We start from the raw sequence: 283,973 nt of genomic DNA on the forward strand, positions 1-283,973 counted from the left end.
ATGCTGCAGCTCACTCACTGTGATCTTGGACACAGCGATGAGCTATTGGGCCTCCCTGTGCCTTGCTTTTTTTATCTGTGCAATGGGCATGGCAATAGTAAGACCTGCTTCAGAGGGTGTGGTAAGGGCTAGACACCTGCACAGTCCCTAGTCCGCAGTACATTGCAGAGGCTCAGTCAACGTGACCTACTAGGGTCAGTTAGCCTGGTTGTCTCAGCCACCCACTTTCCCTTTGTGGGCCTCAGTTTTTCCTTCCATAAAATGGGTATGGAACAGCACTGTGGTTCTGGGGGAAGAACATACACTTTGCGGTCAGATCCAACTTCTCCTAAGCCTGGATCCATCACCTAAAGGCTGAGGGGCCTTGGGCAAGTCATTTAAACTCCCCTAGCTCGGCTTTCTGTACCCGTGGAATGGCTGTAACCGGCATTCCCCTTGAGGGGTTGTTCCCAGAGCTTACAGAAGCACCCAAGGAGGGCAGAGCTGATGTCAGTGCTGGGAGGTGCAGAAAGGGTGGCCCATGTCACAACCTACGCCCACCCCCCACCCATCTGCCTGAGGAGAGCCCACCCTCTGAGTCACCCACTCACAAGTCCACCGCGTCTTATCACAGCTGACGATGGTCTCTGAGGTCTCTGGAGTGGTGTAAGCGATGACCTCATCTGACACGAAGCCTGGACTTGGGCAGGGGTCAAGCCAAAGGGCCGAGCCTGCCCACAGCTTGGAGGGCTCCCCTGCAGACCCAGGATGGGCACTGCTGTCCAGCTCTGGGCAGAGATGGGGGGATGGGATGGGGCCATGGGGTCCTGGCATGGGACAAGAGTCCCCCGGAGAGAGGCAGACCCTGGCCCAGCCCAGGCCCAGCATGGAGGGAGTGAATTCCATTCCACTGAGGATAAGCAACATCTCATCGTATGCTTGTTTGTAAAGAACTGTCAAAATTTCGGGCAGGGTGACAAGGGGGAGTAAGTAGAAATGAATAAAGGAGGGATGTATGTAAATTAAACAAGCTTCCTGGCATTGTTGAAGAATGAGCTGAGATAACACAGGCCGGAGGGTCTGCCTCGCGCCCGCACACGTTGGCCTGGCGGAGCCTGAATCTGGAGCTCTGGGCTGCCGACAGAGGCAGTCCCGTACCGGGAAGCCAGAGACTCAGAGGAACCTCCCGGGTGGGTCCCAGGCCCTTGGGGAATCCTACCCTACTCCTGGGCCCTAAGTCAGGTGCTCAGGGTTAGGGGGCTGGAAGGCCCTGACGTTTGCTGAGGGAGAGGCAGTGCAGGGCGGGAGCAGCAGGGGGCGCGGCTCTCCTAAGGACAGTGCTGGACTCTGGCCAAGCTCCAGGCAGCCACTGTGAGCCCCTGCCCATTTCAAGGAAGAACAAAGGCGACCCCAGGGAACTGCATTCCAGCTGCAGAGCAGAGAAGGGTCTTTTCACTCTGGGCCTCAGTTTCCCTCTCCGTACAAGGGGACTAAATCCCCACTGCAAGGAGATCAAGGTGGTGACCGTTGGGGGCAGCATGGTCTCCAGGGAGAAGCAAGGACTTGACCTAAGGACAGGTCCAGATCTGAGGCCCACCTGCCAGAAGCTCTGACCTTCTACTCCCCCGGCCTGTTCTAAGGATCCTAACGCCCACCTCTCAGGGGCCTCCTGAAGACTGAGGCAAGTGTGTGCAGAGCACCCCAGCAGCCTCAGGGCCTACACATCAGCAGCTGTGGCTCCTTGGAAACTGTGGCAGGCTGTGCAAACTCTGACCTGCTGCAGCAGCCAGTCCTGCACCCTCTCTGAGACTCAGTTTCCCCATCTGTGGATGAAAAGCTTAGGGGAAATGAGCTCTCGGGCCCTTCCCAGGGACTTAGTTTTCTGTGCCCTGGAGGATCCAGGGATGGAAAAGTGTTGATCTTCAGGGCCAGGTGTCTGCAGGAAAGCACAGGTCCCCCGAAAAGTCAGCTCTGGGTCACAGTACCCCACCAAGGCTTACTCGGGGGGCAGGCATCCCAGGCACGTGAAAAATTCTCCTTGCCCCTTAGGCAAGCCCACCTTGCAGAGACATGGACCAAGAGCCCTGGCCAAGGTTGAGGGAGGTTCAACCCGGCCCTGAGGTCCCCAGCCCCTAGCATTCTGGGCCATTCCAAGAAATGGCCTGAAATTCTCCACATCTTCAAAGCAAAATGCACTTCAGGTGTGCAGAGGAAGAAATGCAGGTGCTACTGCCCGTTGTCAAAGGGACTTTTAGGAGGAGAAGCCCCAGGTCCCTTCTCTCCCCATCTCCTGTGACCCTTCAAACTCTCGCTCTCTCTGGCTCCTATGGAGGCTCACACTTGGGGCCCCGCCTCCTCCCACCTTGTACTCCCCAGACACCCTGTCTGATGGGGCCACTCCCTGCCCGACGACTCGGCAGTACTCAGTCCTTCAAGGACCCAGGGCCCTGAGGGATCAGGCCCCTCCACCTTCCCATTCCGGGAGGCCCTTTAACCTCCAGCTCCCCCTCCCTCTGGACCAGAGGTGCCCCTCCCCATTCTTAACTTGGGTGTCTGTGAAACTGGATGGAAAAGTTATCCCAACAGCTCCAACTGAAGTCCAGCATTCATTCCTTTGGGGGTGCAGCTGACCCCAGCCAGCAGGGCCTGTGGCTCCATGGCCAGTAGAGGCTGAGTGTTTTCACCCCCACGTCACCACCCACACCGAAGGTGTCTCCAGTGGCAGCCCTCTGCCCCGGGCTGCTACGAAATGTCCACTGGTATCAGACGACAGACCAGAACCTGTAATTAACACGCTGATAAAGAAGCCCATACATAGGCCACACTGTCATGAATTGTTTCATGTATTTTGATAACTGTGTTTTGATAGAACTGTTCCCCTTTGCGACTCCGTGGTCTTTGTTTTATGCATTTAAATGTACTTGACGACATCTTTCTGAGAAGGACTCCCAGGCTTCGCCATGCAGCCCAGGGGACTAGGGACTTACAAAGTGTGAAGATCGCAGCTCCAGGCTGTGCACGCGGGGTTGTCTCCTGCTACCTGGACCTGCTTTTGCTTGGGAGCCTCTACCCAGGTCACCGCCAGGTCCCCCTTCCCATCCCGTTGCTGCACATCCAGATCCTCTCCAGGTTTGACATTCACCTCCAAGGGGGGGATTCTGCCCTCTCCCCCGACTCTGCAGCCTTCACGCCATCAGCTGACGCACTGTCACCAGACTCTGACCCTCGTGCTGGGTCTGAAGGGTCCCTGCAGAGAATGCAGGAGCAATGATGAGAATGGAAACAGCTTCCCATTCCCTGGACAGCCAGGACTCGGGAACGCTGCTCAGGCCTGGCCTCTGTGATTCTTCCAGCGACCCTATGAGCTTGAGAAAAGCTGTCAATTCCCCTTTCCTGGAGGAGGAAACTGAGGCACAGAGGAGACTGGACCCGGACAGACCCCTCTAGAGCGGGGAAAACGCATCCCCCAAGGTTTACTGGGATAGGCTGGGCCTGGGGGTCCCCACCAGAAAGGACCCCTGCGTGTCTGTAGCCTCGGGTTTTCCCGACCAGGCAGACCAGAGTCCCAAGGCCTGCTGGGTGGGTCCAGGCCCGGAAGGCCAGGCGGGGCCCTGTCGGGGCCTGGGCGGGGCTGGCGGAGAGGCGGGGCCGCCCCTTCCAGCCAGGGCGGGCTGGGCGGTCGCCTTTAAAGGCGCCGGCCCGCTGCCCGCGGACCGTCAGGCTGGAGGGAGCCGAAGTCCCTGCTCTCCCCGCGCCCTGGGGATGCCCCTGCTGTCCCGACTGCCCGCTAGCCTGAGCCACCCGCGCATGTGACCGCGCGCCCACCCCAGTCCCATCCGTAGGCGCCTGGCCCCGCAGCGGCCTCGTTGTCCCCACCGACCCCCGCCGGCCCCCGCCCGGTTTCCCGCGCTGCCACCCGCCGCCGGCCTGGCCGCCATGCAGGCGCGAGCGCTGCTCCTGGCCGCGTTGGCCGCTTTGGCGCTGGCCCGGGAGCCCCCCGCGGCGCCGTGTCCCGCGCGCTGCGACGTGTCGCGGTGTCCCAGCCCCCGCTGCCCCGGCGGCTACGTGCCCGACCTCTGCAACTGCTGCCTGGTGTGCGCCGCCAGCGAGGGCGAGCCCTGCGGCAGCCCCCTGGACTCGCCTTGTGGGGAGAGCCTGGAGTGCGTGCGCGGCCTGTGCCGCTGCCGCTGGACGCACGCCGTGTGTGGCACCGACGGGCACACCTATGCCAACGTGTGCGCGCTGCAGGCGGCCAGCCGCCGCGCACTGCAGCTCTCCGGGACGCCCGTGCGCCAGCTGCAGAAGGGCGCCTGCCCGCTGGGTAAGCGCTCTGGGGCCGGGGAGGAAGCGAAGCTTCTTTCTCTTGGGGAAACTAAGGCCGGGAGTTAGGGCCGAGCTCGAGGTCGTCTCTCCCTGGGCACCACCGGGTGGCCCTTCAGAAATCATCCCACCAGCCGTCTGGTCTTTCAGATGAAGAAACTGAGGCCCAGAAAGGTAAACCGCTGTCCCCAAGGTCACAGAATTAGTCAAAAGGGAAACCCGGTGGTCTCCTGGCCACCCGAGGGGCCTCATCTAGGACTGTTTCCAGCTCTGGTCTCTTCAGAACTGATGTCTCGTGCCCATCCCCCTGGTCCTCGGACCCCTGCTCTGTCTGGGTATTGGATGAAGGACACTCTTTTCTGCCCTAAATCTCCAGCCCTGGTGCCCTCTTGGGTGATGCCTTCTTTCCTTGCGACTGTGGTGGAGTGCATGTCTCCACAGGACTGTGTGGGAAGGGTCGGGCTGCAGGTCCCTGAACTGCTTGGGGCGCCCCAGGAAGAGGCTGCCTGGGGGAGAGAACGGCGGGGTCAGACCCTAGAACAGCCTCCCCTGAGGCAGTCGGCTCTGAGTTGCATCTCACTGTGCAGGTGGACTCTGTGCGTGGAGGAAAATGCTGGAAAACCTGCTGTACCTTTTTCCCTGTTTGGGGTGCTTCTTAGGAAGGCAGGCTCTGCTGTGGGGCTCACTGAAGACCAGCACTGGGCCCCAGGCTCATGGTTAGGAGTCAGGGCCCTGCATGCCATCAGCTTGCAGGTGGCAGGGAGAGATGCAATAGCCACCAGAACAGGCTCCGTGGAGCCTCAGGAGCACCATGGGGAGCACCAACTGCCAGGGCACCTGGGAAGCCTGCAGAGGGTTTCCTAATTTTTCTGTGGTCCTCTGAATACAATTCCAAGTGTTTTCATGGTCTAAAAAGGTTGGGAATCTAAGCGCTCTATTCTTGTAGTGGAGACTCACAGGCTCAATCTATCAGAGGTTCTGAGAAAACCTGCAGTGTTCTCAATTGATAAAACCCAGGAGTTCCCCCAGAGAATTTCAACAGAGAGCTCCTCTTTTCTGGCAGAACACACATGTCCTCCTCCCAGCACACTGGGGTTCCTGGGAGCCCCGTGTGGGAAGCATCACTCGGGATTAGCTAGGATTATGTGGAAGAGTCACCGCAGGGTTTGGCAGGGAGTCCTGGTCCGTCTTGTGCTGGTACAACACACCTGAGACTGGACAGTTTCTACAGGACAGAGGTGTATTTCTCACAGCTCTGGAGGCTGGGACGTTCAGGACCAAGGTGCAGCAGGCTCGGTTGTCTGGTGAGGGTTGCACTCTGCAGAAGGGAGGAACCTGCGTCTTCACACAGCAGAAGTGCAGGCAGGGACAAAGCGCGATGCTGCCTGTAGCCTCTTTTATACGGAGCTTCAGCCCAGGCTGGAAAGGAGGAACCCTCGTGACCTCATCACCTCCTAACTCCCCACCTTTTCATACCATCACATGATGAGCAACACCTCTGTTTTGGAGGGAACACGTTCAAACCATCATGGGGGTGAGGGTGATGAGGTCTGGCTTGTGTTGAGACTGCCCAGGAAGCTGAGGGGTGCGAGTGTGGGGCTGCGGGGTCTCCGAGACGTTGTCACTGACTCAACACCTGCTGCACCGTCACGGTGGCTCATCAGATTGGGGCTTGGTGCTGGGGTGCCTTTCCTGGGTCTGCCCATTGCAGCCCAGCTGTGTGGATGGGGGCCGCCTCCCCACCCTGCTCCCCACTGTGGAAGGCACTATGAGAATAGGGCTGCAGGGTGCAGGGCTGGCAGGGAGCTGGAGGCAGCCTGGATGTTCCGAGACACTCACTGAGTCCTGGAGCCCATGTCGTGAGGCGCCTTCTCCGTGTGCCTGGCTGGCCCCAGGCTGGCGACAGGGCACAGCCATGTAGCAGACCCTGTTGGTGCCCTCAAGCCTCACAGACCATCAAGGGGACAGAGGGAGGGTGCGGGGAGGAAAATAGTCTGATCCCCACAGACAGGTGCATGGGGAGCTCAGAAGGCCAGGAGACGGCCAAGAGCGTGGGGTCACGGGCTGAGGCCTCAGTGCTCCGGGATCTGCGGTCCCAGCGCACCTCTTCCCGATGAGGTGACCTTAGACCACTTACTCACCCTGAGTTTCCTCAGATGAGAAGCGGGGGTGACAGCAGCACCTGCAGGAGAGCTGCTGCCGGGCACGAAGGCACACGCCCCTTGCCTGATGGGCGACCCCAGACCGCGCTATTTCACATGTTGTTATCACTGTGGTGACCGACCCGAATCTGTCTCACCTGGCAAGGTGAGGAGAGGCTCTCCAGAGGAGGCGCTTCTGTGCCAAGCTGGGGAGGAGGAGTGGGAGCTGCCCAGGGAAGGATGGGGAGGACGGGAGGGCATGGGCAAGGCAGAGATCTGCACAGGACCTGAGAGCCCTGTCACCACCAGAGCCCATGGAGCCAGGGAAGTGGTGGGGAGCCAGGGCCCAATGGGGAGGGGAGGCAGAGCGTGCAGGCGGGAGGCTGCTGGCCATCTCCAGGGCGCCGCTCACACTGTGGACGGTGTGCAGCCCTGCCTTTGTAGCCTGGTGCACGGGAACCTTGGACGCCCAGCTTTCGGCGGGGTGACACGCAGAGTCCACTCCCTGTGGAGGCCTTAGGTGCCCGGCCTCTCACCAGTCCTGCCTCATTTCCCACGGCAAGCCTGGTCCTTTCCCAGGCAGCGCAGATGTGTTGCCGGAGGCCAAGGAGGGTGAGGGACTGCTCTGAGGTCACATGGTCAGGAAGTGACCCGGCGGGGCCTGGTCTGGGTCTAGCTGGCTTTGAAGGCTATGCTCTGTGGGGCTTTTCCTCTGCAGGGGTGGCAGGGCCCCAAGACTGGGAGTCGGGTCAGGCCTGGGCCCCCGGCTCCATCAGGCTCAGCCTCCACGGAGTGTTCCAGCAGCGTAGCCAGGCTTCCGCCCTCCTGGCCAGAAGTTGCTGGGTGCCGGCCACACTTAGTGGTGTGCCAGGCGCTGCCGGGCATTTCTGGGAGGAAGTCTTGCCTGGTGAGGGCAGCCTCCTGTGGGCTGAGGTTCCTTGTGCTCTCCTCTCCCCTCCCCGTGTCAGCTCCTCCACTTTCTTTCACCCTCTATAGGAGGGTCTCCTTGGTCCCTTCTCACCACGCCCCTCCCCGTGAGCTCAGCTGCCATTAAGTCCTCCCCAGGTGCTGGGCCTTTGGGCGCTATCTCCAGCCCTCAGGTGTCTCCTGAGCTAGAGTTGTGTGGAGATGCCTGTGGAGCAGCCTCGGGCTCCACTCTCCCAGCCCCACTGAGAGGAGCACCAGGATGTTCAGTGGGGAGCCTCGATCCCCTCCGTCCCTCCACCCCTCATTCCCCTCTGCTCCTCATTCCCCTCCGCCCCTCACTCCCCTCCGCCCCTCACTCCCCTCCGCCCCTCACTCCCCTCCGCCCCTCACTCCCCTCCGCCCCTCACTCCCCTCCACCCCTCATTCCCCTGTGCCCCAGGAGTCCTCTCAGCTCACCCACAAAATGTCTCCTGGGGCGCTCTGACTTCCCCCCACCATCCTCCCTTCCATCACTTCTCACACAGCAGCCAGGATCACCTTGGTCAATCTGTCCTGCCCGTCACCTGCAGGCTTCCCCGCAAGGCACTTCAACACTTACCTTGACTCACAGGGCCTTGCGCCTGCCACCTGGCCCACACCACCCTCGGTGCCGTCTCCCGGTCCCCTGTGCTCCAGCCTCACTGGTCTTTTTCCCGCCTCGGGGCCTTTGCACGCACAGTGCCCACTACCCGGAGTTTCCTTCCCTTGCCTTCTTGTAGTGGGTTCTCCTGGATGTCTCACCGCCCCTAAGCCGCCTGCCCTGGCCACTGTGCCCCGTCGTCCTTCATTGCCTGGTGAGCACACCCAGGGTCTCCGGTGGGCCCTGCACACAGCTGTGACTGTCGGTCAGCTTCTCTGCGTGATCTCCATCTCCTCCAGGCTCAGAGCCTCGCAGGGCAGGGGCCTGGGCCGGTGTGTGGCCTCTGTAGATGACATGAAATGCGACAAGGACCCATGTGATGTGTGAATCTCCTATAACCTTCGGGGTCCTTCTTGCGTACCTTCAGTGACGGAGGATCACCACTCCTCAGGGGAACCCTTGCATCTTCTCAGGTCCGCGTTAAGGCAGCTCAGTTGCACGGAGCGGATAAATGTCCATCCACGGGGTGGTAAAAGCGGGGATAAATGCGTTTCTGAGGGCCTGTGTGGAGAAGGGTTGCCCTTTGCGCATAACCAGCGCTCTGAGGCCATGCAGCTCTCCTCTGGCTGCAGACAAACAGGCCTTGGAGCCAGCCTTGCGCTCAGAATGTAGAGCCCCGGGGCAGTTTACAAGGTGGCATTTAATCATCGGCTTTTATTGTGCAACCCCAAGCAGGTTCTGACGGCATCTCCCGGTTGTATTTATTGAAGAACTTGGGTTGACTTTTGACTTGTAATCCTCTTAGCAGCTTCCTGGGGCTGCACATGCATTGGAGTTCAGCATCTGGGACCACTCAGGCAAGATGACACCTCCCCTCCTGCCCCGCCCACTCCCGCTGGGGCGGCAGGGCCGAGCCACAGCATCTGGCCGCACTGGAGGACTTGGAACTGCCGGCAGAGCTGCTTGGCCAAGAGCCTTTGCCAAGGCCGCCAGGAGCCAGGAGTCCAGCCGGACTGGAGCTGAGACCAGGGCGCTGTGCAGCTGCCCTTCCTGCCAGGGCTTGGCCTAGCAAATGCACCCTCACCCCATCTGCCAGCCTGCAGTCTTCCCCCAGCAGGCCACTGCCCTCCCATGAAGCCCCACACAGTGGCCTGAGGGGACTTGGCGAGACCCCGGACCTTCCCTGCTGAAAGCTGGGCCGTGACTCCCACGGCCTCAGGACTAAGCATAGTCTCCTGGCGGGTTCACAGGCTTGGTGCCCCCAACCACTGCCTCCTGCCCACATCACCACAGCCACAGATCCCTGTGAAACCCCCATCCTGCGTTGTGAGGGACCAATGGCAATGCCTGGAGCCCAGAAGAGGACGAAACCACCTTCAGAATGGACAGAGGGCTAGGTCAGGAGGGCTTTCTGGAGGTGGTGGCATCCAGTTGTAGGAGGCGGGTACAAGGGGGCCTGTGCCTCCCACAGGCTCACCAGGGCCTGCCAGGTGGTCTGAATGCCCTCCACCCAGGCTTGCTTTGAGGGAGGGAGGTCACCAGGTTTTACAAGGGTCAAGGGTGTGACCCTGGGCTGTGTTCCAGGCCCACAAAGCCTTCAACACATCACTGGGGTATTGATATCCTGGTTCTGTATGAGAAAGGGTTCAGGGAGCTATAGGAAGCTGCCCTCGGTCACTCAGGTAGGGATGGACGGATCTGCCCTGAGCCCAGATCCCCTGGTTCCCCAACCAATGCTCCGAATACCAGGCAGGCCCCTAGTACCTTGGGGAAGTGAGGCCTTACTTAGTTTTGATGAGGGTGTTTGTGGACTAGTGGATGAGACAGGGTTTAAAATCACAGACCCTTGTCCTTTGTGCAGCCAAGACATGGCGAGGACACGTCCATATGTTCCCCAAGCTGAAAGCCAGGTCTAGTGCAGGGGCAGCAGGTGACTCCTGGAATTGTGCAGTGTACAGCCTGCCCACCTGTGTGCGTTACCCTGCTCCAGCACATAACGGGCAGAGCGCCAGGACTGGGACCCAGTTTTGTCCCTCATGTCTGGCTGCTCAGGGTGGAGTCCCAGCTCTACCCCAGAAGTCTCTGAAGCTCTTTGCACCTCAGTTTCTTCATCTGTGAAATGGATAACAGTGGGGGCCCTCCTCACTGGTCACTGGACAAACGAGATGATGGACTGAGTGTGCTTTGCACGGGGCCGGGCTCATAGAAGTTGATGTGAAGAAAGGATGGCAGGTGGACGTGTCTTACAGAAGTGGAGTTTGTGAGAGTGAGGGAGAGGGGTCGAGGAAGGGAAGGAGCTGGAAGGCGGTGCTGTCGTGTGCTGGCCCTGCCGGAGGGAGTTTCATTGGCCCCAGTCAAGGCAGGGAGGGCTTCCTGTAAGAGGAGGGCCAGGGGCTGTCTTCCTTGCCTTCAGTGGCATGGATGCTCAGAGGCCTGCCTGACCCATGGCACTGTGCACAAGGACCAGCCTTCCTGGTAAATCACAGGCAGGCTGGCGGCAACGCCTCCTCCTCCGAGGGGCTGGCTGCGGCCCAGCTGGGTGTGGAGTTTCACAGCCAGAGGAGCCAGGCTGGCCCCACATTGAGGATGGGTCTAGGTTGAGCTCCCCTGGGGCTGGACAGGCTGTCACATTTGCCAAGGGCCAGCACGGAGCAGGGGAAGCGCCAAGGTCAGGGCCTGGCTGTGCACCTTGGGCAGTTCCCATGATCTCTCTAAGCCTTGTTTCCTTGCCTGTAAAATGGACTCAGTTCCTGTCTTGCAGAATTGCTGCAAGAATTCAATGAGATCACAAACTTCGGAGCCCAGCCTGATGTCCCGTGCCCAGATCGGGTCCCGCCTGCGAGGTGTGGCCCGTGGAGGGGGAGGCAGCGGGTTGCTCTGGGCCTGGACTGCAGCCCTCGTCCCTCCTGCGTTCCACATGGACACGTCCCTGGGCTTGAGGGTGGCAGACAGCAGCATCCACCCCATAGGGAACCACAGCTGGCCCTGAGGCTTGTGGGGGCACAGTTCACTTGGGGACATGGCTAGGGGTGGGGGGTGCACAGTTCACTAGGGGACAGGCAAATTTTCCAGAGGAGGAAAAACACAGGAAGCTGTCCTGGGAACTAATTAGACCCAGGAGGCAGCCCCTTGTGGTGGGCGGGGCTGGGGGCTGTCGAGCGGGCCCCTGGAATGGCTCCTCTGTCTCTGAAGAGCATTCATTCGCTCCCTCATTCGCTTCCTGCCCACTGCTGCGGGCCAGGTCCAGCCCAGGTGCAGGGGTGCAGGCCACAGGCGCACCCCCAAGGGACCAGCTTTGGGAAGGGTACGAGGTGCTGTTGGGCCCAGAAGGAGAGGTGGATCACCGCACTTGCAGAGTCAGGGCAGGCTCCCCAGAGGAGGCGCTGCTGGCCTGGGCCCTGAGGAATGACAGGAAGGGCATACTCCTGGCGGAGGGAACCACATGTGCAAAGGCACAGTGACACTTAGGAGCCTGTGTGTGCAGGAACTAGAGCCGAGGTCCACAGGGGAGAGTGGCAGCACGTGGGGCTGCAGATGTCAATGGGACCAGGACACCCCAGGCCTTGAATGCCCTGCTAAGATGTTGCCTTCTGGTCTGTAGACCATGGTCACTGTTATGGACAGATGGTCACAGCCTGGGACCCATGGCTATCCACTTATGGCTTGTCCATCCCCAGCTCACAGCTGACCACTGGGTGACAGAGGGGTCTGCTAATTGCACAGGGCAATAAAAGAAAGGGCAGGGACCTTAAAGATGGAGGAACAGAACTGAGTGTTGGTCCCAGCTCTGCACATTATGTGCTAGAGGGACTGATGCATACAGTTGGGCAGGTTGTGCACTGCACAACTGCAGGGAAGCTGGCCACTCTGATATTTGTCAATAAGGGCCTGGAGTTACGCAGTGCACGTACCATGCAGCAGCACAAGGTAACCCCGAGGGGTATCTCGGCCTCAGTGTCGCCATCTGCTCCATGGCAGTTATGACTGTCCAGAGCCAGCACATGGTCCTCCCTCAGGGTCGGCCATAGTCCCCCAGGACTCCTCAGAGCTCCGTCAGGCAGGGCTGTTGGAGCTGGAGCCCTGGCACCCTGCTTGTCTCCCCTGCGCCCTGCTGTGCCCCTTCCTCTCCTGGGAGGTGACACCAGACACCTAGCCTTGAGCCTTGATTGCTTCGCTCTGTGTCAGGGTTTTCCCGACTGAAACTTCCGGGGCCTTTAGATTCCAGTTTATTGAGGGAAAAAAAAAAAAAGGCTGACGGCTGAATCTGGTTGAGACTGACTGTTGAATCTGGTTGAGACTGACTGTTGACTTCAGAACTTTGGCTCGAGGATGGGGTGGGGGTGGAGGTTGTCAAAAAACCCCAAATAAACAGAGTCTGCTTCCCAGCCATGGGGCCCACGGTTTTCCTGTGGAAAGAGGCAGTGGGAACCGCGTCCTCCTTTCCCCTGATTCATGGCTGATTCATCTGCGTGTTGGGAGGAGGAGCTGGAGCACGGAGGCCCCTGCCCCCACCCCACCACCCACCGAGGTCCGCTTAAAGGGGCAGGGCCTGGTGGGGCCCTGCAGGGGTGCCCCAGCCTCTGGGGTTGCCCAGACCCTGAAATCCACCAGACCTGGGCCAGCGCCAGGCCTGCCCTCCCTCAGTGAATGATCTTCGCCTCTCAACCAACCTCAGTCTCCTGGGCCATAAAATGGGCCAGTGCTGCTGCTGTTGTGAGGCTGCTGGGAGACTTGGTTAATCAGCTGACCCACATTCTTTCTTCAGGGTGCTGTTTGCAGACCTACTGTGTGCTGGCTCAGAGAGCATCAAGAAGGGCACCCTTGAACTTCTCTCCCTTCTCTCTGTCTTCCTCCCCTCCTCTCTCCGTCCCTCCTCCCCGCTCCATCCCTTCCTTCTGAAATGTCTCACCTTGTGTTGGTTACCACTGGGGTGTGGAGGCGAACCGGACAGTCTCTGTCCCAAAGGAGCCTGGGGTGTGGGGTGGGCACATGCGGGCTTCTCTTTGGAGACTCTGTGGGAAATGGGCCACCTCCCAGCCCAGGCCCACGGCCCTTCTGTCTCAGGCCTTGCTCTCCCGCCCTGTTTTATTTTCTCTTTGAAAAATGAAAAAAAGTCACTCTAACTTCACCCCAACCCCAAATAACCACCATGTAGTAGAATTCTGATGTTTCCTGCAAGGCTTTTACTTAATGAGTATTTTACAGAGGGTTTAGCAACGAATCTCCCCTCTAAAATCTAGTGGCACCTATTTTAAGTAACCTGTGGGAGACCACACTGGGGAGAAAGTCCTTCCAGTGGAGACTGCAGTGCCGTGCAGATCTTCAGGTTGCTGGGTCAGAGTTCAGGGGCCCAGCAGCCCAGGGGCTTGAGGGGGTCCAGGGGCTCAGCTTTGGCCCCAGCTCTGCAGCCCCCCGTGGTGAGACCTGGGCCAGGTCAAGCAGGGGATGGACAGGTTGGGGCCCAGAGAACTTTCTGGCCCTGGGTGTTGGAGTGTCTGAGTCCAGGATGGAGACACACAGGAAGGCAGGCTTTTCTAATCACCCGTGGAAGGAGAGGCGCTGGCATTCCTCATTCTGCTGTGCTCACACTGGGCCCAGGTCCCTGTCTGCCGTGGCTGCCTGCACAGGCAATGTGGGCTCAGCCTATGGCTTTCCATGTGCTGTGCCCCTGCCCGTGGGCTCTTCCAGGCCTGGGTCAGGGCACCTCTGCACTCACCCACTCCATGCCGGGCTCCCCTCTGCCTCATCCCTGGTGATGCTGTGCTGTCACTGGTCAGTTGCTGACTTGACCCTCGCCCCCAGCTGAACCACTGTGTCTCCAGCAGCCGTCACGGGTGAGCACATGGAAGACACCCTGCACGCACGGATTGAATAAGGCTGTGAGCAGGGGCAGATTCGGTCCAGCTGGGGCTGCTGGGGGGCTGCCTAGAGGAGGCAGGATTAGGGCCGGGCCCAGGACAGGCCAGAGCATCTTGGTAGGGAGAGCAGAGAGAGGTCGTGCTGGTGGAGGTGTAGAGAAGTGGGTGATGAGCAGAAACTTGAGTAGGCAGCCCAACAAAGGCCACGTGGTGGGAGAGGCGATACGGTCCCGACTGGGAGCTGTGCCCATGCCCTGGTGCTTCTTCTCAGGTGAGGCACATGGGGCGCCAGCCTCAGGCCCCAGGGCACGCAGGGGAGCAGCAGAACCGCTGAGTCTTCCCTGGTGGAGGGAGGAGGGCCTGGGCCTGGGGGTTGCCCTGGGGTCCCTCTGGGTCATGGGAATTGCTGGTCTGAGGGCATCTTGTGAGAGCTCTGAAGCAGCTCCGAACCTCACCAGGGCAGCAGGCTTTGTGGCTGGTGCCCTTCCTCTCTACTTGGGGGCTAGGAAATGAACTCAAGTTCCCAGGGGCAGGGAGGAGGAGCGGACAGGCCTGGGCTGCTTTCTCGGGCTGCACGGCAGCTTCACCTCACCAAGGCAGCCGCCCGCTTTGTAGGTGTGGAGCAGGGCAGCACATCCCTCATGGAAGCAAACGTGGGCACAGAGAGCCCTGGGCCCACAGCAGGCCCTGCCCCTGGGGTGCTTGTTAACGTGACCTCTGAACCTGAGACCCCACTCTGCCGCAGTAGTTTGATCTAAGAGGAGCCTCGCGGTGGCCGGCGTCTCCCAGCCAGGCTCTAGCCACCCCAGACAGGCGGCCTTTGATTCCGGCTGACTGAAGCGGACGAGCGCTGGTGTGGCTGGTGCCTGCAGGCCGGCTGAGAGGCAGACATCGGAAGTCTGGGAGACCCAACACCAGAGCTCGAGCCAACCCCCAGGTCCCAGCTCAGGCTAAAGGGCTCTTGAGGGCCTTGGGGAGCCACAAGGCAGAGGTGGGGGCACCCAGGGAAAGGAGCTCTGCGGCCTGCATTCAGATCCTGGTTCTCCCCTCTCAGTCACGTGTCCGTGGGCAGAGCGGTTCTTCTTATGGAGCCTCAGTGTCCCCACCTTTAAAATAGAGGCAAAATTTCCTCCCCCGGCCGCCCCCGGAGAGTTGGGGAAATGAATTGGGATGTGCCTGGGGATTGCGTTTGCCCCGTGATGATTCCTGGAGCATGGACCACGGCCTGGGTCCTGCCCCGACAGTGGCATCCAGCAGCATGGACTGCAGCCCGGGCCCTGCCCCCACAGTGGCACCCACCACGGTACCTTCGTGCCTTTGGATAATCCAGAAAACCAGATTTTCCCTCGGTCCCCATGCTCGGCCGCTTCCCAGTGATCAAGAGGAACGTGGGCTGCAAAGCTGGACATTATGGACTGAGCCCTCTTTGCTCCCCATCGCCAAGATGGCTGGGTGGCTGGGTACCGGGTGGGTGGGTAGCCCCCCGGCAGGGACTCAAAGTTTGCAGTCCTCCATACTCAGTCCCCATAGATGTGGTAGGAGGGCATCTTCAGTCCCATTTTCCAGATAAGAAGTTGAGGCCCAGAAAATCTAAGTGATTTGTCTGAGGCCACACAGCTAGAAAGCAGACAGGCCCAGCCGAACCCCTAGTGTGCAGCCTCCAGCCCAGTCTCATTCCGGGGCCCGGGAACCACAAGCGAGGCTGAGCAGTGTGCGTTCCAGATGGTGGGAACCAGAGAGATCCTGGCACAGGCCCATGCAGGGAACCCTGAGGTCTGTGGGCCCCGTGCCACCGCATGCCTCAGGCCTGTGGTCCTGGCAGCCACAGCCCCCACTCCTGACGGCAGCAGGAATCTGAGCCTGGGAAGGGCCCAGAGAAGTTCGTGAACCATCTGGCCAGTCGGGCTGGGGTGTGGCCAAGTTAGACACCGATGTAGGGCCCTGTGGACTCAGAAATTGGCAGCCCTTTTGGCCCAGAGGGGCCACACTGTGTCCGGGCCCGGGTAGCTCATAAAGGTCACCCAGGGGTCTTCCACTACACCCCCGCCTGGACACTGCTGTACCCCGAGGCTCGGAGGGACCGGCTGGAGCCCATGAGGAGAGGGCCCGTTCTCTCCTGTAAGGGTATTGCTGCAGCATGAGGGAACAGACAAGGCCCAGGGGGACTGACCCGAGATCCGGCCCCAGCCTCACTCCCGTGTGGCCCAGGATAATGTCCTAACCTCTCTCTGAGCCTCCTGGCCAGCCTGGCAGGGTCCAGTGAGAGGGCTGAGGAAGCCCAGAACGTGGAAGCCTTTTTAACCATTCTCGGGGTACGCGAGCGCCCTTCCCAAATGCCTGGTGTCACTGCACTGCTGTGGGGTAGGGGGTCCCCAACAGGCTCAGTGTGGGCTGAGGCTGGCTGGGAACCGGGACAGGGGTCTCAGGAAGAGCCTCCTCCTCCTGCCCCCTGGGCATAGGCCTCTGGGAGCTGGCGGTATCAGGGTCTCACTGACACACCTGGCCCTTCCCGCCAGCGCAGGTCTCCGCCAGCTGAGCAGCCCACGCTACAAATTCAACTTCATCGCTGACGTGGTGGAGAAGATCGCACCAGCCGTGGTCCACATAGAGCTCTTCCTGAGGTGGGTGGAGACCCCTCGCCCCTCTCTGCCTCCCGGTGTCCCCCGGCATGCCGGCCAGCTACTGGGGCCCAAACCAGGCTTGAAACTGGAGTGTCCTGGGGTCAGGCTGACCTCAGTCACATCTCCCAGCTGCCTGTGTGCCCCTGGGGAGAGTGACTCCACATCTGCTGGAGCTGTAGGCACCAAGAAGGTGCACAGCTGTGGGTCTTTGTCCCTTCATGCTGCCACCCATGCTACTGGGTTCCTGCAATGTGTTGGTCTTCCTGAGGGGCCGCGCAATAAAGCAGACACAGAACCCAATGGAGGAGATGCCGGGAGGCAGCAGGTGTGTGTGCAAGGAGCAGACGCATGGCAGGCAGAGAGCAGGGCTCGGGGCAGTGGGAACCGGGGGCTCGGGAGGCCTCCCAAGCTGAGCCTGAAGTAGGCACCCCGGGAGCTGGGCCAGTGGCGCAGGGCAGTGGGGGCAGCTCCGCAAGCTCGGAGGCCCGTGTAGCCAGAGCAGGGAGGAACGAGGGCTGGGTGAGTGAACGCATGAATCAGTGCACAGATGAGTGAGGGAGGAATGAGTGAGTGAGGAAGTGGCAGAATGAATGAATGAGGGAGGGAATGAGTGAATGTACAAGGGATGAGTAAAAGAATGAATGAATGAGTGGAGTTGGTCAACAGGGAAGCAGGATGTCCCAGCCCCGTAGAGGAGGCGGTGTGTACCGTGTGGCCTCACCCCCTCTCCTTGCAGATGCACAGGCAAAGCCTCCTCCCCTTCTTCCCGCAGTGCCTGCCCTGGTCCCTGCCACCATCCCCCACCTCCCCCATCACAGGGACCCTCTGAGCTGCTTTGGGGGAGCCTTGCCCTCGGAACCTGCCACTGTGCAAACTGCCCAATGTCTGATCGCTCACACAGAACCCTGAGTGCTCGTCCCAGATTGACTTATATCCCGTGGAAGCAGATGAATGACTCTTCTGAGGTTTAGAGTGTCTCTTCCACCCACCTTTCCCAGCCCTTTGGCCCGTGGGTGTGGACAGAGCTGGCAAACAGCCCGATGAGGAGGCCCCGGAACCGAGCCTCATTCCACCCTGATAGGGATCAGACGGCGGGTCCAGGCGGACGAGGAGCTGGCAATGAGCAGTCAGCAGAGGCCGCCAGCCAGGGCTCCAGGAACTTGCTTGTTTTCACCGCACTTTCCCTGAGGCCTTCAGCCTCCCCGTGACAAGGCTCCACTGCCCTAGGCCCGCCCCTGGGCACTAAGAATCTGGTGGCTCATCGGGAGATCCCAGGAGCGATTCCTGCTCCAGAACAGCCTCCCTGCTGGCTGGCTCGGCCTTGTCCTGTCCAAGCCCCTGTCGCTTGGCGTCACTGCCCCTCTGCCCTCCCCATCTCGGGCTCTTCAGCATAGGCTGTGCTCCTTGAATGGGGGTGCGAGAGCACATGACGGGCACACAGCACCTCAGCGTCACATCCTCCACACCTGCTGGGAGCGCCCTGGGCTGTGGGCTATGTGCTGTGTAGCCTGTTTCTCAAAACAACCCTGGGGGCACCACCCATGCAGAACTCATAGCCCTGGTTGCCACCCTGTCCAGTACCCCATGCTGATGGGCCTCTCACTGCCCCCTTGGCAGCACACTGACCCCTCACTGCCCTTCCCTCGGGCCCTGGGCCCTGAGACGTGTCATTGAGGAAATTATAACTGGATGCGCTTAAGTGGCACTTTGCTGGCCTTCCAGGAGGTAGGGATGGGGGCAGCATCTTTGTGGAAGGCCCCGGGTACCAGGCTCTGAACCAGCTAATTACTGACTCAAGCCCTGCTGGGAAGCTGCTTCCACCCTCAGAGCCTCCAGCGGCTGATGCCCTGAGTGGGCGGGTGAGACCCAGCAGACAAGATGAGACAGATGCTCGTCAGGCACAGGCGTCCCAGCTGTGACCCCTGACCTGAGGTCTGGATGTGGGCATTTTCTGCAGACCCTGCAGGTGCCAGGCCCTGGGAGGCACCCTGGGGCTTCCACAGGCCAAACAGGTACAGTTCCTACTCTGGGGCACACACGGAGTGGGTGTGGCAGAAGCTGGCTGCGGATGTGAGTGGGCAGATGCTGGGGTCACCATGCAGGGTGGCTGAGCAGCCAGATGCCCAGGCTGCCTGGGGCAGACCCCTGCTATGCCCTTTGCCCGCCCGCCTGACCTAGGCAAGTAGTTCAGCGTCTTGGGACTCAGTTTTCCCACTGTGAAGACCTGAGAGTTAGGGACGATGGTAGTGGCTGCCATAACCAAGTACCACAGACTTCATGGCTTAAAATGACAGAGATGTTTGCTCCTATGGTTCTGGAGGCCAGAGGTCCTAATCAAGGTGTCGAGGTCCTAATCAAGCCAGGCTGCTTTCTTCTGGGGGATGTGGGGAGAGTGTCTCAGCCTCCTCTACTGGCTCTAGTGTTTTCCGCAGTCCTTGGTACACCTCGGCCCTCAGACCCCTCTCTCTGCTCTCTGTCTCCATCATCTCATGGCCTACCCCTCTGTGAGTCTGGACTCCCCTCCTCTAAAGACACCGAGGACCCACCGTGATGTCACCATAACTTCATGACACCTGCAAAGACCCTGTTTCCAAATAAAGTCACATTCACAGGTCTATGGGGTTAGGACTTGGCCGTATCTCTTGACAGGGACACAGCTCACCACAGCACCACCCTTGCAGGGTGCCTGTGAGCATTCGATGGCCTGCCTGCCTCAGTGGGAGTGCAGGGTGGCATTTGCTGCCATCCCTGGTCCTGTGGGTCACAGCGAAGCTCCTGTCCTTTGCAGAGACATTCCCTGCATGCCTGCATGTGTCGAACGCTCCCGTCCCTCCATGCTTTGTGTGTCACACGTGGTTTCGGGCCCTGAGGGGGCCCATTTTCCTCGCTTATCTCTGCTAAGCAGCCTCAGGGAGTGAGTACCTGCTCTGGGCCAGGCCCCTCGCTGGGGTCGCGAAGGCTCCCACCCTGGAGAAGGTCTCAGGCTGTGTCTGGCATTCAGCCTCCTACCCTGCTGGACGTGGGGCTGTGGCTTCTACTCAGACAGCTCTGGTGAGAACTGGGGACCGTTGCCCATCGGCAAACATCCGTGCAGACCCAGGCCAGCTCCACCCCATTCACAGAGAGCAGGGCCCAGGCTGGCCTAATCTGTTCCAGTGCACCCCTGCCCTCGGGGTGTCTAGGGCTCCGGTCCTGCATCTGCCGGCTGCCAGCACTGCCACATTTGGGGCTTTGGGCAGCTAGCCTGGTAGTGGGGGTGGAGGGAGGTGGGAATAAGCCTTTCCCAGCCCTCCCAGCGCTCACCCCCTCTGGATGATCAGGAATCTGCTCCAGCCTCTGGGGAGCCTCCGTTCCTGGGTATTTGCTAGAGCCCCAGAGGATGCTGTGTGCGCAGTGGAGCTTCTCCCCTAGGGCCAATTATTGTCCTGTCTGTTGAGAGGCGTTTAAGAGCCCAGGCATCACCTGGGAGGTGTTGTTGTCCCATTTCCCATGTGGAGAGACCGAGGCTCAGAGAGCCTCACCGACCTGCCCACGGCCAGGCAGATAATAAGTGGGGCCTGGACTTGGGATTAGCATCCTGGTCTGCCTGGCTCCGTGCTCCGTAGTCAGCATGGCGAATGCAAGCTGGGAGTCATCTGACACGTCTCGGGCAGCCCGTCTCATCTCAGCAAATTGCAGCCGGAGGTGATCATCATCACCTCTTTATGGTTGTGACCGTGTGCAGGCGCCAGGGACTCGACCAGGTCACACGGCCAGGATTCAAATGGAGGCTTGAGGGACTCCAGACCTGTGTTCTGTCAGGCGCACACTGGCTCTGCTCCTCACTGACCAGCCCCGCCGCTGCACCCAACTCTCCCGCGTCCTAGCCCCACCCTAAACGCCTGCCTGTGTCTCCCTGGCTGCAGACACCCACTGTTTGGCCGCAACGTGCCCCTGTCCAGCGGCTCTGGCTTCATCATGTCAGAGGCCGGCCTGATCATCACCAATGCCCACGTGGTGTCCAGCAACAACGCTGCCTCGGGCAGGCAGCAGCTCAAGGTGCAGCTACAGAATGGGGACTCCTATGAGGCCACCATCAAAGACATCGACAAGAAGTCGGACATCGCCACCATCAAGATCCATCCCAAGGTGTGTGGGCGTGGACGGAGGGGCACAAGCACCTGGGGCTGGGCATGGCGGCCTCTTCCCAGATGCCAGACCCCAGAGGCGAGCTAGCCTCACCTTCCATCGGTCAGTGGGAGGAACCCGGGCCCAGGGAGGACTGGCACCTGGCCCAGGGTCACGGCTCAGAAAAGACCTGGAGCCCAGGTCTTTGGACTCCTTGCCCTGTGCTCCCCGAGCCACTAGATGCAGGACAGAGCCAGGAAGCGTGCGGCCCACAATGGGTGGGCTGTGGTCCCGTATCACACCCCATGGAGGTGCTTCACTTTCCTACCTGGGCCCACTACTGGGGATGCACCTGCCCCGTGGGATGGCGTCTGGGTGTGGGCGTGGAGGCCAGTGGGCTGCCGTAGGGAACACTTGGGACAGGGGCCCCATCCCTCCACCTTCACATCTCTACCTCCCACCAGCTGACCCACCAGAGGCCTGCACTGAGGCCCCCAGAATCCTCTTGTTCCTCCACTAGCTGTTTCCGGAAGGCCTGCTCTCAGCCAGGCGCTGACTGCACTCCTCTAATTCTCACCCCAGGCCTGGGAGGAAAGGGCCTGTACGAGTCCATTTTCACACTGCTATAAAGAACTACCTGAGACTGGGTCATTTATGAAGAGAAGTGGCTTCGTTGACTCACAGTTCTGTAGGTTGTACAGGAAGCATGACCGGGAGGCCTCAGGAGACTTACAATCATGACGGAAGGCAAAGAGGAAGCAGGCACGTCTTCTCATGGCAGAGCTGGAGAGAGAGAGAGAGTAAAGGGAGATGTGTCACACACTTTTAAACCATCAGATCTCACTACTACGAGAACAGCATGGGAGAAGTCTGCCCCCATAATCCCATCACCTCCCACCAGGCCCCTCCCCCAACACGTGGGGATTACAATTTCACATATTTGGGTGGAGACACAGAGCCAAGCCATATCACGGCCCTCATTATCTTGGGATTTCAGATGGGGAAACTGAGGCTTGGAAGTTAGGTAACTCGCCCAAGATCGCAGTGCACTAGAGCAGGGCCAGCCCGCTCAGCTAGGACCCCAGCCTCCCTCCAGCTTGTTCTTGTCTTGCCCAACGCCATGGTTATGTGACCCTGAGGACCAGAGTCAAGTTACCTGCGGCCTCCCCATGCCATGAGGTCACTAAGTCCCATGTCTCACACCAGCGCTGGACCCGGAGCTTCCCTCGGGCTGGGAAGTTCACCTTGGCTGGTTTGAATTTGGCTTCCTCTCTTTCTGAATGAAAGTTTACAGCATTTGTGATGAAGTCTTTTGCGAAGGGGGTTTCCTCTTGCCCCATCAAGGGAGAGGAGATTTAATGGTTCCAAGGAGTTCCCCTAATGGGGACCCTTCCCTGCTTTTCAGCCCTTTCACGGTTGCTATTGAGTCTGGGGGCACCTCCATTTTAAAGACAAGGAAACCCACTGAGGGGTGTGCTCAAGGACAGGAGTTGGCAAATTTTCTTTTCTTTTTTTTTTTGAAACGGAGTTTCGCCCTTGTTGCCCAGGCTGGAGTGCAATGGCTGGAGATCTCGGCTCACCACAACCTCCACCTCCCAGATTCAAGCGATTCTCTTGCCTCAGCCTCCCGAGTAGCTGGGGTTACAGGCATGTGCCACCATACCCGGCCAATTTTTTTGTATTTTTAGTAGAGACGGGGTTTCTTCATGTTGGTCAGGCTGGTCTCGAACTCCTGACCACAGGTGATCCTCCCGCCTTGACCTCCCAAAGTGCTGGGATTATAGGCATGAGCCACCGCGCCCACCCTTTTTTTTTTTTTTTGAGCCGGGTTCTTGCTCTCTCACCCAAGCTAGAGTGCAGTAGCAGGATCTCAGCTCACTGCAACCTCCACCTCCCAGGTTCAAGTGATTCTCCTGTCTCAGTCTCCTGAGTAGCTGTGACTACAGGTGCCTGCCACTACCCCCGGCTAATTTTTGTATTTTTAGTAGAGATGGGTTTCACCATGTTGGCCAGGCTAGTCTTGAACTTCTGACCTCAGGTCATCCCCCTGCCTTGGCCTCCCAAAGTGCTAGGATTACAGGAATGAGCTACTGTGCCCAGCCCCCAAATTTCCCTTCCCTTCCCTTCCCTTCCCTCCCCTCCCCTCCCTTTCCTTTCCTTCCTCTCTCCCTCCCTCCGTCCCTCCCTCCTCCCTCTCTCTTTCTTCCTTTTTTGTTTTTTTGTCAGGGTCTCACTCTGTTGCCTAGGTTGGAGTGCAGTGACACAATCACGGCTGACTGCAGCCTCAAACTCCTGGGCTCAAGGAATTCTCCCACCTTGGCCTTCCGAATAGCAGGGACTACAGGCACGCACCACCACACCTAGCTAATTTTTAAATTTTTGGTAGAGACAAGATCTCGCTGTATTGCCCAGGCTGGTCTGCAACTCCTGGGCTCAAGCAATCTTCCTGCCTCGGCCTCTCAAAGCGTTGGGATTACAGGCATGACCATGGTGCCCAGCCAACAAACTTTCCATGAAGCCAAATGGTAAATATTTTATCTTTGCAAGCCCTGTGGTCTGTCACAACCATGCATCTCTGCAGTGGCAAGAACGCAGCCATAGCTGCACAGGTGGGTGTGGCTGTGTTCCAGTAAAGCTTGATTCACAAAACAGGCAACGAGCGGCCTTTGGGCCTTGGGCCAGTTTGCAAACCCTGCTCAAGGACCCCCATAGGAAGAGGAGAGCAAGACTAGGGGCAGGTCTGTCTGTCCCCTGCCGGCGGCTGTGGCGGAATGCTGGCAGGACTGGGGGAGTGGTGTCCAGGTGGGGCTGAGCAGGATGCCCCACCAGCCACCTGTGGCAAATGGCTGCCAGCAGAGCTAGTGTGATTCACGTCCTGCAGGCCCTGGTAAGCACCCATGGCTATGACCTGAGGTGGGAAACGCCCTCCTAGCCCCTAAGCATTAAATCGAGCCATGGGAAAGGCTCCTGACTCTCACCTGTGCACCCTGCTTGGGTGCAGGGAGGATGGACCGACCCTTCCCAGCTCATCAGCCCTCACCTGTGCACCCTCCTTGGGTGCAGGGAGGATGGACCGACCCTTCCCAGCTCATGGCCCTCACCTGTGCACCCTCCTTGGGTGCAGGGAGGATGGACCGACCCTTCCCAGCTCACGGCCCTCACCTGTGCGCCCTCCTTGGGTGCAGGGAGGATGGACCGACCCTTCCCAGCTCAGGGCCCTCACCTGTGCACCCTCCTTGGGTGCAGGGAGGATGGGCTGACCCTTCCCAGCTCACAGCCTCACCTGTGCACCCTCCTTGGGTGCAGGGAGGATGGGCTGACCCTCCCCAGCTCACGGTCCTCACCTGTGCACCCTCCTTGGGTGCAGGGAGGATGGACCGACCCTTCCCAGCTCACGGTCCTCACCTGTGCACCCTCCTTGGGTGCAGGGAGGATGGGCTGACCCTCCCCAGTTCACGGCCCTCACCTGTGCGCCCTCCTTGGGTGCAGGGAGGATGGGCCGACCCTTCCCAGCTCACGGCCCTCACCTGTGCACCCTCCTTGGGTGCAGGGAGGATGGACCGACCCTTCCCAGCTCACAGCCTCACCTGTGCGCCCTCCTTGGGTGCAGGGAGGATGGGCTGACCCTCCCCAGTTCACGGCCCTCACCTGTGCACCCTCCTTGGGTGCAGGGAGGATGGACCGACCCTTCCCAGCTCACGGCCCTCACCTGTGCACCCTCCTTGGGTGCAGGGAGGATGGGCTGACCCTTCCCAGCTCACAGCCTCACCTGTGCACCCTCCATGGGTGCAGGGAGGATGGACCGACCCTTCCCAGCTCACAGCCTCACCTGTGCACCCTCCATGGGTGCAGGGAGGATGGGCCGACCCTTCCCAGCTCACAGCCTCACCTGTGCACCCTCCATGGGTGCAGGGAGGATGGGCTGACCCTCCCCAGCTCACGGCCTCACCTGTGCGCCCTCCTTGGGTGCAGGGAGGATGGGCTGACCCTTCCCAGCTCACAGCCTCACCTGTGCACCCTCCTTGGGTGCAGGGAGGATGGGCTGACCCTCCCCAGCTCACGGTCCTCACCTGTGCACCCTCCTTGGGTGCAGGGAGGATGGGCTGACCCTTCCCAGCTCACAGCCCTCACCTGTGCACCCTCCTTGGGTGCAGGGAGGATGGGCCGACCCTCCCCAGCTCACGGCCTCCCGGAGTTTCAGACGTTGTTATTTCTGCCTCTTCGGCTGGTCAGCAATGGAAAATGTCATCTCTCCGGGTCTTCGCCTTCCAATGTGCAGGCCCGGTTCCGCCACCTGGGGTTCTCTCTGCCATTGTCTGAAGCTCCTTGAGCCCCAGCGGCACAGAGAATAGAGGAGCGGCCTGAGCCTTTCCCTCACCAGCACCCGCCCACCAAGTGCTCCTTTAATCCTGCGCGGGGCTCCACGTCGCCCCCGTTATTGGTAGCTTTCTCCTCGTATTGAAAGCTAGAAACTTTCTCATTTGACATGATAGTGTATCGTAAAAGGGAAGAGGACTGGTGGAGGGGAGCCGTCCAGAGGGCCAGAGGCATGGGGTCCTGCCTCCCTGATCTCCTGAGCTGGGGTGAGGCTCATGCGACCTGGCGGATCGCAGACCCACGGGAAGCTACAGGGTAGTGCCACAAGGTCCCAGGAGCCTTTCCCCAGCTTCCCTCAATGGTGACATATTAGGTAATGGGTGCAAAACCAGAACCAGGAAGTTGATGTGGGTACGAGCACAGAACCGCCTTCCCCGAGTTACGTGTGCATCTGTGCTTCGGCACCTTCTAACAAGCACCGGGGACCACCTTCTCAGAGTGTGCACCACGCAGCTTCTGGAACACAGAGCCCGGCTGCTCTCCCAGCTCCCAGCCTAGTTGCAGAGTCAGATAATCAGGCTCTGCTGGCCCCACGCAAAAGCAGAACAGGAGTGTGCAGGTGTCTCAGCGTGCACGGCGGGAGTGGAGCTTGGCTAGTGGCATCACCTCTCCAGGCCTGAGTCCCCGTGTGTCTGTATTGGAAGATGAGACTGAACTGGATCAAGGATTTCAAACCGGGGCTCCCGGAGTCCTTAGCTGGGCTCCGGGGACCCGCAGATCTCTCTCCATCAAATGCGTCAGTTTGTGTGTGGTGCATATGCAGTAGTAGTTTTTACCAGGTGTCTGCAGCTTTTACCAGATTTTTAGAGGACATGTGGCCATCAGATCATTGGGCTCAACAACCTTGGAGGCTGTGGTCAGCTGCACCCTGTGTGCACCGCCCATGATGAGCACCCATGCCTGCCCTGGGGGAACCTTTGCTCTCTGGCACAGCTGAGCCTCTGTTCCATGGACTCCAGCCCTGGGTCTCAGCACGGGGCTGCCCTGGTCTTGGTCTGCACTGGTGACCTGCCTGAGCCTTCGCAGTCCTGATGGCTTTGCACAGATGTGCCTGCCTTCTCTGGGACCCCCCGTGCCAGGATCTGACTCCGGTCCCCACTGAACGTAGACGGCTAAGCCTCCCTCTCTGTGTCTTCTTCCCTCTTCTAGAAAAAGCTCCCTGTGTTGTTGCTGGGCCACTCGGCTGACCTGCGGCCTGGGGAGTTTGTGGTGGCCATCGGCAGTCCCTTCGCCCTGCAGAACACCGTGACAACGGGCATCGTCAGCACTGCCCAGCGGGAGGGCAGGGAGCTGGGCCTCCGGGACTCCGACATGGACTACATCCAGACGGACGCCATCATCAACGTGAGTCCCAGGGACGGGAGGCCGGGGCACCTGCCATCTGTGCCCAAGACCTCAACCTCAAGGTAGTCTCTGACTCGGCTTGCCCCCATCCCCAGAGCCATTCTGTCACTCGACACATCCACTTGCTAGAAAGTTCTCTCTTTACATTCAGTGGAGCTCTACTCCTGTGACTTCCACCCCAGGGTGCCAGTCACCCTGGGAGTCAGAGGCTGCTGTCTTCACTCGGGCAGCCTTTCAGAGAAACAGAGGCATGGCCATGGCCTGGAAACACCTTTGCCCAGCTTACACACTCTGGCCAACGCCGCTTGTCATTATTATTGTGATTATGTTGCTGGCACCTTTAGCATCCACAAAGCACTTCACGCAGATGCCGCAGATCATGTCCATCCAGCTTTGCCGTGACTCAGGCGCTTGGCTGGAATCTGAGTCTTTGTAGAGGGTCCCCCAGGCCAGCAGGATAGGAAGTAGCACCTCCATTCTCCATGCATCAGGTGGTGCTGCCCGGCCTCCAGGGTGTAGATGCCAAAGCATATGGTTTGTGCAGAGAACAGTAACAGTCAGACCTCGGTCATCAGGCGGCCGTCCACATGGCCTCTGTGGGCTTGGCCTTCTTATCTGTGAAACGGGGACAGCACTGAGGCCTTTCAATGCTGCTGAGGATGAGATCTGCTTATGCGTCTCTGCACTGGTTAGAGGTAGAGCTGGAAGAAGGAGCTCCGGGAACCCTCAGGCGGGGTCAGGCACCGCTAATGCTGTTTCCTCCCCCTGCAGTACGGGAACTCCGGGGGACCGCTGGTGAACCTGGTAAGTGTCCCCTAGAGCCCAAATCTCTAGATTTCTGGGGCTCTTCTCACATGGGGGTGCTGAGCCTTGAGGCAGGACACGCCCCACAATATGGTCCTAGAACATTAATTAACACCAACTATCAGGAGTGCAGCTGGGCTGGAGGCCTGGAAGGAGGAAAGACCAAGGCTGCCCCAAGTGCCTCAGGGATGCTGGTGGCCGCCAGGAGTGAGGACTCACCCACGAGCAGCAGCTCAGTCCAGGAGCGTGTGCCTGTCAGGGGAGCTGGGGCAAGGGAGACGCAGGTGTGGGGCTGCTCACCCCAGCCCTCCCTGCCCTGGGTGTACACACAGGATGACAGGGGCACCCTCGTTCTCCCCTTCCCAGTTGTGTCTTGAGCCTCAGAGTCAAGCTCAGCCTCATCCCAGGTGAGATTTTTCCAGAATAAGCCAGGAAGCTCAGTTCAGAGCTCCTAGGCCCTGAAGAATCGGATAGTCTCACCCCTGGAGCTCCTGTCCATGGTGGGGGAGGTGCCCAGGTGTGAACAAGGCCCAGCCCCATGTGAGCCACATGAGATGGCTCTGGAGGGATGCTGGGCAGGAAGACCTGGCAGCTGATGTGAGATCAGGGAGGGCTTCGTGGAGGTGAGCATTACACAACAGCGATTGAGATTGAAGAGGACTGGGTACAGGAGGAAGAAATCCCAGGGAGACGGCACAGCATGAGCATTGGGGGAAGTTTAGGGAGGGGGAGATCAGACAAGGGGACAATGAAAGGGCTGGTGGCCCATGTCCTGCTGCCTCAGGCCTCGTGTGCAGATGGGGCTTCACCCTGTGTGCCTGAGATGTCTCCCAGGCTTTTGGCAGGGCTGAGGGCATGCCCTGGCTTCAAGGAAGCTCGTGTGTGTGGTTTAGGCTGGAGGCCAGGAAGCCAGGCCCAGGAGGCTGCTCCACGTGGTCCAGGCAGTAGCGATGGGCACAGAGGGCCAAGGGTGGACACAGAACTCAATCTACTGGATCTCACACTTGGCTGCTCTTCCTGCCTCCTGAGCTTCCAGGGACCAGGAGGACAAAGGGTGCCTTGACCCAAAGCTTTGCCCCAGGCCCCAGAGGGTCCCCTGATGAGCTGGCCAGGCCCTGGCTGGGAGGGCAGCGCTAGGGGTATATGCCAGGCTGTAGGGTGGGGCTCCTTTCCAGGAGCAGGCCTGAACGTGAGGTTCCCAGGGGCCAGGTCAGATCCTGCCCAGGTGGCACCAGCCTCATGGGGGGCAGGGCAGGTTGGGAGGGGCACCAAAGAGACAGATGGGGCTCAAGGAGCTCCCCTGGCCCCACCTGTCAGCCCCCTACTTCTGGAAGGAAGGGATAGACATGGTCTCAGTCTCCGACATGCCTCACCATGTTCCTGCCTCTCTCGGTCCCTCCAAATGTGGCTTGGCAGTGTCCCTGGTCCCATGGCCCTGCTTCTTAGAGGCAGAGTGGCCAGAGCCTGGGGGCAGGCCCAAGCTGCAAGCTTCCCTGGAAATACTCTCCAGGGATAGGAAGGGGGATCTCCGGGATTTGGAGAGGTGGGGGGTCACTGACCCAGGTGTGATCCTGAGAATGACCTTTTCAGGGGAGTCAGGGGCTGTAGGGTGATTGACAGCCGGGGTCAGCCTCTAGCAACAGAGCTGCGGACACAGTGCTTTGTGGGCAGGGGTTTGCCTGGGTTCCTCCAACCAATGCCTGCTCTTACCTCCCTGCCCAGGATGGCGAGGTCATTGGCATCAACACGCTAAAGGTCACGGCTGGCATCTCCTTTGCCATCCCCTCGGACCGTATCACACGGTTCCTCACAGAGTTCCAAGACAAGCAGATCAAAGGTAAAGAGCTCACCTGGAGGGGGCCAGAGGCAGGGGGTACTCTCCCAGGGCTACAGCCCCTTAGCACCCCAGTCCTGGGACCAAGGCCCATCAGAGGTGCTGGGTGAACCTTGCTCACTACTGGACAGGTCCTCTCTGCCCACCCCAAAGCTGTGAGACCCCCAGGACAGCTTATCCTCAGCCTCTTTCAGGATCTTCCCCCTGCCTATCATCAATTCATGGTCAGGTTCACCCCATGCCCCTCCAAGGCTGTCTCCTTTTGGCTGGTGATCTCGGATCTCAGCCTCTACCGTCAGCTTCTTGGAGTCCCTAAGCTGCTCTCATCTGGACTGCTCCTTAGTTGTCAGGTGTTTCTTTCCTTCTATCCATCCATCCATCCACTCACCCACCCACCCACCTATCCACCCATCCATTCACCCATCCATCCATCCATCCATCCATCCTTTCACCCACCCATCCATCTATCTATTCACCCATCCATTCACTCATCCATCTGTCCATCCATCCACCCGCCCACCCATCCACCCACACATCCATCCACCCACACACCCATCCATCCATCTACCCACCCACCCATCCACTCACCCATCCATCCGTCTCTCCATTCACCCATCCATTCACCTACCCACTCATCTATCCATCCACCCATCCATCCAATCATCCATTCACCCATCCATCCATTCATCTACCCACTCATCCACCTATCCACCCACCCACCCATCCATTCATTCACCCTCCATCCACCCACACCTTTCTACCCATCTACCCATCAATCCACCCACCCATTCATCCACCCATCTTTCCATCCACCCATTTACCATCCATCCATCCATCCATCCACCTATCTATCCATCCACCCATCCACCCAGCCTTCACCCATTCATCTGTCCACCTATCCATCATCCATCCACCCACCCACCCAGCCATTCATCCATCCATCCACCCACCCACCCAGCCATTCATCCATCCATCCACCCACCCACCCAGCCATTCATCTATCCATCCTCCCACCCACCCATCCATCGTTCTCTCTATCCATTCACCCATCCATTTACTCATTCATCCGTCCATCCGTCCATCCATCCACCCACCCACCCATCCACCCACACAACCATCCATCCACCCACACACCCATCCACCCACCCATCCATCCATCTAACCATCCATCCAATCATCCATTCATCCACCCATTCATCCACCCATCCACCCACCCATCCACCCATCCACCCATCCATCCATCCATCCATCCATCAATCCACCATCCATCTACCCACACCTTTCTACCCATCTACCCATCCATCCACCCACTCATCCATCTACCCACCCATCTTTCCATTCACTCATTTACCATCTATCCATCCATCCATTCATCCATCCACCTATCCATCCATCCACCCATCTGTCCATCCACCCATCCACCCAACCATTCACCCATTCATCTATTCACCTATCCATCATTCATCCATCCATCTATCCACCCACCCACCCACCCAGCCATTCACCCATCCATCCACCTGTCCATCATCCATCCATTCTATATCCATCCATCTACCCATCCATTCAACCAACCACTCATTTATCCTTCCACCCACCAATTTTTCCATCCATCCATCTATCCACCATCCATCCATTTACCCATCCATCCATCCATCTACTCATCCATTCATCCACTCATCCACCCACCTGTCCACCCATTCACCCACCTGTCCACCATTTCTTCCTTCCTTTATTTTTTTCCTTTATTTTTTCCTTCTCTCCTTCTTTCCACCCATCCACCCACCCACTCATTCACCTGTCTACCTATCCATCCATCCATCTGTCCACCCACCTGTCCCTCTATCCCTGTTCATCTATTCTTCCATCCTTCTACCCACTCCTGAGTACTCTCTCTTCCAGCCTGTGGCCCATGCAGATCACATGGTAGAATATCCTCTATGCCAGGGGAGCAGAGTCCAATACCCCGTCTTTGGAAGTCACCCTCCTCCAAGCCCCCATTTCCTCACCCCCATCCAAAAGGGATGCCCAGCCCACCTGCCCACTCCTAGATTGCCATGAGCACCCATCTGGGAGAGGTCTCGCCAGGGCACTAGGCAACTCTCCCAGGTAAGAGCACACCCATTGCCTCCTCAAGTGAGCAGTTGCAACCACCTTCCAGAGCAGGGCCATGCTTCCAATCACAGGGCCTTTCCTGGGGGCCTCTACCTCCCCGCCTTCTCTACTTTCCTAGTGAGCTTCTCCCTTCTGCCATTGTGTCTCCCATGCCCACCTCCTGCCCAACACCTAGGCCTGACTCAGCAACTCACACTTCCACATTGCTTTGCTGTCTCCTCCCAGCCCCCTCACTGGCAGTTCATTGAGAGCAGGGGGCCTCCTCATGTTTGCCCCCTCCTCCATGACCCTGTCAGCCAAGCACATGGACCCCAGTGCAGCCAAGGCCGGTGCCATGAGGGCTAGTCACATGAAGAGCTGCTGTTGAGGATGCCGCCATTGTCCTTCCGTGTCCATTATGGGAAGACAATCTGGAGCCAGGCAGAGCCTGTCTTGCCCAAAGAAGCTGAAGTCTTCTACTCTTGAACAGTGAGGACCATCTAATCTCTTGAGCCCTTTTCCTGTTGGCTTCTAGGAAGCTCAGAACTAGATTCAGGGATGCACCCACACCCGTCCTAGTGTGCTCCTTTCTCTAATGAGCGAGCCTTTCCTGTTGAATTATCCCATTCTCCATGGGTGCCTTTGACTTCAGCCTCCTTACTGGAAATTAGCAGAGCTGCAGTTTGCACACACTGAGCTATGAGGTGACTTTACTTGGAAGTGGATGATAGTGTCCTCTTCCCTTCTTGCCTCTCTCTTTCTCCTCTGAGACAGGATCCCACCAGGGCCTGGGTTTCCTCCTTTGTTTTACAGGGACTGTCCCAGTTAGTGCTGACCTCATCCCAGACCCCCTGAGAGACATCCCCTGTTCTCAGAGCTGTATCCCCTCCCCAAGAACAGCACAGACTAACTGAGGAGCCTGATAAACCTTAGCGGCATGGCACATTTGCCATTTTAAAATCCTTCTGAAGTTGACTGGTGTTTGTACTTGCTTTTCTTTTTTATTTAATAAAATGCAATGATCCAAACCCAGTTAATCTAAAGTTCTTTGAAATGAACCATCTTTTTATTAAATCAAGGAGATGTTAAGTACATTTCTTATTCTTGTCTGGGGGTGGGGTGCAGAGGCCTCTGGGGGGCTTTCAGGGTAAAGAGTGGCCACCATGCATGTTGGGGGAGCCCCAGGAGGGCTTGGGGTCCAGCCAGCCTTAGGACCAGAGTGTAGCCCCACATGGGGTGATGTGGGGTGTTTGATTCATGGAGTAGGGCCGTTTGCGGGCATCTGCCCCTCTGTGGATTATGAGGGACAGTGCAGTTCATAGGTGGGAGACCTCTGGCCTGGGGGGTAAACCCCTCATTTATCCTGTGGCCCGCAAGCCAAGGGAGAGCTGTAGGGAGAGGAGGGGACAGGGACAGGGGCATGAGCGTTCCCTGGTCTCAGACATCACAGAGTTCCCAGATCTCTGACATTACAGGATTCCCCGATCTCAGAGACCACAGGGTTCTCAGAAGTCACAGGGACCCCTGGTCTCAAAAACCATAAGTTTCCCTGGTCTCAGAAGTCACAGTGTTCCCCAGTCTCAGAGGTCACAGGGTCACTTGGTCTCAGAAGCCATAAGGTCCCCAAGTCTCAGGCCCCTGTGCTGGGTGGAGTCCTGAGTCCTTCACAATAGTGGAAAAGGCTGGCGGAGGCAGCCCAGCCACCTGGCAGGAGCAGGGCGGGGAGCAGGATGGGCAGGGAGCCTGGTGGCCTGGTGCTTGGTGTGTGTTCTGCTCACCTCTTAAGTTCAAGGAGAAGAGGCTTTAGAGTCTCCTAGCCTGAGCACAGCCAGTCGCTTTCCTCAGCTCCGGCCCAGAGGCATTACCGGGCCTCTGCTTTCCCAACCGCACGGTGGGTCTAAGTCGGACGGGACCACAGGCATTGTTCAAGTGCGGGCTCTGTGCCTTGGACTCCTGTGGGCTGTGAGCCAGAGGTTTTCCCGTTTTCCCTCCCGTTTTCCTTCTAGCAGGGAGACGGGCCACAAAAATGCCCCCAGATGCCACAGATCAGAGTGAGGGGTGCTGGGAGGAGGCCGGGGCAGGGCTGGGGCCTCGAGTGTGAGGGCTGCACAAGGGGGCAGGAGACCTCTCTGAGGAGGTGACCCACCTCTGGCAGAGACTGTGGGAAGGGAGCGGGGCAGGCTCTGGAGATTGCCGGGGACTCGCAGGCAGTGGGAGCGGGAAGGGCCGATGTCCCAGGTGGGCTGTGCGGGGCCTGTTGAGGATCCCATGCCCTGGATTTAGAAGCCAGCTAGAGAGTGATCCCCCGGATTTACGCCTCCAGCCTGGCCCCTCCCACTCCAGGCTCGGACGGGCAGCTGCTTGTGGGACGGCCCCACTGATGTCCACGGGCAGTTCCCACTCAGAGCACCTGACAAGACCCCGCTCCTGCAGCCCCAGCTGCTGTCCCCACTCAGTTACGTCAGCCTTGTCCCTCTGTCCCCCACACACCTCATCCGCTGTCAGCGAGTCCATTGGTCCAGGCTTCAGGACGCATCCACCCCCGGCCTTGCCACCGCTCCGCCTCCACCTCCACCTCCGGGTCCAGCGCTGGGGCACTCGCTGCCCTGGACCATCACCTCTCTGGGTTCCTCCGGATGCTGCCCCATCCCCCACAGACCGTCCCACAGCCAGAGAGGCCCTTTCAAAACTAAAGGCAGATCACGTCTGGTGATTCAAGATCAAATCCAAAGCCTTCCAGGACCCAGTGGACCCAGGGGTCAGGCTTACCGGCCGGCTCTGACCCCATCTCCCACATGGCTTGTTCATCAACTGTTCATCTTTGGTGTGTTTAAATATTTGGTGCATTAAAAGCATTTAGGTTATGTGTGTTCTTATTAGTAGGTTGTGAGAGTTCTTTCTACATTCTGGATAGGAGTCCTTTATCAGATAAGCAAATTGCAAATATTTTCTCCCAGTCTGTGGCTTGTCTTTTCATTCTCTGAACAGTGTCTTTAAAGAGCAGAAGTTTTGTAAATTGTGATGAAGTGTGTTTTCCCAATTTGTCATGCATTTGGTGTTGTGTCTACGAAGTCTTTGCTAACCCAAGATCAGAAAGATTTTTCTCCTACAATTTCTTCAAGAAGTTTTACTTTTTGAGGTTTCAGATTTAGGACTACAATGCATTTTGAATTTGTATATTTTTAAATAGTGCAAAGTATAGATCGAAGTTTGGGGGGTTTTTGTTGTTTTTTGCCTTGGAAATTCAATTGTTCTAGCACCATCTGTTGAAAGACTGTTCTCTACTGAAGTGCCTTCACACCGTTGTCAAAAAGAGAATGACCCTATGCCATTCCAGCTATCTGTCTTCAGGCAGATTCGGTATTGCACTGGCTCGATTACTGTGGCCTCACAGTAGGTCTAAAAGGCAGGTGATGTGAGTCCCCCGACTTTATTCTTCCTTTTCCAAGTTGCATGGGCTCCTCAGACCCTTTGCATTTCTATATAAATTTCAGAATAAGCTTGTCAATTTCTATATAAAGAAAAATAAAGCCTGCTGATGATCTGATGGGGATTGCATTGAATTTACAGATCAATTTGGGGAAATTTGGCATTTTAACCATGGTAACTTTTCTGACCCATGAATACAGAATACCTCTCCATTTATTTACATCTTCTTTAACTTCTCTCTGCAATGTTTTATAGTTTTCAGTGTATTGGTTTTGGGGCATTTTTCATCAGATTTATTCGTAAGTATTTCTTAATTTTGATGCTACTATAAATGATGTATTCTTTGAAATTTCAGTTTCTGGTGGTTGGTTAAGAGTATTCAAATTAAAATGATTTTTGGATGTTCACCATAAGATATCCTGTAAGCTCGATAACTCACTTACTGCTTCTAGAAACTTTTTTTGTAGATTCCATCAGATTTACTACATACATGGCTATACAGTCTGTGAATAAAGACAGTTTTACTTCTTCCTTTCCAATCTGAATGCTTTTTTTTCTCTTGCCTGGCTAGAACTTCCAGTAAAATATTGAATGAAAGAGGTAAGAGCGAACATCCTTGTCTCGTTCCTGATCTTGGAGAGAAAAGCACTCAGTCTTTCACCACTGAGTATGACGCTAGCTAAAAACTTGCATAGGTATCCTCTATCAGGTTGAAAAGTTCCCTTCTGTTTCTGGTTTTTATTGGGAATGGATGTTACATGTTGTCAGAGGCTTTTTGTGCATCTCTGGAGATGATCATATGGTTTTCTTTTCTAGTCTGTTAATGTGGTAAATTGCATTGGTTGATTTTTAAATGTTAAACCAAGTGTACATTCCTGGGATGAACCTCATTTATCACTTATTTATGATGTATTATCCTTTTTTTTTTTTTTTTTTTTTGAGATGGAGTCTCACTCTGTCCCCCAGGCTGGAGTGCAGTGGTGTAATCTTGGCTCACTGCAACCTCTGCCTCCCAGGCTCAAGTGATTCTCCTGCCTCAGCCTCCCATGTAGCTGGGATTACAGGTGCCCACCATCATGCCCAGATAATTTTTGTATTTTTGGGAAAGATGGGGTTTCACCACATTGGCCAGGCTGGTCCCAAACTCCTGACCTTAGGTGATCTGCCCACCTTGGTCTCCCAAAGTGCTGGGATTACAGGTATAAGCCACCATGCCTGGCTGTACTATCCTTTTTAATGTATTGTTGGATTTTATTTGTTTAAAGAATTTTTGTATCTGTTTTCATGAGCGATATTGGTCTAGTTTTCTCTTCTGGTTGTTGTATCCAGATAATGAGGTTAGAAGTAGTCACTCATTTTCAGTTTTCGGGTGGAGTTTGTATAGAATTAATACTACTTCTTCCCTAAACATCTGGTAGAATGCGCCAGTGAGCTCTTTTGGGCTTGAAGTTTTTTTGTAGGAAGATTTTTTAACTCCAAATTCAATTTCTTTAATAGATATAGTGCTATTTGAGTGATCTGTTTCTTCTTGAATGAGCTTTGGTGGTTTGGAAATTTCAAGAAATTTGCTTCTTTTATCTAAGTGATTAAATTCATTGACGTCAAGTTGTTCATAATAGTCTCTTATTATTCTTCTAATATCTGTAGAATCTGTAGTGATGTCACCTCTGTAATTCGTGATATTGAAAACTGTCTTTTTGTCATGATCAAGCTTGCTAAAGATTTACCAATTTTATTGATCTCAAAGAATCAACTTTTAGTTTTTATTTTCACTGTTATGTTTCTTTGACTTACATTCTTATCTTTATTTCATTGATTTATACTATTGATTTCATTGAGTCACACTCAACTTTATTATTATTATTATTTTTTTTTTTTTTGAGACGGAGTCTCGCTCTGTTGCCCAGGCTGGAGTGCAGTGGCCGGATCTCAGCTCGCTGCAAGCTCCGCCTCCTGAGTTTATGCAATTCTCCTGCCTCAGCCTCCCGAGTAGCTGGGACTACAGACGCCGGCCACCTTGCCCGGCTAGTTTTTTGTATTTTTTTTTTAGTAGAGACGGGGTTTCACTGTGTTAGCCAGGATGGTCTCGATCTCCTGACCTCGTGATCCACCCGTCTCGGCCTCCCAAAGTGCTGGGATTACAGGCCTGAGCCACCGCGCCCGGCCTCAGCTTTATTATTGATTCACATTCAGCTTTATTGATTCACACTCATCTTTATTATTGAGTCACATTCTCAGCTTTGTTATTGATTCACATGCATCTTTATTACTGAGTTACACTCATCTTTATTGATTCACACTCATCTTTATTATTGAGTCACACTCTGAGCTTTATTACTGATTCACACTATCAGGTTTATTATTGATTCACACTCTCAGCTTTAGTATTGACTCATACTCTCAGCTTTATTGAATCACACTCTCAGCTTTGAGTCACACTCTCAGCTTTATTGATTCACACTCTTACCTTTATTATTAATTCACACTCTCAACTTTATTATTGATTCATACTTTTAGCTTTATTTTTTTTTTCTTCTGGTTATTCTGGGTTTTATTTGGTCTTTTTCTAGTTTTTAAGATGGAAACTGAGGTTATTGATTTGAAACTTATTTTCTAACATAGGCACTTCAGTACTATTAATTTCCCTCTACCTCTACAACCTATGAATTTTAATATATTATACATTCATTTTTATTCAGTTGAACAGAGTTTCTAATTTCTCTTTTTACTTATCTGAAGATGAGTAATTTAGAGTGTTTTATTTAGTTTCCAAGTACTTGGGAATTTTCCAGATACCTATTGTTGATTTCTAATTGTGGTCAGAATTCTTATATAAAATGAAAATTCTAAATTTATTGACTCTTGTTTATTTCTGGGTCTGAGACACCTGTTAAGTCACAGATTGGAGCAGCTCGGGGGATGGAGACAGTATCTCAGTGAGGTGTGTGTGCAGTGCCCCAGCCACAGGGCCTGGCAAATGGTTGGTACTCACTGGACATTAGCAGCGAGTATTGTTTTGGGGAAGGCCAGTGGGAGGTGATGAGTTCAGTTCCAAGCAGGGAACATTTGGGGAACCAGCAGTATGCAAGCCAGAAAGGAGAGCCCCACTGGCCACTGGGGTTGGGTTGGAGCTCACGTGGTTGGATGCAGGATGGGGTGGACATGAAGCCACCTGTGGGGCGAGCACACTAGAGCTAGAACACCCTACAGCTCCATGATGACGGTCAGGAGAGGGCAGCTTTGCCGGACCACAGGGGGACTGGGCCGGCTTAAGCAGAATGACACCTGCTGCTTCCTGGTCCTGCAGGGGAACTTCTGTCCTCTGCCTGTCCTCTGAGGGAGGGTGGCGGCTTTTTGCAGCAGCCCTAACAGAGTCTCGCCGTGTTTCATTTCCAGACTGGAAGAAGCGCTTCATCGGCATACGGATGCGGACGATCACACCAAGGCGAGTATCTGAAGAGTGCTGTCCCCTGCTGCCCCTTCCTCTCGTCCCTCACCCTGGCCCTCCCTCCAGACCCTGGCTGGCTGTGCTCGGCTCCTTGCAGGTGCCCAGATGGGCCAATGCACTCAGGCCTCTGATCGTTGCTCAGGCCGGTCCTTGTGCTTGGACCTTTCCCTCTTTGCCTTATAGATTCCTTCTGTTCTTTCAGGACACCATCTCTTTCCTGTGGCTGCTATAACAAATTACTATAAGCCTGGTGACTTAAAACAGCAGAAATGTGTTTCCTCTCAGTTCCGGAAGTAGGAGGTCTGAAGTCAAGGGGTCAGCAGGGCTGCACTGCCTCTGAGGCTCCACGGAAAGCTACTTCCTTGCCCCTTCCAGCTTCTGCTGGCTCCAGGTGTCCTTGGCTTGTGGCTCTCTCCCTGCAGTCTCTGCCTCTGTCTTCACTTGACCTTCTTTCTCTCTGAATATCTGTGTGCACATCTCTCTCTTGTTTCTCTTATGAAAACATCCATCATTGGAGTTAGGGCTCGCTCTAAACCAAGAAGGTCTCATCTCAAGATCTTCAACTAATGACATCCATAAAGTCCTATTTCCAAACAAGGTCACATTCTGAGGTTCTGGGTGTATATGAATTTGGGGGCACACTATTCTGCATTCTCAGGACACTCAAGTGGGATAAGGTGCCTCCTCGTAGCACACAGAGCCCTGGCCTCTCTCCCCAGCCTTGAACTCATCCTGCTGTGTCGGAATCACCTGTGTTGGGACTGCCCCACCCCATCCTGCCTCCTCGGCTGTCGGCTCCTTGGGAGCAAGGACTGTGACCTGCTCATTCCTCCACTCTGCCCCAGTACTAGGTCCACTGCAGAGCAGGTGCCTAGAAATGCTGAATGAGTGCAAGAAAGAAGGGGCTGGGGGAGAGGAAGTGGGGGCAGGATAGAAGGGAGGCTGGAAATGCAAAGTTGAGCTTCAAGGTTTGAAGAAGGGAGAGGTCACTGCATTGGGAGCCTAGGAAGAACTCAAGAATGCTCAAGCGACCATTTCCTCGAACAACACAGTCCCTAAAGCTGTCATTCCTCCTGTTTCACCAACTCTGCTAATCTAGGGGTGACATTTGAAAAAAATTATAATCAACATTCAGTACACCAATTTATCTTTTGTTTCTTTCTGTCTGTCTCTTTTATCTGTCTGTCCATCCCACCTCTGTCCAGTCTTCTATCTGTCCGTTCCATGACTCAGCATCATCTGTCCGTTCCATGACTCAGCATTGGCTGTCCATTCCATGACTCAGCATCGCCTGTCTGTCCATTTCTCCTTCTATCCACCCATCCATCATCATTCCTTCTTCCATCCATCCATCTATCCTTCCGCCCCTCCTCACACTATCCACCCACTCTTTCCTCTCTTCACACTTCTAACCAGCCATTGCTACCACATTTCTCTTGAGAAGCACATCTGGTAGGGGACACAGAGTGGCCAGTGGTGGGACAGGGCAGTGTGGGGGCCCAGAGGAGGCTCCTCTTCTGGCCTGATGCTGGAGGGAGGGAAGGGCAGCTTCATACCAAGGAGCTGGGCAAAGGCTCAGAGGAGGGGCCTTGACAGCAGACTCTTTCCAGCCTGGTGGATGAGCTGAAGGCCAGCAACCCAGATTTCCCAGAGGTCAGCAGTGGAATTTACGTGCAAGAGGTTACGCCGAATTCGCCTTCTCAGAGGTAGGCTCTGCCAGAGGAGACAGGGAGATTGCTGGAGGCATGGGGCAGGTGTGAGATCTGGGCTAGGACTGCCCCACTGTTCTCATGTGACCTTGAGCTTCCCAGCAAAGTGATGGGGAAGGGGCAGGTGAATTCTAGTGTGTCTGCTAAGCCAGGGGAGGCTGGAGAGCTGAATGGTCCCTAGAGCCCTGACCGTGTCCATCCTAAGTCCACAATGTCGTTTCCTTCAAGAAGCAGAGACTGAGGAGTACCTGTTGGGCTAAGAGCCCGCTCTAAGCCAGACTCTTTCACCAGCTGCGGACCAGCCTGAGTCCTGGGTCTTTCTGGAACTCACCTTCTCATTGTAAAATGGAGATAATTTAGCCTTTTTTTTTTTTTTTTTTTGAGACAGAGTCTCACTCTTGTTGCCCAGGCTGGAGTGCAGTGCCGCAATCTCAGCTCACTGCAACCTCTGCCTCCCAGGCTCAAGCGATTCTGCTACCTCAGTCTTCTGAGTAGCTCGGATTACAGGTGCCCGCCACCACACCTGCTAAGTTTTTTTGTATTTTTAGTAGAGACACGGTTTCACCATGTTGGCCAGGCTGGTCTTGAACTCCTGACCTCAGGCGATCCGCCTGCCTTGGCCTCCCAAAGTGCTGGGATTTCTACCCCCAGGAGACTTTGTAGATGAAATGGATAAAGCACTGCTTTCTTTGAAGTCTTCCAGTACTAGAGAAATGTTAAGCATTGCAACACCATAGGCTGAGGCAGGCGTGCAGCGACACTACCACATGCTGGCATGGCTGACCCACCCCTAGGAAGGGCTCTGAACCAGTCGCCTCCCCTCCTTAGCCTCACTCTTCATCTGCGGTGGGAAAAATCCACGTATAAGTAGATCCACACAGTTCAAACCCATGTTGTTCAAGGGCCAACTGTACTGTGCGTCCTCAGAGGCTAGGCTTGAGGGTGGGAGGCCCTGCGTGACCTTCCGCGATGAGCACAGATGGCACACGAGCCCTGCCCACAGGAGGCCTGCAGTAAAAATTGTTGAGATGGTGTAAGATTTTCCACACGCATCATCTCAGTTAATCCTCACTGCAGCCAGGGATTCGCAGGCTCTTGCCCTCACCCATTTTACACATGGAGGGACTGAGGTTTAGAGAAGTTACTCTTCCAGGTCACACAGCCAGCATGTGTGGGTCCTGATGCTGGTGCCCACGCCGCTGAGCACGGTACCATCACCTTCCTTCCTGGCAGTGGGGAGGTCTCAGTGAACCTCATGCAGAAGGAAGGCCGGCCCCACGAGCTCTGCCTGTCACATAGAAGTCTTCGTAACTGCGGTAACAGCAGTACCTGCTCCTGGGCCTTTGTAATTTGCAAAGCACATTTCCACATAGGACTGTAGACCTGAAAACTGAGGCTCAAGGGGACAGAGTGCCTGGCCCAGCTAGAAGGGCTGCAGCGGGAGCCTGAACCCTCCCTTCTAAGGCATGGGAGAAGCAGTTTGAAAGGTCGTTTGCCTGTCATGTGACACTGGATTTCTTCTGGTGTGAGAGCTTTGGGGCCAGGGCACTGTTCTTTCCCATCGAAACGACTTTTGTTAAAATGTTGTCATTGACCCTGACTGTGCCTCGCCCTGGGCTGGGCCTGGGAAGGCTGTGCCTGTGGAGGCTGTGGGTGGTGACCCCGTTTCTCCTGTTGGCAGAGGCGGCATCCAAGATGGTGACATCATCGTCAAGGTCAACGGGCGTCCTCTGGTGGACTCGAGTGAGCTGCAGGAGGCCGTGCTGACCGAGTCTCCTCTCCTGCTGGAGGTGCGGCGGGGGAACGACGACCTCCTCTTCAGCATCGCACCCGAGGTGGTCATGTGAGGGGGCGCATTCCTCCAGCGCCACGCGCCAGAGCCTGCAGATAACGGAGGGCACCGCTCCCCGAGATCAGGACGAAGGACCACCATCGGTCCTCAGCAGGGTGGCAGCCTTCTCCTGGCTGTCCGGGGCAGAGCGAAGGCTGGGCTTGGCCAGGGGCCCGAATTTCCGCCTGGGGAGTATTGGATCCACCTCCCAGTGCAGGGAGGGAAGCCCAACATCCCCTTGTACAGATGCTCCTGAAAGTCACTTTCAGGTTCTCGGGATATTCACAAAACTGCCTTCCCTGGAGGTCCCCTCCTCTCCTAGCTTCCCGCCTCCGCCCCTGTGAACACCTGTCTGCAGTACCCCCGCTCCTGCCCCTCCTACTGCAGGTCTGGGCTGCCAAGCTTCTTCCCCACTGACAAACGCCCACCTGACCTGAGGCCCCAGCTTCCCTCTGCCCCAGGACTTACCAAGCTGTAGGGCCGAGGCTGCTGCCTGCCAGCCTGGGGTCCCTGGAGGACAGGTCACATCTGATCCCTTCGGGGTGGGGGGTCCAGCCCGGAGCAGGCACTGAGTGAATGCCCCCTGGCTGTGGAGCTGAGCCCCGCCCTGCTGTGAGGATTTCCTCCCCAGGCAGGCAGGAGGCCACGGGGAGCACGTGGAAAGTTGGCTGCTGCCTGGGGAAGCTTCTCCTCCCCAAGATGGTCATGGGGCGGCCTGCAGAGGACAGTGGACGTGGAACTGTGGGGTGTGAGGACTGAGCCGGCTTCCCCTTCCCACGCAGCTCTGGGATGCAGCAGCTGCTCGCATAGAAGTGCCGCCCAGAGGCAAGCGGGCTCCTGGGCATCACCCCCCTCACCCAGGGAACAAGTGTGTCTCAAGGGGCATTTGTGAGCTTTGCTGTAAAACAGATTCCCAGTGTCGCTTGTACTGTATGTTTCTCTACTGTATGGAAAATAAAGTTTACAAGCACATGGTTCTCAGCCAGCAGGGCACTGGGGCAGCCTGCCCACCACTGGCCAGGGTTCTTCCTGGGGATCCATCTAACACATGACTGGGTATACCTGCAAAGACATGGGCCTTTAAAGGGTTTCTATGACAGCCGAGCACTGGGGTACACCAGGCCTCAGGGTCATGTGGCTCTGCGGAGGGCTGGCTCCGAGTCAGGCAGCCCAGCTCAAGTCCTGGCTCCTCCACTTACTTCCAGCTTCATGGTCTTGGGCAAGAGATGTCCCTCTCCCTGCTGTGGCCTCTGCCTCTGTCCAACAGGAAGGCTGGCCCTGCTGCGCTGACCTCCTGGTCGCCCCAGGATGCAAGGTGACGGGTGCAGCACTTGGGAAGCCACCCAGCTTACGGGGAGCTCCCACTAAGCCCCACTGTGCATGTCTGGTCACATGAAGAACCCTTTCCCACATCTGTGCTATTTCACCCTCCCTGCCACCCACCCAGCAATGGGGAAACTGAGGCAGAGAGCGATTTCAACGAGCAGGAGGTCCAGGGACACTGCCTAGAGTAGCTGGAAGCAGAGCACTGGGAGCCGTGAACTTGCCCCCAACCCTCTGCTCCACCCAGAGTGGGCCACCCCCACCAGGCCCCGAGCCACTCTGGCCCCATCTAGGCTTCCATCCACCTGCCAGGCTCAGGCAGCCATGTCCACCCTCCAGGCCCTGCTCTGACTCCCACCTGCGGCCGGGGCTCTCCACACACACAGTGGCCCCAGAGAGTAGGCCCTTGTCCCCTGAGTCTTTGGGCCCTGGCTAAGAGGAGCCTATTGGGTGTTGGGGGGCTGAGGTCGGGAAGAGGGCATGGAGAGCTGTGACCTTACCAATTATTGGAGAGGCGAGCGCTTGGGAGAGCGTCAGGGGCCACCAGGGAAACCATGACCCCCATTCCCACAGCTCTTCCAAATCTGAAGGATCAGGGGTCACTCTAGTGATTTCTGGGGTCCTGTGGGTTCTAGGGGAACTGGGTCTGGGGATTCTGCCCATTCACACTGTCTCTGCATCAGTGCCCATCACATGAAGCCACTTATCCCTTGACAACTGTTCCCACCTTGTGGGAGACAAGCCCTGACACCCCAGGTCAGACCACCTTCTCAACCCCGTGTCTGCCCCACAAATGCCTCAGGGGAGAGTGGACCACAAACCCACCCGCTCACTCACAGACGGGCTGTGCTCTCCTGGCTCTGTCTGGGTCGCGTTCACCTTGCAGCCTGGCTTCGGAGTCCCAAGATCCGTTGCAGGGGCCTGAGGAGCACAGCGGGGCTGTGAGGTCAGGAGGCTGATTTCTTTCTTTTTTTTTTGAGATGGAGTTTCACTCTGTCAGCCAGTGGTGTGTTCTCGACTCATTGCAACCTCCGCCTCCCAGGTTCAAGCGATTCTCCTGCCTCAGCCTCCCAAGTAGCTGGGACTACAGGTGCCCACCACCATACCTGGCTAATGTTTGTATTTTTAGTAGAGACGGGGTTTCACCATATTGCCAGGTGATCTTGTGATCCACCTGCCTCGGCCTCCCAAAGTGCTGGGATTACACGTGGCTCACGGCCACTGCGCCCGGCCCATGATGTTGTTTTCTTAACAGTTTGGGTTCCGTTGAAGGAGATAAACTGGCTGTGTGAGCACTGAATTAAACAGCGTGAGGAGGATCCTATTCACACTCTTCACACTCCAGGCCAGAATGTGCCCCCGAGATGTTGCCTCCCACCACCCTCCTGCTCTCTGCCCCTGGCTTCGAATGACCATGGCCTCCGGATGCCCATCTGTGAAGCGGGGAGGTGGGCGGGGGTCTCTGAGCTTGGGAGTGAGCAGGCCTGGGCTGTGGTCCCAGTTCTGACACCCTCGAGCGACCTCTGTGGAGGTCTTCAGCTCTGGGCTTCTGCATCCAGGAGGCCTGTGGCTGCCACCTCCAGAGGAAGAGGGACAGTGACACTCAGACAGCCCTCCCCTGATGGGGGGTCACCCTTTTACCCACCCCGGCTGGCCCTGTCATAGTGGGAGGTTGAGACCTCTGTCCTCCCAGCCCCCGAGACCTGACTGTTCCCTCCGGGCGGAGCCGCCTCCCTGGCTGCCTCTCCAGCTGCACTCGGTAAAAAACAACCTCTGCAGAGCCCGCCAGCTGCTGTCCCGCCATTGTGCAACCCTCTGGCTCCTGTGCAGTTTCAGCTGCTGGGCCGCCACCCACCCCTCCGCGTGTCCCGTGAAGATGTAAACAGCATGCTCACAAGGCCAGCGCCCGCCAGGAGGAGCGCCCTGCCCCAGGCTGGGTCCTCCGTGAACACCTGGAATCCCACAGGCACAGGTCCCCATGTCCCAACACCCCACATGACAGAGGCAGAAACTGAGGCCTGGAGAGGGTGAGGACCTGTTCCAGGTCACACGTGAGCCAGTGGCCGGGCTCCAGGTGACCAGAGCTGGGCTTCTGTCTGTCCCATCAGGCGGCCATGGTGCAGCTGCTGCAGGACAGACGACCTCCACTGCCCTGACGCGGGGCCCAGCCAGTGGCTCCAGGAGGGCAGCCCTGCCTCCCACAGCTCACCTGTGGGTCACACATCTTCCTTCCTGCTCCCTCTGGGGTAAGTGGGTTCAGAACAGAGGAGCACAGATGGAAATTTCAGAATGGGTCAGAGCTGAAGGAGCAGAGGAGTGCCTGGGGCTGTCACCCACACCTGCTTCATTCCTCCTGACCATTCCCTCTGTGACGGGCCAAAGAATGGTCTCCAAAGGCATCCATGTCATGACCCTCGGAGCCCTGGAACGTCTTATATGGCAAAAGAGACTTAGCACATGTGATCAAGGCAAATAGCCTGATCCTGATTGTAGGATGGGCCTGATGTGACACAAGGGTCCTTATAAGAGGGATGCAGAAAGAGTCAGCAGAAGTTAGAAAGTGGGATGATGGAGCGACAGGTGGGGGCTCTGTGGGGGAGGCTGAGAATGCAGAGGACCTTCTAGAAGCTGGAAATGCAAGGAAAGCAAGGAAATGGTCCCTTCAGAGGCCCCAGAAGGAGCCACCACCTGACTCCTTGACTTTAGCCTGGACGGACTGACTGTAGACTCCGGCTTCCAGGACTGCGAGAGAAGGAGTGTGTGCTGTGTTAGTCGGCGAGGTTCATGGTCATTTGTTATGGCAACCACAGGAACCGCACCTGCTCTTCAAGCTGGCCTCCAACTTCACTCCCTCCAGGAGGCCCCACCCTGCCCACGCCAAGGGCCTGGGGACCCTTTAGGGCCCTCGTGGCTTCCGGTTTCTGGCTTATTTGCTTGTTCCTCTGGATGTTGACTGCTTCTTGCTTCCCCACCCCCTAGAAACATTGGCTCCAGGAGCTTATGAACTTTGCTTAAACCCCAGCCATGTCCCCAGAGCCAACCCCAGCGCCGGGGCAGAGCAGGTGTTCAGTGAATGGGTCTTAGTTTGAATGAGACTCGTGGGCTTGAAAGTTCATCTCAGCTCTATAACTCTGGGGCCCATGTTGCCATGTCACTCCAAGCAAACCTCAAATCCAGTATCCAGGGAAGGCCAGGATGCCAGGCATGGGAAGAGGCAGGAAGAAGAGGTGGGGGTGGGAGGAAAATGGCCCCACTGTCCTCATAGCTACTGATCCTCTAAGCCTCAGGATCCTCTCTGAAAGTGGAGGAGCCACCTTCACTCTGCAGATATCCCCTCCGAAGGAGCAGCCCATGTGCTGCCCTGCACCCATGCAGCTGTCACTCAGCCCCTCTCCCAGGACCTCTCCAGGCTCCAGGGACACCCCAGGCAGGAGAACCTCCAAGGGGAAACCCCCTCTCCTCTTTACATCACCAGTTCCTGCCTCCGTCCCACTCCCTCCTCTCACTTCGGGAGAAGGGACCCCTCCTCCCTGGGCTCTGGGGCCACCCTCCATGGCTCCCTAAAGAGCCCTTATCTCACCTCTCACCAGCTGAGAGCTGCCCTCTCCCTGAGCTGCCCAAGTCCTCTCCTCTGATGTTTTATCATCACCCCACATAGTGGTCACAATCCGCACTCAACTTCCTCTCCCCAAAGAGCTCCCTTTTGCCTTCTGGGGTCCAGAGGAGAGGTCGCAGGTTGGCCATCTGCAAAGCACTCCCTAACCCGCCGTTCTCCTTTGACAACTGTTCACACGTTGCAGGGTACAGGCCCTGACACCTCAGCTCGGATCAACTTCTTGACCTTCTGTGTCTGCCCGAAAATGCCAGGGAAGGAGGCAATCACCTCGAGAGGCAGGATGTCAGTGACCTTTGTGGGGAGAGAGCTGTTGATGGGATGGGCTGAAGGGAAGTTCCGGGGAGTCAGGACTTGGGCGCTGGTCATCTGGGGTTTGCTTTATGATAGTGCATTGGACTGTTAGGTTTCTCTGCAAATTCTCCCAAACCAGCAAGCCCAGCCCTTCAAACCCAGGCAAGGCAAACGTCAGAAGGATGTCCACAGCACACACAAGTATGTGCGCTCACAGCTCACATGTGTGTGCACACTCAGATGCATGTATGCATGGCACAGCACATGTGAGTGCAAACACAGCTCACATGAGTACACATACACTCAGATACATTTGCGTGGCATAGAACATATAAGTGTGTACACTTCCACCTCACATGAATTTGCACACACAGATGCATGTGTGCATGCCACAGCACATGTGAGTATGTACACTCAGAACTCACATGAGTTCATGCATGTGTGCATGGGCACAGCACACATGGGGTGAACTTTCTAAAAGCTGACAGATACGCTTGAAACAGTTTTATTTTTTCAAAATCATTTTTACTGTCAAGTGTGGCACATATAACAATGTGCCACAAACCTAACAGTCCAATGCACTATCACAAAGCAAACCCCACATGACCAGCACCCAAGTCCTGACTCCCCGGAACTTCCCTTCAGCTCATCCCATCAACAGCCGTCTTCCCACAAAGGTCACTAACATCCTGCCTCTTGAGGTGATTGCCTCCTTCCCTTTATAGTTTTGTCACCTAAGCATGCATTGCTAAGCACAGTTGCATGCTGCCTGCATTTTTCACATGAAATTACACAGATGTACTCACTTGCATCTGGCTTCTGCTCAACATTACATTTGTGAGATTCATCCATGTTGATGTGTGCAGCTGAAGGCTACCAATGTCCACCATTGTATAGTATCTGCTCTGGGAACATATGGCAATTCCTTTACCTGGTCTCCCATTGATGGCCACTTGGGGTGTTTCTAACTTGGGGCTATGGCGCATCATTATGTAACATCCTCATACGTGTGTCTTGTGACTTGTGCAAGTATCTCCGTTTGGCATACTTCTAGGACTGAAGCTGCTGGGCCATATAGTATACATATATTCAGTTTGGGTAGAAATGCAAACTTTTCAAAGTAGTTTGACTAACTTGCACTCCCAACAGCAGTGTGTGTGAGTTCCTGTTGCTCCACATCCTCACCAACACTTGATGCTGTCATTCTCCGATGTGAGGCATTCTGTGGGCATGCAGCGGTAACTCATGGATTCAATTTGCAATTCCATGATTCTTAATGAGGGAGGTCTGGCAACTTCTCAAGTACTGTATTTATTGGTCATTTAGATGTCCTCTCTGGAGCAGTACCTGTTTGAGTCTTGCCCATTATTCTCTTGAGTTGCCTTTTTCTTACTGTGTGGCAGGAATTGTTTTATATACTGTAGAAATGAACTCTTTGTTTTATGTATTTAAAATTTCTTCTCTTGTGGATATATCTGGAAAACATTACGCTAAGTGAAACAAGTCAGCCATAGAAGGACAAATACTGCATGATTCCTCTTACATGAGGCATCTAAAACAGTTAAAAGTGTAGAAGTAGACAACACAATGGTGGTTACCATGGGATGGGAAGAGAGAGATATGAGAAATTGCTGTTCAATGGTTATAAAATTACAGTTACACAAGATGAGTAAGTTCCAGTTATACATTGTTTAACATGGTTTCTATAGTCAGCTATATGGTACTGTATACTCAAAATTTTGTTAAGACGGTAGATTTATTTTCTGTTCTGTGGGAGAGTTTGTATAAGGTTGGCATTCTTTCTCTCTTAAATGGCAATAGAACTGACATCTGTTCTTGGAGTCTTCTTTGTGGAATGGTTTAAATTATGGATTTAATTTTTTTGAATAGTTATAGGACTATTTAGATTTTCCATTTCTTCTTGTGTCTGTTTAGGTAAGTTGTATTTATCTGGAAATGTGTTCATTTCATCTAAAATGTCACATGTATCAACATAAACTTGTGTATAATTTCCTCTTTTTATTTCTTTAATATCTTCAGTTTCTCCAACTATGTCTCCATTTTCATTTTTGACTTTCCTATTTGTTCTTTCTCTCTCTCAAGTTTTATCAGGGGGTTATAAATTTTATTGCTCTTTAAAGAACCAAATTTGGATGTGTTGATCCTTTTCATTGTACATTTGCTTTCTATTTCATTAATTTCTGCTCTTACCTTTATTATTTCTTGTCTTCTACTTTCTACTTTGGGTTTAATTTGCCTCTCAAGAAGAACTTTAATACATATGCTGAAAAGTATAAATTACCCCCTAGCACAGCTTTAGCGGTATCACTCATTGGGTTTTTCTGGACTTCTACTAGACAAACGTTGCCCTCCTAGGTTGTTCTAGAATCAATATAATATTATGTTTAGAGTACAGAATCTGGAACCACACAATCTGCATTTGTATTTCAGCTCTGAAACTTTCTAGCTATGTGGCCATTGCCAAGTTAGTTAATTTCTCTTTCCTCAGTTTTCTCATCTGTTAAATGGAGATCATTATAATTCTCACTTGGAGAGTGAATGATTAAACAGTATATGATACCCACGCAAAATATGCCTTTAGATATTACCATTTTATTACTCTGAGTTTTCTACTTCTTTGCCTTTGGCTATATAAATTCAGAAAGATTACCTTGACTTTTCCTTCTATTTTAGTTTTTTCATGAACTCCTTCTTATCCTCAGATTGCTTCTTTCGAGAAATTTTTATAGTAGCCTATTCTTGTTTTATGGATGCAAAATCTGAAATCTCTCTGGGGATAGTAATTAGTATGTTTTCAATACAACTTGTCAGAAAGCACGTTGGCTCTGTTTTCTCCGCAGCTCTTGTCCACCCCAGACTGCCTTCTGGCCACTGGTCTTACTCTAGGGTCTGCTGGTCCTGTGTGTCTGTTTGAACATATGGCTGGAGGACCTGGCAGATTCAGCTAAGCACCTGTGTGGGTTTTCTTGGACATCTCTAGTCTCTGTCCTGAAAGAGAAGCTGGCCTTGACCTGTGGGTGCCAGGCAGGTGTGTCTACCAGCAGGTTTCACTGGAGGGGTCACCCAAGGGGAGAGGGCAGGGAGGCTGCCTTCCAATCCCCGATGAGGAGCGCCTTCCTTCGAAATGTCGACCCCTGCCTTGAGACCTGGCATCTCCAGGAGAGCTGGAGAGCTTCTTGCCACCACCCAGTTCAGCTCATCTGCAAACGAAGTCTCAAATCCACCTGTGGGTTTTCTTTCCCTCTTCCCACTCCGTGCTCCAAACCTGCAAACCTCAGGAGGCCCTGCTGTGGTGCTGGTCTCCTGGTGCCTCTACAGCCTCCTTTCCCTGGTCCTTCAGCTGCGGCTCCTGCACTCTCAACTGAGATGCATCTTACAGAAATTGTCAGAATCTTCAGTTGGTGTAAGCCCCCGTTCAGAGCCAAACCCTGGCTCTGTCAAGTTTAGCAATCTCTCTGAGCCTCAGTTTCCCTATCTGTAAAACGAAGTGTTTAATATGCATCTCACAGAGTTGTTACAATTACCTGATCCTCCTCGCCTCCAGCCTGATGCATGTCTTGGTGAAACGAGAAAAAGCCTCCTGTTACCCAAGACACCTTCCTGCCATTGCCGAGGAAATTGCAGGGGCAGATGTACAGCATGCTCTGACCTTGAACGTGAATGGCATGGTCTAAGGAGGGCCTCCTGGATATGACAGATGTGGACATGTCTGAGGGCCCAGCCACAGCAGGCACTGCAGAGCTGCTGTCCCCACTCCTGCTTCAGGAAAGAAACCCTTTCCAAACAGACCCGTTCTGCTCCTCCACTCTCCCGTGGCTGACGGCATTCCCGGGGCTCCTGGCCCTTAAGCAAGGGCGCAGGTGACACCACGCTTCATGTTTGGTTGGCCACACCTGAGTCTCTGGATGGCAGAGTGTAGGCATAGCAGGTTCCCGTCACACACACGGAGAGAGAATGTGCCCCTGCAGGGCCTCCTCACCACCTGCAAGGCTGGGCTCTCTACCAGCGCCTGGCAATGTGAGAAGCTCAGGAAGCTGGGGGCAACTCCAGCCAAGGGTGGCCGGCAAGGCCCTTTGTATATTTTCACATTCACTGAAATGAAGCAAAGCCTGCTTTTAGAGAATTCGTGACCTGAAACGTGATTGCAAGGTTACCGAGGAGTACGGCATCTTTCCAAACGTTTCCCTTTGCGTCTGTGCTGTGGCTCCGCCTTACCTCCAGTTCAGCCCTGCTCTGATGCTGACTCAGAGACCAAGGAACGCTCCTTGCTGTGTGTACCCCTACGCCCCCACCTCCAGATGCAGCCTTCCTCACCCTGCCTCAGGCCCACAGGAGTCCCAGAGACCGTGAGGGGCTTGAGACACTTGGGGTAAATTTCTTCCTCGGCTCAGCTTCGTGGGCCAGCTAATTTTAGGGTCCCCGCCACAATCAGTTCCCAGGATTCATGCATTCCCAGCCAGGTCTCATCTGGCCCAGGCACCTGCCCAGCTCCTTCTCCACATGCCCAGCTTCCTTCTGTCATTCCAACACCAGGTCCCCCTGCGACCATGCCCTGCTGTGGCCAGTACCTCTGCAACCAGGACACCTGCGATGGCCCCCTCCCTGCAACCAGGCCTCCTGTGACGCCCCCTGACCCCTGCTGCAACCAGCCCCTCTGTGACAGCCCCCTCCCGGAAACCAGGCCCCTGGCAATGCCCCGCCCTGCAAACAGGCCCCCCTGGGACGAGGCCTCCCACCCCCACCCGTGACCAGGCCCCCTGCGTTCTCAGCCGCTTCCCCATCTCTCCTCCTGCCCGCCATCGGCTTTCCCTGCAGGGGATATCACCACCCAGGACCCTCTTCCTCCTTATGCTCAACAGTGACGATAGTCTTGTTGTGGGTCGACAGGTGTGCAGAATAAATGCCATGTTGTGGAATCTTGGGGAAGAAGACCTGGCGGGAGCTGAGGGCCAGGCACACACGTGTGAGCATTCGTGCGCACGCTGTCTAGAGCAGGGGCCCCAAGCCGGGCCTGAATCAAGGATTCAGGTGTGAGTGATTTATTGAGAGGTGATCCCTGGGAGCCCTAGTGGGAGAGCGGGGAAGCGAGGCAGCGAGGGAAAGGAGCCCACGTACCTTCTTCAGGCTGCCCTGGTGGGTGCCCAGGCACTATCCTTCTGCGACCTCTGCGGTAATGTGTGGGACACACGGCAGCCCCGCCCACTGAGGGGAGAGGGAGTTGGGTGTTCCTCCTCCACTCCTGTCGTCCCTGGCCAAGGGCTGCTCTAGAAGACGTGGCTGGCCCAGCCCCTCCAGCAGGCCCTGGGTGACCGCAGAGGGGAGGACCCAGGCAAAGAGCTACGGCACTTGCAGTAAGACGCGGTTAACAGGGTGGGGCGATGGGGAAGTGGAAACCCCACAGGCAGCATCTGCAGCACAGGACACCCCCGCGGGAACGCACACCTGACTTGCTTCAATGCATTAGACGTTGTGCAGCCCTCAGAACCCACGGTTTAACCTCTTTTCACCTGGTTTATGTTTTAGATAGGAACATTTTAAGATCATGAAATATTTCAAGCACATAGCAAATAGAAAATGTAGTTAACCTATGCATCTATCATCTGGCCTGTCACACTGTTGCATTCTGATAATGAAATATCTAAAATACACCACAGTCTCGGTTCTGATTTCTATTACCTGCCATTGGTTCTGCCAGCGGGTTCTATTGTGGTAGGGGCAGAAGCATGCCAAAGTATAACTGTCAGCCTTGTAGGCAAATGGTCTTTTCTCTCTAGCGGCTTTTACAGTTCTCTCGTTAGGCTGTCACCGTGGCTCATGCCTATAATCCTAGCACTTTGGGAGGTCAAGGCGGGAGGATCACCTGAGCCTAGGAGTTGGAGACCAATCTGGATAATATAGGGAGATCTCGTCTCTACAAAAAGATTTAAAACTTAGGCACGAGCCTGTAGTCCCAGCTACTTGGGAGGCTGAGGTGGGAGGATCACTTGAGCCCAGGAGGCAGAGGTTGCAGTGAGCTGTGATAGCACCACTGCACTCCAGCCTGGGCAACAGAGTGAGACCCTGTCTCAAAAAAAAAAAAAAAAGATTCTCTGTCTTCAGTGTTTCAGCTTTGTCACAACGTGATTATTTATGGCTTTCATTTGTTCTGAAAAATGTTTGGCTATTGTCCTTTTAATATTACTTATCCTCATGTTAAATACATCATAGTACATACATGTAACAGACCCCAATGTTACATACACATAACAGACCTCATCCTCCTCAGAAGGGATTTCCCAGGCCAGCCATTTATCCGGGGCAGATGTCTGCAAGCTGCAGCCTGCAGACCACATCCAGCACACAGCCTGTTTTTATATGGCCCAGAAGATAAGACTGGTTTCTATATGTTTAAAATGTTGTTAAAAGGAGGAGGAGGAGGACGGGAAGGAGAAAGTGGCGGTAGAAGGTGGAGAGGCAGAAGGGGAGGAGGAGGGGAAGAAGAAAGAGAAGAATATTGGCAGAGGCTGGACACAAACTTCACGGTCTGACACTCTACCCGGCTGTTTGCAGAAGGGCCACTCTAGGGCTCTGACTCTCCTCATCAAACACCTTGCCAGCATCCTTCCACGCATCCTTCCACGTCTTCCGAAAAAGAGTGCCAACCACAAGATAGGGATGCCCTTTCTCACCACTCCTTTTCAACATAGTGTTGGCAGTTCTGGCCAGGGCAATCAGGCAGGAGAAAGAAATAAAGGGTATTCAATTAGGAAAAGAGGAAGCCAAATTGTCCCTGCTTGCAGATGACATGATTGCATATTTAGAAAACCCCATCGTCTCAGCCCAAAGTCTCCTTATGCTGATAAGCAACTTCAGCCAAGTCTCAGGATACAAAATCAATGTGCAAAAATCACAAGCATTCCTGTACACCCATAACAGACAAACGGAGAGCCAAATCATGAGTGAACTCCCATTCACAATTGCTACAAAGAGAATAAAATACTTAGGAATCCAACTTACAAGGGATGTGAAGGACTTCTTCAAGGAGAAATATAAATCACTGCTTAATGAAATAAAAGAGGACACAAACAAATGGAAGAACATTCCACGCTCATGGATAGGAAGAAAAAATATCATGAAAATGGCCATACTGCCCAAGGTAATTTATAGATTCAATGCCATCCACATTAAGCTACCAATGACTTTCTTCACAGATTTGGAAAAAACTTCTTTAAAGCTCATATGGAACTAAAAAGAGCCCTCATTGTCAAGACAATCCTAAGCCAAAAGAACAAAGCTGGAGGCATCACGCTACCTCACTCCAAACTATGCTACAAGGCTACCATAACCAAAACAGCATGGTACTGGTACCAAAACAGAGATATAGACTGACGAAACAGAACAGAGTCCTCAGAAATAACACCACACATCTACGACCATCTGATCTTTGACAAACCTAACAAAAACAAGAAATGGGAAAGCATTCCATATGTAATAAATGGTGCTGGGAAAACTGGCTAGCCATATGTAGAAAGCTGAAACTGGATCCCTTCCTTACCCCTTATACAAAAATGAATTCAAGATGGATTAAAGACTTAAATGTTAGACCTAAAACCGTAAAAACCCTAGAAGAAAACTTAGGCAATACCATTCAGGCCATAGGCATGGGCAAGGACTTCATGACTAAAACACCAAAAGCAATGGCCACAAAAACCAAAATTGACAAATGGGATCTAATTAAACTAAAGAGCTTCTGCACAGCAAAAGAAACTACCATCAGAGTGAACAGGCAACCTACAGAATGGGAGAAAATTTTTACAATCTACCCATCTGACAAAGGGCTAATATCCAGAATCTACAAAGAACTTAAACAAATTTACAAGAAAAAATCAAACAACACCATCAAAAAGTGGGCAAAGGATATGAACAGACACTTCTCAAAAGAAGACATTTATGCAGCCAACAGACACATGAAAAAATGCTCATCGTCACTGGCCATCAGAGAAATGCAAATCAAAACCACAATGAGATACCATCTCACACCAGTTAGAATAGCGATCATTAAAAAGTCAGGAAACTACAGGTGCTGGAGAGGATGTGGAGAAATAGGAACACTTTTACATTGTTAGTGGGACTGTAAACTAGTCCAACCATTGTGGAAAACAGTGTGGCAATTCTTCAAGGATCTAGAATTAGAAATACCATTTGACCCAGCCATCCCATTACCAGGTATATACCCAAAGGATTATAAATCATGCTGCTATAAAGACACACGCACACGTATGTTTATTGTGGCACTATTCACAATAGCAAAGACTTGGAACCAACCCAAATGTCCATCAATGATAGACTGGATTAAGAAAATGTAGCATATATACACCATGGAATACTATGCAGCCATAAAACAGGATGAGTTCATGTCCTTTGTAGGGACACGGATGAAACTGGAAACCATCATTCTGGGCAAACTGTCGCAAGGACAGAAAACCAAACACTGCATGTTCTCACTCATAGGTGGGAATTGAACAATGAGAACACTTGGACACAGGGTGGGGAACATCACACACTGGAGCCTGTCGTGGGGAGGGGGGAGGGGGAAGGGGGGAGGGATAGCATTAGGAGAAATACCTAATGTAAATGACAAGTTAATGGGTGCAGCACACCAATATGGCACATGTGTACATATGTAACAAAGTTGCACGTTGTACCCCAGAACTTAAAGTATAATAAAAATAATAATAAAAAAGAGTGCCAACCAATCCAGTGGTCTTGTTGCTTCATTTCCAGTGGTGTTGGTGCCCCCGGCAGCTGTCTAGCCCGCCTTGCCTCCAGCCCCATGTCCACTCACGCAGACACCTGTGTCCACTGCACACACATACATGTGCATGTTCACGAATACATGTGCACAACTGGGACATGCACATCGATGGATTGTGCACCGTGTGCCTGTGCCGTATCTCCATATACACAGTGCAAATCGAATACACCTGTGCCAAGGCACAGCGCAGGTGGTTCAGTGGGATTCACTGATTCACTAAAGTCAGCTGATCATATATGATCATGTGATAATATAATCTCCATAGTCAGCTGATCAGTCCCTGCAGATTCACAAAGTCATGTCCTGGAAACAACACAGGTGTCCATTGACAGATGGGTGAATAAACAAGGCACGGCCTATGCATATAGTGAAATAGTACTCGGCCATGAAAAGGAAGGATGTACGGACATGTGCCACCGCGCAGATGACCCTCGAAACACTGTGCTCAGTGAGATAAGCCACTCAGGAAAGGACAAGTACTGCATGATTCCACTCACATGAACACCAGAGTCCACAGATGCAGACACAGAAGGTAGAATGGTGGGCGCCAGGGACTGGGGGTCAGGGGACGGAGAGTGAGTGTTCAACGAGGACAGAGCTCCCATTTAGGAGGTGAGAGGGCTCTGGAGTTGATGGTGGCGATGGCTGCACAAGAAAGTGAATGCACTTCACACCACTGACTTCTACACTGAAAATGGATTCTGATGCTGAATGTTATGTTATGTGTATTTTACCACAATAAAATATGTTTTTAAATGGTTAAATGGTAAATTTTATGTGATATATGTTATATATATGATATATATAAGATATATCATACTCGGCCATGAAAAGGAAGGATGTACGGACACGTATATGTCATATATAAGATATATATAATATACAAGATATATAAAAGATACATATATGATATGTATAAGATATATATGTGTGTGTGATGCATACATACATATATCTTGCCACAAACTTTAAAAGTGAAAAAAATTACTCCTGGGGCACAGTGGTACGGGCCTTTTGTAGACAAAACAAGGAAGTAAGTCTGTTTTGTCCCTAGTCTGTGTGGCAACGAAGTCTGGTTTGGTTTTGCTTTTTCATGTCAATAGAAATGATCATGTGTGGAACCCTGAGTGTTCACCATATACCATGCTAAGGGCTTGAAAGGCTTGATTTTTGGTTCCACATTCACAGTAACCCTGGGATAAGAGCAGTGTCTGCATCCTAACAACGTGCATTAGAAAATGAAGGCTCAGACAGCTCAGGTAGCTTGTCCATACCAGAGTGTCTAAAACATGGCAGAGGCCCGGTGTGGTGGCTCATGTCTGTAATCCCAGCAATTTGGGAGGCCAAAGCAGGAGGATTGCTTGAGTACAGGAGTTCAAGACCAGTCTGAGAAAAATAGGGAAACCCTGTCTCTATAAAAAATCAAAAAAACTAGCTAGCATGGTAGCACATGCCTGTGGTCCAGCTACTTGGGAAGCTGAGATGGGAGGATTGCTTGAGCCCAGGAGGTCGAGGCTGCAGTGAGCCAAGATCGCGCCACTGCTCTCCAGCCTGGGCAACAGAGCCAGACCCTGTCTCAAAATAAAGTAAAGTAAAACGTGGCAGTGTGTGAATTGCAATCCATGTCACTCTGACCATGGAATCTAAGACTCTGATCACCACACCACGCAACTCACAGCCCCTCCCCTTAGACCTCAGTTTCCTTTCCTATAGAACGAAAAGCTTCATTGATCCTTCCAAGTTGGCATCACAGACCTTTCCAGAGGGAGTTGCCTGGTCTGGGCTTGAAGGCTAACAGAGATGGCCACACACAGTCCCTGGCCTCAAGGGGATCTCTGTCTGGCAGAGAAAGCATCTTAGTGTGATAACTGCTCTGAGAGAGGAAGCATCCAATCCAATCTAGCAGACAGGGTGTACTTCCTGGAGGAGGTGACATTTGAGCTGGGCTTTGGGAATGAATAAGAGGAGGATGAACTGTAAGACAGAGGAACAATGTTATGGAGAAATTAAGTTCGTAGTCTTGGGGTTCAACAGATTTGAATTCAAATTCCAAACCACCTAGTTACCAACTAGTAGGACAAATTACTTACCCCTTTTCAGCCTCAATATTGTCATCCATGAAATGGAATAATAAATTATCCATCTCATGGGTGGTTATGTGCAGATAATGCCTAAAATGTAGGCCTTCAGTGTAGTATCTGCACATGGTGAGCTCAGGATAAGTAACCTGGGACTATGATAATTTGTATATTGCTAAGATGGTCCAAAGAGTCTTCCCAGGCCGTGGATCCGGTGACTTTCAACTTAGTCATAAATACAATAGCAAACTATCTTGAGCATACTCACTGCAGCAAGTGGGATCTCTGCTTCCTCTCTGAGGTCAGCCTGCTCGCACATGCCTGGCACCATGGCCTGCCCCAGGAGGAAGCTGTCTTTTTATTAGATGAACTGCAACGCCTTTCTGCATGCATTTTTATGCTGTATTTGGTAGGAAGCACTGATGCGCCCAGGTCATCCAAGGGCTGGGTCGTGATCTGGCCTCCGTCCACTGGAAGTCAAAGCCTCTGCCAGAAGTCCACGTCATCCACAAAGAGAGCAATTTTCTTCTATTCTGGTGTAGCAAAGAGGGCCTGTTCATGGAAGGGATCCAAGTTGGCCACTATCTTGACAATGTGTTTGGTTTTAATGCTCAATTGCATCTGAAAGTAGGTCTGGAAGCGGTGACTGCTGAGGCTGCCATCCTGCTTGGCCAACTGAAGGTTTGAGACTCAGGATGGGGTCATGGCTAAGACTATGAGGGCTGCTCATGCATGACCCTGACTGCTGGCCTCCATGGGCCCACTATCTGAATGTGGTTCTCCTTCTCCCCAGGACCAGATGCCACCTCCTCTGGGAAGCTTTCCCTGCCCCTCCGCAGGGTATGCCTCCTTGTTCCTCTCCTGCCATCAGTTTATGTGCCTGTCTCCATCAACAGACCAGGAGCTCCTGAGGACAGGGACTGGGTCTGTCTGATTCATCTCTGCATTCCTAGCACTTACCTAGGTGCTTAGTGAAAGCTCGAACCTGCCTGGGTTCCCACCTTTTCTCTGCTACTCCCAGCTCTGTGAACTCAGGCTAGCTTCTCTCCCTTTCTGGACTTTGGCTTCCATGCATAGGAAGCAGAACAGCCGTCCCTCCTCATGGGGGTGGTAGTGAGCCTCAGAATTTCCAGACATCCCCTTCCTTGCTGCCCCTGGACTCCTGTGCTCACATGAGCAGCTCTTTCACCTGGTGCAATCTGTACCTGAGACTCAACAATAGTGGTGCACACCTCAAAAGGGTTCTGTTAGGATGAAATGGGATAATTTCAGTAAAGTTAAACTAAAACTAAAGCTCCCCTCCCCAGTATTAGCAACCATTGGCATTGTATTAGTTCGTTCTCACACTGCTATGAAGAAATACCAGAGACTGGGCAATTTATAAAGAAAAGAGGTTTAATTGACTCACAGTTCCGCATGGCTGGGGAGGCCTCAAGAAACTTACAATCATGGCAGAAGGCACCTCTTCACAGGGTGGCAGGAGAGAGAATGAGAGCCAGCAGAGGAAATGCCAGATGCTTATAAAACCATGAGATCTCATGAGACTCCCTCATTATCATGAGAACAGCATGGGGGGAACCATCCCCATGATTCAATTACCTCCACCTGGTCCCACCCTTGACACATAGGATGGGGATTCTAATTCAAGGTGAGATTTGAATGAGGACACAGAGCCAAACCATATCAGGCATCATCATTATCACCATCATCATCACCATCATCAAAACGAGCATCATCACTATCACCATCACCATCATCATCACCATCACCATAACCCTCATCCTTATCATTACCACCATCAACACCATCATCGTCACCATCACCATCACCATCATTACCATCACCATAACCCTCATCCCTCATCCTCATCATTACCACCATCAACACCATCATCATCACCATCACCATCATCATCACCTTCGTCATCACCATCATCATTATCATCATCACCATCTCCACCATCACCATCATCATCACCATCACCCTCATCCTCATTATTAGCACCATCAACACCATCATCATCACCATTACCATCATCACCGTCACCATCAACATCAGCATAATTGTCATGTCATCATTACCATCACCATCATCACCATCATGATCAACATTACCCTCATCCTTATCATTATCACCATCAACACCATCATCATCACCATCACCATCATTATCACCATCACCACCACCATCATCATCACAATCACCCTTATCTTCATTATCATCACCATTACTACCACCACCACCACTGTCTTCACCATCACCATCATCATCATCACCACCATCAACATCAGTGTTTCCCAAGAAGAATCCACTTGCATAACTATGTAAGAGAGAAATAATAACTTTACTGAAAATTTTCTGGGGTGCAAGGGAAGGAAGGTACATCTCAGCCTCTCAGCAAATAACATGAAGATTTTTCTAAGTCCCCACAGTAGTGTTTGCCCCCTTTGGAACCCTAGTCATCACTGGAGGGCTGTTTTCCCCTCCAGCCTGTCCCCACCTGCTCTTTCACTCTCCTCTCTTCCCCTCCCAGTTCTTCCTGAGTAACACTGAGTCCCTTGAACTGTTTTGCAGAGTTGTTTTCTCTCCCTGAGTAGCACCAGGCTCAGCAGACACTCTGGCCATGAAGGCATCTTCTGACTCAAGCAGATCTAGATGTCGTCTCCCAAGGAAACCCAAAACAGTCGATCTCTTCTATAATGTTTGTTCCGTGGTGTTCCATAGAATGTGTATCCAGTCTTGCACTAAGCCCTGGTGCACTGCATCTTATCCAGTCTTTCCAGGAGAAACTGTAGCTTAGAGATGTTGGAGAACTTACTCTTGGTGGTTTCAGGAAGAAGATGCTTGGCACAGCACCTGCCAGGGAATTGCCCAAGTGTCAACTGTTTTGTCATCAGTGCCACTAGTTCAGTGAAACTAACATGAGATCTGGAACTAGCTGTGTGGCCTTGGGGGAGTGATCTCCTTCTAAGCCTCAGTTTCCTCACCTGTAAAAAAAAGGATGATAACAGCTACCCCTGAGGTTTTGGAAGGTTATGCGGCAGTGGGTGGTAGACGCACCTGAGAGCAACAGCGTAACTGAAGCACACCCTGAGAATGACCCCATGGTCTGAGAAAAATACGTGTTCAGGGCTCTAAGCTAAGGAACCTGGGAGTGGCCAACCCAGAGATTCATGCCTTATCTGAGGAGCATCTGAGCCCCTGGCCCCATCCTATGGAATGCGGGCCAAACGGGGGATTGAGGCCCTGTGTTTCGGGTATGTGAAGGTTGTCAGGTGGAAGGAGGTTGTTAGGGGGAGGTGCTAGGAAAAATGCTACATACACCACATGCTTTTTGCAAGCAGTTGAGGTTCTCCTGTCCATCCAACAACCACTGGTCCATCCCTGTATGTAAGTTTCCCTCTAATGAAGCCCTAGGTCTCGATGCCGGCTCTGGGTCTCTTCTTCGACCTCTTGAATCTGGTGCCATCCCTATGGAAATCAATAGGGCCTGAGAGGCAGGCTGAAGAACGTGTGCAGGAAGGTCCTCTGACGAAAGGGGTTCTAACAGGGTTTTTCAATAAAGGTCCCAGGATAGTCACAGCCGCGCAGTCCAGGGGGCAGTGGGTCTTGGCTACCCAGTGCAGTGGGGCAGGCCTGGAAGTGGCTTGAGGCAAACCCTGCCCCACAGGGTGCCACACACATGGAAAAGGACACCCAACCCAGTCAAATCCTCCTCTCTTTTGGGAAGACAGTTGCTGTGCCTCCAGAGGAAGACATGTTTGGATGAAGGTGGCTGTCCTGCCCAGCTTCTTCTCTGGTTCTCTTTGAATTAGGAACAGCTGGGGACCTAGGGTGGCTCAGCCGATGAGGGCACGCGAGTGGTTCCCACCAGACACAATGGTGCGCATCACTTCCCCTCTCCAAGTTCATTGTCATCATATTGGTAGCTTGAAATTGGCTATAGTGAGAGCAGTTACACCACGGAAATTGACAGACACAAGTCTGGATTTTGTTCTTTTGCTTTTTTCAGAGCCAACTTCTAAGCCTGTAGCAGCCTCCCAAACTGCCCAGCCTTGTTCAGATGCACCTCCAGAAACACAGGGGTCCAAAATGCCTCTTCCCAGACACGCTGAGGAGTAGAACAGTGCCAGCAGGCTCCAGGGATGAGGGACTAGCTACCGTGTTCCCTTCCCAAGCCTCAGTTTCCCCATCTGTAAGATGAGGGATATGGGCTCTGACTTTCTGAGTTTGGAAAATAAAGTGCTCCCCAAACTGGGCTTTCTCTGCCTCAATTTTTCTTACTGGAGAGTCAAAACTCCCAAATTACTTTCATCTAAGGGATGCTTAGGCATGGGCACACAGGACACTCACACCTCGCTGGTGGCCACAGCCTCCCGCTGACACTGCAGTACAGTTTGGCTCTGTTCACCTATTCAAGAGTTAAATGCTCATCCCCTTTGACCCAGCAATTCCGCTCCTAGAAGCTAATTCCAGAGAATCACATACATGTGTGTGCCAAGAAGCACTTGCTCATGGGAATATCCATCCGTTCAGCTGCTAACAAGCCCTCACTTGGCCAAGCTCAGATTCTATTGTAGGGGAGGGTGACCTTGAGTGGCCTTAGGAAAACAAATTGTCGCTTCCCCAGCTCCTGCCTCTATGAGTCACCCCACCTATGTGCTCTGCCTGCAGCCACTTGCCCTGGCAGGAAGACCCTTGGGCAGGCCCCACCATGGCTCCACTCTGGAATGCCGGGCACTTTGCCCCACTGTGCTCTACAGGGGCCTCCCTTCCTTCCGGGCAGGTGACCAGTCTCTCTACACCCCTCACCTGGCTTTCAGGCTGCATGCTCCTCTTTACCAACCTGTGGGTGGAAACGCCCAGTTCTCTCCAAAACACCCTCACTCCAGTCTCTAAACCAGGTTTAACAAACTGATGATGGGCCAAGGTTGATACACCCAGCACCCCTTAGTCTCCCCTTGATCCTTCCTTCAGAGAGGTTCTGGCTCCCTCTTTAGAAGGCATGGGCACCCAGCATCTTTGCTCTCAGGCACAAATTCTGGGCACAGAGAGTCCCATCTAACACGCCAATGACCATAGTGATGCCATGTTGACCACTCACCATGTGGAAGGCATTGTGCGGAGCACTTGATGTCCATGATGTCATCGAATCCTCAAGTGACCCTGTAACCTCATTTGTGGTCCACTTTTGCAGATGAGGAGATATGCTCAGAGAGGTGAAGGGACGTGCCCAGGATGCACAGCTGGAAGTTGGCAGAACTGAACTGTGAGACTGGGCTTATCCGATTGCAAAACCCAAGCTGTGTGTACCACGCACACTGCCTGTAGACACCCCGCACCCCTGGCCTCTGCCTTCACTTGTTTTTCAAATGACTAAGGGTCCCACCTTTGAATCAGGATCTCTGAGCCACAACCAGCCTTTGGGACAGGCTTAAGTTCAGGGACTGGCAGATACAGGCTGCCAATAAATATTTGTTGAATGAATGAATGCTTTGTGGCCTCTCCAAGATTGGGTTAGAGCTGGCACGCACACTCCTTACCCTCTGTTTTCTTCATCAGACCTCCCTGAGTACCTGCTTTGGGCTAGAGGAGACAGGGATTCAGAGAAGAGGCAGGTGGTCTCACTGTTCAACTCCCCTGGGCCCTCGGCACAGGCTAATCATCAAATGCCACTCCCGTGCAGGACATGGGTGCAGTCCCAGAGGTCCTGAGGTTGTCGGAGGACACAGAAGCAGGCTCCGATGATGCTCTGTCCCCACACCCTTGGCAAGCTCACCTGCAAATGTCTTCCATTCTTCCAGCTTAGGGCCACTTCTGCCTGTCTGCCTGTGGCAACCTCAGGCCACAGGACCAGCCTGGGAGTGCGCCAGCCTGTCCTCAGTGCAGGCTAGACATGCTGGAGAGGCAATGTCTGCAGTTGCCCTCTGCCAGGAGGGGCAGCAGCTTATGGGTGAAATCAGTTTTCTCGTGCCTTGGTGGGGTGTGCTCCACGGTCTCCCAGAGAGCCCCACTAGGAGTGAGCCCCAGTTGCCCACAGCTGTGACCTGTGTGTTGATGTATCCTCCTTTCCCTGGCTCACTTGCCCGCACCCCTACCAAGGTTTCCCGGGATCAACAGCTACTTACTCCCAAAATCTTGCTCCCTGGTCAGCTTTTGGGGAAGCCAAACTGTGCTTATTAATGCAGTTAGGAAGTGGCAGAGAGGGGACATGGCCCCTTCCCCAGCCTGATCCCCTCTACCAGGTTCCATTGCAAGGGAGGAAAAGCTCAGTGACCCATGATGGGGCTAGTCAAGTGCTTTAAGCAAGGGAGCAAGCTCTGTGGGCCCAGGATATCAGAGGAGGCTTCCTGGAGGAAGTAGCACTGGATTCTAGCCTTGAAGGCTTAGCAGAGTGTGAGGGGCAAGTCCCTAAGTGCCGTTAGGCCTCCCTGAGACCTTTCCACTCTGGGTTCTGTAAACAGAGAGACTTGACTGTGAACTGCAGTTGAATTTCTTGACAATATCCACTCCATCATTTATTATAAAGGCCTTTTAAAGTAAAAGACCCCAGCTGGAGGAATAATCCCCTCTTGGATGGGATCTAAGCCATGGAAAATTGGATGCTTCCCAGGTGTTCCATTTCTGCAGATATAAAACACAGAGGGGTCCAGATCCCAGGCCAGCCTGAACTGAGCTTCTCTGCAGGATGATCTCCCCACCAGAACCCCTGGACAGGAGGGTCTGCCAGATCCCAGGGAGGAGATGTGTGACAGCCAGCCTTGGTGGCACTCCTGGGCCCCATCCAGTCAGTTATGAAAAGGTTCTGCTGCTAAACTCATCTACCTCAGCCTGTCTGGCCTGTCTTCTTTCTTTCTGCATTTCTTCCTTTTAAAAAAGTTTATTGCTCTTTTCTAATGTTAAAAGTAACACATATTCATTGCAGAAAATCCAGAAAAACACAAAGAAAAAAATTAAAATCACTCCTAATGTCAACATGCAGAGACATCTACTAATGTTCGAGTGTGTGTCCATACAGTCTTTTTTTTTTTTTTTTTTTTTAAGTTCTGGACAGGGCAAGCAAGCAGTCTTTTTTGATATCCACAGAATAACTTACTAGGGTCTTGATTGGAATGGCATCGGGTCTATAAAGACTGACATCTTGACAATATTGAATCTTCCTATCCATGAACATGGGATATCTCTCCATTTATTTAGTTATTTGATTTTCCAGTCTTTTATCTATGTCTGAATTTTGTTGATTGAAAACACTCTCTAAGTAGGTTTCAGTCCTGCTTTCTCCCTTAATGTTATGTCATATTAAGCCTCTCTGTAAGCAGAGATGTTAATTACTGCTTCATTTTTCAATATGTGGAGACACAAAAATGTGCCTAACCATCCACCATTATTGTACCTCTAGGTTGTTTTCAGGTTTGTCACTAACTATAAAAACAATAATAAAAACATGCTTGACTTTTGTTCATTAAAATTTCAAAGCAGTTCAGCAAAAAGCTTAGAAAACAGCTCATGCACACTCAACCAGCCATCTATATTACTGTGCAATCTGCGCCCACTCAGTGTCATCGCTGAAACCTACTGTATGTCAAGCCCTGGGAGAATCAGAGCACAGGAAGCTCCTAAAAGTATGGGATCAGGGCAAGGGTCCATCTGCCAATGATCAACCAGGCTAAGTGTATGGGGTTGACCACTTCCTTGAGGCAAGATCTATGATTTTTCAAAAACAGCCTCAGATTGATTTCTTTGGGGACTTTTATGAGACTCTATTCCACTGTTGACACCTTCAGAACTCACTGCTGCTGAAAACCCTAAAACTTTAGAACGATTCCTTCATCCTATTTTCCTGTGATTTTTTTTTTAATGAACTTCTTACTGGCTGTAACCTACATGCAGAAAAGAGCTCCAATTGTAAATGTGCTGCTTGATGAATCTTCACAGCTGGAATACTCCATGTAACTAGCACCTGATCAGAAAGAGAACACTACCAGCCCCCCAGGGATTCCCAAAAAAACTCTAGTCCTGTGATTCTCAATCAGGGGCAATGTTGCCTGCAGGGGCATTTGGCAATGTCTGCAGACATTTTTTATTGTCTTAATTGAGAGGAATGCTGCTTGCATCCAGTGGATAGAGGCTGAGGATGCCGCTCAGTATCCCACGGTACACGGGACAGACCCACAGAAAGAATTGTCTGGCCCCAAATGTCCAAAGTGCTGAGGTTAGGAAACCCTGTTCAAATCTACCCTAATGTCTAACTGCACAGACTAGTTACACTAGTTAGACTAGTTGTGCTAGGCAGGCTGGTTTTCATTTAATCCAACAACTGTGCCTCGGTAGGTTTTGTCTTACAGAGTCGACTTCTGATTCCCATCAGTTATTTCCTATCTTCTTCCCAACTGAGCCCAGATTCTCATCAAATCCTGACTGATTTAGGGCCAAAGCTCCCCGATGGCTCCCACCCCTCACTCCAGCCCAGATGCAGAATGGTGCCTGACCTAGAACAGACATTCCAAGGTCATGAATGAATGAATGGGGGGGATGAATAAATGATGCTACCCCTGCCTCAAAGCCTGCCAAGTCAGAACAATGCTCCCCCAGGGACCAAGGCAGCTCACCATGGTGTGATCCCCACAGGGCCAGGGACTCTTGGGAAACATGAAAAGCTCTCTCTCAAAGTTGAGAAGCCCTGGGGAGGAGTGATGGGTGGGCATCCCTGGTGTTTCTCCCATGCTGGGGACCCAGAGATAGGCCCAAGAGGCACCAGCCAGCCCCAGCACTCCCCAGCACTGTGAATGACATGGAAACAGATGAACTGCACGACAAGGATGTCTATGGCTAGAGAGGTAGAAGGAAGATAATCCCTGGAGGAGGCCAGGAGGAGGCCAGCAGAACTCAAGGGACCAGGGGGACCAGGAGGCTGGTCATACGCCCTAGAGCTCTGCCCGCTTCGACTTCCCAGGAAGGCAGGAGACTGGACTCTGGCCTGGGAGAGGGAGGGATGTGCCGGGTCTGGGGAAGGCAGTGCCAGAAACAAGCCCAGCAGGCACACAGGGTCACTGGTCCCCCCTCAGCGATGTCCCCTCATACTCACAGCAGGCTGGTGGCTGTGCAGAGGAAGTGACCTTGGAGACAGCCCACGCTAGGTGGCTCTGCCCTCCTCTGGGCCTGGGCCCCACCGTCCCTCGGGTGCAGAGCTGCTGGGGTGGCGTCAGGTCCTGCAAGATGCTGTCCTGCACTTCCACGGCCCTGAGAGAGGGCAGCTCCTTAAACTGGGGCCCTGGGCCCCACCCTAGTCCTAGCTCTGCACAAACCACCTAGTTTTCCAGTTAGGGAGTAGGAGGGTGGGGTAGTCAGGAATTACTTGGGAAACAAGGACCCGCTTAGAAAGTAAGGCCTCCAGGGCAGGGCCCCTCGCCACTTGTCTGCGGAGCTCCAGCCCCAGCACAAAGATGCCGATGACATCCTGCACAGAACTGGCACAGATCTCAGGGAGTGTGTGATGCGATACTTAGCCCGGGCACCAACCAGGATGGGGCAAATGGGCGTGGCCTCGTGTCCTGGCTCCCCCTCCTCCAGCTGTGAGACCCTGAATGAGTCAGTGCATCTCTTAGGCCTCAGCTTTCTCCTCTGTCGAATGGGTACAGGAGTCCCCACCTCACAGGCTCATCACGAGGAGTCTCAGATTCCCTGTGGGCAAGTGCCATGCACAGCTGAGGCTGGGAGGGCATTCGCTCTGTTCGCTCTCTCCTTCCTTCTCTAGCGCGTGAGTCTGAGGCATGAATAGCAAAGAAGGCCACCTCCCAACCCCTCAGCACACACAAGTCTGTTCAAGGAAGACTTAGGAATAGCTGTCCCTGCTTCTAGACTGGCCAGCTGGCCATGGCTGATGTCCCACAGGCTGGCAGACCTGGGTGGGGTGAGGTAGTGTCTGGTGCCGGGCCTGGGTCTGGTGCCTGCATGGTGAGGGCACGAAAGCAGGGCCAGGTCGTGCACAGGGCAGCCTCCAGGGAGGCTCTATGAAGCAAGCCAGTGTCCCTGAGCCACTTTCCCACTTGGGACCCTTGATCTGTGCAAGGGGAGAGAAAGCCCCAAGCCGACCTCCTGCCCACGGGACTGAGCGGGATGCAGGTGGGAGGTCCTCAGGCCCAGCAGCACTCCTGGGGCCCTGCCAGCCAGACCATTCGAGGTCACAGGGACAGAGAGCCTCACTTGGTTACAGCAAAACACCTGCAGCCAGAGACGCTGCAGAGAGTCACACATAGTCCCATAGACAGAGGCACACAGACCTGGAGGCGCCCTGGGCCCTGGGCAGACCAGGCAGCTTCAGAGGCCCCAGGGCCTGGGTATTCGGGCCTGGGTGGGAACAGCCCTAGTGGGGAGGCCTGGTCATCAGGCGGTGTGTCTGCAGAAGGCTCTGGCGGCAACAAGAGTGACACCTGGTCCCCTCTGAGGAGCCAGCTCTGGCTGTGGGCTTGAGGCTCATGGTCTCCCTCCAGCTCTGTGCGGTTCGTGCTCTGTGCTCCCGGGGATGGGGCCAGGCCATGCGGGAACAGGACACAGCAGGGAACCCTGGATGGAGCTGTCACAGTGAGCTGCCCCAGACCCACAGGCAAGAAGACCCCAGAGGCCTTTGGGGGAGGTGAGGCTGAGGCAGGGGAGAAGCCAGGTTCACGGAAGTCTCCATCTCCCCCATGGGCACCAGGAGAGGAGCAGACACAATGGCTTCATCCTTCAAGTTTTAAAGAAGGCGCCACTGAAGCTTGTGACTGGGCATGAGAGGCATCCAGGCTGTGGCCTGTGGCCTGGGCACAGAGAGAGGGGCTGGGGAGCTGTGGGGCAGGCAGGAGGCCACTGGTCAGTGTCTATGACATGCGTGTCCACACACACCCTGGACTCACATGTCCACACCCATTGAACTCACACTCACACGCCTCACCCCGCTGCGAAGGCCAGGCCCTGGAGACATACGGGCAGCTGACCGGATGGCTTCCCCTCCACTCTCCAGGGAGCCTTCTCCAGCCGTGTCCCACACATACCATCTCTGAGGACCAGTGTCCAGAGGAAGGAGCGAGAATATCACATCCACGTTAGCAGAAGGTCAGGACCTGTCCTCATGGCTCTGGACATGCAAAGCCACCTTCCCCTGGAAAGCTTGTCAGAACAAAGAAGGCTGCTTCAGAAGACTCCCAGGGCTCACTGTGGTGGGCAGAAGGCCAGAGGAAGGAAGGAAGGGGGCTGACAGGCCCCAGGTACTCACAGTGAATCTCTCCCGAAAGCACTGCTTAAGCACCATTCATGTGCCCGGCCCAGCGCTGGTCACTTGAGGGCATCGGGGAACAAAATTCTCACTACCAGCCAGGAGCTCTGGGACCATCGAGGGGCGGCCTTTACCACAAGGCTGCCGAGAGTGGAGGAGGCTTGTCTCTGAGGTGCAGGTGTGGCCAGGGCCTGCCAACACAGCCCTGGGTCTGGCCGTGCCTGGATTAGGCATGATATCCTGTTAGCCTTATCCATTGCTGAGTAAATCAGTGGCCCCTTTGGCTGAAGGTGATCTGAATTGTGTTTCTGCATCTTATGATCAAGAGAGTCCAAACAAACCCAGTCATCGGTGAGGGTTTTCTGTATCTGAAAGTAATGATCTGAAGATTTGGTCCGAGGATGCCAGGGAGGAAGTGGGTGCCAGTGAGTCAGCCTCAGGTGCTCGCACCTTGCTGAGTCCTTGTGCCCCCTCTGCCCATCTGACGCAGGCCACGTGATGACTCCCATGGACCCCAGGAGCGTTTGCTTCAATGGACGTCTTCCTCCATTAAAACAAAGGTTAAAACTACATTTTATAGCTGTGTTGGTACAAAGATGAACACTATCCAGGCTGAATTCATTATTATACATGCATCATTATTATATTCACTTTTTCTTCTGACTTTGAAAGAAATTGAAACATTTCCATGTGTGTTTTCTCTGCTGGATGGGGAGTCAGCCCTGACCTAGCCAGGATCCGAAAGGGTTGGTCCCTCAGAGACTCAGATGTTGTATTCTATGGACAGAATGTCTGTGTCCCTCAGAGTTCACGTGTTGATACCCTAACCCACAATGGGATTGCATTAGGGGGTGGGGCCTTTGGGAGGTGATAAGGTCATGAGGGTGGGGCCCTCACACAGGGGATTTGTGACCTTATAAGAGAGGCTCGGGAGATACTCATGCTCTTTTCACCACATGAGGATACAGGCAGAAGGCAACTGCCTGCCAGCCAGAAAGAGGCCCTCACCAATACCCCACCATGCTGGCACCCTGACTTCAGACCTCCAGCCTCCAACACTGTGAAAAAGAAATGTTGTTTGTAAACCGCCCAATATATGGTACTTAGTTCTAGCAGCCAGGATGGACTAAGACACATACCCATCCTGCAGCACACCTCGAACGTAGGGCAACCCTGCTGCAGAGGCAAACTGCCCACTGGGCGCACTGCTGAGGAGCCCATGAAGGGGACAGGGGGTTGCCGGACACCTGCTAAAATGCCCACGGGCACTGGCACAGGAGGGCCTGACAGAGTGAGACCACTGGACCACACAGGAAGGAAAGGTCACAAGGATGGAGACCTGAGAGGTGCTATCAGAAGAAGGTGATGCTAGTAGCCCAGATGGGCCCTGGGAATGTAGAGGGAGCACCCTGCAGAGCACCTGGCCCGGTGCTCAGTGACCTCCTCACCATCTCCACCCATCAGCCGGATCTCAGGCACCCAGAAATTACTTTGGACACCCGGCTCCCTCACCCCACACCTCCAGGAAATCCACACCCTCCACAGCCCTTATCCCAGCATTCCAGACCCTCCATGTTCTTGCCCTGCCCATCTCTGTCTCATGGCCACCTTCCCAAGCTGTGTTCAACTGCTGGCAAGAGAGAGACGTCTAGAGCAATCCTCACTGCGTCTGGAAGGCCCCAGGCTACCTGGTTCAGGTTGCCAGACAGCATCCATGGCCCAGTCCCGCCCAGGGCCTGGCTCTGGTCAGCGTTCACAAGCTGGCTTTCTGCACCCCCTTTCTGGAAGGTTTGGGTTCCCTGGTTTGATCCTGATGAGCACACTGGACTTGGCTGTGATGGTCCCAGGAGGACAGTGAGTGAGGCTGCCTGACAGGGAGGGCAGGGGCAGGGGAGGTGCCAAGTCCTCACGAGAACCACAGGGAGCCGGCAGGCCCAGCTCTGCTTTGAGGGAGGCTCCTGCATCCCAGAATGCTGCAGCTCTGTGGTGGGGACCAGGGGGCCACAGTCTGCATCAGGCCTTGGCTTCTTGAGGATGCACCAGAGGTCTGCTCCAAGCAGAGCCTCAGGAGCTGTGCATCAGGAGTGCCCAGGGAAACCAAATCCCCACGGCTCTTTTGCAGGCCACCCAACAGGTGGCAGTAGGAATAATAATAGCAGATATGGGTGCTGCTAAGTGCTCACCAAACCGCGTCCCATTATTGTTTTGGTTCTCAAAATATCTCTCTTCTCCCCGTTTTGCAGAAGAGGAAACTGAGGCCCAGGGTTCCAGATCTCCTAACCTTAGTTTTCATGGCTGTAAAGGCAGCACTGTGATTTTAACCTTACAACCTGTGCTCTTAACCAAGACAATGCCACTTCCAATTCAAAGTAGACAGGAGGGGACAGAGCGTGTTCCCTCTCCAAGAGTTACCTGCTGCAGCGGGAGGCTCTGGAGCCTCGGGTGCCCTCCAGTATCTTACAACCTCACTCCGGGTCCGTTCTCAGAGAAAGGCACAGGAGACACTGGGATGCATTTGGCAAATGCATCCTCAGTGTTCGGCTGGGTCAGAGTCACGTCCTCTCTGCTGCCCCTTGACTCCCCTCCCCCTCCTGCCAAAAGAAAGCCAATGGGCAGGGAGGGGGGCTCTGTTTATGGCTGAACCCTCCAGAGCCCCTGGAGGTCACAATGAGTGCAGACCTCTGGGCTGAAAGGTGAAATCCGGCCTTTGCATTGCAGTTGACAAGGTTTGTCACTGAAGCAAGCTGGGTTTGTTTGCCTATGTGCAAGGGAAAGCTTTTGCACTTTCACAACACAACACAGAGGCACTGGGTTTTTGCAGTGACAAAGGCTTATCGCCAGGCAGCTGAACAAGGGGACGGGAGTTGAGCTCACATCTGTCTCCCCTGGTACCGGCCTTGCCACCATGGATTTAAGGGAGAGATTCTGAGGTTGGAGTTTCGGGGCTGGACAGTGACTGGCTGGAAGGAAGGGAGTTCGGGGAGTCCCTGGGGCTTGGGCTGTTGCCCTAGCATTCTTCTTTATGCGTTGCATGTTCAGAAAATGGCAACATCTAATCCATCTAATCCATCTGGAGGTGGAGTTTCTGGCCCTCTGACGTCAAAAAGGCACTCATGGGGTGCACAAGTCTATTCTGCGCAGACTCCAGTCAGCCATGATGGTTCCCGCCAGTCTCAGCTTATGGGCTAATTTTGTTGCAGATGAAAGGCACTGTAACAAACTTTTCTTTCTTGCTGTCCTGCAAGACATGCTCAGAAAATTTTGCTAGTGAGCAAATTCTCGTAACCCTCTTGGGGCCGGGTTTCAGATGCTTGCATTGTTTTTCCTCTTGACTTCACCTGGGAAGTCAGGTTTTCACCCCCATTTTATAGATGAGAAAGGGAAGCTCAGAGCACAAAGCCATGTGCCTGACTCCCAGTGGGACCTCTGTTCATTGACTCTACAGACACTGTGTGCTAGCTCCTGAGTGTTGGTGAGGCTGGGACTCAGCCTGGGTCTTCTGACCCCATAAGAAAAAGGTTTCCTGGGGTAGTAGCTGCAGCCTCCGAAGAGGAAAGATCCTTCTCCAAGTTCCTGGAAATATTCAGAGCTTTGCAATGCAAGGTGTACTCCTCCCAGGGACCCTCCTGGCTTCTCTGGAGCCTTGGGCAAGTGGCCAGGGCTCACCTGCCCCTGGGGTTGTGGCACTATACGATTGGGTCTTTCCCAGTCGGGGTTCTTTCTGGATCCCACCACCCTCCCCACTCCTCCCCTACAGTGATCGTCCTGGTGCTGTGCTCAGTGTCCACTGAACACACCACACATACAGCCAATACTCGCTTCGTGAGTGCTACTCCATGCCACAGGCAATGCGAGCCTGGGGGATGTGGACACAGACATGCTGGGTTGAGGCACTCAGCTGTTGTCCCAAGTGGTGCTGTGCTGATAAACGTTTAACAACCAGCTCTTGGTTGGGGCAGTGTGACGTGCAGCATTCGCCAGTTTCCACAGTGTGAATACTCCCCTTACATTGCCAACACAAGGTTGCTGGTGCCGAGTTGGGAGGAGATGCACGCAGTTGGCTCTGCTAGCTGAGCAGGGTGAAGCCAGCACCAGGACACCATTGACTAAGGGCCATGGAGACCCAAGAGGCGGCTGCTGTAGGAGAGGGCCAGGGCCAGGTATGTTTTAGGTGTGTCAGGAAAGCCCTCTGCTCCAGGTGGGTGGATGGGGAGAGAGCAGTGCTGTGGTGCAGGAGAAGATAGTTCCGGAAGCACCACCTGCTGTGGGCCTACTTCACAACAGGCACTGTGTTCAGTGTGCCAGACACCATCTCAGCCAATGCTCACAGCCGACAGGTGAGATAGTTGTGACAATAATACATATTGTACTTTTCATTCCCTGACATTGTAATGCCCCAGTGCCTCCACATTAGATGAATTTGAGGGAGAAAAGCCACTATTTCAGCCTTGAATTATTCCGGAGTTTTTTTAGTCTAGTCTCCATGACCATATGTAAAACCAAGACTTAACTTTTTTACTATCCAAAGAACACAGGAATGAGGGCCAAATAAGACTTTTCTAAAAATCAATCATTTATTTGTTCATTTAAATTTTGTATAGGTAACAGAAGAGGGAAAGGTCACATATAAAGAATTAGGAATCAGAACAGCTTTGGACTAGATGATAGCTATACTGACAACGAGAAGATGATGAGGCAATTCCTGCAAAACTGGCCTCTGCCTGCCTTTTTCTGTAGGAAAGAAATCTCCAAACTAGAATTCTATACCCAGCCAAACTATCAATCAAGCCTGCAGATCTGATAAGGTTATTTTCAGGCATTTAGGATTGCAATGATTTTTACTTCCCCAGAACCCTCATTAGAAAGCCAATAGAGCATGATTTGCACAAAAACAAGGGAGATATGGAATAGCTGATATGTCCCAAGGTCTAGAGAGGAGATTTAGACAACAGGCAGAGAGTTTGGGGTTAAATTAGCATTAGGCATGCACACACACACACACACACACACACACGATAAAACAATATCTTTATAGGGAAAAGTTAAGAAGGGAAAAGTAATCATAGTATATTACACAGCTCTGCTCTCAGTTACATTTACATAATCATGCATAACTATGTGGTGAGTTATTATAATTTTACATTGCCTTAACATTGATTTTGAATGTAAATTGGACTTTCTCACACAGAAACAGGACTCAATCACGATCGACATGGTTTCCAGTTCTCCACTTCCTCCCAGTTCCTTGATGTGTCGATCCAGATATCTGGCATATCCAACTTCCTCCTGGTGAATGCCTCCCTGTGGAACATCCAGATACAACCTTCTTGACTCGCCCCACTGACTCACCCCGCATGGACTGTGCAGACACGCCACAGTAGCCACCTCTCAGTCACAGCGTGACTCCTGGAACTTGTGCCTGCTTGCTTCAAACCCACCGATTAAAACTCCCTGCAGGTAATCTGTTTAAATAATGCCCTAGATGCCAATAAAGGCAAGCGTCCTTCTGTCTGTCTCCCTCACATGCTCCCTGACCTCTGTGTGTGTGGCCTCTGGGCTTGCCATGTGCCCCCAGGACCTGTAAGTAATAAAACCTTTATTTCCATTTTGTGTTTCTCCTAATCATTGAAAGGCTGCTTTCCATCTCAAAGATCTTAAACTAAAATAATCTGACACGAATCACACTCCCTTTGTGCTTGGGGGTGGAGTGATGGGAAGGAGGGTGTGAGGTTAGGGGCAGGAGATGAGGGAAAGCTCACACCTCCTCTTCCATGAGGGGAAGTCAATAGGTATTGACTAAGCTGGAAAATTGAAAAGCAGCAATATAAGAATGTTATTCAGGAAAACAGATGTAAATACAGGCATACCTTGTTTTATTGCACTTCACAGGTACTACATTTTTTTACAAATTGAAGGTCTGTGGCAACCTTGCATGAAGCAAGTCTACAGGCACCATTTTTCCAACAGCTTGGGCTCGCTTTGTGTCCGTGTCAGCATTTTTAAGCAATAAAATATTTTGAAATTAAGGTATATACATTTTTAGACAGAATGCTAATATTATATGCTTAGTAGACTACAGCATAGTATACATGTAACTTTCATATGCACTGGGAAACCAAAAAAGTTGTGTGACTTGCTTTATTGTGATATTCACTTTATTGCAATGGTCTGGAACCAAACTTGCAATATTTCTGAGATATTCTTACACAAACAGAATTGGCTTAAAAAAAAAAAAAAACGAAGGAAGTGGTTGCCTCTGGGGAAGAATAATTTGAGTGGGTGAGGTAAAGGGGCAGGGCACTGCTGGTTTTTGTAGCAAGCCTTGGGGATTATTTAACTTCTTAGATTACATGCACATGCAACTTTTTTCTATGATCTTTTAAGTGTTTAAATTGATATGTAATAATTATATCTGTTTATTTGGTACATGTGATATTTCGGTACATGTATACAATGTGTAATGATCAAATCAGGGTAATTGGGATAGCCATCACCTAAAACATATGTCATTTTTTTGTGTTGAAATCATTCAAAATCTTCTCTTCTAGCTTTTTAAAAATATTTAATAAATTATTGTTAACTGTAGTCACCCTAGTAATTTTCCATTCATTCACCAACTTCTTCCTAACCCCCTCTCCCCTACCCTTACCAGCCTCTGAAAATTACTATTCTACTTTCTATGAGGTCAACTTTTTTAGCTCCCACATATGAGTGAGATCATGCAGTATTTGTCTTCCTGTGCCTGGCTTATTTCATTTCACATAATGACCTACAAAATCCACATTATCTACAGATGACATGATTTCATTATTTTACATGAACAGATTGTATTCCATTATATATAACACGTTTCCTTATCCATTCATCTGTTGATAGACACTTGGGTTGATGCTGATTCCGTCTCTTGGCTATTGGGAATAGTGCCACAGTAAACATGGGAGTGCTGCTATCTCTTCAACATACCAATTTCATGGCCTTTGGATATAATCCTAGTAGTGGGGTTGCTAGATCACATGGCACTTCTATTTTTAGTTTTTTACAGAACTTCCATGCTGTTGCCCATAATGGCTATACTAATTTACATTCCCACCAACAATATATAAGAGTTGCCCCTTCTCCCCAGCCTTGGCAATATTTTTCGGTCTTTTTGAATAGTCATGTTAACTGGGGCAACATGACATCTCACTGTGGTTTTGATTTGCATTTTTCTGATGATTAGTGATGAGCAACATTATTTCATATGTTGCCCATTTGTATTTCTTCTTTTAAGAAATGTCAATTCAAAAAAAAAAAAAAAAGAAATGTCAATTCAAACCATTTGCCCATTTTTTTCTTTTTTTCTTTCCCTTTTTAATTTAAAAAGTATTACTTTTTTTTCAGTACTTTCTATTTTTTTCTTGTTTTTCTTTTCATATCACAGCCAAGACCAACATTTGCTCATTTTAATCAGATTATCTGATTTTTACCAAGTTATTTTAATTCCTTATATGTTCTGGATATTAATTGCTTGGTGGATGAATATTTAACAAATATGTTTTCCCATTCTGTAGGTTGTCTCTACTCTCCGTTGATTGTTTTCTTTGCTGTGAAAAAGTGTTTTAGTTTGATATAATGCTATTTGGCTATTTCTACTTTTGTTGCCTGAGCCTTTGAGGTCCTACCCAAAAAATCTTCTTCCAGACCAACGTCCTGAAGCATTTCCTCTGTTTTCTTCTAGCAGTTTCATAGTTTCAGGTGTTACATTTAAGTTTTTAATCCTTCTTAATTGCTTTTTGTATATGGTAAAAGATAGGGGTCTAGTTTCATTCTTCTGCATATCAACATCCAGTTTTCCCAGCACCATTTATGGAGAAACTACTCTTTCCCCAATGTATATTCTTACCACTTTCATCAAAAAATCAGTTGACTGAAACTGCATGGATTTAATTGTAGGTTCTCTATTCTATTCCACTGAGTGATATGTCTGTTTTTACGTCAGTACCGTGTTGTTTTGGTTACTATAGCTTTGGTTACAATAGTATATTTGCAGTCAGGTAGTATGATACCTCTAGCTTTGTTCCTTTTGCTAGGGATTGCTTTGGCTATTCAAGCTCTTTACAGTTTTAGATGAATTTTAGGATTTTTTTTCTATTTCTGTGAAGAATGTTATTGGTAGTTTGATAGAGATTACATTGAATCTGTAGATCACTTTTGGTAGTATGAATATTTTAGCAACATTAATTCTTTCAAATTCTAACAAAATTAATTCCATGAACATGGAATCTCTTGCAATTTTTTGTGTGTCCTCTTCAATTTCTTTCATCAGTGCTTTACAGTTTTTGTTATAGAAATCTTTTACCTCTTTGGTTAAATTTACTCCTAGGCATTTTATTTTTTGTAGCTATTGTAGAATAGGATTGCTTTCTTGATTTTTTAATATTGCTCACTATTGGCTTATAGAAATGTTACTGATTTTTGTACATTGATTTTGTATCCTGCAACTTTACTAAATTGATCAGTTCTATCAGTTTTTTGAGGCATCTTTGGGTTTTTCTATTTTTTTTTTTTTTCTTGTTTTTGAGATGGAGTCTTGCTCTTGTTGCCCAGGCTGGTGTGCAACGGCACGATCTCGGCTCATTGCCACCTCTGCCTCCTGGGTTCAAGCAATTCTCCTGCCTCAGCCTCCCAAATAGCTGGGATTACAGGCACCCACCACCATGCTCAGCTAATTTTTGTATTTTTAGTAGAGATGGGGTTTCACCATGTTGGTCAGGCTTATCTCCAACTTCTGACCTCAGGTGATCCACCCACCTCAGCCTCCCAAAGTGCTAGGATTACCAGTGCGCCCGGTTATCTTTGGGTTTTTCTAAATATAATCATGTCATCTGCAAACAGGGACAATTTGACTTTCTAGTTTGTCTAATCCTTTCTTTCTCTTGCCTCATTGCTCTGGCTAGGAGTTCCAGTACTATGTTGAATAAAAGTGCTGAAAGTGGGCATCCTTTCAGCTTTTCCTATTTGGTATGATCTTAGCTGAATGCACATTCAACTTTGATTAAAAACAAACTTAAAGAAAAGGCTTTATGATGAGCCATCAACCTTTTTAAGGGACAGCTCAAATGGTGGCCTAAGGGAAGTTTGCCACAGGCAGCGGATGAAGACCCTTTCTTCCCACCTACACATCAGGAGGAGGAAAACACGGGCCCAGGTGTCCCAGATGCGTGGAGAAGTCATAGCAGAGGAGGCAGGGGCTTGGGATGTGGGGCTGTGGCCACTGACGGCTTCCAGAATCTCGGCCTCACCTCCCCTGTTAGATCTTAATGGATGCCCTTGAGGGCGGGGCCATGTTTTCCTCAGTCTTGGACACAGGCCTGGACCAGCTGCTGGTGCTCAGGCCTGCGTGGCTGGCTGACTTGGCCAGCTCTTGTTTCTGTGGGGGACTTTGTCCTGCTTCCTCCACCAGATGTAAAGCCAGTGATTGTATTTTTCTATTTGAAGGCCACAAACAGAGGGAAGGCCAAGGCTCACTTGTATTCTGAGAAAAAGAAGATGTTCTGGTCTCTCTACACCCTGTGTGGGAACAAACAACTTCTCAATATGGGGGAGTGGCCAGAACCATGATCCCAGGCCCCATCTGTCTTCGGGCTTTGGGCTAATTTCCTCCACATTACTGGCAAATTCTCCAGTTCCCACGACAGCTGCAAACACTTAGGTTTTTGTTGTTGTTGTTTTTAATTTTTTTTTTTTTTTTTTAATTTTTGAGACGGAGTCTCCCTCTGTCTCCCAGGCTGGAGTGCAATGGTGACATCTCGGCTCACTGCAATCTCCGCCTCTTGGGTTCAAGCGATTCTTTTGCCTCAGCCTCCCAAGTAGCTGGGATTACAGGTGCCTGCCAGTACGCCTGGCTAATTTTTACATGTTTAGTAGAGATGGGGTTTCACCATGTTGGCCAGGCTGGTCTCAAATTCCTGACTGGTGATCCACCTGCCTTGGCCCCCCAAAGTGCTGGGATTACAGGTGTGAGCCACCGTACCAGCCTGCAAACATTTTGTTTTCTCCCTAGGAGCCCTACGGCCAGATATACCAGGTCCAGTTTTCAAATCCCTACATCTGCCCTAACCCCTGTGTGCCAGGGCAGTGACTGTGCTCCTGGGTGGTGAGAGGGATGTGGAGGGGACTTAACATGTGCTTGGTTCTGTGCTGAGCATTTTGTAACCCGCAGTACTGGGATTATAGGCCTGAGCTATGGTGCCCAGCCTGAAGTATGGTTTTATTCAGTGGCTCTCTTACACTGTCTGTCTCTGTCTCGGCTGCCCGCGCCGTCTCTGAGGCTCCTGTCGCTCCCACGCCTGCAGCTGCATTCCCTGGCCTGCAAGGCCGGCTCTCCCTCATAGGGTCAAAACCTTCACTCGCTCTCTTTGGGCGCAAGTCATACGCACGCATCAGCAGGACAGTTACACCTTTTACAAAGAGCAGTGACTCTGAGCCAGGTGATGAGCCTTCCCACGTTATGGGTCTCTGTGAAACGGCTTTGCCATGTGTGGATTCATCTCACAGAGTTAAACCTTTCTTTTGATTCAGCAGGTTGGAAACATTCTTTTTGTAGAATCCGCGAGGGGACATTTCAGAGCCCATCGAGGCCTGTAGTGAGAAAGCGAATATCCCGCGATAAAAACTAGGAAGAAGTTATCTGTGAAACCGCCTTGTGATGTTTGTTTTTTAAATCCTGCTCTTCCCACTAGCATGTAAGCTTCCGAAGAGCAGGGCTGTTCATTCTGCCCTCTGTGTGCACCCAGCCCGGAGCGGCGCCCAGAGTGGGCAGGTGTGCGGTGTGCACGCCCTGAGTGACTGCCTGGTGGGGATGAAGGGCACAGGAAGGACACGCAACCTGATCTTTATTCTAAGGAGCCTGCACTGGAACAGGATTAGCCTGAAGGTGGCTCTGATGGAGGGAAGCGTGGAGCAGGAGCTGCTGGCCTGGCGGGCTCAGGAGGGCCCCCTGGAGGAGGTGAGCCAGTGGTCGCTGTCACGTTCAGAGACCCTGAGGATGCCTGACTGCCCTGCGAACTGGGCTCTGCAGACGGCAGAGGTCTGCTGATTCGCTGTTGTACCCCAGGAACAACAGGCACCCAATCCACGGTGGCCTTTGTCCAACAAGTATTCATTGGACGCTTGTCACATATGTGGTTCTGAAGACCCGGAGGAGAACCACAGAGCCATGGCCCACCCCTCATACCCATTGAGAGCTGGTCCCTGGTACAGAGGCAGGCTCCTGGGGCGGCAGAGATGGGTCGGGGGCAGGGCGTGGGGGAGTTGAAGGCACCAGTGCGGGTTGGTCTGGGAACAGCTCCTGGATGAGGAGAAGCTGGGAGGACAGTGACAGGAATAATTCTGGAGTGGAGGGAACCACTTGTGCAGAGGCTCTGAGCAGGAGGCCCGCTGTCCCACTTTCCTGGAGCAGTCTCAGGGGGTTCTGGAAGGCCTGGCTGGACCCACACAGAGAATTCCAGCCAGGGAGGGCTGGGCGCTTGCGAGCTGACCTGCCCCAGAGCAGCTGTCGGTGCTGTCCGTGGGTCCTGCTGCGACCTGCCAAGGGGCCGCTGGGGATGAGTGGCGGACTGGAAGTGTCCAAATCCGACTCCACTGTTGTGTTTTGGTTTGGGTGTGTGTGTGTGTTTAAGAAGAAACAGCTGCAAGGATGAGAGAAAATGGATGTTTGGAGAAAGTTCTGCTGCTCATAAACTCAGGGCTGGCCACGGTGAGCCCACATACCGCGGGGCTGAGCTGCCTGGTCCAGGGTCAGAGGTGGAACCTGGCCACCACAGTGACAGGCCTGCCTCCTTAGGCCTCAGACTTAGGCCAGCACAAATTCCTCCTTCCTTCTTCCTCTCTGATGGGCTCACAGCCCTCTCTGCAGAGGGGCCTCAGACCCAGCACACTCTGTGGGTGTCCCACGCACTGCTGGGAGCGCAGCCCCGGGGCAGGCAGCCCCGGACATAGCCATAGCATCCCATTCAAGGATTTCTATTCCCTGAGGTCTCTCCGGAAGTGGGGCTGGCCCTGTGTGCCCTGGGGTCCCCCAGGCAGGACCCTCCTGCCTCACTCTGTTGGCCGCATGGCAGCGGCCATCACATTCTTCTGAACCCCAATATGAGCTGGGCCTGGCATCCCATTGAGTCCTCACAGGAGCCCTGCCATGTAGGTGATGCTGTACCCAGTTTACAGATGAGAAAACTGAGGCTCCGAAAGTCTGTGCCACTTGCCAGGGTTCTGGAGTCACGGCCAGGAACTCTGACACCAATACACGAGATCTTTCCCTCCTGGATATCCAGGTCAGGCCCAAGAAAGGGACAAGAGCCGGTGGGTTTAGGGGAAAGGTACAGGCCTGGCAAACCCAGAACAGGATTCAGGCTAGATTCCTGCATCAGTGCTGAGAGCTCAGGGATGCTGAGGACAGAGCCCAGGGAAGCTCGCTGAGCTTCCCCATCCCTCCATGAAGGGGGCTGGCTTCTTCCCATGCCCCTTTAACCGCCCTCAGCCTCTGCGTCCACCCTGCACACCCACGGCAGGGCGGCAAACCCAGAGCACACCGCACATATTGGGGTTGTCTGTCCACCCTTGCTGTGCCGTTTGTCATTGTGAGACTCGGAAAGCAGCTTCATGTCCAGTAGTGGGGAGTGGCTGAATGCTGGTGATCACTGGTTTCATGGGATATTAGGTCACCATCTAAAAAGAGGCGAATGAGGACAAGACAGTGCCATGGAAACATAGCCGAGGTCAACGGAGGAAGTGAGAGGAAAAGGCACATGAGTGACAGGAGCATAATTATACTCAGAAAATCCCTCCAGGAGCAAGTCTGGAAAGAAACGCCCCAGAATGACGGCGTGTATTGTCTGGGGGTGAGCAGGTGAGACTCCAGTCTCCAGGTGAGACTTCTTTTCCTTGGTTTTAACATTTTACATGAATATTTATTTTGTTTATGATTTTATAAAGAAACCTTCACGGAGAGAAATGACCTCAGCTAGAAGGAAAAAGCCAAAGGCCTTTGCGTTCCAATGCCCTAAGCAGATGGAGAAAATGAGGCACAGAGGGAGACGGTCACCCAGGGCTCCACAGCAGAGAGGAGGACTCAGGTCCCTTAATGCATGGTGGTGCTGTTCCCACCACACGGGCTGGGCCAGCAGCTGGGGGTCCCAGGGAGGACACAGCCTCATCCCCCGGGGCCTGGCCAGGCAGGGATGGAGGTGGAGTCAGGAGGGAACTAGGAAAGGCCTCCCAAGGCAGCCTGGCCGTGGAGAGATGAGTGCCCAAGCATGATTTGCCTTGAGTTGGAATCACTCCTCCACGCCCTGCCCCAGGGGCTTCAGGGGTTCAAGGCTCCATCTTGCAATCCTTAGGTGGACAGAACACAAATGGGCTGAGTCCCTCTTTGCAGAGGTGGCGTCAGCCTGGGCAGGAAAGAGGCATGGGCCGTGGAACCAAATCACCTTCATTTCAAACAGAAAAGCGGGCAAAGGAGTTGGGCAGGCATCTCACAAAGGAAAGTGTCCCACAGCCAGTCAACTTGGGAAGATGCTCGGCTCTGTCAGCCATCAGGGCATGCAAATTAAAACCCCTCGAGATCCTCCTGTGTGCCCACCAGAAAGGATGAAGTGAAGCGGCTGGGACATACCAGGTGGTGGTGAGATCCTGGGGCAGGGGAGCTGGGGTGGATGCAGCTGCTGGGAGTGGGAACTGGAATGAGTGCTTTGGAAGACTGGCAAGATCTACTCAACATTCACAGGAGTCCTGGGCAGGTGGACGCCCTGCGGATGTCTTGTTGGGTGCAAGAAGCTCCCTGAGGCCTCCACTCAGCAGGGCGTATACCCCTGGCTGAAGGTCACAGGGCCCTTTTTGTGCGTCTTTTCCCTTCTGAAGCGCCCCTGCCTCGCTGAGCTTCCCCGTCCCTCCCTGAAGGGAGCCGGCTTCCTCCTATGCCCCTTTAACCGCCTTCGGCCTCTGCGTCCATCCTGCACACCCAGGACAGGGCGGGAAACCCAGAGCACGCTGCACAGCTCTGCACCCGCACAGACCTGCTCCCGCACACCCATGGCCGGCGCCGCTCGGGCTGGCTGGCGTGTTTGGGATCATTGTTTAGAGGACAGTCCTGACACGTCCCGCTGTGACACGCATGCTGCCTCGCCTGCTGGCCCTGGACTTTGCTCTGGTGTGTGGCCGAGTACACTTGTCATCAGAACCCTCTCGTTGGCAGGGGGCAGTGGATGCAGGGCCGGGGCCCAGGTCCTTGCTGTATGATGGGAGGCACGTTCCTGGCTCTTTCTGGGCCTCAGTTTCCCCACATACAAAACCGTGGGAGAGCCGGAAGATTTCCAAAGGCCCTCTTAGGTGCCACCTCTCTTGGCATACTGCCTCGGGTTCCCCTGCCTCCTGAGAGCCAGGCAGCAGGAGGTGAGGAGCAGCCGTAACCTGTGCCTCTGGAGGCTGGCCTTCTGCTGGGGAGTTCAAACACAGTGTACCATGTACCACCCCCAATTACTCACTTGTTCAGAGCCCAACACATAGCACTTAGTAGGTATTTGCTGGATAAATGGCTTATTGCGAAAGGGGCTGGGTGGAGGCGGGAAAGCCACTGGGTGTATCCAGGTGACGAGCTGGGATGTATGTGGGGATGCTCTGGGTATATGTCGGGGTGGAACCAGAAGGGATGGGAGCACTGGATGGAGATGGTGGGAAGGGCTGTATGGATGGGAGGGGGACTGGGTAGATCTGGGGGAGGGTCAGGAGGAATGAGGGATGAACACTGGGTTAAATGGGGGAAGGGGCTGGGAGAAGTTGGGAAGGGGTCTGGGAGGGCGAGGGAGGCAGGGAGGGACTGGAAGGCTGGCCCTGCTGGACAGCAGCCATCACAGCCTTCTCATGCCTCTGAAGCTCATTATCCTAGAGTTTCAAGGTCAGGTCAGGCAAGTGCGGAGCCCAGGTGGGGGCTGGAAGTTTGTGGAAACCAGCCTGGTCTTGGAACACATCAAGGAAACGAAATCACTGCCCGGCGGCCGGCCCGGGGACGCTTCTCCAGCCTGCCTTCAGGAAGACGGTGAGCAAACACAGACCAGACAGGGCTGAGGCCAGCTGCGGGGCAGGGAGCCGCGCTGGCCTCGTGCTGTCCCCGTGCTGTCCCCACAAAGGGCTCCTGTTCCCTAGGCTGGGATGGTGTCACAGCTTCCTGAGTAGTGTCATCTCGGCTCCCTGAACTCCTAGATGGGCCAGGCAGTCCTGGGGTGGGAGGCCCGCACTGGGGGTCAGAAGCAGCATCCCCAGAGCTGTTATCCTCCTCGTCATTGTGGCTGCAGACAGGGGAACTGAGGCAGGGCCTAAAACCAAGGGCCCTACAGAGATGCCACCGGAACCGCAAGCCTCTGCCTTTCCTCCCTGTGCACTTTCTGTGATGGTTAGGGTTAGGGTTAGGGTTAAGGTTAGGGTTAGGGTGAGGGTTAGGGTGAGGGTAAGGGTGAGGGTTAGGGTGAGGGTTTGGGTGAGGGTAGGCTCACCTCACTGCAGAGCCAGAGAGCACACCCCAGTGAGGGAGCTGAGGGAGGTCTGAGCCGCCGGCTGCTACCTGTTTCTCCACGGGTCCTGGTGAGGGTGGACCGCCCCAAGCCCACCTTGAGTCTGTTCCTTGACATGCTCCTTAGATTGAGGCTTTAAAACACTGCCTGCCCTAACTACTCGGAATCAGAAAGAATCACCCAACTGTGTTCTAACACTGGGTGTCAATTCCCTGCGCACCTCCATGGACTCAGCCCCATCTCAGAAGCAAGGAAACTTCTAGAAGGAGGAGTTTGCTGCAGAACATCCAGAGCCCACAGCACTGAGTCATCTCCATGCCCCATGCCTCTGGTTCTCTGTAGCACATGGTGGGGGGTGGGTGGGGGGTGCAGCACCTCCTCCTGATGCATACAGTGTCAGCACTGGAAGGGCCCCTACCCCACACCCAGTGCCCAGTGCCCAGTGCCCAGTCCCCTGGGAGCTCCTCATTTGGGGCAGAGACCAGGGCAGAGTCAGCGAGGGCTCCTCTTCTCCCTCACTCAGGGGCTACAGACTGGTCACTTGAGCTCTCTGGAAATCAGTCTCCTCATCTGGAAAACATGGCTCACCTGGACCTTGTGACGGGCGTGAGGTGATGGCATCAGATAATGTGCACGAATGACCCTGTAAGTCATAAATTGCTTGCAGTGTCTCTCCAGTGACCGCCAAGTGCATTTTGGAGCCCAGTGAACTTGAGTTTGCATCCCAGCTCCTGACCTCCTGTGGCCCACGTCCTCCCTGGAGGATGGGCTCTGGAGGCTGGAGGGCTGGTGGAAGAGGAAGTGAGATGGCAGCTCACTGGCTTCTGCGTCAGGCCCCAACTGTACCCTGGTCCTCCCAGCCTTGCACGTGCCTCCTCACAGCTTCCCTTGAACATCCTGTATCATCCAGCAGCCCTGAACCGTGTGATTTTTCCTCTGGGAGGTGACAGCCTAGACCAGAAGTTGAAGCCTGGCCCCAGGGTGTGGTGTGCCCCACTGTCAGAGGGACCTCAGATGAGCCACTGAGCCTCTCTCTGCCTCAGTTTCCTTATCATCTAAAATGGGTGGAATCAGCTGGGTGTGGTGGCTGACGCCTGTAATCCCAGCATTTTGGGAGGGCGAGGTGGGTGGATCGTTTGAGGTCAGGAGTTCAAGACCAGCCTGGCCAACATGGTGAAACCCCATCTCTACTAAAAAATACAAAAATTGGCTGGGTATGGTGGCGGGCACCTGTATTCCCAGTCACTCGGGAGGCTGAGGCAGGAGAAATCACTTGAGCCTGGGAGGCAGAGGTTGTGGTGAGCTGAACTCGAGCCACTGCACTCCAGCCTGGGTGACAGAGCGAGACCTTGTCTCAAAAATAAAAAAATAAAATAAAATAAAATAAAGTAAAATAAAATAAAATAATCATCTGGTCCCTGGCTGGGCTCACAAAAATCCCACAGGGAATGAATGATTATCAGTCTGCCGGGGCTGCCATAGTGGGGTTCTACAGACTGGGGGCTGGAACAACAGACACTTATTTTCTCACACCTCTGGGGGCCTGACAGTCTGAGATCAAGGCGTCAGCAGGGTTGGTTTCTCCTGAGGCCTCTCTCCCTGGCTTGCAGATGCCGCCTTCTGTCCGTGTCCTCACCTGGTCATCCCTCTGTGTGTGTCTGTGTCCTCATCTGTTATAAGGATACCAGTCAGACTGGATTAGAGCCCACTCTGATGACCTCACTTTACCTTAATCACTTTTTTATTTTTATTATTTTGACACGGAGTTTCGCTCTTGTTGCCCAGGCTGGAGTGCAATGGCACAATCTCAGCTCACTGCAACCTCTGCGTCCCAGGTTCAAGTGATCCTCCTGCCTCAGCCTCCCGAGTAGCTGGGATTACAGGCATGTGTCACCACTCCGGGCTAATTTTGTATTTTTAGTAGAGATGGGGTTTCTCCATGTTGGTCAGGCTGGTCACAAACTCCCGACCTCAGGTGATCTACCCACCTCGGCCTCCCAAAGTGCTGGGATGACTGGCATGAGCCACCGCGCCCAGCCTAATCACCTCTTAAAAAGCCCGGTCTCGGCCAGGAGTGGTGGCTCACGCCTATAATCCCAGCACTTTGGGAGGCAGAGGTGGATGGATCACGAGGTCAGGAGATCAAGACCATGCTGGCTAACAAGGTGAAACCCCAATCCCTACTAAAAATACAAAAAAAAATTAGCGGGGTGTGGTGGCATGTGCCTATAGTCCCAGCTACTTGGGAGGCTGAGGCAGGAGAATCGCTTGAACCTAGGAGGGAGAGGTTGCAGTGAGCCGAGATCGCGCCATTGCACTTCAGCCTGGGCAACAGAGCGAGACTGTCTCAAAGGAAAAAAAAAAAAACACCCTGTCTCCAAACACAGTCCCATTCTGAGGTCCTGGAGGTTAGGGCGTCAACATACAAATTGTAGGGGGATGCAGTTCAGCCTGTAACACCTTGTGTGGTCATCACTCCAGGGAAGGATGTAAGGAGCCAGGACTCCCACAGCGTTGTGTTTGCAAAGGAAGACCCGGGACTTCAAGGTCTTTGTTGCCGAACTCCTGTCCCTCAGGAGAGGCAGAGGGTCATCTCCTCCCTGGAGTGGCTTCTTGCATGCTGACCTCACTTCTGGAGGGGCCAGGAGGAACCTGCCTGCGTTTCTGAAGCCCAGCTCTAGCACATTTCACTCAGAGGCCAGGATCCCATGCAGAGTGCCAGAGGCTGAGGGCAGTTTCGGAGTCTTTCTTTGGTGCTCTGTTATTTTATGCAGGATTCCTATGTAGGAATAGAAATGCATACCTTAAAAACTGCCTCGGTCACTGTAACTGGCAAGTGAGGATCTCTGGAAAGAGCATTTGTTCATTTAATAGGACTGGAAGGCAGCCGCAGCTTCTTGCTTGTTTTAGTTTTTTTTCCTGGTGATGGTTTTTAAAGCATTTGAACTGCAATGATACTGCAAGAGGAAGAATGGACTTTTCCCGGGTTGGCAGACTCCATCTAGCCATGGCAGCCTGCAGCAAGATTTCTGCGGCTGCCCACATGTCCTGCCTGGTGTAGAGCTGGCTTCATCCAAGCTCCTCCGCTCACCACTGACCTCAGATGAGCACCTCACGGGTGGGTCCTGTGAGGGGCACGGCAAGGAGACATCCGTCCCCGGTCAGGGGGACAGAAGGGAGCCGGCCCCTCATGCACAGCCCATAGATGGGGGACAGCAGAGTCCGCGTCTCCTGTGGGGAGGGCAGCAACCCACTGGCTGGAGTGGCGAGGTCACGCCTGGAAGTGCAGCACTGGCGCAGTGGCCAGCATGGGCCCCTTCCCGTTGCACCATCCAGACCTGCCCGATTCATTCCTTTAATTCATTAACTCACTTCTTCATTCACTCACTTCACTTGTTCATCATTCCTCCATCCCACTCCAGGGCTTGCTGAACGCTTTCCCGGTGTCTGTGTGCAGCCCTGTGCTGGGAGCTGGACACAGGGACCCTCCAGACCTGGGCCCTGGGCTCCGCAAGCTTCCAGGCCACTGAGAGGAGTGGCCAGGCGCCAGTCAGTGCTGTCCTGAGGGCTGGGGCTGCTGCAGCCAATGGTGACGGAGGCACACCAAGTGATTCCTTCTGGAGAACAGGCCATAGCTGGGCGGGGGGGTGACGGGCTCCTGTGACCCTGACGCCAGGGGGAACTCAAATCTTGCTGCCTATACGACATTCACATCCACGCAGAGGCTGCTGGTCAGGGATGTGGGGAAGAGTGGGGACGGCACAGATGGGACGCGCCCCCCCAGCCATCCTGGGTTGGGAAGGCCTAGATGGCCGGGTGTGGGGGTGGTGCTCACACAGATACAAAGTCCAGCTCCACAGAGGCCAGGCCTTCTGTGCAGGACCAGGATTCGCAGACAAGGGCCCGCCCAGAGCTCACTCTGCGGCCACCCTAGATCCTGAGAAAGCCCCACGCTGAGGAGGGAGAACCGGAAGCGGAGAGCAAAGCTGGCCTGGGCATATACGGGCGAGGGCACAGAGAACACAGGGCGGGACTGTTGTCATCACCTCGGCAGCTTCCCCAGGGCACGGATGGCCCCTCCCCTGCCCCCAGGGACACTGACCACCCCCCTTTCCTCCTCAGAATTCAGGCCCGGTGAATAGGCAGAGGTCCTGAGACTGTGGCCATCAGAACGGTCTAAGAGTACAGGAAGAAGCGCAGATTCCTGGGCCCAGCTCCTAGGGTCCAGTCTGGCCACAGCCCCTTTGTGTGCTCAGGACTGTTAGAGACGTTCACATATATTATCTCCACCGATGCTTACGACTCTGGAAGACATGTAGTTCTACAACCTTTACAAAGGAGGAAACCAATTTGGAAAGGTTGAGAAACGTTCCCAACGTGCCATTTCACAGCAAATGACAAAGTTAGGATTTGAACCTGGGCCTAACTCCCAAGTCTGTCTGCTTCCTACGCTCCTGTACCACGTCCCAAAGGCTGGCAGAAAAGACATCCACCAGGGTCTTTAAGGATGATGACGTAGGCAAACGTTCCTAAACAATCATTTTGTTTTTAGAAGCCTTGCTCTGCAGCAAAGAGAAAAACAATTCAAGAGATGTCAAGAATTTTTGGCAAACAAATAACGCATCTAAGAACAAACACCCAGGGAGGACGCGTCGGCAGCTGTTCTTGGGTTGTTTTCATTCCCCGAGTGCTCCGCCCTGTGAGACTAGATGTGTGTTTTCTCTTGCAAAGCAAACAGTTTAGCACAATGTGGGCCTCCTTGCTTGAAAGGTTTCAGATGGAGCTTGTGAACCACATAAAAGGTTAGGCAAACCTTGCCCCCAACTCAGTGCAGTGGCTGGGCACAGAGCCCCCAGGGACTGAGCAAACCTCCTTGTCTGTCTCCTAGGCCTGGGTGTAAATGGAGGAGGTGAAGGGAGGAAGGTCCTTTCACAAGTCACTGCACATTTTCCCTTCACAACACAACACGGGGCTCCCACTGACCACTGTGGAGCTGGGGACATCCTCCTCCAAGCATCGCAAAGCAAACCAAGTCCCTTCCTGGGTGGCTGCTGGACAGGCTGGCGGGATGGAAATGAGCTGAGGTCAGTCCTTGCACTTCAATGGTTGCAGGTGGGTGGAGCCTTCCCGGAAGCCACAGGAACACCGGCTTCTGGGTTCTCAGGCAGAGCGGCCCTGACCTCCCAGATTTAGGATCAAAGCCCACAGGCCAAGGAAAACCCTCTAATGTAAGCTGCATGACAGCAAGTGGCCCCAGAGGGGAATGCAAAGGCGAGAGTGCCGGGGACCACGGCAGAGCACACGCGGCACAGGCCCCCCCAGGCCAGAGACCGAGCGCGTCTTCCCCTCCTGACATGGAGAGTAGAGGCTGCAGCAGGGCCACAGGGGAGCCACCCAGCTGGGCTCCTCCACAGGTGCCTCTGGGGCCAAGCAGTCCCCACTGTGGCCAATGCTGGGGCTCCGTGCAGGGAGTCTGTCGTACCCAGCCCAGCTGCCTCGAGCAATTAGGAGGTGGCTCCCACACCAGGAAGGACAACCCCAGGGTTCCTCGGTCTGGTCCAGAGAGACAGGATGCTCACAGGCAGGCAGCAGCTCCAAATAGAAGCCTGGGCTCCACTCCAGCCATGGCCCCAGGGCTCAGGAGAGCCACCCAGGGTGGACAGAGTCACATCTGTGCATGCCCACCTTGCACCACAGAGGGACCCAAAAGTACTCTGCCCTGGTTTTTGTAGCCTGGGTACCACTGGGCTCACCGAGCAGACGCGTTGCAGAGTATCCCATCTGGGAGGACCAAGGCCACACCCAGGGCTGTTCGGGTCATTTCCTCCTTTTTCCAGGGTGTTGCATTCGGTCAGTTCTGCAGGAGAACTGCAAGCCAGAGAGGGAAGAGCCGTCATCCATCCAGGGCCCTGTCCTCCTGCAGCCACGGCCTGTAGTTGTGCTTCCACTGTGGTCCGTGATTCCCATGGCATGCCCCACTCCGTAGGGTGGCTTCGGCCTTATCATGGTGGTAACATGGCTAAGGCCACCTGAAGCTCCTCAGTGGCCATGGCAATGTCCCCCAGAAGCAAGGAGCCACTTCTGTCCCAACGTCCCCAGCCAGTCTTTAAGACTGAACCCAACAGGACCCTTGGGCTCGGCCTCATCACTGAGCCAGTCCCTGGGGCCAAGGGGATGGAAGGTGCTGGGGCACTTCAGCCAAGGTGAGCCAGTGCTGGGGCAGGGCAGCTTCCCAAGGCTTGGGGCTGTCCACATCCAGGGAGAAATCTGGACAGAACTGGGGTTCTGTTAGTGAGAAGGAAGGGTTGGAAGTTGGACAGGAAGCCCAAAGGGTCCACCACATAAGGAGGGAAGCCAAGACCCCCTGACTTCCAGGGGATCCGTGGCTGGGACATGCTTCAGATGGGGCCACGGCCCTATAGGACCCATGAAAAGCCTGGGAAGTGTCTTAGTAAAAGGCCCACATGAACAACATCAAGCAGGAAGGCAGCTTCTTGTGACGAGGTGCTCCTATGGCACATGCTGTCCCCACACAGTGCTATGTGTAGCTAGGTGCTCGCTAAACACTGGTCAGATGGACACTCCCTGCTGGCCGGCAGCCCAGGGACTGGAACCACCTGAAACCTGGAGGGCGGGTTGGATACACAATGATGGGGGAACGTGATTCACACTTAGGCTGAGCTGTCAGAAGTGTATCCAAACCAAGCTTCCAAGTGGCTGCTCCATGTCAACTACACATCCTAAAATGAAAGCGTTCCCACGCCTCTGCCACCATCAAGATCCTTAGCGACGACAGCTGCAAAGACCTCAACCCCAAGATATTTCTGGGCTTTCACAGATGATGGGGTCTGGCTGATTTTTATCTTCTTCATCCGCCTGTGGTTTTGAGACGTCTCTGCATGCATGGATCCCAGCTGGTTCCGTGTAGCCTCAGGAAGCTCACTCTGTGTTTATGCTCAGGGTGAGAAACTTCTCTCTTTCTGCAGGCATCTCCCTTGGTGAGTCACAGAGATTTCTGGCCACGGGCACAGTCACGGGCACACACTTATGTCCACGGCCAAGCAAGACTGTCTTTGCAGTCCACCCTCCACACAGCATCAAACTAATGTGAAGGCTGAAGGCATTCCCATAATGGCAATGGCAGACACCAGGCAATGGTGCCCCCAGCACGGTGTGGAAGATTGTTCCGGCAGGGCCAGCAGATGTCATTAGATGGGAAAGTTAAATGACGGGCAAAAGTTTTGGAAGGTGTATTAGTCTGTTCTCACTCACGCTGGTATAAAGAACTACCCAAGACCGGGTATAAAGGAAAGAGGTTTAATTGACTCACAGTTCAGCATGGCTGGGGAGGCCTCAGGAAACTTACAATCATGGCGGACGGGGAAGCAAACACGTCCTTTTCCACATGATGGCAGGAAGGAGAAGTGCCGATTAAAGGGAGGAACGTCCCTTATAAAAACATCAGATCTCATGAGAACTCATTCACTATCACAAGAACAGCACGGAGGTAACTACCCCATGATTCAATTACCTCCCACCAGGTGCCTTCCATGACTCGTGGGGACTATGGGAACTCCAGTTCAAGAGGAGATTTGGGTGGGGACACGGCCAAGCCATATCAGAAGGGTAAGGGTAAACCATCACTATTTGCCAATGATAGAGAAGGAAAATCAAAGAGAATCAATGAAAAACCGTAATAATAAAAATAAGGTTTCAATAAGGTGACCAAAATAAACAGACAAAAAACACACAGCTTTTTATTAAAAACAGCCTGAAGAAATAGTCTTAGATGGGAAGACCACTTACCATGAAGATACAGACTCTCCTGATGTGAATCTAAAAGTTAAACAAAACCTCCAGACAAACTCCAGAGAACATTCTTTAATGTGGGGGTGGGAGAATGCTCAGACTTGACAAATAACACCAAAGTTCACATACATAAGACATTTTTGGAAAAGATGAGAAATGAGGCTTTATTTGCTCCAACAGATATTAAAAGTATGAGAACTACAACCATGAAAACAACAGAAGCTGATGTGAGAAACAACAGTAAATTTAAACAGTGCAGACACAGGTCCAGCGACAATGATTTTAGCACTCATACAGGTGGCGTTTCGGTCAGTGCATGATTCAGTGGGCGAAGCATTTCAGATCCTTGTCTCACATCACATCTCGAAATACATTCCCAGTCAATTAAACACTGAAACGTACTCAGAGAAAAAGAGATGAAAATGTAAATAATCTTGGTGTGGGAAAGGACTTTCCAAGCATGACCTCAAAGGCTAGAGCATAAAATCTTCATTTTAAAATGTGCATGTATTTCTGATTTAAAAATGTAAACTTTAGCAGGTTACATCAAAAAGAAAAAAAATACAGTTAAATGGCAAATGATGCCTGAGGAATAATGATTTACAGTGAATATGTTACAGGTTTGCTGTGCTTAATAGGTACAAATATTTTACAAACCAACAAAATATTTTCAAAACTAAACGCTTTATCAGATAGAGAATAAGAATGGGCAGTTACCACAGCAGAACAAATATGAACAGACTTCAAGCATAGGGGAAGGCATGTTCAGCCACAGGAGGGGCAATAAGAAGGAAATCTACACAGAAGACACCAATTTTATGTTCCCGTCAGGCAGAGAACAAACACGCCACTGCTGGCAAGACAGCTACATTCTAGAGGGAATGAGGGCTTCCTGCTGAACATGCTGGGAAGAGGAGACTTACCAAGCACCGTCTGCAGGCCGGGCTCTGTTGCTTTCATGCATTAACCCGTTTTAATGCCAACAACAGCAGGATGGGGAAGATTCTCTTATTCATTTCATCAGTGAGGGAAGTCCCACATCCAATAGATAGTGCAGCTGGTGTCCACCCAGGAGCCTGCCCTAGACTCTGCTCCTTTGTTCCCACTTGTTGCTCCACCCGCCTCACTGCCTCCCACCCTGGCGGTTTCAGAAACCTCCCCTGTGCAGAGCGTGTTTCAGCAAAGCCACTGGGACCAACCCACGTACCATGATGCATGTGCGCGGATGGCCGCCACGGAGCAGAAGCCTTGAACTCTCCATCTCTAGGAGGAAGTTTGCTAATCTTGTACATTCATGTTACTTGACTGGGAAAATGGCTGTGATACGACTTTAAGTAGAAAAAGATGTCCACAGAGTATGACCCATTTCTGATAGGAAAACCACACACACGTACACAGAGGAAGAAAGTGGGCAGAACAGTGCATGCTAACACGATCCCAGCAGGTAAGAGGAAGAAAGTGTGCAGAATGGGGAACACTAACACGATCCCGACAGGTGAGTGGAAGAAAGTGGGCAGAACGGCGCATGCTAACATGATGCCAGCAGGTGAGGGAAAGGAGAACAGTGCACACTAACACGTTCCCGGCAGCTGAGAGGAAAGCAGACACCAGAGCCAGGAGACGGGGGCCCTTGAGGGGGTGCAGGAAGGACTTTGGGGCAGGGGCAAGTCACTGTCAATGTCCGGCTTCTGGCTTCAGTGCTGAGTAGAGCATCACGGGCATGAACCAAGGGGTACAATGAATCAAATTCTGGGCCCAAAAGTAAATCAATTAAATCGGAGGGGCAACCATTTCTCCATGTGGAGTTATAAGTGATATCTATTTTCATCTTTAAACTTTTCTACATTACAAAATAGCACCTAACAATCACGTTAGTTTTACAATCAGAAAGTGAGTGGCAGAAAGCGATGACATTAAACTGAACATTTTTATTCCAATTATTCAAGTTTTTGCTGTGCAATGTTTTCAAATGTTTTATTTTCAAAATGACCATCACAAAAAAATGTAGTTTCTAGAATGTCATGGCTACACCTTAACCTACCCCACTCTTGCAGTGGGGGCAACAGCTTTGGGAGCAGGGACCATGTGTGGGGGCTGCACCCTTGCAGTGTGTGGCCTGGACACGGCCCAAGCCCTCGGCTGCCCACAGATGACACTTTCACATTAATTAGTATGCATGCCCATCAAATCCTGCTGTAAACCAAAACTAAAGTTCTAAGTCCCCCAGCCGACTGAGTGGATCCCCTTTCAGCCAAGGGGACCCAAAGATACCTGAAAACCAAGTTCAGGCCATGAATAGGAAGGAGGGTTGGGGAAGCCTCATTATACCCACCCCCCCCTTTGGAATTTAGACACAAATGACCAACATTAAAATGACAACAGAGATCCTAGACTGACAAAACAGACTCTTTGTAGCAATAAGATACCCAGTTCAACCGGACTCCAGTGTGGCATCACATGACAGATAATAGCCCTGAAGGAAATAAAAGTATTTTACCCCAAAATATATTTCCTTGACATATTTCGAAATGGCCCTTGCAAAGCTGTCTCTCGTGGGGGAAATTTGCATTCTGCAGAGAATCTGCTTCCCTTATTAGGCTTTTTCTGGAGAGTCTGACACCTTTTAAGGTCCTGTAAGAGACAAACACATCTATTCTCTCTGAAGCCTGCTATCTGGAGGCTTCATCAACATGACAAAAACCTTGGCTTCCACAATCACCCTCCCCCCACCTTAACTCAAGCTGAGTTCAACTCTTTAGACAAAGCTTACCTCTTTCAACCCATTGCCAATCAGGAAATTTTTGAATCTACCTGTCAGAGACGTGTGAACCAGAGCAACTCCATCTTACATATGAGCTGGGTAAAACAAGGCTGAGACCTACTGGGCTGCATTCCCAGATGGTTAGGTAGTCTAAGTCACAGGATGAGATAGGAGGCCAGCACAAGATACAGGTCATAAAGACCTTGCTGATAAAACAGGCTGCAATAAGGAAGCTGGCTGAATCCCACCCAAACCAAAATGGCAACAAGAGTGACCTCTGGTCCTCCCAACTGCTACACTCCCACCAGTGCCATGACAGTTTGCAAATGTCATGGCAACATCAGGATGCTACCCTACATGGTCTAAAAAGGGGCGGCATGAATAATCTACACCCTGATTAGCATATCATCAAGAAATAACCACAAAAATGGGCAATCAGCAGCCCTCAGGGCTGCTTTGTCTAGGGGTAACCAATCTTTTGTTCCTTTACTTTCTTAATAAACTTTCTTTCACTTTATGAACTGGCACTGAATTCTTTCTTGCGTGGGATCCAAGAATGCTCTCTTGGGGTCTGGATTGGGACCCCTTTCCTGTAACATCTTTCTGGTGACCATGGAAGGAACCATAGTGTGGAAACCCTTGACCCAAAGGGTAACTTTGGGTAAGTGGTGGGGTCTGGTAACATCTTTCTGGTGAATCATGGAAGGGATGATACTGAGGAGACCTCTCGATCCAAAAGAAGTAGACTGCACCACTGATTGGCGGACTTTGAATAAGTGGTGGGGTACCTGGGTAAAGGATGGGATTGGGTTAGAGGCCCAACTTGGGGGACTTAGAGTCTCTCCTAAAACACAGTGGGTTAGAGGGGCCTCTTAAGAAAAGGTAAGGACACCTGACCAACCCTGGGTTAGAGGCCCCTCTCAGTAAGGTCCCTCTAGGTAAAGTCCCTTCTGGCTAAGAACAGGTTTGGCACTACGAGATGTTAACTGCTATTCTCTTTGGATTAATCTGCCTTGCACTCTTTGCTGATGGCTGTGAGTGACAGAATTAGGCATGTACAGGATTGTGGGACTTGGGGAGTTTTTTCCTCCCTAAACGGGGAAACTTGAGAGCTGATGGGACTGTGGAAAAGATCCCTTCATGACCGACAAGCAGCCACCGGAACTTTTCAGTGTGGCTGGTAGGTCTTTCTCTGACCTCCCTGAGCGCCTCGCGTTCCCCATGCTGCCTCAGGCAATGCTTTCTCTCTCTGTGCAAACTGGTTGAATAAATTGTAAAAATAATTGTTTATCTCCTGTAAAGTTTTGATAAATGGAATAAAGGATTTGTGAGGCTAGTCTTCAGCTGTAGCCAACCAGGTCTGGTGTGATTTGCGCATCTTTCTGTATTGTTCTGTCATAAAGAGGAGTGCCTTGAGATAGAGCATGGACTTAGGATACCTGTAAGCCTGCTTTTCAAGACAGCTCAGCAAACCGGTCAGTTACAAACATTGCTGCAGGTCCCTGAAAAAACTGGATGAGGTTTCCTTCTTGTCTTCTATGTTCTTGGGAGCTTGACCTTGTAACCACACGGCCATGCTTTCTCTTTTCACAATGGTGGCCCAGGTTCAGGGTTCAATTCCTGGCTTGGAAAATAAGTTATCTCCTATGTATTTATATGTATTATGTGTGTGATGTTTATATATGAAAGAGCTTTAATTGGTTTAAAAATCAGTGCTTAAATATTTTGTCAGAAAAGTAAAAAGTGTAATGCCTTTTAGTTCATATGACTTAAGTAATCCTTGGGAAATAAGGATTTTTAAAGATTATTGGTAAAATGAAAGTATCTTCAAACATGTAAACATGTGGTCTAAATTATGCAGGTCAGATATTAAGTTTGCTAAATGCTTTAAGGTCATAAACTGCTTCTTTGACTTTTAAAATTTATTCAGTTTCCTACTCTGGAGCATTAGATTCCAGATAAGGCCAGGGACATGTGGAGTTAGCCATGCCCCTAGCTATGCTGGAGTCTGCCCTTATCTGCACTTCTGCCTGGCATGTCCTAGGCTAACTTCCACACCTGGTACACAATTAGAATCCCCAACTTACCAAGGTTTTCACCAAAAGTAAGTCACTAAGAATTAACATTGTAACATGTAATTAAGACTGCTAAAAAAAGTTTTAAGTGCAAGATGTGTAAGAAAAGTGAAATGTGTCTTTTGGTAAAAGATTATAAGAAGACATGAGAATGTGAATTTTTCTTACCTAGATGAAAGGGTTAAAAGATTGTTTTAGGCCAGGCATGGTGGCTAACGCCTGTAATCCCAGCACTTTGGGAGGCTGAGGTGGGTGGATCACGAGGTCAGGAGATCAAGACCATCCTGGCTAACATGGAGAAACCCTGTCTCTACTAAAAATACAAAAAAAAATTAGTTGGACGTGGTGGCAGGAGCCTGTAGTCCCAGCTACTTGTGAGGCTGAGGCAGAAGAAAGGCGTGAACCCAGGAGGCGGAGCTTGCAGTGAGCCAAGATCACGCCACTGCACTCCAGCCTGGGTGACAGAGCAAGACTCTATCTCAAAAAAAAAAAAAAAAAAAAAAAAAAGATTATTTTAAATTAGAATCAAGCTGAAGCTTTAAGCAAGTTGTGGAAGGCTTGTGAAAAGTTAATCTTGTAAAAAAATTCTGTGTCTGAACAAATTGGCTAAAGTTAAAGCAGTATTATTCAGTTTTTCTGTAAACTGAACATTGGAATAAAAGCACAACAGGTTTTTTCTTAGAGCAAAAACCTCCCTATGATCTGCTCTTTAATAAAAATGTGTAAAGGTAAGTTATCAAAGGCTTATGAGAATCTTACCTTATGGCCAAACTGATTAAGATTGAAGATATTTGTCTATAAGATTTCATTAAGAATTAATTGGGTTTGACATCAATGGTGCACTAATGCAACAGTGACATTTGGCTTATTTGGTACAAAAACCACTCAGGAAGCATTATCAAATGTGAAATGGTGTTTGGTTTTCTTTGGGCTATATTTATATAAATGTGTTATTGGTATATGTTTCAAAAATATGGGAAAATCCTATAATTCTAATGTGACTTAGTGTATGTTATTAATAATAATAATTGTTACATAAAATCATTGTATGCCAAGAAGGCAACCAAATTTCATGTTTTTGATTGTGGCTGCCCTAAAACATTTTGTTATCCACAGACAATTGTCTTGTTGTAATCCTTTTTAGAAGGTGGTTTATAACCAACTATAGAGCTCTAACAGGTATTCTTAAATGCAGGTTTTTAATAACTTTGGAAATTGTGATATTAGAAGAGAGAAAAAACTTTCAGAACTCTCATAGAAAGCTGAAATGTTAATGAATATCAAGCAAAATAGGCGTTAACTAAATTAACCGAACCAATAAAAAACTGAAGTAATGTTTTTAACTTTACTTAAAATGTTGCTGATCCTTTGTTTTGTTTTTCAGAGTCAAGGAAACTTTTCTTTTGAGCTATTTACAGCGTTTAGCAATTGAGTAAAATATACTCCTGAGTAAACTATACTCCTGTGAACAAAATTTGGAGCATATTTCTCTGATTTCTTCAGAATTTGGAAACTGTGAGTATTCTTAATTTATGGCAATATAGTTATTTGCATAAACACAATAAAAATCTGATTTCTTTTGTAACAGGACACAATTAGAAAAACTGGTTATTTTACCAAGGCTTTAACTGGAATGGGATGCTTTGCATTAAGGAATCACACTTGACTTGTAAAGCCAATAAAAGCCCCTTGGGGAAACGCCTCATATTTTGTCTTCACAGTCCCTGTATGGGGTTCCTGACCTGTGGTAAGTAAAGAATGTCACTTTCTAACAGGTCCAGGAGCCCCAGGCTATCTTGAGGCCTCAAGAGGAGATGAATTTATTCAACTCATAAGTACTTGAGGGTACAAACCCGTGGCAGGGCCTGGCTCTAAAGAAGTCTTATCTGAGATTCCTTCTATGGAACAGAGTTCCATCAAAGCCAATTTAAAAAGAGCTTATGTGAAAAACAATTATTCTTGCTGTACTTTATACAAATAATCAGGCCAAGTATAATGAAGCAAATCAGTCTTACCATGATTTGTCTTTAGTAAAAATGGAAAATGGGAAACTACAGAAATTAGTTTCAAGAACTATGGCACACTTCTTAAATTCTAATTTCATCAGTTGTTTTTAAGTTTGTTTCTGCAATTTAGGCTAACCCTGCTTATTCCTGTGAACCAACCAGTGATCTCTGCCTGCTGCTCAGAAGAAACAAGAGGGATGGGTAATGTAAAAATCTGGATCAGTATTCTAATTCTGGGCACATTAGAATCAGCTAACCACCCCATGTCAGCCTGGTTCCACCAATTGCTCAGTTCATGGAAAGCCTTCTAATTCGGTTTACTTGTGATAGTTTTGCTTATTCTGTTATATTGCTGTTCTACCCTTTGTGTAGGAATGCAGGATAAGCTTACTGAATGTTTTCTTAAACAATAATCTTTCAGATATCACCTTTTGTCAGAACTCAAGTCATGAATGGCTTTCACCATTCCAAGGCTTTCTGGCTGAGCTCTTCTCTACCCTGAACAGAAGAGACCTTAATAGGCAAGGGTATCATTGACCCTATTCAGCCTAAAGAAGTTACAGAAGATGGTTCTTCATCCCTCTGCAACCCTTAGGATTAAAAGTTCTCTTACAAAAGGGATGGGGGAAATGTCAGAGGTGTGTGAACCAGAGCAACTCCATCTTGAATAGGAGCTGGGTAAAATGAGGCCGAGACCTACTGGCCTGCATTCCCAGTCACTTAAGGCATTAAGTCACAGGATAAGGTGAGGTCAGCACAGGATACAGGTCATAAAGACCTTGCTGATAAAATGGGTTGCAGTAAGGAAGTCAGCTAAAACCCACCAAACCCAAGATGGCCATGAGAGTGACCTCTGGTCGTCCTCACTGCTACACTCCCACCAGCGCCATGACAGTTTACAAATGCCACGGCAACGTCAGGAAGTTACCCTATATGGTCTTAAAAGGGGAGGCATGAATCCACCCTTTGATTATTATATCACCAAGAAATAACCATAAAAATGGGCAACCAGCAGCCCTTGAGGCTGCTCTATGGAGTAGTCATTCTTTTATTCCTTCACTTTCTAAATAAACTTGCTTTCACTTTACGCTATGGATTCGCCCTGAATTCTTTCTTGCATGAGATCCAAGAACTCTCTCTTGGGGTCTGGATGGTGACCCCTTTCCTGTAACACACCTATACTTAGAAGCTCGTTTTCAGACCTTTCTGGGGTGAACCAATGTGCACCTTCCATGCACTGACTGACGTCTCTGCCTCTAACTTCTGTCCCCCTAAAATGTATAAAATCAGGCTGTAACTCAGCAATCTTAGGCAGCTATTCTCAGGACCTCCCAGGGCTGTGTCACAGGTCATAGTCTTCACATTTGGCTCAGAAAAAAACCTCTTCAAATATTTCACAGAGCTTGGCTTTTTGTCAACACTGCCAGTAAAGTGTGCCAGCTCCCAAATTTGAGGAATGAGGACCTTTCCAACAGGTGGATATGAAAATGCAAACCACATGGTGACATTGTGGCCACAGGCATCGCAAAGTTCTCCTGCACAAGAACCCGTCGTGTCTGACATGGTGACATAGTGGCCACAGGCATCACAAAGTTCTCCTGCACGAGAACCTGTCGTGTCTGACATGGTGACATCGTGGCCAGGGATTGCAAAGCTCTCCAGCACGAGAACCTGTCGTGTCTCACATGGTGACATTGTGGCATCGCAAAGCTCTCCAGCACGAGAACCTGTTGTGTCTCACATGGTGACATTGTGGCATTGCAAAGCTTTCTGGCACGAGAACCTGTTGTGTCTGACATGGTGACATCATGGCCAGGCATTGCAAAGCTTTCTGGCACGAGAACCTGTTGTGTCTGACATGGTGACATCATGGCCAGGCATCGCAAAGCTTTCTGGCACGAGAACCCGTTGTGTCTGACATGGTGACATAGTGGCCAGGCGTTGCAAAGCTCTTCTGCACGAGAATTCATTTGTGTCTGATATGGTGACATCGTGGCCAGGTATCGCAAAGCTCTTCTGCACGAGAACTCGTCGTGTCTCACATGGTGACACTGTGGCATCACAAAGCTCTCCAGCACAAGAACCCGTCGTGTCTGACATGGTGACATAGTGGCCAGGCATTGCAAAGCTCTCTGGCATGAGAACCCGTCATGTCTCACATGGTGACATCATGGCCAGGCATCGCAAAGCTCTCCAGCACGAGAACCTGTCATATCTCACATGGTGACACTGTGGCATCGCAAAGTTCTCCAGCACGAGAACCTGTCGTGTCTGACATGGTGACATAGTGGCCAGGCATTGCAAAGCTCTCTGGCATGAGAACCCGTCATGTCTGACATGGTGACATCGCGGCCAGGCATCGCAAAGCTCTCCAGCACGAGAACCTGTCATATCTCACATGGTGACACTGTGGCATCGCAAAGTTCTCCAGCACGAGAACCCGTCATGTCTCACATGGTGACATAGTGGCCAGGCATCGCAAAGCTCTCCAGCACGAGAACCCGTCGTGTCTCACATGGTGACACTGTGGCATCGCAAAGCTCTCTGGCACGAGAACCCATCGTGTCTCACATGGTGACATTGTGGCATCACAAAGCTCTCCAGCACGAGAACCCATCGTGTCTCACATGGTGACACCGTGGCCAGGCATCGCAAAGCTCTCCAGCATGAGAACCCATTGTGTCTGACATGGTGACTTTGTGGCTACAAGCATCACAAAGCGCTCCTGCATGAGAACCCGTCGTGTCTGACACCAAAGTCAAATGTGCTTATTTCTGTAAACCTTGAACATACCCTTGACCTTGAACAACTTCTATGACCTGCTGGTGGAAAAACAGGTAGTTTCAGACCAAAGGCTGGACTAGACCACAAACCAAGGTCCCAAGTGATAAAAAAGATAAAACATGAAAACCCCTCCAGAGATGCCCAAAGCTCAGTTACTTGGGAGACAAGGACAGCTGGGGCCTGCTCCAGAGGGCAGTGAGGCAGGAGTGACCGTGACTCCAACTCAGGCTGGCCACCACCAAGAATCTAGCTGCGGGCTCATCAGAGGACTTCGGAGCCTGTTCCTTCTCGCTTAGAAAAGCTACAGGTCTAGGCAAAGGAGCCGTCCACACACACACACAGTCTGAGGCGTCCTGTGAGGGGGACCCCGATGGAAATCTGCATGACCCTGGCTGACAGCCCACCCAGGCCCAACTGCTCTCTTGGGCTGGGACCCCCAGGCAGTGGCGCTGGGGACCCCTGGGCCCGTGAGGCCTGTGGGTGGCAGCCTCAGTGGGGAGTGAGGCCCTCTGACACTGGCAGGCACCACTGACGTGTTCTCTGGGTTTGTACTAGGAACCGCACCATCGAAATCGCCAAGGGCCTGAGCACGCTCTCTCATTCCCATTCTCTCTGAAAGCAGGAAGAGTATCATAGACAAAACACACTTAAACCATGAAGAGTTTGTTTAAACCCAAGGGAGCTTCTAAACCAGAGCAAGATGAATTCAGGTAGGGGTGCTCCTGGGTTCAACTGATGATGGACACTAGCGTCTCAGCCTACCTATTGCGTCTGAGCCCTGTGCTGGGGCCCTCGGGCACCAGGGAGGTCCCATGGCTTCTGATCCCACTTGGCCACTTCCTGCTGCCTGCCTGCGGCAGTGTCCAACCTGTTGGGGCCAGTCTCCTCCTCTGCAGACACAGCTAACGGCACAACTCAGCCCACACAGTTGGCTGAGGGTCCCATAAGATGATGAATCCTGAGTGCTCAGCAAGGCGCTGGCTGGCAGGCGGTAGGTGCTCATCAAAGAAGCCACTAATTACCCCTCAGAGGCCCCTGGAGCCCCAAAGGGGTGGGATGTAGTGGTGGGGTGTCCTGCCCCTTTTCTAAACATGAAAATGAGCTTGAGAAGTGGTTTCCGGTGCTGGAAATTCAGTTTTTAAAACCATTCTGGACCATGCCCTTCAGACGCTCAGAAGTTCTCTGCGCTACTCGGAAAAATAAGAACTGGTCCTAGTTGGTTCAGCACCGTCCTGAGACACACTGGGTCACATCTGTTTGATGAACTGTGGTGACAAGAGCGTGGCCACAGGGGTCAGGGGGCACCAGAGTGAACCAACTCCCTGCTACTGATGACAAAGCCCTTCCGTGCCCTGAGCAGATGAGAGGTTAAGAAGCAGGACCCAGACGCCAAGACGGCACTGCTCTGGGAACCTAACACTGGGAAGGGCAGCCAAGCCCACGGCCCTGCGGGGAGCAGGAGTGACCAGGGGAGGCGTGCACCGATGGCCCCGGTCTGCTGCAATCAGGCTGTGGCTAGCGCCATGGTGACAGGCCACATGTGTGCAAGGACCTGCTGGGCAGACTCTGCAGGAACAAACAGATCAAACATGTTACGAATAAAGCGATTTGTATATAACTGGCAGGGGGGCGGGGGTTGGAGACTGAATTGCCCACTCAAATCATTACTTTTTCAAAAAACATTTCCTCGACAGACATTTCCAGCTCCACAAAAGAAAGTAATCAAATAGATGTCCCTCCTTAAGTCTTAAACCATGACATTCAGATGATCTATGTGCAAATTAATAAGGTTATGACATAATTTGATCAGGTGACAAAGCCGAGGGAGAGCTGACAAAGAACCAGACTGGCACCACTGACTTCTTCATGAAGTGGAGCTCTGGAAAAAATCTAGACAAATCACAGGTTGTCTGACCAGAAAACCCCTGACTATGGGCTGTCTACTTTAGAGTCAGGAGCTGAACCCTGAAACCTGAATGTGCGAAATTCTAATGATCAAAAAACCCACAGCGCGTCGCAGACATGATCACGTGCATTTCTTTTCCACGCTGCAAATCACCACAATCCCAGAGTAGCCCAGACGGCCGGGCGCCTCCCTCCCGTCCGCCTGGGCGGTGAGGTCAATCAGCAGTTTAAGCGCAGAGGTGCGGGCTCAGAAGGCAGCAGCAATCTCCAGCGTGTTCTGGAATCAGAAGTTGAGGTCCACGTCTGATTAGTTCCCTTCGTTTCATTAGACTTGGCTGAATGTGTGCCAGCGCCACTACAGCTTTGATTTCAGACTTCCTATGACAGGTTTGTTCAGAGAAAACTCTGGCCACCAGGACGCCCGCTCCAACACCTTGCTTTCCTGCAGGACAGCACCCCAGAGGTTTTTGTAGAGCTGCAAACAACACGTACATAGCAAGTGAAGGCAAAGAAATAAGAAGGAAAAGATTCCTAGACAGCTGAGTGTGCAAATGCAACTCCTCCAAGTTTTTGTTAAAAACACAGGAAATTCGGCCAGGCGCGGTGGCTCATGCCTGTAATCCCAGCATTTTGGGAGGCCGAGGTAGGCGGAACACCTGAGGTCAGGAGTTCGAGACCAGCCTGACCACCATGGAAAAACCCCATCTCTACTAAAAAAAATTCAAAATTAGCCAGGCGTGGTGGCACATGCGTGTAATCCCAGCTATTCAGGAGGCTGAGGCAGGAGAATCACTTGAACCTGGGAGGCGGAGGTTTCGATGAGCCAAGATTGCACCATTGCACTCCAGCTTGGGCAACAAGAGTGAAACTCCATCTCAAAACAAACAAACAACAACAACAACAAAACGGAAATTCACTTTTTAGAGAAATTTTAAAATGATTTAAATTTATATGAACTTTTTTTTTTTTTTAGTAGAAAACAATTAGGAAAATTCAATTATAAAGTACCATAAAACACACTTATAATGAAAATCACCCCCTCGCCCTCGCCCTCTTCTTTGGAAATTATTGGCTAGGTGAGGTGGCTCGTGCCTGTAATCCCAGCACTCTGGGAGGCTGAGGAAGGCAGATCACTTGAGCTCATGAGCTAGAGACCAGCCTGGGCAACATAGAGAAACCCCATCTTTAAAAAAAAAAAAAATGCAAAAAATTAACTGGACATGGAGGAGTTCACCTGTAGTCCCAGCTACTTGGGAGGCTGAGGTGGGAGGATTGCTTGAGCCCAGGAGGTTGAGGCTACAGTGGGCCGAGATCGTGCCACTGCACCCCAGCCTGGGTGACCGGGTGAGATCCTATCTCAAAAAAAAAAGAAAAGGAAATGATTGTGGGCAGTGGACACCCTGTTTCTTAGTAATTGCAGCCACCACAGGATTCTGCAAGGCTGCATCGACGGCCGCTCTGAAATCTGCTCTCACACCCCAGGCCGCTACAGGCCGCACAGGTGGCACATGGCCACCAGCAGCAGGACGCCCTCGCCTGGTGGCCCTTACTGGCTGACTCTGGGACCTGGGCCACCACACCCTGCTCCTCTTGTCCTGCCCCAGGCCAGCACTCCCCTACGGGATGTGCAGACTTCCCTGCTCTCAGCCTAAGCAGCCTCACTGGGAAGATGGGGAGAGACTCTGCTCCTGTCTTGGAGGAAGGCTGTACAAACAAAGGGCGAAGGGCGGCTAAGCAGACACTTCACCCGTGCAGGTGGGAAGGGGCAGCCCAGCCCATCTCCGGAGCCTGGGGAGGTGGTCTATTTTGCATCCAGCTTATGTTGACCCTTTTATTTACAAGAAACCCCTCTGCCTGTCCCCGCTAAATGTACTTAGCAACCCCTCCTCCCCACTCTGCTACTCTGGGCTCCACAGATGCAGATCCAGGCTGCTGCTCCACAGCGCCTAGGTCCCAGCTTACGTTTCACAGTTTGGAGCAGCAGGCTTGGTTTAAGGATCGTCTCAACTCCCCTACGGCTCTGTTTGTCTGTTTACAGTGAATTTCTTACCCGGCAGCTCCTGGTTAATACACCAGTTCCTTGCAACTGGGAGAAATGTACTTTTTTTTTCTCTGAGATGAGGTCTCTGTTGCCCAGGCTGGAGTGCAGTGGCACGATCACCGCTCACCACAGCCTGGACCTCCCCAAGCTCAGGAGATCCTCTCACCTCAGCTTTTGTAATTTTTATGGACGGGGTTTTGCTATGTTGCCTAGGCTGGTCTCAAACTCCTGCGCTCAAGGGATCCGCCCGCCTCAGCCTTCCAAAGAGCTAGGATTACAGGTGTGAACCACCACGCTCAACCAGGAATGCACGTTTTATAAACCATCCTGCCAGCAACACCTCCAGTCGGCTCTGGTTTTATCTGTGGAACCGAGCCAGAGGGGCCCCTCCATCATGGGCACGGTCTCTCCTCTCCTGGGTTGTTCCCTGCCTCTGCAGAGCAAGGCGCAGCCAGTGGATGCTCCAGGCTGCTCCTGTACGGGGCAGACAGTCTTGTGTGCTCGGGGGTCCTCCATGGCGGGTCTGGCTCCACTGTCTCTTCGAATGCCTGTCTACCTGGTGAGCCCCCTACCTCCTGGTGAGACTGCCTCTCCCAGGGAGGTGGGTAGGGCAAGTCTCCCTCCTACGTGCTCCCCCAGGATCCAAGGCTCCCCCTAAGTCTTCTCTCCCTACAGCAGGGCACAGTTTCTTCAAATCCTGGCTCCGCCACTCCCTGGCCGGGAAACCCACTAGGCTTCTCTGGATCTCAGTTCTCAGCAGCAGTGATCATCTGGGCTGTGTGGGCTCAGGGGATGGTCGGTGGTCAGCCCCCCGATGCGGGACAGCAGGCCCTCCGCAGAGATGACCATCCCTGCCTCTCCTACTACTGGGAACTCTCACCTCCTGCCCTGCTCACCCGGCCCCTGGCACTACCTGCCTCTTGGCACACCTAGCCCAACCCAGGTGTAGCCTGGGCCATGCTGAGGCCAGGCACTGGGCCCTCCCTGGCTAAGCCAGTAAGGACTCATGCACGGACTTCAGCATTCCCTGAGGACTGAGGGTGGAGTCCTGCCCACTAAGGCTGAATCTCCATTTGAGCAGAGACCCAGGTGCTGGCAGATGCCTCAGCAGAAAGAACTCAGTCGTGGGGACAGGGGGCAGGAATGGGGTTGACCCCTCTGTGGCTCACAGCTGGGGGACCTCAGGGCACGGGACATGAGCACTGACACGCCGAGTCCCTCTAGCAAAAGATGGACACAGCCCTATAAGCAGTGGGGTGCTGCAGGGCACCCAGTGGACCTGTGAGCGTCACCCCTCGAGGGCATCATCAGGTGGGAGGGAGACACAGGGTCAGTGATGAGGCCAGCAAGGGCCACACTGCAGTGGCTGGGGCACTGCCTCAGCTGGACGCCAGAGTAGGCCTCTCCAAGGCAGCGAGTCAGCTTATACTGAAAGAATGCAAGGCACTCCAGGCAGCCAGAGCAGCAGGCACAAAGCCCTGGGGTGGGCACGGGCCTGGCACGACAGATGGAGAGGCCAGTAAGGCTGGATCTGGTGGGCAGGAGGGGAGCGTGGGGTGAAGGACCCTGGAGGGATGCAGTGGCTGCCTGGGGCTGGGGCGTGGCAGGGTCAAGGAGGCTGGTGGAGGCTCCCTCGGGGAGCAGCCCAACTCCATCTGCTTTGAAGAAATCATTATGGAACATGGGGGGCTGGGGAGCCACAGGGAGCCAGCTGGGGGAAAGTGGGACAGGGGAGAGTAACCCCAGTGACAGCCATGGATGGTCAGAGGGGACAGAGGGGCCTGGGGATTCCAGGACAGGGATGGGGGAGAGACCTGCATGGCCAGGAGCCTGCATGGTCAGATGGGGGTAAGACCTGGGACCGGGGAGGCCAGTGGGGAGTGGGGAGTGGGAAGAGGGCAGAGGCCACAGTGTGTGGACCTCCAACTTCTGCCTGTGCAGGCGGGCAGTGCCACCACCCCATCTCGAGAGGAAAAAGCAGGCAGGGGACGGGAAAATCCCCTGCAACCACAGAGCCAGCATGGCGAAACACCAGAATGAGGCTGTCCCGACTTGTCCTGGGCCCTCCCCACAGAAGCTCCCCCAAGTGTGACCACTTTCCAGAAGCCACCAGACCCCCGACCCACAGGAGCATCTCAGCTCCACAGAAATGCCCATCGGCCCTTGGGGCGCCCCTGTGAGGCCCTGTCCTCCCTTTACCTCGCCGTCCGCTCTGCCAATCGGTGAGTCCAGAACAAAGTCAGGAGGAGCGATCACGTCTACCAGGGCAACCGCGTCGTCTTTCAGCTGTTGGAAAACAAAGCCCAGACACTTGGCACCTCCCGGGAATTTCCATGGTGACCAAAGGGTAACAGCCCTGTCCGTGTTTGCTAGGACCCACTAGCAACGGGTAACCTGAGCGGCACGTGCGGCTCTGCTGCCAATGCGTGATCTCGTCACTGGCCTGGATTCGAGTCCCTGGCTGTGCGCGGGAATGTTTTCACCATGCTGCTTTTCACTCAGGACTGCCAGGGCTTGTTTCTTCCCAACAAGGTAGAAAAGGCCCTTAAAAGTGACGACCCTGCAGCTCGTGAATTAGCAGCTGCCGCCGGAGGCTCATTTCTAAGCCTTGGCTTATGTGGGCAACTGCTGTTCCAGTAAAGGAAAATATGTCCAGAAAACATGTAATAGAGAAGGCATTTATGAGCACTTGGAAAAGCCATAAGCATACAAAGCCTCCTCGGTTGGCAGTGGTTTTATTACTCTCCTATTCCACTGAACAAATTATTCTTCAATATGACACACGAAATTTATATGAGTGGATTCTCAAGAACGTCCTTAAAATGCAAAAAAAAGACCAGGCGCGGTGGCTCAAGTCTGTAATCCCAGCACTTTAGGAGGCCGAGGTGGGCGGATCACGAGGTCAGGAGATTGAGACCATCCTGGCTAACACGGTGAAACCCCGTCTCTACTAAAAAAATGCAAAAAATTAGCCGGGCGTGGTGGCGGGCGCCTGTAGTCCCAGCTACTCGGGAGGCTGCGGCAGGAGAATGGCCTGAACCCGGGAGGCGGAGCTTGCAGTGAACTGAGATCGTGCCACTGCACTCCAGCCTGGGGGACAGAGCAAGACTCCGTCTCAAAAAAAAAAAAAAATTCTCCTTAAAATATTATGAAATGCCGTGGCTACACCGCATGGAACCCAGGAATGGGAGACACCGTTAATGATATGGCTCAAAGGCAATCGGTCGGCACAGAGTAATAAAGGCCACAATGGAGAAACTGAGTGAGCCTCTGCGCTTCAACGCCGTGCTCTGCAGGGTGTGGCCACCTGGTCCTGGTCCACGTGCCTCGGCATGAAGGCCGCAGACAAACGCCACTGCTCCCGGAGAGAAGCACTTGGCAGAGCACAGGTGCTGAGCCCAACAAACGTGTTCCGTAAGGGTCCAGGTAGGAGATGTTACCAGCTTTGTGGGCCATGGTCTCTGGCAACTGCCTGCTCTGCCGTGGTAGCACAAAGACACCCGCAGACGACACTCAGGTGAACGGCAGGACTGGGCTGAATTTGATGGCCCTGGCCTAGCAGATGGCTGGCACCCTCTCCACCTGGCTGACCGTGGCCTCCCCAAGAGAGTGGTGTGGACAGGCACACACAGAGTGGCACACAACAGTCAGCCAGCCTTGGCCATAGCCTCACTGGGAAATCAGATGTGGCTTTTTTTCTATTTTTTTGAGACAGGATCTGGCTCTGTTGCCCAGGCTGGAGTGTGATAGTGCAATTACGGCTCACTGCAGCCTCAAACACGTGGGCTTAAGCCACCCTACCTCGGCCTCTTGAGTAGCTGGGACTACCGGCATATGCCACCAGGCCTGGCTAATTTTTTAAAATTATTTTTTGTAGGCCGGGCGTGGTGGCTCATGCCTGTAATCCCAGCACTTTAGGAGGCTGAGGCGGGTGGATCAAAAGGTCAGGAGATCAAGACCATCCTGGCTAACACGGTGAAACCCCGTCTCTACTAAAAATACAAAAAAATTAGCTGGGCGTGGTGGCGGCGCCTGTAGTCCCAGCTGTTGGGGAGGCTGAGGCAGGAAAATGGCGTGAAGTCGGCAGGTGGAGCTTGCAGTGAGTCGAGATTGCGCCACTGCACTCCAGCCTGGGTGACAGAGTGAGACTCCGTCTCAAAAAAAAAAAAAAGAAAAAAAAATTATTTTTTGTAGAGATGAGGTGTCACTACGTTGCTCAGGCTGGTCTCGAACTCCTGGCCTCAAGTGATCCTCCTGCCTTGGCCTCCCAAAGTGCTGGGATTATAGGCGTGAGTCACCGCACCCAGGCACTTTTTATAAACAACACCTCCCGCTACGCCCCCCTCTGCAAGGTTACCCCTGTGCTTTCCTTGGCTCACCTGCATACTCTGAAGGCCTCCACAGGGTCAACACGGCCCCAAGCGGGTAAAATTTGGCTCTTGGAGGAGCCAAGGAAAACCCCTCCCTGTGGCCGGTTCGATGTTAAGAGGAGTAAATGTGGCCACAAACGTGTACCACAATTAGACACACCCGTCTCCAGAATGGCAGGCTCAGGGAAGGGGTTTATACAGTGAATCCCGAGAGAGGCTCACAGCCAGTCACAGGGACATTCCACTGGTCCCAGATCAAGTGTGAAAGCAGCGACAGGGGAGATGAAAGGCCACGTCTCCAGTCACCGGAGACACTGCGCTAAAATGCAGCAGTACGCGGTCCGGTTCCTACCAGCAAAAGTGGAGTGACGTCTCCGTGGACACAGTGGTCCTGCCCGCCGCGGCAGCACCAGCACCAGCACAAGTGGCTCCTCAAATTCAGTGCAATGAAAGGAAATCTGAGACCCTCACTCACACAGCCGCCTCCCCCCGACCCAGCGTCTACCATGCTAACCAGCACAGCAAGGGGGCTTCTGTCCCTGGATAGAAGACAGCTGCCAGATCAGAACGTGGGGTTGGGGCCCTCTGATTTCCTGGGTGACATAGGTAATAGATTATGGTAAACAAGGACACCGCCAGGAAACAAATTGGAGGCTGAGTCCCCTGAACGCTCAGAGAATTCTCAAAGTAGCTGCAAACGGTGTGTGAGAGGGCCTGGGTGTGTGCAGATCTGGAGACACCCCGACAGGTTACTTTTGCAGAAATTTCTGATGTGGGCATATTTTCTTGTAATCCTCCAGTTTTTACTAAACCCTGAACAAACATGAATGTTTGGGTTGCAAAGGCAGTGCGTGTCGGCTCTGGGTGACGCTAAGGGGGTGCGTTTCAGTCTGGGTGACGCTAAGGGGATGCATGTCAGCTCTGGGTGACGCTAAGGGGGTGCATGTCGGTCTGGGTGACGCTAAGGGGGTGCATGTCGGCTCTGGGTGACGCTAAGGCAGTGTGTGTCGGCTCTGGGTGACACTAAGGAAGTGCGTGTCAGCTCTGGGTGACGCTAAGGCAGTGTGTGTTGGCTCTGGGTGATGCTAAGGTGCATGTCGGCTCTGGGTGACACTAAGGTGGTGCGTGTCAGCTCTGGGTGATGCTAAGGCAGTATGTGTCGGCTCTGGGTGACACTAAGGAAGTGCATGTCAGCTCTGGGTGACGCTAAGGCGGTGGATGTCGGCTCTGCGTGACGCTAAGGGAGTGTGTTTCGGTCTGGGTGATGCTAAGGGGGTGCGTGTTAGCTCTGGGTGACGCTAAGGGGGTGCATGTCGATCTGGGTGACACTAAGGGGGTGCGTGTCAGCTCTGGGTGACACTAAGGCAGTGCGTGTCAGCTCTGGGTGACGCTAAGGCAGTGTGTGTCAGTCTGGGTGACGCTAAGGTGGTGCGTGTCAGCTCTGGGTGACGCTAAGGCAGTGTGTGTCGGCTCTGGGTGATGCTAAGGTGCATGTCGGCTCTGGGTGACACTAAGGAAGTGTGTGTCAGCTCTGGGTGACGCTAAGGTGGTGGATGTCGGCTCTGGGTGACGCTAAGGGAGTGCGTGTTGGCTCTGGGTGACACTAAGGCAGTGCGTGTCAGTCTGGGTGAGGCTAAGGCGGTGCGTGTCGGCTCTGGGTGACACTAAGGGGGTGTGTGTCGGCTCCGGGTGACACTAAGGCGGTGCGTGTCAGTCTGGGTGATGCTAAGGTGGTGCGTGTTGGCTCTGGGTGACGCTAAGAGGGTGCTTGTCGGCTCTGGGTGACACTAAGGGGGTGCGTGTCGGCTCTGGGTGACACTAAGGCGGTGCGTGTTGGCTCTGGGTGACGCTAAGGCAGTGTGTGTCGGCTCTGGGTGATGCTAAGGTGCATGTCGGCTCTGGGTGACACTAAGGGAGTGAGTGTCAGCTCTGGGTGATGCTAAGGCAGTGGGTGTCGGCTCTGGGTGATGCTAAGAGGGTGCGTGTCAGCTCTGGGTGACACTAAGAGGGTGCGTGTCGGCTCTGGGTGACGCTAAGGGGGTGGGTGTCGGCTCTGGGTGTTGCTAAGGGAGTGGGTGTTGGCTCTGGGTGATGCTAAGGGGGTGCTTGTCAGCTGTGGGTGATGCTAAGGCAGTGTGTGTTGGTCTGGGTGACACTAAGGCGGTGCGTGTCAGTCTGGGTGATGCTAAGGCGGTGCATGTCAGCTCTGGGTGATGCTAAGAGGGTGCGTGTTGGCTCTGGGTGACGCTAAGGGGGTGCGTGTCAGCTCTGGGTGATGCTAAGGGGGTGGGTGTCAGCTCTGGGTGAAGCTAAGAGGGTGCGTGTCGGCTCTGGGTGACACTAAGGGGGTGCGTGTCAGCTCTGGGTGACGCTAAGGGGGTGGGTGTCAGCTCTGGGTGACGCTAAGGCGGTGTGTGTCGGCTCTGCGTGACGCTAAGGCGGTGCATGTCAGTCTGCGTGACGCTAAGGCGGTGCGTGTCGGTCTGGGTGACGCTAAGGCGGTGCGTGTCGGTCTGGGTGACGCTAAGGTGGTGCGTGTCGGTCTGGGTGACACTAAGGCGGTGCGTGTTGGCTCTGGGTGATGCTAAGGTGGTGCGCGTCAGCTCCTCTGGGTGACACTAAGGTGGTGCGTGTCGGTCTGGGTGACGCTAAGGCAGTGCGTGTCAGCTCTGGGTGATGCTCAGGCGGTGCACGTCGGCTCCTCTGGGTGACACTAAGGTGGTACGTGTCGGTCTGGGTGATGCTAAGGGGGTGCGTGTCGGCTCTGGGTGACACTAAAGCAGTGTGTATCGGCTCTGGGTGACGCTAAGGGGGTGCGTGTCGGCTCTGGGTGGTTGTGTAACATGGATGTAGAGAACACGGCAGCACCCACGGCTCACCTGGGAACACAGGGCCAGGACGGCGCTCTCCAACACTTCTCCTGCCTGCTCACCAGAGAAGTATCCACCTGCAAGCATAGCCTCGGTCATGTGGGGGCTGGGTCCTCAGTCCAAAACCAACCCCAATACCAACATGCCCTGAGTGCACTTTCCAAATTGGCCACACAGGAGGCCTGTTTTGGGTGAACACATCAGTGTCATTGCTGTCCCCAGCCCAGCTGTGACCCGAGGGGCCAAGTTCTGACACCCTTTTCCCACTCAGGCATTGATGGTCTCTGGCCTGGGGCAACGAGGGAGGCAAGGTCCCAGGCTCAGAGGTGACGGGTGGCCACTGGGCTCACACCTGCTGGGGCTCAGGGAGGCTGGGTGGGTTCCTCCCTCGGGAGGAAGCAAGGAAGGGGCTCCTGGGCAGAGCGAAGCAGGGGTGCATGGCAGGGGGCGCAGGGGCGAGGGGGTACCTGGGACCACCCAGGGGAGTCGGGAGGGGGGTGATGGGCGCCTGCAGGGACTCAGAGGCTGCAGGGGGACTTGGCCCTTGGTGTCGCCTGCAGGGACTCAGAGGCTGCAGGGGGACTTGGCCCTTGGTGTCGCCTGCAGGGACTCAGAGGCTGCAGGGGGACTTGGCCCTTGGTGTCGCCTGCAGGGACTCAGAGGCTGCAGGGGGACTTGGCTCTTGGTGTCGCCTCCAGCCGCTGTGGTTTCTGGTGGGGCCCTAAGAGGTCCAAGGCCGTGGCCTTGTGCGTTCGGGAGCGCATCTGTGGCAGGATCTGCGTTTGCTATGATTTTTGCTGGCGAGAACTGTGTCTTATCACTTAGGGTTTTTCTCAGGTAGCAGTGGGGCTCCTGCCCTGTGCCCGCCCTCTCTGGCAGACACTCGTGTCCCTTCCTTGGTGCACCTGGGCATGGTCAAGGCCTCCACGGGGTCAGCACCACCTTCCAGGGGGTAAACGCTGGCTCTTGGGGTGGGGAGGATCTTATTCTTCACAAGCCCAGAGATGCAGGACATGAATGGATACGCGGTATATCCTAGTACCAAAGATGCATGGGTGCCAGCCATTGGGAAGAACCACCTAAAAAGACTTGCTGGGGGCAACAACCAACAAAAGGTTGACAAACTTTGGTTTACCCCATTCCCACCAATCCTCCAGGAATCAGCCCCAGCACCCCGTCCTCCAGGAAGTCTTCCAGGGTTCCCAAGTCTAGACACTCCTGGCTCGTGTCTCTCTGTGCCTTATGGGACCTAGGGGGTGGGCTTCTGCTCTCCGCAGAGCCCGGCAGGCTGCCTGGCACGAGGGGGCCTTCTGGAAGTGCTCTCTGAACCGAACCCCAAGTGAAAGGAAAATTGGGTCTCTTGGCACCACCCTGACACTGTTCTGCCCCATATGCCTCTCACTATGGAAGTGGGCTCCTCATCTGTCCACAGCGCTCTCCGCCATGTTCAGTAAGTCCTGTGGAAGGAGGACAATGGTGCAGGAAGCAGCTTCCTAGATACAACAGCGGGGCCCTGACTCTGGGGAGGACAGCAAGCCCGCAGTCAGAAGCCTCACCTCGGTAGAGCAGGGCCGCGTGGCGGCTCAGGGACCAAAGGGCGTACAGAGCACTGAGCCGCCCCAGCACGGCCCGCAGTGAGGGCGGCACGCAGGGCTGGTGCACGTGCTCGTGGAACCTCTGCACCACGGTGAGCTCCAGGAAGGCCAGCGCCAAGGGACGGCCGTGGGACACCTGGAACACAGGACGGCATCATAAGGACCATGAAAGTCCCAGCCCCGCCCAGATTCCCGGTGGAGGAAGTTCTCAGGAAACACGAACGCGGGTCTGCATTCCCGTGCAAGTCCTAGGACAGTAACATGAGGTGAGGCAGCACACAGACGCCGTGCAGCATAAGACGTTTCTAGAACACGATGGAAAAGGCCTATGTGAAGATGGAGCTGGGAGTGCTCTGGCTCCACCGACGCCCTCCAAGGCCTCAATCTCAGCTCAGCTCCCATCTGGGACTGGGAGAGGCACGGTCATTGCACACCGGGCCTGGGGCAGGCTTCGGGATGCTCTGCGGCTACAGTGTGGGCGCCCACCGGGAGGCCCCCGAGGGCCCAGGACCTGGCTTCTTCCACACAGGAAGACAGAGGAGCTGGAGAAGGGGCTTGTCAAGCTCCTCCCTGAGCTCAGAATTGACTTCGCTTCTCCAAAGGAACAGCCACCCCCTCCTCCAAAGCCTCCAAAGTACGCTTCTCTCCTTTCTCTCCATGCTGTACGTCCCCCGCAGGCTCTGCTGCTCCCATCTTTATGTCCATGAGTGCCCAATGTTTAGCTCCCACTTATACGTGCGAACATGCAGCATTTGGTTTTCCGTTGCTGCGTTAGTTTGCTGAGGATAACGGCTTGTAGCTGCATCCATGTTGCTGCAAAAGCCATGACTGTTGGTAGTGATGGCTGCACGGTATCCCGTGGTGTCTATGTACCCCATTTTCTTTATCCAGTCCACCGCTGTGGGGCACCCGGGTTGATTCTACAGTTTTGTTATTGTGAATAGTGCTGCGATGGACGTACAGGTACATGTGTCCAGCTGGCAGGATGACTGCTTTTCTTTGGGGTATGTACCCAGTAATGGGATCGCTGGGTCGAGGGGAAGGGCAACTCTTAGCTCTGAGAAATCGCCAAGCTGCCCTCCACAGTGGCTGAACTAATCTGCGTTCCCACCAACCGTGTATCCATGTCACTTTTCTCCACAGCCTTGCCAGCATCTGCTATAATATCAAAAACATTTGCTGATAATCATCAACTTCACTTATTAGCCTTTCTTTCCCTGTCTCCCATTTATCATCTCACCAGATATTTTAAATTAGGAAAACAACACACGCATTGCTTGACTTGTTAGGATGAGCAGGTGCCATTTTTAAAATTAAAAAAAATCCAGCCAAGCGATGAAATACAGGGTATGGGGGACCGACTGCTGCAGGAGGACCCGGCTGCATGCCTGGCCTATGCTGCTGCCCCAAATCTTCCCAGAACACAGCAGGGCGAAGCACACGGCAGCAGGGTCTCCAGTCACAAAGCCAGTGTCCTCCAGGGCCCTGTTGGGATCAGGAGCCTCGGGAAAACAGAAACCGGGAGTAGCTGCTTTCCCGTTCTGCTTCATGCCAGCCTGACTGGTCCCGTCCCAAGACCCCCGCTGGGTCCTGCACACTCATGGGTGGGCCGTCCCCCTCCTGAGTGTGCCACTCAGGAGAGTGCCAGGAAGGCCTGTCCTGCTCCCTGCTCTCTGAGCATGGAGTGTGCCAGCCCGGGGCCTTGGGGCTTCCTGCCCTCTCCTGATCTCACACGTGCCATAGCTCTGGGCCTTGGTTTTGGCGGGATCTGGACTTGCACTGGGGCCGTGGGGACTGCACGACAGACCCCAGCTAGGACTAGCACCCAGAATTCCCAGAGCCCTGCCAAGTGAGGTGGGGCAGCCCTCAGGCTCCCACCCGAGGCCTCTGGCAGGAGGCTGATAATACAGGCCTCTGGGGGAGCTGCCAGGCGTGGTGCTGCAGCTCCAGGCCTCAGCCCCTCCTCCTTTCACCTTCCATGAAACAAGCAGGCGACGGCACCTGCACCCCCGCAAGCTGCTCCTGCGTCCACGAGAACACGGCAATTCCATTGAATCCGCCCACACCCCAAAACGTGCTCCCACACCACAAGGGCCTCTCCTCTCGCCATGGGTCCTCTGCGAACCCCAATCCCAGCCAATCCCAGCAGGGCCCGGGCACAGAGAGGCGGTCCTCAGAACCGAATCTGAGTCTGAGCCCTGTGCCCCGCACCACTCTCCCCCTCACCTGCAGTCGCCACGCCGCTTCAGTGTGTTTTGCCATGAAAGTGACACAGCGTGATACAGCGATGGCACAGGCCAGACAGGCCGTGGGGGCCAGAAAGACAGCCCCCTCTGGAACCTTGCTGCTGTCAAATAATGCGTCCCGAGTGCCAGTGAGTTTTGAAACACAGAGTCACTCGGCTCTGCAGCTGTGCAAGAGAGCAAAAGGCGTCATACAAGCCTCAGTGTTGTCTCCCGTGTGGTGCTGCTGGGGTCAGGGCAGCCCTCTCACAGGAAGCGCCTGCGATGGCAGCTCTATTGTGCTCGACGGCATCTCGGTCCCCAGGATTTGCCTGCATGACACTGCGCTGTTGTTCCAGGAAAGGTCCACATAAGGCCAGCAGTCACTGGGGGGACACAGGCTCCGACGATGGGCTCCCTAAACAGTGTCTGCCATGGCAACCAGCAGAGCTGACCACAACATTAACCAACGTGGGCTGGGGCCCAGGAAGCATCCCACGTGGTATGAACTCCGGAGACCCGGGGGGACAGTAATGTCTCAGGTGCAGTCCCTCCCCATGGCCAAAGTGTCCCCATAGCTACGGTTAGGGCTGGCGCACTCCAGCCAAGAGTGCTCACGGCACCCACAGACACATCTGGGAGTCCCACTGCCCCCACCAGCTGCCCCCAGACAGGGCAGGGGCTGGACTGTGCTCTACGGGGATCTTCTGGACCACCTCAGCTGCCCCTCCAGAGCTGCCAAACTGTCCCCAGCTAGGACTGGGACAGGCACTTCTCAGGCTCCATGCAGCTATGGTCAGCTGTCCCTTTACAGCAGTAAACCCGGACACCCAGGAAATCTTCAGCACAGAGAGAGGGGAGGGTCCCAGTCTGGTACACTCTGATTTCTGAAGTACATTTTAAGAGGCAATGGATATAGTTCAGGCAAAAAACCAAACCCCAAATGGTCCAAATTCAGAGAGCAGCCACGCAGCCTGGGGAAAGGGCTGGGCTCTGTGACAGCTGGCCTGGGTGCAATCCTGGCCCTGGCACAGGCGAGCTGGGGGACCTTGGGCATTTCTCTTGGCCTCAACTTCCTTCACTCCCAAAGTAGACAACATGAAACGACCCAGATACAGAATCCAGCATGTGGCTCAGGGAGAACAAATGTCCTCGTCCTTGTCCGCCTTCTGATGTGCAAATTCCTGAAGGGAACCTGGAGCCCTTGTGACAGGGGTCGATCCCAGGGTGAAGGCAGGCTGCGGGGACGCCACCACCCACCTTTTTATTCCCAGACTGGAGGCAGGCTGCGGGGACGCCACCACCCATCTTTTTAGTCCCAGGTTGGAGGCAGGCTGCGGGGACGCCACCACCTATCTTTTTAGTCCCAGGTTGGAGGCAGGCTGCGGGGACGCCACCACCCACCTTTTTACTCCCAGACTGGAGGCAGGCTGCGGGGACGCCACCACCCACCTTTTTACTCCCAGGCTGGAGGCAGGCTGCGGGGACGCCACCACCCACCTTTTTACTCCCAGGCTGGAGGCAGGCTGCGGGGACGCCACCACCCACCTTTTTACTCCCAGGCTGGAGGCAGGCTGCGGGGACGCCACCACCCACCTTTTTACTCCCAGGCTGGAGGCAGGCTTCGGGGACGCCACCACCTATCTTTTTAGTCCCAGGTTGGAGGCAGGCTGTGGGGACGCCACCACCCATCTTTTTATTCCCAGACTGGAGGCAGGCTGTGGGGACGCCACCACCCATCTTTTTAGTCCCAGGCTCGAGGCAGGGTGCGGGGACGCCACCACCCATCTTTTATATCTACTGGCTGTTGAACACGTGAAGGTGTCACTCAGCCGAAAAATGAGAGAAATGCATTGTTAAAGACCTTTCTGCGCATGCCTGGCTTACGGTGGGTAAATGGTAGATAGCGGTTATTGGCAAGAGCCAGAAAATGTTTAAAAGTTAATCAATTTTACCCACCAGGTCAAAGAGTAGGCACACTTCTAACAAAAATGCCAGTAACCTTCTCAAAGGACACAGCCGTCACCCTCTCCACGAACGGTGCTGCTGCCCGAGCCCAGCCTGATGCCTGCGGAAGTATGGCTTTGACCTGCAGCTCCTGGCCCTGGCTCCAGGTCAGCGGCTGCTAGGGCTGGTTTCCGACCAGGCGGGCATCTATCTGAAGGAGTTCCTTCCTTCCTGGGGGTGTTCTCTGTCAGCGACATGCCACGTGGGCTTCCCCAGTCTGCTGTGTGTCTTCTGATTTTGTTCGGAGCATCTTTTGCAATGCAGAAATGCTGAACCTTCATGCAGCCAAATCCGATGGTTTTATTTTTTAACAGCTTCTGGCTCCCATCTTCCTGAAAAGGCTGGTCTAGGCTGAGGCTTTCTTCTCATGCCGTATTGCAGGGGAAGGGGCTGCATCTCCCATGGGCCCCTTAGCATCCAGCCCAGGGCCCCAAGGGCTCTCAGCTGTCACAAACGTCCCCTGCTCTTGAAAGCTCTGCGACCCAGAGCAGGTCTGGAGCACGAAGCCCCACCCTGGCAACTGCTTTCCCTCCAAGGCCTTGTGGCTGGTGTCTGTGGGTGTCTGTCAGCTCCACAGCTCGGCCCAGGGTCACCGTCTCAGCCGGACTCAGAACCCAGGACCCCTCCTGGCCTCTGCCGCAGGACTCCCTGAAATTCTGTCACCAAGTTCTCGAAGGAAAAGCTGAAGGTAAGTGGTTTCTCAGCAGCTGAGCCACACACTCGGGGTGTTGTGGGGTCACACAGGCTGTGGCCCCAGCATAGGCCGGGGCTGGAAGGGGGTGCTAAGGACCTACCAGGCAGTTCTAAGAGACACAGGTGTTGTTAGGAATGGGGTCCTTTTGTGCCCTCCGTTTCTGGGGGTCTTGTTTCATAACTCATTGGAGAATCTCCATTCCATTAAAAAAATTCTTTTTTTCTTTTCTGAGACAGGGTCTTGCTCTGTTGCCCACGCTGGAGTGCAGTGATGTGATCGTGGCCCACTGCAGCCTCAACCTCCTGGGCTCAAGCGATCTTCCTGCCTCAGCCTGCCTAATGCGCTGGCATTACAGACACGAGCCAGTGCAGCAGCCTATTCCACCTTAACACGAGGATGTGGCCTGCAGAGGAGGGAGCGGTGGAAGCTGACAGGCATCCATCGGTTTCTGAATGACCCAACCTGCCGTGTTATCAGCCAGGGTGGGTACAGAAGGCAGCCTGTTCTGGGTCACTTCAAGTCTCCTATTTTCGGTCACCATGGCCCTAAACTACAAGTTCTACTGACCCTGGCCACCTGCTGACTTCATTTCTTTTCAGCTATAAATTCAATCTGGGTTTCTTTTTTTCTTTTTTTTTCTTTTTTTTTGAGATGGAATCTTGCTCTGTCACGCTAGAGTGCAGTGGTGTGATCTCGGCTTACTGCAACCTCTGCCTCCCATGTTCAAGCAGTTCTTCCTGCCTCAGCCTCCCAAGTAGCTGGGACTACAGGCGCCTGCCATCATGCCTGGCGAATTTTTTGTATTCTTAGTAGACACCGGGTTTCACTGTATTAGCCAGGATGGTCTTGATCTCCTGACCTTGTGATCCACCTGTCTTGGCCTCCAAAAATGCTGGGATTACAGGCATGAGCCACTGCGCCCGGTCCAATCCGGGTCTCTTTGAGCTCGGCAGGAGCCCATCCTTCCCGCCTTCTCTCCTCATCCCAGGGCAGGTGTGTGCAGCAGGTTCTAGAGCTGCCGGCCTGAGGGGCGCGGCTGCCCCCCAGCAGCAGGCTGTGCGGTGCCAGGCCTTCCCAGAGACAGGCAGACGTGGACCTGGGTCCCCACAGCGGCTTCGTTATTGAAGCTGACTCATAACTTCATGAACTGACACTAGGGAGAAGGGGCGACAGCAGCTCTCTCCGTATCCATGGCCTCCCTGCACAACACTCATGGCCTGAGTCTCCCCATAGCTATGGTTAGCGCTGGCGCACTCCAGCCAAGAGTGCTCACGGCACCCACAGACACATCCGGGAGCCCCACTGCCCCCAACAGCTGCCCCCTAGACAGGGGAGGGGCTGGGCTCTGCTCTAGGGCAGACAGCCGGGACAGGGCTGGAATCACACGGAACCAGGTTCCTGGCATGACAAGGCGTTTTATAACAGGCTGTTTTTTCCCTGTGGCTTCCCAGAACACAAAAGACAGCCCTGTCCAGGTGTGAGAACCAAAGCACTTTCCAAGGCCAATGACGATCCACTCACCATTGCCACCCCAGCCCCTCGGGAAGGCAAGAGCAAGCAAGCAGGGCGCTGGCGTCACTCCCATGAGTCAGGAGGGAGCACTCTGAGTGTCCGCAGTGGTGTCCCTGCCCGTCTGTGCATCCAAGGCTCTCACAACCCAGCGCTTCACTGCTCTGGTTTACGGGCTGGGAACCGTCAGGAATGGTAAATGTAACATCCATGACCTCCCCAGCCCAGCAAGACAGGTGCCGCCATCCCTGTGTTACAGAGGAGTTGAGCAAGCAGCAAAGTCATCAAGTCATCTGCCCAAGGTCACGGGAGCTCGGGGTCTGGGGCCTGAACTGCCAGGGATACAACAACTGGGGAATTAAGAGCAAATAATACAAAAGGGAATTTTGAAAACAAATACCTACCTGGCAGTTATTCCTTGCTTCAAAGTCACTGCTTCCTGATCTTTTCTCTTGGTTTAATTTTTGATAAGTCTCTCGGAGCAGGTAGCAAACCAGCCACTTGTATGCTGCCAGGGCGACTTCGGAACGAGAAACAGAAGGAGAAAAAGTAACAATAGAGAACCCAGCATTTGTCACGACTCACCCCCAGGGACAAGGCACTGCCAGCATCCTGCAGGTATGGCGTCATCTTCGTGACAAGCAGGCGTATGGGGTGGGTCTGATTTTATAGGTAGGGAAACTGAGGCACAGGGACGGCATCTGCCCAGGGCCCCTCTGGCTGGAGGCACTTCCTGGCTCAGCCTGGGGCTGTCCGGAGTTCTACACTGTTCCAGCAGCCTGGAGGCCACAGGGGCACGGTGCCGCCGCTAGAGTGGGCCCTCGAGTGCGACGGCCGCACGTTCTCGCACGCACCAGGCTCGGTCTGTGTGAAGCGTGGTGCTGTCCCCGCAGCAGCGGCCAGGACTGCATGGGCAGCAGGACAACTGCCCGCTGGTGGCGAGAGGAAGGGGTGCTTTCGTTCACCTCTCCCTGCCTGGCCCTTGGACCTCACTGCCTGCTGGAGGACTGGGTGGAACTGGGGACTGACATGGTGGGGGAGGGGGTACCTGAGGCCTCGTACCCTGGGGGGCCCCCCCACAAGATTCAAAAGGGCAGGAGGGAGCAGATGCAGCAGACAGGGAGGCCCCAAGGTGGGGTGTCAGGCAGGACAGCTGGAGCCCCCTCTTCATCCTCCCCTTCCCCCGGCAGTGGTGCCCACATCTGCAGGGCCCCCTACAGCGTGGCCAGAGCTGGCCTCCCACAGTACTCCCTATGGAGCAGGCATGGTCCTGAGACCCCACCAGGCTGTACTGCTACCACCCCGCTGATGAGGACATGGGCCCAGGCACATGGCGAGCATGTAGGGGAGAGCTGCGGACCAGCCGCACATGGAGGCCACGCTCACACCCACTCCCTGCCCAGGCACAGAGGGCCTGGCGCCCGGACACGAGGTGCCTCCAGGCTGCAGGGGGCCTTCTGCCTGGCAGCCGGTCTTGCTCAGAGATCCCAGGCAGGAGAATGGGGTCAGCCACGCCGAGTCTGAGCCCAAAGGCTGAACTCAGGGGCCCTTGGGATTTCCTTCTATGTCACACAGCCCAGGTCACTGGGAAGAAAACACCCAACGTCGCGGTTCCTGCCACAGCACACCCGACTGCTTTCGGCTGTTACATCCATTCACCCTCACAGCATAACTGAGAGGAACTGAGTCATAAACCAGAGCAGGCCGTTCCCCAGGCTCAGACATCAGGCGGCGGCCGGAGGTCTCAGCTCCCCAGCGGGAAGGAAAGGCAGGTGCCGCTGACCCCGCAGGCGGGGCGCAGGCAGGGCTGGGTGGAGGTTTCCTCCATACAGGCATCTTCAGGGAGCCAAGGCTCCCCTTGCCAAGTCCTGCCAGGCATGAGGCGTTGAATGGTGGCCCCAACTGACTCCCACGGCTGTGAATATGACCTTTGTTGGGAAGAGGGTCTTTGCAGATGTCATGACGTTGAGGTACTGAGGGAGGTCATCAGGGACTCCTGGACTAGGGTGGACTCTAAGTCCAATGACACGTGTCCTTACAAGATGCAGAGACGGCAAAGTCACAGAGGAGGCAAAGGCCAGCATGATGCAGCCGCAGCCAAGGACTCCTGGAGCTGCCAGGAGCCTGGGCAGGAGGACTCCCCCGCAGAGGGAGCGGGGCAGCCCTGCCCCATCCTGCCTTGGGGTTTCCGCCTCTGCACCGAAAGAGTCACTGTCTGCTATCTTTGGTGCCCAGGCCGTGGCCCTCTGCTGCTGGCAGGCTGCCCAGGGCTCATCCTTGAGCCTCACATGCTACCCTTCAGGACATTACAGGAAAATTCAGGTCCATTTTGCAACCAATGCTGAGGGGAGGCCCTCATGACCACCGCCTGTTCCTAAAGGCTCTGCCACATCCCAAGCTCTCCCCGGCAGGGCAGATGGTCACGAACAGCAAGGAAAGGTGGACGCTGTGCAGTTGTGCTTTCCATGACTTATTTACATAGCAACAAAACCAAGGAAACGGTCTGGCCAGAAACCGCTTGTGCAAATTCCTTCTGACCACACCAGAGGCCCCCGTGTCCCACCACGCATCAGCCGTAGCTGGGCTTCCCTCCCAGCCTGTCCTGGCCGTTCCCAAACACTGCCCCGGGAGGTGTCCCTCTGTGGTGGACACTTCACGGCAGTTACCCGAGTTTTCCAATCTATCTCTGCAACCAGAATTAACCCATGAGGCTTCCCGTCGACGGCCAGTTAGACCGTGCTGTGGGCTGCAAGTGAGACGAACGCTTGAGAAATGAGTTATGTTTGCACCGTGTTTTTCCTTACACTCTGCTTTTGGTTCTTGGTTTTTCATTAAAAAATAAAGCATGTCAGTCTGATGTGTTCACATGCAGGGGAGAAGATCCCCCAAAAAGCAGATGACAGCAAACGAAAGGTGGGTGCCATGTGTGTCATTTCCAGAGTTAATCTGGAAGTGAAACAGTATCGCTGAAACAAAGTACGTGGAAAACGGGCACTGACGGGCAGCGAATTCTCTTGCTTGGAATATGGCTGCTGGCGGCCCAAGGAAACGCCCAGCGTCAGCAACCTCTGTCCTTAAGACTCTCCCAGAATCCTGGGTCACCACAGCCTTTCCATGTGCCACACACCAGACAGACTCTTGAGGGTGCCCCCAGCTGCCCTGTGCACCCAATGACTGCCCCTCAACCTGCCCCCTCCGCAGCTGGGACTCCGTCCTTGACCCCATGGAGAGCTCTTCGCATGCACTGCCTGCCTTTCGGGTCTCAGTTTCCTCTCCTGTCTCTGAGTCCAGTCCCCGCTGCGTCAGCATCGGACACTCCTAACTCGGATTCTGACCCAGGCAAGCCCTGGAAAGCAAGGCCTGGACGGCGGCCCCAACTCCTCAGCCAGATCACGGGCCCGGGTCTGACCATGCCCACCGCTCTGGTGCTCCTGAACGGCCGGTGCTTCCCAAAAGCACAACGCACAGACCCTCCAAGACACCCTCAGGTGCCGGCTTTGTGGGAAACATTCCTTGACCCACCAAGGCAGACCTCACCTGCACCTGTGTCTGTTGTTTCCAATGAAGTGTTCAGGACAGTGGCCCCCCACACACAGCAGCCCCCCACCGAGGGCACCATGGCCTGGCACCTGCCAGGCAGCACGAGGTGACCGCATTCCCTCTCCACTGTCTTGCAGGAGGAAAACAGGCTCAGAGAGATTAAAGCCTAGCTCAAGGTCACAGCGGGGGGCAGTGCTGACCCAAAAGCCTGTGCTCCCATCCTCTGGAAACACCGTCTGCACCATGAACCCCACTGCTCACCTCACATGACCTCACCATGCACTCCACGTGACCTCACCACTCACCCCACGTGACTCCACCGCTCATCCGTGACCCCACTGCTCACCTCACATGACCTCGCCATGCACTCCACGTGACCTCACCGCTCACCCCACGTGACTCCACCACACATGGCCCCATGTGACCTCTGGCCTACATTCTGTGACCTTGCAGTCCACACATACACACGTGTCCGGGTAGTGAACACTGCAACTGCTTACTACGAATGCACACCAGCCCGCTAAAGGAGAACAGGGACCGTCGCAGGGAGCAACAGCACAGGCCCCAAGGCACAGGGCTGTGACACTCAGCCCAGCACACGTGCCTGTGCAAAAATCAGAGGAACTCAACAGAAAACCCGGCCTTCCCTACCCAAGTCAGAATAGGAACCCCTGAAGGACCAGCCATGGGCTTGGCAAATCCTCCACCCTTCCTCACAGGAGAGCACAACCTTGGAAGAGGCTTGTGTCTCTTCAATCCTGCAGAGCCTGAGGGCCCCACATCACTTACACAGCTTTTACCAAAGATCCACATGACGCAGGCTGCAGTCAGCCCTGAGCCCTGGGATCTGTGACCAAATGCCCTTGAGACGACGGGGCTGGCAGAATCCACAAGCTTCCCTGCGGCGTGAGGGATAATGGTGATCTCGCTCCCACACCACTTTCCACAAGAGAAAGTCATTTGCCTTTGTTACTCTGGAAAACGTTTTCACTTCGTTGCATCTTGTAAACATTAGGGCAGTTGCAGGAAAAGCAGATGACTTTGGTGTCTCTCCCGATGATGGAGAGACTGTAAAACTGCTTTTGCTTTCAGTCTCAGGGGAAGGGGAGGGAAGAGCAGAGCGTGATGGGCACATGGAGAAGCTGGCTGCGCCTTCTATGTTTTCATTTTATTAATATAGGGAGCGATGGTTTTAGGAAAAAGGTTTTGGTTGGGTTGAAGTTACTACAATGATTAGGTCATTTTCTAGTTCTTCCTGTGGCAACATTTGGGAAGCTTAGAAAATGACTTGCGGCTGGGTGCGGTGGCTCACGCCTGTAATCCCAGCACTTTAGGAGGCCGAGGCGGGCGGATCACGAGGTCAAGATATTGAGACCATCTTGCCTAACAGGGTGAAACCCCATCTCTACTAAAAAATACAAAAAATTAGCCGGGCGAGGTGGCGGACGCCTGTAGTCCCAGCTACTTGGGAGGCTGAGGCAGGAGAATGGCGGGAACCCGGGAGGCGGAGCTTGTAGGGAGCCGAGATCGCGACACTGCACTCCAGCCTGGGCGACAGAGCGAGACTCCGTTTAAAAAAAAAAAAAAAAGGTGACTTGCAAACATCAGAAATAGTTCATCAAACGTGTCCCCATTTCCTACTGGCACCCAAACAGGCAGGCTGAGGTCTGCACGGTTAGTTACCGTCAGAAGCTATAACCCAGCGCAGGGCCCACGGGAAACCAAGCAGTGACGCGGGCGCGTCCTGATGACGATGCTGACGCTGCTGGCGGCGGAAGGCACCGGGAAACTGGCCCGGCCCAGGCACCACACGGGCTTCGGCCATGGCTGTGTGTTCTTTGCCGTGTGAACAAGTAGCCCGCAGGGCTGGAGACTGACAAGGGCACACGCTCGGGGGCTGCTATCACATCCATGGCGTCGGTCCTGAAGGCCGGAACGCGTCCTCCACGTGCGCCTGTCCCCTGCATGGGCTCCCTCCTCCCGAGGATCCAGGGGCCTCCCAGAACCCCTGGGGACCCTCGCATTCTGGTCTCCTGAATGCAAAGCCAAGAGCCTCCTCCATCTCCAAATCCCTGCTCTATCCGCCCAGCTGAGTGTGCCGCACCTCGAGAGCGGTTCCTGCCCAAACTCTGCGGCTGCTGAGCTGAGCACTGATTTGGCGCCAAGTGCTGCACTAAGTGCTTTACGCGCTGAACTCAGTCCACCCTACGGAAACCTTATGAAGGGGATACAATTATCATCCCTGTGCTGCAGATGAGGAAACCGAGGCAGGAAGGCTGAGGGACTTGCTGTAGGTTCCACGGCCGGCAGGAGGAGGGACCAGGATCAACCTCCGGCAGCCTGGCGGGAGCTGATGTCTCGCTCCGGAGGGTGGGCCTGCTCTTCCAGTCTCGGGTGTCAGGGAGGGGTTAGTTTCTACCTGGCCCACCGGGACAGTGCATTGGGACCCCTCTCGGCCCTTCTCTTCTGCACAAATAGGTGCTTTGGTAGCAAAGCAAAGACGTTCACTAAATACCGCTGAGTGAGGCGACGGGGAGATGGAGGCGTCGCTGCGGCTTCAAACCGTTCTCTGTGATATGCGGCTTGACAGATGGGGGCTGTGGTGGGAGGAAGGCATTTGACAGGGACATGGGTGGCATGGAGGTGGGGGCAGCTCCAGCCCGGCTCTTTCTGTCACATCTCACCCAGACCACTGGGCAGGAAGCATCCAGGAGCAGTAACAAAAGATTCAGAGCTTTGCAGTCCCACAGGCTTGGGTTTGAATCCTTGCTCTGTCCCTGCCTGCACCCAGGGAGCCGGAGCCGAGGGAGCCTTTAGGAGTGCCCTGTAGAACACGCAGAGCTCTGCCCGGTGCTTCTGTGTAGGGGCGCAGGGCAGCCCGTCTCACCTGTCCCAACCGCCTCTCACCTCCGTTTCCACAGAGCAACCAGAGTGGCCTTTTTCCATGAGGAACATTTTTAAAAATATGAATCATCAAAACAAGTAGCACACCCCATTCCACCAGGCCTCTGGCGCTCACCTCCGGTCATTCACAGCAGGGGAACACGATGCACGCTCGCATCGAGATGAGCTCCGCACAGGCTGGGCCCTGTTGCCTCCTCCTCCTCCTGAGACACCCGTCCATCGGACATACCCATGGCTGCCCCTGCCTTTCACTGAGACCTCAATTCAAAGGCCAAGACCCTTGCAAGGTAGTCACCAGTCATGCTCTACCTCACCAGCCAGGATCACTGCTTTGCAGAATTCCCGCTGCCCTAAGACTGAGGCCTTGGGATGTTTTTGTGTCTGCTGGTCTAGACTGCAAAGTCCCACGAGGGCAGGCACGGGGTCTCGGTCATGCCGGCCGCTGGCCCCGAACTGCAGAGTAAGTGCATAACAAGCACGTGCAGAATTAACCAGGGAACGCGAGAGCAGCTGCTCTCCAGAGAGGGATCCCCTGTCAGGATGCAGTGCAGTCTACAGGGAAGCTGCTTTGCTTTCCATGCTGCCAGCACGGCCGGACGCCCCATTCCCAGCTCTCGTTTCCACCTTTCTGAGCAGACCCTGCGTGGGTGAGGTGGAGCCTGCAGCAGCTCCCATGACACACCTGCAGGAGGCTGTCCATGGCCAGCTCTGTGCAGGCCCCTGAGAGGAGGCCCCACCCCGACCACCACACCCACGGGAGATGAGCCTGTGCTACAGGGGCCGAGGGAAGGAAAGCCTGTGAGATGCGCCAGGGCGGGAAGGGGCATCTGCTGTTTGGGGAGCCAGGAGGGGCTGGGGTGGGGAAGACCGACAGGTGAGGTGGCTGGGAGGGCCCAGGGACAGCAGCAGCCCAGGCACCAGGGCAGGGGGCAGAGGCTGCTCAGTGGACAAGACCAGGCCAGGTGGCCCCTCACGCCCTTCATCCGACGGGAGGGGAAGGCAAGAGGCAAGGCATAGGGTGGTGAGTGGGCATCCTTCAATTCATCTGTGTAGTCAGTGTCTAACTTGGCATTGGGTGCAAAGAGATATTCCACAAGCCAGCCCAGGACAAGCTGCATGCAGGGCCTCCCACCACCACTGCTGCCCCAGCTGGAACTGCCAAGGGCCGCCTCACCAAGGCACGGTGTGTTTCCTGGTGGGAATGACGGGAAATCAGGAGACCAGGGGAGCCCTCCACCTGCATGTTTACCTGCGGAGTCCAAGCAGTCGGCAACACTGGAGACCTCAAACTTCTGGTCAAGGATGCTGGGATAGGCGTCCAGAAAGTCCACCGACTTCAGCGGACTGCGGAAGCAAGCTCCATCTAGGACACACATTCCAGTGACTTTGGTGGAAGACGGGAACCCAAGCCACTGGGGACCCCAAGCCGGGGGCACCCCAAAGCATGGAGAATGTCCAGAGGACCCGACAGCCACGGACCCACGAGCCAGGGTCTGGGTCTCAAGGACTCTCCCCATCCCAACCTTTGCCCATGCCTTGGGGAGTCGGTCGGCACTATCTGATAATATTTCTTTCCTTCTACACATCTAGGGTGCGTCCACAGAACAGCTGAATCAGTGGGGCCAGGAGAACCCACCCCCGCCAGGTTGTGTTCCAGGGCCCCCACCAGTGTGCAGCGGAGCCTCACCCCGGACCCGGTGTGCCAGGAGGCCCAGCAAATAGTTGCTTGTCTGCTGCAGCAGGACGTTGTTGTCACCTTCGTATGTGCAGTTGGGATCGTTGTCATCTCTAAGGACACCCAACCGGTTCACTGCAACAAAGCCACAATAGTACCATCATTTAAGATGCATAATTGTGAAACAGCCAGTCACTATGTGAGAATTTAAAACGCCCTAAGAGGCTGGGCGCAGTGGCTCACACCTGTAATGGCAGCACTTTGGGGGGCCAAGGCGGGTGGATCACTTGAAGCCAGGTGTTCAAGACCAGCCTGGCCAACATGGTGAAACCCACCTGTACTAAAAATACAAAAATAGCCGGGTGTGGTGAGTGTGTACCTGTAGTCCCAGCTAGTCAGGAGGCCGAGGCAGGAGAATCGCTTGAGCCTGGGAGGCGGAGGTTGCAGTGAGCTGAGATTGTGCAACTGCACTCCAGCATGGGCAACAGAGCAAGACTCTGTTTCAGAAAAAAAAAAAAAAGCCACGAGTTTGAGACAAGCCTGGGCAACATAGTGAGACCCTATCTCTACAAAAAATGAAAAAAAAAATTAGCTGAGAATGGTGGCAAGCACCTATAGTCCCAGCTACCCAGGAGGCTGAGGTGGGAGGATTGCCTAAGAGCCCAGGCATTTGAGGCTGAAGTGAGCCATGGTCATGCCACTGTACTCCAGCCTGGGGGACAGGGCAAGACTGTCCAAAAAAAAAAAGCCCTAAACCCAGCTTGACCAGACACAAAAAACTGTCACCCCTGCTTCAAGTCCCAACCCCAGCTCCTCCTCACTGCTGTCAGCAAGCCCTGCATGGTCATCCCGCAGAGCCTCCCCCGGCATGGGGTCGCTGACAGGAGGGAACCATCTCAGCAAGCTGACGCCCCCAGGGCTGCCCTTCTTCCTTCTGTAACTGAATGAACTCTTCTTTTAATACAGGAAATATCAAGACAACTTTGCTTTTGTCTTTCCTATCAATTAGCTGGATGCCTTCACATAGGTTATAAGGCTTGCTTTCCAGACCCTCACGCACTGGAGCCTGCTTGCTCTGATGGAAAGTGTTCTCTGAATGTGAGGCTGGGATGGGCCCAGCAGGAAGGGAGCGGAGCTGACTTTTCACACTCACATACTATGACTGATGGATCCTGAGAGCATGAACGGACTCCTACTGCAGCCACGCTGCCAGCAGGCTTGTGATTAGGCTTGTGACCACCTGGAACACCTGATCATTTTCTCCTGACTTGCTGTCAAATCTTGCCACATGCCTCCTGTCATGTAACAGGTTGGCCACTGAACAAGAGCTGGGAGAGTCCCCAGCAGAAACATTTGCAATTGATTTTCTAAACCTAGACGGAGCTTTGGTTGTGTTGGTCTCAATCCCAGCATATGTATATATATATATATGTATATGTATATGATGAATCTTGATTCCATTGTCTTTGTTGTCTGTAGTACTGCAAGATTCAATTTCGTTATTCAACTATTTATAGAATCCCGATGAGTTACAACGACAAATAAAAACTACTAAGGGCATTGCGCAGAGGACAAAGCATGCAAATGAGTAACTTATGTACAGCCATGGCTACCCACATGGCAGTAAGCGACAAAGGCAGAGTGTGGTGGGAGTGAGAGGCCACGTTGCTGCCGGCCCATGCTAGAACAGGTGCGAGTTAGAACTGCAGTGGTGGGCGGATGATCGCTGAAAGCGTGTGTGTAGTTCTAGACAGAGCATCGCCAAAACTCTCACAAACTTGGCAAAGGGCCTAAAGCGCTCCTGGAGGGCAAGAGAGTTTTGCAGATGCTGTGGCTGTTTTGAGTGTGTACATGGCCTTCTTTGAGCAACCAGTTTTTGCCAGTTAATATTTAAGATTAGCACACAGGAAGTTTTGCAGGTAAGCTGTAAATAATGCTGATGATAATTCTAATAATAACAGCATTAGCAAATAAAAAAGTCAGTGGGCATGCACTACAAGCCAGATACTAAGCTTACACTTCATACATGTTAATTCACTTAATTCTGGCAAGAACCTATGTTGTGGGTACACTATTATCACCCCCCACTGTAAAAATAAGAAAACTGAGCACAGTGAGGTTAAGCAACCTGCCCACAGTTACCAGGCTGTTAAGACGGAGCCAGGACTCAATCCCAGGCAAGCTAGTGGCCCCTGTTCTTAACCACACAACAGCTGCCTCGGTTATCATCAATGCTGATATAACTGACTCTTTTTCTAAGTGTAAGAATTTTCTATCCAAATAAAACATGGTGCTAGTTTACTACCAAGCTGTTAACCAAACAGTTAAAATTCAAATGAGCAGATCAGCTGCTCTCTGCCTGTATTTTGGCCAAAGCATCAGGCATCTGAAAGCAGTGGGATCTATCTAGGGCAGGGGTTGGCAAACTTGTTCTGCAATGGACCAGAGAGTAAATATTTTCAGCTCTGCAAGCCACATGGTCTCTGTCACAGCTGGGATTACTCAACTCTGCCCTTGCAGTGCGAAAACAGCTGCAGGAAATGTGCAAATGAACGGGGGTGGCTGGCTGTGTTCCAATAAAACTTTATTTGCAAAAACAGGTGGCAGGCTGGATTTGGTCTTCAGGCCACAGTCTGCCGACCCCTGGTCTAGAGTCAAACAGCAGGGTTAAGGACAGGAAACCACCATGCGCTTCTCCAAAACCTACTGGCTAGATAGCCGTGTCCTCCACACGCCTCCCGGCATTCCTGAATTCCTTGCTGGGCGGTCCACGAGGCCAGGGGCTTGCCGGCTGATGCCAGAGCGTGGATCTCACGTCCAAGCTCTGCCTTTGGGTGAGGGAATCCAACAAGAACAGGTGAAAAGAGACTTTCGACACCAAAAAGTCAGACGTCAGCAATAACATCAAACCACCGTATCACTTCTAGTCTAATACAAGACATCCTGAAAATGACAGAAGAGGAAACCTAATTGTAATTAGAAATAAAAAAGGGTCTTTATCCAAGTATGGGTACACTGTGGTATGCTCATACCATTTCACAACAATGAAAACACCGCTCCACACAGCAAATAGCTTTCGGGGCCCTGACATGGCTCCCAGAAGCAAACTGCAGAAGAGTGTACGTCATGGCCCAGTTTATATAAAGTTTATAAATGTCAGAGTGAATGACACGCCATGGAAGGTTGCAATTGTTTGCAGTGAAACCATGAAGAAAGGCCAGAGAATCAGACCCAACACCGCAGACAGTGCTCCCTCCCAGGACAGGGAAGGGCCGGGGCCAGTCCATTCCAGAAGGGCTGCAAGCGCCTCGGTAACTGACGGTCTGCTCTGCGTGGGTGCTCACTGTGCCTCCCTCGGGCCTAACATGTTTCATTGAGACTCCTTTGCTGTCCATGGCTACACTACCCTGAATGAGCCTGATCTTGGAAGCTAAGCAGGGTTGGGCCTGGTTAGTACTTGGATGGGAGACTGCCTGGGACCAGCAGGTAACACAGGCTTTTCTTTTAAGGGAAAAAAAAGAAGAAGAAGAAGACTCCTTTGCTTCTACTTGATATCTAATGATGAAAACTTAAGAGACTGGGCCAGGCACAGTGGCTCACGCCTGTAATGCCAGCACTTTGGGAGGCCGAGGTAGGCAGATCACTTGAGCCCAGGAGTTTGAGAACAGCCTGGGCAACGTTGGCGACACCCTGTTTCTACTGAAAAATACAAAAAATTAGCCAGGTGTACTGGCAGGCACCTGTAGTCCCAGCTACTCTGGGAGGCTGAGGCAAGAGAATCGCTCGAACCCAGGAGGCGGAAATTGCAGTGAGCCAAGATCGCACCACTGCACTCCAGCCTGGGCAACAGAGCGAGACTCCGTCTCAAAAACAAACAAAAAACTTAAGAGACTGATTCAAGCTAAAAGAAGAATTTTTACTTTTAAAAAAGAAATAAATTAAAAAAGAAAAACAAGAGGAAGACACACACACACACACACACACACACACACACACACACACACACACAAACGTTAAACCCAATGACCCATTTTATGAGTGTTTTCAACTTCACATAAGGGGCTGAGTCGAGGCCCTCCTCTGCCTGGGTTAAACCGCTGAGTTTCAGAAACAATGAGCCCGGTCACCCTTTACAACATTATTCACAGGACAGTGTCAGAGCTGGCAAAAGCTCCACTGACTCACGCTCCCAGGAAAACACAGGCTTAACCCCTTCAGTGGTCAGAAGCGCTCCCTCCTCAGGCCTCCCGAGCCTGGGATTTGCTCTGCCACCAATCCTGCAGGTCATCCCTTCGCCATCACCTGCCGTGAATGCGGACACCAGTAATATTTCAAGATACGCTAATTAGATGCAGGCTTTTTCTGATGTTGTACGTAACTGCAATCTGCAGTATTTCTCCTCTGCTTCCAAACATGGTTATTTCTTTCGATTCACATTTCACTCCTGCTCAGGAGCAGCAGGAGGGACAACGGAAAATCAGGTCATAACCATCTACAAAGAAATCCGTTCTCGACGTTTCTTTATGCCGAGGCTGATCTCGGGATTTGCACGCTTGTTTCTGGCACAAATCCTCTGACTGTCAACTCAAATCCAGTCAGTGGGATTCAGACCTTTGTGCAGCTGTTTACAAAAGGCTCAGAACCATGAAGCCACTGAGGGGCGGGTAATGTGGATTTTGCAAAACCGTCAGGTTCTCAAAAGAAGACCAACAGCTGAACTCACAGACTGGAACCAAGAGTCGTGTCAGCACATCCTTGAGAGGCAGGAGTGTGGACGTGTGCCCAGCCTGTTCAATTGCAGCAGAGGCCAAGAGCTCCGAGTGGGTGGGAACAACTGGAGGAATGCGTCCTAGGCTCTGTCCTTGCAACTCAAACGACTGATTTTGCTTTGAAATGAAGGCTGAATCTGTGCTGCTCCAACCGTGTGAGATTCAAACGATGCTGCTGAGGAAGCAGAACCACCTCACCTGTCTGGCGCTGCGGTCTCCCGAGGCACGTCCTCGCTGGAGCTCCACCAGGTCCAGGAAGAGCGACTTGGAGAAGTGGTCCAAGGCGTAGGCAGCTGCCAGATACGGAAGCAAGCGGCATTGCTAGAACAGACAAGACACCTGTGTGAACACACCATGGTTCCCATGAAGGGCAGCCCATCCTAGGGACCGTGAAAGCCAGTGCAGGGAGAGGCCGTCAGGGCCGTGCACCCACGAGTGCTGAAGGTCTCCACGTGTCTTCCCGGCTCATCAGAAAACCTTCATCCTGACACGCTTTCAACTCAGCCAGTTCGGCTTTCCCCCATGGCCCCTGACGGACAACCCCAAACGCAATTCCCTAAACGGCCACTATTCACAGCTGTCCCATCAAAGTCACTACAGAACAAAGTGCCAGTCCATCTGTGAACTCAGAAGGCCGCGCTGCTAGGGGCCAACTCCCCGGCACACGGACTGACTGGCTGACAGCACGTGCCTCATGAGCCTGTGAGGACGAGGCTGTCACCCTGGGACAGATGGGAAAGCTGAGGCCCACACAGAGCTGGCAGCCCCTCGAAAGGCAGAGTGCACGTCTTTTTCACTTTGTCTGAAACAGCATAGGGTCCACCTATTGTTGGATGGGTGGGTGGCTGGGTGGATGGATGGATGCATGTATGGTGGGTGGTGGGTAGGTAGATGCATGGGTGGGTGGATGGATGAATCCGTGGATGGGTAGATGGATGGGTGGGTGGCTGTGTGGACAGGTGGGTGGATGCATGGATAGGTGGGTGGATGCATGGATGGGTGGGTGGGTGGGTGGCTGGGTACATGGCAGGACAAGCCTGAGAGGATCCTGAGGAAACCGCCATCACCACCATGGTCTAACGTGTCAAGAGTGCTGAGCTGCCATGGCACCAGCTGCCTCCATGCCCTAACTTTTTAAAATCCTCACACTGATCCTAGGAAGAAGTTTTCTCATCAGTTCTAATTTACAAATGATAAAATGAGAGCATAGCAAAGCTAAAGACCTTGCCTGAGGGCACAAAGCCAGTTGGGGGTGGGCCTTGGTGGTGAGGTCAAGCATGGTGGCCCCAGTGCGCTCTCTTGACTGCCGAGCTGCCCTTGGCACCCAGAGTGCTGTGACCATACACGGGAGAGGATGGGTGCCACACAGGCATGAACAAGAACACTTACTAAACAGGCTCATAGCTCTGGTCAAAGGATGTGGAAAAAAACAACTGCAATTCTGTTACAATTTCCTCGAAGTTTCACCCAAATCTACCTTTGTTCATGCACAGCTTGGTCCGGGACCTGGGCCTGAGTTAGCCTATGCACTTTAACTGGATTTCCTATTTGATCCTCAGTTCCCCCACCGGTAAAATGGGAGTAATCCCAACCCTCTTAGCTGTGAAGACCAAACCCATGGCACAGGGCTCATGCCCTGCAAGCACCACAGGAACGTTCACTGCGAAAATTCATCCCCCTTCCGTGAAACAACATCTGTGCTTTTCCACGCTGCTGCCTGGGCTGCGTGTGTGCACGTCCACAGCTGCCCCGTCTCTGAGGACGTGTAGGGCCCACGCTCTGTGCCCACGCCACTGTTCTAAATGCCATCGCAGTGAACAGGGCTGTACGCTCAGCTGCTGCTTCTTCCAGATCACCTGCCAGGCATCATTTCTTAGGGATGGGATGAAAGTGTCAAAGAGCATGTACAGGGCATGCAAGGCCACTGCCTGCCAAGCTGTGGCGGCCTCACCTGAACGTGCGGCTGTGCACACAATCCACCTCCCAGAGCCGCCCCATACTTGCTTCCTTCTGGCTGGGTGCGGTGACTCACACCCGGACTCCCAGCACTTTGGGAGGCCGAAGCAGGTGCATCACCTGAGGTCAGGAGTTTGAGACCAGCCTGGCCAAAATGGCGGAACCCTGTCTCTACTAAAAATACAAAAATTAGCCGGGCATGGTGGTGCATGCCGTAATTCCAGCTACTCGGGAGGCTGAGACACGAGAATCACTTGAACCTGGGAGGCGGAGGTTGCAGTGAGCCAAGATCATGCCCACCGCACTCCAGCCTTGGTGACAGAGCAAGACTCCATCTGAAAAAAAAAAAAAAAAAAAAAAAAAGACTTGCTTCTTTCTATCGTCCTTATTTTGGCTACATCACATATACTCTTTTTAAATTAAAAACCATTTACTGGAAGCCTTGTGGCCTGAGGTGCCGCACTCCTGCTAACTAATCATCCTGTTAATTGCCTTAAGAGCTTTGATCAACTCCCAGTAACCAAACTGCAACTATGTAAAAGAAGTGAATTTGCACATAAAATAGAAAGACAATGAAAGGATGCTTGAAAACCCTGTACCTGCATTGGATACTCAAGCACGGCTATTTCCTCCTCCTGGGTGGGTCCAAACTGACGCCGAGTGGCTGAGAAGCGAAGAGCGATGGCTATGGCCAGCTTTAGGTTAACGACGGCCAGGCTCAGGATGGAGACCCGGCCAGAGGACAGGCCCCCCAGGGACACTCCGAAGCGCTGCCTGACGTCCTGCGGAAGGAGTGCAGATGATGAGCGCAAGCCCAGCCGCGCGGCCACCTTGGACAGAGCGGCCTAGAGGCGAAGGTGCCCTCGTTTGTTCATTCAGAGTAGACCGGTGCCCACCTGCCCATGCCTCATCCCCAGGGTGCCCCAGGCACAGGACGGTGCGGCAGCGGGTACAGGTGTCACTGACGAACCGTGGATGGAATGGGGGCACTGGGGAGGGGACACCCAGCTGCCTGGAGAAGGGACAGTCCTCGCAGAGGGAACGGTATGACAGCACTGGGTAACAGTGCTCCCACTTTGGGGACTTGCAAACCATCTGCCTGGAGATTCCAAGGCCCACCTTTAACCTTGGCAAGAATCAGATGTGGCCTGTACTGCCAGAGGGCAGGGGCGGAGTCCATTAAAGGAAGCCATGCCAGGGGGTTTCACGGACACCTCTCCTTCCCTGTGTGCCTGTCAACAGGCAGCTCCTTTCCGTGCGTCTAGCTGGAATCTTCCATCCCCTACCTCCTCACACGCATCACCGGCATCAGCAGCGGCTGTTGCTAAGGCCTGTCCAGGCTGTTGTGGGCACATCCAGTCTACAGCCCTTGCCACGTGATCTGACCGTCCTTCCTGCCCTGCCCCTTGCTGCCGCATCAGGCCCGCTCCTCTGACCATCTAGGTCCTTCTTCCAAGGCAGCATGGTAATTGTGTGTCTGAGTGTATTAATCACACTCTCACACAGGAATCACATCTCATTGTGCTTAAAAACATATTTAAGCCGGGCGCAGTGGCTCATGCCTGCAATCCCAACACTTTGGGAGGCTGAGGTGGGCGGATCACCTGAGGTCAGGAGTTCAAGACCAGCCTGGCCAACATGGTGAAACCCCGTCTCTACTGAAAATACGTAAATTAGCCAGGCATGGAGGCGGGTGCCTATAGTCCCAGCTACTCGGGAGGCTGACGCAGGAGAATCACTTGAACCTGGGAGGCAGAGGAGAGGTTGCAGTGAGCTGAGATTGTGCTGCTGCACTCCAGCCTGTGTGACAGAGCAAGACTCAAGAAATATATATACATATATATTTAAAGTGATTTCCCTTTAAGGGTATAAAATATGATTTCACTGTCTTCATGCATTCACTGTCATGTTTGAGAAATCTGAAGTTCAAGTGTTTTTTATTCCACTGGAGTCAGATCTGGAAGATTCTAGAATTTTCTCTTAGGGATTCCTCAATTTCTCTACCGTGTGCCTGGGTACGTGCATAGGTACTTTCTTACTTTTCCTCTTTGGTCCTCCATGAGTCCCTTCAACCAAAGGCCTTCTTCTCCTCTCTCATTTAGAGACATTTCTCTCCTTTATTTCTCTAAACTTCATTTCTTTCTTTCTTTTTTGAGATGGGGTCTCGCTCTGTTGCCCAGGCTGGGGTGCAGTGGTGCAATCATGGCTCACTGCTGCCTGACCTCCTGGGCTCAAGTTACCCTACCACCTCAGCCTCTCAAGTAGCAGACTACAGGCATGTGCTACCATGCCCAGCTAATTTTTGCATTTTTAGTAGAGATGGGGTTTTGCCACATTGCCCAGGCTGGTCTGGAACTCCTGGGCTCAAGCGATCTGCCCACCTTGGCCTTCCAAAGTCCTAGGGTTATGGGCATGAGCCACTGCACCCAGCCTTCATTTTCTTTAATCCTCTCCTTCTGCCTTCTAGAGGACAAGTTTCCAATCCCTAATTCATCCTCCTGAGATAGTCATCCCATCTGCTGTGCTTGTTCTTCCAGTCACTTTATTTTTAATTGATGTTGGATCTCCGTTTGTGAGCCGCTCCTGTTCTCGTGTTGCTGTTCCCATTCCGGGCACCCTGTGTGTCTCTGGGCATCCCCATCACGCTCCTTCTCCATCGTGCTTCCTGCATGTCAGATGCTGCATGCTGCTGGGAACTGGTATTCCAAGGGTGTGTGCTTGGGGGGGGGGCCCCACCTGCTGTGAGCTCATGATTCCTGAGGGCCATCAGCTACGACCTGGGCCATCGCCCCCCGAGACCATGATCTCTCTTCTGCTCTCCATGAACTTAAACCAGGCGTGAGTTCTGGACACCAGGGGACTCTGTTTGTCGTCCCCCTTTGTGGACAGTTCGCCAGGAGACCCGTTTCCTTTGAATCTTCAGGAAAGCGTCACTGGAAGTGGGCAGTCCTCTAACTGCAGCCCTCGAAGGGGAGTGGGCATTGTCAGACCCAGACTCACCCCCTGTACACCAGCACCTGGTGCTGTGGCTGTCCCGAGTCCCCTTCTAGTGGGAGCACCAGAACCCAAACCAGGAGAAGTATGCCCCAGCAACGCCTGGCCCATGTGGAGGGGTCTCCTTTCCAGGCGCAGGGAGGAGCACAGAGCCAGGCCCTGCAGAGGAAGGCACTGGGAAGTGCGGCACACAAACGGACCCCATGCCTGTACCTTAAAGGGGCTGACGTAGGTGCCCTCGGGGGTGACGTCTCCCATCCGGTTCAGGAGGTTCTGGCGAGGAACTCTGACCTTGTGGAACATGGCGAAACTGTGTGGGGAAGCAGCAGGGCTTCTGTTAAAAGGGGGTCCTGCCCTGAGGCTCTTCTCTTCTCCCCCAAGGCAGCCGAAAAGGTGATGCAATCCCCGAAGACAAAGAAAATGGCAGAGGGCACGCCAGTAGACAGGAACATTCAACCAACTTTCTATTAAAGAAAGTAGTCTAGGCAGGAACAGTGGCTCATGCCCAGAATCCCAACTCTTTGGAAGACCGAGACAGGAGGATTGCTTGAGCCTAGGAGTTCGAGACCAGCCTGGGCAACACAGTGAGACCCTGTTTCTAAAAAAAAAAAAAAAAAAAAAAGGCCCGGTGTGGTGGCTGTAATCCCAGCACTTTGGGAGGCCGAGGCAGGAGGATAACCTCAGGTCAGGAGTTTGAAACCAGCCTGACCAATATGATGAAACCTCTACTAAAAAAATTAGCCGGGAGTGGTGGCTTGTGCCTGTAGTCCCAGCTACTTAGGAGGCTGAGACAGGAAAATTGTTTGAACCCGGGTGGCGGAGGTTGCAGTAAGCCAAGATCTCGCCACTGCACTCCAGCCTTGGTGACAGAGCAAGACTCCATCTCAAAAATAATAGTAATAATAATAATAATAATAAAAGCATTGTGTATATGGTAAGTTGTACTCCAGGTACAGAACTCCAGATATTCAACAGAAAAGACAAGAACTATGTTTCTAAAGATTGGAATCTCTGATTCTCATACTTCAATCTCAAACCAGAATCCACAATGTGATAATATTGGCAAACTGAGGTTTAAAACTCTTAAGTCAAACAAAATAAGTGGTGTGATGGCATCGGTGCTCCCTCGGCAAGCAAACTCACTTCTTTTGAACAGATGAGCATAGGATTACACATACACACACATTGTTATGGCTCATGATGTGTTAATAACCAGAGATATCTGTTATGGTCATCTGGTCAGGAAAACCTATTTCACAGCAGTCTAGGGAATAAGGCTGTGCTAGGTTATGAATATTACATAAACTGTGCAAAAACCCCCCAAAACAAACTTCAAAATATCAATAGTTCCTATAGCAACTTATCTGATTCCTAAGATCACATGCAATGCCTTAGGGCAGCAGTCCTCAACCTTTTTGGCACCAGGGACTGGCTTTATGGAAGACAATTTTTCCACAAATGAGGGGGAGGTGGGGGTGGTTTCGGGATGATTCAAGCACATTATATTTATTGTGCACTTTATTTCTATTACTATCACATTGTAACACATAATGAAATAATTATACGATTTGCCATAATGCAGAATCAGTGGGAGCCTGAGATTGTTTTTCTGCAACTAGATGGTCCCATCTGGGGGTGATGGGAGACAGTGACAAATCATCAGGCATTAGATTCTCATAAAGAGCAGCACTCACCCTAGATTCCTCACATGCGCAGTTCACAGTAGGATTCACGCTCCTATAAGAATCTAATGCCGCCACCGCTCTGACAGGAGGAGCAGCTCAGGTGCTCATGCGAGCAATGGGGAATGGCTCCAAACACAGAGGAAGCTTCGCTGGCTCACTGGATGCTCACCTCCTGCTGGGTGACCTAGTTCCTACCAGGCCACAGACCAGTACTGCGGGCTTGGGGGCCCCTGCCTTACACAATAGTCTTTTACTAACCCATGGAAAACACCATCTACAAAGAACAATCGCACATGCTGGGAGGGAAACGGAGGCACCCCCGTTTCCTGCATGGGCTCTTCCTTTAGTCCTGCTCTGGATGCCCCCATACCCCCGTCGCCACCTGGTCCCAGGCTGTCAGCTCTGCAGGCTGTCAGCTCTGCCGGCCTGGCCCGATTCACTTCCTCCCCTCCATCCCCACCTAGGACCCAGCACCTCCATCCCTACTCAGCTCCCCTGAGCGGATTTCCTGCAACAACCATATTGGCTCTTCCCTAACTCCACCTCTTCAGCCCGTCCTCCCTGTGGGAGCACGGCCCTTTCCCAAAGGCCTTCGGAATGGCAGTGGCCAATGTGGAGAGTCCGCCCAAAGCCCACCTCCGTCTGCCCCTCTAACAGCAATGACGCCTTGCCGTGAGGTGGTCCCGCCTGCCTGTGGTGCCCCATCCACCAGGCTCTCTTCTGGCCTCGTGCCCTCCCTGCAGTCACTGTTGACACCAGGCAGCCCTCGGCCCACCTGGGAATTCTGTGCCCCACCCTGGGAAGGGTATGAGGCGGACCCCAGGGTGGGGTCCCTTGACCGTCACCTTTCCTGGTTCCTGGGTGAGCTAGCTGCCTCTCAGCAGTCTCCCGGGGCTCACTTCTATGAGGGGGCCACCGTGCATGGGGCCTCCCAGACTTAAGGGACAGGCACATAAGTGGCATGGTATGAACAAGCCAGGTGGGATCAGATGACATCCTCTGAGGCATAAGGGCCAGGCCAGGATCCCAACTCCTGGGACAGCCTGAGGGAGAGACACAGCAGTTTCCATGCTCCCAGAAGGAGCCAGGCCCTGGGGCCGGGTGGGGATGTGGCTGGAGCTCCTTAGGGAAACCTGGGCGACCTGGTGAGGGAAGGGCTCTCAGCCGCTTTGCCGGGCACCTGCCCACCTGCAAGAAGCGAAAGGCAGTGGGGGGGCCAGCTCCTCCAAAGCCCTAGGCCCGACTGCCCAGCTGGGTGGCAGCTTCCCCCATGCCACAGCCGCACACTCAGAACACCCCACCGCGTGAGAAAAACCTTGCCTCGGTGCCAACAGCCCCAGTGTGCTCCAGCCTGTTACTTGAAAGCCACGGAATGCCTTTTCCAGTATGATCTGGTCACAGTCAGTGCGCTTTTCAAGGAGTGGAAATTCTTCGCCCATTCTCACCACACGGAATATATGTATACTTGCAAAAACATTCCCGTGAGTTTCAAGGAAAGCAAACCTCCACGAAGTCTCATGGGATCCCTTCTGTTCCACAGAAGCTCTTCCAGTGGCGGTCAGATGTGGTCAACTCAAACGCAAGCCAGATCCCCGGCGGGCGATGTGTGCGTATGTCACAGGTGTGTGTGCGCACAGCACAGGAGGGGTGTGTGTGTGTCACCGGACATGCATATGGCACAAGAGGCCTGAGTGTGGCGCAGAAACCCTCACACACCCCAACCCCAGGAGCGCCCAGGCCTCAGCACTCACCCCGCACCCTGGGCCTCCCGCTTCATATCACAGCAGCTTCCTTCCTCCCTTGGGGCCTCGAAGGGCCCCCCAGCCCAGCCCAGTCTGCCACAGCAGACCGTTGAGTTTGGCGGGCCTCCTCCCAGCCACCGCCTCAGTTCAGGGCAAACGCAAGGAGAAAGACCCTTAAGTGCAGCCCACCTTAAGAGTCTGGCTGAAACTATCACTTGAAAACATCTTTATGGTTTTGCTTTTAGAGCTATTTGGCTAAAATTAATCCACACAATTTACATTTACCTCGGATTTGTAGGCAGTCATCCCACATACCCAGGAGTTCTTGTAAAGTGACAAAATCTAACCTATAAATTGTAACCACTTTTTTCAAGATAAATGATTTCAACATTGGTAACAAAAATCGCTAAATGATAACGCTGATCTTGGAAAAGATGGACATCCAGGCAGAATTCAGCGGGGAAACCTGGAGGGAACACCGGTATCACTGCGCCCCCTGCTGGGCGCACTGCCCAGACCCGTCAGCCCTGGACCGGAAGGTGCATTTCTGGAAAGGGGCGAGAGCAGGTCTCCAGCATCACCCCTGTTGGCTCCCATCCCAGCCCCACCTCCGCCTTCAAAGGCTCAGGGATCAAAGACGGGCGCATCCCACTGCATCCCTGTCACCCTGCAGAAAGCCACGGTGGGAAGGCTCTGGAGGCACGGGGACCTGGCTTGGTGGAGCAGCTCCGAAGCAGTGTCAAAGGATTGTCGTCATTGTGTCCATGGCGATCCTATAGCAGAGTGTATTTCTGAGTCTTACAAGAGCCTTTACCGCATCAGTGTGATGTATTAATCATTAATGGTTTGATCTAATGCTCCTTTGAATATTATCCCAGTAAGAGGTGTGGATTCAATCTCTAGAAATACGTTTATTAGGGGGGAACCAAGTGCAGGTTTTCACTGCAATGTCCCAAAATAATGTCAAAGCCTCTCATTCATGAAACTGAAAGAGCAGTGAAGAGCCTTGCTCACACCCGAGGCCGCCCACTGGATGTGACAATTCACCACCGCCATACGCCCGGGAGGAGATGCCTGCCGGGCCTCACGTGCACACATAGGACACTTCAGTAGATGGGGTAACGGTGCCTGTGGCTGCAGAGACCTGAACGGGATCAGCCAGGTCTAATGAAAGGATGATGCAGGTTCTCCAGAACAACACAGTGCCTCCCACACCCCATTTCCTGCACGGCGCTTCAGAGCTTCTCACCCAGAGGCCAGAGCCATCCTTCTCAAACAGACCAAACCGCATCACGTTCTCCCAATGGCTGGGGGCTTCCCGCTGCCCTGAGGGCGAAGGGCCTGAATAGCGACCTTCCATACCCGTCACACAGGCACTGTCCCTGCCAAGCGCCTCCCAGGCACCCTGAGAAAGTAGTCATGCAAGAGAATTGGCAGCCGCAGGTCAGGGGTAACGCTCTCCTCCCTGCCAACTCCAACATTAACGAGTAGGTTCCTTGTGTTAATGTTGGTATAGGCCAGTGAGAACCCAGAATTCTGCAGGACAGGTGGAGTTAGGAGGGCTGTGCAAATGTGTCTTGTTTCGCTTTTTTTTTTTTTTTTGTGCCTGAAATCACAAGAATTTGCTTTTTAACAATGTCCTTTTACTTTCTTCTCAAGTTGACACTGTATACAAATCAATCAAGATTTTCCTCTTTAGTACAGTCTGGGGTCCTGCCTGTTTTAAAGGACTAGCAGAGATCTAAGACACTCCCTGCCTGTCACCCTGACTTCTTAGAAGAGACAGGCAGAAGGCGGTTTCTCCACAGCTGGGCAGTTGCCCACTGGCCCATCTTCTCCCTCTGGAGACATCCTGGTCACAACCACCAGTTATTTCCAGCAGCTCCTCAAGGCAGCCTCCTCTCCCCTCCACCAGCCTTGCTATGAAGCCGCATATCTAGAAACGCTCTTGAGACGTCTTGCAGGCCATCAGGCTCAGGCATGGTCACACCTTGTCCCACTCCCCCGAAGCTATAAATCATCTCGTGGGCACAGAGGGGTCTGCACCCTGCTGGGTCAGGCTCTCAGGGAGATGGCGTGTGGAGTCCAGCATTCCCAGTGAGGGAGGCACCAACCGGGCCAGTGGCCAGGAAGTTCAAGCCCGGCCTGCTCAGGCAGGACCTGGCAGGGCCCTGGCACAGGGACCTCTGTTGTCACCTACTTTACGGATGAGGAAATACCAAGAAAGCTGGTCAAGGTGACACAAAGGGCTGGCTGCACACCTATCTCAATCCAAAGGTCATGATGCTAATGACCCGGAGCCCCAAAATCCAATCCCTCAAAGACCCTCAAGGCCCTTGAGGCCTGGCCTCCCTACCCTGCCCCCATCCCAGCACCCGCCTGGGCCTGACACTTCCCACTGCTCCCTCCACCTGAAACGCTGCACATTCCAGAATCACTGGCCGCTTCTCCCCGGCCACCCAGGCCTCCATGTGGCCATCAAGCATTCATTAGTCTTTCCAGGCCCCTCCCCAAGCCAGGGTGTGCACGCCCATCCCACCCTTCAGCCAGGCCTTGGCCACACCAACCCGGTGTCACATCTGTGCTGCTAAATGGATATCTGTGGGCTGATGAAACAAATAAACTGGCGGAATTCTCTTTCTAACCACTGTGACACTGAGATTACCCGGAAAGGAGCAAGCCCACTCCGGAGGCAGAAACTGCAGATATGGGTCCCTTGAGATCAGCATGGATGTGTGTGGAGGCCGAGCCGGGGGAGGCTCAGGATGCCGGCGAGGACCTCACACAGAGGAGGCAGCCCCCCAGGCAGGGGCCCCACCAGCTGCGCGCAGACGCCTGCGTCTGATCTGAAAGAGGGGAGCCGCCTGCCAAGGTGAAGCTGGTTTGCTGAGGTCTCTGATCAAGCTGGCCTCCCAAAGTGGAGTTCAAGCAGGACATGGCCAGTGCACGCACAGGGGCTAGGCGTAGGTCCCCACAGCGTTTCAGTCTAAGAGGGCAGGGCACGGCACTCATGGGGCCGGTGAGATCTCAGACATGAGCGACACGCAACCTGGGCTTCTGCAGGAAGCTCAGGGCTCAACAGCCTCCATCACTCACCCGTTATCCAGACCGTTCTGCCCGAGTTTCTTCCCCATGTCGCCGACCATCACTCCGGGCATGGGAAGAAGGGTCTTCGGGTCCCGGATCTATACAAAGCCACAGAAAGCAGCAAACAGCAACTGTTACAATCACACAAAAATCAAAACAAGTGTGTTCAGAAACCCACAGGGTGGGCCACGGGCTCAACGCTGGGCGGCTGTGGGTTAAACCATCCTCCAGAAATGATACATCCAAGTCCTAACCCAGGACCTGGGAATGGGAGCTTATTTGGAAATAGTGTCCGGCAGATATAATGAATTTAAGAGCTTCAAGATGAGGTCAACCTGAATCACCCAGGTGGGCCCTAAATCCCACGGCAAGTGTCCTGTGAGAGTCAGAAGAGGAGTGGGCGTGGGGAAGAGGGGGCCACGTGGAGACGGAGGCAGAGTGCAGCGCTGGGGCCACAGGCCTGGGGCCACCAGGAGCTGGAAGAGATAGGAAGGATCCTGCCCTGGAGCCTTCAGAGGGAATGCCACCCTAAAGATTCCTCCATTTCAGACCGCTGGCCTCCAGAGTTGGGAGAGTATATTATGCTGTTCCGAGTACCCTGGTTTGTGATGCTTTGCTGTGGCAGCAGCGAGAGACTAACACGGGGGCCGGTGCTGCCGGGAGGACATCGGGAATTTCATACTCATGTTTTAGACTCAGGACTTCCCGCTAGATCTTAGTAAAGTGATAAAATGGCTGCGCAAATAGGTGCAGTGGGAGAAACGGCTATGATTATTCTGGTCAATCACCATGCCCCAAGATACAGGGCCAGCCAGCTGATGGCTGCACACTGTGGGAACCCAAGGGAAAGGACGTGGAGCTTCATCCTTGGGCACTGTTGCCACAGGGATTCCCAACCATGGGACGCGCCACCTTCCCCTTCCCCACCAGGGGACACGGGTGGTGTCTGGAGAGATTCTGGTTGTCTTCACTGGAGGGAGCTATGACACAGAGTGGGCAGAAGCCGGAGGTTCTCAGCCCAGCCCAGGCACACAGGGCGCCCCAGTGAGCGCTACCCAGCCCAAACTGTCACCAGTGCCAAAGTGGAAAAGCTGCTTTAGAGAAACATGGAAGTGGTGCTGCTGGGAATGTAGCTATGTGCATGACCTGCTAGCTGGCTTCTGTTTATGTCTGTGAATTCACCATCTAACTTCACTGAACTCTAAAATAAAGAAACACTCCAAAAGGGCTAAAACCAAATGTAAACATCCTCTCCTTTTCTAAAAGTTTTCAGCAAGACCCAATAAAGATTTAGACACCGTCTCTCTCTCTCTCTCTCACACACACACACACACACACACACAAAGAAGAAAAAACCTGCAAAAGATGCCCGCCCCTCCACCCATCAGCTCAGGTCTGGGACACGGAGCACAATCCTGTCCAAATGACCCCAAGACCACCGTTTCCATCCCTCCTTATCAGGCAGGAGGCCGTGGCTCTGGGAGGGGACTCAGGTGTCCTGAGCACTTGGTGCAGTGGCGCTCCGACGGCGAAAGGAGCGACACAATCCTGAGGAGTGTTTTTAGCACAACATGAATGAGTCTAAAACACTGCGGTTCTATGGCCCAAAAATCAGACACGCCGAAAGCTGCCGAATTCTAGTCCAGGCAACTCCATTCCAGGTAGAAATCTATAATCACAGAAACAAGGTAAACGGGCCTCAGGTAACTATGATGCTGTCATAAAGACATATTTGGCCTTGTCCCTGCTTCCCAGCACACAACTCCTAAAACCCTTGACTCTCTGCAGTGGTGAGAGTCTTGTGCGTGCTCATGAGATGGCTGCAGACCCCTAGGTAGCTTCAGGATGAAGACCAAGGTGCAATTAGGGGGTTGGTCAGAGGCACAGGCCACAACCTGGACTTGCCATCGGCATCCAAAGGGTTGGGGAGCTTCTGTGGGACTGAGCCCTCACTGTGGGGGTCTGAGGCTCACCCCAGGTGAACAGCATCAGTATGGAGTTAAATTAGAGGACGCCTAGCTGCTTTCTGCTGCAGAGCTGCGTGCTGGTGGGGAGAAACCCACACACATATAATGTCAGAGCGTTGTGTTGGCTGCATGACAGTAGGAAAACCATTTCGGTTTTGTCCTGTATCCTTAAAATGAAAAAAATCTCTCTGGTCTGCATTAGCTCAAACATCAGGTCAACTGAAAATTAACATGAGCAACAAAAGAAAAAAAGAAACATAAAACTGGACTTCATCGAAATTGAAAAGCTTTGTGCATCAAATCAACTGGATGGTCTCAGCCGGAAGCCTTGGCCAGGCCCTCTCAGCTGTGTCACTGGGGGATATTGGGCTGGTTGGTTCTTTCTAAGGCAAGGGCAGGGCTGTCTGCACCATGGGCGGAGCTGCAGGATACACTGTGGGTGGGGCTGCCTGTGCACTGTGGGAGGGGCTGTGGGATATACCATAGGCGGGGCTGTCTGCACTGTGGGCAGGGCTGTCTGCACCGTGGGTGGAGCTGTCTGTGCACTGCGGGTGGGGCGGTAGGATACACTTTGAGCAGGTCTGTCTGTGCACTGTGGGCGGGGCTATCTGTACTGTGGGTGGGGCTGTCTGTGCACTGTGGGCAGGACTGTCTGTGCACCGTGGGCAGGGCTATCTGCACTGTGGGTGGGGCTATCTGTACTGTGGGAGGGGCTGTGGGATATACCATAGGCGGGGCTGTCTGCACTGTGGGCAGGACTGTCTGTGCACTGTGGGCGGGGCTATCTGTACTGTGGGTGGGGCTGTGTGTGCACTGTGGGCAGGTCTGTCTGTGCACCGTGGGCAGGGCTATCTGTACTGTGGGTGGGGCTGTCTGTGCACTGTGGGCAGGGCTGTCTGCACTGTGGGCAGGGCTGTCTCTGCACTGCAGGTGGGGCTGTAGGACACTGTGGGCGGGGCTGTGGGATACACTGTGAGCCGGGCTGTCTGTGCACTGTGGGCAGGGCTATCTGCACTGTGGGCGGGGCTGCCTGCACTGTGGGCGGGGCTATGGGATGTATTGTGGGGTGCTCAGCAGCGTCCCTGGTCCACTCACCAGATGCCAGAAGCATCCCCCACCCTAGTTATGACAAAAATAACTCCGGACATTCCCAATGCCTCCTGGGGGTAAACACTGCCCCCACTGAGGGTCACCCCAGTGTCCTACCTGCACGATAAAGGGATGCAGCCCATGGCACTGGTCCCCCGGCACGTGCAGCTTAGCAAACACCACTGCGTGAGTGGCTGTCTTGCCCATGTTGCCAACCCAAAATTTGGCAGCTTCGAAATCAGGGGAATGTATGATGAATTCCTGCACAAGGGAAAAAGGTTGGTTATAATTAGCAAGTGAAGCACATGCAGAATTGGTGTTTTCCTTTTAGACAGGCTCCATTTTCTACGTTCAAAATCTCTGAGGCAAGAGTCGAAACGGATCGCACATTTCAGCTCTTGTATGGCACGGGCAGGCCTCTTTTTTAAACAGAGCCTATTCCTGGGCCTTATGACTTAACCTTCAGATGCAAAATGCTCCACAGGCAGGCAAATGCTTCTGGCGAGCTTTCATTATCGTGCACAGTCCTCCGTCCCTGACCACACCCCTCAGGTGGAAACCCCGCCCTGCAGTCCACTCAGTCCTTTAGGACATCTAATTCACAACACCCTGCTGCCCTCTGGCTGTCTCTCCCATCCACAGCTCCATGATTGACAGTTATATCCCAAACGCCCCGAGCACAAGGCAGCCGCTCAGCGCATCAGAAGGAAGGAAGGAATGAACGCATGCGTGAACTAGTAGAAGGGCTGTGGCATCACAGCGTTCGGGGTTTGGCTAGAAGGGGTGTGGACGGACCCCCCAGGAACACTGAGGGTGCTGCATGGGTCGGGAGCGAAGAGCACGTGGGAACAGGCAGGAGCTGGACTGCTGGGGCTGGGCCTGCCCCAGGGGTGCCTGCTGGGAGCCCCGTGAGTAAGGCTGGGAGGGAGGATGTGGACCAGCAGCACTGTGTAACGTGGCTGGGATCTGCAAGGGAACAAAGATGAGTGCCTTCAGGCAGACAGCCTACAGGTGGCCCACAGAGCCGCCCTGGGCCGCCTTGGGAGACACGGATCCTCCACACGGGGCTTGCCAGTCACTGCGAGGGGCTGTCAGCGGTAAGTTTTGGTTCTGGTTCCAGCCCCTGCAGGGTGGGAGGTGCCCAGGAGGGCTTCCTCCTGTCCAGCCAGTGGGACTCTGTAAACCGAGAGTAGTGAACAATCATCCTACAGGTTCTGAAGTTTCACTGAGAAGTAGGAGGTGGGGTGGCTGCCAGCCATGCCTTCTGTTCTCTTCTCTCAGGGGAACACCAGCTCTTTGCCTGCCAGAGTGAGGAGGGCTCCCAGTCTCAGCCAGGCTCTCCCCATTCACTCTTCAGCACATGGCAGTTCTGATACCTCCACCTGTCACTCATTCTCCGCAGTGCAGGTGTGCACTGCAACACCAGCCCAAGCCGGCTCTTCGGGGTCTGCCCTCCTCCACACAGATCTTTCCCACCGTCTCAGCTGTCTGGCTGCCTCCTGTGCCCCGGCATACCAGCTTTGCTCTCCGGAAGGCCTCCATGGCACCTGGCACACCTCACTTCTCCCTGCTGGTGTCTGTGTCTCCCCCCCGGCCCACAGCTTCAGGATAGCAGAGACCTGTCTGCTGTGCTCACCGCTTCCTGCCCAGTCTCAGAAAGCTGTGCCTCCCACACAGCAGGTACCCAGCAATGCCTGTTGTCCAAATAAATGCTCAGCCAGCAGCCCAGCCTGGATCCCAAGCACCCCAACTCTATGGATCTGAGGCCACACTCTGACCTCCGCTTAGGGATCAAATGCCAAGAAGGAGGTGGAAATGGGAACTGGTCCTCTGATACCCTACCCCAAGGCTACCTGGGTGCTGTCGTCAATCTGACTGTCAGAAAGGGCCCTACCTCCTGGCACTGCAGGCCACAGGCAAAGAGGGCAGCAGGAGGAGAAGCAGCCATGGGGCGAGAAAGACCTGCATTCAGATAAAGATATCTTGTGGCTTAAAAGAAAGTTCCCAAGAGAGCCTCATGCCCTACTTTACTCCCAGTCCCACTCTGAGCAGGAGCCTTGGTCCCACTCCCAAGGCCCCACAGCAGGGGCACCCTGTGAGAGGACCACCTCTTATCCCTGCTGGGCCGGGGGTCCACTTGGGTTCATTACTGGGCTCTTCCATGCAGTACCCCGGGCAGAGTCCACACAGCCCATGCTGTGGAATGAATGGATGGATGGAAGAATGAATGGATGGATGAGAGAATGAATGGATGGATGGAAGAATGAATGGATGGATGAAAGAATGAATGGACGGATGGAAGAATGAATGGATGAATGAGAGAATGAATGGATGGATGGAAGAATGAATGGATGGATGAAAGAATGAATGGACGGATGGAAGAATGAATGGATGGATGAGAGAATGGATGGAAGAATGAATGGATGGAAGAAAGAATGGATGGATGAAAGAATGATGGATGGATGACCATTGAGCATATCTGCAGGTGCAGAGCTTCACTTCCTGCCACACAACAGTCCTCCCTGACCACTGCCAACAGGAGAGGGTGGAAGGCGGGTGAGGAAAGACTGGCAGGGAGACCTGGGCCTCAGGGACAAGCGGAGGCCAAGGAGAGTGATGTGGCGGCAGGGAGGCAGGGCCAGGGGAACAGAGCGGGGTGGATGGGGACCCTCCCCATCCTCCATCCCAGGCTTGCGCCCCTCCACAACACTGACAGCCCCAGGGCATCCATTTGTAGCCCATCTCCCTCCACCCCTGCAACCCTCCTCAGCACTGACAGCCCCAGAGCATCCATCTGTGGCCCATCTCCCTCCACTCCTGCGCCCCTCCTCAGCACTGACAGCCCCAGGGCAACCATCTGTGGCCCGTCTCCCTCTACCACACCGGAAGCTCCCAGGCAGTGGACTCGATGCAGGTACCAGAGAGGTCAAGAGGATGGCAAGGGCCCGAGGAATCAGACTGCGGTGGCAGAAATGGACAAGGCAGGCTGTTCGCAGAGGGAGAGCCACAAAGGGCAGAGGGCAGGGAGCATGTTGTATCCACGGGGCCCAGCGTAGAAACCACGGGCCATGTGAACAGTTTATGAATCCACTATAATAGGCAGCCAGGTAAACAAGGCAATAAATTTTACAGAATGAGGGCTTCTTCGCTGCACTCAAATTACACACAAAACCAAACCACGATCAACTCCCCATAAAGCTCGTGGTGGGCACAGGCTTTGTCTTCCAACGCCTGGTCTCCCGAGCCCCACTTTTCAGTGTGATGAATCTCAGTGTGTATTTCTACATACATGTATGTGGACAGGCCTCTTGCTTTAATTTTTTTTCTTATTCCTGGCAACCACATTCGCACTCGTGACATCTCATACGCTCCAAACCCAGGGAGCCGGCGGAAGGTAACACCTACCTTAGTGGCAGGATCGTAGTGGGCAGTCGTACGAATGGCCTTGGTATTACTGCCGTGGCTTAGCTCAGTCAGAGCAAAACATCCAAAAATCTAAAAGTCAAAGCACAAAACGATGGAAAGCAAGAAAAGTTCTTTGTGCACATGCCCAGAAGGCATGTGCTGCCAACTTTCCTTTAAAGATGAAACCACATATCAAAGCCCCAAATTTCCATCTACCCAACTAGTGACTTGACTGAGTCGTGCTGCCACGCTTGGCTGGCAACCACAGCAGCCTAAACCAAGCTGACCGCAGCTGCTCCAACTCAGCAAGGTGGCAGGAACTGCTTGTCAGGAGAAGACAGTGGAAGGCCTCAGCGACAATTCACCTGGTGCTGAGGAAGTCAATGTGCCTGTGTTTGCTAAAGAACAGTGCTAGCTAATTGGTGAGAAGCCTGAGAACACTAGGAAACAAGAAGGGCATGAGCCCCCTAGGCACCCACTACTACAATCATCCCTTTTCACAAATCTCTACGGAGATCAAGCAAGAGAACTAGGCTCACAATTCCCCGGGAGCCAGAACTTACCTCCATACTGAAGATCTTTTGAATATAGGTGAGATGTCTTTCAGAACCAGAACTGTAAACTGCTGATCCAAAAACCTGAAAGTATAACATTGTCCTATCAACAAGGGCAGGTAAGAAGAGTACGGCTCTTCCGGAACATCACAGCAGACGACGGCACGCTAACACCACGCCCACCCTGGTTCCCCGCCACAATGCACTTTCCCTGAGGTGGAGAACGAAGCAACGAGAGGTTAGCCAGCAGCCCGGATGCCCCAGGCCAGGGTCTCCCCACACACAGCGGCCCGGGTCCCTGAGTTCATGTGAGTGGTAAGACCTGTGTCCCTGTGCCGAGCAGCTTGTGTAAGGCACACAGAATCACTTGGGACTTAAGATGCCTGCAAGGAGTCCTGGGGGTCTGAGGACAGCAGGGAGACAGAACAGGAGGCTGTGTGGAGCGCAGAGGCCACAGGCCCGTCAAACATTGCAGGCAAGGCTACGGGCAAAGCCATTTTGCCCAAGCTCAGCTCTGCTGGTATGTTACAAAGGAAGGAAAACACAGGTTTCTTACTTTGGCCTACTTTTTTTTTTTTTTTTTTTTTTATCATTTGTCTCTTTTTTTTGTATGAGGCAAACAAACAACAAAAAAAAAAACAAAAAAAAAAAAAGTCCCACCAGCTCCTCTTCTGATGGGACTTGAAGCTTCACCACATTGTATTTTATTCAAGGACTTATGTGTGTAAATTTGCAAATACATGATGGTGGATGGGCTTGAAAATAAAAGAATGAAAAGGGGGACTGAAATTTTTAAAAAAACATTAAAAAAGATAATTTAAAAAATTTGCAAATATAGCTGGAAACACTGGAGCTTCTCTGCCTCCCGGTTGGCCCTGGGACAGGCATCCCTCAAGGCTCAGCACAGCAGGTGAAAGCCGTGTCCTTCTCCCCTAGGCCGCACGCTCACCAAGGTATGGAGGAGGTACTTGGCAGCCAGAGAAGAGTCATACATCCCCAGGCACTGAATCAAGGCGGGGACCTTCAGAGGGCTCTTGAACATGTCTTCGACACTGAGGAAGTCATACTCGAAGATCCGCTTGCATCGAAGGAAGTTCAGCTCACGATACTTGTCCAAGGACAGATCGGCTCCAGGGGAACGGGCGAAAAGAGGGTCGTTCTCGAGAGCTGAGAAGATGGTTTTCTGGAAATGCAGGAGATGGGGAAGGTTTATTTGGAGTAAAAGATGAACTCTCCATGTGTCCTTATATAGTTTACCTCCAGGTCACAGGCTTCATGGGATGCCGTCTGACTTAAGAGACACCCAGACAGAGATACAACTATCATTCCCAACAGACTAGAGGGCTGCAGGCTTAAGAAACATCAACAATCCATGTTCATTTCCAGACTCCTCATCGGTTCCCTGAGGCCTATCCTGGGGTGCAGAAAGGAGAGCGGCTGCGCTGCCTGGGATGAGCCTCACCCAGCAGAGGGGGAGCTGTAAGAGCCAGAAATTCCATTGTGCTAATGAATTAAGACCCCACCGGGAAAAAAGACAAGCTGCACGCAACCGCACACCTCACCTTAAAGCGGAGCATGTCCTCCCCTTCCGTGAACAGCGCCAGCTCCTTCCAGCTGAAGGATGCTCTTGCCCGGTAGGCGTCCAGGGGTCCCCTGGGGAATTCTGGGAGCAGAGCTGCGTCACCTCCTTCTACAGTGGGTGCCATCGTCTGACGAGAGCCTGCACAAAACATGCAGCCTGAATCCATGCGCTCCCATCTGTGGGTTCAAATCACCCCCACCAACAGGAGAGCCGGCAACACCTTACAAGTTGGAGAAAAGTAAACTCGAAATCCAAAAGGACAGCAAAAGAGAATCACCCTGTGAATGGCTAGCATCATTTTCCCAAAAGAAAAGGCAAGAAGAATTCCCTCATCCACTCCTGAACACAGATGCCAAGGACACAGAAGACAGCCAGGCACAGCTGGGGGATCACCAGGCACACAGCGCAGAGGGTTCGTCGGAGGCCTTGCTTTCTGTTGCACGGCCTTGCCTGAGAGCACTGTGCCCTCTCGGGAGCACGCTGGACATCCAGACCCATCCCCAAGGCTCACTAAACCCAGGGTCAGGAAGCATTCCCTCTGGAATCCAGCCAGTGCCAGCTAGTCCACTCTGGCCACACACGATGGTGCCTCACATCCCCACCCACTGCCGCCGGCCCACCTGGACACAGGACCTCTGGCACAGGCTTCTGCCCTGATTTCCCCTTGACATATAGACACCTGGCTTCCCGCTAACACAGCAGGCCTCTCAAACTCAGCTCTCTTGACCAAATAACCGTTCTGGAATTTTCTGGATAGACTGGGTCCTTTTCCAAGTGGCTTGGCTGATGAAGGTATTGAAGGGAATGGCTAGTGAACCCAGGTCTGGCTGAGTCCTGGGCGTGGGCCCCCCACCTTCACTCTTTAAGGCCTAGAGGAAAGAGGAACTTTTGAGTCCTTTGAGCTGAAACAGCCTGCGGTGCTGGAGCCTGAGGCTGGCTTGCTCTTCTGTCCTATCCTTCCTTAGAATTGGAGGAAAGTACTGGGCACCGGCCGGCCGGTTAAAAACGATTAGCGTGGCCGCCGGACTTAAGACTCAGGTGTGAGGCTTTCTGGGAAAAGGGTTTCTAACAACCCCCAACCCTTCTGGGTTGAGCATTGGTCTGCTGGAACCAGCTTCCACTTCCACAATTTTCTTGGGGAAGCCATGGGCTGACTAGAGGCTGTCACCCCAAACTCCCGGCATTGGCAGGTCCAGATCATGGCACAGCCAGAAGTCTCTACTCAACAGTGGCCCATGCGCGCGCCCTATCTCTCCTCTGACCCATACCTCCTGTGTCCCAACCACGACTTTCTTGAAAGTGTAGCCCCCAAAATTCTCCTTACCTCTGAATCTACTTCCTCTGATCTCTCCTAGGTACTAATGCTTCAGACTTTCACTTCCTCTCCCAAGTATTAAAGCAAGTTGTATCTCCAAAGGGATCTAAGGAAGCTCTACGCTGTGTCCTTAGGCACCTAGGGTATGAACCCAGACAGTCTTGTCCCTGGCGTCCCTCCCAATTTAGGTATACAGCTCTCGACGTGGGCAGTTATGTGGGACCTACCACTGTTGCCAGGGCCCCAAGTTTGTAAATGGCTAGGAGGATTGCTCTCCCGTTGTGTAAGATGCTCTCCTCCCCCAGTTTCTACCCAGCTTACCTCCCCCACTGCAATACAATCTCTAAGCCTTAGCTCCTTGGCCAGGGCCTTAGAACTGATGACCCAGTACTTTAACAACTGGAACTATGTCTACAACAACACAACAGATCAGGATGAAAGCGAATTGAGTAAATTAAAGGGAGGCACGGGGAGGGGGGAGGGATAGCATTAGGAGATATACCTAATGTAAATGACGAGTTAATGGGTGCAGCACACCAACATGGCACATGTATACCTATGTAACAAACCTGCACGTTGTGCACACGTACCCTAGAACTTAAATTTAAAAAAAAATAAAATAAAAGGGAGGCACATGTTCCTATAGTGGCAAATGGGGCAACGAGCGAATGTACTTCCGCTGTGTTCCCAAAATCCATCTACCAAGAGAGAAAAAGAGAGGGAGAGAGAAGAGAGAGAAAGAGACAGAGGGGGAAAAGAGAAGGGCAGAAAGTCAGAGAGAGAAAGAGAGAGACGAAAAGTAAAAGAGAGAAAGGAAGAGAGAGATATACAAGTAGTTAAGAAAAAAACAGTGCACCCCATTCCTTTAAAAGCCAGGGTAAATTAAAAACCTATAATTGATAATTGAAGGTCTTCTCCGTGACCCTGTAACACTCCAATACCACCTTGTTGTCAGTTAAACAGTGTAATGCAGACATCAGGAAAAAAACTTCAAAACTCCATCTTAGGCCAGAGTAAAACTTACAAACCCTATTGAACTTGGCAACCTCAGTTTTTTTTTAAATAGAGATCACGAGGAGCAGGCAAACCCTATTGAACTTGGCAACCTCGGTTTTTTTTTTTTACAAGAGATCAGGAGGAGCAGGCGGAACTGGACAAATGGGCCCTCAGGCTAGCGGACGTTTGCCCCCATTTGCTACTATAGGAATATGCACCTCGCTTTAATTTACTCAACTGCTTTCATCCTGATCTATTGTGTTGTCGTAGACATAGTTCCTGTTGTTAAAGTACTGGGTCATCAGTTGAGGCCCTGACCAAGGAACCAAGGCTTGGAGATTGTATCGCAGTGGGGGAGGTAAGCTGGGTAGAAATTAGGGGAGGAGACTTTGGAGGCTCTGGAAAGGGGAAAGGCTGGGCAAATTGAATGCCTAATAGGGCTTGCTTGCAGTGCGGTCTACAAGGACACTTTAAGAAAGACTGTCTGAATAGAAATAAGCCGCCCCCTCATCCATGCCCCTTATGTCAAGGAAATCACTGGAAGACCCATTGCCCCAGGGGACGAAGGTCCTCTCAGTCAGAAGCCACTAACCAGATGATCCAGCAGCAGGACTGAGGGTACCCGGGGCAATCGCTAGCCCATGCCATCACCCTCACAGAGCGCCAGGTATACTTCACCATTCAGGGCCATGCCACTGTACTACCAGCTCCCCTTACCAAGAGTTTCTATGGAGAATGTGGCTTCCCAGAAATACTGATGCCCCATCATACAGGAGTTTTTCTAAAGGAAACCCCACTTTCACCGCCCACACCTATATGCCCCTGCACTTCAGGCCATACATTTCAATCCCTGTATCTTTAACCTCCTTGTTAAATTTGTCTCTTTCAGAAATCAAAGCTGTAAAACTACAAATGGTTCTTCAAATGGAGCCCCAAATGCAGTCCATGCCTAAGATCTACAACGGACCCACGGACCGGCCTGCTAGCCCACGCTCCGATGTTGATGACATCGAAGGCACCCCTCCTGAGGATATCTCAACGGCACAACCCCTACTACGCCTCTATTCAACAGGAAGCAGTTAGAGTGGTCGTCACCCAACCTCCCTAACAGCACTTGGGTTTTCCTGTTGAGAGGGGCACTAAGAGACAAGACTAGCTGATTTCCTAGGCCAACTAAGAATTCCTAAGCCTAGCTGGGGAAGGTGACCACACTCACCTTTAAACATGGGGCTTGTAACTCAGCTCACACCCAATCAATCAGGTAGTAAAGAGAGCTCACTAAAATACCAGTGACGCTAACAACAGGAGGTAAAGAAATAATCTGATCATCTATCATCTGAGAGCACAGGGGGAGGGACAACGATCAGGATATAAACCCAGGCATTCAGGACGAATCAGGCAACCCCCTTTGGGTCCTCTCCCATTGTACAGGGAGCTCTGTTTTCACTCTATTAAATCTTGCAACTGCACAGTCTTCTGGTCCGTGTTTGTTCGGGCTTGAACTGAGCTTTCGCTTGCCACCCACCACTGCTGATGGCGGCTGTTGCAGACCCGCCGCTGACTTCCACCCCTCGGGATCCAGCAGGGTGTCCGCTGCGCTCTGATCCAGCGAGGCACCCATTACCGCTCCCAGGCTAGAGGCTCGCCACTGTTCCTGCGTGACTAAGTGCCTGGGTTCCTCCTAATCGAGCTGAACACTAGTCACTGGGTTCCATGGTTCTCTTCCGTGACGCACAGCTTCTCATAAAGTTGTAACACTCACTGCATGGCCCAAGGTTCCATTGCTTGGAATCCCTGAGGCCAAGAGCCCCAAGTCAGAGAGCAAGAGGCTTGCCGCCACCTTGGGAGCCGCCCGCCACCACCTTGGGAGCTCTGGGAGCAAAGACCCACCAATAACTATGCCTGGATAGTGCCCAGCGTCTAGACAGGGTCTACTGTGTGGGCTGCTACATTCCAAATACGGTGAGGTCTGGCTAGTGCCCAGGGTCTACTGTCTGGGCTGCTGCATTCCAAATACAGTGACGCCTGCCTAGTGCCCAGGGTCTACCATCTAGGCTGCTGTCATTCATATGAGAGGCTCCGAGCAGCTTCTGGCATGGAAGTGGGGGCTTCAAGATCACTATTCTGGCAACAGCCTCCACCACTCTTCTCCCTGTGGTGCGGATCACTCTCCCTTTCCTGAACAGCTGCCCAGTTCAATGTGCAAAGCCCTCCGAACGCCCAGCATGTGGGCCACCTGCACTCCCGGCCCCTGCTCTGTGTAACCCTGGCCCCGCCACCCGCCAATCCGCACAGCTCCCACGCCCCAGGGCCTGGCATGTGCGGTGCCCCCTCTCCCGACCCGCCGCGACCGCGCCCCGGGGGCTAACGCAGCCTCTACCTTCGGGCTCGCCAGTCCCCGCTGCTTTGCACGGTCCAACTCACGCAATAGGCGCTCAGGGGATGCCTGTCGGGCCGCGACCAACCCGGCAAGATGAGGACTAGCTGCCCGCGCAGCGCTGCTGTCTCCAGCCTGGCCCCACTGCTGTCCCGCAGTGCCTCTCGGCCTCCGTCCGTCCCATGGGCGGGACCGGGGACGCGGGCGCCCTGACGTCATCGTGCCGCGCCACCTTCGTCGCCCGGGAAACGTGGACGCCGCTGCCACCCGGGCAGGGCCGGGAACCAGGAAGCTTCGCCTAGGCGCTCCGGGCACTCTTGGTTTCTCCGCCTTTAGGCAACCCCTGGCTGACCGACTCTGGCGAGTCGCTGCCCTCTCGGAGCGCCGTAGTTCTGAGATGCAGTTCACACCCCGGCCCTTCCTGGGGCCCACTCCAAGGCTACTGGATCAGGACCCCCAGTCTGGGGCACGGCATTTTCAAATTAATCAACAGGCACTACGTGATGGCTCACACCTGTAATCCCAGCGCTTTTGGAGGCCGAAGCGGGAGGATCGCTTGAGGCCAGGAGTTTGAGACCAGCCTGGGCAACATAGCAAGATCCGGCATGCCCAAGGGCTTGCTGAAGTTTGAGAACCGTGGTTCTACAGAGTTCCTCAGAGAGCCACTAGTGGAAGTGGGCCCTCGTTGACCAGAGCAGTAACCAGCTCAATCACCCACCCTTTACTTGTTTTTCTTTGTCTCACACTTTCCACTTCCTCACTCATGCACTCTGAGATCAGCTCCATATTCAATTACCTGCAGCCAAATCCTTGTCTCAACGTCTGTTTGGGGAGATCCAAACTAAGACACACACACACCTCCTATGAAATTTACAAAGACAGAATCAACTAGACTTAGTAACTCGCCATTTAAGAACAAGGAAAAGCCAGGCGTTGTGCGCCATGGCTCTCTCATCTGCAGTCCCAACTACTTGTGAGGCTGAGGCGGGAGAATCACTTGAGCCCAGGAGTTTGAGTCTAGCCTGGGCAACATAGTGAAACTCTGTGTTTAAAACAAAACAAAACAAAACACACAAAAAAAGTGAAAAAAGCACAACAAGGAAAAATAAATCCAAAGGTTTGCATTTACAGGGAACTAAAAGATGGGCAGCGCAGCTCAGTTATGGGGAGGAGAAAGATAAGTACAATTTTAAATGTGTGTCAAGTTTAAGATGTTGGCAGGACATCTGGGTGGGGATACTCAGCTCATGTTTGGAAATTGTCTACTTCTGTTCTACTCTGAAATACCTTCACCTTGATTCCATGGCAACATTTTTCTTCAGTTATTACTCTTATTTAAAACAGAACTATAATTATAATTATGGGTATCAGTGGGAGCATCCGATTGCAAAAGCAGGAGGAAGGGACTGAACGATCATTTCAGGCCTGGCAGGTACCCTGCTAAGCAGTCAGAAGTGATCCTTAATCCAGACCAGCCTTCCCAGCCAGGGCTCTGTTGTGTTGTTGCAAAGGTCCCTGAATCCTCAGGAGCAACTAGGATTGCCTGAAGACAAAGACATCATGGTCTAATAAAAATACACGCCACTGTTTTTCAAATGTTTGGAGATACTGTTGAGAGTAATAAAATAACCATTTATTGCAGAACTCACACCTCCTGTAGGTCACAATTTCTGCCAAAATTACAACTACTAATAAATTGGGTTCACGTGTGATACTAACATTAGAAAAACATCTTCCGGCTGGGCGTGGTGGCGCACACCTGTAATCCTAGCACTTTGGGAGGCCAAGGTGGGCAGATCACTTGAGGTCAGGAGTTTAAGACCAGCCTGGCCAACATGGTGAAACCCTATCTCTACTAAAAATACAAAAATTAGCTGGGCATGGTGGCGGGTGCCTGTAATCCCAGCTACTTGGGAGGCTGAGGCAGCAGAATCGCTTGAACCCAGGAGGTGGAGGTTGTAGTGAGCCAAGATAGCACCATTGCACTCCAGCCTGGGAGACAAGAGTGAAACTCGATCTCAAAAAATAAAAATATCTTCCCACTGGGAAACGATTTGGGTCCACTGCAGGAGTGAGAGGGAGAGGGAAGCCATTTCTAGGTAGACACTGGAAGGCAGGCTAAAGGGGAAGAGCTCAGGGCATCTGGTGGCCAGTACAGGTAAGAGACAAGGGCCTGAGATAAGGCCATATTGGTGGAGTCGGAGGCTGGAGAGGGAGCTGAGTGACTTTATGTTATTGGTTTTATTTAAGTTAGGGCATCATCACAAAATGACATGGAGAAAACAAAGCACAGGTTTCCGGCCTCGGTCAGGTCCTCAGGCTCCCCTCCCTTCTCTGCTTCTCCCTTTTCATCCTCCTCTTCTCACACTTGTCTGCCTCTACCCTCTGGCTTGTCAGGGCTGGCCTGTGGCACTCTTCACTCTCTCCATTTAGTTTCCCAGATTGACGTCTGCAGGTAAGACTGTAGTTCTCAGCTTCGACCATGGCTTCACCTTGGGGCCACCTTCTGGTGTTTGCCTGCTCACCCTGTAGCACTCCTGTGCTCCTCTCCTGGGCCTGAGGACACTGCTGACCTGCATCTGACAGGGAACACGGGCCTCTCTGTGAGTCAGTGTGGTAGGGAGGTAGGAAGAGAGGAAGGGGTCATGCTATGCTCGGTTGTATTGCTGGGACCTGGGTGGATGGAGAAGCCACTGGGACTGGCACGAAGGGAGCAACTTTGGGGAAAAAAATAGGGGAATTTGCCTTTCTTTATACATGTTTGTTAGCTATTTCTGGGTGAAACGGCCAGGAGCTGCACATGGACCCCTAGTGTGAACAGCAGGGATAGGATGAGTGTCATCAGTAACTCAGTGGACAACGACCCATGGGAGAACTGCCATAGGGCCCCACCCACCCCCTCTCTTATTTATCTTGACTTCTGTCCCACTCTGCTCCCTTCGGCACACCCATTCCCTGCTCAGTTTTAGACCTTGGTGCTATTGACTGTCATTGGCCATTGTGGTTATTTGCACGCATGGTTAAAACTAAAGTTGCCTCCCACCCTCTGGTCATTTGTCTGCCTTTATCCCTTCTGTCTTTCCCACCACCACCTCCCTGGCTGGTTCCACATTCCCAAAAGAGTGGCTGGAAGAAGTCACCAGGTCCTTGGGAAGGGAATGGGTTGTGATGATTCAACACCAAGAATGACCCCTCACAGCTCAGCCATGGTCACCACCACCCAGCAGCCACCTCACTTCCCCTAGTCATACCACATTAAGTGGTAGGCAGCTGAGAATGGTGTGGGGAAAGAGTTGTGGAACATAAATGTGGTTTTGTAAAAGATGCACATACAAACGGCTGTCCCTACGGCAAATGTTACCAGCATAAGCCAATGAAATTTTTTGTTTTTCGAGATGGAGTCTTGCTCTGTTGCCCAGACTGGAGTGCAGTGGTGCCATCTTGGCTCACTGCAAGTTCCGCCTCCTGGGTTCACGCCATTCTCCTGCCTCAGCCTCCCGAGTAGCTGAGATGACAGGCATCCACCACCACGCCTGGCTAATTTTTTGTATTTTTAGTACAGACGGCATTTCACCGTGTTAGCCAGGATAGTCTTGATCTCCTGACCTCGTGATCCACCCACCTCGGCCTCCCAAAGTGCTGGGATTACAGGTGTGAGCCACCCTGCCTGGCCTGAATTTTTTTTAATTACAAACTCAACATATTCAATTTAAAGGGTTTCTATGCTGTTAAGGTCTTGGCATCAGGTGAGTTCTGGCTGAGGCCCTGGAAGGTAATGGGGGCTGCTGTGAAGCGACTGGAGCCGTCATTCTGATCAGCACACCAGAGCTGCCACACAGGGCGCTCAGAGCAGCCAGGGCCTTCCAGCTGGAGCCTTCACTGCTGCTTCTCGAGTTCCAGTCAGCTTCCAGCACTTACACGCTGACGACTCAGAATGGAGAGGCTTTAGCGGTCCCATGTGAATGTCTCTAGTGCTGTATTGTTCAACAGTAGCCCCTAGCCTCATGTGGCTATCAGTTAAATAAATTCAATTTCCCATAAATCTAATTTAATCAGTTGCCTAGTTGCACTAGCTGCACTCAAGTGCGGGTCAGTAGCCAAAAGTAACTACTTTATTGGACAGTGCAGACATAGAACATTGCCATTATCACAGAAAGTCCTATAGGACAGTGCTATGTAGACACCATTTCCAGCACCAGGCAGTGGGTCCTTGGCCTAAGCCTGGGTATCTACAGCTTTCTCCCTGCTCCCTATACCCAGCAGCCTCTGGCTAGGGCCTGCTTCCCCACAGGGAAACAGTTGAGATAGTACTGCCGTCTGCACCCTTCTCCTGACACACTCCCTCATCTCCGTCACTGTTTTATTCAGCAATCATTCACTATGAGGTCCTACTGGATTAGGGTTGGCCCTAATCCAATATGAACGTTGCCCTTATTAGAAGAAGAAAAGAGATTCGGAGAAACAAGAACACCACGTAACCACGGAGGCAGAGATTGAAGCGCTGGAGGCATAGGTCAAGGAATGCCAATGATTGCTGGCAACCACCGCAAACTAGGAGAGACGAATGGATTCTCAGAGCCTTTAGAACTATGAGAGAATAAATGAGTGTTGTTTTAAGCCACCAAACTGCCCTGGAAAACTAAGACAGCATAAAAATCCATTACTGTATGTGATCAAACACTGAATGGGCTAGGGTGAGCAGGTGTGTCTGCAAGGATATATCTCATTTGCCTTTTACTTAATTCTACCGACATTTGGTCTGTGCTTTTCTCTCTAATAAAACACATGATTTGAATTATTTTTTCACTCATCTGACTCTGACAGAGATCCTTTAGGGAATGGCAAAATCCCAATGGAGGGATTAATGTACAAAAATAATTAAGAATATTAGAGGTTTTTGGATTTCGCTAGAGATTCTGCAGACCAGCTGCTGATGATGTTGGACTAAATTGGCAGTATCCAACCTTCTTTGTTCCTCCTGGGGACACGTAGTAAGGAAGGAGACCTCTACTACTCTTGCTGCCCTCCTCCCCTCACACCTTGCCTAGTTCACAAGACAGGAGGAAAGAGAGAAAGCAGTAAGTTAGAAAGAAACAAAAGTAAGATAAATAGCCAGACAACCTTGGCACCACCACCCGGCCCTAGGAGTTAAAAAAAGAATAACATCAAACCCTGACCTAAACTATTTGTGTTATCTGTAAATTCCAGACACTGTATGAAAAAGCATTGCAAAACTCTCTGTTCTGTTAGCTGATGCATGTAGCCCCCAGTCACGTTTCCCACGCTTGCTTGATTTATCACAACCCTTTCACGTGAACCCCTTAAAGTTGCCTTTAAAAAGGCCAAGAATTTCTTTTTCAGGGAGCTTGGCTCTTAAGCCACAAGTCTGCCAATGCTCCCGGCCGAATAAATCTCTTCCTTCTTTAATCCAGTGTCTGAGGAGTTTTGTCTGCTGCTCGTCCTGCTATAATTCTTGGTTCCCTGACTGGGAAGCGAGGTGATTAACGGATGTTCAAGGCAGCCCCTTAAGCAGCTTATGCCTGCCCTGTAGAGCATCCCTGTGGGGGACTCTGGCCAGTTTGAGCGATGCAGATCCTGAGAGTGCTGTCGGGTAGGCATTTGCCCCAGTGGAACGCCTCGTCACAGCAGTGCATGGCAGGCCCCGGCAAAGGATCAACACAGTGGCTGAACACTGGGAAGGAACTGGCACTTTCCTAAGTCTGGATATCTGAAACTTGGTAAGACTGGTCTCTGGAACTTGCCCACTCCATTTGAGTGGAAGCATGGCCTGATCACCCACGGCATTCCTGTACCGGCACTTCGGTTTTTGTTTCTGACTTGACTTGAATTGTTTGATAAACAGGCGTGCCTTTATTGGCACTTTGGTTTTGGTTCTGATTTTGACTTGGTTTAAATTGCTTGACGAATGCCTTTAATGACACTTTGGTTTTAGTTTTGATTTTGATTTAGTGTGAATTACACGAGTGAGTAACCTTTTACCCTTTCCTTCTTGTAGTGTGAATGTTGTTTTGTCTCGAGAGAAAAATAGGTCCAACACAAAGTAAGCCCACTCCGCTAGAAACTGTGTTAAAAAAAAATTTCGAGAAGAAAAATAAAAGGAAAGTCATTAAATCACCAAAACTTACTCTATTAAAATGCATGTTACAGAACCTTAAGAAAGGTTTTGCAGAGGATTACAAAGTTAACCCCCCAGAGGTTAAGAACTCTGTGTGAATTAGAATTGTCCTCTTTTGGTGTTGGATGGCCCACCGAAGGAACTATAGACAGGGAACAACTGGCCATGTATTTAAGGTGGTGACAGGGGTTGGAGGACAGCCAGTGTACCTAGATCAATTCCTTTATATTGATTCGTGGTTAAATATAATATAGACAAAAATCGGCATAAATTTAGCCCTGTTTAACAGCTTATTGCAAAAAAGCTAAAAGTGAAAGTAAGAGCAGCTTCGCCAGCAGACACAGAGTTAAACAAGGGAGTCCTAGAAACAGCAAGAGAAGCCAGTTTTGCAGGAGCCACCAGAGATAACAGAAATTCTTTCTCCATATGTCCCAGCTTACCCTCCTTTAGCAAGGCCAACAGCCCCCCAAGAAATGAGATGCAGGAGCTAATACGCCCCAGGTTTCACCTAGAAGGGGAGGATCGGAGTCTCGAGAGGCCAAGTAAGGAAGTCAAGATAGTCAAGTGGACAAGTGGACCCTCTCAGATCTGGTCTTGCTCGAGCTATGCAGATGCCTCTCAGGGAGACGCAGGGACCTGTCTATTATAATGACCAAGCCCACATCGGGGGGTGGGGTGGCAGACTTTCATCTCTCAGCCCTTTTCAACCATTGATCTACTAAACTGGAAACACCCTGAACCCACCACCTTGCTCCCGGCAGCTAGAGCCCCGTCGAGCGTGACTGTGTAGAGGTGTTGGACTCAGGCAGACCTGACCTCCGGGACCAGCCCTGGGCATCGGTAGACAGCTTCAGCAGCCCACAAGGACAGAGACGTGCAGGATACGTGGTGATAACCCTGGACACTGTCGTTAAGCTGAGTTCATTGCTTTAATTCGGGCCTTAGAACTCAGTGAAGGTAAGACTAAACATTTACACTGACTCTCGGTATGCCTGTTTCACCCTCCAAGTGCATGGAGAATTATATATATATAAAAAGGGCCTGTTAAACTCTAGGAAAAGGGGGGAAAAAGACCCAGAGAATGCAACTCAGCCTCAGCGTTTGCAGCGGTACCAAGAGGCACTTCTGCAGAGGCTACGAGTTGGTAGAAAAAAGCAATTAATATAAAAAAGATTTCAGAAGCGCTTCAAGGAGCTGACAAGAACCTAAGTCAGTTTTATAAGAGACTCTGTAAAGCATTCTGGCTTTACAACCCATTTAACCCTGAGGCTGGTGGCTCACGCCTATAATCCCAGCATTTTGGGAGGCCGAGGCAGGCAGATCACAAGGTCAGGAGATTGAGACCATCCTGGCTAACACGGTGAGACCCCGTTTCTACTAACAAAACACACAAAAATTAGCCAGGCGTGGTGGCAGGTGCCTGTAGTTCTAGCTACTCGGGAGGCTGAGGCAGGAGAATGACATGAACCTGGGAGGTAGAGCTTGCAGTGAGCCGAGATTGTGCCACTGCACTCCAGCCTGGGCAACAGAGCGAGACTCTGTCTCAAAATAAAATAAAATAAAATAAAATAAAATAAAATAAAATAAAATAAAAATCAGCATATAGTGAATACTTCATTTGCAAAGAAAGCCCAGCGTAACATCAAGCAGAAGCTGCAGGCATGAATATCACCCAGTCTATAAAACTGGCCACCAAGGTGTATATTAACTGTGACCAAGGAACAAAACAGGAAAGAGCAAAAGCAACAAGCGTGGCAGGTAGGCACGCCAAAGGTTAAATCCCTCTCCCCAGCCCAGCGCTATCTAGAAAAAAAGAGGAGGCTAGAGACCAGCGCCAAGAGAAGAGCAAAACAAAAAGACTAAAACTAAGTGTAAAAAAGAGAATCAGAAGAAAACAGGGAGACAGACAGCAGTGCCCATGCCATTGCCCAGCCCTGCCAGTTGGCCATAGGAGCAGGAGAACTTAGGAAGGAAAAAGAAAAAGACTTCAGAAAAAAAGCCAATCTGTTAGCAACAGCTCTTATAAAAAGAGATTAGCAATGTGAGAGGACGTGGACGCAGATGTAGACGTTAGGCAAGGATTCAAGAGCCAGACAAAGCTAGAGAGAAAATAATGTGCGAGATGCAAAAAGAAGGGACACTAGAAGGGTGACTGTTCAGAAGGCAATAAAGGAAAGAGCCAAGGCTGCAAGACAAAGAGGCCATCAGCCAAGGACTGCTGCACCTTGGAGGAACCAAATACTGATCTGATCAGGCTGGCAGGAGCTAAAGAATGTAAAGACTAGGGCAGACTAGGCACCTTCTCATTAGGTTCCCAGGAGGCCCTGGTCACATTAGAAGTTAAAAGCAGCAGGATTCTGCCACATCTGGATTCTAATTTCTCACTGATGGCTAAGCCACTAGATAGAGTCACAAAGGGAGGGAAGAAAAAGAACCCCTCCTCTAAGAAACTTAAACAGGAGAAAGAGCCATTCCTTGTGAAAACTTGCTTACAGACTTCACAGAACTGCCCCGTGCTGGAGGCTATTGCTACATCAGGGTAAGTTAAAGTTTTCCCCACCAGGACAGAAAAAGTACAAGAAGTGACTAAAGTACTGTTAAAAGACATTATCCCCAGGTTTAGACTGCTTCTAACTTTAAAGTCAGACAACAGGCCAGCCTTTGTACCAGAAATAGTGCAAGATTTAACAAGACTGTTAAAAATAAAATGGAAGTTACACACAGCCTATTGGAAGCAAAGTTCACGAAAAGGTGGAACATACGAACTGGATGCTCGAGCAGCTACTGGAAAAATATTGCCAGGAAATTCATTTAAGATAAAATCAGGATTTTGCCTATGATCCTCCTCCGAGTCAGATGCACCCCCACCAAACAAACTAGGTATTTGCCCTATAAGATTTTTTTCGGTCGGCCACCCCCAAATCATAGGTCAAATTAAAGGTGACCTCCAAGAACTAAAGGAATTAAACTTAAGAAAGCAAATGCAGGCCGGGCGTGGTGGCTCAAGCCTGTAATCCCAGCACTTTGGGAGGCCGAGACGGGTGGATCACAAGGTCAGGAGATCGAGACCATCCTGGCTAACCCGGTGAAACCCCATCTCTACTAAAAAATACAAAAAACTAGCCGGGAGAGGTGGCGGGCGCCTGTAGTCCCAGCTACTCGGGAAGCTGAGGCAGGAGAATGGCGTAAACCCGGGAGGCGGAGCTTGCAGTGAGCTGAGATCTGGCCACTGCATTCCAGCCTGGGCAACACAGCGAGACTCCGTCTCAAAAAAAAAAAAAAAAGAAAGAAAGCAAATGCAGACTTTAGAAATAGCCATTCAAAGTGTTTATAATTAGATACATAAAAATGCCTATAAGCCTGACACCCCTTTAAATCTAGTGACTCTGTTTAAGTTAGAGAGTAAAATCTAATTTTTCTAGGACCCATATAGGATGGGCCCTATACTGTAATCTTGTCCACTCCCACTGCTGTTAAAGTTGCAGGTGTTGTGTCTTAGATCCATCACAGTCAGTTAACACTGGCAGGTTAGGACAAGTAGACCAGCCAGCAGGATGCAGATCATCCAACCTGGCTGATCCTGAGACGAGACCAAGCTGCTGCTGGGACGACAGCCCTGCTCTGATCACTCCGGAGGCTGACTAGTCTACACACGGCTGAAGCTTGAGGAAACAACAAGCCTAGCTCTAGTCACACACCAGCAGCTGACTAGTCTGTGCTCGGCCGAAGCTTGAGGACTCATCGAGCAAGTAACTGTAGTTAAAAATCTTAAGACTAATAGTTTTCCTGTAATACTGTTTTCCTATTGTTCTGTCACTGCATTCAACCTTTTTCCCAGGTAAGGACCTCTTTCGTCCTTGCTGCATATAAATATGCTGTACATTGTTTTGTTGTTGTTACCCCCCATAACCATGCTACAAGAAACACCTATATAAGGTGTCCCCACTGTACACATACTAGTCAGGAAACCCAGACCCGTCCAGCCCAGCAACAATTCCAAGTCTTTAAATTAGTCTTTAAACATATAAACCAGAAGTTACCAGAGCCTCCTCCTTTAGCAAAAAAAATGATAATAAAAAAAATAAATAAATAAAACCTATTTGCTCAGCTGGCTGAAAACATTGCCGGCAGCCTAGACGTTTCTTCATGTTATGTTCATAAAAAGGCTAATATGAGAGACCAATGGCCTTGAGAAGCAAAAGAGTTAATGCCTCAAGATAACTTTAACTCTTTCCCTAAGTAGACGCCAAGTTCAAGCATCTGGCTCTTAAAAACTTCTATTATTAAGAAATACTGTGTTGCTCGCTAGGGAAAAAGCTTTTAAGACCCAGTAAAAGAAGTAACCTGCTTAGGAAATGACAAAGTTGGCACATGTGCCTGTACAGGTTTAACACAGGTTTGATCCTAGGTCTTTATTTAGAAAATAGTTTCCAGCTATAAGAGAATTTAAAACCCTCATTGTAAGTGTATTACATAAAACACTATCACTCTGTCTCTCAAAGAGACTCAGAAAGTAAAAATAAAAGTGAGAACTCCCACTAATTAGTGAAATTCTCAAAGAGGGGGGATAAGAAAGGAGACCACTACTACTCCTGCTGCCCTCCTCCCTTCACACCTTGCCTAGTTCACGAGACAGGAGGAAAGAGAGAAAGCAAAAAGTTAGAAAGAAGCAAAAGTAAGATAGTCAGACAACCTTGGCACCACCAGCCGGCCCTAGGAGTTAAAAAAAATAATAATAACATCAACCCCTGACCTAAACTACTTGTGTTACCTGTAAATTCCAGACATTGTATGAAAAAGCACTGCAAAACTTTCTGTTGTTAGCTGATGCATGTAGCCCCCAGTCATGTTTCCCACGCTTGCTTGATTTATCACGACCCTTTCACGTGGACCCCTTAAAGTTGTAAGCCCTTAAAAAGGCCAAGAATTTCTTTTTGGGGAAGCTTGGCTCTTAAGTCGCAAGTCCGCCGACGCTCCCGGAATAAACCTCTTCCTTCTTTAATCTGCTGTCTAAGGAGTTTTGTCTGCGCTTCTCCTGCTACAGTAGGTGACAGATGACCTTCATCCCTCATAGGACAACGTTACATCATTCTTATGAAACAGCCATGGCTGCGCTTAGATTTAGGAAGGCACTGACTGTAACGCTGGCACTAAGAGCAAACCAGAACCCAAGTGGAGAAAAGTGAGCTTTCATAAGAGGATTCATCTTCAACGCTCACAAACTTAGGCTCCCTGACTTTTATCGATAATCAGTACTGAGAACAATGCGTTCCAGACCCGCTGGCTGGCTGACGTTTGATTCTGTAACTATACCACTTCCAGAATTCTCTCAAAACTCAGCTCAGATCATATTACTATCAGGCAGCAATGCCCCTTGGATGGATCCACAGCGAATAAAACAAAGGTCAAATTCCTCATCCACACATTCCACAGTCCACAGGAAAGGAGCTCCAGCCGTGCCATTCTCATTTCAGGTCCCAGCACCCCGCCTCCATGACGTCAACGGGCCGCGCCACCGGGCTGCGTCATCTCGGCGCGCCGCTTCCAGGGCTGTACACCTACCGGCTGCCATGGCGGAGGTGGGCCGAGCAGGCATCAGCGACCCAGGGGCGCTGCTCCCCCGGGGGTTCTGGGCTGCGGTGGAGGTGTGGCTGGAGAGGCCGCAGGTGGCCAACAAACGGCTTTGCGGTGCCCGCCTAGAGGCCCGCTGGAGCGCTGCCCTGCCCTGCGCCGAGGCCCGCGGCCCAGGGACGAGCGCAGGCTCGGAGCAGAAGGAGCGGGGTCCGGTTCCCGGCCAGGGTTCGCCCGGAGGGGACACGGGTCCCAGGCTGCGATCAGAACCCAAGCAGGGCATGGCATGTTGCGAACTTGAGGAGGCCCAGGGCCAGTGCCAGCAAGAGGAGGCACAGAGGGAAGCCGCCTCGGCGGCCCTGAGGGACTCTGGGCACCCCGGTCATGCTGAAGGAGACGAGGGCGACTTCCCCGCCGCAGATCTGGATTCGCTCTGGGACGATTTCTCCCGAAGTCTCGCCCGTGGCAATTCGGAGATGCTGGCCTTCCTCACCTGCTCCGGGGCGGGATCGCAGCCAGAGGCGCAGCGTGAGCTCGACGTGGTTCTCAGAACCGTCATCCCGAAAACTAGCCCACATTGCCCCCTTACAGCTCCCAGGAGGGAAATAGTCGTGCAAGGTAAGAGTGTTTTGATAGTAGACGGATACGATTAGATAAAAAAAGCATTCACAGAACTTCAGGTCAATGGAAAGGTCCTAAGGGTACTTGTTATGCCAGTTGTTCTGCGATGTCCTAGGGAGTTTGTTAGGTGTTTGATAGTTTTTTGAGTGCGCGCATAGAAATGTGTGTCCTTAGTTCAGAAGATGGGATAATTGGTTGGGTTGGTGTCTGGAAGGCTTTAAAGAGACAGTGAAGGACTAACTGGATATTGCGTGATAACTAGGAGTTTAGCAGGTAAAGCTGTAGGTGTAAAAGTGTTGGGGACCAGCCTCAACACCATCTGCAGGGTACCCAAAGTCCGGTGGCGACGAAGGAATGAGACGAGACAGGTTAAGAGTGCATAAAGAGTGGGGGCCAGGGGGCCAATTGCAAAATGGAGGCTGCAAAAGACCCAAAGTTCTGGTCTCCACACTATTTATTGAGTACAGTCACTTAGATCTAAGAAGCGGACGTTCAGGGCGAAACGGTGAAAGGGAGGCAGTGCGTCATAGTAGTGGCGATTTAAATGAATCTTCTTTGTGCTCATACAGCATATCTTTAACTTATCGGAGAGCAATTAGTGGGAGCGGGGTTAACTAGGAGCCTGCATGTCTGGCCGCATTTCAGTGCTTCAAAGGAGTGTCTTTCTCCTTGAACACAGCGTTTGTAGATAAGACAGTAGGTCTCGCTCAGAGCATGGGAACGTCGTGGCAATCAGAAGGCTTTCCTCCTCAAAGGCCTCTTGTGGCTTTCCACAACTTATTGTCTCATATTTTTATGGCCAATTATACAGGCACCCCAAAAGCCTTTTCCCCAACATAAAGGGAGCTATTTATGCTGAGACAAGAAACTGAGAAAGAGCATAATTACTGGATGGATGGGAACCTACTAGTCCTCAGCGTTTGTTAAATCTCTCGCATTTGTTTTTACTGCCCGTGACCTTGACAGTTAGCCTCAGCCACTCTTACCTCAAACTTTATTCAGCAGTGCGTGTTTCCTATTGCCACTGTAACAAATTACTGCAAATTTATTGGTCAGTACAAAAAATTGATTGTTTCAGTTCTGTAGGTCAGGAATCCCTGTTGGCTCTGCTGGTTTCTCCGCTCCGGGTCTCTCTCACAAGGCCAAAATCAAACAGCCTGCCGGCTGGGCTCTTATTTGGAGGTTCTGGGAAGAAATCTGTGGCCAGGCTGGTCTTGAACTCCTCACCTCACATGATCCTCCCGTCTTGGCCTCCCAAAGTGGGGTTACAGGCGTGAACCACTGCGCCCGGCCATGATTGTACGTTTTTAAATAACGAAAATAGTGTAATTGGATTGTTTGTAACACAAAGGATAAATGTTTGAGGGGATGGAGGCCCTATTCTCCATGATGTGATTAGTTCACATTGCAGGCCTGGATCAAAACATCTCATGTACCCCATAAATATATGTATCTGCTATGTACCCACAAAAGTGAAAAATTTAAACATTTAAAAAATCGAAATTTGTCATTGTGTAGTGACAACAGTGACAGCAGATTTGGGGTTGCCACACTGGGTAGGGAGGGAGGGGATGCTGCTGGCATCTAGTGGGTAGGGCCAGGGGTTCTGGTAAACATCCTACAGTGCACAGCACAACTCCCAACAAGAAGGAGTTATCCAGCCACAAATGTTTGTCGCTGAGGCTGAGAAACCCTGATCCAGAGGATGGGGAAAATAATACTGGATGATAAAGATGTGAGTTTTATTTTACTTTACTTTTTGTATAAATAGGGTCTTAGTATGTTTCTTAGTCTGATCTCTAACTCCTGGTTTCAAGTGAGCCTCCCACCTTGGCCTTCCAAAGTGCTGGGACAACAGGCATGGGCCATCATGCCTAGTCCTCTTGCAGTTTTTAAATGAGATAATTAATGGAAAGAATGATGCATCGTGTCAGTCCTCTTCTCTCTGGTCTCATTCACAGTAAAAACTGTAGTTCTGTGAACTGCAAGGCCCTGTGTGACCTGGGTGGGCCCTGTTACCCTTTGATTTCACCTGCCACCACTTGTCACCTTGTCCACACCGCTCACCTCCATTCCCCATGCACCTGAGCACACGCCTGCCCCAGGGCCTCTGCAGTTGCTGCTCCTGCTCCTGTGTCTGGAACACTCTTCCTCTAGGTGCCCCATGGCACACTCCCTGACCTCCTTCGGCTCTCTGCTTAAATGTTACCTTATTAGGGAGGACTTCCCTGGCCACCCTGTATTCCATAGCAGTAGACTCTGGTTGTCGGAGTTTTCTCGGCCCCACACTGCTTGCTTTCCATCTGAATCCACTCAGCCCCTTCAGCCTCTGCTTCCCTTTGGCAGGTCTTGTTCTTTCATTTGCTGTGGAAGGTGAACCGCAGTTGTGCATACTTGGCCTGTGAAGTGTATATTCCTCTTTAACTGAGAGTTTGCCATTTTTTTTTAAATATCAAAGGTAAACACGATTGATTTTAGAGATAGAACTTTATACAACCAAACCTTAAGTATCCACACAAACTGACAGAATGCTGTACATTTAGCTAAGGAATATGCCACTCTGCTTATATTTTAATGGGAAGGTGACTGCGGAGTCCCTCCATGCAGCGAGGGCTCCACACAACACAAAGCCGTTGTTAGGAGGGCCTGGACTGATGTCCACTTTCCTGAACTGGCCTCTGATGGCTGAGCAGTGTTCTGTGCCTTGCTCACACTCAAAGATCGTGGTCAGGCTGTGGCAGACGTTCATCTAGGGCAGAGGTCCCCTGTTTTCTCTGATTGTAGCTCTCAAGTTCCAACAGAGTCCACGTTGGCTGGCTCTTCCCTCAGGTCCTGGCTCATGCGTCCCTCAACAGATACCTGTTGAGAAGGGCTGCCGTGTGCCTGGCACATTCTAGGCTCTGGGCTGTAGCAGTGAATGAAAGGCAACAGCTCCTCTCCTGGAGTGCCACTGTGGGTAGAGTGCTGGGCATTGAGAGCATCGTGCCTGACTCATCCCTATTTTTAATACTGCTTCTCATGAGACAGTAGTTAGGCAGTTGTAATTTGTCCTTCTTCTCTTTTTCTTTCCAGATGTCCTCAATGGAACTGTAACGTTTTTGCCTTTGGAAGAAGATGATGAGGGGAAGTTAAAGGTTAAGATGAGCAATGTATATCAAATTCAGCTCAGTCACAGCAAAGAAGAATGGTAAGAGCTGGATAGTGGACTCCTAGTTTTATGGTTTCCATTGAGGATTTCTTTAGGTAGCCAAAGGATTCTGGGTTGCCAGAGAGCTTAAGGTCCTGTCTCTGAGGTGGTTATGGTTTGTAGGAATGCAGTTGCTAGCTCGTGTGCCCATGCCATGTTGCTCTTCCTGTTGGTGCCTCGAGTCTGGGTGGTCACAGCCTGGCTGGGGTCTCTGATCTCTACCTTCCCTGTGGCTGTGATGTTCAGCAACCCTCAGTGTTAGCTCTGAAGTCAAATACACTCAAATTCCTTTATTGTTATTGTTGTTATTATTATTATTATTGAGACGGTCTTACACTGTTGCCCAGGCTGGAGTGCACTGGTGCCACCTTGTTTCACTGCAACCTCTACCTCCTGCATTCAAGTGATTCTTGTGCCTCAGTCTCCCGAGTAGCTGGGACTACAGGCACCCACCCCCACACCCAGCTGATTTTTGTATTTTCAGTAGAGAGGGGGTTTCGCCATGTTGGCCAGGCTGGTTTCAAACTCCTGACCTCAGGTGATCCACCTGCTTTGGCCTCCCAAAGTGCTGGGATTATAGGCATGAGCCACTATGCCCAGCCTATTTTGTTATTTTTTATGACTTAGTAATGGGGAATAGTTGATGCTTCCTTCTGTAGTAAGTATTCAGTGATACTTACTATAAAGCAACAGTTTAATAAGCACCCTTAATTCCATGTGGTATTTGGACCTGTACAGAAATTATGAAATTTAATTCATACTGCTTTTTGTTTTGTTTTGAGATGGAGTCTAGCTGTGTCGCTCAGGCTAGAGTGCAGTGGTGCGATCTCGGCTCACTGCAACCTCCGCCTCCCGGGTTCACGCCATTCTCCTGCCTCAGCCCACCGAGTAGCTGAGACTACAAGCGCCTGCCACCATGCCCAGCTAATTTTTTATATTTTTAGTAGAGACGGGGTTTCACCGTGTTAGCCAGGAAATGGTCTCGATCTCCTGACCTCATGATCCACCCACCTCGGCTTCCCAAAGTGCTGGGATTACAGGCGTGAGCCACCGCGCCTGGCCTTGATCGTTTGGTATTTTTAAAACAAAAAAGTCAGAGGAGGGGTGAATTCATTCATTACTCGTCAATTGATATTTTCCTGAGTGCGACATCCAACCTGTACTTTCTGAAACAGTCTTGGGGATAACGTCTGAGTAACTGGAATGAGTTTGCCCGGGGCTTCCTAGCAGGCAGAGGGGTGTGGCCAGAAGAGGGTGGGCTTCCCGCTAGCAGTGTGGTCTTGGGTATGTGCTCTACTTCCTGGCCCTCCGTCTGCTCACCTTGAAATGGGTTTAATCATTCCTGAGCCTCTGAGGAGGTGGCAGGGCTGGGCCTCACATGGACCTGTTGCAGCCTTTGCGCTTGAAAAGGGCACTCAGGTCCTGTAGCATGAAGCGCTTTGAGAACCATCCAGAGGTTGCCCCTAGTTGTCAGGGGATCCTGCCCTGAGGTCCCTTCCTGCCAGCATGCCCTTGTTGGAGAGTGGGGAGGGACAGTAGACACTAGGAGAAGCCAGGCTTACCTGTGCCAGGCACCTCCGTGCTCGGTGATGCTGAGCTGTGTGCCTGTTAGCCCGAAGGTGGTGCCTGTCTTGGGTGCGGTGGGCACCTGGCGCAGGGCGGGGTTGCAGGAGGTGCTCGGCATGTGCCTGCTGCATTGGAGTGACCTTCACTGCTCTTTGATGAGCTACCGAGGACATGGCTGCTGCCCCTGCCTTCCCAGGGTGGCATTTCTAGTCGTAGCCTCACCAGGCAACTGTTCCTCGCAGTCTCTGGGCACAGGCCACACTTGAGGGGCCAGCTGTGTTGCCTTCTGAGTTGAACACAAATGAGGGGCTCCACTGCTGATGTGTGTGCTTCCTCGCAGCTCGATGCGTTTTCAGCGACTTTTGTTACATGCTCAGCTTGTGCTGGGGCTGGGCACCCAGCGGGAAGCGAGTCTCCTGGGGCGGTGGAGAGTATCTGCTCCCATACCACGTGGTGCAGGGAGGAAAACAACCGAGCAGGACTGTGTCCGCTCATTAGAAGTGGCAGTGTGTGGCCGAGGTATGTGGGAAGACCTCTGAGAAGGGACATGGAAGAGAGGCGGATGAAGGAGGAGGCCATGTGGACCTCTGGGGGACCCTGGGGAAGAGCACGAGGCCCAGGGAAGAGCGAGGAGTGCCCCTTGGGCAGAGTGTGTCCGCAGCGTGCAGGGGCCACCAGAGTTAGCGTCAGGCCCAGCAGGAGCGCTTCTGACTGAGCGGGACGGACCTCACAGTCCCGAGGAAGGAATTGGGCCAGGGGAAAGGTTCAGACCCACTCTGGGGTCACTCTCTGGAGAATCTTCTGGAAGTGACTTGTGTCCCTCTGAGGCACTGTGGCGGCAGAAAACCTGGACACCACAGCGCTCACCAGACGGACCACAGGCCATTGTCCCTGCACCAGGGCCGTGCTGCTGCTGCGCCCTCAGCGCTCCTGTCAGGCCCTCCGGCTCTTCCCCGCTCACCCAGTGGCTGGGTCTGCTTGTTCTCAGGAATGTCCATTGAATGACGCTTTTATGGTAGCTTTCTCTCATCTGCCCAGCAAACTTAATGCCCTCCCCTTCCTTATGCTGCCCCAAATGCAGCCCTTGGGCAGTGTATTGTTATCTGGGTTCGTGTCTGTCCCACCAGTCCTCCCAAGGATTGTGAGCTTTTACTCATGTATTGAATGCATCCATGAACAGTGCCTGCCGTGGGTCAGCACTGCTGGGACCGGGGTGCGGAGCAGTGAGCTAGACAGACAGAAGCCCTGCCCTCGTGACCTTCTGATGGCAGAAGACATGTGAAAGGCAAAATAAGCCAGCAAAATGCACAGCGGCCTGTGGCTGAGCACTTCACTTTCTGGCAAGTAGCATTCAGTGAGCCAGTGTACTCATTTGAGTTGCACGTGTGAAAATGCGTAAAGAAATGTTAGGAAAATCCTCGGACGCTTAGACTCTGGCTCCTTGTGCATGAAGCAGCAGGCGAGAGTCCTTTATTTGTTCGGCTGCCTCAGGGGCTTCACGGGTGTGTAAGTATGTTCTTAACAAAGTTTGCAAGAAAAGAGGATTCTCTGTGCTTTTTACATGTTTTTCTCTATTAGATGAAAGTTCTATAACTAGTTCTAGTTCCTTTTATGTTTTTGGTAATATAATTATAGATGTCTTAGCTTCTGTTCTCTTCATTAGGTAGATAGATAATTTTAAAATAAGAATTAAACATATCTGTGCTTATTCATATTTCTCTTATTTTTAAAGGTTCATATCTGTTTTAATTTTCTGTCCAGAAAGATGGCATTCAGATGGAATTGTGTATCCCAAACCCACGTGGCTTGGAGAAGAGTTGCTGGCCAAGTTGGCCAAGTGGTCTGTAGAGAACAAGAAGAGTGACTTTAAAAGCACCCTTTCCCTTGTCTCCATTATGAAGTATAGCAAGGCTTACCAGGAACTTAAAGAGAAGTATAAGGAAATGGTTAAGGTAATTTTGGTGGAGAGTGTCTGTGATTTTTCCCCCTTCATGGTTTTGGGTTTTTTTGTTTCTGTTTTTGTTTTTTGGTGACAGAGTTTTGCTCTGTTGCCCAGAAAAAAAAGGGCCAGAGTGAAGTGGCATCATCTCGGCTCACTGCAGCCTCCGCCTCCCGGGTTCAAGAGATCCTCCTGCCTCAGCCTCTCGAGTAGCTGGGACGACAGGCACATGCCACCACACCTGGCTAATTTTTTGTATTTTTATTAGAGATGAGGCTTCACCATGTTGCCCAGACTGGTCTCGAACTCCTGAGCTCAGGCATTTCGCCCGTTTCGGCCTCCCAAAGTGCTAATGTTACAGGCATGAGCCACCGTGCCCCACTCCCCCTTAACTGAAATGAGGTAAAATAATCAAACTGCCAGGTAAAATTGTTTTTCCTGTTGCAGGCTGTACTCTGACGTACTTAGGGGTGCACACAACAAAAACATAGATACATAATGGAAAAGTATTGATCTTGTATATTATTTATTTTCAAGAGACCTAAAGGGAAATATTTAATTGAAAAGTAATGGAACCTTGAAAAAAAAATGGCTAAATTACCATAGTTGTTTGTATAAACCTAAAGATATTTTAAGAAAATATATGGGCCGGGCGCGGTGGCTCAAGCCTGTAATCCCAGCACTTTGGGAGGCCGAGACGGGCGGATCATGAGGTCAGGAGATCGAGACCATCCTGGCTGACACGGTGAAACCCCGTCTCTACTAAAAAATACAAAAAACTAGCCGGGCGAGGTGGCGGGCGCCTGTAGTCCCAGATACTCGGGAGGCTGAGGCAGGAGAATGGCGTGAACCTGGGATGTGGAGCTTGCAGTGAGCCGAGATCTGGCCACTGCACTCCAGCCTGGGCGGCAGAGCGAGACTCCGTCTCAAAAAAAAAAAAAAAAAAAAAAGAAAATATATGAAAAGTTAAAGTACAAAAGAGCAGTTCCCAAAAGGAGATACATTTCATGATAACATGCGCTTAAACTTTCTGAGACGTAAAAACAGCATAACAAGAAACATCTGTGTATGTATGCCCAGCTTAAGGCAGAAAGCAAGCATTGCTGGTAGAGTCAAAGCTACTTAATATTATTCCAAGTTCCCATCTTCCTCCCCCTCCAAGGAGTAACCACAATTTGTCATTTCCATGGTTTTCTGTTTGTTTGTGTTTTGTTTTTGAGACAGGATCTCACTCTGTCACCTAGGCTGGAGTACAGTGGTGCACCCCCTGCAGACTCAACCTCCCGGGCTCAAGCGATTCTCCCAGCTCAACTTCCCTGGTCGCTGGGACCACAGGCGCATGCTACCATGCCTGGCTAATTTTTTGTATTTTTTGTAGACACAAAGTTTTGCTATGTTTCCCAGGCTGGTCTCAAACTCCTGGGCTCAAGTGATCCGCCTGCTTTGGCCTCCCAAAGTGCTGGGATTACAGACATGAGCAACTGTGTCTGGCTTCCATGTATTTTTTTAATCAGTCACTTCTTGCTCTGTAGCAAAAGCACCCCAAAAGTCGCAGGCTTAAAGCTGTGACCTTTCATTATTGCTGAAGCACCTGTGGGTTGCAGGGGTTGGCTGACTGAGGCTGGGCTCCCTCCTACATCCTGGCCTTGTGGCCCTTTGCCATCTTGTTAGCTATTTAGTACCATCCAGAAGGTACTTTTTGTTTTTCCAGCTTTTGAAATTGTTTCTAGTGAGACGGTTCATCTGGATTGTCTAAGGCACTATGACTGGAAATATAAATTTCAACTTTTAACATTGGCCATTGGTTTTTCCTCTTTTGCCTAATGCCAGTTCTGAACATGACTACTTTTAATAATGAGAGCTCAGTTTTGCACAGCTAGTGCTTTACAGTTTTCAGAGCACCTTGATTATCCTGTGTGTTAGTTGAGGCATGGGCTTTATTCCTGTTTGACAGGTAGGGCGACAGCAGCCACTGATGGACCAGGGGCTGGAGCACTGGTCTCCTAGTCCGTGGCTCGCGGCTTTCCCTGCCCTAGTTTCACTCCCGCCCCTCGTTTCCTTGTTCATTGCCCTCATCTGCATGGCTGGTGAGCACCATGTAGCTGCGCGTTTCCTGTGTCCACTGTCTCAGCTCAGCGCCTTAGGTGCATTCTGTTGATTGTGAAATCTTGCTGTGGATTGTAGTGTTCTTGGCATGCCTTATTTCTTTATGGAAATCTTTTATTGTAAGAAAACTGTTGTGAATTCCTGCCTTTGAGCTTGTATTTTCTATTTTAATGCACGATTAGTCCAGTTTGATTTATGCTTTATAGGGATACTTAAGTATTGGGAAATGGTGGTGGAAAAACCGAACACTTTACATTTGCTCTTGAAACTGTTTTAGGTGTGGCCTGAAGTCACCGATCCTGAGAAGTTCGTGTATGAAGATGTGGCTATCGCGGCATACCTGCTGGTAAGGGTGTGCGCAACCGTAGCTTCTCTGGAGCGGGTGGAGGTTGCTACAGGCAGATGTTCCCAGTAGTGAAGGACATTTTCCGAATCCGTAACAGCCGGTGCTCACAGTTCTGCTGGCCAAGGTTGGTTACCGATGTAACGGTTTGACTTCATATGGTCTTTTGATGCGTCTAGAACAAGTTTGGGTTGAAACTTGACCTGCAGGCGGAACTGTATGTCCACACTCAGCAGTCATCGTGGAGGCGCCGTCTGGCACAGGGAAGCACTGAGGAGCACGTGTCTTCCAGCCCTGGCCGAGAACCTTCTGGCCCTTTCCTCAGCTGGCTCGCTAGCTGGCTACATTTGGACATGCCCTCTGATTTAATCATCTTGGTTTACTTATCTATAAGAATGTTTAGAGCAAGCTAGGCTGAGGCGGGCAGATCACTTGAGGTCAGGAGTCTGAGACCAGCCTGGCCAACATGGTGAAACCCCGTCTCTACTAAAAATACAAAAATCAGTTGGGCTTGGTGGCGTGTGCCCATAGTTCCAGCTACTGGGGAGGCTGAGGCAGGAGAATTGCTTGAACCCAGGAGGCGGAGGTTGCAGTGAGCCAAGATCACGTCATTACACTCTAGCCTGGGTGGCAAGAGCAAGACTCCATCTCAAAAAAAAAAAAAAAGAAGAATGTTTAATGTAGATAATTTCCAGTTTCCTTTCACTCAGAGTTTTCTTTGACCGGTTTGTGTCTGAATTATTCTTGTGTAGAGTGAATTACTACCTGACTTTGTTATGTCTTTCTCTTCACTTAGATTCTGTGGGAAGAAGAAAGGGCCGAGAGGGGACTAACTGCCAGGCAGTCCTTTGTGGACCTGGGATGTGGAAATGGCCTCCTGGTCCACATCCTGAACAGTGAGGGGGTAAGCCCGGCTCCCTCACCTTTTCTGGTAACTTGTCCAGAGTTTCCTCAGGTCAGGCACAGGGTTCATTGACATCTTTTTCTGCTGATACAGCCTGGATTTGGAGTTAGCCGGCTATCAGAGTAGGTAGGGACTTATAAATTTCTGTTAATTTGATAAACAGCTCGTAAAACAAAGGAAACGTGATAATCGAATTGGACCTAAGTGGAAGTCCCCAGGCCCCGGCGTGGACCTATAAAATGACAGGCTTTGAGTAGCGTGGATGTTTTTTTGCTGTCAGAAATTTCTTTTGAAACCCACCATCTCAAGGAGCTGGAGGGAGATAAAAAGCAAGGCAGGTTCTGCACTTTAGAAGCTTCAGGCCAGGCACGGGGCTCACGCCTGCAATCCCAGCACTTGGCTGAGGTGGGAGGATCACGTGAGCCCAGGAGTTTGAGACCAGCCTGGGCAGCATGATGAAACCCCGTCTCTGCAAAAAAATAAAAAGAAATAAGAGAAGCTTCAGTTCTGGCTCGGACGGCCAGTCATGTATACACAGACAACAGTATGGAACAGTGTGGTGCTGGGTTTTGCCCCATTTTCTGGATGTTCAGCTGATGGAGTGAAACCAGTCTTGGGCTGAGAGCGGCACCTGCCCAGGGAGCACTGTCAGTAGGGGTGGGTCAGCTCTCAGTGGCTTGTGCCTGGAGCTTCCTGCCAGCAACTCGTACCCCTCCCGGTGCGTCCAGCACACCAGGTGCCATTACCCCATGATACGATGGCAAGCTTAGCCACTTCCTGCTAGGGGCAACAGCTGGAACCTGCAGCCCAGTCTGGTGGTCCCAAGCTGATTTTCTTCCTGCTGTACTGTACAGTGCTGTACTGATGGGCTGCACATATTTGCCTACACCTCCAAGAGCCGGAAATGGTTATTACAATGCCCTTTTCAAGTGTGTTATTGAAGAATGAGTTTCTAATCATAATACCTGTAAGCTGGTTGTGGGGGTGGTAGCATATCAGGTGGCAGCTTGGAAGCTAGTACCTGGAGACAGCTGGGAGGTGTCTCATGCACCCCTCCTCTTCTGCAGGCTTGGAATAAATAAGTTTGCCCTGTGAGAGCCAGTGAGGGTGGCCAAGGTGCAAGAAGAGCAGGCAGCTGACCTTGACTAAGAGCAGAGAATTGGCTCACGTTCTCAGGTGTGCTCCCTGGGGCACTGCCCTGGAAATGTTCCCACACTAAAGGCCACTGTGGTCACTCAACTCCATGGCCCGTTTGAAGACTCATAATGACCATTAGTGGAGTACACCTTCTTACCTGCCTCGCAGGGGTGGGGGTGTCTGTTTCAGACAGCTGAGAAATCGTGCTTGTGCCATCCGTGAATGCTAATGACGCACTTGGAAAAGGGCATTGTAACAACCATTTCAAGCTCTTGGAGGTGTAGGCAAATATGTGCAGCCCATCAGTACAGCACTGTACAGTACAGCAGGAAGAAAATCAGCTTGGGACCACCAGACTGGGCTGCAGGTTCCAGCTGTTGCCCCTAGCAGGAAGTGGCTAAGCTCGCCATCGTATCATGGGGTGATGGCACTTGGTGCGCTGGACGCACCGGGAGGGGTACGAGTTGCTGGCAGGAAACTCCTCTTGCCGTTGGTCCTGCTGGCAGTGCCCGCAGGCCTTTAATGTGTTCTTGCTAACTTATTATGAAGTACTAAGCTTAACCTTTGATTTCTAAAATTAATGTTTTCAGCATCCAGGCAGAGGGATTGATGTCCGGAGAAGGAAAATCTGGGACATGTATGGACCACAGACTCAGTTAGAGGTACCGTCTTTGTTATGCCTGCCCTTGAGCTCAGCATGGCTTAGCCCCCAGTGGGAACTGCTGGAATGAATGTGTGTCTTTGTGTAGGTCGAGCAGACATGCTGATAGCAAACCTTCACATTCATCTAAGCGCTCTGAAATTAGAGAAGAAAGAAAGAAAGACGAAACTAGACCTTGCAGAGCTTTCTGGTTAAACTGACTGAAGGGCGCTGACCTCCAGGCGAAAGTGCCGTCTCTCCCTGAGTCTGTCGGTGCCATTTGTATCTTGTATGGGGTGCTCCCGTGCCGCCTTGAGGTGGGGGCCGTGCCCCGTGCCCTTTGTGAAGTCTTCTCCAAGGCCTCCCAAAGGCTGCTCTTTGCAGTCAGCAAGCAGTGACTACCATGCCTGGCAGGACTCCACCAGGATGGGGACACCTGCAGCTGAGCCACCTAGGGTGGTGGCTGTGCCAGGGCTGGATCGGTTTACAGGGCTGTGGGGACTCAGAGCCCTCTAAACCTTGACCCCACTCGGGGCCTCTGAGAAGGCTTCTTGGAGCACCCCCATGAGCAAATGGAGGCAGCCAGGTGCCCAGCATGGAAGTGAGATGCCCCGGTGGGATCACCTCCGGGCACACGGATGATGTGCAGGGCAGACTGGGCGGCCCCACGTAAGTTCTCTCATATCTTTGGGCCAGTCCTCTTTACCCTTCACATTTCCCTTTTTTAGGACTTGAAAGGGACGGTCTCACTTTTCTTAATGCCCCTACCCAGAGATAATCACTCTCTTTTATTTAGGGAAATCAATATGTACACATTTAGAGTTTTAAAAAATAGCAGAACTTTGACCCTGGCTGCTTCTGTTCGTTTAACATCCCATCCTAGGCATTTTCTGAAGTCTTGGACAATTATTTGCAAGCACGTTGTTAATGGCTGAATAATGTTCCATGGAATTGAAGGTAACAGCAACACAAACAAGTACAGCTGACCCTTGAACAACATGGGATTGAACTTTGTGGGCCCACTTGTATGCAAAGTTTTTTCAATAAATACATTGGAAAATTTTTTTGGAAATTTGCAACAATTTGAAAAAACTTACAGATGAAATGCATAACCTAGAAATATTGAAAAAAATTCAGAAAAAGTTAGATATGTCCTGAATCCATTAAATACACATACATACTAGTCTATTTTACCATTTACTACCATGAAATATATACAAATCTATACCATTACATATATATACAAATATATACCATTTACTACCATGAAATACACACAAAGTTAAAATCGATCAAAACTTACACAAACCCAGACTGTATGTGGTGTCATTCTCTGTCAAGAGAAATGTGAACGTAAAGATGCAGTATTGAATCCTAATTGCATGAAATTAACTGTAGTCCATACTACGCTACTGTAAAATGTCCTGGTCACCGCTCGTTGCTACTGCAGTGAACCCAAGTGTTGTCAGTGCCCATTTAAAATGCTGCGTGACACCCATCACCTCCGTGGCACCCGCTCATTCCTCCAGTCAGGTGCATAGCCCAGTGAAACGTGATCTCCGGTATTTTTCAGCATGTTTGGTGCAGTCCTGTAAACCTCGAGCAGCGCCGTGGGGCCCATGCACAATGCCACTGGTGATGCTGGAAGTCTCCCAAGAAGCAGAGAAAAGTCATGGCATTAGAAGAAAAGGCTGAGTTCCCTGATAGGTCTTACAGATTTCGGTCTGCAGCTGCAGTTGCAGATAAATGAATTTCATTTCAAGATAAATGAATCCAGTGTAAGGACCATTTAAAAAAAAAAAAAGCAAGAGAGGGAAAGAAATTTGTGAAACTCTCACTGCAGCTACACCAGCAGGCAGGAAAACCTTCACTTTTTGCAAAATACCTTTTCATCTCATATTTAGAAGGCAGCTTTGATGTGGTTGCCGGATTGCTACAAGCAAAGCATACATAAAGACTCTAATATGATTTAAGAAAAAGCAAAGTCATTATATGACAAAGCAGAAAGAAGGTGAAAGTTCTAAAGCTGGAGAATTTAATGCCAACAAAAGATGATTTGATAGTTTTAGAAAGTGATTTGGGTTTTAAAAATATCTAGATAACAGGAGTAGCAGCTTTAGCTGACCAAGAGGCAGCAGATGAGTTCCTAGACACCATTAAGAAAATCACCAGAGAAGCCAGGTGTGGTGGCTCACGCCTGTAATCTTAGCACTTTGGGAGCCTAAGGCTGGAGGATCGCTTGAGGCCAGGAGTTCAAGACCAGCCTGGGCAACATAGCAAGACACCCCCCCCCCCACCTATCTCTACAAAAAATAAACAAAACATTATAAAAAGAAAATCATCAAGGAGAAAGGATGTCTGCCTGAACAGGTTTTTAATGCAGATGAAAATGCCCTATTCTGGAAAAAAAATGCCAAAAAGAAGAGAAGCAAGCCCCAGAATTTACGGCAGGAAGGGACAGGCTAGTCTGCTGTTCTGTGCAAATGCAGTCAGGTTTATGATCAGGACTGCCCTTATCTGTAAAGCTGCTAACCCTCAGTTTTAAAGGGAAAGGAGAAACACCAGCTGCCAGTCGCTCGATTGTACAAGAAGGCCCAGGCAGCAAGAACTCTATTGTGATTTCATCAAGGCTTTGTCTCTGAAGTCAGGAAGTACCTTGTTAGTAAGGGACTACCTTTCAAAGTTCTGTCGATATTGGACAATGCTCCTGGCCACCCAGAACCTCTTGAGTTAACACCAGTGGTGTTGATGTGGTCTGCTTGACCGCAAACACAGCATCTCTTTTCAGAGAGTTACAAGGACCTTGAAGCCTCATTATGTACAGTATTCAATGGAAAGGATTGGATGCTGCGGAAGAGAACTACGAGAGAGAGAGACCAGCCTGAAAATCCTACAAAGATTTTACCACTGAAGACACCATCATTGCTACGGAATAGGCCATGAAAGCCACTGAGCCTGAAACAAATTCCCACCAAAGAAAACGGTGTCCAGATGTTGGCCTGACTTCACAGGATTTACAACAGAGCCAGTCAAGGAAATCATGAAAGAGACTGTGGATATGGCAAACAAAGGTGGGAGATGAAGGGTGCAAGATACGGCTCTTGAGAAATTCCAGAGCTAATAGACACCACTCCACAGGAATGAACTACAGACAACCTGATGGAGATAAGTGCTTCCAACCCAGCGCCAGATGATGAGGAAGAAGATGTAAAAGAGACAGTGCCAGAAAGCAAAGTGACATCAGACAGTGTGGCAGAAGGGTCCTGATTAGTCAAGACTGCATTTGACTTCTTTTGTGACATACTCACTTCTGTGATACGCACCGAAACTAAAGGAAATGGTGGAAAGATTGGCACTGATAGAAACTAAAAAGTAAAGCAGACAGAAATTATGATGTACTTCCATGAAGTTCCACTGAATGTGCCTGCCTCTCCCGCCTCCCCTTCCACCTCCTCCACGTCTTCCACACCTGAGACAGCAAGACCCATCCCTTCTCTTCCTCCTCCTCCTCCTCAGCCTGCTCGGTGTGAAGAGGATGGGGATGAAGATCTTTTTGATGGTTGGTCCACTTCCACTCAATGAACAGTACATTTTCTCTTTCTTATGATTTTCTTTTATTTTTCTCTTCTTTTTTTTTTTTTTTTTTTTTTTTGTTTGAGATAGGGTCTCACTCTGTCACCCAGGCTGGAGTGCAGTGGTGTGATCTAGGTTCACTGCAACCTCTGCCTTCCAGGTTCAAGCAGTTCAGCCTCTCGAGTAGCTGGGTTTACAGGCACCCACCACCATGCCCAGCTATTTTTTGTGTTTTTGGTAGAGATGGGGTTTCACCATGTTGGCCAGGTTGGTCTCGAACTCCTGACCTCAAGTGATCCACCCACCTCGGCCTCCCAAAGTGCTGGGATTACAGGTGTGAGCCACCGCACCCAGCCACGATTTTCTTAATAATATTTTCTCTTAATAATATTTTCTCTAGCTTTATTTTAAGGATATAGTATATAATACACAAAACGTGTTTTAATTGACTTTTACATTTATATTATTGATAAGTCTTCTGGTCACCAATAGGCTATGAGTAGTCAGTTTTGGGGGAGTCAGAAGTTACACATGGGTCAGGTGTAGTGACTCACACCTGCAATCCTAGCTCTTTGGGAGACCAAGGTGTGAGGATCACTTGAGTCCAGGAGTGTGAGACCAGCCAGGGCAACATGGCAAAACCCCATCTCTACTTAAAAAAAAAAAAAATTAGCTAGACGTGGTGGCATGCACCTGTAGTCCCAGCCATGCTGGAGGCTGAGGTTGGGGGATCACCTGAGCTTGGGAGGTTGAGGCTGTGGTGAGCCTCGATTGTGCCACTGCACACCAGCCTGGGCGCCGCAGGTGAGACTGTCTCCAAAAGTTATACACAGATTCTTAACTGCATGTATAGGGGTTCAGTACCCCCTAACCCCCACATTGTTCAAGGGCCAGCTGGATAGTAATAAAAACTGACAGTCATCCAGTGCTGTGTGTGGATGCCTTTCTAAAGGTAAATGTACTTTATGTACAGTAACTTACTGTAATCCTCACAACAGCACTGGGAGGTTGATTCTCTTATTATCCCCATTTTACAGGTGAGGAAACCGAGGTACACTTGGGGAGGTTAGGTCAGCCATGTGTACGGCAAGCGGTGAAGGCAGAATTATTTACTCAGCTCTTCTGTTCTTAACCATCTGTTTTCAGATTACAAATTACACTACGTAAATCTTTGTATGTAAATCGTAGTCCACTTAAAAAATATTTTTCATACCTGGACTTTAAAGATTTTCAATACATATTGCCATACTGCTTTTCAAAACAGTCCTGCATCAGATACACTTCATTTCAGAAAGAATTCTGAGCACTACAAGAGATGCATCCAATAGGAGAAAAAAACAGCTGTACAGATTGATCACATATTTGAGTGCCCACTACCTGCCAGGCACTCTTAGGTGCAGACGATACAACAGTGACAAGACCCCTGCCTTTATGGTCATGGGAAGGGGGCGGGAGGCAGACAACCTGCAGACACACAGCCAGTGTGTGCAGCAGGTTCGAGGGTGGTGGCAGGTGCTGAGGAGGAGGCCGGGGGTGTTGCGTAGTGGCCACCGCTGGAGAAGAGAACGGAACAGAGGCTGGGCCGGGGTGGGCTACAGACATCCAGCAGACGCCTGGGGGTCTGGGCCTGACAGCCCATCTATTCCTCGCTGTCAGCCAGTCCTGGGCACTAGAGCCATGTGACCGTGAGCTTAAAGTGCACTCAGGTGTCAGACCTTGGTCAAGAGTAGCTTGTTTCTTCTGGTACTGAGGACAGAGAAATGACTCCCTAATGGGAAAAAAGTCATGAGTCGCCTCAGGAGCAGTTCTAGGACAGGTTATAGTGGCTCTGTGGGCGTGGCCTCACTTTCCCAGGGTGGTGTGGGAGTGGCCTTTCCCTCTGGGTGGGCCTGTGGGCGTGGCCTCACTTTCTTTGGGTGGTGGTTTGGGCGTCGCCCCGCCTCCTCTGGGTGGTGGTGTGGGCGTGGCCTCTCCCTCTGGGTGGTGGTCAGGGCATGGCCCCCCCTCTGGGTGGTGTGGGCGTGGCCTCTCCCTGTGGGTGGTGGAGAGGGCGTGGCCTCTCCCTCTGGGTAGCTCTGTGGGCGTGGTTGCCCTTCCTGCCAAACAGCTGCTGCTGCCTAGCTGCTCAGATTGCCTCACGACCTCATCCACGTAGTTAAACGCTTGGGTGTGACTAGGTCACAGAACCTCATCTGCCAGAGGGCAGAATGTTGCTTTATGAAATTAAAAAATGTGGTTGATTTCAAAATTCCATGTGTCCCCAGGTGAAAAAGCACCTATGGGTAGGAAATTCAAGCAACAGTGAGTAGGCCGTCTGTGTAAGCCCAGACCCTAGGGAAGAGCTGCTGGGGGTGCCCCTTGGAGAACGGGCAGAAGCTCTAGTTCTTTAGCTGAGGTTCCCCAGCAGTCTGCATCAGACTTTTCTGTGGGGTCATCTGACCTGGGGAGACCCTACCCCGAGCACTTAGTTAAGGAAGGCCTGCTGGTGAGAGTGCTGTATTCTAATCAAGTGTGTAGGTTTTTTCCTCTTTACCTCCAAATCTTCAGTCTCGGTGCTAAAATAGCCGTGTTTATTCTAGTGTTAAATAAATGCCAGGAGTTCTGTCATGCTTTCTGCCCTGGAGGAGCATGGCCAGAATGAGGGTGGTTCTGTTGACATGTGCGTGGTGTTTGTGGATTTTCTAGTGAATGATTTCCTCCCAGCTGCAGTTGAGTGGTTTCCATGAACGGGTACAATCTAGAAAGTCAAAGACCAAGTGTACAATACAACTTTTCTTCTTTCTTTCAAAAACCTCATTTGATTGCAAGCAAGAGAGTGTTAAAAAACTAAGAACACCTGTTTATAACAACAGCATGGTGGTGATCACAAATTGTCTTAATTGTGTGAACCTATATATGAAACAGGAATATTGGAATTTACTGTGTTCAAAATGCCAATTAAAACTTCATAAAGGCCAGGCATGGTGGCTCACACCTGTAATCCCAGCGCTTTAGGAGGCCAAGGTGGGCGGATCACCTGAGGTTGGGAGTTCAAGACCAGTCTGACCAACATGGAGAAATCCTGGCTCTACTAAAAATACAAAATTAGCCGGGTGAGGTGGCGCATGCCTGTAATCCTAGCTACTCGGGAGGCTGAGGCAGGAGAATCTCTTGAGCCAGGGAGGCAGAGGTTGCTGTGAGCCAAGATCGCGCCACTGCACCCCAGCCTGGGCAACAAGAGCGAAACTCCATCTCAAAGAAAAAAAAAAAAAAACCACAAAAACAAACTTCATAAAACAGGTGGGGCTTTGATATCTAGTGCTGTTGGCAATATAAAATATGATTATGGTCTTTACTAAATGTCAGTTATGCTTTAATTTATTCACGCCATTTAAAGAGACAGATGGGCAAACAAATCTAGAATGAGTGGGAATCAAGAATAAATAGTCCCAAAGGTTTGACATCTCTGTAGATTATACATATACCTTGAACAATACTATTTTCAGTATTTTAACATCTTTGTAAATAGAAGCACATGTGCTTATTGAAGAACCAGAGAGATACAGAATTTCAGTTTTAGTTTTTTACATATCATGTCTGCAAAACATTCTTGTGTTGCGGTTTTGCTGTTAGAAAGAATAGCCTTGAAGAGGGAGTGTCTCAGAATGGCTTCCCCGTTCCGATCAGGGAATAACTTCTGTTTGCTTATCTTGGGGACTCACCCTACCCCTGGAAAATTGAGAAGATTTTCAGTGATTGTGTAGTCTCTCTTCCCCCTCTCTCTTTCCAGTTTTTACTGACAGAATTGCTATTGAGACTGTTGATTTCAGTAGTTAATGATGGCCTGCTAAGATCAGAAAGGGTAGGGTGCCTATTCAAAGTTCTGAAATTGTAAAAGCAAGCTGTCCTCAGCTTAACTGCAGATTTGTCAGAATGGTTAGAGTGCCTCTTCAGGGGGATCTTAATCACTTCATGATAGTTTACAAAAATAGCCTAATGGTAAAGAATTACATGTATTGACATGTGTAAGTTCTCCCTCTGTCTCTTCTTAGACTTGGTTTCCTAGATTGAAAGGCCTGTGAGGTGAGACCCCTGTGTTGTATTGTGCACTTAAATCACCCTCAGACTTCTCTGCCTTCCATTCACCTCCTCTGAAGCCATTGTTTGTCCCCATACTCTGCCAGAGGTGAAACCATTCAGTGGCCATCTCTCTTAGAGCTCCTTATGCCTATGGAAAAATCAGCTTTTAAATGATCAAAAGGCGATTAGCACTCAGAAAAGAGTGTTAGTTTCTCCAGTGATTTCCCTAAAAGTTGCCAGCATTTCTTGCCCTCTAGGCAGACCTAGGGCAGATACATTGACTTCCCCATTCCTGGTCGTGTAGCAGGTGAACTACAGCTCTGCGCTGTGTGACCCCAGAGCCTGTACCCTCCCCCCGTGTCCTGCCCACGCAGTAGCTCTACACTGATTCACAAAACATTTTGTCTTGTTTTGTTACTCCTTTAGGAAGATGCAATCACACCCAACGATAAGACCCTTTTCCCTGATGTTGATTGGTTAATCGGTAACCATTCTGATGAACTCACACCATGGATACCTGTCATTGCAGCCAGGTGAGAAGTAGAGGAGTTACCAGGTGAATGACTGGGGAATGCTTCGTCTTCTAAATAGTGATGTCCAAAAGGGTAGCCACTAGCTGCATGCAGTTGTCAAGCACTTGAAATGTGGGTATTTCCAATTTTTGAAATGTTTGCATATCACCTATATTGGGTTAAATTTAAAATAAATTCCACCTGTTTTATTTTACCTTTTAAAATATGACTACTGGAAAATACAAAATTTCTGAGATTATTCACATTATATCTCTACTGGCCAGCACTGATTGGCACTGTGATTATTCTACAGTATTTATATCCGGTGCCAAAAGAGGTGTCCTTTTTGGAAGTTGTCTTCTGAAAACATGAGGGTTTGTCTTTGAAGGGGAAGTCTACCCATCGGTGGAGCCTCTGCAGCCACAGTTGCCTCTGCACGGGGAGCTGCGTGTGTCAGAGGCAGCTGGTCCTGTGTCCGAGAGACTTGGTCACAAAGCAGGTTGTGCTGCTGCTCGTTGACGTTTCGTTGCTGAGTCTCCTTATCTCAGGTTCTTCTGAGCTGTTTTCATTCTCAAGGAGTAACTAGGTTGAAGATAGGTCTTCACTCGGGCTTGGTTGTGCTTCCCTGTAACAGTTCCTATTCAAAGCTGACATCTTAAAGTACTTCAGGAAGTTTTAGATGACACTTGATAATAGTAACTGAAAAAAAAGTCATTTTTTATAAAAGTAATTAGATTCATATTTTATTGAAAAGATATATTGTGTTGCCTTATTTCTAGAAATTAAGTTAGGGAAGGCTGTAATTCATCTTTTTTTTTTTTTTTTTTTTTGAGACGGAGTCTCACTCTGTCGCCCAGGCTGGAGTGCAGTGGCGCAATCTCGGCTCACTGCAAGCTCCGCCTCCCAGGTTCACACCATTCTCCTGCCTCAGCCTCCCGAGTAGCTGGGACTACAGGCACCTGCCACCACGCCCGGCTAATTTTTTGTATTTTTAGTAGAGACGGGGTTTCACCGTGTTAGCCAGGATGGTCTTGATCTCCTGACCTTGTCATCTGCCCGCCTCGGCCTCCCAAAGTGCTGGGATTACAGGCGTGAGCCACCGTGTCTGGCCTAATTCATCTTTTAATATGAAAAACAATATGACACAGCCATAAAGAAAAGGAAATCATGTCCTTTGCAGCAACATGGGTGCAGCTGGAGGCCATTATCCTCAGCAAACTATTGCAGAAACCAAAAACCAAATGCCGCATGTTCTCACTTGTAAGTGGGGTCTAAACATTGAGTACACAGGGCCATCAAGATGGCAGCAACAGACGCTGGGCCTACTGGGGTGGGGAGTGAGGGAGAGGGCAAAGGTTGAAAAACCACCTGGTGGTTACTATGCTCACTACTTGGGTCATGGGATCTGCCTTAGCCCAAACCTCAGCATCTTGCAGTACACTCATGCCACAAAACCTGCACACATACCCCCTGAAGCTGAAATAAAAGTGGACATTATGTGTATATAAAAGGAAACAGTATTGGCCAGGAACATCACTTCCCTATTTTGCCCTGCTACGCGATTGCCGTGTGGCTTTGCGCCGAATTTCCTTGACTGCGTCTGCTCTGGATGCTTGACACTGGTTGTCGGTTCTTTTTGAAGGTCTTCCTACAATTGCCGCTTCTTTGTCCTCCCCTGCTGCTTCTTTGACTTCATTGGAAAATACTCCCGGAGGCAGAGTAAGAAGACTCAGTACCGGGAATACCTTGACTTCATTAAAGAAGTGGGCTTCACCTGTGGGTTTCACGTGGCCGAAGACTGCCTCAGGATTCCTTCAACCAAAAGAGTACGTCCTGATTCTCATTGTTCTTGGCGGTGTGTTGGTGTTCGGATGGAGAGCTCAGGACTCTGTCACAGAGCCGTGAACCATGCTGTAACGTTCAAAATGTTCCAGAACATGCTGGTGCTGATTTCTGTGCCTCTGTCACTGACGAGGCCCAGAGGCTTGTTCTGTCTCATGGTACCCTCCTTAAAGGCACCCCGGTGCTCCCTCCTCCAGGCCTGTAGGCGCCCTCGCCAAGCCCGCCTTGCCTCTCCAGAAGCTCTGAGTGGCCCCAGGGGACCTGCCCAGAGGAGGCCTCGGTGTGGCCTGTGGCTGAACTCCCTGGGGAAAGTTCCTGCTCCTTCAAGTCGCAAATAATTGGCTGCAATTGAAGTGTGTTTCAGAAGTTCACAATGATTTCCCATTTTCTCCTTAAAGGCCTGGTTCATTCAGATTCACCAGAAATGTCATTTGGGCAGAAGGTGGCCCGGGGACTTGCTGTGAGCAGCGTGGCCGTGCCTCTGAAGCTCGTGTGGACAGGGCAGACTTAGGCCCTCTCGCCGTGCCAAGGGCTTGACCTTTCTAAAGAACCATGGAAGTGTTTACAGCCGCTCACCTCAGTCTCTGGTGACTTTATTTGACAACAGTCTGTGGCTGGCAGACAGTGTGCTTTTAAAAAATAACTCCGTCGTGTCCAGGCCACAGAGTTTGACGGCTGCCTTAGCAAGAAAGGGCCCGGCTGATCTGAGCGAAGCCTCAGCTCTGCTGCTCGTGGTTCACTCCGACCGATCGCAGAGCTCCACAAGCCTGTCCGCGTCTGTGAGACCAGAAGGCTGCCTGGTGCTTTGTGGAGGCTTAACAGGATGATGTCTTCAGAGCCCACGGCGGGGAGGGCATGTCGTGGGCACTCGCTGGCCGGCTGCAGTCATAGCCGTGCGCCAGGAGCAGCGTTGGCTGTTGGCACAGGCCTCAGGGCCGCTGGCACTGTCACTACCCTGCTACCATGGGAAGTTACCTTAGGACTTGCTGCTGAACCGTCCCGTCATCCTCTCAGTGTCCTCCATTTTGGCAGGTCTTGGTCTTCTGAGGTCAGAACTGATTTGGGGAAACTGCTAAAGTTTGGGTCCTCTAGGCAGGTCCAAGGAGCCTGTGGCTTTGATTTTTGCACTTGCTGTCCCATTACTAATTGGTAGAGACCATGGACTGTCGCTTCATCTCTCTGAGCTTCAGTTTTCTTATCACTGGCAGGTTTGGGGATCGAATATAAAAGTGGATGTGAACGTGCTTTGTCATTTTTAAAGCAGTTCACACACAGCACATGTCTGGTGGGGCCTGGGTGTGTGACAGGCACTGAGAATTTAAAATCCTCCTGGAAGAGGTGGGGAGCAGAGGTGTGGCTGTCACATAGTGAGGAGGTCGGCTTCCTTATCACCTGCGCCTGGCCTTGTAGTTGATGCCTGGAGAGGAAGCCCAGAAATAAGGCGCCCGTGCCATGGTTGGCTGGGCCTGCTTGTCCGGAGGGGACTGTCTGAAGGGCATCCTCCATCGGGGTGTGCCGCGAAGGAAGGCGAGCATGCGTGGAGCGCCTCTGTGGCTCCAGGCCCTCTGCTTAGCCCCCATGTGCACTTGCTGGCTCTGGCAAGGTGGGGACAAAGCTACCTCCCTTCCCAGCCCCTGGGGCACTGGGCAGTGTTACCATCAGCATGTGCCCCCCCCAGGTGGCCAAGGGGTAGAGTGAGGGGCGGCAGCAGGAAAGCTTTAGGACGGTGCGGCTGCCAGGCCCAGGAGTGTGGATTCTGAATTTAGGCGCCTTTGTTAGGTCTTGTGAAGCTCCAAGTGATGAGAGGGAACCATGGGCTCTTACTGTTTTTTGGGGGTTTTTAAAATTTTTAAGTAACTTATATTGGCGTCAGTTTTTATTTTTTATTTATATTTATTTATTTTGAGATGGAGTTTTTGCTCTTGTCACCCAGGCTGGAGTGCATTGGCACAATCTTGGCTCACTGCCTCTGCCTCCCAGGTTCAAGTGATTCTCCTGCCTCAGCCTCCTGAGTAGCTGAGAATACAGGTGTGCGCCACCACACCTGGCTAATTTTTGTATTTGTAGTAGAGACAGGATTTCGCCATGTTGGCCAGGCTGGTCTCAAACTCCTGACTTCAGGTGATCTGCCCACCTTGGGCTCCCAAAGTGCTGGGATTACCGGTGTGAGCCACCGTACCCGACTGGTGTCAGTTTTTAAAATCAGGATTTTTTCATGATAGACGTTTAAAACTTGTGATTTGTACTCCAGGATGAGAGCATTCCATGAAGAATGTTGAAATAGACAAGCCAGCTAAAATACTTGCTTTGCTCTTTTCAAACACAGGTCTGTCTCATTGGGAAATCCAGAACATACCCTCCCTCCAGAGAAGCTTCCGTGGATGAAAAGAGGACTCAGTACATTAAGAGCAGGCGGGGCTGCCCTGTAAGCCCACCTAGACGGGAGCTTTGCCCTTCTCCACTCCGGGTTGCTGCTGGCAGTGCTGGTCACTGTGACGGTCACCAAGCTCTGGGTGCCAGGGTCGGGTGTGTAGCCGGGGCCTGGGCCGCTGAGCGTGGAGCAGGGCCCCAGGCCAAAGGAGCCTGGCTACCTGGATTTCATCCCAGAGAAAAGGCTGAGCGCGTGAGGAACTGTGCCGCCCTGCCGCGAGGCTTTATCGACCAAGTGGTTTTGCAAGTGGCGAATTTATTGTTAGGTGGAAAGCAATTAAACACAGGAAGTTCTCGAAATGGGAGTTTGAAGACCTGGAATCGGGGAGGTAAGCTGTCCACCACCTCAGGGGCTAGCACGCTCCCAGGCTTGAGGGCAGGAATTCACGTGTTCATAACCAGCATAAAATGGTGTGGCCCTGTGACTACACACACTGAAAAAGCCATTGATGATGGGTGAAGAGGCTCTCTTCAAGCAAATTCTTTAAAATTTTCCCAATAGTTCCTATAAACATAAAGGACTTTGTTATTTCCAGAGAGGAAGGCCGAGGCCAGGCCAGGGAGTGACAGAGTTTTGACCCTTAATTAACTTTTACAAAACAGGTTTAGGGGCTAGAACTACTCATTTTCCATCCAGAAATTATCCAAAGAGAAAACAGGTTACTGAGGCCAGAAAAAGGCACTGTCCCCTTGAGTATGCAGTAAGATTTGGAGCTGTTGTGATTCGATAATTTAATTCTCTTTGAAATCCCCAAAACACAAAAATCAGCTATGGCAAAAGGAGAAAATTACATCGATTGTTCTCATGGGGTGAGTGGTGCGTTGAAATTAATGGCATTCAGAGAGCCAGCCGGGGCTGTAAGGACCTCGCCTCCTTCCAGGCAGGGATGCTGCTTGGCCGCCAGAGGGTGGTGTGGAGCTGCAGCCAGAGCCTGGCTTCTCGCAGTTTTGGGAACTGGAGAAGAGCACGGAGCCCCATCCCCTCCTGGCCCCTCCGTCAGTGACTCCTGCCTGGCTTCCCGTTTGAGGGAAAACCTTCCTCTCCAGGCCTTGCTTTCCTCACCTGTGAATGTTGGGACAAAATCATGCCCGTTTCCTTCTTCATCCTTTGTCCTCTTGCACCATGTGTACATGGAATGGGGCCGGGCCATTGAGCACAGACGGCCCCTCCAGAAATCATTCGAACCTGATGGTAGCTGGTCAGCAGAGCCTCTAGCCATCTGGCGAGAGTGGCCCTGGCTCAGTGGCTGATGGGGCCGACTAGCTGCTTGCAAATCACCAGGCACCGTGGGGCCTCTGGGTTGGTGCCTCTGACTAAAGGCACCCTGCTGTGGTGGGGCTGGAGCACAGAGGAGGAAGGCTGAGGCTGGCAGAGCATGATCCCAGCACAGGCAGCTGGGCCCCAGAGCCCCAGGGACATCAGTGTGGTCTGAAAGTTCCCATGTGCAGTAAGCAGTGACAGTTCTTGAGTGCAGTTTGACCTTTAAATTCCCAGGAGATGACGGGTACACAGATGTCAGCTGTGCCTGGGATGGACAGCTTTTGGTGGGTGAGGAGGAAGGAGGAACAGACCTGGAGATGGAGAGCGGGGGTGGCTGAGTGGTGGGCTCAGTCCTGCCTGCCCCTTGGAACCTGGGAACCAGGGCGCCTAACAAGCCCCGTACCCCCATCCCCTCCAGATTGGTGTCCGTGGGTCTGGGGCTTGTTAGGGGCTCTCCATGTGGCCATGCTGTGAGAAGGAAGGAGCTGTGCCCTTGGCCTCTCAGCCTACCGCCTCCCTCCTGCCCACAGGCAGCCTTCAGGGCCTTTGGTCTCACCCCCACCCAGCGTGTCGTCAGACAGGCCCCTCTGTGTTTCTGTGCCTGTGGGCCATGTGTGGCTCTGGCTCCAGGACCTCACCCATCCTAGCTCCGCGTCTGCCCCTGTGGGACATTGCTGAGAAACAGGGTGGGAAGGGGCCCTGCCCTCAAGAGGCTCCAAGTCCTGCATTGCTAGGAGTCAAGGCCGCACACGTCAAAGGATGAGTAGCCAAGAGGCTGGATGTGCCAGGCCCAGAGGCACCCATGGCTGCAAGTGTGAGATTCCCGGTTATGGAGTCCGTGCCGGGCCAGAGGCAGGGGCACAGGGAAGGCTGACTGGGACGATATGTCATCTTTTTTAAAACACTCCCACTCCTCTCAGAATGGATTTGAGACAGACGAGAGGTTGACTCAGAAGACTGGCCGGGCTGGGATAGGAAGGACTCTTGCAGCAGCTGCAACAGCGGCTGCCCGCACCGGGGTCCTGGGTCAGCATTGTGGTGCCCTGATCTGTGGGGGTCCCACAGGCTCAGCTGCATGCAGGCAGGCACCGTCTCCTCCGCTCTCCTGCAGCTTGGAGGGTGCAGATAAGACGTGAAGTGCAGCACCTGGCAGATAGGAAGTTCCTGGCAAATACACATAGGAAAACCAGCTTTCATTCATATCCAATTTGATGTTTTGGTAATAAATGACTTTATTGTCACCAGGTTTTCTGATTAGAGCATTTTGAAATACATGCAGGCTCTCAAAGAAGAAATACGAATGGGAAAGAGACCATCACTGTGGTGTCTGTGCTGTTGCTTTTTTTTAACACCTAGTGTGGCCTTGCTGGCCACCCTGGAGCCGGTAGCGCCAGGCCTGCTGCCGCATGGTTGGAGCAGCCACTGGGGAGGCTCAGGCCCCAGGCCTGCCAGCTTGGCCTTCCTTCTTTAGTCTGAGAAACCCTGGCTCCAAACAGCCACCCCCTTCATGGGTCACCAGCGAGAAGAGCTTGAGGTGACCACCCAGAGCAGGCAGCATCACCTGACGCCTGGCCCCGTGCGGGCAGGAGGCATGTGTGGGGCTGCGCCACCTCAGCTGGGTGGGGACACCGCGGCCCTCACGGTTTGGCCGCGGTGCGGTGTGGGTTAGTTGAGATGGGATCGTGGTCCGTCGTGCTGGAGCGCACAAGGCGTGAGTGTACGGAACTGAAATGGGCCGTTTCTGCCTGTGTGACAGCTTTGTGATATTTTGTTGTGGTTTTAGGGAAAAAAAAAACAAACCATTTTTCCACAGAGAGCCTATCTCTGGCAGAAGTAGCCAGTGAGCTGGACACGGAGACCCTGCGGAGGCTGAAGCGGGAGTGTGGGGGCCTGCAGACGCTGCTCCGGAACAGCCACCAGGTGTTCCGAGGTATGGGGTCTGCCCCTTCACCGCTTTTCTCTTTCCTTCCCTTTCCCGCTTTTTTCTGTTAAATAACGTTTTATTTTAGAGTGGTTTAGACTCTCACAGAAGAATCTGGCGGAAGCACCAAGTTCTACGGTGCTCCACCCAGCTCTGACGTGGGTAGCATTTGACCTCGGGGTGGGACGTGGGTCACCCCGTTTACTCCTGGCTCCTCTGGACCTTGTCCCATGCGATGTCCCCAGGCCGGTCTCCCTCCCCCTATGCTGTACTTGCTGACACCTCAGCTCCACTTGCTCCACACAGGACAGAGCAAGTCGGGCAGCCGCTGACCGGGCCCCTCTTGGCTGGGGGTCCTTGTTTGGCTTCGTCTTTAGCTGCTGCAAACTGGAAGCATCCAGAGCCACAGAGCCAGGGTGGGGAGTGGGAGGAGTGAGCCCCTCCCCACAGGCGGAGGCCTGGACTCCTGTGGCCCTTGCTCTTCGGGCCTGGGCAGGGGGAGGTCCTGGTACCCAGCTCCACTGCTGGGCAACGCCCTGTGACTCCAGGACTGCCAGGGCATGGGGAGGTCCTGGTACCCAGCTCCACTGCTGGGCAACGCCCTGTGACTCCAGGACTGCCAGGGCATGGGGAGGTCCTGGTACCCAGCTCCACTGCTGGGCAACGCCCTGTGACTCCAGGACTGCCAGGGCATGGGGAGGTCCTGGTACCCAGCTCCACTGCTGGGCAATGCCCTGTGACTCCAGCACTGCCAGGGCATGGGGAGGTCCTGGTACCCAGCTCCACTGCTGGGCAATGCCCTGTGACTCCAGCACTGCCAGGGCATGGGGAGGTCCTGGTACCCAGCTCCACTGCTGGGCAACGCCCTGTGACTCCAGGACTGCCAGGGCATGGGGAGGTCCTGGTACCCAGCTCCACTGCTGGGCAACGCCCTGTGACTCCAGGACTGCCAGGGCATGGGGAGGTCCTGGTACCCAGCTCCACTGCTGGGCAACGCCCTGTGACTCCAGGACTGCCAGGGCATGGGGAGGTCCTGGTACCCAGCTCCACTGCTGGGCAATGCCCTGTGACTCCAGCACTGCCAGGGCATGGGGAGGTCCTGGTACCCAGCTCCACTGCTGGGCAATGCCCTGTGACTCCAGCACTGCCAGGGCATGGGGAGGTCCTGGTACCCAGCTCCACTGCTGGGCAATGCCCTGTGACTCCAGGACTGCCAGGGCAGGGGGAGGCAGGAGGGCCCGCCACCCGCTTGTCCATTCACTCAGCCCACAAAGCAGGGCAGACACATCCCTGGCCTGCTGCAGCTGGCGGTGCAGTGAGGGAGAGGGAGATGTAGCAGGTGTTCCCCCAGGGGCCGGCGGTGTACACAGTTCCATCATCTGCAGCTTCCAGGTGTGCACAGAGGGGGCAGGGACAGGGGGGAGCCACAGTTTACCAGCGCCGGCGGCTGGGGCGTTTGCCGTAACTTGCTTCGTGGAGCTATTTTTCCCCTCTTTCTGTAAGTATTTTAAAGTGAATACCAGCTAGCACCCTATTTCACCCCTAAGTACTTCCACATGCATCTTTAAAAATACTAGGTGTCTTGTGTCACCACCATGCCCTAAGCACACATTTCTGTGAGTCGCGATGTGCAGGGAGAACTGGCCTGGCCCAGAGTGGGCTCAGGAGGGCTTTACTTAGGAAATGACACTTGAGCTGGGCCTGGAAGGAAAAGAGGAGTCAGGAACAGAGAACAGCTTTTAGGCAGAGCGAACAGCATTTGCGAAGAGCCAGGGTTGGGAGGAACAAGAGTGGGAGCTGGTGGGGCTATAGCTGCCATGACCAGGAGAAGGACTGGGCCTCTGACGGATGGGTAGGGATGACACCGAAGTCACAATGGGAAGGAGTGGCCTGGCTCACACCCTAGCTTCTGGGTCCCCTGCCCATGAGGCTGCCATGGGGGTCAGGTGCAGTGCGGTATCTGGCTCTGCATGTGTGAGAGAGCACAGGTGTGTGCGCCATGCCTATTGTGTACACAAGAGTGCAAGCGTGTGGGTTTGTGCACACACACACTGCCTTTAGGTGCCCGCCTGCTCTTGGAGAGCTGAACTTGGCTTTCAGCTGAACTGGCTTCTTTAGGTGACAGTTGCTATTGGGTGGGGGGCCCGTGAGCGTGGTTGGAGCCTCTGTTTCCCGGGACAGGTGCAGAAGCATGTTCCTGAGGCTGCCTCCAGGGTAGACACTGGGCCTGCAGTGGTGGCTGGGCTGGGCCTGCTGCTGGAGTCTGTTCTTCCTTGCACAGAGCTTCAGGCAGTTAGAATATTTCCTGCCTCCACGGGGCCTCTTTCTGTCTTTCCCAACGCTTGTTTTTGTTGATTTCCTGAAATACTGTCCTTTCACCCACGGGGGTGAGTCTGCCTGTGTGTCACTGTTTTTCTGTGCAAGTCACCCTGGGGGACAGACTTGTTTTTGGAAACACTTCTGAGTAGGAGGCCTGGGGGTTGGGTTCCAAATAAACATTCTTCCCCAGTCATGAGAAAACTATGCTCTGAAGCTGGGTCTTATCTCTGTATGAGGTTTAGGTTTTGTTTTAAGCTAACGTGGCTAGTCTCAGAAAATGTTTACGAGAGTGAGGAATTGGAAATGTTTCCAGATGGCTTCAGGTCAGCCAGCCTGAGCATGACCTGTGAGGGCCACGAGGGCCAGCCCTGCCTCTGTCCCCGCCCCTTCCTGAGGCCACCGAGGGGTGGCTCCATGCTGGCTGGTATGGAACCTGGCACCGTGCTGCTGGGTACACGCGGGGCCTCATCGTATCCTGCACTCGGGGCAGAGCAGGCCTTTCCTCCTTGAATCCACAGACACGGCTCAGAGAGGTCCGCGCGCCGGCCCGAAGTCTCCCAGTGAGTGGAGAGGCCGTGCCACGGTCCAGGCCAGGTCTGACCCAGCACTGGCACCCCTGAGCCTGCAGCATCATCCGGGGCATCGAATCCTCAGCCCGTTCCTCAGAGCAGCTTGGTGAGAGGGAGTGTCTGCTGTCAGAAGCAGTGGCGGAGGTGGCGGTTCCTGTGCGGAGAGAGAGTCCCAGGGGACACGCACAGTAGGGAGGGAGGAGGCGGCAGGAGCTTGGGTCGAGCAGACTGTGGCCCTGTGGTTCCATTTCAAAATGAGGAGCGCATTTCCAGAGGAGGAGAGTCTTTCTAGCTGTTGCTTGTCTTTCTAGCTGGCTGGAGCGAGTGTCCCTGGAAGGCCGCCCCTTCTGGCACCTGGCCACATAGGGGCTCAGGTGTTGTGGGGGCGCTGGGAGCTACCTGCCATGTCCAGGGTTGTAGACACGGGGAGTGGGTCAGCGAGGCTGGGCCGGCCTGGAGCCTGCCTGTGCCATCCTGGGAGCCTCATCTCTATCATGAGCGCCCGCTCCTCAGTCCTCAGACACCCTGCAGGTCCTGCTCCCAAAACATGGCTGGGTGTGCTCTTAACTCCAGAGCCACCTGGGAGGGCCTGCTGCCAGGTGGCCTGTCACGTTGCGGCAGGGGGGTGCCCAGGCTGGCTCTGAGGGTGGGAATCTGCGCTCAGCCTTTGGCCTCAGTGATCCTCACCCCCTTCTCTTGACAGGTCAGGGCGTCAGGCCAGAGGCCCCTCAGTGTTTGGGGTCATGTGCCCCATGGGGAGTTGGGGGGAAGCTCTGGCCCCTGGGGCTCCTCCTGAGCACCCTTCAGAGGGTTCCAGATCCCTCAGTGGCTGGGATGTGCCCTTCTGTGCTGCGCCAGGAGGTGCTGCTGTGAGGACGTCGGCAGAGTATTGTGGGACTGCCTTAACCGTAGCCTTCAGGTTAAGCAACCTCAGCTCCCATGTTGGAAGGCGAGACAGAGAGGCGGCCATGGGAGGGCAAACGGGGTCAGGCCTGGCCTTGGCGGTGCTTCCAGCCAGGCTGTGAGAGTGAGCCCCCAACTGTGTCCCTGGATGCAGCGAGGCGCCGCTCTCTGGGCTCATTTCTCTGGTTTCAGGGGGAAACTATTTTTAAAGTATCAGTCTGTCAGAAGCACACAGGCTTGTTATTGCCACACACAAGGTGATTTGAAGGCAGAATTCAAGCTTTAATTCCTACACTTTCAAGTTCTCCTTGGAAGTCGGTGAGCCAGACTTCCTCACTGAGGCTCCTTTATTCCCCCAGCCTTCTGCCGCGAGCGCTTGCCCAGCTTCCAGGGAGAGCCAGGAAGGCGGTGGCTGCTTTGGCCACGTGTCACAGGGAGTTGTTGGCTTCCCACAAGGAAACGGCCAAATGGGAGTGTAGGGAGTATCTTGGCCCAATTTGGGGGGCAGGGTCAGGAGGCAGCCTGGAGGAGGCCCGTGAGGCCTGGCACCCAGGTGACGAGCGGGCCCACAGCAGCCCTCTCCTGGCCCCACCCCACTCTGATGTCCCTCCAGCTCCCCAGTGTGGAGGTCAGCCCTGGCCATTGAGTCCCAGTGGCACTTCCAGAGTGGGTGTCTAAACCACTGCGCAGAGGCAGGTACCCTTCCTGTTCCTTTCCAGAGCCCCTCGGCCTCCCTTACTCCACACTTGCACCTGGAGGGGCTCCGGTTGGGAGGTGCATGTAAACCCAGTGCACCAGGATGGCACCAAGCAGAGGCCGCCCTGCAGCAGCCCCGTCCTTAGACTGTGGAGGGACCTGCGCCTTGCCCTCTTTCTGCCTGTGACGCTGAGACAGTCCTCAGAGGTTAGGGCTGCAGTGCAGATGTTTTCTCGTGTTCTGGCTCTCACACTGTGTTCCGTCCTTCCTCCACTCAAGTGATCCTTCTGAAATGGTGGCTCTGCAGGACCTGCCACTCAGCCAGAGGGAAGGTCGGGGCCTCAACGATGAGGCCACTTGGGACCCAGCTCTGTCTTCTGCCCTCCCCTCTGGCTGTCCCTGAAACGCGGCCTGTCCTGGTGCAGTCTGTCCTGGGACACTCGGGTTTGCTGCTTCTCTGCCTAAAATGCTCTTCCTGGGCCCGCGTAGGGCTGCCGCTCGCCTCGCGCAGGGCTCACCTTCCCTATCCTTGCCTGAAGACCCATCCTGCACCTCGGTCACTCCCACCGGAGGCAGGCTCTCTGTGACCAGCAGGAACTCTGGGCTGTGTCACGGTTGTATCCCTGACCCTGGATTGGCACCTCCCATGGCGTGGGAGCTAAGCAGAGGCTGGTGAATTAAGGAACTTTCAGGTTTACTTCTCAGTGTGTCTTTTATCTGTTCCAAACCACAGTTGTGAATGGGAGAGTTCACATTCGCGACTGGAGAGAGGAGACGCTGTGGGAAACAAAGCAACCGGAAGCGAAACAGAGAGTGCTCTCCAAAGCCTGCAAAACCCGCCTCTGCTGGTTCTTCACGCATCACCCTGACGGCTGTGCTCTGTCCGCGGACTGCTGCCCATTTGCCCATGGGCCTGCGGAGCTGCGGCCACCCCGGACCACCCCGAGGAAGAAGATTCCATGAGCTGTGTCCTTGCCAGCCAAGTCCTGGTCAGTGGGGGCCAAACCAAGGAGAGCTTCCCCAGCAATCCTCAGTGCCGTGGTCTCTGCTCTGGCTGTGTTTCAGCCCACCTCCTCCCAGCTTTCTCTAGATCCTCACGCCGATGAACCATGTTTCATAAACATCACCCGCCAGAGAAGCCACAGTTACTCAGAAGCCCCCAGCTGGGTACCTGGCTTGTTTCAGATGCAGCCACTTGAAACGTGCACAGCATCTTCGTATCACAAAGATCGTGCATGGATCCTTACAGTGTCTCCTGGGGGAGAGCAGCCGGGGATGCCTTGCACAGGTCCCTCCCAGGGCGCTGTCCGACGCCTGCCCCACCATGTCCACCTCTGTGAAGAGGTTGGGGCTCCCCAAGAAGCAAGACCGTATCTGCCAGCGTTTCTCACCACACTGGAGAGCAGCCACTCTGAAGCAGGGATCCACCAGACTGGTATTTTTAAAAAAGGTATAAGGCTTGCTCTGTTGAGGTTGTTTTTACAGTTACAGAGAATAAAACAAAACACCCATAATTTCCTCACATGGGCCAGTCAAGTGGCATGAAAAAAAAAAAAAATAGGTGAATTGTTGACAGGGCTTTAAAACTGTAAATATCACAGACAATAGAAAGGTAAGACCTACACCTTCCTCCCTCCTCCACGAGACCCTCTCCCCAGAAATACTGCAGCAGTTCTTTTTAGTCTTTCTAGAAAAAAAAATCCTGATTCATTTCTCTTTTATTGAGAGATGGGGTCTTGATCTCTCGCCCAGGCTGGAGTGCAGTGACACGATCATAGCTCACTGCAGCTTTGAACTCCCGGGCTCCAGCCATCCTTCTGCCTCAGGCTGTCAAGTGGCTGGGACTGTAGATGCACGTCACCATGCCTGGCCAATGTTAGAGGCGGGGGTCTTGCTATGTTGCCCAGGCTGGCCTTGAACTCCTGGGCTCAAGCAGTCCTCCCACCTCAGCCTCCCAAAGTGCTGGCATGACAGCCATGAGCCATGGCATCTGGCCCTGATGTTTCTATTTAAAGTTATTTCTGTGGTTTTATACAAAAGGCCACATGCAGACCACACTGTTCTGCCATTGACTTTCTGCAGTGTACCCTGGTGCCTCTCCACTGGGTGTATCCACCTGGTTATTCACGGCCGCCGTGTGGCATTTCATGGCAGCGCTGCAGTCGTCACTCCTGAGCAGTGAGAATAAATGGGCATCTACTCTGAAGGCACCTCAGCTCTGCAGCACCCCAGGGCAGTGCTGCCACGGACCCAGACCCTGCCCTCTGAGTTCTGAGTCAGTCCCAGAGCCCAGAGCCCAGGCTGAGGATGTGCCAGCAGGTACCTGGCCCTGGAAGCGTCCACCCTTCGTCTTACTGGGAGACTGGCGCTCCGTGGCCCCTTGGGGCAGGCCCCAGTTGGTCGAGCTGCTGCAGCTCTGGCTAGTGAGGCACAAGGGAGCTCTGCTGGGGCCTCTGGGGTCTCCACACTGGGAAGTTCTCCCTGCAGGGGACACCTAATGTAGAAGCCCCGAGGTAGCAACCAGGAGCCTAGCACCGAGGGTGGTGGAGCAGGAAGATGGAAAGAACTCTCTTCCCAAAGATGAGCCACAGAGCCGCACCCTCCCTCAGCCGCTGTGTTAGGCCCTGAGGCATCTTCCTGCCAAGCTGCACCAGGGTTTGCGGGTTTTGTTGCTCAGCATATCCAGGGTCACGTACTTCAGGACAAGTGACCTGATGCCCCTCGGCCTCCCAGCCCTGCAGCCTCGCTGGAGCTCTCCCTGCAGCAGGAAGGGCTGAGCCCAACCACAGAGGGGCTTGGGGCGACATCAAGGGATAGCAGAGCGGGGAGTGCAGGGAGCCCGGCCCAGAGGAGCAGCCCTGCCACCGCCTCCTGGAAGGGGCACACCTCCTGAGCTAAGCCCAGGACGCCACCCAAGCCTCAGGGCCTCCCAAGGTGTCCCCCAGGCCAGAGTGCACCGCCTCTGCCAGGCCCAGGATAGCTCCAGGTTGCTGGGCCCGTGTCTCCTCTCCCCTTCCCAGGTCTTTCCCAAGCCCAGAGCCCCTGCTTTAATTTTCCAGTGCGGGGAGACAGGAGAGTGGTCACAGAGCCTGGTTCTGTGCTCGGTGCGGCTGGACTCCAGACCTGGCTCCGGTGCTGCAGTCCTGGCGAGGGTGGTGGTCCTGGGGAAGACGAGCTCCCCCGACACTTGGCACAGCAGTTTCCAGTCATGAGCTGCAAGGACACAGTCTCAAAGGAGCATCAGATGGGGCTGGGTGCGTGTGGGGTGGCCCTGGCTCTCCCAGATGGGGTCCTGCCAGGCCAAGAACTGTTCTAAGTAGGGCCCACCATGGCCATAGGCCCCTCTGTGTCACCTGGCATAATCAGCTGGTAGAAACGGCCCTTGGTGACCACATCACCTGACCTGACCTCCAGGTTCTAGGTACCGTTTCTTACTACCCCCCAGCACCACTGTGCCCCTGTCCACACGTCATGTGACTGGGGGTCCGGCACGGTTACCTTGCAGCAATGAACGATGCATCTGTGGATGAAGGTGGGCAGATAGAGGTTTGGCGGGGGATGGTGTGGGGCACTGATCATGGCAGCCTGGCTGTGGCCAGCCCCAAGGGCTTCCCAGTGACTTCTCAGAGCCTGAGTAGGTATCCCCTGGACAGGTGGGATTGAGGGAATGCCACAAAGGTGGGCAGGAGGGGGAATCTCGCCAGGAGTACAGCGCGTCTACACTTATTTCCAGACTAGTGCCAGGCAGGCCCTAGGTCTCACTGGCTGAGAGGCAGCCTCTGTCCCCCGGCGCCCGAACTTGCCCCATCTGCTGCAGAGGAGACCCACCTGTGGTGAGCATTGTGGTCTTGGGGCCTGCAGGCGCCCTAGTGGAGTTACCATGGTGACCGCAGCCCCTTGGACTGGTGCTGGGGATTCAGACACCAGGTTGCACAGGCCTTGGCTCATGGCATGGCCAAGCTCTGGGGTCTGTCCCAGAGCTTGGGGTTGGCAGGGCAAGCTTCCTGGAGGAGGGGCTGAGGCCGCGTATTTTCCCTCTCATCCTGCTGTCCGCTGGGGCTACTCTCCAGGGCCACAACTGTTCACAGAACGAGGAACCCGGGCCTCGTGCAGAAGAGCCTTGTGTGGGTGAGAGTCCCAGGGAAGAGGCCGAGCCCTCTGCCGACTTGCCCCAGCTCATTTCTGCCTGACCCTTCCTTGTTGCTGGTTTTGCTCAGAAAACTGTATTGTGGACCTCATCGTTCTGGGAAAAGGTGGTTCATGAGAAAGCACAGTCATGTGTCACTTACCAGTGCAGATGCATTCTGAGAAATGCGTTGTTAGGTGATTTCATCATCCTGCCACATGAGAGTGTGCCCCACGCTCCCAGATGAGACAGGCTGCCCCACACCCAGACTATGGGGGACGGCCTCTCACTCTCGGAACACACGCCTCCACGGCTCATTGACTGTGCCGAATGCTGTACAGTTGTAACGCGATGATAAGTGTCTGTGCAGCTAAACGTAGAAAAGGTACAGTGAAAATATGATGTAAAAGAGAAAACATGCTTCAGCTGTGGAGGACACTCACCCTGATTGGGGCCTGTGGACAAGGCTGTGGGTGTCCGTGAGGGAGGGGGGTGCCTCTGAGGCCCTGCTGCAGGCTGGATGAACAGTACACTTAGGCCACACTCAGTTTATACTAAAAAATCCCTTCAGTAACACATTCACCTGAGCCTATTTCTAACTTTTTAATTTTATGAACTTTAAAAACATTTTTTACTCTTTTGCAATAACACTTAGCTTAAAACACACATTGTACAGCTGTATAAAAATGTTTTTCCTTTTTCTTTTTTTTGAGACGGGGTCTTGTTGTGTTGCCCAGGTTAGAGTGTAGTGGCGCCATCTCAGCTCACTACAGTAAGCCTCAGCCTCCTGGGCTTAACTGATCTCCTGCCTCAGCCCAAGTAGCTGGGACCACAGGCACGCGCCACCATGTTGCCCAGACTGGTCTTGAACTCCCAGACCTAAGCGATCCTCCTGTTAGGGGTGGCGAATATCCCAGCTGTCAGTGGCGAATTTAATGAATCTGCAGCAGCCTCAGCTCTTGCCTCCTTGGAAGAAAGAATTCATCTGAAGGGCATAAGGCAGAAAAAGGAGGCTGAGGCAAGTTTCCGAGTGGGAGTAGAAGTGTATTAAAAAGCTTCAGAGCAGGAAAGAAAAGAAAGTACCCTTGGAAGAGACCCAAGCATGCACTCTGGAGGTCAAGTGCAGCATTTGACCTTTTGATTTGGGGTTTTATATGTTGGCATACTTCTGGGGTCTTGTGTTCGTTTTCCTGTGATGCTTACCTTAGGGTGGGCTACCTGCATGCACGGTGCCCTCCTTGCACTCAGGATGTGAGCATTCGCAGTGTGTTTGAAAAGTTGTATGTGTGTTCACCTGAGGCTGCTTCCCTTTTCCGGTAGGATGCCCCCAGAAGGTCATGCTCTGCCATTTTGTCTCCTAATGCGCATGCTCTAGCCCACTCACCCAATTCCTGAGACTTTACTGGAAGCCATTAGTGACCAATTTCAAGTAACTTTATCTGTTGGGAAATTGCCTCTCCCTGGCGCGTGCGACCAATGATCGTTTTTAGAGAGGCAGAGTGACAACTGCAGGACCATCACCTTGAGGACTGAACTGATTGTTTATCTCGCCCAAATTCCTGTCTAAGGGGTCTGGGGAGTCCTGCCCTGCAAATCATAAATTCTCATCAGATGGGTTTTATTTAACCCTGTATATTATGACCTACTTTCCAACCTGACTCTGGCATAACATTACAAGTCAAGGAAGAAAAATCAAAGTAGTTTACCTCAAAATGTGTTTCTTTGCCCTATTTTGAAATGGCCCTACAAAGCTGTTCTGTGTGTGTGTTGGGGGGGCGGAATTTGCATCTGTAAAGAATCTCTGTTAACATAGCTAGATCTTTTTCTTCCAGACCCTCCCAATCCTAAAGAGATTAAAAGTCTAGCACCCTTTGAAAGGTCTGAATAGGAAACATTTGTCATCTATTGTCTCTAAGGGCAGCGACTATAAGACTTCAAAGAACTTTGGTCTCCACAATCTTTGTCTTAACCTGAACACTCCCTTTCTATCAATCAGGTCTTCAGACAAACTCAACCATTTGTCAACCAGAAAATGTTTAAATTCACCAATTCCCTCCCCCGCTCCAACGTTTGAGTTGTCCTGCCTTTCGGTATGAAACGAATGTATTTCTTTCTTTTTTTTTTTTTTTTTGAGACGGAGTCTCGCTCTGTCGCCCAGGCTGGAGTGCAGTGGCGCAATCTCGGCTCACTGCAAGCTCTCTACCTCCTGGGTTCAAGCCATTCTCCTGCCTCAGCCTCCCGAGTAACTGGGACCACAGGCGCCCGCCACCACACGTGGCTAATTTTTTGTATTTTAGAAGAGACGGGGTTTCACCATGTTAGGATGGTCTCTATCTCCTGACCTCATGATCCGCCTACCTCGACCTCTCAAAGTGCTGGGATTACAGGCGTGAGCCACCGCGCCTGACCAAACCAATGTATTTCTTAAATGTATTTGATTGATGTCTCATGCCTCTCTAAAATGTATAAAACCAGGCTGTACCCCAACCACCTTGGTCATATGTTCCCAGGACCTCCTGAGAACTGTGTCACCGGCCATGGTCACTCATATTTGGCTCAGAATAAATCTCTTCAAATATTTTACAGAAAACAAATACTTTACAGAGTTTTACTCTCTTTGTTTTCAACCTGATACTCACCTGACATTCCTGGTGGGTTGGGGTAGCCCTCTCCTGTCCCGCTGCTGCCCGCCTACCAGCCTACTGTGTCACTCCCGCCTCGGCCTCCCAAAGTGCTGGGGTTACAGGCCAATATTCTTTATATTATATCAGTTTTTCTTTTTATTTGTACTTTTAAACTTTTTTGTTAAAAATGAAAGCAGAAACACATTAGCCTAGGCGAGGCCTGCACAGGGTCAGGATCATCAGTATCACTGTCTCCCGCCGCCTCATCTTGTCCAATCAGAAGGTCTTTAGGTGACTAGCACACCTAGGGCTGTCACCGCCTATGATAACGGCTGCCCTCTGAATCCGTCCTGAAAGGCCTGCCTGAGGTTCTTCTTGAGGAAGTGTCACTCTTTAAAGAAACGATCATGGTGATGTGCTTGGTTTCCTTTTTTCATTATAGATTTGCTTGGAAGCAGATAAGGCACTATGAACATTCCTCTCTACAAAAGAAAGCCTTCCGTGTTGAGGTCTATGCTTCAGACTTATTAAGGTGTCTGTTGAGGTCTGCAAAGCTTTTGCTAAACCCTTCTTTGTAAATTTTCTTGGGGCTCATCTTGTTTTTTGCCAGTTGCCTTTTCTCTTGCCCCTTCTTCAGCTCTGCGTCCGTCTTCCAGTTCCAACAGCTCCTCATTGGTCAGTTCTTCAGGAACCACCTGGAGGCGCTCCCACCGCCGTCCTCCTCCAGTCCAGGCTGGAGTTGTTTGCCATCCCAGCCACGGCCGTGTTGAGTTTTGCAGCCTCCTCATCCTGGGCAAAACCCTTGAAGTCCTGGGTGAACTCTTGTGTGTCCTCCCCTGGATGCCACTCACACACACCTTGGCAAGCATGCCTGGGTCATCACCCCAAGCTCAAACAAGGTTTCGGGCGCAGCCCTAGTTGCCATCCTTCCACAGTTGCATCAGTGCCTTCTCGGCAGACTCCAGCTGAAGCTATAGCCCGGACAAAGGACCTCCTCAGACAGGAGGCCTTAAAAGCTGCTGTGAGTGCTGGGTCCATCGGATCAAAGGAGTGGTGTTTGGACGGGGAGCCACTGTGACATAGGGGTGAAAATCACCAGTAAGAGGAGGAAGTGTGGGTGCAGCACCACCAACAAGCAAGACCTTGAAAGGAACTGTGTTATCTGGCAACACAGGAGGGATGAAAATCACCAATAAGAGCAGGATGTGCAGGAGCAGCACCACCCACAAGCAAGACCTTGAAAGGAACTGTCATCCGGCAACTCAGGAGGGCCTCTTGGAAGAGGCGTGAGCCATTCCTAACTCCCTTGTTCCCGCACTGCCCTGGCCCTGTGTGCTCACTGTCTGTCTTGAAGGGCCTGGGGCTCTCATTGTGCAGGATCACATAGTCTGCAACATGGCCACCAGGCAAGGCTGGTATCCTGTCCTTAAAAGCCTGGAAGCCTGGCATTGACTTGGCCTCCTTATGGATGAAAGTGAAACACCTATGCAAAAATTCTATCAGTGAGAAAATAATGACAGTGAAAGATCTGAGCTAACCCACCCTACATCTTACCTTTCCCTGAATTAATAGTGCTGGGCTAACTTTGGAAGACAGGCTGTAGTTTTGTTGTTGCTGTTGTTGTTGTTGTTGTTTTTGAGATGGAGTCTTGCTTTATCGCCCAGGCTGGAGCTCAGTGGTGCAATCTTGGCTCACTGCAATCTCTGCCTCCTGGGTTCAAGTGATTCTCCTGCCTCAGCCTCCCGAGTAGCTGGGATTACAGGTGCCCGCCACCATGCCCGGCTAATTTTTGTATTTTTAGTAGAGATGGGATTTCACCATGTTGGCCAGGCTGGTGTCAAACTCCTGACCTCAGGTGATCAGCCTGCCTTGGCCCTCCAAAGTGCTAGAATTACAGGCGTGAGCCACCGCACCCAGCCTAGACTGTAGTTTAAATTACAGTAGGCCTTGCCCCAAACCCAGCTGCTTTTGTAAAGCTAATGGAAGGCATCAGACTGGGGGAGGAGAGGAGTCCTGCTAAGGCACAGACATGAATGATTGCCAGCCATTATATCGGAGAGTATAAGACATGCAGCTTCCCCAATTACTCCTGCAAATAACATCACTATTGTAGAACCCGAGATTGGCCTTTTGAGGTATCTTTTCAGGTTTTCTGCATGTCTGACACCCATGGCTCCACTTGGACCCGTCACCCCTGCTCCTGTGGCCCCCACAGAGGCAATTCAGCCCACAGGAGGACAGCTTCGATCCTCTGATTTCATCTCTGTCCCAACCAATCAGCAGCAGGAACTTTTTACCTGGCCACCCCCACGCCTTCCCCGAAACTGCCTTTGAAAAACCCCTAACCTACAAGCTTTGGATGACAATGATTTGAGTAGTGACTCAGTCTCCCACATGGAGTGGCCAGCCTTGTGTCTGTTAAACTCTTTCTCTACAAAAATGCCATGGTCTGTCTTTGTGCAGTGGACAGGAAAAATCCCTTGGGCGGATACAAAAGTCCTTTCAGGCATCTGTTTCCAGAATAGGGAGGTTTCCTCCATATTGAAGATTTGCTGTGGCAGGTAAATTTCCTCCATAATAGAACTTCCAAAACTCTTCAGCTGCCTTCACGTCAGCACCCACAGACCCAGCACTCACATGAACATTATGTAATGCATAACAATCCTCGAACCATGTAAACCACCCAGAACTAGCAGTAAATCCGACACCAAAGTTGGGTCCAGCCTTTCTTTTCAACATTGAAAACTTACTTTTTGCTCTGGCCATGATCGCCATGGTGCTGAAACCGCCTCTGCAAAAATTATAACAAAATTATGACAGTGAAAGAGACAACTAACCTAACCGACTCCATCTTGCTTCTAACCTCCTAGCTGTCCTTGTTCATTCCCAGGCGTAGGCTCAACCGACTTTGGGAGGAACTTAGTTTATGGTGTGAAAGGAAAATAAATCTTGGGGCCCCAAAATCACTAAGCCAAAGGGGAAAGACAAGCTGGGAACTGCTTAGGGCAAACCTGCCTCCCGTTCTATTCCTAAAAAAAGATAACTACTAAGATTAAAAAGCTACATACCTCCCTCACAAGGACATTCCTTGTGGACAACTGGCAGAACTCAAAGCCACCCCTCTGGTCACTGAGATAGATGCATCTCTGACTGCCTCCTTTGGAAAGGCCAATCAGAAACTCAAAAGAATGCAACCGTTTGTCTCTTATCGACCTATGACCCGGAAGTCCCCTCCCTGCTTCGAGTTGTCCCACCTTTCTAGACGGAACCAATGTATACCTTACATATATTGATCGACGTCTCATATCTCCCTAAAATGTATAAAACCTAAAATGTATAAAAGCTGTGCCCGACCACCTTGGGCACATGTCTTCAGGACCTCCTGAGGCTGTGTCACGGACACACATCCTTAACTTTGGCAAAATAAACTTCCTAAAATTGACTGAGACCTGTCTCAGATATTTGGGGTTCACAATGCTTTAACTTTGAAACAAAGACAATAACAACTCTTTTCCCAAACAAAGTCCCTTCCTGCCTGAGGATCAGACTGCCTTTGTAGGACTAACAAATTTGCCATGAGATTAGAAATTATGGTTCAGGAGTAATGCAGCTGCAGGTGGTGGGATTCTGAACCTCCTTAAACTGCTCCTGTGATAACTTAAGATCAGTGTTTAACATATTTTGCAGACCCTGTATGCAGTGGATCCGCTGGCACCACCCAAATAGATAAATTGGCCCATCTGGTCTTGTGGCCCACCACCCAGGAATGGACTCAGCTCATGAGGACAACTTCAGCTCCCTAAGATTTTATCTTGGACCCGACCAGCACTCCCAAGCCACTGGCCCTCTACTCACCAAGTTATCCTTAAAAACCTCAATCCCTGAGTTTGATTTGAATAATAATAAAACTCCCATCTCCCACACAGCCAACTCTGCGTGAATGCAGCTCCTGATTGCAATTTCCCTGTCTTGATACATCGGCTCTGTCTAGGCAGTGGGCAAGGAGAACCCACTGGGCGGTTACAGTGCGGAGAGGGATTCGCTACTCTGTCTGGTCTTCAGCCCATGTCGGATCCAGGCACCTCTCGACTTTCTGTTAGTCGCCTTGCTTTCAGCGAAGTGGATCCTTTCGGCATCCACTTTACAATGGTCGCCTTGCTTTCACGGAGGTGGGCTCTTTGAGCAGCCGTCACTTTGTCCTTGCTCATCAGGGCTCATCAGGGACCTGCCTGCCTGGCGAGCATAACCGCCTCTGATTTTCCACCTTCGTGGTCCTTAGTCGCTTGTCATTCCATTTTCAGGTCAGTCACTGGCAATAATGACTCTTACTGGTCTCTTACCAGCAACAGTAGCTGTGGATCTCGTATGCTTAGGGACCATGATGAACAAACCACACGAGGTCAGGCACAAGAGGAAAGTGTGCAATTGAGACATGCAGAAAACACCAGGTGTGTAAGGCAGCGGTGGGGTGATGGAACGCACAAAGTGTGAAAGGAAAATCAATCTCGGGACTCCCAAATCACTCAGCCGAAGAGAAGAGTCAAGCCGGGAACTACGCTAGGCAAACCTCCCATTCTATTCCTAAATAAGATGGCTACATAGATTTTAAAAAGCTACATACCTCCCTCACAGTTTGTCCCCTGGGAAATTCCTTGTGGGCCCCAAGATCTTTACCCTAAAACAGTTGTGTTAAATTTCACCCTCACAATGTAAAGGGATAACTCATCTTCACAGGTACAGGACAAAGGACAGAGCTCAAAGTCAGCCCTCTGCTCACCTGAGACAAATGCATACCTGATGGCTTCCTGTGTCCTACGTTTGTTCTATCCTAGTAGAAATGCAGGTTCACCGAGCCAGACTAAATTGTGTATTCAGTGAAAGACTGATCGAAGACTCAAAAGAACACAACTGTTTGTCTCTTGTCTACCTGTGACCTGGAAGCCCCTGCTTCCAGTGGTCCCACCTTTCCAAACCAAACCAGTGTTCATCTTACATATGTTGATTGATGTCTCATGTCTCCCTAAAATGTATAAAACCAAACTGTGCTCTGGCTACCTTGGGCGCATGTCATCAGGACCTCCTGAGGCTGTGTTATGGGCGTCTCCTTAACCTTGGCAAAGTAAACTTTCTAAATTGGTTGAGACCTGTCTCAGATATTTTGGGTTCAAATACCTAAGGGAGGTATGAAGCTTTTTTTTTTTTTTTTTTTTTTTTTTTTTTTTTTTTTTAGTCTTTGCAGCTGTCTTATTTAGGGATAAAATGGGAGGCAGGTTGCCTGATGCAGTTCCCAGCTTGACTCTTCCCCGTGGCTTGGTGATTGTCTTCTGGGAGCATCGTCGTCGGTGTGTTCTGTGGTGGACTGAAACATCGCGATGCAGCGCATGCGTAAGCATGAAACACGGGTGAACAGTGGGCTTTCATCAGCTCCCAGCTGCTCTTTCCCAACACTGGCTTTCATCCAGGAAATGGCTGCCATGGCTGTTTGGAACAACCTGACTTGTCCACCATGAGAGTCCTCATTCAGGAGAAGACAACATTTGGAGACCCCAGGTTAGGGTAGGGAGACTGTTCACACCTGGAACAGGAGGCAGCTGTGCCCCTGTCTCTTCCTCACAACCCTGCTGCACTTGGCAGTCTGCATCCATTGTCATAGGTAAACCCCCATGGGGTGTCAGTGACCTGGTGCTACAGAGGAGAAAACTGAGGCTCAGAGAGGTTAAGTGACTTGCCCAGAGTCACACAGCAATTGTCAGAGTCAGGATTTCCACGCTGGGCTGCAGCCTCCTGGCAGGGCTCTTCCCTGTGAGGCCCTTGACCAGAGGGACACTCGGGGTTTAGTCTGGGGGTGGGCATGCATTTGTTTTTTACCCTCCAGTCATGGTGGATGGTGGTTTCTCATTGGTGGTGAAGTGGAGCTTTCAAAATGAATCCATTTCAGTAAAAAAAGTGGGTCAACTAAATACAAAATATTAACTAGATGACAGTTTTTTTGGTGCATAGAGAGGGACGATATCACAAAGGCAACCCTCAAATTATGCAAGCTTGGAAAACACTGCCTCATGTCTCCTTCCAGAATCAGGAGCAGGCAGCACCCGCATCTCAGCGCACACCCTGTCACTGTCTTGCGCCTGACAGTGAGGCAGGAGAATCGGGTCTCGAGGCAGGGAACCTAAGGCCAGTTCGTGCTGACTGGATACGGAAGGCAACTTCCTTTTCGACCCCTCCTTTTTTTGCTGGCAGTTGAAACATGAAAGTACCTCTGATTGGTTCCCTCCCACAAACAATCAGACTGGTTGTGGGCCAAGGCCTATTCTTCATTCTGATTGTTCCCCCCCTGCAGCCAATCAGACTGGTCACAAGCCACTACTTCATTTGCATAGAGTGAACCAATGAGAAACCTTCATTTTTATAGAGTGAAGCAATGAAAAACCTTCATTTGCATATAGTGAACCAATGGGAAAGCTTCATTTGCATAGAGTGAACCAATGGGAAGCCTTCATTTGCATAGAGTGAAGCAGTGGGAAACCTCTAGAGGGTATTTATACCCCAGAAAATTCTGTGACAGATGCTCTTGAGCCACTTGCTCAACTCCACTCCCTCTGTGGAGTGTACTTTTGTTTAAAATCTCTGCTTTTACTTCCTTCCTTTGTGCATTGTGTCCAATTCTTTGTTCAAAACACCAAGAACCTGGACAACTACCCTCACTCAGTAACAGTAGTCTCTGACTTCCTTGTTCTCATCCCGGCCTGGGCTGCAGCAGCACCTTGGTCTCCTCATCTCTTAGACGGTGGTGGGACACCTGCTGGCCAGGCTGCAGTTGAAATGGAAGGCAGGAGTGGGTGTTTACGTCTCAGGCCCACCCCACGCAGGAGCTCAGCCATGTAGTTGGGACTGTCGGTTGCTGCAGGGCACTCGACAGTAGAAAGACCTCTGGGCAGTGAACCAGAGGCAGCTCCTCTAAATGAGATGCAGAGGTCCCCAAGAAGGAAAGTGAATTGCTCAGGGTCACGGAGCTGTGTCATTAATTAGAAACACAAATTAATCTATCCTGCAGATGCAGGCGGTCACTGTGGCTCCCTCAGGGAGAGAGGACTGAGTCTCAGGGGCGGCCAGTAAATTTTCACCTCTATGGTAATTAGGAATTCCGTGATTTTTTTTTCTTTTTTTTTTTTAAGCACCAAATGGGGTTAAAATTTGTTTAAATTAATTTTTAAAAATTAATTTTTAAAAGGAGTTTAGTGATTTTTAATGAAAGGAGACCATAAGAGGTCTTTATGATGGTGCCCTGGGCTTCCCTCTCACTTATTCTGAGGCAGAAATTAAAGAAAAATAAATACTGTGTTTATTCAGTCTAAGAAAAGTAAAAGCTAAGGCCTAGAATGTGGCAAGGCAAGGGCTGAAAAGAAAAGAACAAGTTTTTTTCTATTTAGCAGCTCACTTCAAGGAGTTATAAGATAATGCTGTCTGAAAAGCCAAGGCTAAAGGAATGGGCTTTAGACACTTTTTCCTTCTCCACAGCAAGGTTGATGGAAAGAAAAAAAAAAAAAAAAAAGACAAATTCCTTTACTGTTATTCCTTTCCTTAGTCTCTTAAGCATGATTATGTTTTACAAATGTCTGTATTTAGCCAGTTCTTGTTTTTCTTTCGATGCAGCTACAAGGCCACTGGCTATGCAAGGTCCACAAGCTATGCACTATATGATTAACTGCTTTTGTTTTGCTTTTGTAAGCCGGCTTATAAAATCCTGGCTCTGTCTTTGTTCAAGGCTCAGCTTTTTAGATGTGAGTCCACTGAGCCGGTGTGTACCTTAAAATAAACAATCCTCCTGTTCTCCATATCAGTCGTCTCTCTAGTCCTCTATTTCCCACAACATTTTAGATGCCACTCAGGTGAGAGGCAGTGAGGATTTTCCCCTCAGGGTTCTTCCCTTTGCCCACCTGAGCTACCTTCATAGCATGGTGGATGGGAGCTGTGCCACTAGGGCTGTCATGGCAGGGCTGGGAAAATCCCAGGGGCAGGGAGCAGGAGCTGTGCCCTCTGCTGGGCTGAGAGCACAGCGTTGCTCAGCTGTGCTTCTCACGGTCCCTCCCCAGGCTCCATGGACTCCCACCCACTCCAGTGCAAATCAGAACTCAGTGGAAGACATCAGGAGAGTGGACATGCAGGTTTTGGAGATCCTCCCTTTGTGGGTCCCCCTTCTCTGGGGTTTTCTCCTCAATTTGCAATAGTTTGGGCAGCTGTGAACTCCATCCTCTGATTCCTCAGGGAGTGAAGATGATGACACTTTTCTTGATTTGTAGCCTGTGCACTGCGTGGTCTGGCAGTTTCTTCCAGAAAGCCGGGTAAATGTAGATTCTACCTTGTGCACCTCCCTTCTTGTAGGGGTGGACTCCTGTATTCATCTGTTCTCAAATTGCTATAAAAAAATAGCCAAGACTGTGCTATTTACAAAGAAAAGAGGTTGAATTGGCTCATGGTTCTGCAGGCTGTCTAGGGAGCATGATGCTGGCATCTGCTCAGCTTCTGCGGAGGCCTCAGGAGACTTACAGTCATGGCAGAAGGCAAAGGGGAAGCCGGCATGTTTCCATATGGCCAGTGCAGGAGGAAGACAGAAGAGGCAGCGATTTTCTTTCTCAATGTTATGGAAAGGATGATGCCTCCTGCTGTTTACTTAGGTTTGATAAAATGCAGTGTCTACCCCTGCCAGGGTGCTGAAGGAGGGTCCCATGTTGAGACAGCCACACCCGCCCAACATCCACGCCTCCCCTCGTTCCCAGCTACCTGCGTTAGCCTGGGCCACGGGTCTGGCTGATGGTCTGTGAGTAGAAGTGATACCCCCGTGACCTGTGCGGAGATGCCAGGGGCCACATGTTCTGGGTGGGGAGTCAGCAGATGCAGGGGCAGGGGGGCATGGGAGTGAACCCCCACCTTTACAGTGAGAGCCATGGGGCCCTCTATATCTGTCAGGGGATGGTGGACCCTGTGTGGTCCAGTTGCCCAGAGGAGGTACCCTTGAGCTGGAGCTTGAGAGGTAAGGGGGTCCCTCATGGGAGGTGAGTTTGTCTTTTCCCCTGTCTGTGGTTCTGTGGTTCCAGGTGCAGCAGGGGCGCGGCCTTCAGCCCAGGAGGAGGGGCTGGAGATTCAGTTCCCCAGAAGCTTCAGAGTGTGGCCATTGAGGAGGCCTGGGTTAGAGGTGGCCTCCTGAGACGTGGCTCCGGGTTCCAGGGGCCTGGGGCTCTGGGGTGAGCTGTGAACTGCCATCCGGCACAGGGGACTTGCCCCAACACTGTGCTGAGAGACCTGCTCCATCTTCTGCCTGGGCCCCCTGCCCTGGGCCGTGTCTGTCAAGGTGACCCCAGCCCGTGAGCTGAGGTGTTGCACAAGAAAATGCAATGCTGCCAAACAGCAGCCTGCCTGGCCAAACCCTTTCCAGGAATTCTCCTCCTGCACCTTCCATACATTTCTCCATCCACGGAGCCCCAGGCCTTTGCCTTCCCTCTTCTTCAACCCTCCAATTTTGGTTTCCTCTCTATTCTCCCTTTAGAATTGAGTAGGCTGGGGCAGGGGTGAGGGTGTGTGTGTGGGAGATTGTGGGGTGGGGAGGGAGGGGAGTGTCCTGAGGGTCCGTTGAGGGTGATGCCCCTTTCACCACCACCACCAAAGATGAAACCAACAATAAAGTAAATACCGCGTGTTCTCATCTGTAAGTGGGAACTAAATAATGAGAACACGTGGGCAGAAAGAGGAGGACCATAGACATGGGGACCTACTTGAGGGAGGAGGTTGGGAGGAGGGCCGGGTTCAGAAGAAAACACAAAACTGTTGGATACTAGGCTGAATACCCGGGTGATGAAACAATCTGCAGCCTGAATCCCTGAGTCAGGAGTTTACTATATAACAAACCTGCACATGTACACTTGAGCAAGAAATAAAAGCTAAAATAGAGCTCTCAGCCGATGGGCACAGTGGCTCATGCCTGTAATCCCATCACTTCAGGAGGCCAAGGCAGGAGGATTGCTTGAGTCCAGAAGTTCAAATCCAGCCTGGACAACATAGCAAGACCCTGTTTCTATGACAAAATTAAAAATTAGCTGGGAGTGGTGGCATGTGCCTGTAGTCCTAGCTACTCCGGAGGCTAAGGCAGGGAGGATTGCTTGAGCCCAGGAGTTCCGGCCTGGGCAACTGAGTGAGATTCTGTGTCTAAAAAATTAAAACCGGTCAGGTGCAGTGGCTCATGCCTGTAATCCCAGCACTTTATGAGGCTGAGGCAGGTGGGTCACCTGAGGTCAGGAGTTCAAGACCAGCCTGGCCAACATTGTGAAACCCTGTCTCTACTAAAAATGCAAAAATTAGCTGGGCTTAGTGGCATGCACCTGTAATCCCAGCTACTTGGGAGGCCAGGGCACAAGAGAGAATCGGTGGAACCTGGGAGGCAGAGGTTGCAGTGAGCCAATATAATGCCACTGCACTCCAGCCTGGGCAACAGAGTGAGACTGCCTCTCAAAAAAAATAAAATAAAATAAAAGCCCTAGTCCCCTTAGTCTTAGTTGGGGCTGAGCTCAGTCTGTCCTGGAATCTCTTCCCCGCTCCAGGGGTCTGAACGAAGCCAATCTTGCCACTTTTCACAAGTGTCTGGCGTGCACTGTTTTACTTTTTTTTTCTTCTTTTTTTTTTTTTTGAGGCAGAGTCTCACTCTGTTGCCCAGCCTGGAGTGCAGTGGTGTTGACCTTGACTCACTACAACCTCCGCCTCCTGGGTTCAAGCAATTCTTGTGCCTCAGCCTCCCGAGTAGCTGGGATTACAGGCGTGCACCAACAATCCCAGCTAAATTATTTTGTATTTTTAGTAGAGATGGGGGTTTCACCATGTTGACCAAGCTGTTTTTGAACTCCTGGGCTCAAGGGATCTGCCCACCTCAGCCTCCCAAAGTGCTGGAAAGACAGGTGTATTTCCTGTGATGCTGGGACCCCCTCCCTGTGCCGTAGCACCCATAGATTGAACGACTTCTCCGGTGTGGGGGTGAGAACGGCTTGGGAAGCGCTGTATGAGGAGGCACTGCCCTGGGCCAGAAACCTGGATGCAGCCCTGCCAGGCCCCCAGCTGAGGGGCAGGCGGCCGTGCCACCCCTCAGTGGATCCGATTGAGTGCCTGCTGCGTGGCCAGCAATTCCATGTGCTGGGGATAGAGGAGTGACAGCAGAGGTGATGGCTTGTGCATGCACAGGGCGGGAGGTGGCCTGTGGTGGGGCTGACAGGGGGCCTGGGGGGACACCTGGTCCATCCAGGGGTGTGGGGCAGGAGAGACCCTGCCCCCACAACTGGCCTCTGCAGTTAGAAGTCTGAGAGATGGTGTGTAGGGTGCTGCTATTAATAGCAGCGTGAGCTCTGGGACCGGATGTTCTGGGTTCAAATTCTAGCTCTGCCTCTTAAGAGCTTGCAACCTTGGGGAAGTCACTCAACTTCCTGTGCCTCAGTTTCCTCCTGGGAAAAACGGGGATGAGGATAATCTTGGCAGAGGATTGTTGAGAAGGTTGAGTACATTTGGAGTCTAACAGCTTTAGCGGGCGCTTGGCCACTGTGAGAACTCTGTGAGGGTTAGCGATTTAACACAAGGGCCTTCTTTTTTTTTTTTTTTTTTTTTTTTGAGGCGGAGTCTCGCTCTGTCACCCAGGCTGGAGTGCAGTGGCCGGATCTCAGCTCACTGCAAGCTCCGCCTCCCGGGTTTACGCCATTCTCCTGCCTCAGCCTCCCGAGTAGCTGGGACTACAGGCGCCCGCCACCTCGCCCGGCTAGTTTTTTTGTATTTTTTAGTAGAGACGGGGTTTCACCATGTTAGCCAGGATGGTCTCTATCTCCTGACCTCGTGATCCGCCCGTCTCGGCCTCCCAAAGTGCTGGGATTACAGGCTTGAGCCACCGCGCCCGGCCAACACAAGGGCCTTCTCACCAGGCTCTGGAAGATGGGACATTCCTTTGCTATTTGAGATATTTTTGGACTCTTCCTCTCCCTCTTTGCCCCTTTCCCTTTTCCTTTCCCCTTCTTCCCTTTTTCCTTCCTATGGGAAGCTAGCTGGGAGGTGCTCAGTTGGGGCCCTCAGCGCCTGGAGTCTCAGGCTCTGCTGCCATCGGCTGTGAGCTCAGCAGCCCCCGCCCTTTCTGGGCCCCAGCCTCTCCATCCAAAAACCAGAAGGCTGCCTGGAAGGTTCCAGAAGTTGCTCTTGGCCCGGACCCCTGCCCACGTCTATCTGTTGAGGAGACTGGTTCCCCTCTGGGGACAGCTGGCTTCCTGCCTCTTCCTGGGTCCCTGGGGAAGTCTCCCCTCTCCCAGGAGGAGACAATGATTGGTCCTCTGAGCAGCAGCTGAATTTTACAGAAGGGCTATTGATTGTTTTGTTCAAAGAGGGAGAACAAATTTGGTTTTGTGAGTCATAACATGACATTCTCCAAAATGGTTCTGACCCATAAAACGAGGGCTTCTGGTGATATCAGCCCTGAAGGTTAATGGGTATGTTTTCAGAACACTGTTCTGGGAATGACTCCAGAAACTTCCCTGAGTGCATCCATGGGGATGGTCCTCGGGACAGGCAGCTGCCATGAAATAGACATCCTGCCCTGCCTGCTTCCTGTTGGTGTTTGTTGACCACATCTGCAAGCCTCTGATGGAGCAGGGGGTGAGGTGGAGGGAGAGGAAGCTTCTGAATATTTCTAATCTTCAGCTGCTTAAAAAACTGCAATGAACTTAGTGGTTTCAAGGACACATATTTATCTCACAGTGTGGTGGGTCTGAAGTATGAGGGCAGTTTAGCAGGGTTCGCCGCTCAGGGTCACATCAGGCTGCAGTCACGGTGCCAGCCAGGGTGGTGGTCTCAGCCGAGGCTCAGCCGGGGCAGGCTCTGCATCCATACTCACCAGGATGTTTGCAGTATTTGATTCCTTGCTGGCTATTGGCCAGAGACTTCTTGTACCTCAGTTTCCTCCTTGGCAAAGTGGGGTTGATTTTTCCCACAGTGCCCGCTCCCAGGGTCAGCTCACACACAGCAGCACAACTGGTTACCATCTTATGCAAGGCTGTCCAGGAAGCAGTGCCATTGCCTTGGTGGATGCTGTTGGTGAGGTGCAGGTCCCAGGTCCTGCTTGCACTCAAGGGAGATTAATCAAAGGTGTCAGCACCAGGAGACGGGGAACATGGGCCACCACAGGGTCTGTCTGCCACTCTCTGCATTGGCCCAAGACCACTTCTTTTTCACCTTTGAACACACAACACACACAGGCACACACAGACACAGCACAGGCTTGAATACCATCAGGATGAGGTAATGTCATGGAATGAGGGGGCATTCTTCACCCCTCACCTTCCACATAAGAGGCAGAGGCCAATGTTTGTTTCCTGGCTGTGACCCTGGGCTGCCCTCCCACTGGGTCTCTGCTTCCTTATCTGTAGAGGGAGGACTCAGACTTGGCAGTGGTTCCTGGACAATTCTCAGCCAAAGAAGCCGGTCCCCTTCCCCAGGCTGCAGGCACCACATTTAGGGGTGTTCTCCCACACGATCCCTCGGCACACACACACTTGAGGGTCCACTCCATTCACCTTGCAGGGCAACCTGCCCCCCACAGCCCCAGGAAGGGTGGTGCTCTATCCCAGCAGACTCCTCTGCACACACACCCTTGAGGGTCCACTCCATTCACCTTGTAAGGCAACCTGCCCCACTACAGCCCCAGGAAGGGCGGTGCTCTATCCCAGCAGACCCTAAGCTGTGGCTGCAGCAGTCAGACCGGCTTGAGCATCTGCCCCTGGGAAGTAGCCTAAAGCAAGAGAATCACCCACGTGGGAATCCTGACCCAGGTGTGGAGGACACTGGGCTGACAGTGTGCACAGGACCATGCACCCACCAGCAAGGGACACAGCACTCGGTCCCAGAGGCGGCCTCTGTCACGGCCCCAGCCTGCAGAATGATCTCAGGTGGCCTCCCAGATGGAGGGTTGGGTGGAGCTCCTGGGCCACACACCTCAGAGGACACAGCACAGAGCCGGCGCCCAGTAAGACGTAGGGAACTTTCCACCCCGATGCCCACACAGGGGTCCTGCCACCAACGGGGGTCAGGTGGACACAGGGTTCTCTTGGGAACAGAATTCCCCCCCAGGAAGAAGCTGCTTCACGCCTGTCATGGGCTGAACTTTGTCCCCTCAAATCTGTGTTCACCAGAACTTCAACATGTGACCAGATTTGGAACAGGGTCTCTGTAGATGCAATCAAGGTAAGATGATGTTATATTGGGTTAGGGTGGCCCTAAATCAAATGACAGTGACATGAGGAGTGGACACACCCACACACAGGAAGAGGCTGTGAAGATGGAGACAGAGATTGGACTGTGGTCACAAGCTGAGAAACACCAAGGCTGGCCAGCAGTTCCTGGGCGCTGGAAGAGGCAGGAGGACGCTCCCCAGGACCTTCCTCAGCAGTGGGACCCCCTGGCAGCTGGGCTTTGGACTTCTGGCCTCCAGGACTAGGACACAGTACATTTCTGTGGCTTGAGCCTCTTTCATTTGTGGTACTTTGTAACAGCAAACTCGTTTCATGATTAGGAGCTGAATACGTCCCCAATTAGAGGTGGATTTCTGTGTTTGCATCCCTACGACAGGGGAGATGATGGTGAGGATGGTTGTTCATAAGAGGCAGAACCCGTTACTGCTGTCTGTGGCGCTGGTGTGGCAGAAGGGGAACCGTCAAAGCGGCGGCCTCTTATGAAGACGGTTGTTATAGCCTGGGCTGCTTTGCCCGGCTGGGGTCCCAGTTGCTCCAGCACTGCTAGACGGTGGCTAGACCCGGCACAGAGGCTCTGGCGATCGATCAAGTTGGATACGGGGCAAGGCCCCTGTCTTCCCTCTGGCCGTATCACTATGGGGTTGAGCAATGTGCAGGCCGGGAGCGCCCAGTTCTGTGGGGCCCGCCAGCCCAGCTGCCCCTGGTTCCCGGGAGTTCTCTGCCCATGTAATTCCCAAGCCCAAGATCCAAACCCAGGGGCCTCCTCCCTGTTTTAAATTCAAGGGCCGCTTCCCAGGCCTCACCTTTGTCGACTTCCGCAGTGCTTGCTAGGGGCCCCTCGGGCTCCCGAGGCTTCCAGAAACTTCCTCTCCTCTCTCTTTGGCCTGGGCCCCGGCTCCCAGTTGCCTCCTGTGTCCCCACGTTTCTGGCTGTTCTTCAGTGCCCTGGTTGCTTCTCCTCCACCCTCCTAAATGTTGGAGTTCCGGGAGGCTCTGAGCCCCTCTTTTTCTTATCCTCCTGACTAGCTTCATCTCCAGCAAGCCCTCACATGCACCTCTGTGCCAAGGCGTACAAACCTCAGCCTGTCCTGGCTTCGCTCCCAAGCTACGGGACAGGGCATCTCCCCAGAGGCTCCCAAGCCCGCGGTGCCCTCTGCAGTCCCTGCACCCGTCCACACCTGCTCTTTCTTGCTCCCCCTCCAGCCTCTGGGCCACTGAGCCTCTGAGGTTGGTGGGCATCTTGGTGGTGGCTGCTGGGCGGGTCTCAGGGTGGGGCAGGGTCTGCACTGCATGAAATGGACATGGCGTGGTGTAAGCCCCTCAGCCTGACATTCAGTGCCCTTTCCATGCTGCTCATGCCCCCACCTCCTAGGCTTTCCCCATGGCCCACCTGAGTCTCCTGCAGCTCCCGCAGGACTGAGCAATGGCCCCATTCACTGAGGCAGTGAGTCCATTCTGCCTGTGCCTGCTCCCTTTCCCACCAGGTCCCTGTGCCAGCTTTCCTGCCTTCCCTCTTCCTCCTGGGCCTGGGTTGCTGCCCTCCTTCCCTGGAGCTGTGCCAGCTCCAGCCTTTCAGCCAGCAGCTCCTGCCCCGCCCCGCTCGTTGTGTCGAGACCTGGGCTCCATGCTGACCCGCAGTGTGTACGGAGCTCCTGCCAGTCCTTGGGTGTGGACCTGTGCCGGGTCTGTATCCACCTGCAATAGCTCATCTCTTCCACCCGGGAGGAAGGTCCCATCGTCCTCCCTGTGGGGAAGAGGGCACTGATGCTTGGCAGAGCTCTTCCTGGGGTCTCAAGGGTCTGCTCCAAACCCTTGCTCTCACCCCTGTCACACTCCAGGCACCCTGGCTGCACCTGCAAACTGCACTCTGAGGTGGCAGCCCTGCCCTGCTGGTGCCAGCCCCCTCTGCCTCACCACCCCAGTCCTCGAGCTCCCTGGGGCTGAACGCCACTTCTCTGGATTCTAAATAGGCCCCCACAGGGTACCTGTTCCTGCATCCACCGCTTCCCCCAGCCTCCTGGTCTGGGTCCTGCTGATTCTGGTCATTACTCACCTTCTGCTCAACCCACCCTCCCCTGCGTGCTGCCCCCAGCTGCAGAGGAACGCCCCCTCCAGGTCCCACTCCCTCCACCAACAACAACTGATCTGTCCTTCCTCCTGGCCGCGTGACCTCTCAGGCAGAGGCGGTGCCACACTGAGGGCCCTGGCAACCTCTCTAGGTCTCTGTCCCCTTTCCAAGGAGAGATAGGACAGAGATGGCAGAAACTGTGGCTGGAGCAGGCTTCTGACCGGGTGCTGCTCCGGCTGTGACTCCTCACCCCTCAGAGCCGCATCTTCCATCTGTCAACAGGAGCCTGCAGCCCTTGAGGCGGTGGCATCTCTGCCCACGGGAAGTCAGATGCACTGAGGCCAGATGCAGGGAGGGTGCTTCAGGCTCAAGGGCATAGGAGGAGCCTCCTGCCCTGGGAGGCCAGCACTCAGCCCCGCTCTGCCACCTTGACCTCCCAGCACTTCTGCAGCCTGGGCATCCTCGTCTGCAAGACGTGGTGGGGTGGATGGAGATCCCCAGAGTTCCCCTGTGGACCTGGACAGGCAGCCGGTGTGGGGACACGATTCACACCCTGTGGGGAGAGGGGAGCAGCAAATGTGCCTGCCCTCAGCAGCACTAGCTGCACTGTTTCATGCCCACACAACCCTAGGAGATGGGAGTCCTCACTGTCACCCTCTCATTCAGATGAGGAAGCAGAGACAGAGAGGTTGAGACACTTGCCCAAGGCCACTGATATGGTTGGGCTCTGTGTCCCCACCCAAATCTCATCTTGAATTGTAATCTGCAGATGTTGAGGGAAGGACCTGGTGGGAGGTGATTGGATCACAGGGGCGGTGTCCCCCATGCCGTTCTGGTGAGAGTGAGGGAGTTCTCATGAGGTTTGATGGGTTTGGAAGGTGCTCTTCCTCCTTCTCGCACTTCTCTCTCCTGCCATCATGTGAGACGTGCCTGCTTCCCCTTTCACCATTGATTGTAAGTTTCCTGAGGCCTCCCCACCCATGCAGAACTGTGAGTCAATTAAACCTCTTCCCTTTATAAATTATCCAGTCTTGGGTATTTCTTTATAGCAGTGTGAAAATGGACAAATACAGCAAATCGCAGCACCATAGTTGGGGACGAGGGCTGTGTGGCCCTGAGTATGTGCTCCTGATGAGGACACGGGACACCAGCTAGAGAAGGGGCTCTCCCTGCTCTCACAGGGACGTTCACAAGGAGACCTGGTGCTCAGTGCAACGTCCAGGGACCTCCTTGAGACCAGGGCACATGGGCGTCACAAGCTCCTGAGGGGCTGTGCCCTGCTGACACTGCTGAGGGTGCTTGGAGTGCAGAAATATTTTCAACAGAAGCGGGGCAGAAGGGATTTCTCCTAAACCCTCCAGGACCGAGAAAACGGCATGGACTGAAATTCCGCATTTCTTTAACAGTCTGTTTAGCCAGATCCTGACTCCACCAAAAACAAAGAAGCCCTCAGCCGACTGCTGGGGTGGGAGGTAGTGACTGTCCTTCCAGCCCGGGCACCACTCCACGCTCAGTGCTGATTTGGCCTGACTTAACCTTTGGTGCTGGGCTTTGCTGCATCCCAGGGTCCGTGTGTGACCTGGGCAGACCCTTTCCCCCTCAGCCTGGGGTCCTCTCGGGCCAGGAGGCATGGCTCTGCCCCAAGGAGAGCGGGCCAAGCGCTACGTGTACACTTCCTCTGTGGAATTCTCACCTCCTGGGCCAGCCCCTGGGCGGAAGGAGGCTGCTGGCCCCGCGTGGCCTGCCCTGTTGGAGCCTCCGCCAGAGCCCACGTCTGCAGTGCTTGGAGCCATTTCTTGGCACAAATATAAAACACAACTCCAGCTCTCCCGTGCTCCAAGTAAGAAATGCTGCTTGGTGAGCTGGGCTGGCCAGGCCGCCGGCCCTCAGTCAGCAACAGGCAGGGCCACGGGAACCTCATCAGCAGAGCTTCCTAGAGGCAGCACGGGTGGAATTGTCATCAGACCCGCCTGGGATGGAGCTTCCCCACTGGAATGAAGCTGGCTGCGCACAGGGAGTCAGCTTCCACCTGGTGGGACGAGGAGGCCTGTGACCACAGCAGGTTCCCACCTGGCCTGGGCCTGGAGGCCAGCAAGCGCCTCTCGGGGCTTCCCAGCTCTGAGTCCCCACAGCTGGATGGAGCTGTGTTCCCTGCAGAAGTGTGGCCAGCACCGAGCAGGCACTGGGGGCTCTTTCCGTCCACCTCAGCCCTGGCCTATGTGGGCCCAGCAGAGGACGTGCTCACACCATGGGGGTCCCCTACCAGGCGGGACCAGGCCATGTCCCCACTGGGGAAGTGAATGAAGAAGGATAAGTCTGTTTGAGGGGCTGGCTGATAGTTTAGAAGCCCTGAATCGCTTGGCAGTGAATTATTCTGCGGAGTTAACACTGTACCAGGAGGGATGTGGCTGAAAACCCCGGGAGGGGAGGCTGCGTGCTGGAAGCACTCCCATCCTCCCCCAGCGCCTGCTCTGGGCGTTCCCGAGCTCAGCGTGCATCCTTGTCTGTGGGTTCTGGGAACATCCTGCCATCTCCCTCCTCTTTCTTTCCCCTTTCCCCTCCTTTCCTTTCTCCTCTTTCTCCTTCTTTCTGTTTTCTTCTTTCCTGGCTGAAGTCAGAATTCATTTCTATTACTTGCATCCAAAAAGGGTTCAAACAAGCAAGCTTGCTGGGATCCTGGGTCCTGCCCCTGGTCACCTGGAGGCAGGGCTGTCGCTCCATGTACAGACAGGAGTCCAGGAAAAGCCTGAGGAGCCACAGTGTGTTCCGGCCCCGGCTCCTTCACCCCTGCCCTGTCCCCCAGTGACGGATCCGGCGGCAGGCAGAGCCTGGAGCCCAGAAAGCCCAGGCCCCCTGGGAAGCTTAGGTGTGGCCTCATATCTGGCAGGTTTTTTTTTTTTTTTGAGATGGAGTTTCGCTCTTGTCGCCCAGGCTGGAGTGCAACAACAGCCGGCTCACTGCAACCTCCGGCTCCTGGGTTCAAGTGATTCTCCTGCCTCAGCCTCCTGAGTAGCTGGGATTACAGGTGCCCGCCACCATGCCCGGCTAATTTTTGTATTTGTAGTAGAGATGGGGTTTCACCACATTGCCCATACTGGTCTCGAACACCTGACCTCAGGTAATCTGCCCATCTCGGCCTCCCAGAGTGCATGAGACACGATACCCGGCCTCACATCTGACAGGTTTTGCAGCTCAGGTGTCTGTGTGGGGTCCCGAGGCAGCCCCTGGGCAATTTCTTGTGCAGGGGTGAGGAGGGACTTTAAGGACTGACCTTGTTATTAGCAGGGGCTGCAGCTGGAGCTTGATCTGCTGGGGGCCCTGCGGGTGGGTCTGGGTGCCATGGGTTGTGTCTGTTGTGTGGGTTAGTGCTTGGGCCTGGGGAGCAACAGGAGTCTCCAAGCTCCCTCCCCAGTGACCCCCAGCCAGGCCTGCCCACCTTGCCCCTGCTGCTGGGCTGCAGACTTGAACCTGATGTCTTCTCGGAGTCACCTCTGAGTGGTGCAGACATTCGGAAGTGTCCATGGGACTGGATGGAAGGGACCCCAGCCTCAGCCTTCATGGCCAGGGTCTGGCCGACCGACTGTGGCTGCAGGCCCCCGCGAGTGTGAGGTACTGCCTGCACCTCCCCTAAGCCCACAAACACAACCCCGTGTTCGCTGATAGATCTCAAGGCTTTGGTCTGTCGGGTTTGGGGTGAGACCCTTCCCTTCCTTTACAGATGCTCACCTGTGAAGTGAGAGAACGCCCCTGTCCGAGCAAATGTCTCTTCTGTGTCCTTGGCTGCCTTCCTCCTCCTCCTCCCGCCACCTACTTTGGGGCCCCTTGCTCTTCTTAGCCATGCCACCGACCAGCCCAGCCTCATGCACCATGCTGGCCGCTGCCCTGGAGGGCCAGCAGCTGGCAGGACCCGGAGAGGGCCCAGCCGTCACCCCTCTCTTGAGCAGATGACAGATAACACTGGGAGTTACTATGGAAACTGGAAAATAGAACACAGATGCATCTGAGATTTTGTAGATGCAACTCTTCTCTGGTAACCAAAAAACACCAGGACATTCATTGCAAATGCAACGCTGAGGCTTTACAGAGTTCCCTTCCTTCGCAGCCCTGAAGATGGAGGGAGGGAGGGGGGAGAGACGTGGGAGGGAGGAGGGAGAGAGGGGGAAGGGAGGAAGGAGGGAAGGAGGCCACTGCAGAAAGTGGCACTGATCCCCCTGGGCCTCCCTGGGGCCTCATGCGTAAGATGGCGGCTGCCCCAGAGTGGCAGTGGCAAGTGAGCAGCCGTGGAAGGTGCCCGGGCAGGGCCACGCAGGCAGCCATGTGCGAAGCAGGCAGCCTTGGGCCAGGTTCCCTAGAAGCAGAGCTGAGATGGGGATTTCTGATCATGCGATTGGGGGTGCTGCCTAAGAAGTTGCTCTCTGCCCCAACTCCGAGCCAGGGCAGCACTGACTGGGGGCAACTTTCCCCTGCAGGGGGCGCTCCCAGCTGCCGGGGAGGGGCAGTGGCCCTGAAGGGGCCTGGTCAGGACCAGCAGTTTTCTCTGCGGTGGTGTTTGTTCCCATTTCACAGATGAAGAAACTGAGGCTTGGAGAGACCCAGGACCTTGCCCAGGCCCCACACCACACCCAGAAGGGGCGGTGCTGGAGTCCTGCACCACGTCGCCGTTCTCACCAGGAGGAGGCCCTCGTTTGCTGCGTCCAGCGACCCCATCTCCACGCTGCAGGCAGGAGAACACAGCCGGGTGTGAGCCACGAGCGAGGCCTCACAGGGAAGCGAGAGCAGTGGTGTCGCCGTCTGGATATCAGAGACGCTCACTGGCTTCCGCCCCACATGGGGCTCTGAGCCAGGCCTCAGGGTTTTGAGTCCCTGGGTGTGGCACCCAAGGGGGTGGCCAGGTGGGGTGGAGTGTGAGTTTGAGTGATTTGGCATCCCTGTGGAGATGTTAGGGAGAGTGGGTACCTGTGTCTGCAGCTCCAGAGCGAGATCCGGGCTGGACATAGACACGGGGAGCCATGCGGTGGAGGTGGCCTGCTTCTGTTTGCAGCTGTAACAAATCACCAGGAACTCAGCGGTGGGAGTGCCCAGACGCGTGACCAGTTCTCACTGGACTTGGTTATCCAGATCCTGTGGGCTGAAGTCAAGGTGTCGGCAGGGCTGGGTCCTCCTGGAGGCTCCAGAGGAGAATCCGTTCCCTGCCTTTTCCAGCTCCCAGAAGCCTCCCGCGTTCCTGGGCTAGGGGCCCTTCCTCCCTCTCAGAGCGGGCCACGGTGTGTCCTCTGACCTTCCACAGTCATGTTCCCCTTCGATGGGGCTCTGCTTCCAGCCCTCCCTCCACACTGAAGGCCCCCGTGATCACATGGCTCACCCGCCAATCCAGGTGGCCTCCCTCCAAGGTCAGCCGATGAACTGCCTTCATGCCTGCATGGTGTCTCCGACCCTCGTCCACACAACCTGACATAGTCACAGGTCCTGGAGGTTTGTACTGGGATATCTTGGGTGAGGGGAATTATTCTGCTGACCCCGATGGCAACTGGAGTGGTGGGAGGGGAAGAGACCACCAGGATGTGGTCGGAGAGAGAAGCGTGGACCTCAGGGGGTGTTAGGGGAAGAGGGCCTGGGAAGGAGAAAGCATTTGGTTTAGATGTGTTGGGTGTGAGGTGCCCATGGGACAGCAGGGTGGAGCTGGTGGGGGAAGCTGAGGGGCTGCCCTGGGGCTCTAGCACTTGGAGGCCAAGGAGGGAGTCGTAGAGTGGAGGGGGCACAGGGCTCCCCAAGGTCCTGGGTCTGCCTCAAGGCCGTCACTGCTCCACACCCCTCCTCCCATGCCTGAACACCCACAGCAGTGACCAGCAGTGACCATCATCACCCAATGAGGATGGAGAGAAGCTGAGGCTGTCCTGAGACGTCCTGGGGAATGAGCTGGCACCGGGGTCCCACTGGTGAAGGGCAAGCATGGAGATGGGCCAGGAGCATGCTCCCTGCCATTGTGCGTGGCACAGAAGGTCAGGAATGGCTTGGCGGCCCCGTGGGAAACCGGTTACTCCAATCGGGTCCAGCAGAACCCCAGGCAGCCTTGTGGCAGCATGGGGGGAGGGTCTATGCTTAGCGATGTGGCAGACGTCCAGAGTGCCCTGAGCTTTAATAACAGCGACTTACAGAAGTGTGCGGGCCCATTCTGAAAACACACGCAGTCTGAAAAACGTCCAGAGGGACAGGCCTGAAAACGTTAAGAGCACTTCAATCCTGGGGGTTGGTTTTGGGGATGCCTCCCTTCTCTGTGGTGGTCTGCACTTGCAATTTCACTGACTGGGAGTCAGGATAATGCCCCCCGCCCCCCACCCCCCGCAAAATGCCCACCTTTTAGTCTCTAAAACCGGTACCTATGACCTTACATGGAACGGAGACTTTGCAGAAGTGATTTTGGATCTCGAGAAGGGGAGGTTATCCTGGCTTGGTGCTGGTCATTATCCCAGAAAACACAATCCCAAAAGCCAGGATCCGGAATGCCAAAATCCTGAAAGATCAAAATCCCTAAAGTCTAAAATCCCTAACATCTGATTGGATCCCTAAACCATAATGACACATTTGGAATTAGGTTCAATCAAGGCTTCTAAAAGCGCATTTCAAGGTGTTAGCAATAAAGTTTGTTTTTTTCCATTCAGCCCAATGCATTTGGCAAAAAAAAAAAAAAAAAAAAAAATCCAGATGAGTGGATTGGCCAGGCATACGGTAGTGACAAAAACTTTGGTTTAAAACTGCATCATTTGCCTGCACTAGCATTTCTTCCAACTGATGAAATTCTAGCGGAGTCCTGTCCTAAAGGATGAGAAGCAACTATTCATTGAGATGAGAGACTTCAAAAATAATCAGTGATCATGAAAGTTGGCCAGCTCTTCTGGACCATCTCTGTGCAGTTGCCCTAATCTATCCCTGCAATGGATCCCTTTAATACACTTGGTCATATGTTGAATTCTCTTTTTAGTTTTTAGTTTTCGTGTTGTTGTTGTTGTTTTCCTATTATTATTATTATTATTATTATTTTGGAGACAGAGTATCACTCTGTCACCCAGGATGGAGTGCAGATCTCGGTTCACTGCACCCTCTGCCTCCCAGGTTCAAGCGCTTCTCCTGCCTTAGCCTCCCGAGTAGCTGGGGCTACAGGCACCCGCTATTATGCCTAGCTAATTTTTGTATTTTTAGTAGAGACAGGGTTTCACCATATTGACCACGCTGGTCTTGAACTCCTGACCTCAAGTGATCCGCCCACCTCGGCCTCCCAAAGTGTTGGGATTACAGGCGTGAGCCACCGCGCCTGGTCCCATTGTTTTTAATTGTCAACATTATGTTTTACAATTTGCTATGCTATGTATTTCATCTTTGCATAATTTCCACTATGGGGGGCACAAATTGTGTAAAGACTTTGAGAGTTCTAATTTTTTGTATGCATTTTTTACAAATTTGACTCCACGAAAATGCATTATCACATTTATGTGTAAGCATTGTGTGTGTACATAAAATGGTTGAAACTTCCTCAATAAATGAAGAGATGTCCTTTTTGTATGCCTGCATTTATGAAAGGTAAATTTCTCGAGATCTTGGCCCTTTGGGCAGCTGCGTGTGCAGCGCTGACCCATCAGTTTCTGATTGATGTCATCACAAGATGTGGGGTGTCCATCATGAGTTTTCAAATGACTGCTGTTATCTCAGGAATTTCTTCATGAATACGGTTTGTCTGCTCATCACCGAGTATCTGTGCTTGCAAAAATATGTCTGTTAGTACTGCCTATTTTATTGTGTAAAGTAGCCAGTGAGGTGTTCCATTTCGTTTTTATGTTTCTTGAATAAATCTCCTCTAAAAATGTAAATAAATGTATTTTATTTGAGACAGAGTGTGACTCTCTCACCCAGGCTGGAGTGCAGTGCCACAATCTCGGCTCACTGCAACCTCCGTCTCCTGGGTTCAACCAATTCTTCTGTCTCAGACTGTAATCTCAGTAGCTGGGATTACAGGTGCCCACCACCACGCCTAGCTAATTTTTGCATTTTAGAGACAGGATTTTAGCATGTTGGTCAGGCTGGTCTCGAACTCCTGACCTCAGGATAAAGAAATACCTGAGACTGGGCAATTTGCAAAAGAAAGAGGTTTATTGGACTTACAGTTCCACATGGCTATGGAGACCTCACAATCATGGCGGAAGGCAAGGAGGAGCAAGTCACATCTTACATGGATGGCAGCAGGCAAAAAGAGAGCTTGTGCGGGGAAACTCCCATTTTTTAGAACATCAGGTCTCATGAACTCATTCACTATCACAAGAACAGCGCAGGAAAGACTGGCCCCCATAATTCAATCACCTCCCACTGGGCTCCTCCCACGACACATGGGAAATGCGGGAGTTACAAATCCAGATGAGATTTGGGTGGGGACACAGCCAAACCATATCAACCAGGAAACATAAAGTCTAATCATAAAGGTGAAAATGGATAAGTCAGACCATAATAGAATGAAAAATGTCAGCTCATCAAAAGCCACCATGGAGAAGGAACAGATGTCAAAGAGCAGGAGAGGATCTTAACAGTACATAGACCTGACAAAGAATTGGAACCTAGAATATATCAAGCATCACTACAAATCAATAAGAAAACGGCAGATCAAACATAAAAATGGATAAAGGGCTTTTAAAAAGACACATCACAAAAGAGCATATTCAGATCATTAATAAACATGGAAAGGTGTCTCATCTTGATCAGCCATCAGGGAAATGAGGATTGAACCGACCATGCCAGGTCACTACACACCCACCAGGGTGCCTGAAACCCTCCAGGCAGATGCCTGCAAGTGCTGTGTGGAGCAGCCAGAACTCTTGGGTAGGGCTGGTAGGAAAGGATTGGTTCAATGCTTTGAACCACTTGGTTTGAACCCAAACCATCTAGCAGCATCAGCCATGCTGCGCCTGCGCATTCCCACTCCTGGTGAAACCCCCAACTGAAACACACACATATGTGCACTGAAGCACAGGTCCAGCCCACTGGAAGCCACCATGCACCCATCCACATGGAGTGGAGGCACTACATGTGGTCCACACATATAACAGAGGCTTAGGTGAGCAAGGATGAGCCAGCTTCACACAGGGCACCTGGCACATATCACTGCCAAGAAGCCAAGTAGATGCTGCACCCATGGGACCAGGCCTGGGTTCTAACTTTTTTTTTTTTTTTGAGACAAAGTCTCATTCTTTTGCTCAGGCTGGAGTGCAGTGGTGCTATCTTGGCTCACTGCAACCTCAGCCTCCTGAGTAGCTGGGATTACAGGTGCCCGCCAACATACCCGGCTAATTTTTGTATTTTTTTTTTAGTAGAGATGGGGTTTCACCACGTTGGTCAGGCTGGTCTTAGACTTCTGACCTCAGGCGATCCACCCGCCTTGGCCTCCCAATGTTCTGGGATGACAGACGTGAGCCACTGCGGGCACTACCTTTTACTCAACCCTCCAGCCAGGCGGGAGCATCTGTGGGGATGGAGGGTGAAACGGTGGCTACCCTCATCCTTTGAGGCGATAGCAGGGGCCCTCAGAGTGGGGTCATGTTCTACAGTTTCTGATCTGGGACCTGGTCGTGGGGGGAGCACTGCATGGCAGGCATGTTGGGAGGAGACAGGGTGTGAAGCCGCAGCGTGATGCCTGTCCCACATGCACTGGACACTTGGCGGGGCACCATTCAATTCATTTACTTATTATTATTATTATTATTATTATTATTATTATCTTGAGACAAAGTCTCACTCTGTCACCCAGACTGGTGTGCAGTGGCATGATCTCAGCTTACTGTAACCTCCACCTCCCGGGCTCAAGTGATCCTCCCAACTCAGCCTTCCAAGGAGCTGGGACTACAGGCGTCTGCCACCACATCCAGCTAATTTTTGTATTTTTTTGTAGAGACAAGAATTCACCATGCTGCCCAGGCTGGTCTCGAACTCCTGAGCTCAAGCAATCCTCCCGCCTTGGCCTCCTGAGGTGCTGGGATTACAGATGTGAGCCAATGCCCCTTGCTTCACTTATTTATTTACCACGCGGTTTGTTCTGGGTCCTGTTCTAGGCTTGGAGGAAGTGGTCATGGAAGATTCAGGCTGACCACTGGGAACTCACGGTCCAGCAAAGGGCAGCGGTGAAGGCCTGTCCTGGCTTCTCCCCTGCAGCAGGCCCACAGAATGATGAGAGCAGTTGGCATCCACAGCATTACCTGAGCAGACACTGTCCCTGCTCCCAAGCTGCTCCCAGCTTAACAGAGACAGGGGGACAGCAAGTGCCACCAGGGGCAGGACCAGGGCTGTGGGAGCCCAGAGGAGTGCCTTATCCAACCTGAATCAGGTGAGTCAGGAAAGGCTTTCAGGGGGCTGTGACCCCCGGGATGGGCTGAGGGCCATGCAGGAGGCGGGGCAGGGAGCAGGGGCTGGGCCAGGGGTTGGGGTGCTCCTGGCCGAGGAGCAGGCTGGTCCCTCTGCCCAAATATTCTTTCCCCAGACACTAACATGGCTCACTCCCAATGCCCTCAGCCTCCGCTCAAACGTTCCCTCCCCAGTGTGGGGTGACAGGGGGCTGGTTCAGGGCTCTGCCCACTTGGTGAAAGTCCATCAAGCTATCCTCTGATGACACCTGTACTTCTTCATGTCTGTTATAGTCCAGTAAGAAGTGGGAAGTGCCTGAGAATATTGGACGAGCTCGCCAGGCTCTCCGTGCCTCTCTGTGACACCGTCCTTTGAGTGCCCGCATTCCTGGGTGTGAGATGGTTGTCCGTGGTGGCTCCCCCAGGACAAGATGGAAGTTCTGCCCAGCTGTATGCTGGGGGTCTGAAACCATCCCTATACACTTCATAAAATTAACCAGGGAAGAATGCGGGGGGAAACAGACATGAACCCAGCGCGGCGCCCTCTGTGCTCGTCCCTGGGCGGCCACGCTCCCACCCACCACCTCGTGCCCATCTGCTGCTATGGCCCCAGAGTCACGTAGGCCCGGCCACAAGACCATCGTCCCCTCGACTGCTCTGCAGACGACAGCCTGAGCACTGGGAACGTGTTTTCCCCTGAGCTACCCTTCAGACCCTGTGTGCCAACGACACTCCTGACGCCAGCTGGCCTGAGGACCCCGGAGGAGCTGACTCGCCCAAGAACTCAGTCCCAGATACTGATGACTTCATCTCCCTTCCCTGACCTGACCAATCAGCAAGCCCAATTCCCCAGCCCCTCACACTTCACCATTCCCTTAAAAACCTCACCCCAGCCCAGGGCAGGTGCAGTAGCTCATGCCTGTCATCTCAGCACTTTGGAAGGTCAAGGTGGGAGGATGGCTTGAGGCCAGGAGTTCAAGACCAGCCTGGGCAACATAGTGAGAACCCATTTCTACCAAGAATAAAGAAAATTATCTGGGCATGCTGGTGGGTGTTTGTGGTCCCAGCTGTTTAGGAGGCTGAGGCAGAAGAGCCTGAGTTCAAGAGATTGAGGCTGCAGTGAGCCAAAATCACACCATTGCACTCCAGCCTGAGCTGTTAACAGAGCAAGACCCTGTCTCAAAGAACAAAAAACAAAACAACAAAAACAACACCACAGCAGCCCAGAACTCATCAGAGAGGGTTGTTAGAGTCCCTCCCATCTTCTCATGAGCAACGTGGCCTTGGCAATGATGTACGGTTGTAACAGTGTTACCTTGTAACAGCTTAACCTGAACAAGCTTCTTGCATCTCTTCTGGATGATTTGAAACCCCGAATGAAGGATTGGTGTGCAGATGGAGCCTCATGAGGGCCATGCTCTATTGCCCAGTTCATGAGTGTCTGGGGAGAGAATGGACTTGAAGGAGGAGCTAAGGACTCAGCACTGATTTTAACAGCCAGAGGCCTTCGCTGGGCTTGGGGTTCCAGCTGCTGGGGCTGCAGCAGGTACTGGCATAGTCGTCGACAGCCCCGTCAGCCAAATGAATTATTTACAAGTTTTTAAGAAAGGAGACTGCAGGCAGCTGTTGGACCAGATAGAGGACAGAAGCCTCCAGGAGACACAGGCAGTTTTCGAGGTTTCCTGGTACAATGATTCACCCAGAAATTTATTTGAAAAATTCATTTGTATCTAGTGGTGATCATGGCATGTCAAGACAGGGCCCTCCTGAGGTTCCTGTCCCGCCTTCAGGCGAGGAAGTCAAAGAGGGAGGTGGGGCAGAGGAAACAGCAGCCTTCTGATAGGGAGCTCGAGGTCTCCAGGGTTCAGAAGCGGGCAGCAGGCATGTCCAGACTCTGTTCCTCAACCTGCCATGTGAGGCTGAGGGAGTCCTGTCCTCTCTGGGCCTCTGGGTCCTCATCTGAGACCTGCACACAGGCCACGTGGCTCTAGGGTCCTTCCAGCTTAGTTGTCCTGAGTCCTCTGACCTTGATAACTGGGTGGGTGTTATGCCCTTTCAAGGAGTCTGTCTTTGGCCCCATGAGGCTGTGGTTGGGGGACGGTAGGGCATGCAGGAGAGAAGGCAGCAGTTCTGGGGTCAGACACACCTGGCTTGGTACCTGGCCTTGCCCGTGCACCTGAGTACCCTGCGCTAGGCCCTTCCTGTCCCTGCCTGCACAGCGTGGGTGCTCAGATGGCACCTCCTGGCTTTCAGGGAGGGAGGGTGGGGCGGGGCCGGTGGGGTAGCTTTGGGTGTGGCCCTGTGGGGTCTGTGTACCCCTGGAGCTGAGTGACAGCATGAGAGGGACAGCCCCAGCCGAGGGCCTCTCCTGCTCCACCTCCAGCCCCTCACTCAGAGAGCCCCCAAAGGCATGCCTGCCGGAGCCCAGTCCCTCTGCAAAGGCACGCCTGCTGGAGCCTAGTCCCTCTGGCCAGGGCAGGGCCTGACACTTTGGCATGACCAGCTTCTTCTTGCACAAGCTCTGGAAGGTCCCAGTCCTCCCTGTGGTGGCCCAGACTTGAGGCCACGTCAGCAGTGGGCCATGGCTGGGAGGCGTCCATTTCTCTCGAGTGTGCACGAGGCACAAACTTCTGGCATGGACAAGAGAGGGCGGGTGCCTGGGGAACTGCTTTTGCTCTTTTGGCTGAGAAGGAAACTGTGACTCCCAAGAACGGAGGCTCATTCTAGAATCTGTCTGTTTTGAAAGTGACCTTTCTCTGCGCCGGCACTCCTAGAAGGAAGCGATTCTGTCCATCCAGGCTGCAGCTGGGCATTAGGGCAGAAGGGAGGGTGGAAAGCTGCTGAGCTTCTCCTTGCTGCAGAGAGAAGCCCAGGGAAGATGCTGGGATTTGGGGAGTGTGGGCTCTGGCCTGGACAATTGGGTACCAGGTCTCATGTGCCCCCAGCTAATTTCAGGCAATTTAACTTAAGCTACTCTCTGCAAAATGAGAAAGGAGCCCTCACCATGCAGGGTGGCTGGGAAATGTCAGAGGGTGTCCCCACATCTTGGGTAAAGAATGGCCTTTGGGCCGGGCATGGTGGCTCACACCTGTAATCCCAGCACTTTGGAAGGCTGAGGTGGGTGGATCACAAGGTCAGGAGATCAAGACCATCCTGGCTGACAAGGTGAAACTCCATCTCTACTAAAAATACAAAAAATTAGCTGAGCATGGTGGCGGGCGCCTGTAATCCCAGCAGCTCGGGAGGCTGAGGCAGGAGAATAGCGTGAACTCAGGAGGCGGAGCTTGCAGTGAGCCAAGATCAAGCCAATGCACTCCAGCCTGGGCAACAGAGTGAGACTGCATCTTAAAAAGAAGAAAAAAGAAAGAAAAAGAAAGAATGGCCTTCGGTGCAGGCCCTTCTCTGCTCACAGTCTCTCTGGGAGCTGCCTCTCCTCTTCCAGCTGCACCAGCCTAGCAGAGGTGTGACTGGGACTCCTGGGCTGCCCCTGTCAAATGGGCAGGGGTGCAGGGAGACAGGGAGACAGCTGCATGCAGCTTCATCTAATATTTTCTCCCATTCTCTCCGACTCTGATCATCTGAAGGTGGGGTGGGATGTGCCATGCATGGGGTGTCATTTGCCTCGAAATCTTTTCTGTCCCAGCATTATCTCAGTTGAGAAGGGCAAGCTGGCTGCCATCCCAGGGGCTGTCAACCCCCTCCTGGTCAGCGGTGCCATCGGGGCAGCCCTGTGCCCAACACTCATGCTCCCAACAGCCCAGGGGTCTGAGCCCAGGAGGCACTCAGTGAGCACCTGTGGAATTAGCGTCGTTCGTTCCCAGGTGCAAGATGCCTCCACGCAAAATCCCACAGCCTTGCTTCTTCCAGAGTGTGCACGCGTGTCTGTGTTTGTGCGTGCACGTGCGTGCATGTGTGAGAGCCCTCACTCTGGGAGATGGGAACGTGAGTCGGCAGTGTCAGGTACTGAAGCCGTGCTCTAGGAAGACAAAAGGAACCTTCTCGGGGTGCCCCACCTGCAACTCTGCTCTGGTCTGGGTCAGGGTGGAGCAAACCTGTGGGGCGAATGAGAGATCACTCATGATAAGTAAGACCACGCCCAGCCATGTTCTGGGGGGTTCAGTGGCACCTGGCACCCTTACCCTGAGATGACTCATTCAGCCGCTTACTGGGTGGTCCTGGTCCACCTGGTCAATCTCCCTGAACATCATCTTCAAAGAACCAAAAATAATGCAATGGCAGGAGTTCTGGTTGGGAAGAGTGGCTGGCATGGTTGCCCTGCTTGGTCACCAAATTTGTGAGTGACCTTGGGCCAAACACCATTTCTCAGGGCCTCAGTTTCCCCATCTATAGAACAGAGGAATGAAAACCATCCTCTGGGGCTTAGTTGGGGAAGGTGCCTGGGCTTCTTTGGGTGTGGCATTGTACAAGGGGCAAAGGGAGGGATTAGGGATGGTGTTGGAGCTCTGGCAGCCACATTGTCACTTTGAAAACGGGCACCACATACCAAATATGTTGAAGGAGAAAGAGAGGAGGAACCAGGACTTGGGTCGCTGGCCCCGAGGGGAGGGCAACGTGGGGTCTCCATCCTCTCTCACCTCCTGCTTTTATCACAGGGCTGGACACTGAGATGGCCTGGGGAAGCCTTGTTGAGAAAACGGATGCGTTTTAAACACTTCAAGCTTCCTGTTTTGACTTTTAGTTGGAGAGAGGACATTGAAGGCTGAGATGTCAATGCTGAGCCTGCTCGGCTGTGTCTGTGGTGGGGCAACAGGGAGGTGGGGATTAGGGGGAGGTCAGGGTGGTGCCAAGGGGAGGACTCCTGTTCCCAGCAACTGCGCCGAGCCACTCCCCACTCTGTGCCCGGTTCAGGGCTGCTGAGGGTGGCTGGAGAGCGTTTAGCCAGAACGCCACCAAGGCCTTCCCGGGCCATCTGGAGAAGTCCTCACAGAACTCGCCAGGGCCTTGTGCCTCCAGTCAGGACGGTGCCAGGGCTGATTTTCCACTGTGAAAGGAATGCCTGGAAGGGATGAGGTGGCCACGTGGACTGGAACTCCCTTTTCCTGCCAAGCCCGAGGCTGCTCTGTCTTCTCGATGTTCCTCTCCCCATTGATGGCCGTAATGGCACCCTCCCTTCTTCCCGCCTTTGTCCAGGGCTGTGTACACCCAGTTCAGCAAACCAAAGTCCCCACGGGTAGGCCCGGGGGCAGCCCTAGCTCCTATGCCCAGGTAGTGCTCGGTCTTGTGGGGAAGCAGCCAAGGAAAGAGGTGGCGCTCACATCTGCAAGTGGCACTGGAGCCATAATAGCAATAATTTCTAAAGACCTCCTGATAGGCCAGAAAGTTTATAAAGATGATCTTACTTAATATTTGCCACGAACTTTGTGACACACATTAAAATCTTTGTTTTGTCTTTGTAGACAAGGACACCGAGCTTGGAGGCGTCAAGGAATGTGTCCAAAGTCACACAGCTATAAGAGAAGCAGCTCCAGCCTCTGACGACTGATCCCAGGGGCTTGGACTGCTTGTCCACTTATTTTCTGCTGTTGACAGATGGGAACAGAGAGCTAGTGGCAGCCCACAGGAGGCACCAAACTCGGGCATTCCTGGAGGCCTGAGCACACCACTGGGTACTGAGGAACGAACAGGAGTTGGCCAGCGGAGGAGGTGAGGGAGAGCACGCCAGGTTCCTCCCCAGACAGTGGCCGTGCCTTTTCCATGTCATTCGGTGTGGAAAGGGCAGATACTTTGACAAATGGGGCTGGAGTCACTGCCTGTCTGTATGGACAATGAAAACGTTTCAGCTCTATTTTACGCCATACACAAAAACAAACTTGAGGGGGATCAGGGATCTAAATGTGAAAAGCAAAACTAAAAAATGTTAAGAAGGGTTGGGTGCGGTGGCTCACGCCTGTAATCCTAACACTTTGGGAGGCCAAGACAGGTCACTTGAGCCCAGGAGTTCGAGACCAGCCTGGCCAACATGGTGAAACCCTGTCTCTACTAAAAATACAAAGTTAGCCAGGTGTGGTGGCACGCACCTGTAGTCCCAGCTACTCGGGAGGCTGAGATAGGAGAATCGCTTGAACCCGGCAGGTGGAGGCTGCAGTGAGCCGAGATTGTGCCACTGCACTCCAGCCTGTGCTGTGGGTGGTGATGGAGCACAGAGCGAGACTCCATCTCCACAAAAAAAGAAGAGAAGAGAATGATTTCTCAACTGGGACATGAAGACTTCAAGACATAAAGGATTTTATATGCCCTGCATGCAGAATCGTGCCACAAGGAAGGTGCAAAGACAAACTACAGAAGGGAGAATGCTTCCCACACACCACACAGGAACCGGAGGACTGGCATCCAAACCCACACCACACTTGCAGAGATCAGCGAGGAAAAGACGGCTCCATCCCACCGTTCGCCCCTCCGTGTACTTATTCCTGGCTCACGCTCTCAGGCATTGATTCCTCCTGCCGTTTCCTTACCAGGACACCCTGTCCTGGGGTGCTGGGCATGGGGGGTTGAATGGGATGTGGTGACCTTGCTGGAGTGGTCCCTTTGGCCACAGAGCTAAGGGGCCCCTACAGGGTGACACAGCACAGTTGACAGATTGGGATCTGTCTGCAAAATGTGCGTTCCAGGCCCACAACGAGTACAAAACTCGGAGCGTTTGGAGACTTTCTGGTGGCCTGGCCTTGCGGTATCACCCAGGCGCATCCTTGGGAGATGGCTCACCTGGCTGGAGCGTGTGCACACACCTGTTCACACGCTGAGTCTCATGGGCTTAGAGCCACATGCTAGTCACACTCAGAAGGGCTGCATATGGCCTAGGGTAGGTTAGTTCTTCCCACAGACGGCTGGACATGTGCTGGCCCAAGTAACCCTGCTGGGAAAAGGGGTGGTGGCCAGGAGGTGTTTCCAGGGTGCCATGAGCTTCAGATTCCACCTCCATGGAGCCCCATCCCCCTGGTCTCCCTGGCATGGGGGTTGAAAGCTCACAGCTTCTCATGGAGACCCCTCAGGGAGACCCACTCAAAAGACCTCCCAGTGAAGCTCAGGAGTTTCTGGGCCTCAGGGGAGGCCAAGGGCGTAGAGAAGCAGGATTGAAGCAGGACGCATTTCAAAGGAGGCCCAAGAATTTGCTGCTTGGGAAATATTTCTGGAAAAGTTCAATGGGGCAACTTGTGGAATTCCAAATATTCCAAGTTTACAAGAAATGAACATTTATGTTCCTGGGCCACGAGGGCCGAGGAGGCCTGTGGAAATCAACTTGCCCAGGCTCTTGTTTTAGGGGCGAAACTGCCGGCTCCAGAGGGGCAGCTCTGCAGTGAGGTGGTGAGCCTGGGCGCTTCTGGGGAGCACGTGGGCCGGTGTCGGGGGATGAAGGGGGCTGCGGCAGAACCAGACCCCCAGTGGTGTGGAAGCTGGAGCTGAGCCTCAAGATGGGAAGCATTTGGGACAGGCTCCACGGGCCTCGCTCCCCCTCCCCACGGCTTGGGCAGAATTGCATCATCCGTGTGTGTGTGGCCACCCTGCTGGGCTGCGATCTCCTGGCTAGCTGGGGGTGGCCTTTCTCCTTTACACCGCAGGCCGGCACAGTGGGTGGCTCGTAGGAGGCTGCAAGAATAAATACATACCACATGCCCTTCACTCCTGGACACTACCCATTGCAAGACATGGCGGCACCCTCTCCACATCACTAAGAGGAAAAACTGCTGCCAAGTAAAGCATGTGTGGCGTTTTTCCTTCTGGCACCAGCTCACAATCTGAGGACATCGTAAACGGCAATGAACCATTCCTCCTGTGTTGCCAACAGTGCATGGGACCTGCCGGCCGACGACAGGCTCAAGTGTGAGGGTGCGGGGTGCAGCCCATCTCAGAGACGGGAAGTGGGAGAGTCAGTCGATGAGCTGGGATCTTTACGTCTCCTTATTTCTGTACCTTCATGTCTTGTTTCTACTTTTATAGCTAAGGAAACCGAGGCACAGAGAGAGCCTATGGCTGCTGTAGGTCACCCAGCTTGAGGGGGAAATGCTTGGGTTTGAGCTCCTTCCTGGGCCCCAGCGTGGTGCCCACACATCATGGATCCAGGGTGGTGTTTGGAGAAACTGGGTCTCCATTGGGAACCCAGCTTCCCGGTGGTGCCCTCGGGAAAGGGACCTGTGCTCCCTCCGACCTCCTTATTTAGCTCAGGCAAGGCCCTTCTGCAGCCCAGGCCTCATGGGTAAAGCGAGGTTGTCCAGGCAGATGAGGTGTGTGCAGGAAAAGCCGAGTGTGGGAGGCAGAGAACCTGCCCGGCCACGGACGGCCACACGTGGTTGCATGTTGGGCACTCTCCTCTTCGCGCCTCCAGGGGCCCCTCTGCCCTCACCAGGGAGCAGAGTTCTGCCCACCTATTCACCCGGCGGATGTGAAGGACGCGCTGGGAAATGGTGGAACTGGGCTTTGTGAGAGGCAAAGTCCTCCGCGTGTGAAGTGTGTGAACACAGGATCCCAACTGTGATGATCTTCCACCTTCTCTCAATCTGGGGTCCCCGGGATGTCTTTTCTTGAGCCTAGGTTGAAAAAATTTTTTTTTAAATTTGTATATTTTACCTTTTAGATTATCATGCCGTCAACGTATCTTTTTCGGTGCACAGTGTTATGAATTTTAACAGGTGTATGGATTTGTGTGACCCCCCAGGGCAGTGAGGACGCAGAACCACTGAGTCACCCCAAAGAAACTCCCCATGCCACCCCTCATCATCCAGCAACCAGTGACCTGCTGTCTGTCACTTCAGCTTTGCCTTGTTGGCAATGCCATGTGGCCGGGCGGGGAGGCTCACACCTGTAGTCCCAGCACCTTGGGAGGCCGAAGCAGGTGGATCCCTTAAGCCCAGGAGTTTGAGATCAGCCTGGGCAACATAGTGAGACCCTGTCTCAGTGAAAACAAAAAAGAACAAGAGAATGCCGCGTACATGGAAATCCTCTGACAGAGACTTTAGAGCAGCTGTTATAGGAGTGCTCCAGGTAGCCGGGCTGTGCCCTTGGCATGGCTGCCCATGCCAAGGGCCCTTCCTTTTCAGAGCTGAGCAGTGTCTCTGTGGGCTGTAGGTGTTGCCTACTTTGTTTACCCACCTGTTTGGTTTGTTTCCAGTTTATGTCTTTTGCCACATATGGGACATTTTCAGCCATTATTTCTTTCAATATCTTTTTTTCTGCACACCCACTTCCTCTTCAGCTTCTGAGAATCTGATGAGCACAAACTTTAGATGTTTTATTGTGACCCCATAGGTCTTTGTTTATTTTTTAATTGTATTTTTAATTGAGATGTAGTTCTCCTAACATCAAAGTCACTCTTTTATCCATTTTAAAGTGTCCATGGGTTTTGGTAAATTCTCAGTGTTGTGCAGCCATCATCACTCCCCCATTCCAGGGCATCTCCACCACCCCGAAGGGAAAGGCTGTGCCGATCGTCGGTCCCTCCCCAGGCCTTTCTCCCCCACCCCACCCCCAGCAACCACTCAACTATTTCCGTCTCTGTGGATTTGCTTATTCTGGACATTTCATAGAAATGGAATCATAGATGTGGCCTTTTGTATCTGGATTCTGTGACTTAACAAGCTTTCACACATATTCATCCATGCTGTGAAATGTATCAGTACTTCTTTCTTTTTATGGCTGAATAATGTTCCATTGTGTGAATATGAACATGTCATAATTTTTATTTTTATTTTACTTTATTGAGACAGGGTCTTGCTTTGTCACCTAGGCTGGAGTGCAGTGACATGATCATAGCTCACGCAGCCTCTGCTTCCTGGGCTCCCAGGATCTTCCTACCTCAGCCTCTCGAGTAGCTGGGACTACAGGCACATACCACCACACCCAGCTACTTTTTGTATTTTTAGTAGAGATGAAGTTTGCCATGTTGGTCAGGCTGGTCTTGAACACCTGGACTCAAGTGATCTGCCCACCTCAGCTTCCCAAAGCGCTGGGACCGTAGGCATGCACCACCACACCTGGCTAATTTTTGTATTTTTGTGGAGACAGGTTCTTACCTTGTTGCCCAGGCTGGTCTCGAGCTCCTGACCTCAAGCAATGTGCTCACCTCAGCCTTCCAAAGTGCTGGGATTACAGGCATGGGCCACCACGCCCAGCCACATACAACACTTCTTTATCTGTTCATTAGTTGGTGGATATTTGTTTCCGTTTGTTTGGCTATTTTGACTACGAACATTTGTACACAAGCTTTTATGTAAACATGTTTTTGATTCTCTTGAACTGAGTCATATACCTAGGAGTAGAATTGCTAGGACATCACACGACTGTATGTTTAAGTTTTTGAGGAACTACCAGTCTGTTTTCCATACTAGGTGCGTTATTTTAAATTCCCACCAGCAAATGAGAGTTCCAACCTCTCCATATCCTTGACAACACTTGTTTTCTGGTTTTGGTTATGGCTGTCCTAATAGATGTGAAGTGGTATCTTACTGTGCTCTTGATTTGTGTTTCCCTGATGACTCATGATCACGAGCATCTTTCTTGTGCTGTCTTATTCTGTTCCTATGGCTACAACAGAATACCTAAGACTGGGTAATTTACAAAAAATAGAAATGTGTTTCTCACAGTTCTGGAAAATGAGGAATATAAGATCAGGGCACCGGGAGAGTTGGTGTCTGGTGAGGGCCCACTGTCTGCATCGAAGATGGTAACTTCTTGCTGTGTCCTCACATGGCAGAAGAGGTGGATGGAACAAACCTACCACTCAAACCCTTTTTATAAGGAAATTAATCCCATCCATGAGAGCAGAGGGCCTCCAAAGAGCCCATCTCTTAAGACCACCATCTTGGAGGTTAAGTTCCCACACTTGAATTTGGCAGGGACCTCAACATTCAGGCTGTAGTGTGTGCTGACTGGCCATTTGCAGATCTTCTTTAGGGAAATATCTACTCAGATCCTTTCCTTATGTTTTAATTGGATTATTTGTCCTTTTTTATTTACTTGTGAAAGCTCTTTATATATTCTGGACACTAGACCCTTATAAGATATATGATTTATAAACATTTTATCCCATTCTGTGTGTTCTTGTTTCACTTACTTGAGAATGTCTTTTGCAGCAAAAGTTTTACATTTTGATAAAGTTCAATTTAAATTTTTCTTTTGTTGCTTTTGGTTTAATATCCGAGAAACTTGCTTGATCTAAGGTCGCAAATATTTACTCCTATATTTCTTTCTAAGAGTTTTATAGTTTTAGCTGTTACATTTAGGACTTGAGAGTTTTGAGTTCATCTTTGTATATGATATGAGGTAGGGGTCCCCATTCATTCTTCTTTGCATGTGAATGTTCTCTCGTTCCATCACCATTTGTTAAAAAAATATTTTTTTTCTTATGAAATGATTGTGTTACCCTTGTCAAAATTACTTGGCCATAGCTGTATGGGTTTCTTTCTGGACTGTCAATTTTGTTGCCCAGTCTGGAGTGCAGTGTCTCAACCTCCCAGGCACAAGCAGTCTCACCTCAGCCTCCTGAGGAGCTGGAACTACAGGTGTGCACCACCACATCCAGCTATTTTTTTTTTTTGAGACAGTCTTGCTCTGTCACCCAGGCTAGGGTGAAGTGGCGTGATCTCAGCTCACAACCTCTACCTCCCGTGTTCAAGCGATTCTCCTGCCTCAGCCTCCCGAGTAGCTGGGAATACAGTGGTGCGTCACCATGTTGGCTAATTTTTATATTTTTTGTAGAGACAGGGTTTCACCATGTTGCCCAGGCTGGTCTGAAACTCCTGAGCTCAAGCAATCCACCTGCCTTGGCCTCCCAAAGTGCTGGGATTAGAGGCGTGAGCCACTACATGTGGCCCCAATGTTGTTCTTTTTTAAAGACTGTTTGGCTGTTGGGCTTTGTTGCACATTGGTTTGGTTCTTTCTGGACCAAAAGGTGGGCCAACTCGAAGGAAGTAGGAGGGGCTTCTAGGTTGTAGGTGGATTCAAAGACTTTTTTTTTTTTTTGAGACAGTGTCTCGATCTGTTGCCCAGGCTGGAGTGCAGTGGCACACTCTTGGCTCACTGCAACCTCCCCCTCCCAGGTTCAAGAAATTCTTCTGCCTCAGTCTCCCAAGCAGCTGGGATTACAGGCACCTGCCACCACACCTGGCTAATTTTTGTATTTTTAGTAGAGATGGGGTTTCGTCATGTTGGTCTGGCTGGTCTTGAACTCCTGACCTCAAGAGATCCACCGGCCTTGACCTCCCAAAGTACTGGGATTACAGGCATGAGTCACCACACCCAGAAGATTCAAAGATTTTCTGATTGGCAATTGGTTGAAGGAGGTTATCTAAAAACCTGGAACACATAGAAAGGAGCATCTGGGTTAAGGTAGGAGGTTGTGGAGACCAAGGTTCTTATTACGCAGATGAAGCTTCCACGTACATGACTTCAGAGAGAATAGATTGTAAATGTTTCTTATCAGACTTTAAAATGGGCCAGACTCTTGGCTGGGCGTGGTGGCTTATGTCGGTAATCCCAGCACTTTGGGAGGCCGTGGTGGGCAGATTGCTTGAGCTCACGAGTTGGAGACCAGTCTGGACAACATGGTGAAACACCATCTCTAAACAACAACAACAACAACAACAACAACAAAAAGAACAAAAATTAACCAGGTGTGTTGGCGCATGCCTGTAGTCTCAGCTGCTCAGGAGGCCAAGGTGGTGGGATGACTTGAGCCCAGAAGGCGGAGGTTGCAATGAGCCGAGATGGCACCACTGCACTCCATCCTGGGTGATAGAGCCAGACTTTGTCTCAAAAACAAAACAAAACAAATAAAAAACAAAAAAAACAAAGGTACCAGACTCTTAGTTAATTCTCTCCTGGATCAGGAAGAAGATTACCCACAGAAGAATCCCACGGGGGCGGAGTTTAATCCAATTTTCCTCAACTGAAGTTATTATTTTAATTCCCTCAGCTGAGGAGGAGGAGAGGGGTTAGTAATTGTTCTGCCTTCCAAGAATGCACATTAATTCCTCCCTCAGGGAAAAGTGAGACAGGAAAATGAAAGCTTACTGCTAGCAGAGGCGCCTCATCAAGGTAATTAGGCCTTGCCTGTCGTGGTGGTTCCTGCTCTCAGTCACCGCATAGCCCTACCCCAGCCCCCTTCCTGCACGGCCTTGTGTCTCTGTGGGGTTGTGAGGTCCGGGCTCACAGAATCTTGAGGGTGTGCTCTGCTCTGGGCCCTGAGAGTCTCTGATAAATAAACAGCAGCAACACCCACACTAACTAGACCCCTGAACCACTCAGCTTGCCACGAGGGTAGGGCCACGTGATGAGTTCTCCCCCTTGGGAGCCGGAACGATGGTTCACCTCGGGGCCTGGGCAGGTGGGAAGGGCTGTGTTTTAGCCCTTCCCTCCCATTCCACCACCTGAATGCTGACATTGTAAACCAAAAAGCATCTGAGACAGGTCTCAGTCAGTTTAGAAGTTTATTTTGCCAGGGTTAAGGACATGGCATGACACAGCTCCATGAGGTTCTGAGAACACGCGCCCAAGGTGGCTGGGCTACAGCTTGATTTCATATGTTTTAGGAAGACGTAAGACATCAATCAATACCTGTGAGATGTACACTGGTTTGGTCTAGAAAGTCAGCCAATTAGAAGAAAATGGGGGGTTGGGGTTCCAGGCGGTGGGTGGATTCAAAGATTTTCCGATAGGTTAAAAGAGTTTATCTAAAAACTGGGAATCCATAGAAGGAAGCGTTTGGGTTAACATAAGGGGTTGGGGAGACCAAGGTTCTTGTTAAGCAGATCAAACCTCCGGGTAGCTGGCTTCAGAGAGAATAGACGGTAAATGTTTCTTATCAGACTTAAAAGGGTAGCTGGACATGGTGGCTCACAGCTGTAATCCCAGCACTTTGGGAAGCCAAGGCCAGTGGATCACTTGAGGTCAGGTGTTCGAGACCAGCCCAGCCGACATGGTGAAAACTCATCTCTACTAAAAAAAAAAAAAAAAAAAAAAAAATTAGCTGAGAGTTGTGGTGGGCACCTGTAATCCCAGCTACTTGGGAGGCTGAGGCAGGAGAATTGCTTGAACCCAGAAGGCAGAGGTTGCAGTGAGCCGAGATCGCACCACTGAGCTCCAGCCTGGGCGACAGAGTGAGATTCCATCTCAAAAAAAAAAAAAAGGTGCCCGACTTAGTTAAATCTCTCCTGGGTCAGGAAAAGACCTGGAAAGGGAAGGGATTCTCTACAGAATGTAGATTTTTCCCCACAAGAGACAGCTTTGCAGGCCTATTTCAAAATACGTCAAATAAATATATTTTGGGGTAAAACGCTTCACTTTCTTTCAGGGCCTGCTATCTGTCATGTGATGCTGTACTGGAGTCAGGCTGGAATTTGATGCCTTGTTGCTACAAAAAGTCTGAAGGTCTCCTCTGTTTTAATGTTAATGCTGGTCAGCTGAGCCTGAATTCCAAAGGGGGGAGGGTAAAATGAGGCATGTCTGACCCCCACTTCCCATCATGGCCTGAACTGGTTTTTCAGGTTAATTTGGAATGCCCTGTCCTCTCTTGGCTGAGAGGAGAGGCCCATTCAGTTGGTTGAGGGGCTTAACATTTAATTTTTAGTTTACATCATCCAGTGTGACTTAGGGCCGCACGACAAGACGGCAGAGTCCCCACATCCTGAATCCCTAAATGACTGAGTGGAGCAGAGCACCCTGTCCCCACCACCAGGAACGTCAGTATTGGGGTGGGGGCAAAGGGAGGAGAGAGATAAATGCTCATCACATGAAGCTGCTGAAGTTCAGGGCATTTTGTTGTTGTTGTTGTTGTTATATCTGTTAGGAATAGACATTGAAACAAAGATTTTAGTGGCCGGACGCAGGGGCACACATCTGAAATCCCAGCACTTTGGGGGCTGAGGAGGGTGGATCACCTGAGGTCAGGAGTTCGAGACCAGCCTGGGGAACATGGCAAAACCCTGTCTCTACTAAAAATACAAAAATTAGCTGGGCGTGGTGGCACATGCCTGTCATCCCAGCTGTTTAGGAGGCTGAGGCAGGAGAACTGCTTGAACCTGGGAGGTGGAGGTTGCAGTGAGCCAAGGTCACACCACTATACTCCAGTCTGGGCAATGTAGCAAGATCTTGTCTCAAAAAAAAAAGCTGTTAGGATAAAGTAAGGGAAATGTTGTGTTAATGTTAAATCAGCTCAATGTGCTGAAATAAATTTGAAATTCACATATCAAAGTGAGAAACTGAAAAAAGGAGATAACCACACAAAATTTTGGGTGAAAATCAATGATTCCATGAATGTAAAAAGCATGAGAGAGCAAGAACAAGAATAAAAAGTGAAAATCCAGAGGCAGAACCTTAAATAAGTGGAGGGCAGGTGCAGACATGAAGGCGAGATGGGCAGGCGGGTCATTCCTGGAAGCATTGAGCATAAACCAGTGTCTGAACAACAGAAAAACCACCAATAACAGATTTTCTTCTCTTCTCTCTTTTTTTTTTTCTTTTCTTTTTCTTTTTTTTTTTTTGAGACAGGATTTTGCTCTGTCACCCAGGCTGGAGTGCAGTGGTGCAATCTTGGCTCGCTGCAGCCTTGACATCCTGGGCTCAAGTGATCCTCCTGCGTTGTCCTCCTGAGTAGCTGGGACTACAGGTGCGCACCACTACGCTTGGCTAATTTTTGTATGTTTTGTAGGGACAGGATTTCACTATGTTTCCCAGGCTGGTCTCAAACTCCTGGGTTCAAGTGATCCACTTGCCTCGGCTTCCCAAAGTGCTGGAATTACAGGTGTACACCACCATGCCCCGCCAATAGCATATTTTCAAAGAATTAAATGAAAGATCCAGGGTAAAGGGAAATAAGAAAGGAACACCAACAGCAGCAGGGGTGGAAGACCTGAACTAAAGGTGAAATAGATTGCTTCTACGCCAAAAAAAGAAAAGGATCGCACCCTCTTCATGAAGGCAACAGCTCCTTTTATATACAGTCACTGGAGCCACACCGGGACCCAGGGCCATGGAGTCCAGGTGTCCTCTGGGAGGCCAAAGCCCGTGACCACAGCAGGATGGGTTTGCGTGGTCCCTAGCCGGCTAGTGGCCTCAGGCAGGGGTGGAAGGGGGCAGGGCTGGCTCGGCCATAGACAAACAGGCCCCTAGGCTTGGGGTTTGGTGCCCTGGAGTTGGTACTTTATCTTTGAATCTGTGTCTTGTGTGTAAAGTCTAAGGGAGAGTGGAGCATGTGCTGGGGGCTTGGAGCCTGTAAACCAAAATTAAAATTCTAAGCCCCCAAACTGACTGAATGGACCCTCCTCTTGGCTAGGGGAATTCCAATGTAAACCTGAAAAACTAGTTCAGGCTAAGATAGAAGTGGGTTGGACATACCTCATTATACCCCCTCCCTTCGGAGTTTAGACATAACTGACCAGCATTAACATGGAAACAGAGATCCTCAGGCTAATAAAACAGATTCCTTGCAGCAGTAAGATACCAAATTCCAACCTGACTCTAGTGCAGCATCACGTGACAGATAGCAGGTCCTGAAAGAGATCGAAGCATTTTACCTCCCCCCCAAAATACATATTTTGAAACGGCCCTGCAAATTTGTCTCTTACGGGGAAAACCTACACTCTGTAGAGAATCCTTGTCCCTTTCCAGCTCTTTTCCTGATCCAGGAGAGAGTCAACTAAGAAGAGTCTAACACCTTTCAGGGCCTGATAAGAGACCCTGACTGACCATCTCTTCTCTGAAACCTGCCACCTGGGGGCTTCATCTACATAACAGGAACCTTGGCTTCCACATCCCCACTTCTCTTAACAAACATTTCCTTCTGTTGACTTCAGCTCTTCAGGCAGAGCTTAACCCTGTCAGCCACTTGCCATCAGGAAATCTCTAAATCCACCTATGACCTGTGTATTTGTCTGTTTTCACACAGCTATAAAGAAATATCCAAGACTGGGTAATTTATAAAGGAAGGAGGTTTAATTGACGCACAGCTCCACGTGACTGGGGAAGCCTCAGGAAACTTACTATCATGGTGGAAGGCAAAGGGGAAGCAAGGGCCTTCTTCACATGGTGGCAGGAGAGAGAAGGGTGTGTGAAGGAGGAACTGTCAAACACTTATAAAACCATCAGATCTTATGAGAACTCCCTCACTATCATGAGAACAGCATGGGGAAAACCATCCCCATGATCCAATCACCTCCCACCTGGTCCCTCCTTAGACATATGGGGATTAATTATGAGGATTACAATTCAAGATGAGATTTGAGTGGGACACAGAGCCAAACCATATCAAGCTAGAAGCCCCTACTTCAAGATGTCCCACCTTTCTAGGCTGAACCAATGTACACCTTACATATATTGATTTTTGTCTCTGCCTGTGATTTCTCTCCCTCTAAAATATGTAAAATCAAGTTGTAACCCAACCGTCGTGGGCACCTGTTCTCAGGACCTCCTGCGACTGTGCCTTTGGCCATGGTCACTCATAGTTGGTTCAGAATAAATCCCTTCACGTAGTTTACAGAGTTTGACTCTTTTTTATTGCCAAGCCTCTGATATAGGTTGATACTTGTCCCATGCCTCCTGCCCTCACCTGACAATCACTGCTGCCCTCTGCCCTGGGGCCTGGGTTCAGGGGCAGGGAAGTCAGAGTTCGGATCAGGCACCTGGCATGTTGAATTGCACAGCAGGGTCCTGAGTTCCTGCCTGTGTCTGCCCTCACCCTGTAAGCATCCACGTCCAAGGGAGAGTGATATCAAATAGCAAATTAAAATACCATGACGACTTTAGAGAGAGACAGAGAGAGAGCTCTGAAGGGAGGATAAAGATTTCCTCCTGCTTGTTGAACAGCTGTGCGTTTTCATTTTGCCCAGGATCCTGGGCCTACAGGGAGGCCCCCAGAAGAGCTGCCTACAGGAAGCCCCCTGGGTTTTCTCTCCTCCCTTGACTGAGCTCCCCACTGCAGACCCCAGTCAGAGGGACACGCCTGGCCAGAACCAAGGTCCCAGCAATTCAGCAGCAGCCCTGGCAGGCTCTGGCAGGTGATGCCAGCCAGCTCGGCTGCTTCTCCTGGTGATGTGTCTGTATTTTGTCATCCCTCTAGACTGTGCACTCTTGGAGACCAAAGACCACAACTCTCAGTCATTTGTTCTGCAAGTGTGTGTTAAGCAGCTTCTTTGGGGCAAGCCCTGTGCTTGGCTTGTTGAGGGTAGAGCTGTAAACCAGGGAAATAGGCCCTGTGCTTATGGGGATGGTAGGCATCAAGCTGAAAGTAGCCCCCCAAATCCTCCGATTGCCTGTGAGGGAGTAAAGTCTACAGAGGAAAGGAGCCATTTCTGTGTCCCCTGCAAACCCAGCACATGCGGTAGTTGTGCCTGGAATGGCTGCGTGGAGACATGGAAAGAGTAGCTAATCAGAGCCAAGATAAATGGCACCAGGGCCAAGGACAAGGTCACCACCGCCACCGTGGGAGAAGGGGGTGATTTTAGAAACTAACAAAACTGTCCACTGTGGCTGGGGTTTGTCCTTGCATTGGCAGCGCACCTGTGCCTGTTCACATGTGGGCCTCCCCACCTCCAACACCATCCCACAGGAGGCACAGGAGCAAGGCCAGCTCATCTCACTCTGGGTGCCCCACATCCAGCACGGTCCCCGGGAACCAGCTCCCACTGAACGCGTGTGGGATAAAGAAGTAGCAGGAGCTAAACCGAGGGCTGGTACTGACTGGGGGAAAGCAGACGGGGCGGGGGACAGACAGGCTCAGCGACCATCCTTTCCTACCTCAGCCAGGCACCTGCTGAGCCACAGGGGGCAAATGCCCTGAGCCTCACTTTTCTCATTAATGAGGGTAATAGAATTTTTGCCCCAGATTTGCTGTCGGATCAAGGAAAGGGTATCAGTTGTCTGGCCCCATGTTATAAGATCAAGTCCCCTCCTCCATCCAGGTCTTTCTGGCACACACAAGTACTGGGGGATAGAGGGGAGGAGGGGCCGTCACCTCTGGCCAGGACCCCTTTCATAGCTAGGAAAGGTCCAGTGATGGAGACGGGAAGGGCAGTCTGGCGGAAGGCCGGCCTCAGCAAAGGCAGAGAGGAAGGAAAGCACGGGTATTCCTGGGACACAGAGGCAGCACAGCTGCTTGGGAGATCTGCTTGTGCTGGTGGAGCTGGGGCCTTAGCTCAGCTCTGCTGACTCTTGGGAGATCCTTCCAGAACACCGACCGTCCACCCACCCTTCCCAAGCTTGCTCAGTGGGTTTAGCCGAGCCGGGTGCAATGTAATTGGTTGCAGAGGACAAAGGGAGATCTGGGGCCAAGAAGAGCTGTCATGCTTCCCGTGACTGCTGAAGTCTGGCACACGTTCAAACTACAGAATGACTCAACTGAAAAGTGAAAGTGGCAGAGCGGGGAGATCCTTGGCAAAGACACCATGGAGACTCCTGGACCAGGAACCAGGCCGCCTGCTTCCACACTCTCCATTCATTCTGTCTGTCCATCCGCAGGCCTTCAGTCACTCCGCATGATCCGTCGCTACTGCTCTCAGTCTGGCATGGGATCTGGGAGCTGAGACCCTCCTAGCTCCTGAAGACATGTTCTTTCCTGATAGGAGAAGGCGGCCAGGGGAACGGGGAGCTGAGATCCTGCTAGGAGCTGGAGACCTGTCTTTTCCTGATAGGAGAAGGCGGCCAGGGGGGCTGGGAGCTGAGACCCTCCTAGGGCCTGAAGACATGTTCTTTCCTGATAGGAGAAGGCGGCCAGGGGGACTGGGAGCTGAGACCCTCCTAGGGCCTGAAGACCTGTCTTTTCCTGATAAAAGGAGGCTGTCAGGGGAGTTGGGAGGAACCTGGGCAGGTGGGGTGAGGTGGGGTCTTGGCTTGTAGGAAGGGCAAATTCTCAGGTGACATGTGCCCTGAGCTGGAGGTCATCGAGGAGCAGACCCCGGCCCAATTGCCCAGGGCCACACCCTGCCTGGTTGTCTGCACCATTAGCCACGTGTTTCTGGATACCAGGAGGAACGTTCCAGAGACCCCCACAAAAGGCCTCTTCTTGCTGAGACTGGCTCTTTATTGCCTTTAATCTGGCAAACCTCAGGACAAACCTTTTCCCAAGGCCTTGTGGGATGGAAACGGGGAAGACAAAGCCCTGGGTTTACAGCCCTGGCCTCCTGGGATGGACTAGATTTGGGAGGCCCAGGGAGAGAAGAGAAGACATGGTGGTGAGCACAGAGGGCAGCGTCCGGGGAGCATGCAGGGCAGGTCTGCAGTCAGGCATGGGGTGATGATGCAGCTTGAGCAGCAGTGGGGACAGAGGTAGGGAATCTGAGGACAGGTTGGGTCTGATCTGAGGGCAGTGGGAAGCCACCTGAAGTTCTTGAGCGAGGAAGTTACCTGGAACTTGAGATCCAGAAACGACCTTAGTCCCCTTGGGCCCATCAGAGTTCTTCACTTACAAGTAACGGAAGTTAAGACCAGGCGCGGTGGCTCAAGCCTGTAATCCCAGCACTTTGGGAGGCCGAGACGGGTGGATCACGAGGTCAGGAGATCGAGACCATCCTGGCTAACACGGTGAAACCCCGTCTCTACTAAAAAATATAAAAAACTAGCCGGGCGAGTTGGCGGCGCCTGTGGTCCCAGCTACTCGGGAGGCTAAGGCAGGAGAATGGCGTGAACCCGGGAGGCGGAGCTTGCAGTGAGCCAAGATGGTGCCGCTGCTCTCCAGCCTGGGCGACAGAGCGCGACTCCGTCTCAAAAAAAAAAAAAGTAACGGAAGTTGACCCTGGCCGACTCGAGCCAACAAAGAAGGTACTGAGAGCACTTGGAGCCCTTGCAGGGGTGAGGGAGATGCTGCAGGACCAGGGTCTGAAGAGAGCAGAGCGAGAGCAGGGCCCCCGGGAGGCATGAGGGCCGGAGTGTGACTTCTGCGTTCTGTGTTCTCTGCCTCCAGATTGTGCTCCGGGGAGCGAGCACCGAGGGACCAAGGGGAGTTTTGTGTGCCCCTCCCAGCCAGGCCAGGGAAGGCTCACTGATATTTCATCAAGACTGTGGGTGATTATAAGGGATGAGTCCCCAAGGAGATGTCTGTGGTCCCAGCAAATGTGGTTAGGATGTGGGGCAGGCAGAATGGGGAGTGCTCACTCCAGTCCTCATCCTCACCCCAGAGAGGGAAGTGGTTTGCTCAAGGACACAGGTGAGTCAGTGGCCAAACGGTGCCAAGTGGCCAGCTCACCAGTGACTCAGGCCTCTGTCTTCCTCTGCCAGTGGGTTGTGGGATGAGTTGAGGACAGTTTGATGAAAACAAAACTTTTGGGGATGTATAAGGTACTGAGAGCAGGTGGGACCGGACAGAAGGAAGAATGGCTCCGGGGCATGACCGTGGGCTCTGCAGTGGTGTAGATGGGTTCCAACCCCAGCATGGCCACTTGCTCTGGTGGTGTGGGACTTCACACAGGTTGCAGAACCTCTTTGATCCTCTCTCTAACAACCCTGAGGGGCATGGTAACTGTAAGCGGCCATCGTGAGCATCAGAAAGGATGACGTATGTCGTGCCTGGCACGCAGTCAGGCCCGATAGGTGCGAGTTCCTTTTGGGTCCCCGCCACAGGAAGCCGGAGGAGCTGGAAGTAGCTCCAGAGTGAAGTCATGAGCACTGGATTCAATTCCTGGCAGCTTCGCTGAAATTCGGCTCCAACCTGTCCTGGCTCCCAGACCACCAGCAGCTGTGCCACACAGTGTCTATGGCCTGACACACACTCATCTGCCATCGCCAGCATCACGTCAGCACCATGGTGTCCTTGCTATCTTGAGGGGCCTCCCATCTGTCCCTCCTACTCAATGGGAGCCCCTCGAGCTCAGAGATCACCTGTGGTCACTTTGTGCCACCAGCACCCAGCAAGGGACCCAGCATCACCAATGCCGGGTGGATGACGGATGAAGATGATGCAGTGAATGTCCCACTGCAGAAGAGCCCTGGCAAGCTCCAGTGCCAACCTCCTCTGTGCCCACAGAGGGGAGTGACTGAGCTGCCTTAAGCCTGATGTGGGATTCCCTAGTGCCTGGGGTTTCCAGCTGCCCCCAGTCCTGTTTGCACCAAAGGAGTGGGCATAGGATTGCACAGGAGCCAACACCTGCTCGGCACCTCGGTCTTTCTCTCACCAGAGGAAAAGGGAGTAAGGAGAAGGCTTTGGGGTCCCATGAGTCTGGGTCCTCGGGGCACCACCTGCCCTTGAGGGTTCTGCAGAACAGACTCACTAGCCCAGTGCACATCACTCTGCCACTCTCAAGAGTGTCCAGGGCTTACCACATCCGCCTTGAGATGCTGGGGATTTCCCAGTGAGATTTGCTGCCACACGGAAAATTCCCTCTGCTCTTACAAGAACAGGCTCACTGATAATGTTTGATTGAGGGGGCTTTTCCTGTTTTCAAAAAAATGCCCGTTTACTGTTAGATATTTGGAAACTACAGAAAAACACCATGAGGAGAGTACGAATTGCCTTTCAAAGAGAAAGAAATTTCCTGCCCTGTCTCTGGGTGTGCAGACGCGTACAGATACACAGGCTCCCACGAGCTCAGCTCGTGCACACACAGGCCCAGGAAGCCGGGGTGGCCTGGGTGGCTGTCTTGCTTCTTGCTTCCCTTTAACTCAACGTTGGATCCTGAAGGATCCTGAACACGCCCTCACACTCCTCGCCTGCGGTGAAGGCCTCTGCCTCTGTGTTTTTATTTGGTTTCAGAGTCAGCACATCCATGTGCTGCCCCCAGACAAGAAAAACAACAGAGTAACAGCCGGTTACAGAGTGCCGGAAGTTCTCAGAGTCCTGCGCCTTCTCGTGCAATCCCCTCAGCAGCCCTGGGAGAGATGGTGGCTATTATCCCTGCCTTACAGGGGAGGAAACTGAGGCACAGAGAGGTTCCGGTGGCGCAGGGGCGGGGCCTGGGCCTGTGGGCACCATGTGTGTCACCTCCCCGTGTGACCCGTCTGTCCCTTTCTAAGGTACAGAAGCCCAGAAGTTCAGACTTGATAGCACCTGTGCCATGTTTCTAGGCTGCCGAACAAAACAGCACCAGAGCGGCTTCAAACAGCAGACGCGTGTTCTGGGGGCCGGAAGTCTGGGATCCGCTGCCAGGTGGGTTGGTTCATTGCGGAGGCCTTCGAGAAAATCCATTTCATGCCTCTCCCAGCCTCTGGCGGCCCCAGGCGTTGCCCGGCTTGTGGCCGCATCCCTGCACTCCACCTGTGGGTTCCCTGGGCCTCCCCCGTGCGGGCCTGCTCCTCTTCTCTGAGCATCTTCCCCAGGTGGGCCCTGGACTCAGGGACACCGGCCACTGGATTTAGGGCTCACTTGGACAATTCAGCACGATCTCATCTCAAGATCCTTAAATTAATTGTGCTAAGAGCTTTTTCCAAAGGTGGTGACATTTGGGCCCCCATTCATTCAAAGTCCCCTGGCGTTTAGAGTGGTGTCTGTATAGCTGAGCTTCTCAGAGCACCAGGAGGTCTAACCCAGGCACTTCCTTGGGCTCTGAGGTCATGAGTTCCTTCATGCATTTAGCACTGAGCCAAGTTGATGGTGTGCAAGGCTGTGGGGACAAAGGGACAAAACATGGACCCTGCCTGCATGGGTTGACAGCCCTAGACATGGAGTGGCCAGTGTGGTGAGTCCCAGCCCAGAAGAGTGAGTCTGTGATGGACACTACACTGGGGTTCACCCCCAGGCCCCTAGAGCTGGTACGGGCAGGGCACATAGGCCATGAACCACAGGAGGCGTGGGGAAGTGCCTCCACATCCAAACCACCCACTTCCCTGCCCCTGCCCTGCCAAGGCACCAGGAGAGCCACTTTCCTCCCCTCCTGGGCTGTGGGTCCCTTGGGGAAGTGTCACTGATTAAAGCATGAGGCAACGGGCTTCTGCGACCTCATGGCTGTCCCTACTGCCCTGACCCCGGCCTGCGGAGAAGCCCAGGGCAGAAGCACCGGCATTCCTGTCTAGCACCCGGCTCCTGTTAACATGGATGTCCACCTGTCATTCCGATTCTTCCCCTCGATGACCCTGTTCACACCCTAGGGTGCGGCCCATTTCTCTGGAAGGCTTTGGGTTTCTTATGCACATTGCTCCCCTTTCGCAAGCCCCCAGCCTGGCAAGGGATAGTATCAGGGTCCACCTTGGGGGACTGATGGGGTTAGGCTTTTTGTTCCCACCCAAATCTCATCTTGAATTGTAATCCCCATAATTTGTATAATCCCCACATGTCACGGGAGAGACCAGGTGGAAGAGGTTGGATCATGGGGGTGGTTCCCCCCATGCTGTTCTCGTGATATTGAGTGAGTTCTCGTGAGATCTGATGGTTTTATAAGGGGCTCTTCCCCCCTTTGCTCAGCACCTCCTCCTGCTGCCTTATGAAGAAGTTGCCTTTATTCTCCTTCACCTTCTGCCATTACTGTAAGTTTCCTGAGGCCCTCCCAACCCATGCTGAACTGTGAGTCAATTAAACCTCTTTCTTTATAAATTACGCAGTCTCGGACAGTTCTTTATAGCAGCATGAAAACGTACTAATACGGGGACCTAAAATGTTCTGTTGTACCCTTCCCATAGGGCAGGAGCTAAATGCCACCCACCTCTGCATGACCCAGGAAGCCTGCTCAGGTGACTTGAGAGGGCAAAGCTTCAAGGTGACTTTCTGTCCCTTTCTGCACAGAAGCAGCTGCTGCTTGCACAGTTTAAAATAGACAGTCTCTGCCTTAACATATCTCAGGCTCCATTCCTGACCTGGGAGAGCAGGTGTGGTCCCTGCCCTCCTGGAGTCTGGCAGTGAAGAGGCGAGTTAACCCGCCGTTGTGAATTGTCCTGCTGACAGCCCACACCACACAGGCCATGTGCTGGAGTGGGGGAAAGAGAATGTCTCTGGAGAGCCTGTGCTGGGGCTCCAACAGACCTGGAGGGTCAGGAAGTGAGGTGTCACCTGAGGCCTGGAAGGAGACCCAGCATAGCCAGTCAGGGAGCAGTTAGTAGGCTCATGATGGGGACAGCAAGTGCAAAGGTCCTGTGGTTGGGGGGCTGTGGCAGATTCTAGGAATGGGGGTGGAGGCAGAGAGGAGAACAGGGCCTGGTCAGATGGAGCCTCATAAGCCCTGTGGTGGGGTTTCGAGCTTATAGAAGTCACAGAGAATCCTTGATGGGATTTAAGAGTAGAAGGAGTGGGGCCAGGTGCATATCCAAAGAAATTCCTGGGAGGCGTGGGGGGAATGGGACCTGAGGCATTTAACAAAGGAAAGGCCTGGTGCTGATTGGAGGCACTGGGGAGGGAGCGTTCAGGGCTATTCTCCAGGTTGGACTCTGGGTGCCTAGGCGGGTGGAGGTGCGCAGTCATGGTGGGGGCCGGGGGACTCCTCGCTCCCAGATCCTGGTCAGCACCGCCTTGGCCTGGCTGCCTGGTGATGACGCTGCTCTGCATGACTGTCCCCAATGTTGTTTTCCCCAGGGCAGTTGGCTTGCACTTCCTGTCCTATTTACTTGGGGGTGGAGCTGAGCGTGTCCCCGGCAGTGGGGGCACCAGGGTCTGCAGGACGCGGGGCTGGAATTGGTCCTTGCAACCCCAGGTCGGCAGCAAAGAGCAATAACGACTTCCAGAAGGGCTGCTGGAGATTCCTCGAACGTCTAGAGAGCAAACCGTGGCCCAGCGGTTTCCTGTGATCGCTGCTCCCTTAGGACTTTTCCCAGCTGCTTGCAGGATTGGCCACATCCGGACTCCACCAGGGCCTTGACCGCACCCACGTCTCCTGTGTCTCCCAGGACTAAGGCAACAGCCTCGCTGAGGTCCTCTGACCCTCCCCTGCTCTGTTAAAGCCCCTCGAGGCTTCGCATCTCTAGAGGAAGAACTTAAACTCCATGACCTCGCTTCCTGGGGCACCCCCTCCCTGGCCTGCCCGCCATGGCCACTTGCTGTTCCTCACCCTAGCCGGGCACACGACCACCCCAGGGTGTCCCCATCGAGGGTCCTTCTTCTCCCCGGACAGCCCTGTGCTGTCTCTCTATTCTCTGTTCAACGTCACCTTCTCAGCAAAGCCGTCCCAGACCTCCCTTTTAGAACACCCCTCTACTACTTGCTTCCTTGAGGACGGCAGCTGCCCCACCCTCCCCACGGGAATTCCACCTTGTCCCCAGGCTGCCAGGACTTGCTGGGCATTCCTGACACAGACACAGCCACCCCTTCTGGAACGTATTCCGTCCTCCCCTTGTGTTCCCCACCTTCCTTTTGGCCTGCCCCTCATGCCTTTCCTTCCAGGAATATTTACTTTTCCAGCCTAATCTTCCCTTCCAGGGGTGGGGTAAGAGCAGGACTCTGTGGCTAATGGGATAATACACCTGTGTGGACTCCTCCCACCCCCTCCACATCCAAACCACCCACTTCCCTGCCCCCGCCCTGCCAAGGCACCAGGAGAGCCACTTTCCTCCCCTCCCCATGTGTTGAAGCGGAGTCTTCTTTAGCCAAAAAGTGGTGGGGGCAGGTGTCTCAATCAGCAGAGGCTCACAAGCCAAAGTGTGAGGACATGCCCAGGGAAAACACAAACACATGTCCCAGGGGCGTCTGTGACCTGCACTTTCCAAAGGTTTGGGAACTCAGTATTTAAGGGGAAGGGAGCACTTAAGGAGAGGGAAGGCAGGAGGGGTAGACAGTGAGGCAGATGCTGACACTCTTGTGAGACTGAGTAAATGTACATTTGATGTAAGATAAGGTGAACGAGTAAAGAGAAGGGGGAGAGGGGACAGTCAGCCGTGCATCTGGCTGGGGACAGGCGGGGAGGTGACTTCTGATCTTGTCCTTCTTCTGTACGGGGGAAGATATGCTTGCAATCGATAGGCTGAACGGCGGCCTCCTCAAGATACGTCCACATCCCAGGACCTGTGGCCGTGACCTCATTTGGAAAAGGATCTTTGCAGATGTGATTGTGTATCTTGAGATGAGACTGTGATTTCGGGCCCCAACATTACTAAGTTAAAGGGAGAAGTCCAGCTGGGAACTGCTTGGGGCCAACCTGCCTCCCATTCTGTTCAAAGTCACCTCTCTGCTGACTGAGATAAATGCAGATCTGATTCCTCCTTTGGAGAGGCTGATCAGAAACTCAAAAGAATGCAGTCATTTGTCTCCTAGCCACCTACAACCTGGAAGCCTCCTCCCCATTTGGAGTCTTCCCGCCTTTCCAGACTGAACCAATATTCATCTTGCAGATGTTCATCGATGTCTTGTGTTTCCCTAAAATATATAAAACCAAACTGCGCTCTGACCACCTTGGGCACATGTCGTCAGGACCTCCTGAAGCTGTGTCATGGGTGTGCATCCTTAACCTTGGCAAAGTAAACTTTCTAAAGTAACTGAGACCTGCCTCAGATTTTCGGGATGATCTGGTGAACTCTAAATCCTATGGCAAGTGTTCTCATGAGAGACAGAAGAGAAGGCACCAACACAGGGGGAGGAGGAGGCCACACACGGAGATGGATGCAGGGAGTGGAGCTGCATGGCCACAGCCAAGAGACGTCTGGGACTACCAGGAGCCGGGAGAGGCAGGAAGGAGCCAGCCCTGCCATACCTTGATTTCTGACTCCTGGCTTCCTGAGCTGTGAGAGGATGGTGTTTTTAACTATCTCTCACACCCCCTCTTGGGGTGAGCTGCTTGGGAACCCAGGGTGTGGAAGAGGAGGCCAGGCGAAGAGTCCGGAAAGGGCCCAGAGAGGGGACCTCAGAGCTTCCACGACGACATGGAGGTTGCAACTCCATAGACAGGTCCTTCGACCTCAGGTTCACCGCATCACACTTTCCTTACCTGTAAAATGGGTGAATGGCGCCCTCTTTGGCTGTTTTGAGGATTTGGTAGCCTGCTGTAAACCAAACTAAAATTCAAAGGTTCCCCCAACAATCTGAATGGACTTCCTCCTCGGCCAGGGTGATCTAAAGTTTAACCTGAAAGACTGCTTCAGGCCATGACAGGAAGTGGGGGTCGAATGTGCCTCATTGTACCCTCCCTGAACTGCTCCTGAGATCAGCGCTTGAGAGATTTTGCAGACCCTGCACTTGATGGATCAGCCGGCACCACCCAGATCAATAAACTGGCTCCTCTGATCTTGTGGTCCCCACCCAGGAACTGACTCAGCACAACAAGACAGCTTCCGCTCCCGATGATTTCACCCCTGAGCAGTCAGCGCTCCTGGTTCACTGGCTTCCCCCTCACCGAGTTATCCTTAAAAACTGCTCCCTGAATGCTCAGGGAGACTGATCTGAGTCACACAACTCCGGTCTCCCGCACAGCCGGCCCTGCGTGAAATACACTTTCTCTTGTGATTCCCGTCTTGATGAATCAGCTCTGTCTAGGCAGCAGGCAAGGTGAACCCCTTGGGCGGGTACACTGAAAGCCTCTACCTTCCTCACCTGTGAAATGGGCTTGTGCCTTTTCTTGGGCTGAGACGGCCAATGAGGTGGCATTGAGGCCAGTGTCTGGCTCAGGGCCTAGCAGAGCCTGCAGGCTCTCAGAGCAGGAAAGTCTCATTCCCACGAGATCAGGAGGAGGACAAGGAAAAGCAGGGACTGCCTCTGGGAGCAGCGGGACCTGCCGTGTGAGCTCTCTTGTCCTCTGGCTGCATGGCCCCTGGAGGTGTCTGGACATGCCATGGTTTAGACAGGCTCCCTGGAGGCAGCTGCATGCCTGGTGCTGCAGGACAGGGTAAGCCCCACACATGGAAATGAGGGCGGAGGGCGCATCTGGACACGTACCCTGGGGCTGTCTGGGGTGGGCCCAACAAGGCTTGGTGTTTATCTTCTGTCTCCCACAGGCAGTGGTTGCTGGGGTCGGCCGCTGCCTCCTCCAGAGCAGATTGTTCCACACTCGGGAACGTCTTGTGCGGGGTGATGCTATGCGTCAACTCACGGGGGCTCGGGGGGGTCCAGGTAGCTGCTGGTGCGACATTATTTCTGGGTGCCTGAGAGGTGTTTCTGGAAGGGATTAGCCTTAGAATGAGGAAACTGAGGAAAGAAGACGGCCCTCCCCAGTGTGGGTGGCATCATCCCATCTACTCTGGGTCCAGATGGAGCAAGGCAGCGGAGGAGGGAGGCACTGGTTCTCTGCCTCCCGGAGCTGAGACGTGCACACCTCCTGCCAGTGGGCCTTGGCACCTGGTGCTCCCAGTTCTCAGGTTGCGGGATTGATTGAGTCATACAACCCGCTTTCCTGGGTCTCCAGGGTGCAGACGGCAGATTTCGGGCCTTCTTGGTCTCTATAACTGCGGGAACCAATTCCCGTAAAAATCTCTCTCCATCCTCTCTCCCCTCTCCCCTCTCTCTCTGTCGTATTGGTTCCGTTTCTCTGGAGAACCCTGACTCAGACCTCTGGGGAGGCAGCTGTGTCCTGGTTGGAAGCTTGGAGTCGACCAAGATGAGAGTGTTTACACCATGAAAATTGGCAGGAGTTATAGCAGGGCCTTTCACAGTTCCTTTCCTTACCGGCCCCCCGGCACAGGAGGAAAGGCAGGTGACTCACCTGTGCCCAGCACCTTCTTTTCCTCCCAAGAGAAACTGCTCTTTTCACATAGGGCCCCAGGCTTCCCCTCTCAGAACCCCACATTACACCTGCTCTTTTCTGACGCGTGCCATCCAGCGGACACATCTTGCGCACTGCTGACTGGCGGGCCCAGGGAGCGGTCGCATCTCCTGAGTCTCTGTGTGTTGGGGGGGAGACTTGGCAGCTTCTGCTAATACATGAGCAGCTTGTACCTCCTTTTTCCCATGACCATGCCAAAGGGTGGCTGCCTGAACCCCACAGCTGGCAGGCATCAGGGCTGGACAGAGAAGGCAGAACCCATGACCTACTGGCTCTCTGTCCTGCCCCCAGAGCCCAAACACAGTGTTTGTTGATTGGGAAAACACGCAGGGCTGAATGAAAGCACCTTGCAGGCCCTCCCTGCCTAAGCTTCTTTGCTTCTGGGCCTGCTGCCTTCCAGGAAGCGTCCCCAGACACTGTTTCCTGGAACCTGGAGGACACGGCCTCTCACTGAAGAGCTCCTGGTTCCGGAATCGGCACCACCCAGAAGGTGGCAGGATTCTGGGCCCGTCGGCAGCAGCGGTCTTGCTCTGGGATGGTTTGCCTTGTGAGGCAGAAAGCCCTCGGCCACCTCTGTGTGTGGGGGTGGGAGGCTGGGGTCAGGGGGGTGCATGGAGTTTTCAGATCACAGCCCAGCCCTTGTCAGTGGCTGCCCCGGAACCTGACAGTGACCTTAGCTTCCGTGAGCAGTGAGCCAGGGGCTCTGCAGCCTCCCTGCTGTGGCCTCCTCCTTGGCCTCGCTTGTCCCTGCCCCACCTGCTGCCAACACTTTGCTGTGACAGTGATAAAGGCTGCCAAGTTGGGACAACCTGCACGGAGGCTGAGGCCAGAAGTTGAGGCCCAGGGTCTAGGAGTGGGTTCTATCTGCCCTGTTCCTGGGGCTGAGCCTGGCTGGACACCCCCTCCCACCCCGCTGCACGTTTCTCTGCCAGCTGTCTTCACTGGGGACCCTGGTTGGCGGTTTCAGCCTTTTGGCCTGAGCTTTCTGGGAGGTAGCATGAGTTTGGCCCCATTTCCTGCTCTGTCTCTTGCATTCCCTTCCCCCTTCTGCCTTCCGCCATGGGATGACCATTCACCAGACGCCAGTGCCATGCTCTTAGACTTCGCAACCTCTGGAACCAAATAAACTTCTGCTCTTTATAAGTCATTCAGGCTGCAGTATTTATTCTGCTATAGCTGCAGAAAGTGGATGAAGACAGCAAGCCTGTTTGAAGAAATTAACTTCCCCATTATTGCCCGATTTATTTGGAGGAATGACATGTTCCCAAGTCTAATGTCACCTTCCCTGTTGACTAGCATGGGAAAAACATTTCTTTTTCTATTCCTGTTTTTCATGGCAAGGGGAAGAACCCTGACATTCTGTGAAGGCACGTTCCAGAGATTTCTACAGTAGGGAAATTTCATGCCTTAAGTTTTGTCCGTAAATTGGGTTAACCTCCTTTCAAGGTACAGCCTCTCATTCCTAATAAGCAAGGGAATCGGTGAGAACTGTGGGCTGTGGGCCTGGATCTTCCATTTTCATAGAGCGAGATGTATTTTGAGCTGGACTGGCAGAGACTGGGAGCTGCTCCTTCGTTGCCTGGCCCTTCTTCTTTCTTTCTGACAGAATCCTGATTTTATGCTGCCCCACTGTCAACCTGGAAAGCAGAAACCCATTCAGGGATTTCAAGCAGGTGGGATTTAGTCCAGTGCAGTGGTCAGAGCATTTGGAAGGGCTGCAGGAGTGAGAGGAAACACAAGGAATGCTCCAACATCAGAGGCTGCTGAGGCAGCGGGGCTGACCCCGAGTCTGGGGTTGCTGGTGGAGATGATGTCAAGCCCAGTTCAGGGGTTACTGAAAAGCTGCTGCCTTGGCCAGCTGCAGCCACTATCAGGGACATTGCTGCTGCCATTGCAGGCATCTAGAGACATCGTGAAGAACTGGAAACAGCAGGAGAGTTCCCCTGTCTCCTCCTTCCCCGCCCACATCTCCTACTGCAGGACCCTAACTGGAGGCAGCTGGCCTGGGAGGCTGAGGAGTGCAGATTCTGATCATTTATGGCAGGAATGAGGCTGAGAGCAAAACAGCAAGTGACCAGCCCAGTGGTGATGCACTCGCTTAAGAGACAGCGTCCTCATCTTCCCTTGTCACCCAGGATGGTCAAAGAGATGTAATGGGAGTCACTGAATATGGCTACTGGGAAATCTTCAAAGGATCACAGGCTGTTTGTTTTTGTTTGTTTGTTTGAGACTGAGTCTCACTCTGTTGCCCAGGCTAGAGTGCAGTGGCAGGATCTCAGCTCACTGCAACCTCCACCTCCTGGGTTCAAGTGATTCTCATGCCTCTGCCTCCCAAGTAGCTGGGATTACAGGCATGCACCACCACGCCCAGTTAATTTTTATATTTTTAGTAGAGACGGGGTTTGGCTGTGTTGGCTAGGCTGGTCCCAAACTCCCGGCCTCAGTTGGTCTGCCTGCCTTGGCCTCCCAAAGCGCTGGGATTAGAGGCCACTGGGATTATGAGCTACTGTGCCCAGCCATTGACAGGCTATTTGTATATATCCTTTCCTTCTGCCTTCCCTTTCCTTCTGCTTTCTGCCTGGAACTTGGAATGTGATGGCTGGAGGTCTAGCAGCTGTATTGTGGCAGGAGGTGATCTTGAAGATGTAAGCTATTCTTTAAGGACAGTGGAACAGAAGGATGGAGCCTGAGTCTCTGATGATCATGGAGCTGCCAACTAGTCCTGGATTTCTTCCCTCTGGACTCCCATATGCAAGAGACAAAACTCTCTATCTTATTTGGGTTTTCTCTTCATATGCAGCAGAGCCAAATCCTGATTGGTGTGTTGATTTTAGCTGTTACCTTACAGGACTGACATGCAAGTACCCCCTGCATAAGATGGGGGTAAGAAATGTCTATTCAGTCTGTTTGTTGGAAGGATTGCACCATGGGTGGCCAACCATGGCCTAGGACCTGACTTAAGAATGCCAGTTGCCCTTGGAAGGGAGTGGGAGTGTGCATCCTGGGAAGCTATCTCCTGATTGGGAATGAAGAATGAGACTTTTGGTGTGGCTTCTGGGCTCACGTTAATTATTGTGAATTAATGTTGGGGTTTCCAAGGAAGCAGCTCAGGCCTGGAATGGGGCATGGTGGTGCTAAGACAGCCCCTGGTCCCGAGTTCAGTGTGGTGGCCCACATGAGTGGGTGATTGCAATGCAGTAGGAGAAGGGACAGTGAAGGCTGTGGGTTTACTCCTACTCACACCCTCAGCTGGCTGGACCGCAGGGCCCGTTTCCTGGGGGTGTGGCTCTAATCGGCTGCACTTCTTTCCAGATGCTTCCCAGCCTGCCCTCCGCGTCTTCACTGCTTTATCTCAGCTGCCCATGACTTAAGTCCCTCTCATGCCCACAACTCTCCTGGAGTTTTCTCCCTGCCAAGGACATCCCCATCCTCCCGACTATCCAACTCAAACCCTCAGAGGCATCTGTGGCTTCTCTTGCTCCGTCCTCTTGCTTCTCAGTCCAGCTGCAGGTCCTGTCCCTCTTCTTGGACATCAGCCTTTGCTTAGATACCTCCAGGAATGGGAAACTCACTTACTGGTAAAGTAATTCATTCCTTCATTCTAATAGCCTTAAATTTCTTCCTCTTAACCTCAGGTCTTTGCGCATGCCATTCCCTCAGCTGGAGCGCTCTCCCAACTCCACCCCAGCCTCTGCTCTCCACTGCCTCTGACTCTCCGCCAGGCCTCACCTCTAGGGAACCATTGCAGACCCTTCCTCAATCTGGGGCACGTGCTCCCCCTGGGTCCTGACAGCCTCAGGCCTGTGGGCAGTAAGGTCTCTCTGGGCATGGTGCCTTTAAATGACCCAAGGAGGGGACTTCTCACCCTCCTGCCTGGTGCCAGGTATGCAGGGACCCCAGATGATAGTTGGAGTTTTGGCAGGTGCTTCTAGGCTGCTGGTTGAGGAGCTTGCCCAGCCTCTATTGCCTCACACATGCCAGCATCGCTGCTGTGGGTAACCTGAGGCTGGCGACTGCACTGCATCTGCTTCTATGTCCCCAGGCCCAGCAGGTGCCAGCCCAGAGCTGATGCTGAGTACACATCTGTTGAGTGAATGCAAGGGTGACCCCAGTCCTTGTCCTAATAACTCATCTGTGGCCTCCATAGTTCTCTTCCAGCATGGGCTCTGCTTCCCACATGTAAAAGGGGCATGTGCCATCTCCCAGGGTGGTTGTGAGTCCTAAATGAGAAAATAGTCTGGGGAGCCTCAGTTTCCCCATTGGTAAAATGAGCGACGGCATCTGCCATCTCCAAGTGCACATGAGCTATAGCATCAAGAATTGTAGGGCTGGGCCTGACCTAGATTCTGGAGCTGCAGGGCCAGGGATGAGCCCCAAAGGCCAGAGCCCCACGCCAGGCTGCCCCTGCAGCCAGAGCTGCCACCTCAGCATTGGTGCCCAGCACAGACCAGCTGTTTCCTGCATCAGCCACCCCGCCTGGGAGGTCTCCAGCTCTTGAAAGGTGGGAAGAGAGCTCTGGGGACCTTGCCAGGCAGCCAGCGTGGTCTTGGGGCTGCAGGTGCCTGGAAGGGAGGGTGCAGGATAGCATCTTCATCAGCAGATCCCAGGGGCCAGGTTCCCTGGAACTGCATCCCCTCTGATCCTGGCTCCTGGCCCTGGAGCTCTGGCAGGCTGGCTAGGCCAACGGCATCAGCGGCAGCTTTTCCTGTTCCTGATGTGGCTGTGAAGGGGAGGGGCAGCCGGAGAGAAATACTGAGAGTTCTTTTTTTTTTTTTTTGATGGAATCTCACTCGGTTGCCCAGGCTGGACTGTAGTGGTGCCATCTCAGCTCACTAACCTTCGCCTTCCGGGTTCAAGCGATTACCCTGCCTCAGCCTCCTGAGTAGCCAAGATTATAGGTGACCACCACCATGCCTGGCTAATTTTTCTATTTTTAGTAGAGACGGGGTTTCCCCATGTTTGCCAGGCTGGTCTCAAACTCCTGAGCTCAGGTGATCCACCTGCCTCAGCCTCCATAAGTACTGCGATTACAGGTATGAACCACTGGGCCCGGCTGGCAGTTCTGACTAGTTCTACAAATAATGACTAGAGGACTAAAAGCTTGGGCAAGTGCTCAAAGTACCATTAGGATGGCAATGCTCAGGACGCCACCTGGCAGGGAGCGAGGGCTGCAAGAGTGAGCCATGACTGTGGCAGGAGGAATTCCAAGGTGGCCCCAAGATCCTGCACCCTAGTGTACCATCCAGTATAATCCAGGGGATGTGGGCCCGCCGTGAATCTGCGGGGATTTTGCGGCTGTGACTAGGTTATCTCCTGGTACTGTGGACTTTAAGAAAGGGGGATTATCCTGGGTGGGCCTGGCTAATCTTCGGAGGCTTCAAACCGACCGGGCTCCTCCAGGAGGGAGGGACTTTACAGGAGGGACCGTTCTTGCTGCTCTGAAGATGGGGCTCCACCTGGCAGGGACCTGGGCGGGAATTCTAGCTGCCGAGAGCAAGCCCTGCCAGCAGCCCTGGGAGACCAAATTCCACCGAACCTGAGAGCTTGGAGGAAGCCCCCGCGTTTCGGATAAGATCACAACCCAGCGGACACCATCACTGCAGCCTTGTGAGTTGCTGAGGACCTAGCTGAGCCCTGCCCGGACTTTTGCCCTGCAGAAATGAATACATGGATGTGGGCTGAAGCGGATCATTCCTTACACAGCATAGGAAACTAACACCTAAGGAAAAGGGGTGGCCTCTGACTCCTTCCTCTGGCCTTCCACGTCCTCGCTGGCGCCCCGTCCCTTCTGTCTGGTGCTATCTGCTCTTGTGCGAGGCCTTCTCCTGCTCCTGGTGCCCACCCATAAAGCCCCATGCATCCTGCCAGGCTGTGTTCAACCAGGCCTGGAGGAGCCTTCCCTGACCCCAGCGACCCCCAGGGCACTGCCGATTCCTGGGCCAGCCTGACTCCAGCACGGGTTCTGCCTTGAAGGGTCCTCCTCCTCCACAGTGTGTGTTGAATGAATGGATTTTAAACTACAATTGACCCTTGAACAACATGGGTTTGAACAGTGTGGGTCCACTTACACATGGATTTTCACCCACCTCCGCCACCCCTGAGCCAGCAAGATCAGCCCACTTCCTCTTCTTCCTCAGCCTGCTCATGGAGAAAACGATAAAGATGAAGACCTTCATGGCGGCCGGTGTCCACAGTGAGTACATCTCTTCTTTCTTATGATTTTCTTCATGTTTTCGCTAAAGGTAGATTGTCAGATTCTTCCTTCATTGTTAGAACACAGTATGTATTTGTGTTCAGTGACTGTTGATGTTATCAGTAAGGCTTCTGGCCTACAGTAGGCTCTTAGTTAAGTTTTGGGGGTGCCAGCCGGGCACGGTGGCTCACACCTGTAATCCCATCACTTTGGGAGGCCAAGGCGGATGGATCACTTAAGGTCAGAGTTTCAAGACCAGCCTGACCAACATGGCAAAATCCTGTCTCTACTAAAAAATCCAAAAATTCACTGGGCGTGGTTGTGCGCACCTGTACTCCCAGCTACTTGGGAGGCTGAGGCAGGAGAATCACTTGAACCCGGGAGGCTGAGGTTGCAGTGAGCCGAGATCGGGCCACTGCACTCCAACCTGGGCAACAGAGTGAGACTCTGTCTCAAAAACAAAAACAAAAACAAAACAAAAACACACACACACACACACACAGTTTTGAGGGAGTCAAAAGTCATACACAGATTTTTGGCTGCCCAGGAGGTTGGTGCTCCTAACCCCACATTATTCAAGGGCCAACTATAATTCCTAAGGATTGCTCTGGTGCTTGGAGGCCCTGGGTTCCCCTGGGGCAGGCCTGCACCCAGGAGGGAGGCTGCTGGGACTGGCCACCTGGGACTGTCTCCCTCCTCTCCAGTGTCTCTTGGCAAGGGGGGACTGGCAGGGCCTGCCTTGGGCGCTCCAGCCGTGCCACCAGCCTGCACAGGAAATCATTTCAAGCTGTTCTTTAAGACTGAAAATACCTAAGAGGGCTGATACGTATTTTTCCACGAGTTCTCCGGGGGTAACTAAACAGAAAATTGTTTTGAAAACAGCATTTTTAAAACATGGCATAGGGATGTCATAAAGAAGGGATATCAAAGAAGTAAAAATAAATATACAGAAAATTAGAGGAAAAAAAAAGATCAATGGGGGCCCATGACCAGAGAGATGGACGCTGATCTTTTGATGAACATCATTTCAGGGTCTTCTCTGGGCACATGAAGGTCACCCCCCTCCACACACACACATACCTCCACACTACAAACCCTCCTGTGCCCAGATGTGGACGCATAGCGAGATCATATGATATGTCATGTATAATCTCCTGTGTTATTTTTTAAATCACCTCCATAAGCCTAGGCAGATTCTTGTGCCCATGAATGTGGAGGTGGCTCGTGGATCTCACAGCTCCTGGTGTTTCCTTGTGCAGGGAATCCACTCTCCAGGTGTGTGTTACATAAACACTGCCAACCTCTGCGCATGCAAAGCATTGGACTCCTATGCTAGGCTCCTCGGCGTTAAATGTCTGGACGAACAGCTGTCAGACTTTATAGGCACTCAATAAATGATTGTGGAATGGATTTAGAATTGTCTGTGCCTAAGGATAAGCCTGTTTTTAACATCGATGCCCAGACGGCCCCTCCCTGCCAGCAAGGTGAGTGAAAATCCTGTGTCCATTTTTCCCATCACCGTTGGGAGACAATTTTACCGACCTCATGGTGAAGGGCTCTGTCTCTTCTTTCCCTATCTTTAAGGACTAGGACATGGGGACTCCCCCACTTTTTGTTTTTTTTTTTTGAGACAGTTTTACTTTTGTTGCCCAGGCTGGAGTGCAGTGGCGTGATCTCATCTCACTGCAACCTCTGCCTCCTGGGTTCAAGCTATTCTCCTGCCGCAGCCTCCTGAGGAGCTGGGATTACAGGCACCCACCACCACGCCTGGCTAATTCTGTGTTTTTAGTAGAGATGGGGTTTCACCACGGTGGTCAGGCTGGTCTCAAACTCCTGACCTCAGGTGATCCACCCGCCTCGGCCTCCCAAAGTGCTGGGATGACAGATGTGAGCCACTGCACCTGTCCGGGACCACCTTTCACACAGTTTTGCTGTGGCCCATCTATGTACAGTATTTACGTGTTTTTGTTTTTGTTTTGTTGTTGCTGGTGAATTTCCTGTTCATTTACTTTGTCAGTTTTCTGTTGGGTATTTTTTTCCTCTTATAAAAACAAACAAACCTGGAGAGTTCTTCTTGTGTGACTGGTCCCGAGGCCTGGAGGGGAGGAGGGGCGTGAGCATTTTGTGCAGAAAGTCCGAGGGCAGTGTGACCGGAGCATCCAATGAGGGCGTCCTCGGGTTCCTCACTGTGGCGGGAGGCCTGGCCAGCAGGTCCTGTGAAGAAGTGGAAAGTGGGTTCTGGGAGGGAATTTTTAGTGAAAGGAAGAAGGTTCTCAGACTGCCAACCCTTCATGGCATGTGGAAAGAGAGGTTACTTACCCGAAAGCCAACACCATCACAAGGCAGCCAAAATGGGCAGGGGCCATTGGCAGCCTCAATTTTCTCATCTGTGAAGTGGGTGCTGTGAGCCTGCTTCCCTGCCACATTCGGGCTCGGGTCCTTGGCATCCTCTCCTCGGGACAAGTGGGGCAGCCCTTCCTCAGCTCTGGGCCCCCTGTGCTCCTCCCACCCAGCTTCCGCTCAGCAGAGGACCCTTTAAAGCATCTGCCCCCGCCGGCCCGCTGCTTTGGGAATCCAGCTCCAACAAGAGACTTCGAGCCGCCCCCAGCCCACCAGGGCAATGTTTGGCACCCATGCCGCTCCCTCTGCCAGGGTCACTCCTCCGGCCTGCTCCCAGCTCCCACCCCAGCCCAGAGCTCTTGGCACAGGCCCCTCCCACTGAGAGCTCGCCCTGATGCTCGAGGCTGGGCTGGGGGCCTCCCATCTGTCCCTCCTGAACCCTCACCTCCCTGTGCCCGGGTCTGTCTCTCTGTGCACCCCGGAGGCCACTCTTCCTTGATCACTGCTGTGACCCACCACCTGCCTGAGACCCTGGGAGCTGGCTCAAGTGTGATCGGGGGGCACTGATTAAGCAGGTTATGGGCAGTGCCACCTGGCCGTCAGCTCGCCCACCCTGTCGCCGGGACTGGCTTCCTGGCTTGGCACAGAGTTTGGCTGGCTTTCCCACCGAGAGGCGGCAGTGATGAAGAATGGCCCAGGGACAGTGCTGGGGCTCATGGAAGGGCAATGAGGGTCAGCTGGGCCCTCTGCTTCCTGGCCTTCCACAGAGCCACGGGTCACCTTCTCTGCCTCAGCCTCAGCTGTGCTCCAAGGAAGGGGGTGAAGTTTCCCAATGTCCCACGTTTCCAGGGTGGGAGTTGGGATCTGGGGGCAGTAGAGAGGCAGGGGCGCCATGCTGGGGATGCACTGTTAGAATGGCCATAGTGGCAGCTGCCGTACACTCTTGCCCTCCCTCCCCCAGCCCCACCCAGGCCTGCCTTGTCCCTGACTCACCCAGGCCTGTCTGGGAAGTCCGACCAGAGCCACCATGCAGAATTCAATCATCCTGAGTGTGGAGCCAGGCCCAGCCCTCACTGGCCGCAGCTCGGCCCCCATTTCCCTGGCCAGCGCCCAGCCACAGGGCGGGTGAGAATCCTTGGCATCTTGGCATAGGTTTGTTGGTTCCAGAGTCGGGCTGTGCCGGGGGGTTGTGCTGCTTCCCCCATTTTGCAGACAGGGATGCTGAGGCTCAGTGAGGGTGAGGACTCCCCCGGGTTGCAGAGCCTGCCCAAAGCTGGGTCTTCTGGCTCCAAGTCGGGAGCACACTGCACACCTTCATGCCGTGGGACAGGCCTTGAAGCTCTCCATGAAGGTGTACATTGCACCCCTCGTCGACCAGCAGAGAACCAAGCCTCAGGGATGAGCTCCCGGACAGGTGAGTTTGGGTGGAAAGAGAGGAAGGAGAAACTGATGTAGTTCAGGGATATCTCTGGTGCCGTGGATGGCAGGGCCCCCAGAAATGCCGGTTCAGCCTCAGCAGGAAGGGGTGCCAACCAACCACGGGAGCCCCCAAATTGGAGACCCGCACTGCTCTGTCTCCCCCCAGCTGTAGGTTCCCGCAGCAGGGCCCTGGGTGAAGCGGTCACCATCCTGCATGTTTCGGGGCAGCAACATTCCCAGGCACCTGCTCACTTCCTGGGATCGAGGGAAGACCGAGGCACAGACCCCGGCCTCAAGAAGCGCGAGGGGAGATAGGCAGGCAAACAGGCACCCAGTGAGGGGCAGTGGTGATCCTGACGAGCTGTGCGTTCAGCTGACTCTAATGGGCATTGGGAGGGTCGGTCTTAGCTGTCAGCTTGGTTAGGTGACGAGCCCAGGTATCCAGTCGAACATGAATCCAGGTGTTGCTCTGAAGGTATTTGTGGATGTGATTAAAGTCCATAATCAGCTGCCTTTAAAGGAAATTGTCCTAGATCACCCGGGTGGGCCTGATCCAGCCAGCTGAAAGGCCTAAGAGTGGAATCAATCCTGGGGGTAGCAGCTGCAGCCCATCTGAATTTCCAGCCAGCCCTGCTGATGACAGGCCCCCACAGACTTTGGACTCACCTAACTGGCTCCATGATCCGCTAAGCCAATTCCTTGCGATAAATCCCTTATGATAAACCTCCTACTGGCTCTGCTCCTCTGGTTGAACCCTGACTGATACTATTGTCTTAATCCAGCCAGGAGAAGTAGGCTTCTTCAACGATTCTTTCATTCCACGATTATTTGTTGAGCACCTACTATGTGCAGTCTCTGGAAGGGCTCAGAGTCTAGCAGAGACCACACAGTTAAAATCTTTATCCTTGCCTCCAAACGGGGAGGCTCATGATCAAACAAGCCCAGAGGTCAAGGGTGGATCAGGTGCCATTGCACTGTATTTGAAGAGGTGAGGTCGTCTCTAGCCTTATCTAGGGAGTCTCTCTGAGGGCACAGGTGTCAGACAGGCTGGAGTTATTCAGGCAGGCCCTCCGCAAACCCTTTCACCCTTTCACTGTCTCTGAGCCTCAGCACCCCTCCCCACCATCTGAATAGATGGCACCTGAGCCGTGCTTGTAGCTGCTTAGTTTCTGCCTGTGCCAGGGGCTGAGAGGCAGCCTCCCTCCCTCGCTCCCATGGACAAGCGTCCATCCTGGCCTGGGTTTGACTTTGTGGCATCAGATGGAGGACAATACACGGCAAAGGATTACCTCTGGAAACGGATCTGATTTAGGGTCTCGTCTTTCCTACTGGCCTACTGGCTGCAGGGCCGTGTGGGGCCTCAACACCGTCAGCAGCTTAAGACAGGCCATTTGTATACCCCTCCTCCATGCCTCAGGGTCCCCAGACTTGGCCTTGCAGAGGCCACAGCTGGGGGGAGGGTTGGGACCTGGACAGTGTTGTGCTGGTAAATGTGGAACAACCAGCCCTGCAGGACAGAAGCCTTGGTTTAAAATGTTTGTCACTTCCACAATGTGAATACTTCCACCGCAGCCCATGTCCAGTTACCAACGCGGGGTACTGCGTGTGGAGCTGGAGAGAGGTAAGTCAATAGCTTCTCCACCAGGCCGGGCTTCTCTCAGGCTCGAGGCTGGAGGTGAGTGAGCTCCCCCTGGGAAGGGGCTGGGCTGCCGCGGGAGGAGCTGTCTGGGGCAAAGAGGGGCCCACTGAGCCCAGGACCGTGAGGCCAGCCTGGCTCGCTGGCTCAGCCGGGAAGATTTCCCTAAGAGTCACCACTCTGTGCAGAACTCTTAGCAAATGTTTGTTGAGTGATGCATGATGGATGTGAAGACATTGACTCACATCTTGCTCTGACCTCTGAGTCAGTCTGTTTGGTGTGAAAGAACCAGCTTTTCTGCTCTGTTTGCTGGAAGCATCTGAACACCTCCTGGGGCCTCCTGCTCTCACCCTTCTCCCCTTCTCTGGGAATGTCCTGAGGGAAGGCCTCTGGGCTTGGCGTTTCACACAGCCTCTTGCCCACCTAACCTCAGGCGTTCTTGCAACAGCCCGTGGAGGTAAACAGCCGTGTGTCTCAGTTCCACCACTGACCACAGGCAGGGCCTTGGGTTAGGTGCTCATCCTCCCTCACCATTAGTCTCCTCTTTTTAAAAATAGAGGCAGTAACAATATCTGCTGCATAGGCTTGGTGAGATGACTTCATGGGGTAACATATGAAAGCTCCTAGGCTGGATGCGGTGGCTCACGCCTGTAATCCCAACACTTTGGGAGGCCGAAGCGGGCGGATCATAAGGTCAGGAGTTCGAGACCAGCCTGACCAACATGACAAAACCCTGTCTCTCCTAAAAATAGAAAAATTAGCCAGGCATGGGGGCAGGCACCTGTAATCCCAGCTACTTGGGAGGCCGAGGCAGGAGAATTTCTTGAACCCGGGAGGCGGAGCTTGCAGTGAGCTGAGATTGCACCACTGCACTCCAGCCTGGGCAACAGAGCGAGACTCCGTCTGAAAACAAAACAAAACAACAAAACAAAAAAACACCTAGCATGGGGCTGGGACACGGTGAGGACGATTAAATGTGCATATCACCCTCGTTATTATTGCATATCATCATCACCAGCAGCACCAGCAGCACCGTCATGACCACCATCAGCACTACCACCACCACCACGTCAGCACTGCCACCCGCATCATCGTTGCTACCGTCCTTGTAAACCAAGAAGTATCTGAGACAAGTCTCGATCAATTTAGAAGTTTATTTTGCCAGGGTTAAGGACATGCTCAGAAGAAAAGAACACAGATTCACAAAAACAGACTGTGGCCTGCGCCATTCTCCAAAAATGATTTTGAGGGCTTCAGTATTTAAGGGCTTCAGCAGGCTGGAGGGGAAAAGGGGAGGGTGTGGTTGCATTAGTGAATCCTTGTGTTGCAAGAGAAAAGCAGCAGGTATGGAAATAGCCAATTAGGTATTTGTCTTGTGCTCATAGAGTTGCTATCTGTGTAAATAACTTTTTATCTGTAGCTCTCTGTCTGCTTAGGAACAAAAGGAAAGGCAACTTCTTGCATGGCTTTCAGCCTAATGTTCTTCCTGTTGACATAGTGAATTATGCTCCCAAGATTTTATTTTCCTTTCACTTTTCTCCTCCCACTCCCATTGAAAACAAACCTTTCAAAGAAAGCATCTTAGAAGAAAAGTGAGTCTCTGGTCTTGGGTTTTGTCTGATCTCTCTCGTGGCTAGAATGGTTTATTCTGAGATGGCTTAGGTCCCGGTGGTTAAAGGAAGCTCACTTTTAGTAGGTTGTGTAGTCTTGAGTCTCACAAAGAAAAATAGGGGAGGAAAAGAGAAAAAAAAAATGGGAGGAATAACCAAAAAAAAAAAAAAGGAAAACGATTCTGGAAAACTGACATAGGCCCTATCCCTCTGAAGTCCATACATCAGTCAGTGTGCAGGGACGAAAGTAGCTTATGTATTGATATATAAATATGTCGCTGTTATTTTCTTCCAAAGTTTGTCTAGCTTCAGTTCGCAGGGCTTAAAGAAAGGCACAGCTTTAATTTTTTTGTGATTCTAAATCAGGAGAAAATGGAAAAGAAAACAATGAAAAGAAATAAAAAAATTGAAAATATTATTTTGGAGACTTGTAGTCAGGAAAAATTTTAGGATTCAGACCAAATTGTAGAAAAATAATAAAAATTGAAAAATCCTGGACAAGGCTACAATCTAATAACAAGTCTACTATAGTTTTTCTTGAAACATAATTTTTCTCTTTCCAATTCCCCAATGTTGTTAAAGACAAAATCATAGTAGGACCAATTTATTTGTAAAATTACATTTTAGTTTTATTATAGTTAGCTTGATTATTTGCATAAAGTGCAGCAAGAATTATCTGCCGTATAGGCTTTAAAAAATTTTTGCTTGGCTGGAAGGTTTTTCCTAAGGAATCTAAGATTAGACCTTTCCAAAAGGCTCGAGCCCAGCCAAGGATTTATCTGTGCCTGCAGACACCTGTATGAATTGGGTGACTTCTCTTTTCAAGGTCCCAAGAAAATCTGGGGATCCTGGGCCTGTCAGAAAGTGACATTCTTACTCTCCACAGGTCAGGACCTTGTAAAGGACAAGGTATGAGGTCAATTTTTCCAAGGGGCTTTTATTGGCTCTACAGGTCAGCTTCATTTTCTCAAGGCAATCTGAAGATGTCATTCTAAGCAAAGCCTTGGTAAAATAACCAGTGTCTCCAATTATGTCCTGCGATAAGATAAAACAAATTCTGATTGAACCTTATGCAAATAACTATATTGCCATAGATTAAGAATACTGACAGGTAGTTTTCAAATTTTGGAGAAATTAAGTAGAGAGAAAGGAATTATGTTTTAAATTTTGCTCATAAAAGTTTACCTTACTCAATTGTTGAAAGGTGTCAATAGCTTAAAAGAAGAAAAACAAAGTAAAAATAATCAACGAATGTTTTAAACAAAGAGTCATGAAAGATTATTTCAGGCCAGGCACAGTGGCTCACATCTGTAATCCAAGCACTTTGAGAGGCTGAAGCAGGCGGATCACCTGAGGTTGAGAGTTCCAGAACAGCCTGACCAACATGGTGAAACCCCATCTCTACAAAGAATACAAAAAAAATAAAAAAAAATTAGCTGGGTGTGGTGGTGGGTGCTTTAATCCCAGCTACTTGGGAGACTGAGGCAGAAGAATCACTTGAACCCAGGAGGTTGCAGTGAGCTATTGTGCCACTGAACTCTTGCCTGGGTGACAGAGCGAGACGCCGTGTAAAAAATAAGTAAATAAAAAATTATTTCAGGCCAGGCATGGTGGCTCATGCCAGTAATTCCAGCACTTTGAGAGGCTGAGGTGGGCAGATCATGAGGTCAGGAGTTCAAGACCAGCCTGGCCAACATAGTGAAACCCTGCCTCTACTAAAAATACAAAAATTAGATGGGCGTGGTGGCACATGCCTGTAATCCCAGCTCCTTGGGAGGCTGAGGCAGGAGAACTACTTGAACCTGGGAGGTGGAGGTTGCAGTGAGGCAAGACTGCACCATTGCACTCCAGCCTGGGCAACAGAGGGAGACTCCATCTCAAAAAGAAAAAAAGATTATTTCAATCTGCTGTTAGTTCAGTCCATGGAATTAACTCCTGTTCTGCTCGATACTGGGTCAGCAAACTTTATGAATACATCAGCTGTCCATGAGAACCCTGGAAGTTTTTATCTCTATTCCAATGGCACAATCTTTAAAGTTATCAGAGTACTTCTTGGAATTCTATAGCTGATTATAAACCATGCTATGAAAGGATTAAAGTAAAATAATTGGATGTCAGAAGTCTTAGAACAGCCATAGTTAAAGACACAATTGACAAGGAAATTTGGTTATTTCTATGGCATACAACAATTTAACATAATCATAATTGCTACTGATAACATATGTTAAGATATACCAGAGGCCGGGCGCAGTGGCTCACGCCTGTAATCCCAGCACTTTGGGAGGCCAAGGCAGGCGGATCACGAGGTCAGGAGATCCAGACCATCCTGGCTAACACGGTGAAACCCCGTCTCTACTAAAAATACAAAAAACTAGCCGGGCGCGGTGGCGGGCGCCTGTAGTCCCAGCTACTCGGAAGGCTGAGGCAGGAGAATGGCGTGAACCCGGGAGGCGGAGCTTGCAGTGAGCCGAGATCGCGCCACTGCACTCCAGCCTGGGTGACTGAGTGAGACTCCGTCTCAAAAAAAAAAAAAAAAAAAAAAAAAAAAAAAAGATATACCAGAATCACAGGAATCTGGTACAATTTTGGAACACATACTAATAGCACATTTATATATATATATATAATCCAAAGAAAGCTAAGTACCGTTTCATATTCAACAATGCTTCCTGTATGATTTTAACATACCAAATAAGCTGTATATGTCTCGTTTGAACTTCAGGGACCTAATATCAAAATAATGAATGAGGTCCAAAAGACTGAATTAATCATTTAATTCTGGAAAGCTTGTCAAACAGCAAAGGTTTAAAACTCTTGATGTCACAAAACAGGGTCACAGGTCATTGTATCATTCATTTATTTAGACAAACTGCTGACTCAAGTGTTTATTTTATTTTATTTATTTATTTATTTTTTGAGACAGAGTCTCGCTCTGTCGCCCAGGCTGGAGTGCAGTGGCCGGATCTCAGCTCACTGCAAGCTCCGCCTCCCGGGTTCACGCCATTCTCCTGCCTCAGCCTCCCGAGTAGCTGGGACTACAGGCGCCGCCACCTCGCCCGGCTAGTTTTTTTGTGTGTTTTTCAGTAGAGACGGGGTTTCACCGTGTTAGCCAGGATGGTCTCAATCTCGTGACCTCGTGATCCACCCGTCTCGGCCTCCCAAAGTGCTGGGATTACAGGCTTGAGGCACCACGCCCGGCCCTCAAATATTTTTTTTTAAAGGCAAAAACTTTTACTCTTTGAGAGGAGGCTTACTTTCCCAAACAATACGACCTAATGAAGACAGCATGAGGTCAATAAAATTTGTCTCTCTCTCTCCTGGACCCCCCTCCTTTTTTTTTTTTTTTTTTTTTTTTCTTTTTTGGTGTTGCTGTTGTTTTCTCAAAGGACAGTTACACACAAATCTGGTTCAGAAGACAGAAAAACAAATTTCACCTCTACATGAATATGTCATTTATCCTGCCAAATTTAATCAAATAAACAAATCTTTTCTTTATCTTGACCATTAAGATATACTTTCTATAAGCCTTTTTATAATCTTTTATAATTTTTTTTACTTTTACAATTTATTTAAAAAATGAATCCCCAGTATTTATACAATTATTATTATTATTGAAGAGTGGGCTAATGCTCCCAGAAACCTTGCTAATCTGACACGGAGGCCCAGATACTGGTCTTATATCAGTGTGCTTTTGATGTTCATGTTTAATTTGTAGAGAAACTGAACTAAATTTTGTCTCTCAAAATTTGTCTTTACAATCTCATGCACCCACCTCTTCCATGATAGTCCCTTGGCCTTGAGAGGTTGAACGGTTTTAATTTCTGGCCCTGTGTCTCAAAAATGCAGCTTATTTTGATTATCATCTTCTCCTGGGTCTGAAGACGAGACTTTAACTGCTGTCAGTGTTTAAGATTTAGCAGGTCTTGGTGTCCTTTTGGACCCAGCCATCAAATCCTTATAACTTAATAGCACAAGGACTTGAGAAGCAATACAAGGCTGGGCGCGGTGGCTCACGCCTGTAATCCCAGCATTTTGGGAAGCTCACGCTGTAATCCCAGCATTTGGGTGGATCACCTGAGGTCAGCAGTTCGAGACCAGCCTGACCAGCATAGTGAAACCCCATCTCTACTAAAAATACAAAATTAGCCAGGCGTGGTGGCACACGCCTGTAATCCCAGTTACTTGGGAGGCTGAGGCAGCAGAATTGCTTGAACCTGGAAGGTGGAAGTTGCAGTGAGCTGAGATTGTGCCATTGCACTCCAGTCTGGGCAACAAGAGCAAAACTCTGTCTCAAAATAAATAAGTAAGCAATACAGAAAGTTACATGGATATAATAATTTTTTAAAATCTCAGTTTTAGTAAGCAAATAAAAAACTTAATAATGATGACATAGGAATTATTTCAACAAAACATAAAATATGGCCAGGAGCAGTGGCTCATGCCTATAATCCCAGCGCTTTGGGAAGCCAAGGCTGGCAGACCACTTGAGCCCAGGAGTTTGAGGCCAGCCTGGCCAACATGTCAAAACCCCATTATCTACAAAGAGTACAAAAATTAGCTGGGTATTGTGGCATGTGCCTGTCATGCCATCTACTTGGGAGGCTGAGGTGGGAGGATCCTTTGAACCAAGGAGGTGGAGGTTGCAGTGAGTCATGATTGCAGCACTGTACTCCAGCCTAGGTAACAGAGAAACAAACCCCAAAACATAAAATATGTTTGTTATGCTAGTTACCAGAAACCAAAACAAAAACAAAAACCCCACCTTCTGCAGTGTGATTTTTTTCCCCTACGGGAAATCCAGTTAGATGACCTTGCAAGTCAAAACTAACGAAAATGGTACTTGAACTAATTAGACAAAGGAAGAGGGTGTCCTGGGTCGTAAGTGAAGGTGTTGGGTTTCATA

The 283,973-nt window shown here is 52.4% G+C and overlaps 4 protein-coding genes across 15 annotated transcripts in view; 3 read left to right on the forward strand and 1 right to left on the reverse strand.

The window, feature by feature from the left end:
* Positions 1–3,680: 3,680 nt before the first annotated feature.
* HTRA3 (HtrA serine peptidase 3) lies at positions 3,681–42,408 on the forward strand. Of its 3 annotated transcripts, XM_050792134.1 has the most exons (9): positions 3,681–4,300; positions 16,366–16,465; positions 20,371–20,593; positions 26,099–26,293; positions 27,065–27,097; positions 28,820–28,934; positions 37,848–37,896; positions 39,510–39,605; positions 41,290–42,408. In XM_050792134.1, the coding sequence occupies exons 1-9, from the start codon at positions 3,916–3,918 to the stop codon at positions 41,453–41,455; spliced, it is 1,362 nt and encodes a 453-aa protein (XP_050648091.1). In that variant the 5' UTR covers positions 3,681–3,915; the 3' UTR covers positions 41,456–42,408. The 3 variants fall into 3 exon arrangements, 2 of the variants coding, with proteins under 2 accessions (XP_050648091.1, XP_050648092.1); XR_007725951.1 differs by lacking the exons at positions 39,510–39,605; positions 41,290–42,408 and adding an exon at positions 31,269–31,511 and having other exon boundaries at positions 37,848–37,892; XM_050792135.1 differs by lacking the exons at positions 37,848–37,896; positions 39,510–39,605; positions 41,290–42,408 and adding an exon at positions 31,269–32,054.
* Positions 42,409–94,072: 51,664 nt separating this feature from the next.
* ACOX3 (acyl-CoA oxidase 3, pristanoyl) lies at positions 94,073–170,265 on the reverse strand. Of its 5 annotated transcripts, XM_050792112.1 has the most exons (20): positions 158,644–158,816; positions 153,933–154,090; positions 153,320–153,553; positions 152,380–152,454; positions 151,817–151,906; positions 148,529–148,672; positions 145,365–145,453; positions 139,055–139,151; positions 136,447–136,629; positions 134,090–134,212; positions 131,830–131,950; positions 129,135–129,257; positions 128,697–128,810; positions 121,408–121,523; positions 114,533–114,707; positions 112,986–113,053; positions 107,936–108,022; positions 101,681–104,170; positions 100,790–101,212; positions 94,073–100,733 (listed from the first exon to the last, which is right to left on the reverse strand). In XM_050792112.1, exons 2-18 carry the CDS (start codon positions 154,074–154,076, stop codon positions 104,051–104,053), a joined length of 2,103 nt encoding a protein of 700 aa, XP_050648069.1. In that variant the 5' UTR covers positions 154,077–154,090; positions 158,644–158,816; the 3' UTR covers positions 94,073–100,733; positions 100,790–101,212; positions 101,681–104,050. The 5 variants fall into 5 exon arrangements, with proteins under 5 accessions (XP_050648069.1, XP_050648070.1, XP_050648067.1 ...); XM_050792113.1 differs by lacking the exon at positions 158,644–158,816 and adding an exon at positions 169,548–170,265 and having other exon boundaries at positions 94,073–101,212; XM_050792110.1 differs by having other exon boundaries at positions 94,073–101,212.
* Positions 170,266–170,300: 35 nt separating this feature from the next.
* TRMT44 (tRNA methyltransferase 44 homolog) lies at positions 170,301–232,462 on the forward strand. 6 transcript variants are annotated; one of them, XR_007725945.1, is made up of 12 exons: positions 170,307–170,965; positions 174,041–174,155; positions 177,454–177,673; positions 180,044–180,112; positions 180,906–181,013; positions 182,741–182,812; positions 190,849–190,955; positions 192,577–192,760; positions 195,103–195,535; positions 198,281–198,397; positions 230,520–231,425; positions 231,791–232,462. XR_007725945.1 is itself a non-coding variant. In XM_050792105.1 (11 exons), the coding sequence occupies exons 1-11, from the start codon at positions 170,347–170,349 to the stop codon at positions 203,836–203,838; spliced, it is 2,274 nt and encodes a 757-aa protein (XP_050648062.1). In that variant the 5' UTR covers positions 170,301–170,346; the 3' UTR covers positions 203,839–204,395. The 6 variants fall into 6 exon arrangements, 4 of the variants coding, with proteins under 4 accessions (XP_050648062.1, XP_050648060.1, XP_050648063.1 ...); XR_007725946.1 differs by lacking the exons at positions 230,520–231,425; positions 231,791–232,462 and adding exons at positions 203,609–204,325; positions 213,313–213,387; XM_050792105.1 differs by lacking the exons at positions 230,520–231,425; positions 231,791–232,462 and adding an exon at positions 203,609–204,395 and having other exon boundaries at positions 170,301–170,965.
* Positions 232,463–255,032: 22,570 nt separating this feature from the next.
* The window catches only part of LRPAP1 (LDL receptor related protein associated protein 1), a 768,843-nt gene continuing 739,902 nt past the window's right edge, over positions 255,033–283,973 (forward strand). Inside the window, exon 1 of the mRNA XM_050792158.1 lies at positions 255,033–255,036. The gene's annotated coding sequence lies outside the window, so the exon portion shown is untranslated. The remainder of the gene's footprint in view (positions 255,037–283,973) is intronic.

Source organism: Macaca thibetana, chromosome 5, assembly GCF_024542745.1.
Source record: "Macaca thibetana thibetana isolate TM-01 chromosome 5, ASM2454274v1, whole genome shotgun sequence".
NCBI classification, from domain to species: domain Eukaryota; kingdom Metazoa; phylum Chordata; class Mammalia; order Primates; family Cercopithecidae; genus Macaca; species Macaca thibetana.

Coding starts and splice junctions, on each gene's coding strand:
- TRMT44 (XM_050792103.1), top strand. CDS start 170,347: ATGGCGGAGGTGGGCCGAGCAGGCATCAGCGACCCAGGGGCGCTGCTC. Junction 177,674..180,043: donor AGTATAAGGAAATGGTTAAG/GTAATTTTGGTG, acceptor AAACTGTTTTAG/GTGTGGCCTGAAGTCACCGA. Junction 182,813..190,848: donor GACCACAGACTCAGTTAGAG/GTACCGTCTTTG, acceptor TTACTCCTTTAG/GAAGATGCAATCACACCCAA.
- HTRA3 (XM_050792134.1), top strand. CDS start 3,916: ATGCAGGCGCGAGCGCTGCTCCTGGCCGCGTTGGCCGCTTTGGCGCTG. Junction 16,466..20,370: donor CACATAGAGCTCTTCCTGAG/GTGGGTGGAGAC, acceptor CCCTGGCTGCAG/ACACCCACTGTTTGGCCGCA. Junction 27,098..28,819: donor GGGGACCGCTGGTGAACCTG/GTAAGTGTCCCC, acceptor CTCCCTGCCCAG/GATGGCGAGGTCATTGGCAT.
- ACOX3 (XM_050792113.1), bottom strand. CDS start 154,076: ATGGCACCCACTGTAGAAGGAGGTGACGCAGCTCTGCTCCCAGAATTC. Junction 151,907..152,379: donor AAAAGATCTTCAGTATGGAG/GTAAGTTCTGGC, acceptor TTTGACTTTTAG/ATTTTTGGATGTTTTGCTCT. Junction 128,811..129,134: donor CCTGGCACACCGGGTCCGGG/GTGAGGCTCCGC, acceptor TGTGTGTCCTAG/ATGGAGCTTGCTTCCGCAGT.